We start from the raw sequence: 288,358 nt of genomic DNA on the forward strand, positions 1-288,358 counted from the left end.
CTGTATGTACCGGGGAGGGTTCGGCCACTGTACGCCCCTCAGTTGCTTTCCCTCTGTAGCGCCGCCACATCGGCCACTGTATGTGTGGGGGAAGGTTCGGCCACTGTATGCCCTTCAGCTGCAGCCACATCTGGAAAAGGCCTCGGAGTGTCAGCTATTGAGCGCACTCCAACTGGCAAAGAGAGGAGGAGTGGAACCGCAATATCGGCCACTGTACGTGTTGGGGAGGGTTCGGCCACTGTACGCCCCTCATCCACTACCTCCTCCTCCTACGGGAGTACTACCTCCGGAGTGTCAGCTATTGAGCGCACTCTGGTTGGCAAAGGAAGCAGGAGTGGAACCGCGATATCAGCCACTGTATGTGTCGGGGAGGGTCCGGCCACTGTACGCCCCTCATCCACTACCTCTTCCTCCTACGGGAGTTACACCGCCACATCGGCCACTGTACGTGTGGGGGAAGGAGCGGCCACTGTATGTCCTTCTTTTACTTCCCGTGGGGCAGGCAGACCCGCGGTATCGGCCACTGTACGTCCCGGGGAGGGTGTAGCCTCTGTGCACCCCTCATCTGCCTCATCCTCCTTCGGGAGCAGCACCACCACATCGGGCACTGTACGTGTGGGGGGAGGGATGGCCACTGTACGCCCTTCAGCTGTGGACCCTGGAGATCACGGAACCACCACATCGGCCACTGTACGTGTGGGGGAAGGAACGGCCACTGTACATCCTTCATCTTTGATCCCTGAGGTCCTCCTGGAGAAGGAGGTCCCTTGCGAGGCCAGCCTTCCACCTCTCGGCTGCTTGGGACGCCCCTCTCTTACTCCCTCCCTCCAGGTGTGGTTCACCTGAGGTACTACCAGACTGGTGGCACGGCCCTGAGTCGGCCCTGCCGCCTACACCTGGTCGGTCCCGGTCTCTGACAGATGCCAGACAGAAGAGGTGCCACAGTTTGCCCCTGATGGCGCCCTTCCCTAAAGGCGACCGCAGCACCCAGGCTCCCAGACAGGGCCGGCGGGCCCCAGAGTCAGGCCGTTTGGGCTCCACTCCCCCACAACTCTCCGCCCCGAAGAAGAGGCAACAGGCCCGTCTCCTGCACCTGTTCGGCCCCAGTCCCGAGGGCCGCCCTTCAGGTCGAGGTCCCCAGTTTGGAGGGCCTCCCTGCACCCCACCAACGAGGCTTCAGCACGAGGGCCTCTCAGGTTGAGGCCCCCAAACGGGAGAGCCTCCCTGCACCCCCTTGACGAAGGAACCCCGGGCAGTGACACCCCTATGGGTAGTCCACCGTCTCCTGCAGGAGGGCTCCCCAGTAGAGCCCCCTCCCACGCCTGGGTGCCTCTTGTGTTCAGCCCAGGAAACAAGGGCCAACAATGACTGAAATGTATCTCGTGTGCCTTGGAAAACCACAGAGACGGGAGTGAACCGTAACAGTGAAAGAGTGAGGCCAAAATAATATAAGTAACACACTGTGAGACAAATACCCAGGCAGAATAGAAAAGACTAGTGAACACGGACATATAGCCTGAGCACGAGGAAAAGCCCAAAGTCTGCGAACAGTGTCCCTGTGACTAAGTAACTTTCTCGAGTGTCGCGACTCGCGCGCTGATCAATTATAGTAATGTTTCACTCTCTCGACCCCAGGCCCTCTCTACCGATAGTGCATCCGGTCAAGACTCTTAAATACTAATTTTCCCTATAGACACAATACGGGTATATAGAACTTACAACTCACCATCGAGATATAATTGCAGAACTCTACTCTCTGCCTGTGCTGTGTGTGATACATATTATTGGGAAGTTAACTCTGTAAACCTGTCTCCATCATATCCTGTAACTGTTTGTTTGTATTGCAACAGTGTATTGAAACAAGCCAATAGATGTGTTAAGGTGTGCTGCCTAGTTTTTATGCCCTGTTCCTTTGTAAGTGTTTTATTTCCGGTCCGGAAAGAGGACCCCCCTCAGTCACGGCCGTTTTTAGTCCGAGAAGTCGAGCTAAAAACACCCCGCATAACAGGACTTGCAGTGGCAAGCTCCCAAGCACACCCTCGGGCGCCGAGTCCTCTGGATCGGCTCCACATTTAACTGAGGATTCAGGAGGAGCCTCTAGGGTTGCTATTCCCCTGCCGAGACTTAAAGAGGGCATGCTCTGTCGGAGTTGTTGCAAAAGCCGAGAGAGTACATCCGACCAGGGTTCCCAGGTCAGAAACTGTCAACCCGCCAAGTTCCTCTCCCAAACCCGCCCAATTCCGTCAAAATATCAGCCTTCTCACCTGCCCAAAAACCGCCTCGTCAGTAATCACAGACTAATAATATTAGGTTTACAGGTGAGCAACAAATGATGTGAAAAATAGTTATATCTTATACAAACTTCATACATCAGCCTCACATTAGTCATATATTAAATTTGCAAAATGCACTTGTTTCATCACCTGGGACAGACAATCCATTATCGCAATCCATTTTCTTTTTCACAGCTTTTATTGTATTTTCTGTTATACTTTGCATATTTACCCACTCTCTTCCCAGTTCCACTATCCAGCAAACCTCCCTTCACTGCTCCCTGACTAAAATTGAAATGCTGCCTCTCCTATTTTACCACCACGGCATACATGGCCACCAGGCACTGTGACCTGTGTTTGAGTGTGGATTAGGGGAGTCATATCCCGAGGGAGAGCTGGGCTGGGTGCTAATGGTTTCGTCAGTTCCACCCACCGCCACCTGCCCTCGATCTTGATCTCTCCGGTCACCCTTGTTTTTGTTAAGAGACGAGAGTTACAGTAAGTTTAATTTAGTAAATACCCTCTCGAGCTGAAGCTGTCGAAAACCCGCCAGTTAAGATATTAACTCGCCCAAAAAACAGCCCAACCGCCAATGTTAAATTTTACCCGCCAGCCTCAATTTAAGACTGCCCAATTTGGGGGAAAATCCGCCAACCTGGCAACTCTGCATCCGACCTCTTCCTCCCGACGTTACAGGCACAAGACCTTCCCACATGGAAGGAGGGCACGCCCAGTCGGAGCTGTGGCGTAAGCCGTGAAATTTCATCTGACCTCGTCCTCCTGACGTCCCCAGGACAGGTAACTCTGACCTGATGATGGGAGGTCACGCTCCGTCGGAGCTGTGGCAAAATCCGAGAGAGTACGTCCGACCTCTTCCTCCCGATGTCTCAAGGGCGGGAGGCCCTAGCCCTACAACAGGAGTGCCCCCACGCCCCTGATCCATGTAGGAGCACAAGCAGTGCCTGACGGAGCTGCCTGACGACATGAGTCACCTCTGCCTCAACCCACCGCCCGTGGGTTAGAGCGAGGTGCCACTCCTTCCAGCTCTCTCCTTGGAAGGCTGGAGTCTCTCCCCCTACAGGCTCCCCACCTGAGTCTGGACCAGACGAGGTGTCTCCAAGCAGTCCCTCCAGTCCAGGCCACTCCAGGCGCTAACGGGTTCCGCCAGGACCAGAGGCCGCAGCCCTACCCCCCTGCAGCAGAGGCCACAGCCCCCAGAGCCAACGGGCCTCCCCAGGTGCTTGCCATGGCTGAAGGGCCTCCTCCAACGTAAGTGGCCGCACTTCTTCCCTGACGGCCTCCCCAGACCGGGGTGCAGGCTTCCTCACCCTGGCAGCACCCTCCTCCCGGCTGACCCTCGGCCTGGGCCTCCACCGGGCCTTCCCCTGGACCCCAAACACAACCAAGGGCCAACGGTGTATAGCCTGACTCCTGGCCCTCTTCGGTCCCAGTCCCGAGAGCCCTGCCTCCTGAAGGGCTGACGCAGCGAGAAAGCTGCCCCAGATGCTGCCCAATTCCTCCCAGACTAGTGGCAACTCCCCAGACCCCACCGTCCTGCACAGCTACCCAGACAGTCCGCCTCCCACACCTGACCGCCACCTGGAGCTCCCTGCACAGGTCCTCTTCCCCGAGGGTCGTGGTCCCCCCCCCCCATCCGTCAGAACCATGAGTAACAGGTCTCGTGATCGTATACTTCCCCAGTGTTGTGAGCCCCCCCCCCCCTCAGTGAACTACCAGTGAACCGTTCTCCTGTGTTCCTCCCCCCTATCATCGTACACGGCACACATTTCCCCCCATTCATAGTGTTTCCCCCCCTTGCCAATGAATCGAGCCCCTGTGAATCATGTGCAGAGTGTATAACCCCAGCCCCGGGTTGAGACCCCCCCCCTCGGTGACAGTCGAGCCCGTGTCACTCACGTAACAGCAATATCTCAGTGTATCTCGGTGCTAAACCTTCCCCCCCTCTCCTCCCTGCCCCCGGCCTGGCCCCCGTCCCGGCCTCACAGAGAGAAACCCTCCCTATCCTCATTAAGCCCCTCTCCCCCCCCCCACTTCCCCCAGGGTGACCTACGGTATATTCTCGGCCTGTGTGACGCGTGTATAGAGGCTAAGTTAGCTAGGGACTTCCGTATATGTCACACGGAGATGATGTATTAGCTAGGACCCATCTATGTCACACGAACACCTAGACTTAAGAACTGTCCCTGTGGGTATAATGGGTTGTGTTGTCTGCAAATCTGTCTATGTCGATGTACTAGCTATATTGGTGAAATATTGCTTGTGATATTGTGAGGAAATAACCCAGATGTGAGACAAAGATGCTGAACTAGGTGGACAGTGATTGAGATCAATATCAGTATAAGGCATTCTGTAATTTCGACTCTGGTCATAGAATGTTGTGTGTGTAATTGTTCTCTATTAATTTATTAGTATATTTGTTTACTCGTGGTGTTTGTGTTTCCCTTCCTTGCTAGTGCTGACCCAGTCAGGAATTAAGGACCCAGATTTGCATCGTGACTGAACCCGAGACGTCGGGACACAGAACACGCTGCATAACACATAAAAACTCGGCAGACCAATCTTACACATATTATATTGCCTTAATTCTGATTCCCTTACAATATACAGTAAATATATATACAGTATAGGTTACATGGACCATGTCAGGCTTTGATACACAACATTTATACATGCAATATATATAAGTGTAGTCACTGGCAGTCATTACTATTTACCCACAATACACAGTAGTTGTGAGTACAGTCTGAGTAGCCATTACCATACAGTCTTAGTGTACCACTCGTTAGTTCTAGACTTAGCCAGTTCTCACTGTGTATTAGAGGTGCCACTATGTTGAGTATAGACACTGTCACTTCTCACTGCACCATAGGTGCGGGTAAGACATGTAACACAGACACTGTCAGTCTCTGTTTCACAATAGTGGCACTGGTATTACACTGTTGGGCTTATTGGGCCGCTGAAACCTGGGCTAATCATAAGTGGCGCCTGGGCATGGGAGGCTGGTAGTCTGGCGTACCCTCCCGTAGGGGGCACGGAACTACTGCAGGGGGGTGATGTCATCCAGGCGTGGCTGCGGACTGGTGTACAGGGAGGCCCTTTCCTGGTGGGGCCCTGACCTGGAGGGTGGCCTGACAGGGCCAATAGATGTGCCTGTCGTCACCTGCTCCTGGCTGTGGGTGAGGTCATCTGACGTGGCTGCGGACTGGTGTGCAGGGAGGCCCTGTCCTGGTGGGGCCTCGATCTGGTGAGTGGCCCTCGTGGCTGGGGCCAAACAGTGTCAGGAGCCAGGCCTGCTGCTTCTTACTCCAGGCAAAGGGCCGGCAGTAAGTAGGGTCAGGGCTGTCCCGCCCTGGGGTCCGGGGGGGGTCCCTGGGAAGACGGGGTCTGCAGTCACCTATTAACTGGGGTGCCGTCAGGGGATGGCTGCAGCGTCTCGTCCATGGGGCATCCGTCAGGGCCGGGCGTCGTCCGGGGGCAGGCTGAAGGGTGTGGATCCCTTCCTCAGGTATCAGACCCTGCCACCACTTCTCAAACGGCAGCTCCTCCAGGGAACCACACCTGGAAGGAGAGACAAAAAGTCCCGTGCGGCCTCCAGAGGGAGAGTGGGCCATGCCAGAGACCTCCTCCGATGGGAGAACCCTCGGGACTGTGGATGAAGGGCGTACAGTAGCCGTCCCTTCCCCGACATGTACAGTGGCCATCGCCGTGGGTCCACAGGCCCTCGGGTAGCTGCAGAAGGACGTACAGTAACCGTTCCATCCCCGGTACGTACAGTGGCCATTACTGTGGGGCTGCTCCAGGAGGGAGAGGCAGATGAGGGACATACAGTGGCCGTTCCCTCCCCATTGCATACAGTGGCCGTTGCCTCAGGTCTGCCTGCTTGATGGGAAGTAGCTGAGGGACGTACAGGGGCCGCTCCTTGCCTGGTACGTACAGTGGCCGTTACCGCGGGGCTGCTCCAGAAGGAGGGAGAGGCAGATGAGGGACATACAGTGGCCGTTCCCTCCCCAGTGCTACAGTGGCCGTTGCCACAGGTCTGCCTGCTCGATGGGAAGTAGTTGAGGGACGTACAGGGGCCGCTCCTTCCCTGGTACGTACAGTGGCCGTTACCGCAGTGCTACTCCCATAGGAGGAGGAGGTGGATGAGGGACGTACAGTGGCTATTACCGCGGTGCTACTCCCATAGGAGGAGGAGGTGGATGAGCGACGTACAGTGGCCGTTCCCTCCTCGGTGCATATAGTGGCCTTCGCTGCGGTTCCACCTCTCCTGCTCCTGCCTGTCAATGTGTGTACAGTGGCCGTCACGCCAAGAACTCCAGATGTGGCTGCAGCAGAAGGACATACAGTGGCCGTCTCCTCCCAGGTACATACAGTGGCCATTACCATGGTGCTGCTTGGGACAGTATCAGGAGCAGTCCCACCCTGATCCTGGCGAAGGCTGGTCTGGCCGAGATGTAGGTGGTCGTTACTGAGATGTCATGGTTCGACGTGTTGAGGGGAAGAAGGGCATAGGGCTGGGGCGTACCTGTGCCCATTTCGCCCTAATCTCTGTTACGCTCACTTACCCCACTGTGGTGTCTTCCTGGGGTGGGGGTGGTGTTGTAGCTCCGTCCTAAGGGGGGGGACTCCGTGGGGGTGCGCATTTCACCACTATCGGCGGGGGAGAAGTCACATCCCGTGGCTGGAGGTGGTATGTGGCTGAGTGGAGGTCTGGTGCGTCGGTGTGGTGTTGTGATGTTGGATGGAGGAGTCTGTGTGGCAGTCTCGGGTAGCTGGTCTCCATCGCGCAGTTATGAGCTGCTCCCACATGTCATGAATGGGACACCGGTGAAGGCAAGCTGAAAAATCTCACAGATCTATGGAAATTTGATTGGTATTATTATGAGAAGGGGGGCGCCTTTTGTTGGGGCGTGCCTTGGCCCTACTGCGTGGTGTTGGTGAGACTGTGCTTCTGGGGGATGTCCGTGGTTATGGGTGTTGTGCCGGATTCCTCAGGATTCCGCTTACTGCCCCAATGTATTGTGGGGTGATGCGAAGGGTGAGAAGACACCCAATAAGTTGAACATCCCTGTCAAGGTCTCCTGTTGGGTCAAAGATTATGAAATGTTCCCTTATGGTGCTGGGGAGGATTCTTAACAGGGTATTGAAGATAATTCGTTCCCGGGAGGCTGTCGGTCTCCAGGTAAGCGGCGGTGATGAGTCGCCTGGCCTGGATGAGTGTGTCATCCAGGTTGCCGTCATAGTTGAGGGCGTCGAGCTGTGACGTGGCTATGATTTTCCCCAAAGATGGCGTGACTGCCTGCATCACGATTTGGGTAAATTGCTCCTATGTTAGCTCCGGGACGATTTTTGAGGCTATACTTGGTACAGCTTTGCCCAGGTATGGGAGAGTGACAGCTATCTTTTCTCTGTCGATTCCAAAGCCTATGTCCAGCAGTGGCTTAACCATGGACAGGTATACAGTGCTGTCATATTGTTCAGGATCAAACTTTGGCAGTTGGATGTAGGTTTTGGTCGCCATTGTGCTAGATTTCCCTGTTTTTGCTCCTCCCTGTGTTCTGATTGGCCACCAGTGTCATGCTAGGTGTTTTTAGGTCGACTTCTCGTCCTAAGAACACTAGCTAGTGAGTGATGTCCTCTTTCGAGACCGGAACTAGAACACACAACAAGAGGAACAGGGCATAAAAACTCAGCAGACCAACCTTACACATATATTGCCTTAATTCTGATTCCCTAACAATATACATCAGATATATACAGTATAGGTTATATGGACCATGTCAGACTTTGATACACAACATTTATACATACAATATATATAAGTGTAGTCACTGACAGTCATTACTATTTACCCACAATACACAGTAGTTGTGAGTACAGTCTGAGTAGCCATTACCATACAGTCTTAGTGTACCACTCGTTAATTCTAGACTTACCCAGTTCTCCCTGTGTATTAGAGGTGCCATTATGTTGAGTATAGACACTGTCACTTCTCACTGCACCATAGGTGCGGGTAAGACATGTAACACAGACACTGCCAGTCCTTTTTTCACAATGGTGGTACTGGTATTACACTGCTGGGCTTATTGGGCTGCTGAAACCTGGGCTAATAATAAGTGGTGCCCAGGCGTGGGAGGCTGGTAGTCAGGTGTACCCTTCCATAGGGGGCATGGAACTACTGCAGGGGGGTGATGTCATCCAGGCGTGGCTGTGGACTGGTGTACAGGGAGGCCCTTTCCTGGTAGGGCCTCGACCTGGAGGGTGGCCCTCAGGACTGGGGCCTGACAGGGCCAATAGATGCGCCTGTCATCGCCTGCTCATGGCGAAGGGTGAGGTTGTCCAGCATGCCTGCAGACTGGTGTACAGGGAGACCCTATCCTGGTGGCGCCTTGACCTGGTAAGTGGACCTCGTGGCTGGGGCCAAACAGCATCAGGAGCCGGGCCTGCCGCTTCTTACTCTGGGTGGAGGGCCGGCGGTGAGTAGGGTCAGGGCTATCCCGCTCTGGGGACCGGGGGGTGTCCCTGGAAGACGGGGGCTGCGGTCACCTCTGAACTGGGGTGCTGTCAGGGGTTGGCTGCGGCATCTCGTCCGTGGGGCGTCTGTCAGGGCCGGGCGTTGTCCAGGGGCAGGCTGAAGGGCATGGATTGCTTCCTCAGGTATCGGACCCCGCCACCACTCCTCAAAAGGCAGCTCCCCTGGGGAACCACATCTGGAGGGAGAGACAAAGGGGAGTCTCGTGCGGCCTCCAGAGGAAGAGTGGGCCAAGCCAGTGACCTCCTCCAATGGAAGAACCCTCGGGACTGTGGATGAAGGGTGTACAGTGGCCGTCCCTTCCCTGGAGCATACAGTGACCGCCGCTGCGGGTCCACAGGCCCTCGGGATAGCAGCAGAAGGACATACGATGGCAGTTCCTCCCCTGGTACATACAGTGGTCGTTACCATGGTGCTGCTCCCGAAGGAGGGAGAGGCAGATGAGGGACGTACAGTGGCTGTTCCCTCCCCGGCGCGTGCAGTGGCCATCACCGCAGGTCTGCCTGCCCGGTGGGAAGTAGCTAAGGGATGTACAGTGGCCGTTCACTCCCCGGTATGTACAGTGGCCGTTCCCTCCCCACTACATACAGTGGCCATTACCGCAGTGCTACTCCCGTAGGAGGAGGAGGTGGATGAGGGATGTACAGTGGCCGTTCCATCCCCGGCGTGTACAGTGTCTGTCACCGCAATTCCACTTCTGCTCCTGCCTGACATGTGAAAAGTGGCCGTCACGCTGGGGCTAACCCCAGATGTGGCTGCAGCAGAAGAGTGTACAGTGGCCGTTCCTTACCCGATACATACAGTGGCTGTTAATGCGGTGCTGCCTGGGACTGTGTCTAGAGCAGTCCCACCCCGATCCTGGTGAAGGCTGGTCTGGCCGAGATGTAGTTGGGCATCACTGCAATGTCGTAGTTGGGTGAGTTGAGAGGAAGAGAGACATAGGGCCGGGGCATACATGAGCCCGTTTTGCTCTGAGTCTTCGCCCTGTTTACCTGGCCCACTGTGGTGTCCTCCTGAGGTGGGAGTAGGGCTGCGGCTCCATAGTGGGGTGGGGGGTTTGATGGCGGGAGCGCACATTTCAGTACAGTTAACAGTGCAGGGTGATACAGTCCACAGTATAGTTCACAGTATGGGGTGATACAGTCCACAGTATAGCTCATAGTACGGGGTGATACAGTTCACAGTATAGGGTGTTACAATTCATGGTACAGTTCACAGTACAGGGTGTTACAGTTCAGGAACACTGGCTTTGGGTTACATGAGAGTCCATAAGCCCAACCTCGTGATGATCACTAGGGGGGGGACCTGACTTGACTTTGTTGCAGGGAGCACACAGAGGTGGGGGGGTGAGAATCTAGGTTGGCGCAAGTGTGAGGGGGGGGGGAGTTTGTTGAATCTTAATATCACTACTTTGGGTACAAGAGCCTTATTTCTATCACATTGCTCTTCAAGTCACTGTCTGGTCATGATCGCTTAATGATTTCACTGTTGGCACTTTCACTATGTATCCTCGTACTGTTACACACCTGGATCACTTTACAGTCTGGGCAGGTTGAGGTCGTCCTCCGTGGGCGTGATGAAACGCCCCAGGTGCTGGGGACTGGGGACAGAGGTCTGGCTTATGGAGTAGGGGCCAAACAACTCCTCCAGATGCCTTCTGAGCCGCTGGGTGGAGGATCCACATTGCCTCAGCCAGGAGTTGGGTGGTTTTTGCCGCAGGGAGCCAGGGGCGCCATTGAGGACCCTGAGGCTGTGGTCCACTCCGGGGTGTTTTGCTGTCAGGAGGGGGCTGCAGCGTTGTTCCCAGGAGAGGTCCGTCAGGGGCAGGTCCTCCTCAGCGGCTGGCTGCAGGGAGAATAGCCCAGGTGATACTACAGGGCCCTGCCATCAGGCCGTCAGCGGTGGACTCCCTGGCTGGAGGCTGGTACTACGGCAGGTGGACACGGGAGGACGACATGTTGGTGTAGAGTGGCTAGAGGCCGTCTCTCGTCTGCAGGCGTGGCTGGAGGCCATTGCCTGTGTCTTGTCCTCAGAACCGCTACCGACCCTGCGGGTAGTCCTTGAGGAGAGGCTTGAGGCCATCTCAATAGTCGAGTAGCTTGAGGCCATCTCATTAGTGGAGCGGCTTGAGGCCGTCTCGTTAGTGGAGTAGCTGGAGGCCATCACGAGTGTGGAGTGGCTGGAGGCCGTCTCATTAGTTAAGCGGCTGAAGGTCATCTCGAGTGTGGAGCGGCTTGAGGGCGTCTCATTAGTGGAGCGGCTTGAGACCGTCTCCGTGGGGCTGTAAGGAGCATAGGATTCAGCTCCACCCTGATCCTGATCCAGGCTGGGCTGACAAGAAGGTAGTGTGCCCAGGTTGAGGTGTACAGGTCGGGTCGGTTCCGGGAAGTAGGGGTGCACGGCTACCTGGGACTTGTGCCTATATGGCACGAATACCCCATATGCTGCATCTACCCCTCTGTTGTCGCCTCCTGGGGGTGTCATGTCGCCTTCCGCTGTTATCATGCCTTCTGTTATTATTATTTCACCATCGTCGTTGTGGAAAAAGCCACATCCTCTTGCCTGGAGGTAGTATGTGTGGGTGGTGTTGGTGCTGTGTGCCGGCATCAGCTGTTGCAGGAGAACGGTCTAGCGGTCAGTCATCTTGTCTGGGTTATGGTGTGGGGCATAAGTGAGGAAGAGGGTGGAAGGTTGAGTGGCAGCCTGAAGGAGGTGGAATAGGTGGCTGGGCCAGCAGATGCAGTATTTCACGCCGAAGGCTGGAGCCTAGGTGACGTGCCTCATCTTCATGATGTGGTGGTGGTAAGAGCCTTGGCTGAATGCTTGCGAGGGAGGCGGTGGTGCTTTTATGCCAGGGCAATGTGCATTGGTTACCCTGGGGATAGAGGTGAGAGAGGCCTGAGCTTGGTGTATCATGAAGTGATAGGTGTTGTTTAATGGGGGGGAGAGGTGAGGGGGAGGATGGAGGGGTGGGAGATGTGGTGGTGATGTATATTGCTGGAGGGCGTAAAAGGTGGCCAGAGTGAGTGATGGTGATTTTGAGGGTGGGAATGGGTGGTGATGTGGGTGTGTTGCCTAGTATCTTAACCCACCGCGTCCCGGAGAAGTGAATTCACGTCCTCACATGATGTGCACTCATATCCCGGAGACATAAATTAACGTGGCAACATTGCAAGGTCCCTAATTTGGATAATTTTCAATTTTCGCGAGTGATTTTTGGCACGTATACACGGGACACCTTCCTCTATTCCTCTACAAGATGCCAAGCAGGGACAATGCCTTACACTGCATAACCTCTCCCCCTCCCCCTGCACGCCATTGTCTCAGCAATTCACCTGTTACCAGTGACCTGGCCAATAAAGACATTCAGGGCCAGAGTGATTCCCCAATCGATGACAATGTGGAGGACAAAGTTTACATAGCATTAGAGGAAGAAACAGTCAGAAATGATGATCAGGTAATGTGGGAAAAAAAGGAGCGGAGAGGCAAAGGTGGTGGTTAACACTGAAATCTCCTAAAATGGAGATTTCAGAGAAAAGAAATGGATAGAATATTCCATTGTAGAAGTAAGACAGTCGAAGAAATTTTAGTAGTCAGTAGAATTAGGGGATACGTAAACATCACAGATATATTTAGTCAGAGAATGACAGGAAAGCCGAAGCCAGAGTGTAGGGAACTCAGAAGAATCGAGTTCAGAAACATGAGAACAAGATAAGTCACTGTGTATATAAACACAACAGCCACCCTTGGCTTTGAAATGAGTATAGAGAAAGTAGGAGGATACAGAAATGGGTTTGCTGTCAGTTGCCTCAGACAGCTGTCTCAGTTTGAAAGAGAAGGTGAGGTTTACAGGAGGAGAGGTGGTGCTCAACAGAGCGAAAGTTAGAGGAAAGGCCGCGAATGTTGCAGAAATGAAGAAATGAGTCGGACAGTGGTTCCAGGCAGCTCAAGTCGTCACCTGGAGAGGGGCGGAAGGTGGGGGCATTATTGGTCCCCCCCCCCCCGGGGACTTCGAGGCTGAGTGTTGAGTAGCCATGATTTTTTTTTTTTTTTTTTTTTGAATTATGGAAAGGGAAGTGAAGTGTGTACTGTGCATGTAGTTTGGTGTAGATAGAGAAACTTGTATTGGAGAGCATGCTGGCCTACTCTCTGTTACTGAGACACTGAAAAAGAACAGCAAAGGGGGATGGTCAGGAACTAGTCCTGAGGGCTGATGAAAAGGGAGCTCCAGCTCTCCCTGTCATCAGCTTTCCATCCACCTCGGGAGTACTGCCCTGCTCGACTGGTGCTACAATCTACTCCTCTGAAAGTAGGGAGGAAAGACTGGAGATGGAAGGAAAGAAGAAGAAAAAGAGGGAGAGTGTGAAGGATGTACAAGCAGGAGGAAAGGAAGAAACAGAAAGAATGAGATGAAGGAGGATGTGAAAGATGAAGAAGGAAGAAAGGAAAAGACAGCAAAAATTCAGACACGAGGTGCATGTGTGTGTTCTTACCTACCTAACTGTTCTTACCTAATTGTATCTTTACAGGAATGAGTCAAGCTCGTACTGTCCCGTGTCTTAAACCATATTTATCGTATATATCCTTAAATTTGTGAACTCTTTTGGCACACACTATTGCATTCCATTGATCAATTGCTCTGTTGGGAAACTGAATTTCCTTACGTCTTTATCACCTCTCTTCTTATGCAGTTTTTTGCAGTGTTCTCTTGCTGATGCTTCTCCATATGTTAAGTAATCATTTATGTCTATTTTCTCCTTCCCTGATATGCACTTATATAGCATTATCATGTCACCTCTTTTCCTTCTCTCCTGTAGTGTTGGTAGATTCAGTTTATTTAGTCTTTCTTCGTAGCTTAGGTCCCTTAAGCTTGGTATCCATCTTGTAGCGGCCCTTTGAACTTTTTCAATCTTGTATATTTGCTTTTTGAGATGAGGACTCCAGACTACTGATGCATATTCCAGGGTTGGTCTAATGAATGATGTTATTATCCTTCTTAGCATGTCTTCATTTATGTATGTGAATGCTATTCTCATATTTGCAAGCAGTGTATACATGTTCCGTACCTTCTCGCTGATGTGGTCAGTCGGAGATAGTCTGTTATTGATAATCACACCTAGGTCCTTCTCTCTTCCTGATGTGTATAGAGTTTTATTTCCTAACTTATAATCCCAATCAGGTCTTTTTTCACTTTTACCAAACTTGATTACATGACACTTGTCCACATTGAATTCCATTTGCCATGTACTACTCCATTCATGAAGTTTATTTAATTCTTCTTGTAGCTCTTTACAAGAGTCTGTGTTAGTAATTCTCCTTTGTATTTTTGCATCATCTGCAAACATATTCAGATAGCTCTCATTTCCAGTGTTACTGTTTATATCATTTATATACACTAAAAACATGATTGGTGCCAGCACTGAACCCTGTGGTACTCCACTAGTCACTTCTTTCCATGATGAGTAGTTTCCTCTTAGTTCTGTTCTCATTTCTCTTTTTATGAGAAAGTCTTGCATCCAACAAAACAGTTTGCCTCGAACTCCTCCTTGATGGTATAGTTTCCATAAAAGTCTTTGGTGTGGTACTGTGTCAAAAGCTTTCTTGAAATCTAAATAGATACTGTCCACCCATCCTTCCCTTTCCTGTATTGTGTTTGTTACTCTGTCATAGTAGCTCAACAGATTAGTAACACATGATTTTCTTTTTCTGAAACCAAACTGTCTTTCTGTTATCATACTGTGTTCTAGATGATTTACCCAAGCTTTGTGTGTGTGTATGTGTGTGTGTGTGTGTGTGTGTGTGAGAGAGAGAGAGAGAGAGAGAGGTTGAGGGGCCACCTTCCTCATATATCTTCTCTCTTTCATTTTTCCTCTTGTTTGGCGAGTCAGCACTGTTAGGCGGGTCTCCCTCCCCCACCCCCGCTAGTGTGCTGCCGGCCTGGCCTGCGCTTTACACACTCGCTGTGTCTTACCCTCAATGCATTTCATCACCGAAACTCCCACTACCTTACCTTCCTGCATATCTGATGTTTGATGTCCCATTATTTGGCATTGGTAGTTTATGAGGATAATAACATTGCCTATGTTGTTTCTGTGTCAGCCTTTACTGTGTAAGGTATATGAGAGTTTGGGTTTGGGCCTAGAACGCATCTCTGGCATTTCTTCAGTATCTTATGGAGAAAATTGCTTCGATATCCTACATACTCGCCGACTGAACACTCCTGCCATTACACGACACCGCCGGATATCGGGTTTGGCCTGTACTATACGTACCTGTACTTACAAAAATACACACCCTTTCATCCTGGAAGTTATACATGTAATATCACATAAAATACAAGAGAACAGTACTATACTCACCAATCACACATTTCTGGTGTTCAGAAGGGATTTCATGGTATTATCCAGTGACAACCCAGTGGCATAATCCAGGCATATTAATATCTATTTTCTGTTTCAAAGTACAACTCTTGTTTCCACCACTCTGATTCAGTTTGGGAGGAGCCATCGCAATATTTATCAGTGATAAATACACAAGACTGAGCAGGACATATCCAAACATGATGTAAATATGTTGGGCGGCCCGACACTCGCCCTAGTGGAAGCAGCATAAACTATTACGGATGGTGTGAAAAGAGCCCATCAAGTTTGAAATTTTGGTTGGATCTTGGATATCTTTGGTAAAATTAATGGAGAATTAATTAGCAAAACCTTCAGTTAACCCGCTGCATGTCAGCTATTTTTAGCCCTGTGGTTCGCCTTCATGCCGGCCATTTTTCGACCATTTTTTATTGGCTAAAATGATAGATTTTGATGTGAAAATAACGAATTTCACCATTAAAATGATCACCAAAGCTCGGAAATGAATTTTATTGAGTCCTGCATAGTCGTATACAGATATACTATAGTAGCCGCAGCGAGAAATGAACGCTGTGGTGGGGCAGCCGGGATGACCGGGGATTCCCCCACTCTAGCCATATCTACATGTCACCGACCATCGGCCACCGATGCAGCCCCGCTCCATGATCCTTACCCTGTGTCTCTGGCTTTCTCTTTCTCTCTCGGTTTCTATATAAACTGGTGTATTTCCGAAACTAATTATGAAATTATTATGACTTTTGTTCCACACCACCACTGAGGTAAAAATCAAGGAGAGTTTTCTGTATAAAGGTTTCCCCCCCCTCCTAAATGTGGCATATGAGCGGGGAAGTGCGGCCTTGCCGATACCTCCGCCTGACCTATAATTATACACTCGCCAGAACTGACCTGCCCTCAGACAAGGGGGGGGAAACCTTTATACAGAAAACTCTCCTTGATTTTTACCTCAGTGGTGGTGTGGAACAAAAGTCATAATAATTTCATAATTAGTTTCGGAAATACACCAGTTTATATAGAAACCGAGAGAGAAAGAGAAAGCCAGAGACACAGGGTAAGGATCATGGAGCGGGGCTGCAGCGGTGGCCGATGGTCGGTGACATCCTACCTCTATGGTCGGTGACCTGTAGATATGGCTACAGTGGGGGAATCCCCGGATGACCGGCTGCCCCACCACAGCGTTCATTTCTCGCTGCGGCTACTATAGCTCTCACGCTCACCACGTAGGTGAAAGTCGTTTTCTATGTAAGGTATACTCAAGTATTTATGCTGGGAAGTTATAGCAATGTTCAGTACACTTTTCTGATTACTTATTACTTCAACATCTATCACAATTTGCGTATCTTTCTCACTGTGAATGCATTATCTTACACTTACTTGAAGATAGGTACAACCTGACTTCATTATGTACAGTCCTGGCACTTACAAGAAGGTATTTACAACCTGACTTCACTATATAGTCCTTACACTTACAAGAATATATTTACAGCTTATGCTTACATGAAAATATATACAAAATGCCTTCACTATGTACAGCACTGGGTGAGGCAGACAGGCAGAGTGAGGGAGAGCATGCATGAGGCGGGGAGCGAGTGAGTGTATGGCCTTGACAGCCCGGGGGATGGTAGAGGAACAGTTACCATATATGCCTGCCAATTTTTACCTGCAAATCTTGAAAAATGCACTCAGTGAATTTTTTTATTTCAAACCATTTTAAAACAGCACTGGCACTGGCCGCGGAATTATGTCAGACCATTTTAAAATGGCACTGGCACACGGCGGGTTAATCGCATTTTGCAGTTGAAAGATTTGTCATATAATCGAGACTCTACTGTACTGAGGGGGGGGGGGAAGTATACTGTATATGAAGTTAATCACTGACCCTGCTGCTGATCCACCGTTTATATACTCTCTGACTTGGCCTAAAATAGCCCTCTCTCAATATTGAATGCTGAACTGTAAAAACAGAGTAACACTAAAATATGATGCCTGTCATGAAGAAGCATGATTGAAAAGACGTTACACTGTAATACTGCTTTTTTCACCTCCACCGATCTACTTCGAATAAGCTGCAAAATGGTGGAGACGGGGTGAGGACTGGGCCAAGTTAAAAGTAAAAGGAGTACAGTCACCGAGATGTGCCATAAGAAGGACGTAAAGCCTTAGTATCGTCTTGCTTTGCCATCAAGCTTCATAAAATAAACTACAAAAGAATGAAAATGTGGGTCAAGTTAAGGTGATATGAACATAGAATGTTGTACCCCTATACTGTACTTCAAAACTGAAAAGAAATGTGCTCTGACACCATAGATACCCACTGAGCATGTGAACGAGGAATGTTAGATTTAGTAGTGCAGGGTGTTGTGTTAAGCAGTATAAAACACTGTGTTAGGTGTTTCAGTATTAGGCGTAAGAGTATATAGTGTTGTGTTTGGCAGGATAGGACATTGTGTTAGATGTATCAATATTAGGAATAACAGTGTAAAGTGTTGTGTTTTACAGAACAAGGCACTGTTATGTAAGTATTAGGAACAGCACTATAAGGTGTTGTGTTTGGCAGCATACAGCACTGTGTTAGGTGTATCAGCATTAGGATTAAGAGTATAAGGTGTTGTGTTTGGCAATGTAAGGCACTGTGTTAATTGTATCAGCATTAGGATTAGCAGTATAAGGTGTTGTGCTGAGCAGCAGTACAAGGTGTTGTGTGTGGCAGTATAAGGTACTGTTAGGTGTATCATTATTAGAAGTAACAGTGTAATAAGTTGGGTTAGGTGTAGCAGATTTAGATGCTGTGTTAACTGTGACAATGTGTACACCAGTCCAGTGGGTGTAAAAGTTAAGCTAGGTGCTGGGGTAAGTGTACATAGGGCATTTCATGATCGTAGGGTGATTTTTTTCAAACTGGACTTGGATGAATGCACACGTTTATTTGTTTGTTTGGAAATAAAAGTAAACAGTTGAAGTCACTTTTTATTTGAATGAAAATAAGTCATCCCACAGACAGTGTCTTGTCTTTCACTAATGGCTCATGAGGGCAACTAAGAAATCAACCCAAGAAATTGAAGACATTTTCTGACAAAACAACCAAGACTCACAGCAGGACACATAATGATTAGACAGTTACAGACTTCCATGATTGAAGAACCTTCTTCCTGTAGTTGGCGATGATTTGGAGGACCAGCTGTCTCGTCTCCTCACTCCTCGTGAGCTTCTCATTCAAGTCAGTTGCCAGCTTGTCTCTGCATTCAGCGCTGTCACTGACTATGCTGACTGCCATGACCCAGCCATAGTGCTCCTCGATGTTCTTGAGCTCCCTGGGAACTTCCATCTTTTAACACTAGAAGTAGTTCTGTGTTTGGATCGTGACAAAATCAGCAATCTTCAAGTCCGTGGGGTCTTGTAACACTCAAAGATCCACCTTCCTCGCCCTCACCAATCAAGGAGGCTTCTGGTGAAGGCTGAGGAACATTTGAGCCTTTTTGTCCTCAGGCACAAGGTTCAAGAAAATGCCAAAGCTTGCAAGATTCTCACTCAGGTGCCGGTCATGTTTCTGAAGTTTGGGGGGCATTCTACCATCCACTTCCTCATCAACCTGGTTCTTGTAGATCTGTAGTGTGTGAAAGAAAGTCAGATCATTTGTGGGTGCATCATTTCCAACTAGCAACAAGTACCAAGCTCGAAGGAACACCGTGAGCGAGTAGACATTTATCCACTTCGGGGATCATTCCTCATGAGAAGTGAGAGGGAATTAGTCCCAGAACAGGTGAATCTTCAGTGAGTAAATCCCCTGCCCCATCCATCTAGTCCTGCTGTATGCTCCTGGATGGCAGATTTCGCTGTCAGAGCACTTCCTTGTTTCGGGAAGTGGATGGCACAGGAGGCGGAATGGAAGCTCGAGGTATTCCCTGTAGTCGCTGCAGTCGTGGCCCTCCTAGAATTTGGCAACAATGAAGGAAGCCAGCTTATCTCGATGCTTCGAGATCCATTGATCTAAGGGTTGTGGATGGGAACAATCGGCCTGAGCTTCGTACAGTTTGAAAACCTGCTGACTGATATCCTGGCGATCCTTGAAGATGCCAGATAGGGATATTTTCCAGCCAGAAGAGGAGAAGAACGTGTCACAGACCCCGGAGAAGAGAAGCTCGTGTTTGTGGTGCTGGCATGCACTGAGAAGGAGCAGTTTCCCAATGGTGTTTTGGATGACAGTGCAAGCACCACTGTGGACACTCAGGCTGCTTGCAGTAGTATCAAAGCAGAGGCCAACCACCCAGTACTTCTACTTGTGATCACAGCTTCAGGACATTCAATATCGTTCATCCCCTCTCCCATCCCAGAACTCAATTTCGGGATAGCCAGTAGCTTTTTTACTTGACCTGCACTGGTCACAATGATGGGCATTCAATTTTATAATTTCTCATAAGGGGCAAAACATGCATGCCTTGTGGGGTAGGATAGTAACAGGCAGTTGTGCTCATATTTTGCATTACATCACTGCTCTTTAAATGGAACACAATTAGCATGTGTGCATTCACAGTGCACAAAATTCAAAATTTTGAAGCACCATAGTGTATGTGTACCAGCATCAGGTACTCTGTTAAATATAACAGTATCAGGTGGTGTTTAAGTAGCTACCGGTTGAGAACAAGACCACAGTCCACCACAGTGGCCTGTGTAATGTCACTGAGATTGGCTGCTGCCTTCAACACCCCCAGCCCACTCTCCACATCACCAAAGACTTGAGCCTGCTGCTGGCTATTTGGATCATCCCTGGTAGTGATGATAAACTGGGCGGCTCTCCGCTCCCCATCTGGGTACCCGAAGTATTGTGGCCACACGACTCCTGCCTTGCCTGACAATCGGAAGCCCTCAAAGTCAAAGGGCAAGGGATCCAGCTCTCGTCCACCCCATCCATCGTTGAACTCATAGTCACCACCACACACACCCTCTCCTAGACAGCCTTTCTGGTGCACAGAAAGAAAGGCAGTGTTGCGGTATGAATAACCTCGCTGGCCGGTACAGAGCAGTATGAACAGTCGTGATAAGGCTGTGTTGGGGCCGAGACGAATGTGCACCCGTCCTTTTGTTGATCCACCCCAACCCACATCCAGGAAGGCCAGGGTGGAGGTGAGGTCCAGGCCCCCCAATAAATCACTCAACTGCAATAGAACAACATCAATCAAATGTGGAGACAAAATAACTGATACCAACTTTAATTGTCCTGTATTAATCTTTACAGCAGATAAAGACCAATATTAGAAGACTTAAATATGCTTATAAACAGTAACAGACATCTGATATAGAGCAGTAGTTGTTGTTGTTGATGAAACTGGACCTGTTTGGCCAAACAGACCCATCACCTGCAGGCATGTAACTGGCCTTGCGTGGCTATCCCGTGCAGTGAACTGATGCACCCTTGCAGCTGACAATGACTACAGTGAAAAGGAGAGTAATAAAGTATGACAGGATGGAAAGGGAGAAGCAGGATGAGAGAAGAGCAGACAAAGAGAATGAATGAAAAAGGTGAATGAATGAATAAGGTGAAGGAAGAAGTATGCAGCACTACATCAAGTGAGTGGATGATGGTTGCCACCAACTACCTGAAAACTTTTCAGTGTTATGAAGATATTACCACAGCATTCACAAGCAGCACAGGCGAGTTTGTGAACGAATGTGATCTGCATAAAGTTAAGCCTTGGACAAGTATTAATGGAAATACAATGTTGCTGTAAGTGAGAGGGACAAGGAACGTTAAGTAATAATTCTGTTATGCTCTGCACCAGCACTCATGAATAATTTTAGATCTAATGATATTCAATTTGCTTTTGGGAGAAACATGTGTATGGATCTGTGAAAATGGAAAGATAAATGGCCCAAAAGTTATGTTTTCCTTTTTAGTAACTGTGCTTTGGAGGAAGCTTAGGTATAATGCCTCTTACTGCAGCACACAGGCAGCAGAAGTGGTGACAGGATGGATCATCCAAGACCTACAGCTGCTGTATGTGGCTGCATTACTATAGTTCTTTCACTTTAACATGGCCTAAATTTCCATCCTTTAGTAACTTATTTCAAAAGGCATTGCTATGGCTCTACATCTTGATCAGGGCGCTTCTTCACCATATTCTAGAGCGGCATTTCCCAACCTGGGGGGCACGGCATTTGAGATCGCTAGGGGAGTGTGGGGTAATCAAAGTTCAACAAAGGGCTAGTTCATTCAAATGCATACAGGGTATTCCCAAATATATGTATGAATAAGTAACTTTGACAGGAAAACTTCACAACCGTCATTTCGAGTAACCACATGTAGTGTTGCCATCAAGAATCTCGATCCATAAGGAACAGATAAAAACATCGTTGTTTAGGCATCAGAGGGGTGGGGGAGAATCATGAATACAGTTCTGACCAAAGGAGGGTGCAGTGCTAAAAAGGTTGGGAACCTCTGTTCTAGAGTTAATCTGTTACCTAAAATCTGACATTCAAGATGGAGAAATGACAATTTTGGGCCAGGTTAGAGTAAAAAAGAGTATACTTGTACCCAGTCTGGGGAAGATCTAGGAATATTTCTGAGGTGTTGCCCATGTCACTTTCCACAGTAATGAAGGTCTGTCATCCTCTTTCTCTCAGGCAACACAAGTAACATTTGTCAACTAAGGATGGTTTCCGTATCTGTATGGCAAAATCAAACATGACAGATGATGAAAGATGCAGTATGAGTATGTAGAGTATTGTATACTAATCTTCAGTGTGATGAAGCAGGGGTGTTGCCAGGGCAGCATGGCCAACATCCCTGGATATGCTCATGGTAAATAGGGGTTAGTCTTCAACTCTAGCACTGTATTCTCGTCAGATGACAAGGATTTGTATCACCTCTTCCTTAGTGATTTTACAGATTACACTGTAATAGTCTCTTGTACTGACTTAACCTAACCATGGTATTCATGACGAACTAATACTGACACAGATTACGTAGGGTAATATCTCAATTATCCAGGGTAAATCAGTCAAATCCCTCACCAGATATTGCAATAATGCCAGATAGTGTGTCAGTACCCCCAATTGGCTATCCCTTCAGTTTTGAGATGGATAATATGTCACCACCCTACCAGTGTCTCAACCCTCTATCCTAAAAAGTTTCCTACAGTATTACCCATGTGTAAAAGATTAAAATCAAGCACAAAATACAATACAGAATTGGTATAGTACATATAGTACAGTAATACATTACATACCATATCTCAATTTGTTCTGGTGTCAACATCTTTTTCCATATGAAGTTGTAGTATCACACACTGTACATAATAAGTTTTAAAGCTGTTTAATCATAATTAACAGTGTGTAATGAAGTGTGAATGATGAACAACCAAATATCATTTCGCTGTTAGCTGTGGTATAGAAGAAGGTGGATGGCAGACCACAAGTGCCACCCTGTTTCAATTATAAAAAGAAGGTTAGGAGAAATGAAAAGATATCTGAATAGTGCGTAAGTGTAAAGTCCTGGGGAACCGTTTATTATGTTGGTATATGTGAATGTACTTAATACCATTTTATAGAGGTGTATAATGTGCTAGTAGAGTTGTCTTTTATCTCTACTTTTTGCATAAGCCCAGAGTATATGTAAATGCTCAGCACCTCACTTTTTAGCTGACCTCAGCACCGCGCCCTAGTCGGCTCGGTGAGTGTACAGCATCAGAAGCCGTTTTATAGTTACAAAGGGAGGTGGTATCGCTCTTACATATCTCTCGGGTCGCAGTTATATTATTCTGTACCCAATAAAGAGAGATTTAATCTGCTCATTTCTGTCACCTTACGCTACCACTTAATAACAGACCAGCTTCCACCTTCTCGTGGCAGAGGACCTTTGGTGGGAAGTGTCGGGCAGTGACGGCGAGTAGCTGACGTGTACTACAGACAGTGTCGTCGATCTCCAACACGGTGGTCTGGTTATACTATAACAGCAGAACACATATATTTATTGGTGCTAGTGGTGGCACGATATTTAGTGCCAGCCGTGTACTGATACATTATATTGGTGCTAGTGGTGGCACGATATTTAGTGCTAGCCGTGTACCGATACATTAAATTGGTGCTAGCGGTGGCACGATATTTAGTGCTAGCCGTGTACCGATACATTAAATTGGTGGCAGCGGTGGGATACGATACGTACTAAAGGGATTTATGCTGTGAACCAGTAACCCCTGCAATCGCTCGTTCCTGAAGGTGAAACAGAAAATCTTACTCAACTGTTGTAAGGGGACTAATTACCAGTGAGTTAAGTGGGGCAGATAAACTGGAGTGGTGCATATTAATTCCTCCCATTATTCTGCCAGTGCGAGATTCCTATCTTAAGCACAAACTGGCAGTTATCTCGCCCAGTGGTGTGCGAGATATCTCCATCTTCAGACGCAAACTGGCAAGAATCTCGCGCTCGTGTGTGAGAGGCGAGATAAGGAGAGTTCAAGCCAGTGCGGTGAGAAGTGGGTCAACTAGCAACTTCTAGCAACTCCAGAGGCGTGGACGGCCGAAGCGAGCCGAGAGAGAGCGAGAGCGGCCGAGAGGTGCCACGATTGTGTGTGGTGCGTCTGTGGCATCTGCCTGGCGTGATGCAGGGCGAACCAGTCGCTTGCTAACTCCCACAGCGAGCGGGCTGCCGTGTATGGTTGGAGGAGTCTGGTGGAGTGTGGAACGTGGAATGTGGAACATCATCCTGGACTTTCATATCTAGGTAGTGTCCATGCATTAGTAATCCACACACACACACATACACTTGAATCAACACACGTTAGTTAGTTAATGTGTGGAAATAAAGGTTTCTCAGAATTCCCTTGAAATAAATATACTTTCTGTGTACATTAACCCCTCCAATATCCGGATCAATAGAGCCATCGGTAGGTTCGGATATTGGTTTCGTCCGGATATTGGGCCCCAGCTTATGGACTTGTACTTACGGACCCTAACACAGAGAAACACCTATACAACTCCCTCCGGACATGCATAGCACCTATTTAACACCCAAATCACACCAATAAGGCACATAAATGACTGAAATAAATGCAATAGAAACATAAAATGTGGGTTTAGAAGTATGTTCATACATTAATAAACATTCTGGTACTTATGGACTCTAACCGAACCTAACCTAACCGAACCTAACCGAACTCTGAAAAACACATTCCTACTGCACATGCATGAGGTAAGTTTAGTATGGAAAGAAGTACAGTATGACACTTTCTGGTAAGTATAGTATGGGAAAAAATACAATATGAAACATTCTGGTAAATATAGTATGGGAAATAGTACAACATGAAACATTTTGGCTACTTACAGCAAGTCCCTGGCCACCTCGATGAATAACCGCCTCCTCTCGGACTCTGACAGTAAGAACGATTTCCTGAAGCACTTGCACTACACTCTTCCTGAAGTCTTGCACTGAACTTAGTCAATAACACACAGAAGTCCGTTCTTTTCACAGTGTTCACTTTAGTCCAAATAATGTTCCATTAAATTTAAGTGTTGCACATTAACTTTTCCCAAGTTTTTTTAAGTTTCCAAAGCCAAAACAAAGAAGGTTAGTTACGTTAAATTTCTTTTCTACTTAGTCTTTTCTCCCAACTTGAAAACCTTAACACAACACACCGTTTTTTTCACTGCACAACACTCAAAATTCCCGTGTGGTCTAGTGGAGAAGTTCTTGCTGTTTATTCACTGTCAGAGCCCGAGAGTATCACTGGCAGGCGTCCAAGGGGTGCATCGGTGGGTAGTGGTGATGGCGTACCGACTACAGAAGACTCTGAAGACAGCCGCAAACTCACGTCGAGCGGTGACTCCACTGTAGCTGATGTGCTGGGCTGTGGCTCGGAGCATGAGGGCCTGTCTTGGGGAGGCAACGGAGTGGAACCAGGGCTTGGCACAGCGGGGTCACGGGCCTGAAAAAACTGTCAATCGTTGACTGACGCAAGGACCGACGATTCTGGCGATTGATGATGCGCTGCCGGAAAGCACGCACTTCCTCCACGAGTCCCAAGGGCCCCATCTCCCTGTCGCAGTCCGGGTGTTCCAGGTAGTCTAGGACGAACTCTAGATGTTCCCGGAGTGCGCTCAGCTTGGGGATGGCTGGAGTAGTGTCCTGCTGGGCGGAGTCTGCATCATCATCGCCTTCGTCGTCGGAATCTTCAAGTTCGGGACTGACACCAGCAACCGAAGACGCGATCTCGATATCAGACAACGTCTGATACCCAGGATCGCCCTCGTCGTCGTCCAACCACTCACGAACATCGTCCACATCAACATCGTCGCCGTGCGTACGTAGCCGTGCATGGAAGTCATCCACGTCAAACCCTAGGAAACCGTACTCCACATCTGTTCCGAGAAGCAGACGAGACCAACCATTTTCAAGAGTTTTCACAGGGACTTCCTTCCATGCACTAGCCCAGTTGTACAGCGCAGACTTGATGTTGTAGCGGCGAAGGTTTTCCAAAGTCCGCTTGCCTCGAGTGTCACGTCCTTCCCTGTGCTCGTCCTCATCCTCGAGAACCACCATCACCTCGTCCAGGAACTTCCGACGGTACAGGCGCTTTATTGCCACGATCACTCCTTGGTCCATTGGTTGAATGAGAGCAGTCGTATTAGGTGGCAGAAACATGCACCTAATACGGCCATTCTCAGCAACCAAGTCCTTGTCGCACGGGTGGGCAGGTGCATTGTCGAGGAGAAGGACAGCCTTTACCTGGTCGCGAGGAATTCCCAGTGTCTTCGTCTGGTAATGTATGACCTCCTTGACGAAGTGATGGTGAAACCAGTCTTTGAAAATCACAGCTGTGAACCATGCTTTCAAAGAATGGTACCATACGACAGGAAGGACATCCATCACCCCACAAAGGCACCGAGGCTGCTTTGCACGGCCAACAATAACGGGCTTAAGCCGGTGCATGCCGTTAGCATTGGCACAACACAAAGCAGATATCCGTTCCTTGGAAAGCTTGCGGCCAGGTACACGCTTCTCCGTCTCATCGGCGAGAGTGTTCGTTGGCACCGAGCGATAGAATAGGCCAGTTTCGTCAGCGTTATAGACTTGACCGAGAGTGAGGCCCTCCCTGTCGATCAAGCCTTTCACCTTGTGCCGAAACTCGTCCACTCCATCCTCGTTAGCGTCCAATGCTTCGCCATGTGCTTTACGGTTAGTAAGGCCATGTCGCAACTTGAACGCGAAGAGCCAACCCTCGGATGCCTTGAAGTCTAGGGCGTCGTGAAGCCTTGCAAACTTCTCAGCAGCAGCCTTCAGCTCCGTTCCACGTACCATCACACCAGCTGCACGTTGCTGTCGATACCAAATCAACGTGGAGCGGTTGATCTCTGCATACTTGGGGGTAAACATAACCTTCCTCTCCACGTTGCGTTTGCTTCTCGACGAGAAGTCAGCCGTGTACTGCATGAGCTTGTCTCGGGAACGCTTGATATCGAACAAAGTCGACCGGGCCAGGTTGAACTCGCGGAGAATGCGAGAGGAAGACCAACCCGCATCAACCTTCTCCAATATCTCCCGTTTCTTCTCCAAAGTCAACACCACTCTCTTCCTTTTCTCAGGAGGCGGGGCCATCATCACACACACTAAGAGTAGGGCAGAGAGCAGCAGGAGGCCTTGCAGCAAGTACGGCACCACCACAAAAGCGAGCACGTGGGCAGCCATGGCGAACAGCGCAGGTCTTGTCGCGGTGAGAGACAGGCGGGAAGTGGGGAGGATGCAGCGGCGCTCTATCGGACGTCGGAGGAATGACGAACCAAAACAATGCTCTCACGCGGCGCACGCGGCAAGTTCAAATTACGGACGGCAAAAAATCGATTTTTTTTCCAATTTTTTTTTAATTTTCGGACCATTTTGGGAATGTTTGATCCCAGGACGATAAGGTTCGGTTAGTGGGGATGTTCGGTTATTGGGCGTCCGGATATTAGAGTGATTACTGTATTTTATATGTGTTCCGTTCTCTGTCACTTACCGTAACTATCCTTTTTTTTTATGTCAGTTTATCTTCCTGTATATGGGAGGGGAATATTACTGACAAGGTTGGATGGATACAGTGAAAAAGTGGGGACGTAGAATTAAGGGAAATAGAGATAAGCCAACCCCACTAGACTCAGAATTTTATGAGTGGGTTGAAACATCAAATAAAAGTGCTCAGACATATAAAATGAGTGAAGGACATATTGAGGATCAAGGTGATGAGGATATTTCTGAAGGACAGGATAAGGATTTGAACGCTTTGCATTTGCGTTCTGGTCATACTTATTCAACAGTCCCAGAGCAATCAGTTAGATCCAAAATGGCCACTAGTCTTGCTAATGAGGGTAATCCTAGAGAGGAGACTGTGGAAGTTGAGACAACAACAGAACCTTTGGTCACTCAGGATATGCAAAATCCAGTCATTAGTGATAGTACTACAACCACTCACATACCTGTGTATACTTCAGATGTTTTCAGTACACCACAAGGTTCTGGACAGAATTTATTTTCTGTTCCTTATTCAAATGCATGGGGTATAAACACAGACGGTATTGGCATGCGAACCCAGAATCCTAATCGATGGGGCATGGATACTAATATTGGCATGCAAACCCAGAATCCTAATCAATGGGGCATGAATACTAATATTGGCATGCAAACCCAGGGCCCTTATCCAAATACCTGGGGCATGACTAACAATATGGGCGTTCAAGGTCAGACTAACCCTCCTCCTTTGTGGCAGACTAATATAGCACCCACTAACTTGACTACTGCTAGTATCCCACAGACTTTACCTCCTGTTGTGCCAGTCAGACAGTCTCAAGGGCCTATTGTTACTCAGGCACCTTCAAACACAGACTGCATCAAAGTACTTCCCACAGCACAACCAAGTTTACAGTTTACTGGGGAAGACAATTATGACATTCACAAGTTTTTGAGGGACTGTGAAGCCCAAATACATAGGCTACAGCTTGCTAGTGATGCGGAGAAGATTTGGCATGTGAAAGCAAATATCAAATCAAATTCTCATGCTTCTGAAATGATGGAGGCATCCTTGTTTTACTCTGGGCCTACTGCTCAGAATTATGAAAGGTTTAAGGAAGCCCTAACCCACATTTTTGCAAGTGATTGCTATGTGCCAGATGCTTGGGTGTTCAGGTATGTAAACAGGGCTCAGCAGTACCCTAACTGTTCTGTGAATCAAGCATTGGCGAAGGCAGGCACGTGTTATGTAGAGGCTAGCAAAGCCTTACCGAAATCGGGCTGGGGAGACTGGACTTCGGGAATGACTTTTGAAAGAGTCGCGCGGTTACTTGAATATTTACAGTTTCTAGCTTGTTGGAACTCTGCTACTCGAGCTCATGTACTTAGGCAGCCAAAAAGACCTCCCGGAATATCCTTGCCTGATATGAGCTTTAAGCTAATGGCAAAGGCTGAAGGAGAGGGTAGTAGTGTCCTAGCCATTCACACAGAGAAACCTCCTGGGAAGTATTGTACAGTGTGTAAAAAGGCTGGACATACAGACAAAAAATGTTGGCATGCTAAAAAGGCGGCACGCCATGCAGCCAAGGCCAACTCGACTGCCACGTCTGAGCCTGGTTCTGGGAAGCAGGTAACAAACAACCCAGTACTAGTTCTCCACGACAAAACCCGACCAAGGCCACGAAGTCAAAGGGGACAAGGTGGTGCGCCATACATGGGCACTGTCTTCACGAAACAGACTACTGCCCCCTTGTCATTGAAAACAGGAAGAAACTAGGAAACCAAGCTAGTTTCGGGGAAGCTCGGGGCCACACGCCAAAGTAATTAAAATAGTACAATCCACCGATGCGTGTGTGGCAGCTATTACTAAGGTGGACTTATTATCTATTCCTTGGATCATAAGGAAAGGTCAAGTGTCCCTGATCGTAGATACAGGGACATGTACAAACATTATTGCTAGTAAAGCGTTGGAAAGACTTAAAAGTGAAATGCCTCTAACAAACTGGACATTATCACCACCTGATGTAATGTTGACAGGTGTGACAGGGAGTAGAATGAAGATTGTAAGCCAGGTGCCGTTGACATTGAGGGCAGATAAACGATCTCCTGTGTTACCTGCTACGTTTTATGTGGTTGAGGATTTTCCTCTGCCAGCTGATGGGCTGTTACGAGTAGGCTTTGAAATCATGGAGGAGTATGATATAGTAATACACCCTCAAAGACACTCCATTTCCTTTAATGGGAAAGAGTTTGTAGGCCTTAATCCCTCAGCAACACGAACTGGAACTGGCATCCAATCAGGAGCCGTCCAACCAGTTGTGACCCCGACAAGTGAAGCGTCAAGAGAGTCCCCGGATGCACACGAAGCGGAGGGTATGGACTGGAAGAAAGTCAGGGCTATAGTGAGTGGTAATCACCACTTACCCAGTCGAACTGTCTGTAAAATTCCTGTCCGAGTACCTGACGTGTCGGTGGGAACTGATGTAGCATGCTTAACTGAGACTGTAAAACATAAGGCATTGTCGCTGGAATCGACTCTGACTAGCGTTGGCCAAGACCAGAAGACGCCCCTCTTCATCGCAAATATGAGTGGTGGCACAGTTAAGCTCAGAGATGGTTGTTATATAGGCGACTTGATGTGCTATGGTGCCTCCATAAAGGAAGTCGACGACGTGCCGGTGATCTCTCCTGTAGTTACATCTCAAGCAAGGACTCAGTCGGAACCCGTACGTCTGGCTAAGGAAAAACAGCTGGAGCAATATGTGAAGGTCACGGATAATGTAGACCATAAAACACGACTCCTAGCCCTCCTTAGAGAATTTTCCGACGTAGTAGCACTTCCAGGAGAAGCGCTGGGTAGGACGGATAGGGTGAAGCATCATATTGGTTTGTGACCGGGTACAAATCCAGTTTATGTGCCCGCATACCGTCTACCGCACAGCCAAAGGGAAGCAGTGGATGAGGAAGTTGAAAGGATGCTTCGTGATGAAGTTATCCAGCCTTCCTCCTCGCCTTGGAATGCACCACTCTTTCTAGTGCCTAAGAAGGACGGTGGTGTGAGACCTGTTGTGGATTTTCGGCAAGTGAACAAGGTAACAGTACCGGATCGTTACCCGATTCCGCATCTGCGAGACTTACTTCAATCATTAGGTAACGGAAATACTGTGTTTACTTGTCTGGATCTAGCGTCAGGGTATTGGCAGGTGGAGCTGACCGAAGAGTCGCGTCCCATTACTGCTTTTAGCACTCACCGTGGGCACTTTGAATTTCTCCGGATGCCTTTTGGACTGAGTAATGCTCCTTTAACATTTCAGCGGATGATAAACCAATTGTTTGGCGAGATGTTAGGGCAAGACGTCTTAGCGTATCTAGATGACCTAATCATCGTGAGTAACAATGTTAACAGTCATTTTAACAAGTTAAAACGAGTGATGGAAACCTTGAGATCCGCAGGTCTGAAAATTAAGCTGTCTAAGTGTGAATTTCTGAAATCCAGTATTAGATTTTTAGGACACCTAGTTGATGGTAATGGCATCAAGACTGTGCCGGACAAGGTAAGGCCAATGTTAAATTTTCCTACACCACAGAACAAGGATCAGATAAGATCGTTCCTAGGCCTCACTGGCTTTTATAGGAGTTTTGTCCACAGGTATGCCATCATAGCATCACCTTTAACAACGCTACTTAAGAAGGACGCTGCATGGAAATGGGGACCCTCGGAAGAGAAAAGCTTCAATGAGCTCAAACAAGCCATGTCAGCAGCACCCGTATTAGCGTTTCCTGATTATACTCAACCTTTCTATCTGTGCATGGACGCCTCAGGTCTGGGTCTGGAAGCGGTGTTACAGCAGAAGGATGAGCAAGGTAAGACGCATACCATAGCGTATGCTAGTAGGGCACTAAGACCCCCAGAGAAGAACTATTCGACGACACATTTGGAGACATTAGCAGTCGTGTGGGCGTTAGGACATTTCCGGGATATTATCTTTGGCTAACGGATAATTGTTTTAACTGACCATGCACCCATACGCGACTTGTTTAAAGGAAAAAACTTGCACGGTAAGGTTGCGCGTTGGTTTGGCAAGGTAATGGAGTTTGATCCAGAGGTCAGATATTTACCAGGCCGTCAAAATGTTGTAGCCGACGCATTGAGTAGAAACACTGCTGCTACCATAGCCGAGGATGTTGCTCTTGCTGAGTATTCCTCAGACATGGTAAAAGCGGAACAACGTAATGATGCGATGTGGTCTCAAGTCATCTATGCCTTGGAGTCTGGCGACGAGACTTGTCTACCTGAACTCCCAGTACCAATGACTCACTTCCATCTTCAACAGGGTCTTTTGTATAAGCAACCCCAGGGAAGGACACTGCATATCAGTTGGTTGTTCCTGCTACCTTACAGCAAGCCGTGCTACAGTTAGTTCATGACGTACCTCAAGCGGGTCATCCCGGTCGCGATAGATGCATACGTGAGGCGAGAAAGAAATACTATTGGCCGACCATGAGGAAGGACATAGAAGCCCACGTCAGTCAATGTGTCAAATGCGTGGAAATACGAGGAACGACGGGACTTCCGACTCCCATCTTAGAGTATCCTCTACCGGAAAAACCCTGGGATACAGTCTCCATTGATCTCTTAGCGTTGCCGAGAAGTCGTCAAGGTTCAAGTTATGTACTGGTGGCAGTGGACCATTTCTCACGATTCACTGTTTTAGCACCTTTACAGACGAAAACTTCAGAGGAGGTGGCGCACGCTTTTGTGACTTCAGTGATTTGTCCATACTCTACACCCAAGGTATTGCTCAGCGATAATGGCAGTGAATTTTGTAACCAGGTGTTACAAGAAATCTGTCGTATGTATGGAGTAAAGCAAGTTTTTGTAACGCCTTACAGTCCTAAGAGCAATGGCCTGGTGGAGAGAACAAACAGGAAGATACTGGAAGTCTTGAGACCAGTAATAACCTCAAATCAAGAGGATAACTGGGAAGACTGGTTACCACATGTAGCGGTGACCATCAACTCCTCAGAAAAATTCATCAACTGGGAAGTCTCCTCATTATATCCTTTATGGAGAAGAGAAAGTGTTACCCTACGATTTGTTGGCTGGACCTCCTACTCCAGTATACAACGAAGAAGACTACGCAAAGGTACAGTTGTTGAAATTCCAACGTATACACAGTGAAGTACGGAAAAGATTAAAAGCCTCAAGAGCGGAGATGATGGCGAAACAACACAAAGGTAGTCAAGAAAAGACGTTACAGGCAGGCCAGAAGGTCATGATCCACAACCCTGAGAGAATTTCCAAGCTCAGACCTAAGTTCCGCGGACCATATACCGTTGTGGAACGAGTACGTGGAAATACTTATAGAATAAAGGATGAAGCTAATGGAACTCAGGAGGTAGTATATGCTGATAGGATCAAACTAGTAAGTCAAGAGCTAGGCCTAACTAACCCTGCGTCTGATGTGTTGTCCCCTCTGTCTTCGTCGCAGTCTATGTCGTCGTCTGTACCTGTCCCTAACCAAGAGCATCGCAGCAAGCTACGATCCCACAACAAGAGTGATTAAGGGAGTATCTTCTCTTGCAGAAAAAAATGTGGCTGTGGCTCATACTCCTCGTGAGTTGCTTGGGGTGGACCTATGGAAAGACGTCGGACACGGACACGACTGCGTTAATGCCAGGAGCACTGAAGAGCCCACTTGGAGAAGTCGTAGTAGTGGAAGATGCAGTATGCGTCCACTATCCAATGGAAGGCTATCTCCAAACGCCAGATATTGTCAAGGAGGTCTCCAAGGGCTTGTCGAATCTCAGACAGCAACTATTGGAAGTGGGAAAGATGTTTAATTGAAACCCACGATTGACGAACTCTGACACTGAAGCTTTGGAACGAACCTTGCATGGAATTGTTGAGCTTCAGACTAGGCATAAAGACAGGCTCACCGACAGGCTCACTAACTTGCATGTTGCTTTACCTAACGTACACTCTGATTTTTCCAAGCACGTCCATGCACGTACTAAGAGAGGACTTGTGGATTTTCTAGGAATCCTGTCTCAACAACTCTTTGGCACGGCATTAGATAAGGATGTAGTGCAATTGGGTAGACAGATGCATGACTTGACACTGGCCGCTAAAGCCAATAATAGATTAATCATGCATGTGTATAAACAGTTAGATGAGTTCACTAACAAAGCTAATGAGATAATTAGGACTACCAACCATCTAGTAGAGCTTGTGAACAACATCCAAATTAACCTGGGAACCCTAGCTAACTTGGTGTTGTTCGCTGAGTACTTACATGCTCTCGACGAGTCAACCACTGCTTTGGAGAAGCATGCAGCCAATATGGTGGACGGCTTAATCGATGCAAGTTTGAACAAGGTTAATGCTTTATTGCTGCCTACTAATATACTACCAAATGCACTTGATATAGCAATGTGGAAGCATGGACTTATGCCACTCTTTGATCTGAGTCAACTGGAATATTATTACCCATTGTTAGAGGCCCAGTTGACCCATGAAGGCATCCTGATATTGGTACCTATGAGGAATGCTGTAACATACCAGGCATGGCGGTTCATTTCCTTCCCTTTTGCTACTACTAATAATACACTTGTTGTTATTGAAGAGGGTCCAGAGGTGCTAGTTGTCTCAGATGACAAGAAATATGTAGCAGAAACGACTGTGGATGAATCTGAGAAGTGTAAGGCCTCATTTCTTGATCTCCATGTATGTCCTGCTTTCCATTTTGTCTTCGTACCATTAAAGGTAGAGGAGTGTAAGAGGGCCTTGTTGGACACAAATACTTCCTCTGCTCTGCAACGTTGCACCTTCCAACCCATTCAGTTGAAGTCAGTTTTCCATGCTCATATTCATGCGAAACAGTACTTTTACTTTCCTGAGACAGAGGATGTAACTGTGATTTGTGCCTCACAGAATCAATTCCTTACAGTAAAGGGGTACTATGTTGCACCTGATTTTTGTGAGTTACACAGTAAAGAGATAGCAGTTCTGCCTAGCAAGCATCATCTAGCTTTGACAGTGAACTTCTCATCCCAGTTACGACCCTTTTTACCTTCATTCAATGTTACTTCCTTGAATGTGAACAGGCTGTCTCATGTATTAAAGGAGCTTACCTTCCTCTCCCACCTGAACAGGACTGATTTAGAGCCTTATGTACTGTCCTATCTTCCTTCATACCTTTCTCCTTCCTATTTTGGTCCTGGTGTTGGTCTTCTACTTATTGTGGTCTTGTCCTGTGTTTGTGGTTTAGGCTACTATTTAAGGCGCCAATTAGGGAACCCACTGAGACCACGTGTCCGTACTCGCGGATTGCAAGTGGATGTTCCTGAATAGTTAGCTACCCTACACTCTGGTTAGGCTACACGGTAGTTAGGACAACAATGTCGACGAGGATGTCAATGGTGAGGCCGAGCGATGTTCTGGTGTCAACATCTTTTTCCATATGAAGTTGTAGTATCACACATTGTACATAATTTTTAAAGCTGTTTAATCATAATTAACAGTGTGTAATGAAGTGTGAATGATGAACAACCAAATATCATTTCGCTGTTAGCTGTGGTATAGAAGAAGGTGGATGGCAGACCACAAGTGCCACCCTGTTTCAATTATAAAAAGAAGGTTAGGAGAAATGAAAAGATATCTGAATAGTGTAAGTGTAAAGTCCTGGGGAACCGTTTATTATGTTGGTATATGTGAATGTACTTAATACCATTTTATAGAGGTGTATAATGTGCTAGTAGAGTTGTCTTTTATCTCTACTTTTTGCATAAGCCCAGAGTATATGTAAATGCTCGGCACCTCACTTTTTAGCTGACCTCAGCACCGCGCCCTAGTCGGCTCGGTGAGTGTACAGCGTCAGAAGCCGTTTTATAGTTACAAAGGGAGGTGGTATCGCTCTTACATATCTCTCGGGTCGCAGTTATATTATTCTGTACCCAATAAAGAGAGATTTAATCTGCTCATTTCTGTCACCTTACACTACCACTTAATAACAGACCAGCTTCCACCTTCTCGTGGCAGAGGACCTTTGGTGGGAAGTGTCGGGCAGTGACGGCGAGTAGCTGACGTGTACTACAGACGGTGTCGTCGATCTCCAACATGGTGGTCTAGTTATACTATAACAGCAGAACACATATATTTATTGGTGCTAGCGGTGGCACGATATTTAGTGCTAGCCGTGTACCGATACATTAAATTGGTGCTAGTGGTGGCACGATATTTAGTGCTAGCCGTGTACCGATACATTAAATTGGTGCTAGCAGTGGCACGATATTTAGTGCTAGCTGTGTACCGATACAAATTCTCTGGTGTAATTCAGTCAATCCCCTCGCCTGACATTGCATCAGTACCCCCAATCAGCTATCCATTCAGTGCTGATTCAGATAGTGTGTCACTACAATAAGCTATTTGTCTCAATCCTCTATCCGAAAAACTTTCCTACGATATTATCCACGAGTAAAAGATTTGAATCACAAATAAAATACAACAGAGTATTGATACTGTATGCTCATGAGCACTAATTTCTGCCCAAGGGTGCCCTCTTCCCACCCCTCAATACCCAGGGAAGAGGGAAGGTGGGAATGGAACGAGGTCCACCCACCTCTACCCCAACTCCCAACCCCCCCCTATACCCCTACCCAACCCCCTTCCACCCATTATTCTTAACTGGCAGTTACACCTCAAGCTGATATCGTACTTAACACTCTTGGCCACAGTACTATTACACAAACGTAAAATGCTAAGATATGTAAAATGTATATAACTATCAACATGCTGAAGCAAAAAATTAATGCATTATTAATGTTGACAGTAAAACAGAAATGTTAACAACAGCCATCCCAGGCCTCATGCATGCATTAGATGCACTGCTTTGAACACACACACACACACACACACACACACACACACACACACGTAGAGGGATTCAACCAAGCCGGACATGCTACATCAGCGCTCCGTACCGAACCAACACGGCCAGTGGCATTACCTAAATTAGTATCTTTATATGACTCAAGCTCTGTACCAGGTTAGACTAAATGATTTTTCATTATTAAAAGAAAAAAAAAAAAGAAAAATAAGTTTAAACAAGACTTGTTCAAACAGAAAAGAGAACCAAGAGGCAAAAGAATGCGCTCAGTCAGCTGAGGTTTGTTTAGACTACAATTGCCCCAGGGAATGTACATTAAGTACACTGTGCTTTTAGTATTCCAAAATGGACATATACTTTAGTAAAGCAAATTTGGAAAAGAAAAGGGATAAAGGTAGAAAGCAAAATGATGATTTCTACCAAGAACTGGTTGAAGTGGAGACTCACAATAGACTGGTTGAACGTGTACACAAACTAGAAATGGCTTTCAAAAATGAAATTGATGAAATAAAGAAGCAGATGCACTTGCAAAAGGAAGAAATAGAAAAACTAGGAAGGGAGGCCAACAAGAAAGACACAACCATCAGTGAACTAACAGTGGAATTGAGAACACTTAGGAAGAAAATGAGTGAAATGGCAAGTACAGTAGTCAATCACGAGAGTGTTATGGAAGAGTTCAAAAATGATACAGAGACAATTAGGCAAGTAAGCAGCCTGATAGACCAAAGCAGTGATATTGAGGAAACGATAACACAGGTGAATGAAGCTGTGCAAAGCTACAAAAATGATGTGGAAACCATGTATGCAGAAATCGTGAAAGTAAAGAAAGACTTAGAAACAAGGGTGGAGGAAAAAAGCATTAAACAGGATGTGAAAAGAATAATCCACAACAATCCAAAGTCAGTCAGAGATTCAGTAGATATAAACAAATCTATAGTAATCACTGGTATAGAAGAGGAAGAAGTAAAAAACAAGATCACAAGAGACAAAAAGGAGATGGCAAATGTAATGAGCTTACTGAAAGAAGTATCAGAGGAAATCTGTAGTAAAGACATAGAGGAACACAATATGTTAGGGAAATATGAGAAAAGCAAGACAAGACCCCTAAAGGTGACTTTTCCAGAGTGTAAACACTGTGGAGGAGATACTAAAAAATGCAAAGAATCTTATGGAAAAAGAGGAGTTCAAAAATGTATGGATAAAAAGATGCCTAACACAAGAGGAACTGGAATTACTGAAAGAGAAGAGGGAGGAAGCAAAAACAAAAAATGAGGGAAGATCAGCAGAGGAGAAGAACAATTTTTTTTACAAAGTAATAGGATTGCAGGTACGAAAGTGGTACACAAAGAGAATGGAATAAAAAGGAGGAAGGTAGTAGAACCATGTCACGACAAGTATATAAACAAGATGATAAACTTGATGTACTCAAATGTGGATGGAATGGTATCTAAATTACTAGAGATGCATGATTATGTCAGAGAAAATGAACCACAAATAATATGCCTAACTGAAACGCAATTAACACCAAGAATATCCAATGACATACTAAACTTAGAGGAATACAATATATGGAGAAGAGACAGAAATTTAAAAAAGGGAGGAGGAATTATAATATTAACTAAGAAAAATCTAAAAGTCAATGAAATAAAACTACATATACCATCACAAGTAGAACTGATTGCAGTAGAGATCAACACATCTGAAGGGAAAGTAATTGTAGCCAATTTGTACATGCCACCCAGATCAAACACATGGGAAAGAGACGAATATAAGGACCTGGCAGAGAGTACAATTCAGAGTTTAAGATCATTACTACATAAAATGGAAGAGATATCGGAAAGAATTATACTAACCGGATATTTTAATACAAATATAAATTGGAATACTCTAGACATAATTAGCCAAGAAAGCTGTTGGGACCAAAAGCTCCTCGATCTCGTGCAAGAGTTTTTCCTAACGCAACATGTGAGGGAAACCACCAGAAAAAGAGGACTCGATGTACAGTCGCCAAACTTTCCACCTGGGCCACCTAGCCGCGAGAGGTGGGCAACGGGTGCTGGCAACAGTGTATATGTTTGTTCGTGTGTACATGCTCGACGAAAGTTCGGATCATCAACTCTCTTCGTCCGTAGTGAACCTCAGTCAGAGTCAGAGTTCATCCCATAAATGGCTGGGTACGGAGTTGGCTGGGGAGAAAAATGTCTCAGGAGTAAGGCGGCTCTCCCATCGGCTCAGCCAGTTGCATAAAACTGGTCGCACGGGAAACTGTTGTGTGCCACAGGTGGCGCAGACCAAGGCCAATAAAATTAGACTATATTAATTTTATAAGGAGGTACCATATATACTGTATATTATGGTATAAATATATACCTTTATATATAGTACAATAACATATACTATGCTTATTTGGCCTTAGTCCGTGCAACCTGTGACACGCAACAATTCCATGCAACCAGTTTCCTGCAACTGGTGGAGCCGGTGGGAGAGCTGCTTAAGGGGAAAGCTTGGCATGGTGAATGCCAGGGTAGGCGCCGGACGGGGGGGGGGGGTTACGTTATTCATACCGCCAGTGATAATAATTGCCGAACTAGTTTTTGAGATCCATTAGCATTCTACTGAATATTTGCATTCTTAACAATACTAAACATTTTATTTTCTATAACATGTTAATGCACTAAATACTTGAATCGCTCCAAGCCTCTCTCTCTCTCTCTCTCTCTCTCTCTCTCTCTCTCTCCTTATATCAGTAATTCCATACCATAGGGTTATCGCTTGATACCATTATCAGTACAGGTTGAAGAGGAATGCATTTACATAACATCGCGTCCAGTTACAAGTAAGATTACCTGTCATTCACATCATGAATGACACTGACCAATAAACATTAGGATGATGTTCAGACACTGGTAACGGTTGCTTACATCCTCGTTGGTAGTACTTCAAGTAAGTGTTTTTATGTGTTCTGTGGTGCACCACGAAGAGGTAGGAGGCTAAAATACTGTCACCTCAACAGGCAAAGAGTTTATGCATATTGTACTCTTGTCGAAGTGGCTATTACATCAGCTATGATAATGACTTACCGTATCATATTTCATATGACTATGGTCATTACAGCACACCTTTGTAGTCCATTCATCTAACGAATGACTGAATTACACATTAGAAGGAAAATTGATTGTGAGCTGTGCCGCTTATGTGTGAAGTCACACATTTACATGCTCATCGATTATGCACTGAACAACATTATCTCACATTACAGCAAGATGAAGACACCACCTCTCCATCACAGTATGCAAAAGCTTCCAGTCATTTTAAGCACAAATGCTATTGATTCATGAATTATTGGGACATTTATATTACAGTACTATTGCCTGTGATATTACTTATGTGATTGGTAAATGCAACATAAAGAACATGAAATTATCATTACAGGCTGTAACACTGATTTTATTTTTTTAAATCCCACGAACCTAGGCGCTTTAGCGCCCGTCGACTTATGACTAACTGACTCAAGGCAGCCTTAACGAACGAGTTTCAGCCTCCGATGTCAACAGTTCCTTATTTCTCCTACTTAGCTTAAATTAATATCCGCTCAGTGAGTAATCCTGTAACGATTAATGACCTCACTTATCTAATCATGTCTCAGATCAAGAATGGTATTTCAATAGGTGTAATCGTGACCGGCCCAGGACTGGCGAAATGCGAACAGACACCGGTATCTATTTTTCTAGCGTAAGGGTCGGTCACACGACGATTCTTCCCCCCAATATTCAGTAGACAATTTTTAGCCATGGGTTGTCATGTAATAATGAAAAAGAATATGTTTATAAATATGTAATATATGTAAAGATGCGGTCTTTTAGGTTATTTTACTTATTGTTTTCAATACTCGTATTATCCAGTACTTTCAAGAAGTTCCTTTGAAATTCTATCGACTAAAATTGTAGACTGAATATTGGGATGAACTCTGACTGGGGTTCAGTACGGAAGACGAGAGCTGATGATCCGAACTTTCGTCGAGCATGTACACACGAACAAACATTACACTGTTGCCAGCACCCTTTGCCCACCTCTCGCGGCTAGGTGGCCCAGGCGGAAAGTTTGGCGACTGTACCTTCAGTGCTAGATCTAATATTTATCAGGCAAGAAAATGATATTGACAGTTTAATATATCACCCTCCACTCGGCAAAAGCGATCATGCAGTACTAAATTACAACTTCAGGATAGCATATGACATAGTTAACAGCAATGAAAGTTACAAAAAGAGCCTAAACTATAAAATGGGAAATTATCAAGACCTAAAGAAGTATTTCTTAGAAGTTGATTGGGAAAATAAGCTTAGAGGACAAGATTTAAATGTTGTATATAAAAAATTCTGTGAATTTTATGAAATAGGAGTTCAAAAGTACATCCCACAGCACAAAGAAGCAGATTGAAAATACAGAAATGGTTCAAAACAGAATGTAAAAAACCAAAAGAAAGAAGAGATTTGTTGTGGAATAGATACAGAAGACACAATAGTGAAAGGGCGTATAATAATTACAAACAGGCAAGAAACGATTACACAAGAATGAGGAGGGAAGCCCAAAAACACTTTGAGGAGGATATAATAAATAAAAGTAGTGATCAACCAAAGCTGTTTTAAAGCTACCTCAGAAGCAAAACCAAAGTAAAAGACATAATACAATCCATTACGGACGAGGGAATCACTTATACGCAAGAGAAAGATATTTGTGAAGCACTAAATAAGAATTTCCAATTAGTTTTTACAGAAGAAAAAAATTTTGAGAGGGACTATGTGGAACATGAATGTCCACACATACTACCAGATATACAAATAGCAGAAAAAGTAATACAGGAGGAGTTAAGTAGATTAGATAGAGGAAAAGCAAGTGGTCCTGATGAAATTTCATGTTGGGTACTACGAGAATGTGAAAATGAGTTAAGTAAAAATTTCATGTTGGGTACTACGAGAATGTGAAAATGAGTTAAGTAAACCATTATTTTTAATTTTCAAGAAATCCTTGAGTCAAGGTAAACTACCTGATATTTGGAAGAAAGCAAATATTGTCCTCTTATTCAAGAAAGGAAATAGACAAAATCCACTCAACTATCGACCAGTATCACTGACCAGTGTTGTAAGCAAGGTACTGTATTAGAAAAGCTTATAAGAAAAGCTTGGGTAAATCATCTAGAAGAACACAGTATGATAACAGAAAGACAGTTTGGTTTCAGAAAAGGAAAATCATGTGTTACTAATCTGTTGAGCTACTATGACAGAGTAACAAACACAATACAGGAAAGGGAAGGATGGGTGGACAGTATCTATTTAGATTTCAAGAAAGCTTTTGACACAGTACCACACCAAAGACTTTTATAGAAACTGTACCATCAAGGAGGAATTCGAGGCAAACTGTTTTGTTGGATGCAAGATTTTCTCAGAAAAAGAGAAATGAGAACAGTACTAAGAGGAAACTACTCATCATGCAAAGAAATGACTAGTGGAGTACCACAGGGTTCAGTGCTGGCACCAATCATGTTTTTAGTGTATATAAATGATATAAACAGGAACACTGGAAATGAGAGCTATCTGAATATGTTTGCAGATGATGCAAAAATACAAAGGAGAATTACTAACACAGATTCTTGTAAAGAGCTACAAGAAGAATTAAATAAACTTCATGAATGGAGTAATAAATGGCAAATGGAATTCAATGTGGACAAGTGTCATGTAATCATGTTTGGTAAGTGTGGAAAAAGACCTGATTGGGATTATAAGTTAGGAAATAAAACCCTATACACATCAGAAAGACAGAAGGACCTAGGTGTGATTATCAATTTACAGACTATCTCCGGCTGACCACATCAGCGAGAAGGTACGGAACATGTATACATTCATTCATTCATTCATCGCCAGACGCCATGTATCCCAAACGGGATATGAGAATAGCATTCACATACATAAATGAAGACATGCTAAGAAGGATAATAACATCATTCATTAGACCAACCCTGGAATATGCATCAGTAGTCTGGAGTCCTCAACTCAAAAAACACATAGACAAAATTGAAAAAGTTCAAAGGGCCACTACAAGATGGATACCAAGCTTAAGGGATCTAAGCTACGAAGAAAGACAAAATAAACTGAATCTACCAACACTACAGGAGAGAAGGAAAAGAGGTGACATGATAATGCTATATAAGTGCATATCAGGGAAGGAGAAAATAGACATAAATGATTACTTAACTTATGGAGAAGCATCAGGAAGAGGACACTGCAAAAAACTGCAGAAGAAGAGAGGTGATAAAGACGTAAGGAAATTCAGTTTCCCAAACAGAGCAATTGATCAATGGAATGCACTACCGAATGAAATAGTGTGTGCCAAAACAATTCACAAATTTAAGGATATGTACAATAAATATGGTTTAAGACACGGGACAGTACGAGTTTGACTCATTCCTGTAAAGATACAATTAGGTAAGAACACACACACACACACACATGAAATAGGAGTCCAGAAGTACATCCCACGGGACAAAGAAGCAGATAAGAAAGTACAGAAATGGTTCAATACAGAATGTAAAAAATCAAAAGAAAGAAGAGATTTGTTGTGGAATAGATACAGAAGACATAATAGTGAAAGGGCTTATAATAATTACAAACAGGCAAGAAACGATTATATAAGAATAAGGAGGGAAGCCCAAAAGCAGTTTGAGGAGGTTATAATAAATAAAAGTTGTGATCAACCAAAGCTGTTTTACAGCTACATCAGAAGCAAAACCAAAGTAAAAGATATAATACAATCCATTACGGATGAGGGAATCACTTATACACAAGAGAAAGATATTTGTGAAGCACTAAACAAGAATTTCGAATTAGTTTTTACAGAAGAAAAAAAATTTTGAGAGGGACTATGTGGAACATGCATGTTCACACATACTACCAGATATACAAATAGCAGAAAAAGTAATACAGGAGGAGTTAAGTAGATTAGACAGAGGAAAAGCAAGTGGTCCTGATGAAATTTCATGCTGGGTACTACGAGAATGTGCAAAGGAGTTAAGTAAACCATTATTTTTAATTTTCAAGAAATCCTTGAGTCAAGGTAAACTACCTGATATTTGGAAGAAAGCAAATATTGTCCCCTTATTCAAGAAAGGAAATAGACAAAATCCACTCAACTACCGACCAGTATCACTGACCAGTATTGTAAGCAAGGTACAGTAAAAGTCCAATTCTTTGGCATCCAATTCCCCGGCAAATCTGATATTTCGGCAGTTTTGAGAAATAGTCCCATTTATGAAAATCTCTGATCGTTCGGCAGATTTTCCGATTTTTTTCGTCAGTCTTGAAATTCTCCATGAGGACCCTCTACTGCTGGGGACTTCTTCCAGCAGTAGCAGAGTCCAATCAACCCCTTCTATTGTACATATGTAATTAAGGAACCTACTATAAGTTTAGGTAAGTGCATGTGAACTTGTAGGCCTACTGTACCATTACATTTATATACAGTATGTTCACTAATTTCTTTATTTTTCATATTCATGTATAGTACTGTATTCATTACAGTATTGTACAGTATCAAACAGTATACAGTACTCTCTCCAAGCACATTTGTAATGATATGAGTAGTGATGATAGTGTTCACCGAAACGTAAAAGGTATTGAGTGGGTAGGGTTTTTGATAATTCGGCAATTTTGATTTTTCAGCACTAGCCTGGTCCCATAGATGCCGAAAAATAGGACTTCTACTGTATTAGAAAAGCTTATAAGAAAAGCTTGGGTAAATCATCTAGAAGGGCACAGTATGATAACAGAAAGACACTTTGGTTTCAGAAAAGGAAAATCATGTGTTACTAATCTGCTGAGCTACTATGACAGAGTAACAAACACAATACAGGAAAGGGAAGGATGGGTGGACAGTATCTATTTAGATTTCAAGAAAGCTTTTGACACAGTACCACACCAAAGACTTTTATAGAAACTGTACCATCAAGGAGGAATTCGAGGCAAACTGTTTTGTTGGATGCAAGACTTTCTCATAAAAAGAGAAATGAGAACAGTACTAAGAGGAAACTACTCATCATGGAAAGAAGTGACTAGTGGAGTACCACAGGGTTCAGTGCTGGCACCAATCATGTTTTTAGTGTATATAAATGATATAAACAGTAACACTGGAAATGAGAGCTATCTGAATATGTTTGCAGATGATGCAAAAATACAAAGGAGAATTACTAACACAGACTCTTGTAAAGAGCTACAAGAAGAATTAAATAAACTTCATGAATGGAGTAGTACATGGCAAATGGAATTCAATGTGGACAAGTGTCATGTAATCAAGTTTGGTAAAAGTGAAAAAAGACCTGATTGGGATTATAAGTTAGGAAATAAAACCCTATACACATCAGAAAGAGAGAAAGATCTAGGTGTGATTATCAATAACAGACTATCTCCGGCTGACCACATCAGCGAGAAGGTACGGAACATGTATACACTGCTTGCAAATATGAGAATAGCATTCACATACATAAATGAAGACATGCTAAGAAGGATAATAACATCATTCACTAGACCAGCCCTGGAATATGCATCAGTAGTCTGGAGTCCTCATCTCAAAAAGCACATAGACAAGATTGAAAAAGTTCAAAGGGCCGCTACAAGATGGATACCAAGCTTAAGGGACCTAAGCTACAAAGAAAGACTAAATAAACTGAATCTACCAACACTACAGGAGAGAAGAAAAAAAGGTGACATGATAATGCTATATAAGTGCATATCAGGGAAGGAAAAAATAGACATACATGATTACTTAACATATGGAGAAGCATCAGCAAGAGGACACTGCAAAAAACTGCAGAAGAGAGGTGATAAAGACGTAAGGAAATTCAGTTTCCCAAACAGAGCAACTGATCAATGGAATGCACTACCGAATGAAATAGTGTGTGTCAAAACAATTCACAAATTTAAGGATATGTACGATAACTATGGTTTAAGACACGGGACAGTAAGAGCTTGACTCATTCCTGTAAAGATACAATTAGGTAAGAACAATTAGGTAAGGTAAGAACCAATGTGGTACCAATTTATAAAGGAGGGAATAAAGAGGAGCCCCTGAATTACAGACCAGTGTCCCTGACCATCATGGTTACAAAATTGTGCGAGAGAATCTAGAAAGACAGGTGGATAAAATATGTGGAGGAGATGGACATTTTGGCAGAAAGTCGGTTTTGGATTCAGAAATGGAAGGTCGTGGGTCTCTAATCTGTTGAATTTCTACTCAAGGGCAATTGATGTGCTACAGGAGAGAGATAGTTGGGTGGATTAGGTGTATTTAAATCTGGACATTGGAGCACATAGGAGGACTGAAAAGGAACCTCTTGGAGTGGATGACAACTTCATGAGAGACCGATGGATGAGGACATTATTAAAGGACAAGATGTCAGGATGGAGGGAAGTAACAAGTAAAGCCCCACAGAGCACAGTGCTGGTGCCCGTAATGTTCCTGATTTACGTAAACAATATGGTGGATGGAATGAACAATTATGCAAGTCTGTTTGCAGATGATGAGAAGATCATGTGGAGACCAGAAATTGATCAGGACTGTAAAATGGTGCAGGAAGATCTAGAGAGGATTTACAAGTGGAACCGGGTATGGAAAATGAAATTCTGTGCAAAAAAATGCACAGTATTGGAAATCGGTAAAATTACAAAGAGGCTATCACTGAATTATTCAATGGGAAAGGAACCAATCACAAAAACAAGAAATAAGGACCTAAGAGTGTTGGTCCAGGATCATTTGTCACCCAAAAAACACATTAACAAGATTGTCAGAGAGACATATTATAATATCTTGACAAACACAAGAGTGGCATTTCAATTCATGGATGAGATGATGATGAAAAAATTGATAGTGGCTATGATTTGCCCCAGGTTGGAATATGCAACACAGATGTGGTCCCCACATAAAAAGATATAAACATGATCAAGAGAATACATAAGACAGCAACAAAGATGGTCCCTATCCTGGATAGACTAGAAATGCTGGGTCTGCCTTCCTTAGAAGAAGGAAGAGAGAGGGGTGACATGACTGCAGCTTTCAGGGCCATGACAGGAGCAGAAACTGACAGAGAAGATCTGTTTGTATGGGATGGAAAAGCAATGAGATGATATGGAAAGAAATTGAAAAAGAAAAGTTGCCCGAAAGATATCATGAAATACAGATTTCCATATAGATGCACTGACCTATGGAATAGCCTGGACAAAGAAATTGTCCAGTCCAGAAATCTGAATGAGTTTAAAGCAAAATCTGACTGGCTGAGATATTGAGACAGGACCCCATGAGCATAGCTCAATTCCTGTATATCACAACTGGGTAAACACACACACACACACACACACACACACACACACACACACACACACACACACACACACACAGACTGAGGCACCGAGAGAAAGCAGATGCACGTCGCCACTGCTCTATACCTGGCCAACTTGGCCAGCGGCATTACCTAAATAAGTATCTTTATATGAGTCAAGCTCTGTACAAGGTTAGACTAAATGGTGTTCTAATATAAAAAAGAAGAAGTTTTAAGTAAGACTTGGTCAAACAGAAAAGTAAACAAGCAGCGCAAGAATGCCCACAATCAGCTGATTGTTGTTTAGTCTACAATCTGCCCCAGGGAATGTAAGTACTATATGCGCTTTTAGTACTGCAAAATGACCACATACTTTAGTAAAGCAAATTTGGAAAAGAAAAGGGATAAAGGTAAAAAGCAGGATGATGATTTCTACCAAGAACTGGTTGAAATGGAGACTCACAATAAACTGGTGGAACGAGTACACAGGTTAGAGACGGCTTTTCAAAATGAGATTGATGAAATTAAGAAACAGATGCACTTGCAAAAGGAAGAAATAGAAAAATTAGGAAAGGAAGTCAACAAGAAAGACACAACCATAGATGAGCTAACAGTTGAAGTGGGTACACTTAGGAGGAAAATTAGTGAAATGGCAAGTACTGTAGTCAACCACGACAGTATGGACCTGGAGCGGTGGTGTCTTCGAGGTGGGTCTACCCCCCAGAGGCTGTCAAAGAGAAGAGGAGGACAGCATGGGGGCCAAACCACTGCAAACCCCCCCAGCCCCTCACGGGGCTCGAGTACCTGGGAGTGGCTTCAGTCGCCTGGGCAAGTACCACATCTCCCAACACAACACACACAACAACAACGTTTTTTCTACACTGAGAAATGACTCCCCGGCTGTCATTTCTCGACGACTTCTTCTAGCCGAGGACATTGAGAGCAATCCAGGACCCACCAACAAATACATATGTTCAACATGCTCAAAACCTATCACGTCGAGCCGACAGACAAAGGAGTCAGTTCAATGCAACTCCTGCAAGAACTGGACCCATTACACCTGCACAACACTTGCATCCAGGAAACATTACACAAACACCTGGACTTGCTCCTTATGCTCCTTCCCCCCACCCATCAACCCCCCTTCCAATCCTACCCCTACTTCCTTCACACCTCCACAGCCAAACCCACTGACCCTTCCCACACCATCCAGTCCCCCAACTCCTCCCATTCCAACTCATCTTAATCCACCTCAACCTTTACCTCCATCACAACCTCCTCCTACCCCTTCCCCTCCACTCACACCACCTCCCCCCCGTGCTGCAGCAGCCAACACACATCGCACACACAACATAAACATCCTTCAGTTAAACATAGATGGCATAAACACTAAAAAACATGAACTCACACAATTCATCAAACAACAGAACATACACATTGCCATCTTACAAGAAACAAAACTACACAGAGCACAGAAAACAACGACATTTCATAACTTCACCACCATTCGACAAGACCGGGCCGACGGCGGTGGCGGTGGACTCATCACCCTGGTACACAAATCCATCAACTTTGCAGATATCAGTGCACACACAAAGTCACTTCTCCCCCCACATGACACCACAACAGAAATACAATCAATTAAAATACGCACTGGTAACAAATAACACATAACAATCGCTAACACATACATTCCCCCCCAATCGTCCCCCACAGTACCACACAATTACTCTCCACAGATACACCACATCACTAACAATCGCTAACACATACATTCCCCCCCCAGTCGTCCCCCACAGTATCACACAATTACTCTCCACAGATACACCACATCACTGACATACCCAACATCATCCTGGGTGGTGATTTCAACGCCAAGTCGTCGGCCTGGCATGTCAACAACCCTGACACAGACAGAGGGCTGGTACTACAATCCCAGACAGATCATCTTTTCATACTAAACAGTCTAGACCAACATACCCATATCCCACACCAAGCCCTCTTCCTCCCATCATCTCCAGACATCATCTTCTGCTCCCCAAACCTCGCTCCCACCACATTATGGAGAGTGGTCAAAACCCTAGGTTCTGATCACCTCCCAATCATCATCACTACCAAAACCAGAATCACCCCAGCTGGCCACAAACACACATACACTAATTATAAGAGAGCCAACTGGGAGGCCTTTGTAACTGAAACAGAACATTTCGAAACACTAAACAGTATACCCATCACAAACATCAACACCGCTGTGCACACTTTCAATATAATCATACAAAATGCAGACAAAAGACACATCCCTAGAGGCAACAGAAAGAGACACAACCCCAACTTCACACCAGAAATTCAAGGCCTCATCAGACAACGGGACACACTGCGACACTCCCCAACACCCCATACACAAGACACCATACAACAAATACAAGAACTCAACACTCAGATAAACAGTAAAATATCAGAACAGCAAACACTAAACTGGAAAAATTACCTCCAAACACTTGACCACAAAACAAACATCAGCAAACTCTACAAAACGACTGAACAGCATCACACTTTCCAACAGCAACACCACACAATCACACACTGCCATCACAACAACAGACACCATACCCTCAAACAAACAACAAGCAAACACTCTCATCAATCACTTTTCACAAGTCAGCCATCTAACCCCCCATCCGGAAGACCGACGTATCATCAGACATAAGAGACAGTTCCCCACAGACCCAGACTAAGCACCTTTCACTTACAACCAGACGAAGCACATCATTAACAACCTCAAGCACTCATCTGCCTGTGGACCAGACAACATAAGCAACATTCACCTTAAACACCTAGGAGACCACATGGCATATAAGCACTCACCAATATATCAAACTACAGCTACTCACACAACATAATACCCAACATCTGGAAGCATGGCATTATCATCACTATCCCTAAACCCAACAAAGACCCCACGTTACCCTCCTCACATCGCCCCATCACACTCCTCTGCACCCCCTCTAAAGTCACTGAACGACTGATACTACAACTATAGTCACACCTCACATTCCCCTAGCCCAGTCACAACATGGCTTTAGGCCACTGCACTCCACAAACACCCTTCTTACAGACCTTGCACAGAGAGTTTTCGATGGCATGAATTCAGCTAGGCCATCACACAGAACACTCCTAGTCACACTAGACATTAGCAAAGCTTTTGATGCCATCCCCCGCCACAACCTCATAAACAAAATACTCAACACAAACATGCACAGTAACACAAAAGGATGGCTGGCAAACTACTTAGCAGGCAGATGTGCACACGTAACATTTGCCGGTCAGTCTTCTAACATCAGAAACTTCACAAACGGTGTCCCCCAAGGATCTGTTTTGTCTCCTACACTCTTTAATCTATACATGCACGACGTACCCACACCTCACACACCACAGATACACATAGCTTCCTATGCAGATGATATAACACTTACATGTACACACCAAAATGCAAACACAGCTGCACACATCATTCAACCTTACCTCAACACACTACACGAATGGTTCACAACAAACAGGCTCAAAATAGCCCCAACCAAATCTACAGTGACTCTTCTCACAAACTGGACAGCAGAACACAGACACATCCCACACCTCACCATAAACAACACTCCCCTACCCCCCCCCAAAAAAAAATCCTTGGTGTAACATACATCAATGTCATTTAAACAACACATGACAAACATTAAAAATAAAATAACACCAAGACTCAATGCTTTGAGGTCACTTGCCCATACAACATTCGGACACAACAAAGAAACCACCACCACAGTATACAAACAATACATACATTCAGTGATGAATTATGCAAGCCCTGCCTGGGCTTCTAACCTGACCCAAACACACTACAACACTCTACAAACCATACAGAACAAGGCCCTAAAAATAATCACAGGCTGCACAGCTACTACGCCCACAGACCACCTATATCAAGAAACCAAAGTCCTCAAAGTCAAGTATCACCTAGACATGAGAGGCACCCAGTTTCTTGCTGCAGCCTCCACAAACCCACAACATCCACTACAGTACATGGCAGATCCACCCACACCAAGGAACATCAAAACAACATCCAGCACACGATACCATACACAAATACTGTCATCTCTCCCACCCTCGCCCACCTCAGACCAGCTTCCAGAAGCATATCCACGCTCAGATCACTCGCCGCTCCATTCTTTCATTTAAAGACAACACACAGCTGCATGCACGGCTTCCTGACATCCACCCTTTTGAATCCTATCTTCCTCGTGAGGACAGGGTCCATCTGGCCAGGCTGAGATGTGGGCACCATCCAGCCCTCTTAAGCTAGAAGAAGAGGCTGGATGACTCTGTCGCTGATGCCTGTCCAGGATGCAACACAGCACCCCATACTATTAAGCACATAATGGAAGACTGCATTGCACACAATCACCAACGCCAACAACACAACATACACTCTTTGAGAGCTCTGTGGGAAAGCCCGGTCTTGGCCATGGCCTTCATAAGGGACTCGGGACTGTTCGGCCAGACTGCCTAGGGAACAACTACTACTACTACTACCACAACAGTACTATAGAAGAGTTCAGAAATAATACAGAGACAATTAGGCAAGTAAGCAGTCTGACAGATCAGAGCAGTGATACTGAGGAGAAGATAACACAGGTGAATGAAGCTGTGCAAAGCTACAAAATGATGTGGAAACCACTTATGCTAAAATGGTGAAAGTAAAGAAAGACTTGGAAACAAGGGTGTAAGAGAAAAGCATTAAAAAGGAAGTGAAAAGAATAATCCAAAACAATCCTAAGTTAGTCAGAGATTCAGTAGATATTAACAAATCTATAGTAATCACTGGTATATAAGAGGAAGAAGTAAAAAACAAGATCTCAAGAGACAAAAAGATGGCAAATGTAATGGGCATATTGAAACTTCACAAACGGCGTCCCCCAAGAATCTGTTTTGTCCCCTACCCCCACCCCGTAAAAAGAACTAACTAAAAAAGTGAATAAAGTGCCTCGGACCCAGACGGACCATACGTTGAACGACTAAGGAACGGACAAAGGACATTCTTAGGGTGGGAACGTGGAATGTGAGAGGAGTGAATGATGAAGTGAAAGAGAGATTGTTCAGGTGCTTGAGGATGCAAAAGTGGATATATGTAGATTGACTGAAACTAAGTGGAAAGGTGAAAGGGTGAGAGAATGGGAATATGGTTTAGGTATATGTGCGGGAGTCAATGAAAATGAGAGGGCAAGAGAGGGAGTATGTCTGATGATAAGCACGAAGTGGAAGGAAAATATAAGAGAGTATGGAACAGTGGGTGCAAGGATTGTATGGGTGAGGATGAAAGTAGGTATACAAGCATGGGTGATTGTATGTGTGTATGCTCCAACAGAAGATCGAGTGGCAAGAGTGAAAGATGAGTTTTCGGCGAGAGTAGAAGCGTGTATGGACAAGTTTGAGAGGAGCGAGAGAGTGCTGTTGATTGGAGACATGAATGGCAAAGTTGGGAATGTGCGAGTGGATGGAGAGGTTGGTCAGTGGGGTGTGCCAGCTGACGTGGATGGGAATGGAAGTGCTTTGGTGGACATCTGTGCTTGTAAGGGGTTGGCAATAGCCAACACCTACTTTCGTCATAAGATGATCCACCGGTATACATGGAGAGTAATAAGGAGGATGGATGGTGAACTTGTCGAACGAAAGGCAATGATAGACTACGTGTGTGTGGATAAGCGAATGACAAGACAAGTGTTGGATGCAAGAGTGTGGAGAGGGTGGGGGAATGGAGTATCGGACCATCACTTAGTGATGGCCAAGGTAGAGTTGCAAAGAAAGTGGTTGAGGAGACGAAGGGGAAGACAGGGGGAAGCAGCTCCTGTGAGAAGAGTGGAGAAATTGCAAGATAGTAAGAAAATGACAGAGTATAAGAGCATAGTGGAAGAAAGATTGGGAAGGTATGAGCTAGAGCAGATGGAAGGGGTAGATGTATGTAAGATATTCACGGAAGAGATAGGTGCAGCGTGTGAGGCGGTTTGTGGAGTGAGGAGGAGATGCAAGGGTGTGCAAGGGACGGCATGGTGGAATGATGAGGTGAAACGAGCTGTGGAACAAAAGAAGAAGGAATATAGTGAATGGTTAGCGAGTAGAGGTAGGGGAGAAGATGAGAGAGAGAGAAGAGAGAGGTATATGTGAGCAGGAGAAGGGAGGTTAAGAGACTGGTGAAGGAGAGTAAGAAGAAAGTGGATGAAGAGTTTGGGAGGAATCTGAGTGTGAAATGGAGGGAGAGTAAGAAATTGTTTTGGAAGAAGGTAAAGAAAGTACGGCAGTGTGAAAGGGGTAATAGTAAGGAAGTGGAAGATAGGAATAATAGATTGTTGGTGGAGAAGAGAGAGAAATTGAGGAGATGGAAGGAGCACTTTGAGGATTTGTTGAATGTAGATCGAGAGCAGTGCGAGTATAAGTGGTTGGGGAATGGCTGGGAGAAGAAGAGATGAGACGAAGGAGGATGAGATCAGTAGCGCGGAAGTAGTGGACGCGATGAAGAAGATTAAGTTGGGAAAGGCCCAAGGAATTGATGGAATGTTTGGTGAAATGCTTAGGTATGGGGGTGAGATTGTTGTGGAGTGGATATGGAAGTTGTGTCGATTGGCTTGGGAAGAGGGAAGGGTTCCAGAGGACTGGAAATCAGGTATAATTGTTCCTTTATACAAAGGAAAAGAGGAGAGAGAAGTATGTGGTAACCATAGGGGTATTTGCCTTCTTAGTGTGACTGGTAAAATATATGGTAGAATACTCACTGACAGGGTTAGGCATATGACAGAAGAGCTAGTTGAAGAACAAGGGGGATTTAGGAAGGGAAAAGGGTGTGTAGATCAAATATTTGTTCTAAGATGTTTAGTGGAGAAGTATCTAGAGAAGGGAAGGAAAGTGTATGCTGCCTTCATGGACTTGGAGAAAGCTTATGACAGAATAGATAGGCAAGGTATGTGGAAGGTATTAAGAATATATGGAGTGGAGGGGAAATTGCTGAGTGCTGTGAAGAGTATGTACGAGGGAGCTAGTGCTACGGTGCGAGTGGATAGCGAGCTGATTGAGTTCTTTGATCTCAATGTGGGACTGAAACAGAGATGTGTGATGTCTCCATGGCTGTTTAATATATACATGGATGGGGTTGTGAAGGAGGTGCAGGGTAGGGCAGTGGATGTGGGGGTGGCTCTAATGAATGAGGGCGAGATTTGGAAGCTTCCAGTGCTGCTGTTTGCTGATGATACAGTACTGTTGAGTGAAGATGAATGGGAGTTGCAAGGTTTGGTGAATGAATTTGAGACAGTGTGTAGGAGGAGGAATCTGAAAGTTAATGTAAACAAAAGTAAAGTTATGGTGTTTGAGAGGAATGAAGTCACAGAGTGTGCAGTGAGGTTAGATGGTGAGGATATGGAGAATGTGAGTGCATTCAAGTACTTGGGTAGTCTGATGAGTAAGGATGGAACTTTGGGGGATGAAGTGCGTGAAAGGGTACAGCAGGGAAGGAAGGTTGTTGGTACACTGAAAGCAGTGATGAGAAATAGGGAGGTGAGTATGGAAGTTAAGAAGTCACTGCATGATAGTATTGTGATCCCTACCCTGACGTATGGAAGCGAGGCATGGACCTTGCAAGAGGGGAACAAGTCAAGAGTGAGAGCAGTGGAAATGAGTTACTTGAGAGGAGCATGTGCAGTGACGTGGAGGGACAGGCTGACGAATGAAGACGTAAAGGAACGCTGTGGGGTGGATGTGGATGTGGTTGAGAAGATTAGGAGAAATACACTGAGGTGGTTTGGACATGTGAAGAGAATGGAGAATGAAAGACTGACTAAGAGGGTGTATGTAGGTAGGGTGGAGGGAGGGAGAGGGAGAAGTAGACTGAAGATGAGGTGGAGGGATGGAGTTGAGAGGTATATGAGGGAGGGGGGGGGTGAGTTGGGGAAAGGGTAGTCAAGTGGTGGGTGACAGAGCGACTTGGAGGTGTTTTGTCTGCGGCCACCCTCTGCGGGATTAGGGCGTCGGGCTATAGATAGATAGATAGATAGATACTGAAAGAAATATCAGAGGAAATCTGTAGTAAAGACATAGAGAAAATAACAAAATGGTTCAATACAGAATGTAAAAAATAAAGAGAAAAAAGAGATTTGTTGTGGAATAGATACAGAAGACACAATAGTAAAAGGGCATATAATAATTACAAACAGATAAGAAATGATTATACAAGAATAAGGAGGGAAGCCCAAAAACAGCTTGAGGAAGATATAAATAAAAGTAGTGATCAACCAAAGCTATTTTACAGCTATATCAGAAGCAAAACCAAAGTAAAATATAAAATACAATCCATTACGGATGATGGAATCACCTATACACAGGAGAAGGATATTTGTGAAGCACTAAACAAGAATTTCCAATCAGTTCTTACAGAGGAAAAAAATTTTGAGAGGGATTATGTGGAACATGCATGCCCACACATACTACCAGATATACAAACATCAGAAAAGGAAATACAGGAGGAGCTAAGTAAATTAGACAAAGGAAAAGCAAATGGTACTGATGATAATTCATATTGGGTGCTACGTGAATGTCCAAAGGAGTTAAGTAAACCATTATTTTTAATTTTCAAGAAATTCTTGAGTCAAGGTAAACTACCTGATATTTGGAAGAAAGCAAACATTGTTCCCTTATTCAAGAAAGGGAATAGACAAAATCCACTTAACTACCGTCCAGTATCACTAAACAGTTGTTGTAAGCAAGGTATTAGAAAAGCTTATAAGAAAAGCTTGGGTAAATCACCTAGAAGAACACAGTATGATAACAGAAAGACAGTTTGGTTTCAGAAAAGGAAAATCATGTGTTACTAATCAGTTGAGCTATGACAGAGTAATAGACACGTTACAGGAAAGAGAAGGATGGGTGGACAGTATCTATTTAGATTTCAAGAAAGCATTTGACACAGTACCACACCAAATACTTTTATGGAAACTGTACCATCAAGGAGGAATTCGAGGCAAACTGTATTGTTGGATGCAAGATTTTCTCATGAAAAGAAAAATGAGAACAGTACTAAGGGGAAATTACTCATCATGGAAAGAAGAGACTAGTGGAGTACCACAGGGCTCAGTGCTGGCACCAATCATGTTTTTAGTGTATATAAATGATATAGACAGTAACACTAGAAATGAAAGCTATCTAACTATGTTCGCAGATGATGCAAAAATACAATGGAGAATTACTAACACAGACTCTTGTAAAGAGCTACATGAAGAATTAAATAAACTTCATGAATGGAGTAATACATGGCAAATGGAATTCAATGTGGACAAGTGTCATGTAATCAAGTTTGGTAAAAGTGGAAAAAGACCTGATTGGGATTATACATTAGGAAATAAATCCCTACACAAATCAGAAAGAGAGAAGGACCTAGGTGTGATTGTCAATAACAGACTATCTCCAGCTGACCACATCAGTGAGAAGGTACGGAACATGTATACATTGCTTGCCAAAATGAGAATAGCATTTACATACATAAATGAAGACATCCTAAAAAAGATAATAACATCATTCATCAGACCAACCATGGAGTATGCATCAGTAGTCTGGAGTCCTCATCTCAAAAAACACATAGACAAGATTGAAAAAGTTCAAAGGGCCACTACAGGATGGGTACCAAGCATAAGGGTTCTAAGCTATGAAGAAAAACTAAATAAACTGAATTTACCAACACTACTGGAGAGAAGGAAAAGAGGTGACATGATTATGCTATATAAATGCATATCAGGGAAGGAGAAAATTGACATAAATGATTACTTAACCTATGGGGAAGCATCAGCAAGAGGACACTGCAAAAAACTGCATAAAAAGAGAGGTGATAAAGACGTAAGGAAATTTAGTTTCCCAAATAAAGCAATTGATCAGTGGAATGCACTACCGAATGAAATAGTGTGTGCCAAAACAATTCACAAAGTTAAGGATATGTACGATAAATATGGTTTAAGACATGGGACAGTATGAGCTTGACTCATTCCTGTAAAGATACAATTAGGTAAGAACACACGCACACACACACACACACACACTGAGAGAGAGCAGACATACGTCGCCACCACTCTATACCTGGCCAACTTGGCCAGCGGCATTACCTAAATAAGTATCTTTATATGAGTCAAGCTCTGTACAAGGTTAGACTAAATGGTGTTCTAATATAAAAAAGAAGAAGTTCTAAGTATGACTTGGTCAAACAAAAAAGTAAATAAGCAGCGCAAGACTGTGCACAATCAGCTGATTGTTGTTTAGTCTACAATCTGCCCCAGGGAATGTAAGTACTATATGCATTTTTAGTACTGCAAAATGACCACATACTTTAGTAAAGCAAATTTGGAAAAGAAAGGGGATAAAAGTAGAAAGCAGGATGATGATTTCTACCAAGAACTGGTTGAAATGGAGACTCACAATAAACTGGTGGAACAAGTACACAGGTTAGCTTTTCAAAATGAGATTGATGAAATTAAGAAACAGATGCACTTGCAAAAGGAAGAAATAGAAAAATTAGGAAAGGAAGTCAACAAGAAAGACACAACCATAGATGAGCTAACAGTTGAAGTGGGTAGGTACACTTAGGAGGAAAATTAGTGAAATGTCAAGTACAGTAGCCAACCATGAGAGTATTATGGAAGAGTTCAAAAATGATACAGAGACAATTAGGCATGTAAGCAGTCTGATAGACCAGAGCAGTGATATTGAGGAAAAGATAACACATGTGAATGAAGCTGTGCAAAGCTACAAAAATGATGTGGAAACCACTTATGCTGAAATGGTGAAAGTAATGAAAAACTTGGAAACAAGGGTGGAAGAAAAAGGCAGTAAAAAGGAAGTGAAAAGAATAATTCAAAACAATCCTAAGTTAGTCAGAAATTCAGTAGATATCAAAAAATCTATATTAATCACTGGTATAAAAGAGGAAGAAGTAAAAAACAAGATCTCAAGAGACAAAAAGGAGATGGCAAATGTAATGGGCATATTGAAGAAGTATCAGAGGAAATCTGTAGTAAAGACACAGAGGAACACAAAAGGTTAGGGAAATACGAGAAAAGCAAGTCAAGACCCCTAAAGGTAACCTTCCAAAGTGTAAACACCGTGGAGGAGATACTAAAAAATGCAAAGAATCTTATGGAAAAAGAGGAGTTCAAAAATGTATGGATAAAAAGATGCCTAACACAAGAGGAACTGGAATTACTGAAAGAGAAGAGGGAGGAAGCAAAAACAAAAAATGAGGGAAGATCAGAAGAGGAGAATACATTTTTTACAAAGTAATTGGATTGCAGGTACGAAAGTGGTACATAAACAGGAGGGAATAAAAAGGAGGAAGGTAGTAGAATCAAATCATGACAAGTATATAAACAAGATGATTAAGTTGATGTACTCAAATGTGGAAGGAATGGTATCTAAATTATTAGAGATGAATGATTATGTCTGAGAAAATGAACTACATATAATATGCCTAACGGAAACAAAATTAACACCAAGGATATCGAATGACATCCTAAACTTAGAGGAATATAATATATGAAGAAGAGATAGGAACTAAAAAAAAGGAGGAGGAATTATAATATTAACTAAGAAAAATCTAAAAGTCAAAGAAATAGAATTAGATATACCCTCACAAGTAGAAATGATTGCAGTAGCGATAAATACATCTGAAGGGAAAGTAATTGTAGCCAATTTGTACATGCCACCCAGATCAAACACATGGGAAAGAGACGAATATGAGGACCTGGCGGAGAGTACAATTCAGAGTTTAAGAGTATTACTACATAAAATGGAAGAGAAATCGAAAATAAATTATACTAACTGGAGATTTTAATATAAATATAAATTGGAATACTCTAGATATAATAAGCCAAGAAAGCTGTTGGGACCAAAAGCTCCTGGATCTTGTGCAAGAGTTTATCCTAACGCAACATGGAAGGGAAAGCACCAGAAAAAGAGAACTCGATGTGCCCTCAATGCTAGATCTCATATTTACTAGGCAAGAAAACGATACTGACAATTTAATATATCACTCTCCATTTGGCAACAGCGACCATGCAGTACTAAATTGCAATTTCAGGATTGCATATGACACAGATAACAGCAATGAAAGTTACAAAATGAGCCTAAACTATAAAAAGTGAAAGTATCAAGACCTAAAGAAGTACTTCTTAGAAACTGCTTCGGAAAAGGAGCTTAGAGGACAAGATTTAAACGCTATATATGAAAAATTTTATGAACTTTATGAAATAGGGCTCCAGAAGTACATCCCACAGCACAACGAAGCAGAGAAGAAAAGAAAGAAATGGTTCAATACAGAATGTAAAAAATCAAAAGAAAAAAGAGATTTGTTGTGGAATAGATACAGAAGACACAATAGTGAAAGGGCATATAATAATCACAAACAGGCAAGAAACGATTATACAAGAATGAGGAGGAAAGCCCAAAAACAGTTTGAGGAGGATATCATAAATAAAAGTAGTGATCAACCAAAGCTATTTTACAGCTACATCAGAAGCAAAACCAAAGTAAAAGATAAAATACAATCCATTACGGATGATGGAATCACCTATACACAAGAGAAGGATATTTGTGAAGCAATAAACAAGAATTTCCAATCAGTTTTTACAGAGGAAAAAAATTTTGAGAGGGATTATGTGGAACATGCATCCCCACACATGCTACTAGATATACAAACATCAGAAAAAGAAATACAGGAGGAGCTAAGTAACTTAGACAAAGGAAAAGCAAATGGTCCTGATGAAATTTCATGTTGGGTGCTAAGTGAATGTGCAAAGGAGTTAAGTAAACCATTATTATCAATTTTCAAGAAATCCTTGAGTCAAAGTAAACTACCTGATATTTGGAAGGAAGCAAACATTGTTCCCTTATTCAAGAAAGGGAATAGACAAAATCCACTTAACTACCGACCAGTATCACTAACCAGTGTTGTAAGCATGGTAATAGAAAAGCTTATAAGAAAAGCTTGGGTAAATCACCTAGAAGAACACAGTATGATAACAGAAAGACAGTTTGGTTTCAGAAAAGGAAAATCATGTGTTACTAATCTGTTGAGCTACTATGACAGAGTAACAGACACAATACAGGAAAGAGAAGGATGGGTGGACAGTATCTATTTAGATTTCAAGAAAGCATTTGACACAGTACCACACCAAAGACTTTTATGGAAACTGTACCATCAAGGAGGAATTCGAGGCAATCTGTATTGTTGGATGCAAGATTTTTTCATGAAAAGAAAAATGAGAATAGTACCAAGAGGAAATTACTCATCATACAAAGACGTGACTAGTGGAGTACCACAGGGCTCAGTGCTGGCAACAATCATGTTTTTAGTGTATATAAATGATACAGACAGTAACACTGGAAATGAAAGTTATCTAAATATGTTTGCAGATGATGCAAAAATATAAAGGAAAATTACTAACACAGACTCTTGTAAAGAGCTACAAGAAGAATCAGAGAAACTTCATGAATGGAGTAATACATGGCAAAAGGAATTCAATCAAGACAAGTGTCATGTAATCAAGTTTGGTAAAGGTGGAAAAAGACCTGATTGGGATTATACATTAGGAAATAAAACCCTACACACATCAGAAGAGAGAAGGACCTAGGTGTGATTGTCAATAACAGACTATCTCCGGCTGACCACATCAGTGAGCAGGTACGGAACATGTATACACTGCTTGCCAATATGAGAATAGCGTTTACATACATAAATGAAGACATGCTAAGAAAGATAATAACATCATTCATCAGACCAACCATGGAGTATGCATCAGTAGTATGAAGTCCTCATCTCAAAAAACACATAGACAAGATCGAAAAGTTCAAAGGGCCACTACAAGACGAGTACCAAGCTTAAGGGATCTAAGCTACGAAGAAAGACTAAATAACCTGAATCTACCAACAGTACAGTAGAGAAGGAAAAGAGGTGACATGACTATGCTATATAAATGCATATCAGGGAAGCAGAAAATAGACATACTGTAAATAATTACTTAACATATGGGGATGCATCAGCAAGAGGACACTGCAAAAAACTGCATAAAAAGAGAGGTGATAAAGACGTACAGAAATTTAGTTTCCCAAACATAGCAATTGATCAATGGAATGCACTACCGAATGAAATAGTGTGTGCCAAAACAATTCACAAATTTAAGGATATGTATGATAAATATGGTTTAAGACACGGGACAGTACGAGCTTGACTCATTCCTGTAAAGATACAATTAGGTAAGAACACACACACACACACACAGACGATGCAAAAATACAAAGGAGAATTACTAATACACATTCTTGTAAAGAGCTACAAGAAGAATTAAATAAACTTCATGAATGGAGTAATACATGGCAAATGGAATTCAATGTGGACAAGTGTCATGTAATCAAGTTTGGTAAAGGCGGAAAAAGACCTGATTGGGATTATACGTTAGGAAATAAAACCTTACACACATCAGAAAGAGAGAAGGACCTAGGTGTGATTATCAATAACAGACTATCTCCAGCTGACCAAATCAGTGAAAAGGTATGGAACATGTATACACTGCTTGCAAATATGAGAATAGCATTCACATACATAAATGAAAACATGCTAATAAGGATAAGAACATCATTCATCAGACCAACCATGGAGTATGCATCAGTAGTCTGGAGTCCTCATCTCAAAAAACACATAGACAAGATCGAAAAGTTCAAAGGGCCACTACAAGACGAGTACCAAGCTTAAGGGATCTAAGCTACGAAGAAAGACTAAATAACCTGAATCTACCAACACTACAGTAGAGAAGGAAAAGAGGTGACATGACTATGCTATATAAATGCATATCAGGGAAGCAGAAAATAGACATAAATGATTACTTAACATATGGAGAAGCATCAGCAAGAGGACACTGCAAAAAAACTACATAAGAAGAAAGGTGATAATGACGTAAGGAAATTCAGTTTCCCAAACATAGCAATTGATCAGTGGAATGCACTACCGAATGAAATAGTGTGTGCCAAAACAATTCACAAATTTAAGGATATGTACAATAAATATGGTTTAAGACACGGGACAGTACGAGCTTGACTCATTCCTGTAAAGATACAATGAGGTAAGAACAATTAGGTACATATTAGGTAAGAACACACAAACACACACACACACACACACACAAGAGCATGGAATGATGATGAATACGGTACCAGGAGATGTTGTCAGACATGGCTAGTTATTCAGAGAAAATAATGGAGAAAAGCAGCAAGATAATTTTAAAGAGGTGAACTGGGAGCAATGGGACTCAGAAAGCACCGAAAATTCGTGGGGCACTATATTATTAAATATAACAATGAACAATGTGGTGATGGAATGGGTCAAAGAAGAGACACTGTTCCGAGGTGAGGACATACCAGCAAGATTAGACTTACTGTTTACCAAACAACCTGATGTAACAGTCTATCTATCTATCTATTGCCAGAATGCCTCAATCCCGTTTGGGGTGGCCACAAACAAATCGCCTCCAAGTCGCCCTGTCCCCTGCCATTTCACTGCCCTGCTCCCAACTCACACCCCCCCTTTCATATACCTCTCCACCCCATCCCTCCATCTCATCCTCGGCCTCCCCCTCCCTCTTCCCCCCTCCACCTCACTCACATACACTCTCTTCGTCAGTCTTTCACCCCCCATCCTCTCCACATGGCCAAACCACCTCAGTGTGTTCCTCATAACGCTTCCTATCACATCCACATCCACACCACAACGCTCCTTTATATCCTCATTCCTCAGCCTGTCTCTCCATGTGACTCCACAGGCTCCTCTTAAATAACTCATTTCCACTGCTCTCACTCTTGACTTGTGTCCTTCCAACAACGTCCAAGCTTCACTTCCGTACGTTAGAGTTGGTATCACAATACTGTCATGTAGTAACTTTTTCACTTCCATGCTCACTTCCCTGTTTCTTATCACTGCTTTCAAAGAACCAGCAACCTTTCTTCCCTGCTGTACCCTTTCAAGCACTTCACCCTCCAAACCTCCATCCTTACTCATCAGACTACCCAAGTACTTAAACGCACTCACATTTTCCAATTCCTCCCCATCCAACCTCGCTGTACATTCACTGACTTCACCTCTCTCAAAGACCATCACTTTACTCTTCCCTACATTCACCTTTAGATTCTGTTTCTTACACACTCTCCCAAACTCATCCACCAAGCCTTGCAGCTCCCCTTCGTCTTCACTCAACAACACAGTATCATCTGCAAACAACAGTACAGGGAGTTTCCAAACACTATCCTCTCTCACCAGGGTCACTCCAACATCCACTACCCTACCTTGTACCTCTTTTATTACCCCATCCATGTACATATTGAACAACCATGGAGACATGACACATCCCTGTTTCAACCCAACTTTCAAAGAGAAAAATTCACTTAGTTCACCATCCACACGCTCTGCAGCCTTCGCACCATCGTACATACTCTTCACAGCATTCAACAACTTCCCATCTACTCCATATATTCTTAACACTTTCCACAATCCTTGTCTATCCACCCTGTCATATGCTTTCTCCAAATCCATGAAAGCCGCATACAACTTCTTTCCCTTCTCTAGAAACTTTTCCACTAAAGATCTAAGGATGAATAACTGATCTATACAACCTCTTCCCTTCCTAAAGCCTCCCTACCATACACTTTTCCTATTATACTAAGAAGACAAATGCCCCTATGATTACCACACACTTCTTTTTCCCCTTTTCCCTTGTATAAGGGAATAATTATACCTGACTTCCAATCCTCCAGGACTCTACCTTCCTCCCACGCCAATCTGCACATCTTCCACATCCATTCTACTACTATCTCTCCTCCATGCTTCAGCATTTCACCACACACTCCATCAATTCCTGGGGCTTTCCCCAACTTAACTTTCTTCATTGCTTCCACAACTTCTATCCTACTGATTTCTTCCTGTCTTCTCACCTCCCTCCTCCTCCCAGCCATTCCCCAGCCACTTATACTAGCATTACTTCCATCCTCTATGTTCAACAATTCCTTAAAGTGTTTCCTCCATCTGCTCACTTTTTCTCCCTTCTCCACTAGTAATCTACCATTTTTATCTTTCACTCCCCTGCTAACTTCACTTCCACCCTGTCTTACTCTTTTCACCTCTTTCCAGAACATTTTCTTACAGTCCCTCCATTTTACATTCAAATTCCTTCCAAATTCCTCATCCACTCTCTTCTTACTCTCTCTTACTAATCTTTTCACCTCTCTCTTTCTTTCTACATATAACTCTCTCTTCCACCTCTCAACTTCTTCCATGCCCCTATTTCTCATCCATTCATTGTATGCTTCCTTCTTTTGTGCCACAGCCTGTCTCACCTCTTCAGTCCACCACGCTGTTCCTTGCACCCCCCTCTGTCTTCTCTTCCTTCCACACACCACCTCACATGCTGCACATATTTCTTCTGTAAATATCCTACACACACCTTCCACGTCTCCCATCTGCTCCAATTCATATTTGCCCAATCGTTCCTCCACTTCTCTCTTATACTCTGCCTTTTTCTCATCCTCTTGTAACCTTTCTACTCTCCTTGCAACTACTCTTTCCTCTCGTCTTTCCCTTCTTCTATTCCTCCATCTTACTTGAATTCTAATTCTGGCCACCACCAAGTAGTGGTCAGAAAGTCCACTCCCCCAACCTCTATAAGCTCTTGCATCCATTACACATCTTCGCATCCTTTCATCCACACACACATAATAAATCATTGCCTTCCTTTCATTCAGTTCACCACCCACCCTTCTCATCACTTGCCATGTATACCTGTGGATCATTTTACGCCTGAAGAGGGTATTGGCTATCACCAACCCCCTCCCAGCACAAATGTCCACTAACGCACTCCCATTCTCATCTATCTCAGCAGGCACACCCCACTCACCAACTATTCCATCCACCTTCACATTCCCAACTTTACCATTCATATCACCGATCAAAAACAGTCTCTCATTCCTTCCAAACTTTTCCATGTACACTTCTACATTTGTCCAGAACTCTTCTCTCACTCTTCTAGCACGATCTTGCGTTGGCACATACACACACACAATCGCCCACATTTGTATTCCAACTTTCAACTTTACCCACACAATCCTTGAACCAACTGATCCATACTGTCTTAAGCTCTTCTTCCATCTTTTACTCACAACTATACATACTCCTTCCTTTGCCCTCTCATTCTCACCTACTCCTGCACATATACCCCATCCATACTCCCATTCTCTCACACTTTCTCCTCTCCATTTTGTTTCAGTTATTCCACATACATCCACTTTTGCACCCTCAAGCACCTGGACAATCTCTCATGGGGAAAAGTGATCATGTGGTCATTGAGTTCCAGATGTTAATAGGGAACGTGGAGCCAAGAGACGAGCTTTATAGGCAGGGAAGATACACCTTTGGGAAAGCAAACTTTACAGGATTGAGAAAATTTTTTGAAAATGCGGATTGGAGAAAATTCAGAGAAACGAGAGATACAGAGGAAATGGGATATCTTTCTAGACCTCTATAATTCAGGAGTAGAAAAATTTGTACCAAGAGTAAGGGAGAAAGAAAACAGGAAAAAGGAGTGGCTTAACAGAAGGTGTATGATAACAAAAAAAGGGAGACACACGGCATGGAACAACTGGAGAAAGCGAGGTAACAAGAGAACACAGGAAATATATAAAAGAACTAGATATGAATACACAAGAATACGTAGAGAGGAAGAAAGGAATTTTGAAAAAAGTATAATAGAATATTGTAAGGATGAACCCAAACTGTTTTATAAATCTGTCAATGGCAAACTGAAACAAAAGGAAGGAACCACCAAACTGAAAGTAGAAGGAGAGGTCTATAAAGATGCGGTAATGCAAGCTGAAATAATGAACAAATGTTTCCAATTGGTTTTCACTAATGAAAGGCAGTTTGTGGAATGGGAGGGAGTGACTAGAAATGTAGTGATAAAAGATATAAAAGTGGAAGTACAGGAACTGTATAAATTACTGGAAACTCAAGATGTAAGGAAAGCCCCAGGACCAGATGGAATCTCTAATTGGGTACTGAAGGAATGCAGAGAACAACTGGCGGATAAGATTCAAGGTTCGATTGTGTGTTCTCTGGAAGAGGGAAAAATGCCTCGAGAATGGAAGAGGGCAAATGTGGTACCAATTTATAAGAGAGGAAACAGAGAAGAACCCCTGAATTATAGACCAGCGTCCCTAACAAGCACAGTCGCAAAATTGTGCGAGAGAATTCTGAAAGATAGATGGATATAATATCTGGTAGAGATGTATATTTTGGTTGAAAGTCAGTTTGGATTCAGAAGTGGAAGGTCATGTGTCTCCAACTTGTTAAGCTTTTACTCAAGAGCAACTGATCCACAGGTATACATGGCGAGTGATGAGAAGGGTGGGTGGCGAACTGAATGAAAGGAAGGCAATGATTGATTATGTGTGTGTGGATGAAAGGATGCGAAGATGTGTAATGGATGCAAGAGCTCATAGAGGCTGGGGGAGTGGACTTTCTGACCATTACTTGGTGGTGGCCAGAATTAGAATTCAAGTAAGATGGAGGAATAGAAGAAGAAAAAGACGAGAGGAAGGAGTAGTTGCAAGGAGAGTGGGTAGAAGGGTTTCAAGAATAGTCCCCCAGTATCCTTGTTTGTCGTACGAGGCGACTAAAAGGGTTGGTGGTGGGTTAGTGCCCCACCCCGTAAAAAGAACTAACTAAAAAAGCGAACAAAGCGCCTCGGACCCAGAAGGACCATACGTTGACGACCAAGGAACAGACGAAGGACATTCTTAGGGTGGGAACGTGGAATGTGAGAGGAGTGAATGATGAAGTGAAAGAGAGAGAGATTGTTCAGGTGCTTGAGGATGCAAAAGTGGATATATGTGGATTGACTGAAACTAAGTGGTAAGGTGAAAGGGTGAGAGAATGGGAATATGGTTTAGGTATATGTGCGGGAGTCAATGAAAATGAGAGGGCAAGAGAGGGAGTATGTCTGATGATAAGCAAGAAGTGGAAGGAGAATATAAGAGAGTATGGAACAGTGGGTGCAAGGATTGTATGGGTGAGGATGAAAGTAGGTATACAAGCGTGGGCGATTGTATGTGTGTATGCCCCGACAGAGGATCGAGTGGCAAGAGTGAAAGATGAGTTTTGGGCGAGTGTAGAAGTGTGTATGGACAAGTTTGAGAGGAGCGAGAGAGTGCTGTTGATTGGAGACATGAATGGCAAAGTTGGGAATGTACGAGTGGATGGAGTGGTTGGTCAGTGGGGTGTGCCAGCTGACATAGATGGGAATGGTAGTGCTTTGGTGGACATCTGTGCTTGTAAGGGGTTGGCAATTGCCAACACCTACTTTCGGCATAAGATGATCCACCGGTATACATGGAGAGTAATGAGGAGGATGGATGGTGAACTTGTTGAACGAAAGGCAATGATAGACTACGTGTGTGTGGATGAGCGAATGAGAAGACAAGTGTTGGATGCAAGAGTGTGGAGAGGGTGGGGGAATGGAGTCTCGGACCATCACTTGGTGATGGTCAAGGTAGAGCTGCAAAGAAAGTGGTTGAGGAGACGAAGGGGAAGACAGGAGGAAGCAGCTCCTGTGAGAAGAGTGGAGAAATTGCAAGATAGTGTGAAAATGACAGAGTATAAGAGCATAGTGGAAGAAAGACTGGGAAGGTATGAGCTAGAGCAGATGGAAGGGGTGGAAGACGTATGTAAGATATTCACGGAAGAGATAGGCGCAGCGTGTGAGGCGGTTTGTGGAGTAAGGAGGAGATGCAAGGGTGTGCAAGGGACAGCATGGTGGAATGATGAGGTGAAACGAGCTGTGGAACAAAAGAAGAAGGCATATAGTGAATGGTTAGTGAGTAGAGGTAGGGAAGGAGATGAGAGAGAGAAGAGAGAGGTATATGTGAGCAGGAGAAGGGAGGTTAAGAGACTGGTGAAGGAGAGTAAAAAGAAAGTGGATGAAGAGTTTGGGAGGAATCTGAGTGTGAAATGGAGGGAGAGTAAGAAATTGTTTTGGAAGGAGGTAAAGAAAGTAAGGCAGTGTGAAAGGGGAAATAGTAGGGGAGTGAAAGATAGGAATAATAGATTGTTGATGGAGAAGAGAGAGAAACTGAGGAGATGGAAGGAGGACTTTGAGGATTTGTTGAATGTGGAGAGTGAGAGCAGTGCGAGTATAAGTGGTTGGGGAATGGCTGGGAGAAGAAGAGATGAGAGGAGGGAGGAAGAGATCAGTAGGGCGGAAGTAGTGGAAGCGATGAAGAATATTAAGTTGGGAAAGGCCCCAGGAATTGATGGAGTGTGTGGTGAAATGCTTAGGTATGGGGGTGAGATTGTTGTGGAGTGGATATGGAAGTTGTGTAGTTTGGCTTGGGATGAGGGAAGGGTTCCAGAGGACTGGAAATCAGGTATAATTGTTCCTTTATACAAAGGAAAAGGAGAGAGAGAAGTATATGGTAACCATAGGAGTATTTGCCTACTTAGTGTGACTGGAAAAATATATGGTAGAATACTCATTGATAGGGTTAGGCATATGACAAAGGAGCTAGTTGGAGAAGAACAAAGGGGATTTAGGAAGGGAAAAAGGTGTGTAGATCAGATATTTGTTCTAAGATGTTTAGTGGAGAAGTATCTAGAGAAGGGAACGAAAGTGTATGCTGCTTTCATGGACTTGGAGAAAGCTTATGACAGAATAGATAGGCAAGGTATGTGGAAGGTATTAAGAATATATGGAGTGGAGGGGAAATTGTTGAGTGCTGTGAAGAGTATGTACGAGGGAGCTAGGGTTACGGTGCGAGTGGATGGTGAGCTGAGTGAGTTCTTTGATCTCAATGTGGGACTGAAACAGGGTTGTGTGATGTCTCCATGGCTGTTTAATATATACAACGATGGGGTTGTAAAGGAGGTGCAGGGTAGGGCAGTGGATGTGGGGGTGGCTCTAATGAATGACGGTGAGATTTGGAAGTTTCCGGTGTTGCTGTTTGCTGATGATACAGTACTGTTGAGTGAAGATGAATGGGAGTTGCAAAGGTTTGGTGAATAAAATTGGGACAGTGTGTAGGAGGAGGAATCTGAAAATTAATGTAAACAAAAGTAAAGTTATGGTGTTTGAGAGGAATGAACTCACAGAGTGTGCAGTGAGGGTGGATGGTGAGGATATGGAGAATGTGAGTGCATTCAAGTACTTGGGTAGTGTGATGAGTAAGGATGGAACTTTGGGGGATGAAGTGCGTGAAAGGGTACAGCAGGGAAGGAAGGTTGTTGGTACACTGTAAGCAGTGATGAGAAGTAGGGAGGTGAGTATAGAAGTTAAGAAGTCACTGCATGATAGTATTGTGATCCCTACCCTGACGTATGGAAGTGAGGCATGGATCTTGTAAGAGGGGAACAAGTCAAGAGAGCAGTGGAAATGAGTTACTTGAGAGGAGCACGTGGAGTGACAGGTTGACGAATGAAGAAGTGAAGGAACGCTGTGGGGTGGATGTGGATGTGGTTGAGAAGATTAGGAGAAATACACTGAGGTGGTTTGGACATGTGAAGAGAATGGAGAATGAAAAACTGACTAAGAGGGTGTATGTAGGTGAGGTGGAGGGATTGAGAGGGAGAGGTAGACCGAGGATGAGGTGGAGGGATGGAGTTGAGAGGTATATGAGGGAGGGGGGGGGGTGAGTTGGGGGGAGGGTAGTCAAATGGTGGGTGACAGAGCGACTTGGAGGCGTTTTGTCTGCGGCCACCCTTTGCGGGATTAGGGTGTCGGGCTATAGATAGATAGATAGATAAATGTGAGGTGGTGTTTGGAAGGAAGAGAAGACGGAGGGGGGTGCAAGGAACAGCGTGGTGGACTGAAGAGGTGAGACAGGCTGCGGCACAAAAGAAGGAAGCATACAATGAATGGATGAGAAATAGGGGTGTGGAAGAAGTTGAGAGGCGGAAGAGAGAGTTATATGTAGAAAGAAAGAGAGAGGTGAAAAGATTAGTAAGAGAGAGTAAGAAGAGAGTGGATGAGGAATTTGGAAGGAATTTGAGTGTAAAGTGGAGGGAAAGTAAGAAAATGTTCAGGAAAGAGGTGAAAAGAGTAAGACAGGGTGGAAGTGAGGTTAGCAGGGGAGTGAAAGATAAAAATGGTAGATTACTAGTGGAGAAGGGAGAAAAAGTGAGCAGATGGAGAGAACACTTTCAGGAATTGTTGAACATAGAGGATGGAAGTAATGCTAGTATAAGTGGCTGGGGAATGGCTGGGAGGAGGAGGGATGTGAGAAGACAAGAAGAAATCAGTAGGATAGAAGTTGTGGAAGCACTGAAGAAAGTTAAATCGGAGAAAGCCCCAGGAATTGATGGAGTGTGTGGTGAAATGCTGAAGCATGGGGGAGAGATAGTAGTAGAATGGATGTGGAAGATGTGCAGATTGGCCTGGGAGGAAGGTAGAGTCCCAGAGGATTGGAAGTCAGGTATAATTATTCCCTTGTACAAAGGAAAAGGGGAAAAAGAAGTGTGTGGTAATCATAGGGGCATTTGTCTTCTTAGTATAATAGGAAAAGTGTATGGTAGGATACTTATTGACAGAGTTAGAGAAAGAATAGAGAAATTAGTTGGAGAAGAATAGGGAGGCTTTAGAAAGGGAAGAGGTTGTGTAGATCAGATATTCATTCTTAGAACTTTAGTGGAAAAGTTTCTAGAGAAGGGAAAGAAGTTGTATGCGGCTTTCATGGATATGGAGAAAGCATATGACAGGGTGGATAGACAAGGATTGTGGAAAGTGTTAAGAATATATGGAGTAGATGGGAAGTTGTTGAATGCTGTGAAGAGTATGTACGATGGTGCGAAGGCTGCAGTGCGTGTGGATGGTGAACTAAGTGAATTTTTCTCTTTGAAAGTTGGGTTGAAACATGGATGTGTCATGTCTCCATGGTTGTTCAATCTTTACATGGATGGGGTAATAAAAGAGGTACAAGGTAGGGTAGTGGATGTTGGAGTGGCCCTGGTGAGAGAGGATAGTGTTTGGAAACTCCCTGAACTGTTGTTTGCAGATGATACTGTGTTGTTGAGTGAAGACGAAGGGGAGTTGCAAGGCTTGGTGGATGAGTTTGGGAGAGTGTGTAAGAAACGGAATCTAAAGATGAATGTAGGGAAGAGTAAAGTGATGGTCTTTGAAAGAGGTGAAGTCAGTGAATGTACGGCGAGGTTGGATGGGGAGGAACTGGAAAATGTGAGTACATTTAAGTACTTGGGTAGTGTGATGAGTAAGGATGGAGGTTTGGAGGGTGAAGTGCTTGAAAGGGTACAGCAGGGAAGAAAGGTTGCTGGTTCTTTGAAAGCAGTGATAAGAAACAGGGAAGTGAGCACGGAAGTGAAAAAGTTCCTAAATGACAGTATTGTGATACCAACTCTAACGTACGGAAGTGAAGCTTGGACATTGTTGGATGAACACAAGTCAAGAGTGAGAGCAGTGGAAATGAGTTATTTAAGAGGAGCCTGTGGAGTCACATGGAGAGACAGGCTGACGAATGAGGATATAAAGGAGCATTGTGGTGTGGATGTGGATGTGATAGGAAGCGTTATGAGGAACACACTGAGGTGGTTTGGCCATGTGGAGAGGATGGAGGGTGAAAGACTGACGAAGAGAGTGTATGTGAATGAGGTGGAGGGGGGAAGAGGGAGGGGGAGGCCGAGGATGAGATGGAGGGATGGGGTGGAGAGGTATATGAGAGAGGGGTGTGTGAGTTGGGAGCAGGGCAGTGAGATGGTGGGGGACAGGGCGACTTGGAGGTGATTTGTTTGTGGCAACCCCAAACGGGATTGAGGCGTCTGGCAATAGATAGATAGATAGAACTGACGTGCTACAGGAGAGAGACGCTTGGGTGGATTGTGTTTATTTAGATTTGGAGAACGCCTTCGACAAGGTGCCTCATAAGAGGCTGATGTGGAAACTAGAGCATATAGGAAGACTGAAGGGGAACCTCCTGGAATGGATGAGACTTTTTGAGAGACAGACAAACGAGGACAGTAATAAAGGATAGGATGTCTGGATGGAGGGAAGTAACAAGTGGAGTCCCACAAGGCTCGGTGTTGGTGCCAGTAATGTTCCTGATTTACGTAAATGATGTGGTAGATGGAGCGAACAGCTATGCAAGTCTGTTTGCTGATGATGCAAAGATCTTGAGGAAGGTAGAGGTTGAGGAGGATTGTAAAATGCTGCAGGAGGATCCGGATAGGATACATGGTTGGAGCCGGATGTGGGAAATTAAGTTCAACGCAAAGAAATATTGGAAATGGGTAAAAGTACCAAGAGGCCATCACTGAATTATTTGATGGGTAATGAACCAATCACAAAAGCTAGAGAAGAGAAAGATTTCGGAGTGCTGGTCCAGGATAGTTTGTCACCTGAAAAGCATATTAACAAGATAGTTAGAGAGATGTATAAACTTTTGACTAACATAAGAGTAGCATTTCATTATATGGATGAGATGATGATGAAAAAATTGATAGTGGCCATGATCCACCCCAGGTAAGTTATATGCAGCAGTAGTGTGGTCCCCACACAAAAAGAATGATATAAACAAGACTGAGAGAATAAAAAGAACAGCAACGAAGATGGTCCCCAGTCTGGCAGATTTGTCATAGAGTGAGAGGCTGGAAAGGCTGGATTTGCCTTCCTTAGAGGAAAGGAGAAAGAGGGGCGACATGATTGCAGTGTTCAGGATCATGATGGGAGTAGATAAAATTGACAAAGAAGATCTGTTTGTATGGGATAAGAGAGTAACAAGAGGACGTGGAATGAAATTAAAGAAGCCAAGCTGCGTGAAGGATATCAAGAAATATAGTTTTCCTTATAGATGTATAGACCTGTGGAATAGCCTGGACAAAAAGATCGTCCAGTCTAAAAACTTAAACGAGTTTAAAGCAAAATTTGACTTACTGGGAAACAGAGATGGAACCCCGTGAGCGTAGCTCATTTCCTGTATATCACAATTAGGTAAATACACACACACACACATGCACTCTCTCTCTCTCTCTCTCTCTCTAAGTATGTGTGAGTGTGTATTCTTACCTAACTGCATCTTTACAGGAATAAGTCAAGTTCGTACTGTCCCGTGTTTTGACCCATTTTTATCATACATATCCTTAAATTTACGAATAGTTTTGGCACACACCATTTCATTCAGTAGTGCATTCCAATGATCAATTGCTCTATTTGGGAAACCAGATTTCCTTACATCTTCATCACCTCTCTTTTTATGCAGTTTTTTGCAGTCCCCTCTTGCTATTGCTTCCCCACACGTTATATACTCATTTATGTCTACAGTATTTTCTCTTTTCCTATGATCCATTTATATGGCATAAATATGTCTCCTCTTTTCCTTCTCTCTTGTAATGTTGATAGGTTTAATTTTTCTAGTCTTACATCATAGCTTAGATCCCTTAGGCTTGGTGCCCATCTTGTGGCAACTGTTTGCACCTTTTCAGTCTTATCTAAGTGCTTTTACAAACGTGGATTCTAGGCTACTGATGCATACGCCAGGGTTGGTCTAATGCAGTGTTTCCCAAGCTGGGGGGCATTTAAGATTACTGGGGGGGGGGGGGACAAGGTAATCAATGTTCAACATAGGGCTAGGCCATTCAAACGCATACAGGGTATTCCCAAAGATATTTATGAATAAGAAACTGATAGGAAACCTTCACAACCATCATTTCGAGCAACCACATGTAATGTTACCGTAACATATGATCATCAGTCTGTTGTAATCCTTGCAGGCAGAGTTGTTAATTTCGCTTAATATTGAAAATGACATGCAGTGTGCTCTATCTAAATCTGCTCTAAGAATCAAGTTGCTCGCAGAGAAGAAACAATGCCAATCTTCCCACTAACTTTCCTTCTATCCAAGTGTTCAGCAGCTTAAGTCAATTAAATATTGCAAAAGTGCATCCAGGTTTAATGTTTTTTTATTTTCTTTTTCATAGAAATGAAAAATAATAAACTTATGTTTTTGCATCCAGGTTTAATGCTATTTGTTTTTGTTTTTATTCAGAGGAATAAAAATTTATAGACATATGAGCTTTGTTTTCATTATTAATCCTACAAGTATCTCTAGCATCCACTCACTTGATGTAGTGCTGCCTACTTCTTCCTTAGCCTTTATCATTCTTTTTCTGTGCCAGCCCTCCTCTCTTCCAATTTCTTCCACCTTTCCTGTCACTTCTTATTGCATTTCTTTCCTTTACAGTGGCTTTACATTGAGTGACAAGCAAAATGGTTTCCTGTACGCCAAGAAACCATTTACAACACTGGATGGTAACCATATAACCAAACCATACGTGCTACCTATGTGTCAACAAAGTGGGTTGGTGGAGGGTTAGTGTCCCTCCCCGTAAAACAAATAACTCGAAGTCAAATGGCCACCCCTTACGGGATTATCGCGCCTGGTGATAGATAGATTGTCTTAAGCATACATATGGAATGGATCAAAACACCATTGTTTAGGCATCAGATGGGAGGGGGTAGAGGTGGCATCAAGAATACAGTCCTGACCAGAGGGAGGCACAGTGCTAAAAAAGTTGGGAGCCCCTCGTCTAATGAATGAGTGCAGGCATGGGGCGCAGTGCTAGAAAAGTTGGGAACCCCTCATCTAATGAATGAGTGCAAGCATGCATGCGCCAAGCATGAGAGAGGGAAGGAAAGTTAGCATTACAGACACGTAGTGACATTAAAAGTGAGTGACAGATAAACAGATGCATATGCATGAGAGAGAGAGAGAGAGAGCATGCGTGTGTGTGTGTGCAGAAGGTATGAAGTGTAAGGAGGATAAGTTAGAGGGTGAGAACGTTGCATCATTAGTAATTATGAGATCAAGGTTGGGTTCGGCAGGCGTGGTAAAGAGTGTGAAGGCTTCAGGCAAAGAGACAGATGCTGGGGAGGTACAGGATGATCATTATGACTCTGGTGCTAATTGTACTGTCCATCAGTGATGGGCATCAGCACTGGACTGGCAACCTAATTTTCCAGAATTCCCTCATACTGTAGAATTGGAAGAAGGTTGTGGTGATTCACAGCACTGCACTCAGAACTCCAAATGAAGGATATAATCACAATAAATAAGAAAAAGTATCAGCAAATTATTAATAACAATGGGCCAGGTGACGGTTTGGACGGTTCTTGGGCATAACTTCAGGAAGGACTGGATGCAAACAGCACCCACTGACCTGGCAACACTGTGCCAGTGTGTCCAAACATCAGGGTGAGTGGGCTGCATCACAGATGCTGGCAGCATACAAGTACACTCCGTCATTCTAGTCTTTTGGATACTTTTTAAAAATACATATTGAGTTTGAGTTTATTGTAACCCAACATCTAAATATTATGTTGACTGGTGGTATTTTTAGTATACAAGTATTGGTGAGAAATAAGGTTATATAGTACTGTACTATACAAAGCTGATGGAGGAATGAGTTAATACAGTTAACAAGCCTGCAAAAGAAATGCCATGTGAACTTCACCTCCTTTATTCAAAAAAGCTTTGTGAATTAAGTATACTGTATTCTACTGTTCTATTTTTTCCTTTTTTTAAGTTTAGGAATGATTTAGTGAGTGTTAAGTGGAGTGTTTTGGCTATACATGATTTATGGTTCTAAGCAAGGCCTTGGGAATACAACCCTCATTTAAGTTGCAACATGGCTGTACCAAAACAGGTCTCCCTCGTTGTACGATGTTTCATTTTACAGTACAGTATTTCGCATTTACGATCGTTCTTCTTTAGTACCAATCGTTTGTTTTACGATTGAGCTCCCCCGCATTTATGACTGGTAATGTGGAGAAATCCCGCGCTCACAGGTAGATCATCTGAGAGTTGCGTGGCATACCCATCCCACGCACACAGTTTCCTGTGCTTCCGCCAACCAAGCATCACTGGTTCCGAGACAATTCGCCTTCAAGTCAATTCTCCGTCAGACAATTCGCCCTCAAAACATGGACAATTCCCTGTCAGGACAATTCACATTCTGGACAATTCCCTGTCATTCTATAAATGTACTTATTATTAATTAATCAATACATTAATACTGTAGCTGTATTTCAGGGGGATCCATCAAAATCTATGTTCAATAGCACATGCTTTGGATATTAATTATTAGTTGCACCTTTAGTCAATAATTAACTTGTTTCTTCCTCGCTGCAGTTGCTTTTGAATTATATTCTAGCGTCACCCATAGCTGTCTTCATAAATGACGACGAATTATCTTGTTACTTTTGTGACGGCGAATTGACTTGACGGCCAATTGTCCCAAAACCAGATCACTGCCCAGTCTCACCCACACACTTGTTCACCTTACAACCTCCGTGTGTCTGTGTGCATCAGTGCCCAGGAAACTGTATTACTGTACTATTTTTCCTGTTCTTCATACTGTATTTTTTGTTGTTTATGCTATTTCATGTCTTTATGTTTGCAAATGTACATTCATATGTGATTCAGATGCATTACCATACATAAAGCATCATTACTATTGCATATTAGATCACTTGTATGGGTGTAAGGATTCTTATATACGAGTCCAGGAATGCATCCCTACTTTTCCCATTAAACCTTAAGTTTGCTATACGACATTTTGGTATAAGACTGCCTTTCTAGGAATGCATAACGATCGTAAAGTGAGGAAGACCTGTAAATCCATTCCATGCTACTAAAGCTGCTTGCATGAGGATGCACTGTACTGCTTGAGTCATTTTCTATTCAGTTACACTAAATACAATGAGTCCTTGATATACAAAAGGGATGGCTCAGTGGGTTAGAGCGCTCCGCTCTGAACGAAGGGTCGGAGGATCGAATCCACCCAAGGGTCATTGGTAGACATCAGGAAGGGCATCTGGTCATAAAATGCTACACGCTCCAGTCCAAAGTCCTCTACCCAGGGGCAACACCTTAGCCCTTCGGGGATACTTGGCGTAAAACCAAATTATTATTATTTTTTTTTTATAGGGACCAAAAAAAAAAAACTTTCATAATTTGAAATTTCATATATCGGAACAATTTTCCCCATTGAAATATACATATAAATGGGCCCCTATTAAGAAGTAAGAAATACCTGTATACAATTGTAGAGAAGGAGGTGGCCATATTCTTGTACATCGTTCCCAATGTTGGAAACAGCAAGGCCTAAAGCATGCCCAATCTCCGAGACTCCCTGCCCCTCCTCATGGGGTCTTATAATTTCCAATTTCCTTTCCAGAATTAGAGTACGGTGCTGCTGCTTCTTTGTAGCGGGCTCTCCCAGTGCTGGAGATGATGCAGGGCACTTGGGAGGCATGGCAAAACAATACAAAAAGGTGAAGGGCTGCAAAAATATCCTCACGTACAACAAGGCTGTGAGGAGAGGAGGGACGTGAACTTAACTGAGAAGTGCGCGAAAATTTGTTTACCAGAGAGGGGTTAGTTCGTTTTCTCTTGGCAAGCGAGTGCGGCGCTATGCACCGCGCCCATTTTGAATTTTTCATACAGTATTCCATTAACTCCGTCATGGCTGCTGGCCATGAACAACACTTCACTGTTTAGGTGTCAGTGACATTGAGTTAGGACATTATAAAAAACTGCAAACAATTACGGGAAGGGAACGAAGGTCACTGGTGTGTGTACAAGACCCTACTCTACCATCCTATCAGTCAGGCATTCTCATCACTCCAGATATATTCGCCGATGTTTACATGCTTATGTTACATGCGCCCTAATTTTGAGTAAGTTTCTTTCAGCAAGAGAACATAATTTACTATCTATCTATAGCCCGACGCCCTAATCCCGCAAAGGGTGGCCGCAGACAAAACGCCTCCAAGTCACTCTGTCACCCACCATTAGACTCCCCTCCCCCCAACTCACCCCCCCCTCCCTCATATACCTCTCAACTCCATCCCTCCACCTCATCCTCGGTCTACCCCTCCCTCTCCCTCCCTCCACCTCACCTACATACACCCTCTTAGTCAGTCTTTCATTCTCCATCCTCTCCACATGTCCAAACCACCTCAGTGTATTTCTACTAATCTTTTCAACCACATCCACATCTACCCCACAACGTTCCTTCACTTCTTCATTCGTCAACCTGTCCCTCCATGTCACTCCACATGCTCCTCTCAAGTAACTCATTTCCACTGCTCTCACTCTTGACTTGTTCCCCTCTTGCAAGGTCCACGCCTCGCTTCCATATGTCAGGGTAGGGATCACAATACCATCATGCAGTGACTTCTTAACTTCCATACTCACCTCCCTATTTCTCATCACTGCTTTCAGTGTGCCAACAACCTTCCTTCCCTGCTGTACCCTTTCACGTACTTCATCCCCCAAAGTTCCATCCTTACTCATCACACTACCCAAGTACTTGAATGCACTCACATTCTCCATATCCTCACCATCCAACCTCACTGCACACTCTGTGACTTCATTCCTCTCAAACACCATAACTTTTTGTTTACATTAACTTTCAGCTTCCTCCTCCTACACACTGTCCCAAATTCATTCACCAAACCTTGCAACTCCCATTCATCTTCACTCAACAATACTGTATCATCAGCAAACAGCAACACCGGAAGCTTCCAAATCTCACCCTCATTCATTAGGGCCACCCCCACGTCCACTGCCCTACCTTGTACCTCCTTTACGACCCCATCCATATATATATTAAACAGCCATGGAGACATTACACACCCCTGTTTCAGTCCCACATTGAGATCAAAGAACTCACTCAGCTCACCATCCACTCGCACCGTAGCCCTAGCTCCCTCGTACATACTCTTCACAGCACTCAACAATTTCCCCTCCACTCCATATATTCTTAATACCTTCCACATACCTTTCCTATCTATTCTGTCATAAGCTTTCTCCAAGTCCATGAAGGCAGCGTACACTTTCCTTCCCTTCTCTAGATACTTCTCCACTAAACATCTTAGAACAAATATCTGATCTACACACCCTTTTCCCTTCCTAAATCCCCCTTGTTCTTCTCCAACTAGCTCCTCTGTCATATGCCTAACCCTATCAATGAGTATTCTACCATATATTTTACCAGTCACACTAAGAAGGCAAATACCCCTATGGTTACCACATACTTCTCTCTCCCCTTTTCCTTTGTACAGAGGAACAATTATACCTGATTTCCAGTCCTCTGGAACCCTTCCCTCTTCCCAAGCCAATCTACACAACTTCCATATCCACTCCACAACAATCTCACCCCCATACCTAAGCATTTCACCACACACTCCATCAATTCCTGGGGCCTTTCCCAGCTTAATCTTCTTCATCGCTTCCACTACTTCCGACCTACTGATCTCTTCCTCCCTCCTCTCATCTCTTCTTCTCCCAGCCATTCCCCAACCACTTATACTCACACTGCTCTCACTCTCTACATTCAACAAATCCTCAAAGTACTCCTTCCATCTCCTCAATTTCTCTCTCTTCTCCACCAACAATCTATTATTCCTATCTTTCACTCCCCTACTATTTCCCCTTTCACACTGCCTTACTTTCTTTACCTCCTTCCAAAACAATTTCTTACTCTCCCTCCATTTCACACTCAGATTCCTCCCAAACTCTTCATCCACTTTCTTCTTACTCTCCTTCACCAGTCTCTTAACCTCCCTTCTCCTGCTCACATATACCTCTCTCTTCTCTCTCTCATCTTCTCCCCTACCTCTACTCGCCAACCATTCACCATATGCCTTCTTCTTTTGTTCCACAGCTCGTTTCACCTCATCATTCCACCATGCTGTCCCTTGCACACCCTTGCATCTCCTCCTCACTCCACAAACCGCCTCACACGCTGCGCTTATCTCTTCCGTGAATATCTTACATACGTCTTCCACCCCTTCCATCTGCTCTAGCTCATACCTTCCCAATCTTTCTTCCACTATGCTCTTATACTCTGTCCTCTTCTCACTATCTTGCAATTTCTCCACTCTTCTCACAGGAGCTGCTTCCTCCTGTCTTCCCCTTCGCCTCCTCAACCACTTTCTTTGCAGCTCTACCTTGGCCATCACTAAGTGATGGTCCGAGACTCCATTCCCCCACCCTCTCCACACCCTTGCATCCAACACTTGTCTTCTCATTCGCTCATCCACACACACGTAGTCTATCATTGCCTTTCGTTCAACAAGTTCACCATCCATCCTCCTCATTACTCTCCATGTATACCGGTGGATCATCTTATGACGAAAGTAGGTGTTGGCTATTGCCAACCCCTTACCAGCACAGATGTCCACCAAAGCACTACCATTCCCATCTACTTCCGCTGGCACACCCCACTGACCAACCACTCCATCCACTCGTACATTCCCAACTTTGCCATTCATGTCTCCAATCAACAGCACTCTCTCGCTCCTCTCAAACTTGTCCATACATGCTTCTACTCTCGCCCAAAACTCATCTTTCACTCTTGCCTCTCGATCCTCTGTTGGAGCATACACACATACAATCGCCCATGCTTGTATACCTACTTTCATCCTCACCCATACAATCCTTGCACCCACTGTTCCATACTCTCTTATATTCTCCTTCCACTTCTTGCTTATCATCAGACATACTCCCTCTCTTGCCCTCTCATTCTCACTGACTCCCGCACATATGCCTACACCGTATTCCCATTCTCTCATCCTTTCACCTTTCCATTTAGTTTCAGTCAATCCACATATATCCACTTTTGCATCCTCAAGCACCTGGACAATCTCTCTCTCTTTCACTTCATCATTCACTCCTCTCACATTCCACGTTCCTACTCTCAGAATGTCCTTTGTCCGTCCCTTAGTCGTCAACGTATGGTCCGTCCGGGTCCGAGGCGCTTTATTTGCTTTTTTAGTTAGTTCTTTTTACGGGGTGGGGCACTAACCCACCACCAACCCTTTTAGTCGCCTCGTACGACAAGCAGGGATACTGGGGGAGTATTCTTGAAACCCCCCCACCCTCAAAATAGTCAGAAAAATATAGAAGACAAACTAGAGGAATATGAACTGAATTGGTAAGGTATTTAGGCTGTATGCTTACATGAAAGTTATGGGTTTTACAATTTTAAGAGACGATATGGAACAAAAATGTTTGCTAATCAGAAAAAAATTACTCTTTCATCCCACATATTCTCGTAGGTTAGCATTCAGTTCCACATTCTTCGTTCGGTATCACTCTTCCCAATATATTTCAGACAGACTGGGCACAGTTATTTCTGCTCCAAAGAGTTAGTGTACATTCACTGCTCATTCTTTCGTTTGCTCTCATGTGTATGTGTGAAAGAGAGAGGACTGATACAAACAATAATGTATTTCATTATCACTTTCATAGCTGCTGGCCCTGAAGAACGCCTTACTGTACTGGTGTCAGTGACGTTGAGTTAGGGTGAGCTAAAAAACGCTGCGAGCAATTATGGGAAGGGAACGAGGGTCACTGGTGTGTTTACATGACCCTACTCTACCATTTCAAGCAGTCTGGCATTCACAGTTCACTTCGTCCCAGATGTTTTCGGCCGATGTATACATGCTGATGTAACACGCATCCTAATTTTATTAATTCTTACACGAATCACAGCAAATCACAGGATGAGTTTAGAAAAAAAAGAAAAAAAAGACAGGTGTGCCAGACGAGTCTTTTCACATATGTAAGGAAAAGAAATTGATTCTAGAACTTTGAAAAAATGGTCCCAAGGCTGACCATGGGAGCATGCAAATATATGAACCCACAGCCACTGAGGGGGCTAAACATACGTTTTACTTTAAGCAGTAAAAGCACCTTACCAAATCAGTTCTTCCTGATAGTCTGTTATATTTTTCAGATAATTTCTGGGTTGGTAAATACAGTACACGTTTCTTATTAAATCTGTTTCCCCATCATTTTTAGCTGTTCTGGTATGGCAACTCTTGTTTAGTTCGTTAACATAATAGCAGAAAGAACTGTTCTTCTCTAAGTGTTTAACTAAACCTGGCCTAACTGAGCTTATCTGTACCTAATAATTTTAACCTAACCTAACCTCCAGTTGGGAAATTGGGAAACGATATCCACCTTTAAGCATGTTGAGTTTCTTCCACTGCGCTGGAAACGATCGTAGGGGAAAGTGACGATAACAACAGAGAGGAAATTTTTCAGCAAGAAAAAGTAATTTGCCAAACTGACAGTTGTCAGAAAATTACAGAAACAAGCTGGAGGATTATGAATTGAACTGGTAAGGTCTTTCTGCTCCTTCAAGTGTACAATGAAAGACAAGTATCTTCCCAAAGTCTGACGAATATAGCGGGGAAAAATCGAACCATTTGAAACACGCACTAGTAGAAACAGGGTTTTCATTGTATATTGCCTGGTGTAAATTTTCTTCAGACTGAACTGGGAAGATAGTTGTGTCTTTCACTGTACATTTACCAGTATAGAAATCAATCTAACAGTACTTGTGTTTTGTTTCTACCAGATTAACCCCTTAACCGCGGGGCGTCACTTTCGTGACGCTTGGGAGCAAGGGATCACACCGCGGGGCGTCACTGTTTATGATTCTGTGTTATTTTGAATTAGCCCGGGCTTTCAAGTGGTGGCTTGTATCATCTATCAGTACTGCCAATGTCCAACACTAGTCAGCACTCCTAATCTCATCTGTACTCCCATCCATTGTTGACAATTTAGCCATTTCTCCCAGTTCTTGACTCCCCTCCCTACCTCCCGTCCATTACCCTATCCTCTCGCCTGCCCAGCCATGCTACGCTAAGTAAATCTTCCCTGGAATTTTTCACTGACTTCATCCATTGAAATAAGCCCTATGCCCTATTCTTATACTAAATAATATATACAAGAAAGAAATAAGGTAAGTGAGAGTGCCATACACCTAAAATTGGCTAATTATCACCTGACAACACCTCACGTGCACTCGTTCGCTAATTTTCGCTGTTTATTTCCCCTTGAAATATGCCGTATAATCTATTTTCGTAATAAAAATATATATAAGAAAGGAAGGGAGAAGCCTAAGTGATATTTACATTCACCTGGAACTACCTAATTTATTATGTATTGTCTTGGTTTCCTGCCAATCATTTCATTGCTATATATTAGCAGATCTCACAAGGCTGAAGTTGGCAGTATTGCACACACACTAGCCAGACGGCAGGAGGCCACCACTATCAGTTCACTGTCATCTTTCAAGGTGAAAGTATGTTGGATTCGCTCCTGCTAACTTTCGCCGTTTTTTACCCCCATGCAAAGGGTCCTGTGACCTTTATCCCCTACTAAACCTCGTGTGGAAATAGCTAAAGGCCTGACAATTGAAAGAGAGTGACTACGATCTTTCTGTTGAGTAAAACAGTGCAAGTGGAATTGTAAATAATGTGTAAACAGCAAGTGAAAGCAATGAATGTAAATATAAGTGAACAGTGGAAAATAGTTTTATAAGTTACTTCAAGTGACAGTGCATAACACAGTGTAAATAAAATAGAAATGGAAATAATGTAAATAAAATAGAGAACGTAAATAGAAATGTAAATGAGTAGTATTATAAGAATATGAGTATATATACTAGGAGTAATGAAAGTGAAAGTTTCACTCTAGCATGTATGAATACTATGAGTTATGAGAGTGAAGGTGAAAGTGACATTCACTCTCAATGCTAGTATACAGGATGAGAAAGTGAATGCTACGTATTTTACTGAAAGAAAACCCTACAGTGACAATAAACTACTATTGCTGAAGGAAACTTATGGATAAAGGCTGTAGATATATATAAGTGTTATATAGTAATAGAAATATAAACTGTGAGTGTTTTTATGAATAATAAATGACACCACCAGCGGCGAACGATTGGAAGTGGGATGGTCATACGCCCTCGTAATTTTCATTGCTTTCACAGTTTTCTTTTTTTTTTTTGAAGTATGGATTCCAAACTATTTAAGAATCATAGAATAGTGTTTCTGGTGATAATATCACGCTGTGGTAATCATATTATGAGCTGTCGGGAAGTGTAAAGTGGAGACTTCGTTACCCAACTTCAGAGATTTCCACAAGTCCTACGGTACTTGACGAAGGCTCAACGAACACCCCAGGAGAAAGCTGAAGGTATGTGGCATAAGCATATGTGATTTTAATATTCTAGGACTAATGCATGATTTTTGGCAAATATTTTTAGAGAGTCTGTGAGAGCGCGTATATGCCCGCGGGAGCCGCAAGTCAAGCAAAACAAGCCCACGGTTTAAGGGTTAATCATGATTTCAGACCATTCAGGCACTTCTTCACATCATATAGTCTGGATAACTGGGATATCTTTGCATTTCCTTTCATATCAAGTATCGATTTTCGTAAAATTGACAAATTTTCGTACAGTGGAATTTGTCCTATATTAATCGATTTCGTACCATCGAAAATTCGTACTTCGGGTTTTCGTATTTCGAGGACTCACTGTATTTACAGTACAAGAAGGCGGAGGGTATGGTGGATGAACGTGCGAGGAAGAGGGATAAGGAAGTTGGTGAGGCTATGGGTCTAACAAGTGACCGAGCTGACTGGATGAACTTTGTGCAGAGAAGTGTACAACCAGTGATTTGGCACCCCTTTCTAACATGACAGTGTTCAGATTGACTCTATCAGATAGGTATATGTGAAGCTACAGAATGTGGTGAAATCTGGGGGGGCCTATCTGATGGAGCCAGAATTCTGTGGGCTTGAACGATGAATGAATGGAGGCATGGCCCACTGAACTAGGCAAACTTAGGCTGTCGGGACGTTGATACTCCTCACCCTGCCCTACGGTGTGAAAGGAGGCCTGGATCATGATGATGATGATGATGATAAAATACTAAATGCCAAAATACCAACTACCAAATGACACAGTGTGAAAGTAATACAGAGGGTTGTGTTGGCAGATGCAGATCTTATGTACTATGGAAAAACAGATGAACAATACATTAAAAAAAGAGTGGGAAGAGGAGTGTTTGAGTTAGTCAGAAAGGTGTGTGAGGAAAGGTAATCTGGAGGCGCTTCAGTCAGAGCCATCCTCTGAGCAAGGTGTTGGAGATGATGATGATGATGAAAATACCAATCAGCTTGGGACATACCGAGTTGTTGTGATCATTTCAGATAACACTGGAGCCTCCTCCATGAAGCTTAATTTATCCATTGTACATCAGCCTTCCTATGCCACCCACAATGCACAGCCAAGAGTGGTTGACTAACCGGCTGGAGTTACACCAAGCCTCCTATGCCACCCAGAATATACAGCCAAGAGGTGATGACTAACCGGCACTGTGGGGACATTAGGTGGTGGTGGCTGGTTATGAAGGCAATGGAGATACACCAGGTCATTCTCCAGGGTAATCTTGGCTGAGCGTGGACGACTGAGGGAGGCACGGGTGAGACGACCTGCATGTTCTTGGACGGCTACCACACCACTTTCTAGCAGCCTCCTTATTGGCTCACCCATCTGACGCAGCTCCTCAATCTGTGGAAGGTGATACTTCATTATTACACTAGTGGTAGGTGATGGAAACCATCACCCATTCCCTTGATGTAAAGCCACCTACTTCTTCCTTCCCTTTTATTCTCCGTCTCCTCTCCTCTCCTCTCCTTTTCCTCCCATCCTTACTGTTACTTTTCATTACTCTTCTTTCAACTTCAGGTGGGTCTACACTGGGTGACAAATCTAATGTTTTATAATACCCAGGATGCCACATGCAATACTGTGTACACCATATAACCAAACAACAGGGTAATGTTGATTCTACTGTGATTCCTCGTCATGAATTCGCCACATTGTGTTTTTATACAAATTCATGACATTATATTATTATGGGAACTCAAGAACATAACCGAAACCCAGTGTAGTTCACTCAGCTAACCGTCCTGTGACAGCACTCCAGTTGGAAGACATTTTCAAAACATCTGTCATTGTTTCAGGAGTGGCTGCCTTTAATGCACGACCTTGGTACATTGGTGAGTGAATTATTGTGTATAGTAACCCCTCTAAGACCTTGATGCCCAAGACCCGAACACCCAAAGTCCTGGACATTTTGGGCTTTGGTCCATTAGTCCAAGTCTCGGATATTCCCTAAGGTATCCGGACAAAAAGCCATCTAGACAAATGTCCGAAACAATCCGGGACACCAAAAAAAAAAAAAAAAAAAAAAAAAAAAAAAAAACTGATATGTGTTCATCCCTATACTAAATTTGTCGTGCAGTGAGGAACAGTTGTGTTCTGGTGTGTAGTTCCGGTGACATACGCTAGAGCGCCCCTGCATTCTCCCCATTTCCCGTCTACCCACTGTCGTGACTGCACGCTCGTCGCCATAGCTGCCCACATGCTCGCTTTTGTTAATAAACAGTGAATAAACTGCAATTACTCAGGGCTCTGTCCTATCGCCAACTCTCTTCCTTTTATTCATCAATAACCTTCTAAGCTGTACATCTAACCCTATCCACTCATACGCTGATGACTCCACCCTTCACCATTCTATTTGGTTCCCACAATGCCCATCTCAGCAGTTACTTCAAGAAACAAGGGATGAGGCTATGGCACACCTAATGTCTGACTTGGCTCGTATCTCTGACTGGGGTTAAAATAATATTGTTGTTTTTAATGCATCAAAGACTCAGCTCTTACACCTATCAACCCGATAAAATCTTCCCCAGGTGTACCCACTAATGTTTAATAATATTCAGCTTCATCCTGCATCATCTTTGAACATGCTTGGGGTTTCATTTACTCAGGACTTGTCTTGGAAAGATCATATTACATCTCTTGTAAAATCTGCTTCCAAGAGATTAAGTGTGCTAAGCCGACTCTGTACCTTCTTAACCCCTGCACAGTTGTCTTTATACATGTGTTTTATCTGCCCCTGTGTGGAGTACAACTCTCATGTGTGGGGAGGTTCCCCACATACAGCTCTTCTCAATAGGGTGGAGTCAAAGACTTTTTGTCTCATTAACTCTCCTCCTCTTACTGACTCCCTTCAACCACTGTCTCTTCGCCACACTGTTGCATCTTTATCTCTTTTCTATCGCTACTTCAATGGTCACTGCTCCTCTGAACTGTCTGCATGCATTCTTCCACCTCTACGACGGGCGCGCAGCACCTGTCTAGCAGCAAACTCTCATCCCTTTGATGTCCAACTCTCTAATGCAAGAGTTAACTGTTACTCCCAGTCCTTCATTTATGCAACAGGTCAGCTCTGGAACTGTCTCCCTCTGTCCGTATTTCCTGCTTCCTATGATCTCCAGTCTTTCAAACGCAGTGTGTCAAGGCACCTCAAAATGATCGGATTTTGAATTTGGCTCTCTCTTGTATTTTGTTTTTCTCTTGGAAGGAACAGTTATTGCAGGGTCATGGCCTTTAGTTCCTTCTTCCCCACATAAAAAAAAAAAAAAGAAAGAAAAAAAAAAAAACTACATGGAAATTTACAGTGCTGAGCAGTGTTTAGAAATTAGAAATCAGAGTGCAAAGGATTAAGTTCAGAGTGCAATACTGGCCTGTTGCAACTGGCGTGGCACAAGTAAGAACAGAATGTGCAGTGTTAAAAAATTATAATTCACAGTGCAAAGGATTAAGTGCAGTGTAACACTAGATTACTGTACGAGTACGTGCTTCAAGAGCACCTTCACCCCTGTGAAAGCCATAGAGGAGGCGGATTAATCTTCACGACGGCCACAGACGTGTCATAAGTACCCTGTATACTGCTAAATATTTTCCTTACTCACTTCTAATTTCTCATTCTCTGGTTCTTTTTTATTTTTTGGTTTCTGTCCCTTATATGTGTGACCAGGGTCTTAAATAGGTGCCGTGCATGTCCGATAGGGAGTTATTTAGGTGGCTTTCAAAGTTAGGTTCAGTTGGAGTCTATAAGTACTTGTCCAAGGGCATTTTGCCCAAGTCCCGGACGTTGCTTGGGCTCTATTACATCGGATCTTGGAGGGATTACTGTATATCATTCCTCTGCCCCTGTCTCTAGCCACTGAAGTTAAGTCACGCCCATTTCTCGTGCCTGAGCCTGCTGCCATGAGAAACTAGGCAACTAGAGAGGGACAGATGTGTGCCACGGTGATGATTCTCGGGGATCCATCTACTCCCAAGCTGTGGGCCTTAGCTTGGCATTGCCATGCCTCTCAGCTCACCGTAGTTAGTAATTAGTGATGGACGGCTAAGAGAGAGATGGATAGAGCGTATCTCAATCCGTGGATCATCTGTGGTTCCCCGAGATTGCCCATCTCTCCATCTGCAGCCCAGGGAGGTGGACTGCAGCCCAAGGAGGTGGACCCATGGCAATGGAGGAGCAGACAATAGGATCATCGAACCCATTGTCTGATGGTGTGTTAGCTGCAACTCCAGTCTTCAGCCCCGTGACTCCACACTGCCAATTAACACAGTATCTCCTTCTGTTTTCTAGGTTATGAGTACAGTAATCTTCCCAATATCCGACATAATACAGCCAAAGGCATGTCCAGAAACTGAGCCCGTCCGGATAATGGGTCCAGGCCTCCTGAACTGGTACTTATGGACCCTAACCCAGCCTAACTCAGAAAAACACCTACATCACTCCCTACCGGACATGCATAGCACCTATTCAAGACCCTATTCACACCAATAATGGAAATAAAGCATGAAATCAATGAAAAGGAACCAAAGAATGAGGAATTAGAAGTGAATATGGAAAATACTGTATTTAGCAATGTACAGGGTACTTACAGCACATCGGTGGCCACCTCCTCTAAGGCTCTGGCAGGGATGAAAATGGTCTTGAAGCATGTACAGTAATCCAGTGTTGTGCTGCATTTAATTCTTTGCACTGTTAGTTATAATTGTTTAACACTGCACATTCTGCTCTTAATTGTGCCACACCAGTTTCAACCACCAGTTTGCACTCCACACTTAATCCTTTGAACTCTAAATTCTAATTTCTGAACAATGCACAACACTGTAAATTCCAATGTGGTCTAGTGCCGAGGTCAATCTATCTTTCTATTGCCAGATGCCTCAATCCCGTTTGGGTTGGCCACAAACAAATCGCCTCCAAGTCGCCCTGTCCCCCGCCATTTCACTGCCCTACTCCCAACTCACACCCCCCTCTCTCATATACCTCTCCACCCCATCCCTCCATCTCATCCTCGGCCTCCCCCTCCCTCTTCCCCCCTCCACCTCACTCATATACACTCTCTTCGTCAGTCTTTCACCCTCCATCCTCTCCACATGGCACAAACCACTTCAGTGTGTTCCTCATAACGCTTCCTATCACATCCACATCCACACCACAACACTCCTTTATATCCTCATTCATCAGCCCGTCTCTCCATGTGACTCCACAGGCTCCTCTTAAATAACTCATTTCCACTGCTCTCACTCTTGACTTGTGTCCTTCCAACAACGTCCAAGCTTCACTTCCGTACATTAGAGTTGGTATCACAATACTGTCATGTAGTAACTTTTTCACTTCCATGCTCACTTCCCTGTTCTTATCACTGCTTTCAAAGAACCAGCAACCTTTCTTCCCTGCTGTACCGTTTCAAGCACTTCACCCTCCAAGCCTCCATCCTTACTCATCACACTAACAATGTACTTAAACGTACTCACATTTTCCAATTCCTCCCCATCCAACCTCGTTGTACATTCACTGACTTCACCTCTCTCAAAGACCATCACTTTACTCTTCCCTACATTCACCTTTAGATTCCGTTTCTTACACACTCTCCCAAACTCATCCACCAAGCCTTGCAGCTCCCCTTCGTCTTCACTCAACAACACAGTATCATCTGCAAACAACAGTACAGGGAGTTTCCAAACACTATCCTCTCTCAACGGGGCCACTCCAACATCCACTACCCTACCTTGTACCTCTTTTATTACCCAATCCATGTACAGATTGAACAACCATGGAGACATGACACATCCCTGTTTCAACCCAACTTTCAAAGAGAAAAATTCACTTAGTTCACCCTCCACACGCACTGCAGCCTTCGCACCATGATACATACTCTTCACAGCATTCGACAACTTCCCATCTACTCCATATATTCTTAACACTTTCCACAATCCTTGTCTATCCATCCTGTCATATGCTTTCTCCAAATCCATGAAAGCCGCATACAACTTATTTCCCTTCTCTAGAAACTTTTCCACTAAAGATCTAAGAATGAATATCTGATCTACACAACCTCTTCCCTTCCTAAAGCCTCCCTGTTCTTCTCCAACTAATTTCTCTGTTCTTTCTCTAACTCTGTCAATAAGTATCCAACCATACACTTTTCCTATTATAATAAGAAGACAAATGCCCCTATGATTACCACACACTTCTTTTTCCCCTTTTCCTTTGTACAAGGGAATAATTATACCTGACTTCCAATCCTCCGGGACTCTACCTTCCTCCCAGGCCAATCTGCACATCTTCCACATCCATTCTACTACTATCTATGCCCCATGTTTCAGCATTTCACCACATGCTCCATCAATTCCTGGGGCTTTCCCCGATTTTACTTTCTTCATTGCTTCCACAACTTCTATCCTACTGATTTCCTCCTGTCTTCTCACCTCCCTCCTTCTCCCAGCCATTCCCCAGCCACTTATACTCACATTACTTCCATCCTCTATGTTCAACAATTCCTTAAAGTGTTCCCTCCATCTGCTCACTTTTTCTCCCTTCTCCACTAGTAATCTACTATTTTTATCTTTCACTCCCCTGTTAACTTCACTTCCAACCTGTGCCGAGGTATTGCAGTTTATTCACTGTTTATTCACAAAAACGAGCACGTGCAGCATCCACTCACGATGGTAGTTGGGCGGGAACAGGGAAGGAGGGAGGAACAGCAAGGGGCCAGCAGCTGTGCATAAACATAGCTGTTTGACACCGTGCACGAATTTCAAATTACGCGTGGGAAAAAAAATTCAGATTTTTTTTTTTTTTTTCAGTTTTTTCGCCATTTTGGGGTTTCAAAGGCCCAGGCCCAAAATGTCCGGAAATTGGGCATCCGAATATTACAGAGCTTACTGTATTAGCTAGGTTGATTGAGTGAGAGAATTTACTTAATTAAGATTCTGGCTTTGTCATTCAAGATTCTTGTAACAGAAGAATATACCTTGCTGTATTAAATAAATTTACAGTTCTCTCTGAGCTCAATTAAATGTAATAATTGTGTTTCATTTCTCTATATTGTCTATCTATCTATCTATCTATCTATAGCCTGACACCCTAATCCCGCAAAGAGTGGCCGCAGACAAAACGTCTCCAAGTCGCTCTGTCACCCACCATTTGACTACCCTTTCCCCAACTCACCCCCCCCTCCCTCATATACCTCTCAACTCCATCCCTCCACCTCATCCTCAGTCTACCCCTCCCTCTCGCTCCCTCCACCTCACCTACATACACCCTCTTAGTCAGTCTTTCATTCTCCATTCTCTTCACATGGCCAAACCACCTCAGTGGATTTCTCCTAATCTTCTCAACCACATCCACATTCACCCCACAGCGTCCCTTCACTTCTTCATTCATCAACCTGTCCCTCTACGTCACTCCACATGCTCCTCTCAAGTAACTCATTTCCACTACTCTCACTCTTGACTTGTTCCCTTCTTGCAAGGTCCACGACTCGCTTCCATACGTCAGGGTAGGGATCACAATACTATCATGCAGTGACTTCTTAACTTCCATACTCACCTCCCTACTTCTCATCACTGCTTTCAGTGTACCAACAACCTTCCTTCCCTGCTGTACCCTTTCACGCACTTCATCCCCCAAAGTTCCATCCTTACTCGTCACACTACCCAAGTACTTGAATGCACTCACATTCTCCATATCCTCCCCATCCAACCTCACTGCACACTCTGTGACTTCATTCCTCTCAAACACCATAACTTTACTTTTGTTTACATTAACTTTCAGATTCCTCCTCCTACACACTGTCCCAAATTCAATCACCAAACCTTGCAATCCCATTCATCTTCACTCAACAATACTGTATCATCAGCAAACAGCAACACCAGAATCTTCCAAATCTCACCCTCATTAATTAGAGCCACCCCCACTTACACTGCCCTACCTTGCACCTCCTTTACAACCCCATCCATGTATATATTAAACAGCCATGGAGACATCACACAACCCTGTTTCAGTCCCACATTGAGATCAAAGAACTCATTCAGCTCACCATCCACTCGCACCATAGCCCTAGCTCCTTCGTACATACTCTTCACAGCACACAACAATTTCCCCTCCACTCCATATATTCTTAATATCTTCCACATACCTTGCCTATCTATTCTGTCATAAGCTTTCTCCAAGTCCATGAAGGCAGCATACACTTTCCTTCTCTTCTCTAGATACTTCTCCACTAAACATCTTGGAACAAATATCTGATCTACACACCCTTTTCCCTTCCTAAATCTCCCTTGTTCTTCTCCAACTAGCTCCTCTGTCATATGCCTAACCCTATAAATGAGTATTCTACCATATAATTTACCAGTCACACTGAGAAGGCAAATACCCTTATGGTTACCACATACTTCTCTCTCCCCTCTCCTTTGTATAATGGAACAATTATACCTGATTTCCAGTCCTCTGGAACCCTTCCCTCTTCCCAAGCCAATCTACACAACTTCCATATCCACTCCACAACAAACTCACCCCAATACCTAAGCATTTCACCACACACTCCAGGGGCATTTCCCAACTTAATCTTCTTCATCGCTTCCACTACTTCCACTCTACTGATCTCTAAATTGTGCTTACATTAAATTGCTTGCTGCCAGTATGCACAAACTTTTCTCACGCATGATGACACAAAACGTGTCAAAATATTGATATACAGTATGACCTCACTACAACAGACTTCACTAGACCAGAATTCGCTTCTTTCGGAGTCAAGGAGCCTACCGGAATTTTTTCTTATTTATCGGGAAAACTCCAAAAAAGCTAGAAGCAGTCCGGACTGCCAAACTTCAGGCCAGGGCAGCCATATTGTCCATGTGGTTTGTGTGTTTGTGCATTGGTTGGTGGTGGGCTGGTGGCGTCACTATTGTTCCCCCATGCTCTGGCCTCAGTCTGACCCATATCATTTCCCTGGAAGTCCCTGATAATCTGCTCGAGAGTGACGAGTGATAAGTGAAACATACAGACAAAGTGAACATTTTTAGTTTGTAAAATCGTAAAAAATAGTGTATAAAGTGCACAGTATTTGAAAAATGTTAAAATTAAGCACACCACACAGCATGCAAGGCAGAAGCAACACCTCCAATTCTGGTCCATGATTCATCTTCTACCAGTGAAGACAATCAGGAGGATAATTCACTGTTACTTGACAATGATCCTTCAGTTAATGGGTAATGATACTGAAGGATTTGCTCTCAAGGATCCTTCACCAGTGTTGAATGATGACTCAAGGATCCTTCACCAGTGTTGAATGATGACTCAAGGATCCTTCACCAGTGTTGACTGATGATAAACACTTGGCAAGGTGGGGGGGCAGAATAGGGTGAGCCAGATGAGTTGAAATGGTTATACAAGAATTTTTTTTATTATTATGAGTTTTATTGTGTCCAAGCCATGCTTTAATTTTACTGTGTTATGCAGTAAATTATTCATGGTGGCAGATGAGAAAAGTTATGAGGCAAATAGGATACTGCCTCGAGTTAGATGGAACTGGTGGGGGTGAAGCAGGATGGTGTCCATGATGCTTTTCGTGGATGAAAATATCTTCTTTTATATGTTACCTATAGCCTTTATCGAGTCCAAACCTTGCTAAAATTATGTGTGTCCTGCAACAAATTATTTTTAGTGGCACTTTAGAAAAGCTACAAGGCAAAAGGGATATTGCCACAAGCTAAAAGGAACTGGTGGGGTGAAGCAGGATGGAGGCCATGACACTTCACACATGTAAATATCTTCCCATGTGTCATATGGCCTTTGTCGAGTCTAAACCTTAATATAAATTATACTGTGTTATGCAATTAATTATTTATAGTGGCATTTGAGAAAGGTTAAGAGGCAAATGGGATTTTGCCCCTAGTTAGAAGGAACTGGTGGGGTAAAGAAGGATTGTGGCCATAACGCTTTCATGTATGAAAATATCTTTGCAGGGGGGAAGTCCATATGTCGTTTTTTTCGGAGTCTCGCTTTTTTCAGAATGGATTGAGCCCCAATTAGTCCGTTCTAGTGAGGTTTTACTGTATGTAACCAAGCGGACAGATTAGATGGAGAGATGAATGTAGATGTATCGTGATGAATGACGGCACTTGTATCACCAGTAGAGTGTGTGTGCTGCTCCAAGTAAAATGGTGTATCATTAAGTAGAGTAAAGGGAGCTCTCTCTCTCTATCTCACCTTCCTACTCTGTGTATTCTTTTATCTTAAGTGAAGTGAGTTACAGTTACTTCTTAGAGTTATGGAGTTTTATTGTACAATGTTATATGAAGATGTGCTTCACAAGGGAAAGTAATGTAATGTAACGTAACGTAACGTAGCATGACAGCGAGCCACCTTGTTATCCTACTCCAACCCTTTTTCTCCTTCTCTTTTAAATCTCTGGCTTATATATATATATATGTCGGCATCTTTCCAGGGGTAGTTTTCCATGACATTACATAATTGGCTCAAGTTGGTTATACTGTGTGCTCATGAAATATTTGCACTGCCTGGGCTGCACTCTTTGTGATACATCAACACAGAATATTTGTTTGACTTTCCTTGTCTTTGAATTATGGCATGACTTTTCCTTATACACCATACTGTACATGACTTATTGTGCAAGTGTTACCTATATTTTAATGTCTACAACTATTACACAGTGCCATAACATATTAATGCCTATGTATCGCTTGGTCATGCAAAGTTGTCGTACCAACAACAGTACTGTACATATTGTCATAACATATTAATGCATTATTTTCACATTATAATCAACTTCAGCTACTTTAAGTGAAATACATAATATTAAAAAAGCAACATAATTCTAGTAACACAGAATTGTAACATAATTTTACTAATGTTGTATCATAATTGCAGTTACATCATGTTAATGCAACTGGTACAATGTGCAGAGGATGGAAGTAATGCGAGTATAAGTGGCTGGGGAATGGCTGAGAGAAGGAGGGAGGTGAGCAGACAGGAAGAAATCAATAGGATAGAAGTTGTGGAAGCAATGAAGAAAGTTAAATTGGGGAAAGCCCCAGGAATTGATGGAGTGTGTGGTGAAATGCTGAAGCATGGGGGAGAGACAGTAGTAGAATGGATGTGGAAGATGTGCAGATTGGCCTGGGAGGAAGGTAGAGTCCCGGAGGATTGGAAGTCAGGTATAATTATTCCCTTGTACAAAGGTGGTGGGTTAGTGCCCCACCCCGTAAAAAGAACTAACTAAAAAAGCGAATAAAGCGCCTCGGACCCGGACGGACCATACGTTGACGACTAAGAAACGGACAAAGGACATTCTGAGGATGGGAACATGGAATGTGAGAGGAGTGAATGATGAAGTGAAAGAGAGAGAGATTGTCCAGGTGCTTGAGGATGCAAAAGTGGATATATGTGGATTGACTGAAACTAAATGGAAAGGTGAAAGGATGAGAGAATGGGAATATGGTGTAGGTATATGTGCGGGAGTCAGTGAGAATGAGAGGGCAAGAGAGGGAGTATGTCTGATGATAAGCAAGAAGTGGAAGGAGAATATAAGAGAGTATGGAACAGTGGGTGCAAGGATTGTATGGGTGAGGATGAAAGTAGGTATACAAGCATGGACGATTGTATGTGTGTATGCTCCAACAGAGGATCGAGTGGCAAGAGTGAAAGATGAGTTTTGGGCGAGAGTAGAAGCATGTATGGACAAGTTTGAGAGGAGCGAGAGAGTGCTGTTGATTGGAGACATGAATGGCAAAGTTAGGAATGTACGAGTGGATGGAGTGGTTGGTCAGTGGGGTGTGCCAGCTAAAGTAGATGGGAATGGTAGTGCTTTGGTGGACATCTGTGCTGGTAAGGGGTTGGCAATAGCCAACACCTACTTTTGTCATAAGATGATCCACTGGTATACATGGAGAGTAATGAGGAGGATGGATGGTGAACTTGTTGAACGAAAGGCAATGATAGACTACGTGTGTGTGGATGAGCGAATGAGAAGACAAGTGTTGGATGCAAGAGTGTGGAGAGGGTGGGGGAAAGGAGTATCGGACCATCACTTGGTGATGGCCAAGGTAGAGCTGCAAAGAAAGTGGTTGAGGAGACGAAGGGGAAGACAAGAGGAAGCAGCTCCTGTGAGAAGAGTGGAGAAATTGCAAGATAGTGAGAAAATGACAGAGTATAAGAGCATAGTGGAAGAAAGATTGGGAAGGTATGAGCTAGAGCAGATGGAAGGGGTGGAAGAAGTATGTAAGATATTCACGGAAGAGATAAGCGCAGCGTGTGAGGCGGTTTGTGGAATGAGGAGGAGATGCAAGGGTGTGCAAGGGACAGCATGGTGGAATGATGAGGTGTAACGAGCTGTGGAACAAAAGAAGAAGGCATATGGTGAATAGTTGGCGAGTAGAGGTAGGGGAGAAGATGAGAGAGAGAGAAGAGAGAGGTATATGTGAGCAGGAGAAGGGAGGTTAAGAGACTCATGAAGGAGAGTAAGAAGAAAGTGGATGAAGAGTTTGCGAGGAATCTGAGTGTGAAATGGAGGGAGAGTAAGAAATTGTTTTGGAAGGAGGTAAAGAAAGTAAGGCAGTGTGAAAGGGGAAATAGTAGGGGAGTGAAAGATAGGAATAATAGATTGCTGGTGGAGAAGAGAGAGAAATTGAGGAGATGGAAGGAGCACTTTGAGGATTTGTTGAATGTAGAGAGTGAGAGCAGTGTGAGTATAAGTGGCTGGGGAAAGGCTGGGAGAAGAAGAGATGAGAGGAGGGAGGAAGAGATCAGTAGGTCGGAAGTAGTGGAAGCGATGAAGAAGCTTAAGCTGGGAAAGGCCCCAGGAATTGATGGAGTGTGTGGTGAAATGCTTAGGTATGGGGGTGAGATTGTTGTGGAGTGGATATGGAAGTTGTGTAGATTGGCTTGGGAAGAGGGAAGGGTTCCAGAGCACTGGAAATCAGGTATAATTGTTCCTCTGTACAAAGGAAAAGGGGAGAGAGAAGTATGTGGTAACCATAGGGGTATTTGCCTTCTTAGTGTGACTGGTAAAATATATGGTAGAATACTCATTGAAAGGGTTAGGCTTATGACAGAGGAGCTAGTTGGAGAAGAACAAGGGGGATTTAGGAAGGGAAAAGGGTGTGTAGATCAGATATTTGCTCTAAGATGTTTAGTGGAGAAGTATCTAGAGAAGGGAAGGAAAGTGTATGCTGCCTTCATGGACTTGGAGAAAGCTTATGACAGAATAGATAGGAAAGGTATGTGGAAGGCATTAAGAATATATGGAGTGGAGGGGAAATTGTTGAGTGCTGTGAAGAGTATGTACGAGGGAGCTAGCGCTACGGTGCGAGTGGATGGTGAGCTGAGTGAGTTCTTTGATCTCAATGTGGGACTGAAACAGGGGTGTGTGATGTCTCCATGGCTGTTTAATATATATATGGATGGGGTTGTAAAGGAGGTGCAAGGTAGGGCAGTGGATGTGGGGGTGGCCCTAATGAATGAGGGTGAGATTTGGAAGCTTCCGGTGTTGCTGTCTGCTGATGATACAGTATTGCTGAGTGAAGATGAATGGGAGTTGCAAGGTTTGGTGAATGAATTTGGGACAGTGTGTAGGAGGAGGAAGCTGAAAGTTAATGTAAACAAAAGTAAAGTTATGGTGTTTGAGAGGAATGAAGTCACAGAGTGTGCAGTGAGGTTGGATGGTGAGGATATGGAGAATGTGAGTGTATTCAAGTACTTTGGTAGTGTGATGAGTAAGGATGGAACTTTGGGGGATGAAACAAGTGAAAGGGTACAGCAGGGAAGAAAGGTTGTTGGCACACTGAAAGCAGTGATGAGAAATAGGGAGGTGAGTATGGAGGTTAAGAAATCACTGCATGATGGTATTGTGATCCCTACCCTGACGTATGGAAGCGAGGCGTGGACCTTGCAAGAAGGGAACAAGTCAAGAGAGCAGTGGAAATGAGTTACTTGAGAGGAGCATGTGGAGTGACGTGGAGGGACAGGTTGACGAATGAAGAAGTGAAGGAACGTTGTGGGGTAGATGTGGATGTGGTTGAAAAGATTAGGAGAAATACACTGAGGTGGTTTGGACATGTGGAGAGGATGGAGAATGAAAGACTGACTAAGAGGGTGTATGTAGGTGAGGTGGAGGGAGGGAGAGGGAGGGGTAGACTGAGGATGAGGTGGAGGGATGGAGTTGAGAGGTATATGAGGGAGGGGGGGGTGAGTTGGGGGGAGGGTAGTCGAATGGTGGGTGACAGAGTGACTTGGAGGCGTTTTGTCTGCGGCCACCCTTTGCGGGATTAGGGCGTCGGGCTATAGATAGATAGATAGACAAAGGAAAACGGGAAAAAGAAGTGTGTGGTAATCATAGGGGCATTTGTCTTCTTAGTATAATAGGAAAAGTGTATGGTAGGATACTTATTGACAGAGTTAGAGAAAGAACAGAGAAATTAGTTGGAGAAGAACAGGGAGGCTTTAGGAAGGAAAGAGGTTGTATAGATCAGATATTCATTCTTAGATCTTTAGTGGAAAAGTTTCTAGAGAAGTGAAAGCAGTTGTATGTGGCTTTCATGGATTTGGAGAAAGCATATGACAGGGTGGATAGACAAGGATTGTGGAAAGTGTTAAGAATATATGGAGTAGATGGGAAGTTGTTGAATGCTGTGAAGAGTATGTACGATGGTGCGAAGGCTGCAGTGCGTGTGGAGGGTGAACTAAGTGAATTTTTCTCTTTGAAAGTTGGGTTGAAACAGGGATGTGTCATGTCTCCATGGTTGTTCAATCTGTACATGGATGGGGTAATAAAAGAGGTACAAGGTAGGGTAGTGGATGTTGGAGTGGCCCTGGTGAGAGAGGATAGTGTTTGGAAACTCCCTGTACTGTAGTTTGCAGATGATACTGTGTTATTGTGTGAAGATGATGGGAGCTGCAAGGCTTGGTGGATGAGTTTGGGAGAGTGTGTAAGAAACGGAATCTAAAGGTGAATGTAGGGAAGAGTAAAGTGATGGTCTTTGAGAGAAGTGAAGTCAGTGAATGTACAGCGAGGTTGGATGGGGAGGAATTGGAAAATGTGAGTACGTTTAAGTACTTGGGTAGTGTGATGAGTAAGGATGGAAATTTGGAGGGTGAAGTGCTTCAAAGGGTACAGCAGGGAAGAAAGGCTGCTGGTTCTTTGAAAGCAGTGATAAGAAACAGGGAAGTGAGCATGGAAGTGAAAAAGTTACTACATGACAGTATTGTGATACCAACTCTACCGTACGGAAGTGAAGCTTGGACGTTGTTGGAAGGACACAAGTCAAGAGTGAGAGCAGTGGAAATGAGTTATTTAAGAGGAGCCTGTGGAGTCATTTGGAGAGACAGGCTGACGAATGAGGATATAAAGGAGCGTTGTGGTGTTGATGTGGATGTAATAGGAAGCGTTATGAGGAACACACTGAAGTGGTTTGGCCATGTGGAGAGGATGGAGGGTGAAAGACTGACGAAGAGAGTGTATGTGAGTGAGGCGGAGGGGGGAAGAGGGAGGGGAGGGCCGAGGATAAGATGGAGGGATGGGGTGGAGAGGTATATGAGAGAGGGGGGTGTGAGTTGGGAGCAGGGCAGTGAAATGGGGGGGGACAGGGCGACTCGGAGGCGATTTGTTTGTGGCCACCCCAAACGGGATTGAGGCGTCTGGCAATAGATAGATAGACAATGTGTGGTTGCAACAAAATTGTAGTTGCACTGTGTTAATGCAACTGTTATACAAGTGTAGTTGTAAAAAAAAAAAAAACTGTAGTTACATCATGTTAATGCAACTTTTACACAAGAGTGCTTATAAGAAAACCGTAGTTATTTGTAGTTACACTGTGTTAATGCAGCTGTTACACAACTGCTGTAACATAATAATAGTTACATAATTGTAGCAACAGTAACATAATTGCAGTAATGCTTGTGTTTGTTGTTATATACTTGCAATATAATTGGTTACATAATTTTAGCAATTGTAACATAACAGCAGTAGTGGTAATGTTTGTAGTTATATAACTGTGATATAACTGTAGTTATACAACTGATGCACATGTATATAATTTATACAATAATGGCAATACAGTGGCAAGTCTACAGTTGTCAATAATATCATGCATCAGCCATATGTGATGTACTTGCTACCTGTTTTATGTGAGATACCATATGTGTACTGTATTGGCATAGTTATGTTGATGCTAGGAGCCGTCATGAGTTTTCATGATGGTAGTGACGCACATGTAGGAGGTAATGGGCATCTCCGTGAATGGTTCACGATCGGTGTGAGCGTGCGACAAGGTTGTGTGATGTCCCCACGGTTGTTCAATATATAATTATATGGATGGGTGATAAGTAAAAACACGAGTAATGGAGAGGGGGATGGCATTGGTAATGAATGGTGACAGATGGAATATCTCAAATTTGTTGTACGCTGATGATGCAATACTACTGTACTTGCAAATACCGGACAAGAACAGTAGGGCCCCTTGGATAGCGACCTTATTAGTCTGACAAAATGGCCACTATCGATGCAATCGCTATCTGGGGGGCAAACTTCTTACCTAAAAAAATTAATATGGTCCTTGACTCCTTCAGCTATACTCCTAATATCCTCCACTCACCATTAATATCCCGTCATATTTCTTCAGTACCATAATAAAATAAACATATATTACATATTCAAAGAAGATTAACAAACTTACCTTTAATTTGTTTTGAGTGCTACGTACTGATAAATATATTGTTATCAATTGAAGTTATCGTACCATGGCAACCTGATAGAGCCGCTAAAAAATAAATACTGCATGCACTCCAACTAAACCCTACTGTGAACACTAATATAATACACTTATACTTAACATACAAATGGATAAACAAGCTTTTAAATCACTTTTGCTATTTATTGTTAAAATTACTGTCGTGCTTGGTGTTTATTGTACTGCTGCAGCCCAGTGACCATGGCCCTGACTCTGCTCACTCTCCATCTCTCGTCCCTCACATTGTAACACACGCAAACGAACTTCATTCTCGATGCGATGGGCCTCTGTTTCCTCATCTTCCCAACCATCATATAGGTCCTCCTCAAGCTAAACAGGGGGCACGTCGACATTTTCCTCTTTGTCTAGCGAGGCATTCAAAATGGCTTGTCTTTGTGCCTCAAACCTTTCTTGCTGCTGACTTAAAAATCATGTGATCAGTGTCTGGCACCTTGCATTTATTTTGTTATTCAGGTTCTCGATGAAGATTTTCTTCAGATCTCGGAAATACACTAGGGCTTGGTCTCAACGGTTAAATTAGAAAAGGGTTACTTTGTCTTGAACTTCGGACAGTACAGCCAGGATTTCAGACAAATCCTTCATTGTTGGCTCATTTGGCTTCTTTTCTTCTTCCTTAACCTCTTGCATTTCCTCTTCTTCATCTTGGTTCAGCATCTCCTCAGCAGTTTCTCCTCGATTTTTACTTCCTACGAAATGCACAACATCTTTATCAGACACACACAAGAGTCCCGGCACAGTTCTGATGACGTCAGCAGTCTCATGTGCCACCACCTGTAGCTCCTGCCTGGCTGCCTCACCCGCCTGTTTCAAATGTGGAAGAAAGGGGGCCCAAGTGTGTGCAATGGTGGCTTGATTGATCTGGCCCCAAGCTTCACAGAATAAATCCACTGCATGCTTTATCTTAAAAGACTTCCAAGAGGCCTTGATAGTCATTTCCTCTTGATCCTTTTCCTCTTGACTTGCCTCTTGATCGGGTACACTGTCACTAGAATTAGCCTCTTGGATCTCCATCAGTTCTCGAAAGTTGTCAGTCTTTTCCCTCAGTTTGCTGTGGAGCAGCTTGCCTTAGAAGAGTTTAGTGTTACCAATTAACTCTTGATCTAAAGGTTGAATTTTGGTGGTAGTGCTGGGAGGCATAAAAACAACCTGTATACTAAGGTGGCGGTCCACCATGAAGCGAACGTGCCCAGGTGCATTATCCAGGAGCAACATTATTTTCTAGTCAATATTTTTCCTTTTACAATACTCGTGAATCTAGGGCATAAAAATCTCATCTAACCACTTAACAGAGAGGCTTGAGGTCATATATCCAGTGCTGTTTGAGTACCACACACAGTTGGGGAGCTTGTTCATATCACAGTGGTGGTTGGAATGTGGTTTGGCATATTTACAGACAATAACAGGTTTCATCAATGCAGGACCCTGAAGTGATCCTTGGCCATGTTGATTCCAGCAGCCTGACAAAGGTTTTTCTGGGCACAGGTGGCCTTGGGTGATTTCTTCCAGTACACCCCAGTCTCGTCACAATTAAAAACTTGATCTGGGGTGTACCCTCCTTCCTCCATAATAGCCTTACCAATTTGAGGAAATTCTTGTGCAGCTGTGGTGTCTACAGAAGCCACCTCGGCGACCTCACCCTGGTAGAAAGCCAGCTTTAACCCACTGTGTTCTTTAAACACCCATGTGAGGCATTGAAAGGAGCAGGATTTTGGATTTTTTTTTTTGCACATAGTCCCTGGTACACTGCTACTGCCCTTGCACAAATTTCTGGTCCATCAACACCTGCTCCTTTTCTTAACTGCCTTGCTAACCACTTCATTACATAATGTTCAGTCACCACTTGGAGTCGTGTTTTTTTTTTGGTAGTGTCACGCATGGCCTGTCTAGCTCCACCTGCACCACCCATAAAATACTTTGTTGTGGATTTTATTGCTGCCTTTATCTCATCCTTTTTCTTTCTTATGTTTCTTACACTCAATTCACGCACATTCAACAGTTTAACAATTTCACATGTCTTTGCACCGCCTTCAATCATGGGGATTATCTTTTTCTTCCTCCACGCTGTATTGTTTCTTTGGCTTACAACGCATGTATTCTCTAGCCTTTTCTGTCACTTTTACACTACCTCCACTTCCTGTTTTTTTTCCCTGGGCCACTGTCACCACTTGGGCCAGCCCCTAAAGTTGAAGCCATGATAATAGAACACTCAGTAGCCAGTCAATAAATGGAAGGTCACAAAAAACTTTAACAATGGTGAGACTGTGACAAATTGAATGAATGCACAGCACGTGCATAAACAATGGGTCAATGAACTGAATGAGGATAGATTATCACACTCACTGTCAGTGTTACCAGGGTCTGACCTTGGCAACTCTGCCCATCCACCCGCTACAAATGAAGGTTGGCTTGCGCACATCATCAGTGTTACCAGGTTCTGACCTTCGCAGCTCTGTCCACCTGCTCCCTACGTGTTAAATGCCTAAAAGATTTATGCTAACCGTGCAGGATTAATCGCTATGAAATAGTTTCTTTCCTGTCGCTATTCATGGATTCACTAACTAAAAAAATGCTATCTGAGGGGCTCCACTGAACTTGGTAGACTAGTGCAGAATTTTGCTGAAGTCTGTGAGCATCATGCCTTGAGAGAAAATGTAGAAAAGAGTAAAGTGATGGTTTTTGAGAGAGAAGATGACTGCCAGCGCGATTTTACAGTGAATGGAGAGAGACTGGAATTGGTGAGAGTTCAAATATATGGATACAATGATTGAAAAGAGAGGAAAATATGCAAAAGAAGTGGAAAATAAAGTGACACAAGGAAGGAAAGTAGCTGGTGCAATGAAGGCCTTGATAAAAAACAGAGGCTTGAGTGCCGCAGCTGCACGAGGCTTACATTAACCCCTTAACCGCGGGGCGTCACTTTCGTGACGCTTGGGAGCAAGGGATCATACCGCGGGGCGTCGCTTTTGTGATTCTGTGTTATTTTGAATTCACCCGGGCTTCCAAGTGGGGGCTTGTATCATCTATCAGTACTGCCAATGTCCAACACTAGTCAGCACTCCTAATCTCATCTGTACTCCCATCCATTGTTGACAATTTAGCCATTTCTCCCCGTTCTTGACTCCCCTCCCTACCCCCCCTCCATTACCCTATCCTCTCGCCTGCCCGGCCGTGCTACGCTAAGTAAATCTTCCCTGGAATTTTTCACTGATTTCATCCATTGAAATAAGCCCTATGTCCTATTCTTACACCAAATAATATATACAAGAAAGAAATAAGGTAAGTGAGAGTGCCAAACACCTGGAATTGGCTAATTATCACCTGACAACACCTCACGTGCACTCGTTCGCTAATTTTCGCTGTTTTTTTCCCCTTGAAATATGCCCTATAATCTATTTTCGTAATAAATATACATGTAAGGAGGGAAGGGAGAAGCCTAAGTGATATTTACATTCACCTGGAACTACCTAATTTATAATGTATTGTCTAGATTTCCTGCCAATCATATCAGTGCTAAACAAAGATGTTTCAAGATCTAACATTGGTAGCTCTGAAAATATATCTCCTAAGTAGGCCTCTAATCTATTTTCGAAATAAATATACATGTAAGGAGGGAAGGGAGAAGCCTAAGTGATATTTACATTCACCTGGAACTACCAAATTTATAATGTATTGTCTAGATTTCCTGCCAATCATATCAGTGCTAGACTTAGCTGTTTCAAGAAGTAATATTGGTAACCCTGAATAACCCCTTAGCAGGCCTCCCGCTAGCCCTCCGTTATCAGGTTACTCTCAACTTCCGAAGTGAGAGTACGTATGTTTCTTCTTGCTGACTTCAAGGCCTTTTTTCACCCCCATGCAAATGGCCCTGTGACCTTTACCCCTACTAAACCTCGTGTGGAAAGAGGTAAAGGGCTGACAATTGATAAAAGAGTGACTACGATCTTTCTATTGAGTAAAACAGTGCAAGTGGAATTGTAAATAATGTGTAAATAATGTGTAAACAGCAAGTGAAAGTAATGAATGTAAATATACGTGAACAATGGAAAACAGTTTTATAAGTTATTTCAAGTGACAGTGCATAACACAGTGTAAATAAAATAGAAATGTAAATAACGTAAATAAAATAGAGAACGTAAATAGAAATGTAAATGAGTAGTATTATAAGAATACGAGTATATACCCTAGGAGTAATGAAAGTGAAAGTTTCACTCTAGCATGTCTGAATGCTATGAGTTATGAAAGTGAAGATGAAAGTGACATTCACTCTCAATGCCAGTATACAGGACGAGAAAGTGAATGCTACGTATTTTACTGAAAGAAATTGAATCCCTACAGTGACAATAAACTAATACTACTGAAGGAAACTTATGAATAAAGACTGTAGATATATATAAGTGTTATATAGTAATAGAAATATAAAGTGTGAGGGGTTTTATGAATAATAAATGACAGACTACTAAGAGCGAACTAGTGCCAGTGCGACGATCAGACGCGCTCGTAATTTCCATTGCTTTCACAGTGTTTTTTTTTTTGAGTATGGATCCCAAACTACTTGAAAATTGTAGAATAGTGTTTATAGTGTTTGTATCTGGCTGTGGTAATCATATTACGGGTTGTCGGGAAGTGTAAAGTGGAGACTTCGTTACCCTACTTCAAAGGTCTCCACAAGTCCTACGGTAACTGACGAAGGCTCAACAATCATTCCAGGACAAAGCTGAATGTATGTGCCATAAGCATATGTAATTTTATTATTCTAGGACTAATAACTGATTTTTGGCAAATATTTTTTGAGAGTCTGTCGGAGCCCAAATAACCCCGCGGCACACGCAAGTCATTGGTAAACAAGCCCGCGGTGTAGGGGTTAAGGAGTGTTAGTGCCAACTTTAACATAAAGATGTAAGACTATGGTGTGGCAAGATAATGAAAAGTCAAGAGTGAAAGCAGTGGAGATAGGACTGCTGAGGAATGTATATGGAATACTGAGAGTGGATAGGATATGAAATACTGTAATGTGATTTATGAAAGATGTGGAGTGAGGAAGTCTGTGGACACCAGAATCGAAGAGAGTGTACTGAGAAGGTAAGGTCATGTGGAGAGAATGGATAACAACAGTGGTGAAAAAGGTCTATCTGAGCTAATTTGAAGGAGGAAGGAGGTGAAGCAGGCCAAGGAGAAGGTGGAGAGATATGGTGGATGAGTGTGTGAGGAGGAAAGGTCTGGAAGTCGGTGAGGCTAGGGAAGCGACAAGAGATCGAGCTGGCTGGATGAATATTGTACGAAGTGCATGATCAGGGACTTGGGACCCTTTTTTAACGTGACAGCGTCCGGACTGACTCTATCAGATATGTCTATGTGAAGCTACAGAACATGGTGAATGTTTGTGGTGTATCCGATAAGAGCCAGGATTCCGAGGGCTTGAATGATGAGTGATTGGAAGCGTGGCCCACTGGACTGGGCAAATTTGGGCCATCTGGATATTGCTACTCACCCTGCCCTAGGGTGGGAAAGGAGGTCCGGATGATGCTGATCAAGATGATGATAATCGAGAGGGAAGGTGACTCCCAGTGTGATGTTACAGTGAATGGAGAGAGACTGGAACTGGTGAGAGAGTTCAAGTACCTGAGTACAGTGATAGAAAAGAGGGGAAAATGTGCAAAAGATGTGGAAAGTAGAGTGACATTAGGAAGAAAGGGAGCTGGTGCTATGAAGGCCTTGATAAGAAACAGAGGCTTCATGAAGAAACAGAGGCTTTATGAAGGCCTTGATTAGATAATTAGATACAGAGGCTTGAGTGTTGCAGCTGTGTGTGGCTTGCATAAAGGAGTGTTAACCCATGGATTGCAAGCCACAGCTCAAGCTGGGAAGCATCGTATTGTGAGCCACAGCTCAAGCTAGGAAGCATCGCATTGCAAGCCACAGCTCAGGCTGTGCTAGCCTTCCAGTGGCCATGCATCACTGCTAACTACTCCACCCCTACCCAAACTTACGCATGGCACTACACAAAGACAGAGATTTTTTTTTTTTTTTTTCCCCCCCACCAGATGATGCCCTGGATGTTGATCTTCAAGTTTATAGTAAAAAAAAAAAAAAAGAAAAAAAAAGAAAAAAAAAAAACTTTTTTTCACGACTCCCCTACACAAAGCATGGCGCTACACAAAGATGGAGAGATTTTGGTTCTTCCCCCACCAGATGATGCCCTGGATGTTTATCTTCAAGTTTATAATAAACAAAAACTAAAAAAAGAAAATGCTTTTTTCATTTTTGCGCACCACAGGGTGGGATAAAAAAAGGTCATTGCGCAATCCACGGGATAATGCCAACGTTGACATGTGGATGTGAGACTATGGTGTGGCATGAAAATGAAAATTCAGAGTGTGAGCAGTGGAGATGGGACTGTTAAGGAATGTATGTGGAGTACAGAGAGTGGATAGGATACGAAATAATGTGATTCATGAAAGATGCAGTGAGAAAGGCTGTGGACACCAGAACTGAAGAGTGTACTGAGATGGTATGGTCCTGTGGACATAATGGATAACAACAGAGTGATGAAAAAGGTATATTTAAGTGAATATGAAAGAGGGAGGAGGCAAGGTAGGCCAAGGAGAAGGTGGAGGGATATAGTGGATAAGTGTGTGAGGAAGAGAGGTATAGAAGTCGGTGAAGCTAGGGGACTGACAAGAGACAGAGCTGGCTGGATGAATGCAGTGAGAAGAAGTGCTTGACCAGGGGTTTGGCACAGCTTTTTAATGTGATAGCGTTCGGATTGACTCTATCAGATATGTTTATGTAAAGCTAGAGAATGTGGTGAAAGTATTTGAAGTATCAGATAGATCCAGGATTCCAGGGCTTGAACGATGAGGGAATGGAGGCGTGGTCCATTGGAGTAGGCAAACTTGGGCTGTCGGGACGTTGCTACTCCTCACCCTACCCTAGGGTGGGAAAGGAGGTCCAGATAATGACGATGATGATGATGAATAAAATGGTTATGTAACCTATATTTTGTTATTTTATATAAATTTATATAGTAATTCCTCATTTATTTGGAGGTGCAGTATCCGGACCTGTTCATTATCTGGAAGCTGGACCTTGGCTCTATTAAACCATTATACGAATTTACTTGTTACTGTCTGGACATAAAAGTCCCGAGAACTTCGGCCAACCAGACAACATGTTCAAATATTTGGTATCATGGCCGTTGGTGTTAAGCCATGAGCAGGGAGTAGGCCGTATCCCACAACCTGAGCTAAAATGTCCGTCCGCCCCTGTACTGAATGATCAAAGTCGCGCATTCGTCCAATCCCTCCAAACGAACCTGCAGCACCCAAGTCATTCAACTGTAACCCACAAACGGTGTCACAACATCCGTACGCATCCCCACCGAATGTCCAAAGTCGCACAGCCACCAGAATAAGTCTTTCCTAACTGCCACCGACAGTGTAACACGGACCGCAAGCCACACTTACATGTTCGGTGGCAGCAGCCGTCTGCCTCTGAACCAAACGTCCAAAGTCACTCGGTAACCGGAAATTGTGTTTCCGCATGGTCACCAGGTGTCTAACAGACCGCCAGCCACGAGTAAATGTACGGTAGAAGCACCTGTCCACCTTGTGACAGAAGGGTGAGAATCCTGCCCACAGCCTCGCTTCTCCCCCCCTCCTGTAACTCCTCCATACCCTCCCAATCCCCCCCCCTCACTCCCTCAGTTCCCCCCCTCCTTTGTGTGGAAAGCACTGACTCATGATTTTTTTAACTATTTTTGCGATTTATTCAAATACAGTAAAACCTCAATATAACAGACTTCAATAGTCTGGATATTTGCTTTTATCGGACTCTTGGAGCTACTGGACTAAATTCCAATATATTGGAAAAAATCCGATAAAGCCAGAAGCAGTCCGGACTGCCTAACCACTTCAGCTATGTTCACCACAATAAAGTAAATAAAAGACAGTTTATCAGTGTACAGTACATTATTATCATACCATTTGATTAATGTAGTGAAGTTATAACACAGTACAGTACCACAACGGTAGCCAAAACAGTTTAAAAACCATTCATGCAATCCAGACTAATGTCTGATATTTTGGAAAAAGTCCGGATTAGCAGGAGGAAGTTCGGATGTCGTTTTTATAAGAAATGCACATTTTTCGGAATGGTTTGGGCCCCAATTAGTCCGTTATAGTGAGGTCTTCCTGGACTACTGGTCGAATTGAAATTCCGAAGTAACCACGAGAAAGCTCATGAAATTCTGCATCTAGACATATGCTTACCTCTTGGGGGGGTGCTGGCAAAATTTTGCACTAGGATGGTGGGAAGTTATATGAAGGTAAATTGTACTCCTTAAGACTATTCTCACCGCATTTCTGTACTTTTACTTATCATTTTAAGGGTTAAGGGACTGAATAGGGAGGCTGCAGTGGATCGTGCAGCGTGGAGAGCCGCCATTAGGTGACCAAGGCCGACACATGGAAGCATGTTGGAGCCTTTAAAAACGAAAACAAAATAAAAACGACTTTCTTTGTTTTTATTAGCTTATCTTATGGTATAAACACCAGCAAAAATGATGGTATACCATTTATACCAATGGTGATGGATGGAATATCTCAAATTTGTTGTATGCTGATAATGCAGTACTACTTGCAAATACTGGACAAGAACTTGGCAGACCAGTGCAAAGCTCTGCTGATGTCTGTTAGTGTCATGCCTTGAGAGAAAATGCTGAAAAGAGTAAAGTGACGGTTTTTGAGAGAGAAGGTGACTCCCAGTGCGATGTTACAGTGAATGGAGAGAGACTGGAATTAGTGATAGAGTTCAAATACCTGGGTACAGTGATTGAAAAGAGAGGAAAATGTGCAAAAGAAATGGAAAGTAAAGTGACACAAGGAAGGAAAGTAGCTGGTGCTATGAAGGCCTTGATGAGAAACAGTCTTGAGTGCTGCAGCTGCACGAGACTTACATGAAGGTGTGTTAGTGCCAACTTATAACATGTGGATGTGAGACTACGGTGTGGCATGAAAATGAAAAGTCTAGAGTGACAGCAGTGGAGATGGGACTGCTGAGGAATGTATGTGGAGTACAGAGAGTGGATAAGATACGAAACAATGTGATTCGTGAAAGATGTGGAGTGAGGAAGTCTGTGGACACCAGAATCGAAGAGAGTATAATAAGATGGTATGGTCATGTGGAGAGAATGGATAACAAATGAGTGGTGAATAGGGTATATCCGAGAGAATCTGAAGGAGGGAGGAGGCGAAGCAGACCAAGGAGAAGGTGCAGGGATATGGTGGATGACTGTGTGAGGAGGAGATATCTGGAAGTCGGTGCGGCTAGGAGACTGACAAGAAATCGGACTGGCCGGATGAATATCGTGAGGAGAAGCGCATGATCAGGGATCTGGCACCCCTCTTAATGTGACAGCGTCCGGACTGACTCTATCGGATACTTTTATGTGAAGCTACAGAACGTGATGAATGTTCTTGGTATATCAGACTGTGCCAGGATTCCGGGGGCTTAAATGAGTTAATGGAAGCATGGGCCACTGGAGTGGGCAGATTTGGGCTGTCTGGACATTGCTACTCCTCACCCTGCCTTAGGGTGGAAAAGGAAGTCCGGATGATGATGGTGATGACCAATTTAACCAATTTCCAGTGGCATATTTGGCCATGGAATTTTTTTTGTGGCCCAGGAACAGCTATCACTGGTGTCAGATAACTGATTTTCCAACCATCCTGAGGTTTGTTGTGGATGCTTGTTGTTTATGCATTGTTTCCTTGATGTCTGGCATTAATATGGATATTCCCATGTGTGTTTGGATGTCTAAATATGGCAGACTGACCTGAAAACAGTGCCAAAATTAGGAGGGGTACTGTACATACAGCAGTGTATAGGTAGGATGTTTTTTGGTTTTCAATGTTTTTTTTATTGGTTTTCTTGGTGTTTAGCATTACTTTGGATATTCCTATGTGTTTTGATGTTTACACATGGTAGATTGACAAAAAAACAGAGCCAAAATTAAGACGGGTACTGTACAAACAGTAGTGTACACTGCATTTGCAGGTGCATAGGGCGACTCTTGATGCTCATAAAAAAATGCCCAAAATTGAGGGTCATCCTAAACACCGGGTATAAAATCCTAACCTCTTCATCCTGTGGTTATGGGATCCATAGGCACGATAGGGAACAACTCCAAACACTCACCTTGACCCGTTTCCCTGGATATAAACTGCTGAAATTATTAACATCATCATTAAACACAACTTGTTTTCTATATAAAAGCAAATTTTTATAAAGAATATCTTCATGCATACAGCCATGAGGACATAAGGAAGATGAGTAACCTGCTGAGCCCATGCCATGAGCAACAAGTGTCTCGGTAGCAACTGGCTGGATTGTTTACCACCGAGTGCAGGGTTGCCTGATCTGAAGCAGGGCTCATTACCAGCAGTGACATTGCTGTTAATCCTGGTGGATTAACTTCAGTCCTACAACCACTTGATGTCTGTCTGAATAAATCATTCAAAGACTGCATCCATGAGCAATGGAACAAGTGGATGATCAGTGGTAAAAAGTCGTATACAAGTGGAGGGAATATGCGTACTTCAGGTCTGGATGAGCTGTGATTTTATTATCAAGGCATGGAATGATATTTCTGTGGAAACAGACATCAACTCTTTCAAGAAATGTGGAATATCAAATTCAGTGGATGGCACAGAAGATGACATTTTGCGGGTGAAAGAAGATGCCGATGCCGAAGTTACACCTTTGAATTCAGAGTTTGATCCTTACGACAAAGAACTGCAAACTTTAAACCAGGATGAAATTGATGAACTGATGAAGTCAGATGTAGATATACTGATTTTGAAGGTTTTTAATCACTGACTGTTGATGTGACAATTTTTTAAAAATTTAATTTTCCTTTAACCTATTGTATAAAATTCACGGTAACATGATTTTAAGTTTTTAATACGGTATGAGTTTATACTCGAATATTAAATGTGTAGCTCATTTTAATATCGGATGTGGCACATGCAGCCTAGATAGCCTGGTTTAGAATAAAACCTAACCAAAAGCAGTGTTCCTTTGCAACGTGTTAATACAGTAGTATCACTTCACTGGTCAGTGGGAAGAGTGATAAAGGACTAGGGTTACTGAGGCAGCAAGTCTAAAGAGTTGGAGCTTGTCTTGTGCACAGATTATACATCTAAACCCACATTTTGGATGGAAATATTGGGAGTAGTTTTATACACAGGTCAGCCTTATACACCAGCAAATATGATAGGTAGGGTAGGGTATTTTTTGCTTTTCAATGGCTTTTTTTGCATGGTTTCTTGGTGTTTAGCATTACTTTGGATATTCTTATGTGTGTTTTGACATCTAAATATGACTGAATGACTGGAAAACACTGCCAAAGTAAGCACAGATACTGTGCAAATAGGTTAGGTATAAGGAGGGTCTGGGCATTGTAGGGGGGATATTGTTCATTATCTGGACATTGCCACTACCCGGATATGCCTTTGGCTCTATTGTGTTGGATAACTGAGGGATTACTGTATATACAATACTTACAATATGTACTGCCCTAGGGTGGGAAAGGAGGTCCGGATGATGATGATGACAGTATTCACTTAGTTTCCTTTGTACCACACATCACTTAATACTATAGTTCTCCAATGGCTGTAAAGTCGACTTGATATGTGTACTCACTTTTAGGTATTGGTTGGAAGCATACTCATGTGTCTGGTTGAGTATACCATGGTAGTTTCATTTGTCTTAGCGATTTTTACTGTTTTAAATGTGAAGGATATATATGTACTCATATTTGAATTTTCTGGTCATACTAGATTTTCATATGTATTATACATTGATGTAAGGATACATATTGTCTATCACTGTGTAGTTGGTAATATCTGAGTTAACGATCTATCTATCTACCTATTGCCAGACATCATAATCCCTTAAGGGGTGGCCATTTGACTTTGAGTTATTTGTTTTACGGGGAGGGGCACTAACCCTCCACCAACCCACCTGCTGACACGTAGGGAGCACGTATGCTTTGGTTATATGGTTACCACCCAGCACTGTAAATGGTTTCTTGGCTTACAGGAAACCATTTGGCTTGTCACTCAATGTAAAGCCACCTGTAGGAGAAAGAAAAGCAATAAGAAGTGACAGGAAAGATGGGAGAAATAGGAAGAGAGGAGGCCAGGCACAGAAAAAGAATGATAAACACTAAGGAAGAAGTAGGCAGCACTACATCAAGTGAGTGGTTGATGGTTGCCACCACCTACCATCACACACAAAGAGAGAGAGAGAGAGAGAGAGAGAGAGAGAGAGAGAGACCTTCCCACGCTGGGTACAATATCAGTACAGTAATTTCTGTACCAATGCATATGATAGTATGGTAATGCACTGTTCACAGTACAATAATGTATGTGTGTATGTACAGTACAATACTGTACAATATACTTCCATTCGGTAGGGGTATTCGTTTCAATTCCAGTCACCCATCTTTGCCAAGCAGCTGTACTGGGATAGGTTAGGCTTGGGTAAGGTCAGGTAAAGCCAACCTATGTAATACTGCCTGGGAAACACTTTGAGCATATTTTTGAGAAAATCCTATGGTTATTTTTGAGAGGATGAGGCAAGCATGGTTCCTGGCTGAGGGGTACAGGTGACCATCGAGCGTATAACACAGACCACAACTCACGAGTGCATGTTCAGTGACAGCGCCCGTCCGCCTCTCTATCAAAGGTCAAAAATTGCGCGGCCACAGGTAGACACACAAGCACAACACACACACACACACACACACACACACACACACACACAGATTCCTTCACACACTATGCTTACAATAAGAGTGTCAGTACAGTAATTTCTGTACCAGTGTATATGATAGTATAGTACAGTATGTGTGTACAGTATACAAAACAATAGTATACTGTACAATACACTTTCATCCGGTATGGGTATTCATTTCAATACTAAAGTCGTCGACCTTAGCCAAGCAGCCCTATTAGGAAAGGGTCGGTTTGGTAAGGTTAGGTAAAGATATCCTATGTAATTTTGCCAGGGAAAGACATTGAATATATCTTTGAGAAAATTCTATGGTTATTTTTTAAGGGAGGAGGTGAGCTTTCTTCCTGTCTGAGAAGTACCGGTGGCCACTGCGCGTGTAACACAGACCACAGGCCACGAGTAAACATACATTAAAACCACCTGTCCGGCCCTACACCGAATGGCAGGAGTCCCCCAGCCTCCGGGATTAGTACGGAAACCCCTCATCACGTGAACCTGTCCGCTTACCTACCGAATGGTCAGAATCGCCTGGGAGGCCTCATTAGTCATACACTGCCTGAGGAGACAATCTATTGGTCATCCGCTGTTGCCGTCACATACTAACCCTTGCCTGGGCAAACAGAAGTGAATCTTATAGACAGATGTCAGTTTGCTGTAGGTGGGGGCGTTCACCATCCACTCACTCGATGTAGTGCTGCTCTGGGGTGTCTGCCCTTTCCTCTCCATCCTTTTTTCCTTCCATTCTCTTCTGTCTTTCTTTCCTTCATTCTTTCCTTGTCCTTCTGCCTACAGGTGACTTTACACTCCCTCTTCTGTCTTTCTTTCCTTCATTCTTTCCACTTCCTTCAGCCTGTGGGTGACTCTACACTGAGTGACAAGCCAAATGGTTTTCTGTGCACCAGGAAACCATTTACTATGCTGGGTGGTAACCACATAACCAAATTTTGGCACCTGGTGGTTTAATGGGTAATTATTGCGTTCCAATCGGATTGAGCCGGTAAAGGTTTATATCCAAGGGGTGGTTGGGGTTGATTGCTCATGTAATGCCACTCAGGGATGAGTGAGGCTGGTCACTCTCATCTTAAATGTCGGGACCAACTGCCTAGAACCGGGCTCCTACGCTCCTCATGGGGCAATGTAGGATTGGATGATGGATAGATGGATGGATGGCATGTTCGGTTATTACAGGAGAATGGGAGTATAGATTGGGTATATGTGCAGGACCAGGTGAGAATGAGAATGAATGGTATGTGCAAGAGATGCAGGAAAATATAAGAGAGTATGGATCAGTTGGTTCAAGGATTGTATGGGTAAGACTGAAAGTAGGAATACAAGCATGGGCGATTGTGTGCGTATTTGCATCTAAGGAAGGCTTTCCAAGCAGTGGAAATGAAGAGCTTTGAGCAAATGTGGAAGCGAACATGTAAAAGTTTGAGAGAAGCAAGTGTTTTTGACTGGTGATATGAATGAAAAAGTAGGGAATGTGAAGGTGGATGGAGTAGTTGGTGAGTGGGGTGGGCCTGCAGAGCATGGATGACAATGGTAGTGCTCTAGTAGACATTTGTGCAGGAAGAGGGTTGGTGATAGCCAATACCCTCTTCAGTCACAAAATGATCCACAGGTATACATGGCAATGATTGATTATGTGTGCGTGGATTAGAAAATACGAAGGTATGTACTGAATGCATGGGGGCACAGAGGTTGGGAAATGGACTTTCTGACCACCACTTGGTCGAGGTGAAAGTCATGGTACAAATGCACTGGATGAACAGAAGTAGAAAAGGGCAGGAGGAAGTAGTTCATACAAGGAGGGTGTAATGTGTGGGGAAAAAAAATATATATATATATGAAAGAAGTGGAGGAGAGATTAGGTAAATATGATTCAGACCAGATGGGGGAGGTGGAAGGTGCGTACAAGATATTTGCAGAAGAAATCTGTGCAGGATGTGAGGTGGTGCGTAGGGTGAGGGGAAGATGAACACATGGTGGAATGAAGAGGTGACACAAGCTGTGCTGCAAAAGAAAGTACAGTATATGGTGAGTGGAATAGGAAGCAAAGACATGGAGGAAGTTGAGAGAGAGAACAGAGAGTCATACATTAATTGATCGATCCGGACGCTCCGTATCTGAACATTAGGCCCTGGTTCCATTATGACTGTATTTGGATTTCTTTGTCCATATCTGAACATAAAATTTCATTGTTGGTTGGACGACCTACAAATTTTAAAAATCGGCTGGGCAGCTGGCCGGCCTCTCTGGCCATTTCCGGGTAATAGACTGCAACCCACCAGCTGTGCAAAAATGGCCGTCCACCTCCTCACCGAATGGTCATAGTCCCCTGGCCACCCAGATCACTTGGATGCTTTCGGTCACGCTCGAGTTATACAGATTCTAACCCACAAGCTGAGCAAAAATGGCTGCAAGCCTCCTCACCGACAGTCAAAGGCTCCCGGCTCGCCACATCACTCAGATGCTCTCAGCTGCATGCAAGTAATACAGACCCTAACCCACAAACTGAGTAAAACTGGCCATCCACCTCCTCACCAAAAAGTCACTCAGACGCTCATAGGCATGCGCGGCTGTCCGCTGTCACGAATCAAATTCGCGACATTTCCCTTTTGTGAGAAGCCACGAACTATTAGTGGAAAACTCACTGTTTATCGTTCAGTTAACCGCTCATTTGGACGGAAGCTTTGTCAAATCAATTTTTCATTGTCATACGTGATCGTCTTTGTGAGACATTAGCGCTTCCACTAAGCGATTTGTTTTGGGCGCGTTTCGCTCACTCGACCGTTAAAAAATGCGGCCTAGTGCTCCCCTTTTCTTTCCCACGACTTACTCAGTCGAGTGTTTGCTCTGACGGAGAGAGGTCCTGTGCCAGCAGTGTGAGAGGTCAGCTAGTACCCAAATTCCACTTCACAGTTCTCCAGTGCTCCCATCCTTAGTTCAGCTTTGGGTGATACACAGCATTCATTTACCAGTATTTCCTTTTTTGTATTTTCCTAGACTTAAGAGTTTAATTAAGGTGTTTTTCCTAGGCGTAAGTATTTAGCTTTTGTGTGAGTGAGTGGGTGCGATCTCATTAATTTGATTTTGAATTGTAACGTTAAATTTATTTTGTAATCAATAAATTTAACAGTTCTTTTTCTTGAGCTTAATGTAAAGTAAACTCTTGTTTCATTTCTCCACAATTAAGCTTATTTTCCATATAGCTCCTAGCTTGCATAAACATTTTGCCATTCATAACTGGTACTTAGGCCAGTCTTGTGTATTAAACTTAAAATCCGTTGTGCCTCCTAGGAGTTAAGCATCAGCAAGAACCTGATACTATTGTTAGTATTAGTTATTTATTGTCAGGGGTGAAGTAACTTTCTCCAGAGGCTACAGTACTAATAAACAGCAACTGAGTGATTAGTCTCTGCTGTGTACTGTCGAGAAAGTTTATAAATTCTCGTTCTTAGAGAATCGTTGCTTGATTTAGCAAGACAATCATTGTCCCTGCTCTTTAATATTATTGAATATTATTATCAATTAAATAATATTTAAGCATTTATATTTAAAAACCCCGTGTTATATATCATAAAAACCCCGTGACAATTGGCGACCTCATTCCAGGATATTAACTCCTAGCTCTAAAGCTATTCATGAGATAGTGCTCACTCATTCATATTTAGGTATTTATAATTAAAGTTTATAGGCACAAGTTTACTGGTGTTTACCGTTAGTTTAGCAAGTGAATTTTTGCTTTATTAATCCATAGAGTACTTAACTATTTAGCATTTTATTTTTGGGAACGTTAGACGATTTTATTCGCTCCTGGGTAGCCGCCGTACCCATTGTGTTAATTATTGAGTTCTCAGTTATTTGCATTTTTGCTTTAATCTTTGCCAGTTAACTAGATAAGACTGGTCACCACTAGCTTGTGTCTGTATTCTTTATTTGTGTTATTAGCATTCGTTTGCGAAGCAGTCAGTACTCAGTTTCGGTTTGCTTAGTAAATTGAGCTAGCATCATGGCTACCGCTGTATTTTTACAGGAAGCCAAAGAAATGGGTCTTACAGACCCAACTGAAATTAAAGAGTACATACTCTCACGGCATAATATGGACCAGCAGCGCGAGAATGATGTCCATGAAGAGCGTAAGATTCAGCGCGAATACGAGCAAGAACAGCGTGAGGAACGCGAAACGGAGCGCGAATACGAGAGAGAACAACGGGAATACGAGCGGGAACAACGTGAATATGAATGTGCCGAACGAGAGGCACGAGAAAAACATGAACTTGAAGTGCTGAAGCTCAAGCGAGATTCCTTGGCTTCAGACACATCTGGTGCAGTTGGTCAAAGTTCCACGAGCGTTCTCCCTGCACATGTCCTGGCGACCCCACGCATCAAGCTTCCTTCATACAAGGATGGCGAGCGAATCGAGCCGTACATAGCTCGTTTTGAGGACATGGGAGACATGTATCAACTGGATGAGGCAGCTAAGCGGCTTCAGTTTCTTAGCCTATTTGAGGGCCCTGCCCTCGATATTCTCCACAGAATTCGTGGAGACAATCTCACATATGAGATGATGAGAGCTGCACTCATTAAGGCGTATGGTCTCACAGTGGACGACGCCAAAGTTCAGTTCATGCGAGCTCGTCTCCAAGACAAGGAGACAGCTGTTCAGTTCCTTGATCGTCTCACTGCTTACTTAAATGAGTGGATGGAGAAAGATGAAACTCCTTCCACGCGTGAGGGGATAATTGACCTTATGCTGCGTACACAGCTAGAGAGGTCGTGGCCTGCTGAGCTCATAGCACAGCTTAAGATCTGCCAGGTGAAAGATGCCAGCCAAATGGCAGAAAAGGCTGACGCATTCTTTACTGCATACGGGTATCAAACTCGTAAGCAAAACACCTGGAACAGAAAACCTGATAAATCTGGGAAATCGTCTCAGACTGAATCCCAGCACCAAGGCCGTTCTCAGAGTAATGGCCAAGGTCCAAGCAAACCGCAGAAGGACCAGGGGCAAAATACACAGCAGCCTGCTTGGAAGCGGTACAACAAGCACCCCAACCAGCAGCAGTTCCCCAAGCAGCAGCAGCAATACAAGGACAAGCCACGTAACCCTCAGTCAGGTCAATTAGTGTATCGGAGGCAGGAGGCAAATGCAGCCTTCATTCCACAAGTACCCGGTGGTGCCATCTCTACCAGTACAGGTACTTCCCAACAGTTCACAAGTCCCCCTCCGACCATGAACTCTCCTCAGACACCGAGTTCCCAGGGCGCCACGTTTGCTGCATCGGTTGTTCTGCAGTCTCATGAATGACTGGCTGCTACCTCCTCAGACCCTTCCACCAGCAACACTGCCTTTCTTGTTCAGCCAGGGTCTGTGGGAGGTGTTTCTGTAAATGTCCTGAGGGACAATGGTTCCTCAGGTTGCTCTGTTAAGCAAAGTTTAGTTCGGCCTGATGAGTATACAGGTCGACAGATCCAAGTTAGACTTATTGATGGATCAGTGAGATTGTTCCCTGAGGCACGTATCCAGATGGCATCTCCATTTTATACTGGTACGACACTTGCAGTTGTCATGCCAGAACCTCTATTTGACCTCATAGTAGGAAACATTCACGGAGTCAAAAATAGTTGCGCCGTAGATGTTGCTACTCAGACTTCGGCTGCTGCGATAACACGAGCCATGGCCAAGGCTCCAAATCGCGTCACTCCGTTGACCGTCGCAACGCCGCAAGATCTGATTCGTAGTCAAGATGTTGTCCAAGAGCAACAGACTGACTCGACACTTGCCTCAGTGCGCAAGAAGCTGGAGGGTAAAGTGATCAAGTATTCACGGGGAGGACAAGCCAGGTTCCTTCGTAAGCGAGGACGGGTGTACCGTGAGTCACAGACACCCCAGGGTGAGGTTCGACTGCAGTTTGTCGTTCCTGCAAAGTATTGCCGAGCAGTGTTTGAATTAGGTCATTGTTCAGCGATGGGAGGTCACATGGGTCAAAAGAAGACCTCTGACCGCATCCATGCTGACTTTTTCTGGCCAGGGATGGGACGAGACATAGATAGTTTTGTCCGTTCCTGCAGTGTGTGCCAAAGTATCACCACTAATCAGGGACATGCCCTTCCTGTGCCATTTGTAACCACACCATAATCTCTGAGACAGTTGAGAGACAGGGTAGTGGTGAAGTGGGTGCAGACCTGGCGTCTCGCCCATTGGCCCCACAGGACACATTATGTCCAGGGCCTGTACATACATATTATGTACTGCAGGTTAAGGGTGAAGTGAGAACTCCGCAGAGGCGACTTGAGGCTATGGAAGACCCGAGTTTGCACAAGGATTCTCAGCTCCCTGATACTAATATAAGTACTGTAGGTTAAGGGGGAAGTTCGAGAGAGAACTCCGCAGAGGCGACTCGAGGCCATGGAAGACCCGAGTTTGCACAAGGATTCTCAGCTCCCCGATATTAATATAAGTACTGTAGGTTGAGGGGGAAGTGAGAACTCCGCAGAGGCGACTTGAGGCTATGGAAGACCCGAGTTTGCACAAGGATTCTCAGCTCCCCGATACTAATATAAGTACTGTAGGTTAAGGGGGAAGTGAGAACTCCGCAGAGGCGACTTGAGGCTATGGAAGACCCGAGTGTGCACAAGGATTCTCAGCTCCCCGATACTAATATAAGTACTGTAGGTTAAGGGGGAAGTTCGAGAGAGAACTCCGCAGAGGCGACTCGTGGCTATGGAAGACCCGAGTTTGCACAAGGATTCTCAGCTTCCCGATATTAAAATAAGTACTGTAGGTTAAGGCACAGGTTGAGGACCCGTGTGCAGTTCGAGGCTATGGAAGACACGAGTTTGCACAAGGATTCACAACTTGCCGACCATAATCGTGTGCTATAATTAATGGCGACCTCGAATGTACGAAGCTTAGGCTGTCACTTGTATTTTTCAGCCAAAGCGTACTTTTCGTAGCATGTACTGATTGCTAGGCAGAGAGAGTAATTGTAACTTAATAAGAATTTTGTCTCATTGACACTTTTGATGCTCCACCTTAATTGGTTTTGCAGGTACAGCAATGGGTGTAGCAGTTTTGCTGTGCGGGCCAGCTGATCGTCTGCCGCACGCTGCCGCCTCTTCTCCTCTGCCTTTGTCGTCGCCCTATTATTTACTGTGTCATTTTACACGTAGGTACAGTTACACTACAACTGTCACACCTACACCGTGTATTACATACACCACACTACACAACAATTAGTTATTAATGTAAATGTAGCGACTTTTCGCTCAGTTTGACCTGAGTACAGGATTTTCACTGTCGTCACGGAGTTTTTCCCTCAAGCTTGCTTCTATTAACGTAAATACGAGGTTTTTTCGCTCACTGGCGACTGCGACTTTCTCCTGTAGCAGGATAGCACACACACCACAGTGTGAATCTTGTGTGACTGAGTTAGGATGTGTATATATATATATATATATATATATATATATATATATCCACAAATTTTTTCCCATAAGGAAAAAATTTAATTTTGTAGGGGCGTAATGTCACGAATCAAATTCGCGACATTTCCCTTTTGTGAGAAGCCATGAACTATTAGTGGAAAACTCACTGAGTATCGTTCAGTTAACCGCTCATTCGGACGGAAGCTTTGTCAAATCAATTTTTCATTGTCATACGTGATCGTCTTTGTGTGAGACATTAGCGCTTCCACTGAGCAATTTGTTTTGGGCACGTTTCGCTCACTTGACCATTAAAAAATGCGGCCTAGTGCTCCCCTTTTCTTTCCCACGACTTACTCAGTCGAGTGTTTGCTCTGACGGAGAGAGGTCCTGTGCCAGCAGTGTGAGAGGTCAGCTAGTACCCAAACTCCACTTCACAGTTCTCCAGTGCTCCCATCCTTAGTTCAGCTTTGGGTGATACACAGCATTCATTTACCAGTATTTCCTTTTTTGTATTTTCCTAGACTTAAGAGTTTAATTAAGGTGTTTTTCCTAGGCGTAAGTATTTAGCTTTTGTGTGAGTGAGTGGGTGCAATCTCATTAATTTGATTTTGAATTGTAACGTTCAATTTATTTTGTAATCAATAAATTTAACAGTTCTTTTTCTTGAGCTTAATGTAAAGTAAACTTTTGTTTCATTTCTCCACAATTAAGCTTATTTTCCATATAGCTCCTAGCTTGCATAAACGTTTTGCCATTCATAACTGGTACTTAGGCCAGTCTTGTGTATTAAACTTAAAATCCGTTGTGCCTCCTAAGAGTTAAGCATCAGCAAGAACCTGATACTATTGTTAGTATTATTTATTGTCAGGGGTGAAGTAACTTTCTCCAGAGGCTACAGTACTAATAAACAGCAATTGAGTGATTAGTCTCTGCTGTGTACTGTCGAGAAAGTTTATAAATTCTCGTTCTTAGAGACTCGTTGCTTGATTTAGCAAGACAATCATTGTCCCTGCTCTTTAATATTATTGAATATTATTATCAATCAAATAATATTTAAGCATTTATATTTAAAAACCCCGTGTTATATATATAAAAACCCCGTGACATCCGCCTCCCAACCGAAAGGTCAAAGTCGCCTGGACGGCCAGATTGCTCTGACGCTCCCTGAGGCCATGATGTAGTCGATCAAGTGTTGCTGCTGCGTGGCAACATTTGCCTGGCCGAGTGAAAATGACCCTTGTGCTCACAGGTCAGTTTGGCGCTTTTTACTTGTGTGCTCATAGCCAAGCCTGGGTAGAAGCATGGGAACACTGTGTTCACATAGCAGTACCGCACCTCAGTTCCCGCCTTTGTCTATCTCAAGTGTGAATGTGCTTAGCAGTGATGTAACCATGGCAGCATCCGCTGTTGCATTTGTGGTGGTTCCCTATCTTCTTCAGGCCTTGATTTTCCTCTGCAGCATTCTTGTGTGTGTGATGATGGCCCCACCACTATTAGGACAGCTTGTGGCTGATTTCAGAGTCTCCTCAAGTGGGTAGGCCTCCATCACCTCATTGCACGTCCCCACTCATCACCCAGCTCCAGCGGATGAAGGAGGAGGTGTTTAACATTAGTTAAGTGATTTCATTGGCCACTGAACCACATGGGATTACTGTACACCAGCTGGGGGATAGTGGGTTATGATGCCTGTCTGCCATTCACCAGATGGTAAGTGCTGAACAGTACACTACATTATTAAAATTCTTTTTACAACCTTCTTCTTCTTCATTTATTTATTTGTGGATTTTTATTATTTATGCAATGTTTTCTTAGTGTCCAGGATTACTGTATATTGGATATTTCCATGTGTCTTTTGATGTCCAAATAACTGAAAGATCGAAGAACACTGCCACAATTAGGAGGGGTACTGTACATATGGGATGGGTATAGGAAGGGTACAGACTATAGGTAGGTAGGGTATTGCTCCGTATCTGGAAGTGCCAATGGCTCTATTACTTTGGATAACTGGGGGATTACTGTATGAACAGAGGAAGAGACAGGTAAAAAATATTATAAGAGACAGTATGAAGAGAATGGATGAGAAATTTGGAAGGCTATTAAATGTAATGTAAACAGAATGTAAGAAAATGTTCTGGATGGAGGTAAAGACAGTTATACGGGGTGATAAAGAAGGTAGTAGAGGAGTGAAAGACAAAAATGGTAGATTGATTGTGGAAAAGGAAGAAAAAATTAGCAGATGGAGAGAACATTTTTAGTAACAGTTTAACATATACAATGAGTGTAATGCAAGTGGCTGGGGAATGGTTGGGAGAAGGAGGGACACGAGAAGGGAGAAAGAGATCAATATGACAGATGTAGTGGAAGCAATGATGAAAGCCCCAGAAATTGATGGAGTGTGTGGCGAAATGATGAAACACGGAGGAGCAATAGTAGTAGAATGGATATGGAAAATGTGCAGGCTGACCTGGAAGGAAAGTAGAGTCCTAGGGGATTGGAAGTCTAGTATAATTATTCCCCTGTACAAAGGAAAGGAGGAAAAAGAAGTGTGCTGTAATCATAGGGGCACCTGCCTTCTTTGTGTAACAGGAAAGGTGTCTGGTGGGATACTTACTGTCAGAGTTAGGGAAAGATAGAGAAATCAGTTGGAGAAGTACAGGGAGCTTTTAGGAATGGAAGAGGTTGTGTAGATTAGATACTTATCCCAAGGTGTTAAGTGGAAAAGCTTCCAGAGAAGTGAAAGAAGTGGCCTTCATGGATTTGGAAAAAGCATATGACAGGGTCAATAGGCAAGGAATGTAGAAAATAGTAAGAATATATGGAGTAAATGGAAAGTTGCTGAATGTCATGAAAAGTATGGATGAGGCTGCAAAGGCTGCTGTGTGTGTGGATGGTGAACTGAGTGAATTTTTCTATACAAATGTTGGACTGAAACACAGATGTGTTATGCCTCCATGGTTGCTGAATCTGTAAATGGATGGGGTTAAGAAGTACAAGGTAGAGCAGTGGATGCTGGAGCTGCCCTTATGAGAGAGGGCAGGGTTTGGAAACTTCCTGTTCTGTTGTTTGCAGATGATACTGTATTGTTAAGTGAAGACGAAGGGGAACTGCAAGGCTTGGTGAATGAGTTTGGCCCTGTGTGTAAAACATGGAATATAAAGGTGAATGTAGGGAGAAGTAAAGTTGTGTTCATTGAGATAAATGAAGTCACTAAATGCACAGTGAGGCTGGATGATGAGGAAATGGAAACTATGAAACCATTTAAGTGCTTCAATAGTGTGATAAGTAAGGATGGAAATTCTGAAGATGAAGTGCTTGAAAAAAAGCAACAAGGAAGAAAGGTCACTTGTTCTCTGAAAGGAGTGATATGAAATAGGGAAGTGAGCGTGGAATTAAAAACGTTACTACATGATAGTACTGTGATACCAACTCTAAAGTATAGAAGCAAAACTTGGACCTTGTTAGATGGACACAAGTCAAGAGTGAGAGCAGTGGGAATGAATTCTTTTGAGAGGAGCATGTGGAGTAACATGGACAGACAGACTGACAAATGAGGAGGTGAGGGAGCACTGAGGTGTGGATGTAATAGAGTGTATGAAAAACACTGATGTGGTTTGGCCAAGTGGAGAGGGTGGAGAGGGTGAGACAGTGGGGGGGGGGGATACCAGGGTTGTCATGGAGTGGAGAGGTATGTGAGAGAGGGAGGGCAGCGAAGCAGCGGGAGACAGGGTGAAATTGAGACAATTTATTTGTGGCTACCCCTTAAGGGATTAAGGCATCTGGAGACAGAAAGAATAACCAAACCCTTCACATCAATAAAAGCATATCAATAACCAAACCATTCACATCAATAAAAGCATACCAGTATCAATGACTATCTATCTATATATTGCCAGATGCCTTAATCCCGTAACGGGTGGCCACATACAAATAGCCTCCATGTTGTCCTGTTCCCTGCCATTCCATTGCCCTGCTCCCAGCTCACACCCCCCTCTCTCATATACCTCTCCACTCCATCCCTCCATCTCATCCTTGGCCTCCCCCTCCCTCTCCCCCCCTCCACCTGATTCATATACACTCCCCTCGTTAGTCACTCACTCTCCATCCTCTCCACATGGCCAAACCACTTCAATGTGTTTTTCCTAATGCTTCCTATCACATCCAAATCCACACCACAATGCTCCTTCACTTCCTCATTTGTCAATGTGTCTCTCCATGTGACTCCACATGCTCCTCTCAAATAACAATACAAAAACAACAAAACCATTCACACTAGTAAAGGCATAACAATAACCACACCATTAAGATAGAAAAGGAATGTCAATCCAGTGAAGAAATAACCGAATCATTAACATCAATAAGAGCAGGTTAATCATCTGAAGAAATAACCAAACCACTGGCGTGGCTCAATCGGTAGAGAGGTGGCCTGCCGTTCTAATGGACCCAGGTTCAAATCCCCGCTGGGGCAGGGAACAGTTTAAGGATTTGAATTTCATTAAATTAGGCTTTACTGATCTACCAGAAGACCCGCCGACATGTCGTAAAAATACCCCCGCTAATACCAATACACCAGTCCTGTATGAGACAGCCCTAGCATGTATTCAATATGGACGGTGGGTGTTAGCCCCGAAGTGGTGACATGTAGAGATGTATGGTATGTAGGAGGACTGCTGGGCCTTGACAGCAGGCTGTGAAGCCTATGCCCAGAGTCGAACACATTAAAAAAAAAAAAAAAAAAAAAAAAAAAAGACCAAACCATTAACATCAATAAGAGCAGACCAATTAAACAATTAAATAACCAAACCACTAACATCAATAAATGTACAACAATTAAAGAAAGAAATAACCAAATCACTAATATAAAAAAAAGCACAACAAATTAAACAAAGAAATAACCAAATCACTAACATCAATAAAAGCACGTAAACTAAATGAACAAATAATCATTCACGTCAACAAAAATAGGTCAACCCTATACAGTTCCATTTAGTTCCAGGTTCACGATGGGGATACCAAACCTCTAATACTCTCGTTAGCCATAGCTTCAACTCATCCTCACCTGGACTAAATGAGTTATTATGTATACTACATGGTAAATGCAGAAATACCCACACCTCCACACAAGCACCTCAGGCAAATACAGTAATCCCTCATTTATCTGGATACAATAAAGCCAAAGGCATGTTTGGGTAGCTGCAACATCCGGATAATGAACACTATTCCCCATCCATACCCAGACCCTACCTATACCCACCCCCAACCTATACCTAACCTACTTGTACAGTGCCCATGCTTAATTTGGCAGTGTTTTCTGGTCATTCAAGCATATTTAGACATCAAAACACACATAGGCATATCAAAAGTACAGGTACCGCTCGATTTACACAAGTTTAAATTATACGTTATTGAAATAGCAGAATTGGAAAATGTGAGTACGTTTAAGTACTTGGGTAGTGTGATGAGTAAGGATGGAGGTTTGGAGGGTGAAGTGCTTCAAAGGGTACAGTAGGGAAGAAAGGTTACTGGCTCCTTGAAAGCAGTGATAAGAAACAGGGAAGTGAGCATGGAAGTGAAAAAGTTACTACATGACAGTATTGTGATACCAACTCTAACATATGGATGTGAAGCTTGGACGTTGTTGGAAGGGCACAAGTCAAGAGTGAGAGCAGTGGAAATGAGTTATTTAAGAGGAGCCTGTGGAGTCACATGGAGAGACAGGCTGACAAATGTGGATATAAAGGAGCGTTGTGGTGTGGATGTGGATGTGATAGGAAGAGTTAGGAGGAATACACTGAGGTGGTTTGGCCACGTGGAGAGGATGGAGGGTGAAAGACTAACAAAAAGAGTGTATGTGAGTGAGGTGTAGGGGGGGAGAGGAAGGGGGAGGCCAAGGATGAGATGGAGGGATGGGGTGGAGAGGTATATGAGAGAGGGGTGTGTGAGTTGGGAGCAGGGCAGTGAAATGGCGGGGGACAGGGCGACATGGAGGCGATTTGTTTGTGGCCACCCCGAACGGGATTGAGGCGTCTGGCAATAGATAGAATGTACAACTTCTGTCCTTTTGTTTACAATATACAGTTGTGGTACGTACCACCCAGTGCAATGCAGCCAGGTTTCGCAACCCGCCACCTCCAGCAGGTGTAGAGTTGTTCTGTGTCGTCTAGTGGCAAACAGTAGTGCCTAACAAAGGTCTAGAAACTCCTCATCATCCTCAACCTGCTGGAGCTGGGCGATGACTGGTGACATAAAGTGTGGTGATGGTGGCCTACCCACCTTAGGAGACTCTGAAGGCAACCGCAAACTTACATCCACCGAAGACTCAGCGACTGTTGACGTGCTCAGTTGTGGGTCCTAAGGTGAAGGAAGGAAACGAGCTGGTGGTGGTGGTGAGAATGGGCTGGCACTCTTGGAGATCACAGGCTTGAAGAATGAGTCAATACAGAGTCCCGGATTCACCACAGCTCCATCGCTAGGCAGAGTGGCACCAACTCCCTGTCACAGTGTGGGTGCTCAGCATACTCCAGCACCCTCTCCAGGTAACCACGGAGGACGTAGAGACAAAGGACTGAAGGAATTGGGGAGGGCTGTGAGTCACGGTCCTCATCCTTGTCCTCGTCAATCCTGCTGTCTTCTTCCGTGCCCGCAGAGGCAGCAGCGGCGATCTCCTCATCAGTAACCAGGATCGTTGCCGTCGTAGTCAAGCCACTCCCGTACGTCACTGATGCCCATCTTCCCTTCTGCTGTTCTAAGGCGACTGTGGAAATCATCCACGTCAAACCCCTTGAAGTCGTGCTTGGCATCAATTCACTGCAGGGGACGAGACCAACTGCTTTTGAGGGTTTTGACAGAGACTTCCTTCCACTGGTTCGCCCAGTTGAACACCGCAGACTTCAGGTTGTAACGCTGAAGATTCTGCAAGGTCTGCTCCCCATGTGTGTCCTCCACAAGTCCTCATCCTCCAGCATCACCATCACCTCATTCAGGAACCTCTGTCGGTACAGTCTCTTAGCAGCCACGATAACACCTTGGTCCATTGGTTGAATCAGAGTAGTCATATTAGGTGACAAACACATGCACCTAATCCATCTGCCAAAAGCAACCAAATCCTTCTCAGACGCATGCATGGGAGCACTGTCCAGCAGTAAGAGTGCCTTCACCTGGTCACGACCGATTCCAAGGACCTCCGTTTGATAACGGATAACCTCCTTGATGAAATGTCTGTGGAACCAATCTCTGAAGATCTTACCGGTAAATTGGGCATTCACAGAATGGTACCACACAACAGGCAGGCTATCCATCAACCCAAGGAGACAATGCGGTTGTTCTGCACGCCAAACAACAACGGGTTTGAAGCGGTGCGTCCCGTTAGCATTGGCACGGTACAAAACAGAGACATGTTGTTTGGACAACTTCCAACTGGGCACAGACTTCTCCCTTTCCTCAGCCAGGGAGTTGGTAGGCATGGAGCGGTAGAACAGACCAGTTTCATCGGCAAGGCACTCATCCTTGATCAGGTGCTGTACTTTCTGGAGAAACAGGTCTACTTCCTCCGCTGCCACGGCCAAGGCCTTTCCGTGTGCCTTACAGCCAGTAAGTCCACGGCGAAGCTAGAAGCGAAAGAGCCATCCCTTGGATGCCTAGAAGTCCTGCACATTGTGCAGGCATGCAAACTTCTCAGCAGCAGCCTTCACCTCGGTCCCATGCACTAGCAACCCGGCACCACATTGCTAACGAAACAACATCAATGTCGACCGGTTGATAATGACGTGCCAGGCCTGGGCCATTACCTTCCTGTCACCACGACGTGTGCTTTCGGCAAAGCCTTTTCCATACTGCATAAGCTTGTCGCGTGACTTCTTAATATCGAACAATGTTGAACGGGCTAGACCATATTTGCGAAGAATGTGTCCTGTTGTCCAACCCATGTCAACCTTGCCCAATATCTCATGCGTCTTCTCCAGACTCAGAACCTTCCTCTTGTGCTTTGCAGGTGGTGTGGGGCAAACACCACACACAAGAACACAGCAGAGCAGGGCCACAACCTGAAGAAGGTAGGGAACCACTACAAACGCAGCCCCAATCACAGTCATCATTGCTACTCACGAGTAGCAGAAAGGTGAGAACTGAGGTGTGGGCTTCTGTTTGCCAGCAAGCAGCACAGTGCTGCCATATCACACCCAATGTCTCCTAGGCAGTCAGGCCGAACAGCCCCAAGTCCCTTAGGAAGGCCATGGCCGAGACCAGGCTTTCCCACAGAGCTCTCAAAGAGTGTATGTTGTGTTGTTGGCATAGGTAATTGTGTGCAATGCAGTCTTCCATAATGTGCTTAATAGTATGGGGTGCTGTGTTGCACCCTGGACAGGCATCAGCAACGGAATCATCCAGCCTCTTCTGGTTGCTATCCTCTTCGGTACCATGACGTAAATATATCATGATCCATCCGGTCGGCAGGGCCATGACGTTTCCCCGACGTCAAATTATTGTGATGAGTCTGGGAAGTACAGAGCAGCTGGCCCAGGCTTCCAGGCGTTGATACAGAATGCGGGACACACCTATTAGTCCAGTTTTAGCTCCTCCCCTTTTCGGTCTCATCCAATCACAGGGAACTCTTGGTTAGGGACTCTGTGACGTCTATGATCTATCAGCAAGCCAGCTCAACCAATCATTTGCCTACTGTGGTCAGTGAGGGGAGTGTTGAGCTGTTTTTTGGCTGTTTTTTCTGCTGTTTTTTTCTCAACATGGCGGAGGAGCTCAGTGATAGTTCTGGTGATGAATTTATACCAGGTGATAGTGGATCTGAGAGTGATGACGACCTCTCAAGCAGTGAAATACGTGACAAAATGAGTGATATTGAGGAACGTGTCGTGGAGGGAGGCTGGTGCTTGGTGTCGGACATATTCAATGATAAGCGGCCGGAAGAAAAACCACGCTTCACTGCACAATTCTCAGGCACATATCCTGTGCTAGGTCCCTCACCCCTTACAACGCCCGGAGATGCTTTCAAATACTTTTTTGACTAAGAGGTAATTTCCTCTCTCTGTAAGCTTTGTAATTTGTTCTTTTGCTATTGTAGATGACGATGATGATTATTATTATTATTATTATTATTGATATATATAGTTTACTTCATTCAGATCTACTATGAAGCGGTTTAGAATAGTTCCTTGTTACATAAGATACATGACACTTATTTGGTATAATATTGCACCAGTACACCATGGGAAAAAGCTGGGATACACCACATCACGTGCAGTAGGAGGTTCGGTACCGAAGGGGTTAAGAGGGCTGGATAGTGTCCACATCTCATCCTGGCCAGGTGGACCCTGTCCTCACGAGGGAGATAGGATTCAGAAGGGTGGATGTCAGGAGGCCGTGCATGCAGCTGTGTGTTGTCTTTAAGTGACTGAATGGAGCAGCGAGTGATATGAGTGTGGATATGTTTCTGGAAGCTGGTCTGAGGTGGGCAAGGGGGGAGAGACGACGGTATTTGTGTACGGTATCGAGTGCTGGGTGTTGTTTTGATGTTCCTTGGTGTGGGTGGATGTGCTGCCATGTAATACAGGTAATCCATTAATTCACGTGAGGGTTACGTTCCCAGACCCTTCACGTATGTGGTAAATTCACGTATACGTTCTGCCCATGTGTGCACATAATTATGCATGTGTATTAAGTATATTACATCTGGATAATACTGTTTATGCGCTACATAAACCTTATAAACTAGCAAAAAGTATGAAAAACAATGAAAATGTAAGAAATTTAACACTGAAAGCTGACAAGCACAGGCATAGGTAGAGACACCTTAGCAGTCTTGTGCACTAGCCCTCACTGCCTCTCATATACTACATTCTGCCTTCTTTATAGTACGAACAGTTGACTCATTCATCCCAAACATACGGTTCCGAGACAATTCCTAGGCGTAGGAGGAGACACTTTAGCATAGTCTGGTGCACTAGCCCTCACTGCCTCCCGTATGCTACGTTCTGCCATCTTTATTGTACGAACAGTTGACTCATTCACCCCAAACATACGGTTCCGAGATAATTCACTGTCTAGTCAATTCACCGTCAAAACATGGATGCTTCCCCGTCAGGACAATTCGCACCCTGGACGATTCCCTGTCATTCTATAAATACAGTAATCACTCCAATATCCGACGTAATAGAGCCATAGGTAGGTCCGGATATTGGTTCTGTCCGGATATTGGGCCCCAGCTTATGGACTTGTACTTATGGACCCTAACTCAGAGAAACACCTATACAACTCCCTCTGGACATGCATAGCACCTATTTAAGACCCAAATCACACCAATAAGGCACATAAATGACTGAAATAAATGCAAAAGAAACATAAAATGAGGGTTTAGAAGTAGGTTCATACAATAATAAACATTCTGGTGACTGGCTCCTGGACTGGTACTTATGGACCCTAACCTAGCCTAACTCAGAAAAACACCTTCCTACTGCACATGCATAGCTCCTAACACCCTATTCACACCAATAAAGGACATTAAAGAGTGAAATGAGGTAAGTATAGTATGAAAAAAAGTACAGTATGAAACATTCTTATGTCCGGATAGTGGGGATGTTCGGATATTGGGCGTCCGGATATTAGAGTGATTACTGTATACTTATTACTGATTAATACATTAATAACTAATTTTCAGGAGGATTTTATAACTCACATAAGTAAAAAACTAGTGTACTGTACTTGCTACATAAACTGGTATGTAAATAAATGACGGGGAACCGTCCTGACGGCGAATTGTCACCGACATTCCTTCCCTAAGTTTGTCCAACACTTTAACTTCCTCTGTCAGCAACATCACTTTACGAGTCCATTTTGCTGTGCTACCACATGCATTACTAGCACTACGCTTTGGCCCCATGTTGGCAAAAAAGGCAAGCAATCACTGGAAGGCAGAAAAAAAAGCCACAAATAACGATTAGCGAGTCACACATGATTCGACCATCAGATTCAAACTGACTGTGTGGTAAATGGTAGATCGACCTCACACACACACACACACACACACACACACACACACACACACACACACACATGTATGCACATGGGCAGCAGGTAGGCATTTTTATATTTCATATATTTCTCTCGTATATTAAAATTATTTATTTGAATACTATAATTTTATGTTGTAATTATTGTACGAAAAATTCGAAATCGCGTGAAAAAAGTTCGCGTGAATTAAGGGATTACCAAATAGTGGATGTTGTGGGTTTGTGGAGACTGCAGCAAAAAACTGAGTGCCTCTCATGTCTAGGTGGTCCTTGGCTTTGAGGACTTTGGTTTCTTGATGTAGGTGGTCTGTGGGTGTAGTAGCTGTGCAGCCTGTGATTATTTTTAAGGCATTGTTCTGTATGGTCTGTAGAGTGTTGTAGTGTGTTTTGGTGAGGTTAGGAGCCCAGGCAGGGCTTGCATAATTCATCACTGAACGTATGTATTATTTGTATATACTATGGTGGTGATTTCTTTCTTGTGTCCGAATGTTGTATGGGCAAGTGACCTCATGGCATTGAATCTTGGTGTTATTTTATTTTTAATGTTTATGATGTGTTGTTTAAATGACACTGATGTACTGTATCTTACACCAAGGATTTTGTGTGTGTGTGTGTGTGTGTGTGTGTGTGTGTGTGTGTGTGTGTTAGGGGAGTGTTGTTTATGGTGAGGTGTGGGATATGACTGTGATCTGCTGTCCAGTTTGTGAGAAGGGTCACTGTAGATTTGGCTGGGGCTATTTTGAGCCTGTCTGTGATGAACCATTCATGTAGTGTGTTGAGGTAAGGTTGGATGATGTGTGCAGCTGTTTTTTTTTTTTTTTTTTTTTTTTTTTTTTAAATGCAAGGAAGAAGGAACCAAAGGCCATGAGCCCGCAGTAACAGTTCCCTCCAAGAGAAAAACAAAATACAATAGAGAGCCAAATTCAAGATCCAATCATTTTGAGATGCCTGGACACACTGCGTTTGAAAGACTGGAGATCATAGGCAGCAGGAAATACGGACAGAGGAAGACAGTTCCAGAGCTGACCTGTTGCATAAATGAAAGCCTGGGAGTAACGGTTAACTCTTGCATTAGAGAGCTGGACAGAAAAGGGATGAGAGTTTGTGGCCAGACGGGTGCTACGCGCCCGTCGTAGAGGTGGAGGAATGCAAGCAGACAGTTCAGAGGAGCAGTGACCATTAAAGTAGCGATAGAAGAGAGATAAAGATGCAACAGTGCGGCGAAGAGACAGAGGTTGAAGGGAGTCTGTAAGAGGAGGAGAGTTAATGAGACGAAAAGCCTTTGACTCCACCCTATTGAGAAGAGCTGTATGTGGGGAGCCTCCCCACACGAGAGTTGCACTCCACACAGGGGCGGATAAAACCCCTGTATAGAGTCAACAATTGTGCAGGGGTAAAGAAAGAGTGGAGTCGGCTTAGCACACCTAATCTCTTGGATGCAGATTTTACAAGAGATGTAATATGATCTTTCCAAGATAAGTCCCGAGTAAATGAAACCCCAAGTACGTTCAAGGATGATGCAGGATTAAGATGAATATTATTAAACATTAGTGGGTATACCTGTGGAAGATTTTGTCGAGTTGATAGGTGCAAAAACTGAATCTTTGATGCATTAAAAACAACCATATTATTTTTACCCCAGTCAGAGATACGAGCCAAGTCAGACATTAGGTGTACCATAGCCTCATCCCTTGTTTGTTGAAGTAACTGTTGAGATGGGCGTTGCGGGAACCCAATGGAAAGGTGAAGGGTGGAGTCATCAGCATATGAGTGGATAGGGTTAGATGTACAGCTTAGAAGATCATTGATGAATAAAAGGAAGGGAGTTGGTGATAGGACAGTGCCCTGAGGAACACCACTGTCGATAGATCTACGAGAAGAACGATGGTCGTCTACAACAGCGGCTATAGAACGACCAGAAAGGAAGCTAGCAATGAAGGCACAGATAGAAGGATAGAAACCGTAGGAGGGCAGTTTGGAAATTAAAGATTTATGCCGGACTCGATTGAAAGCCTTTGAGATGTCAAGTGCAATGGCAAAGCTTTCACCAAAGTCACGAAAGGAGGATGACCAGGAGTCTGAAAGGTAGGTGAGAAGATCGCAGTGGAGCGTCCCTGACGGAACCCATACTGACGATTGGAAAGAAGTTTGTGATAGGAAAGATGCCTTAAAATTTTTCTATTGAGAATTGACTCGAAAAATTTTGAAATACAGGACGTTAATGCAATTGGACGATAGTTGGAGGGTTGGGAGTGGTCACCCTTCTTTGGGACTGGCTGAATGAGATCACACTTCCAGCAAGAAGGAAAGGTACAAGTTGACAGACAAAGGCGAAAGAGTTTGCCTAGGCAGGGTGTAAGCACAGAAGCACAGTTCTTGAGAACAACAGGATGGACCCCATCAGGCCCATATGCCTTGTTAGTACTGAGGCCAGTGATGGCAGAAAATACATCAACTGAAAAAATTTTAATGTCAGCTATGAGGAAGTCAGAGGGGGGAAGTGATGGAGGAACAGCACCGGAATCGTCTAAGGTGGAATTGGAGGAGAAAGTCTGTGCGAAGAGATCTGCTTCATCAGTAGAAGAAATAGCTACGGAACCATCAGAGTAGAAAAGAGGAGGGAAGGATGATGAGGTAAAGTTGTTAGAAAGATTTTTGGCAAGGTGCCAGAAGGAGCGGGAAGAATTCGAGTTGGAGAGTTGAGAGCATTTAGTATGGATGAAATTATTTTTAGTAGAGCAAAGAACAGACTTAGAAAGATTTCGGGCAGAAACATAAAGATGATGTGATTCAGGGGTGGGTTGGCTCCGGTACCTTTTGTAGGCCCTCTCCTTGTTGCGGATAGCATTAGAACAAGCGTGATTAAACCAAGGCTTTCTTGCGTTAGTCAAAGGATATGAGAAAGGAATGTATGCTTCCATGCCCGAGAGAATAACCTCCGTAATGAGCAAGGCACACTCAGATGGCTCCCGGCCATGGAAGTAATAATCATTCCAGGGAAAATCAAAGAAGTACTGCCTGAGGGCCTCCCAGTCCGCGGCTCCAAAATGCAACAGACGACGTTTCTCTGGAGGATCCACAGGCCGTATCGGAGTGATAGGACAGGTTAAGGTAATAAGATAGTGATCGGAGGAGCCCAATGGAGAGAAAAGATTAACAGAATAAGCAGAAGGATTAGTTGTGAGGAAGAGGTCAAGTATGTTGGAGCTCTCTCCAAGGCGGTCAGGGATATGGGTAGGGTGCTGTACAAGCTGCTCTAGGTCATTAAGGATAGAAAAGATGTAGGCTTGTTCACCAGGTGGATCCGTGAAAGGAGAGGAGAGCCAAAGGTGGTGGTGAACATTGAAATCTCCTAGAATGGAGATTTCAGAGAAAGGAGAAATGGATAGAATGTGTTCCATCGTAGAAGTAAGATAGTCGAAGAATTTTTGATAGTCAGTAGAATTAGGGAATAAGTAAACAGCACAGATATATTTAGTCAGAGAATGACAGGAAAGCCGAAGCCAGAGTGTAGAGAATTCAGAAGAATCGAGTTCAGGAACACGAGAGCAAGGTAAGTCGTCGCGTATATATACACAACAGCCACCTTTGGCTTTGAAATGAGTATAGAGAAAGTAGGAGGATACAGAAAAGGGTTTGCTGTCAGTTGCCTCAGACAGCTGAGTCTCCGTTAGAAAAAGAAGGTGAGGTTTAGAGGAGGAGAGGTGGTGCTCAACAGAGCGTAAGTTAGAGGAAAGGTCGCGAATGTTGCAGAAATGAAGAAGAAGAGAGTCAGACAGTGGTTCCAGGCACCTTGAGTCGTCACCGGGTGCATACATGTAAGTGTTATATCATCTGCATAGGAAGCTATGTGTATCTGTGGGGTGTGGGGTGTGGGTATGTCATGCATGTATAGGTTAAAGAGTGTAGGGGACAAAACAGGTCCTTGGGGGATGCCATTTGTGAAGCTCCTGATGTTAGAAGACTGACTGGCAAAAATTACATGTGCACATCTGCCTGCTAAGTAGTTTGCCAGCCATATTTTTGTGTTACTGTGCATGTTTGTGTTGAGTACTATGTTTGTGAGGTTGTGGCGGGGAATGGCATCAAAAGCTCTGCTGATGTCTAGTGTGATTAGGAGTGTTCAGTGTGGTGGTCTAGATGAATTCATGCCATCAAAAACTCTCTGTGTAAGGTCTGTAAGAAGGGTGTTTGTGGAGTTTAGTGGCCTAAAGCCATGTTGTGACTGGGCTAGGGGAATGTGGGGTGTAACTAGTTGTAGTACCAGTCATTCAGTGACTTTAGAGGGGGTGCAGAGGAGTGTGATGGGCGGTGTGAGGAGGGTAACGTGGGGTCTTTGTTGGGTTTAGGGATAGTGATGATAATGCCATGCTTCCAGATGTTGGGTATTATGTTGTGTGAGTAGCTGTAGTTTGGTATGTTGGTGAGTGCTTGTATGCCTTGTGGTCCAAGTAGTTTAACCCCTTAACCGCGGGGCGTCACTTTCGTGACGCTTGGGAGCAAGGGATCATACCGCGGAGTGTCACTTTTGTGATTCTGTGTTATTTTGAATTCACCCGGGCTTCCAAGTGAGGGCTTGTATCATCTATCAGTACTGCCAATGTCCAACACTAGTCAGCACTCCTAATCTCATCTGTACTCCCATCCATTGTTGACAATTTAGCCATTTCTCCCCGTTCTTGACTCCCCTCTCTACCCCCCCTCCATTACCCTATCCTCTCGCCTGCCCGGCCGTGCTACGCTAAGTAAATCTTCCCTGGAATTTTTGACTGATTTCATCCATTGAAATAAGCCCTATGCCCTATTCTTATACCAAATAATATATACCAAAAAGAAATAAGGTAAGTGAGAGTGCCATACACCTTGAATTGGCTAATTATCACCTGACAACACCTCACGTGCACTCGTTCGCTAATTTTCGCTGTTTATTTCCCCTTGAAATATGCCGTATAATCTATTTTCGTAATAAATATACATATAAGGAGGGAAGGGAGAAGCCTAAATGATATTTACATTCACCTGGAACTACCTAATTTATAATGTATTGTCTAGATTCCCTGCCAATCATTTCACAGCTATAAATTAGCTGTGTCAAGAGGCTAACGTTGGCAGTAATGATTTCCCTAGGTAGGCCACCACCCCGGCCCACCCTTATCAGTTCACTCTCATCTTCCAGTGTGGAGGTACGTCTGTTCGCTCTTGCTAGCTTCAGGGACTTTTCAACCCCATGCAAAGGGCCCTGTAACCTTTACCCCCTACTAAACCTCGTGTGGAAAGAGGTAAAGGGCTGACAATTGATAAAAGAGTGACTACGATCTTTCTATTGAGTAAAACAGTGCAAATGGAATAGTAAATAATGTGTAAATAACGTGTAAACAGAAAGTGAAAGTAATGAATGTAAATATACGTGAACAGTGGAAAATAGTTTTATAAGTTACTTCAAGTGACAGTGCATAACACAGTGTAAATAAAATAGAAATGTAAATAACATAAATAAAATAGAGAACATAAATAGAAATGTAAATGAGTAGTGTTATAAGAATACGAGTATATACCCTAGGAGTAATGAAAGTGAAAGTTTCACTCTAGCATGTCTGAATGCTATGAGTTATGAGAGTGAAGATGAAAGTGACATTCACTCTCAATGCCAGTATACAGGACGAGAAAGTGAATGCTACGTATTTTACTGAAAGAAATTGAATCCCTACAGTGACAATAAACTAATACTACTGAAGGAAACTTATGGATAAAAACTGAAGATATATATAAGTGTTATATAGTAATAGAAATATAAAGTGTGAGGGGTTTTATGAATAATAAATGACAGAGTACCAAGAGCGAACTAGCGCAAGTGCGACGGTCAGACGCGCTCGTAATTTTCATTGCTTTCAGAGTGGGTTTTTATTTGGAGTATGAATCCCAAACTACTTGAAAATCATAGAGTAGTGTTTATAGTGTTAATATCTGGCTGTGGTAATCATATTACGGGTTGTCGGGAAGTGTAAAGTGGAGACTTCGTTACCCAACTTCAGAGGTCTACACAAGTCCTACGGTAACCGACGAAGGCTCAACAAACATTCCAGGAGAAAGCTGAAGGTATGTGCCATAAGCATATGTAATTTTAATATTCTAGGACTAATAACTGATTTTTGGGAAATATTTTTTGAGAGTCTGTCGGAGCCTGAATAACCCCGCGGCACACGCAAAACATTGGTAAACATGCCCGCGGTGTAGGGGTTAAGGTGAATGTTGCTTATGTTGTCTAGTCCACAGGCAGATGAGTGCTTGAGGTTGTTATTGATGTGCTTCCTCTGGTTGTAAGTGAAAGGTGCGTTGTCTGGGTCTGTAGGGAACTGTCTCTTACGTCGGATGATACGTCGGTCTTCGGGATGGGGGTTTAAATGGCTGACTTGTGAAAAGTGATTGATGAGAGTGTTTGCTTGTTGTTTGTTTGAGGGTATGGTGTCTGTCATTGTGATGGCAGCGTGTGATTGTGTGGTGTTGCTGTTGGAAAGTGTGATGCTGTTTAGTGTTTTGTAGAGTTTGCTGGTTTGTTTTGTGGTCAAGTGTTTTGGATGTAATTTTTCCAGTTTACTGTTTGCTGTTCTGATACTATATTGTTTATCTGAGTGTTGAGTTCTTGTATTTGTTGTACGGTGTCTTGTGTATGGGGTGTTGTTGAGTGTCGCAGTGTGTCCCGTTGTCTGATGAGGCCTTGAATTTCTGGTGTGAATTTGGGGTTGTGTCTCTTTCTCTTGCCTCTAGGGATGTGTCTTTTGTCTGCATTTTGTATAATTGTACTGAAAGTGTGCATAGCGGTGTTGATGTTTGTGATGGATGTACTGTTTAATGTTTCGAAATGTTGTTCTGTTTCAGTTACAAAGGCCTCCCAGTTGGCTCTCTTATAATCAGTGTATTTGTGTTTGTGGCCAGCTGGGGTGATTCTGATTTTGGTTGTGATGATGACTGGGAGGTGATCAGAACCTAGGGTTTTGACCACTCTCAGGATGTAGTGGGGGCAAGGTTTGGGGACTAGAAGGTGATATCTGGGAATGATGGGAGGAAGAGGGCTTGGTGTAGGATATGGGCATGTTGGTCTAGATTGTTCAGTAAGAAAAGATCTACCTGGAATTGTAGTACCAGCCCTCTGTCTGTCAGGGTTGCTGACATGCCAGGCCAACGATTTGGCGTCGAAATCACCACCCAGGATGATGTTGGGTATATTAGTGATGTGGTGTATCCGTGGAGAGTAATTGTGTGGTACTGTGGGGGATGACTGGGGGGGAATATATGTGTTAGCGATTGTTATGTGTGATTTGTTACCAGTGTGTATTTTAACTGATTGTATTTCTGTTGTAGTGTCATGTGGCGGGAGAAGTGACTTTGTGTGAGGACTGGTATCTGCAAAGTTGATGGATTTGTGTACCAGGGTGATGAGTCCACCACCACCGCCGTCGGCCCGGTCTTGTTGAATGGTGGTGAAGTTATGAAATGTCGGTGTTTTCTGTGCTCTGTGTAGTTTTGTTTCTTGTAAGATGGCAATGTGTATGTTCTGTTGTTTGAAGAATTGTGTGAATTCTTGTTTTTTGGTGTTTATGCCATCTATTTTTAACTGAAAGATGTTTATGTTGTGTGTGCGATGTGTGTTGGCTGCTGCAGCACGGGGGGGAGGTGGTGTGGGTGGAGGGGAAGGGGTAGGAGGAGGTTGTGATGGAGGTAAGGGTTGAGGTGGATTAGGATGGGTTGGAATGGGAGGAGTTGGGGGACTGGATGGTGTGGGAAGGATCGGTGGGTTTGGCTGTGGAGGTGTGAAGGAAGTAGGGGTAGGATTGGTGGGGTGGTTAGTGGGTGGAGGGGAAGGAGCATAAGGAGCAGGTCCAGGTGTTTGTGTAATGTTTTCCGAATGCAAGTGTTGTGCAGGTGTAATGGGTCCAGTTCTTGCAGAAATTGCACTGAACTGAACCTTTTGTCTGTCGGCTCGACGTGATAGGTTTTGAGCATGTAGGACATGTGTATTTGTTGGTGGGTCCTGGACTGCGCTCAATGTCCCTGGCTAGAAGAAGTCGTCGAGAAATGACAGCGAGGGAGTCATTTCTCGGTGGAGAAAAAATGTTGTTGTTGTGTGTATTGTGTTGGGAGACGTGGTACTTGCCTGGGCAACCGAAGCCACTCCCAGGTACTCGGGCCCCGTGAGGGCCCGGGGGGGATTTGCGGTGGTTTGGCCCCTATGCTGTCCTCCTCTTCTCTTCGACGGCCTCTGGGGGGTAGACCCACGACGAAGACGCCACCGCTCCAGGTCCACTGACATCTGTATACAGTAATCCCTTAATTTACACAAGGGTTACATTTGCAGACCCTTCGCGTATGTGGTAAATTCGCGTATACGTTCTGTGTATGTGTGCACGTAATTACGCATGTGTATTAAGTGTATTACATCTGAATAATACTGTTTATGCACTACTTACACCTAATAAAGTAGCATAAAGTATGAAAAACAACAAAAATGTAAGAAATTTAACACTTACTGAAAGCTGACAAACACAGGTGTATGTGGAGACGCTTTAGCAGTCTGGTGCGCTAGCCCTCACTGCCTTCCGTATGATATGTTCTGCCTTCATTATTGTACGAACAGTTGACTCATTCACCCCAAACATACGGTTCCGAGACAATTCGCAATCAAGTCAATTCACCGTCAAAACATGGACAATTCCCCGTCAGGACAATTCGCACCCTGAACGATTTCCCATCATTCTGTATATATACTTATTATTAATTAATACTTTAATAACTAATTAGTGGTAGGTGGTGGCGACCATCATCCACTCACTTGATGTAGTGCTGCCTACTTCTTCCTTAGCCTTTATCATTCTTTTTCTGTGCCTGTCCTCCTCTCTTCCTATTTCTCCCATCTTTCCTGTCACTTCTTATTGCTTTTCTTTCCTTTACAGGTGGCTTTACATTGAGTGACAAGCCAAATGGTTTCCTGTAAGCCAAGAAACCATTTACAACGCTGGGTGGTAACCATATAACCAAACCATACGTGCTCCCTACATGTCAACAAGTGGGTTGGTGGAGGGTTAGTGCCCCTCCCCGTAAAACAAATAACTCAAAGTCAAATGGCCACCCCTTACGGGATTATGGCGTCTGGCAATAGATAGATAGATAGAATAACTAATTTTCAGGGGGATTTTATAACTCATATAAGTAAAAAACTTGTGTACTTGCTAAATAAACTGGTATGTAAATAAATGACGAGGAATCGCCCTGACGGCGAATTGTCTTATTATTATTGTGATGGCGAACTGACTTGATGGTGAATTGTCCTGAAACCAAACATACGACCAACAGCACTCGCTGACATTCCTTCCCTAAGTTTGTCCAACACTTTAACTTTCTCTGTAAGCAACATCACTTTACGAGCCCGCTTTGGTGTGTTACAACATGCAACGCCCACCTCAGCAGTTACTTCAACAAACAAGGGATAAGGCTATGGCACACCTAATGTCTGACTTGGCTTGTATCTCTGACCGGAGTAAAAATAATCTTGTTGTTTTTAATGCATCAAAGACTCAGTTTTTACACCTATCAACCCGTCAAAATCTTCCACAGGAGTACCCATTAATGTTTAATAATATGCAGCTCAATCCTGAATCATCCTTGAACAAGCTTGGGGTTTCATTCACACGGGACTTATCTTGGAAAGATCATATTGCATCTCTTGTAAAATCTGCTTCCAAGAGATTAGGTGTGCTAAGCCGGATCCATGCCATCTTTAGTCCTGCACAGTTGTTGACTTTATACACATGTTTTATTCACCCCTCTTTAAAGTACAACTCTCATGTGTGGGAAGGCTCCCCACATGCAGCTCTTCTCAATAGGGTGGGGTCAAAGGCTATTCGTCTCATTAACTTTCCTCCTCTTACTGACTCCCTTCAACCTTTGTCTCTTTGCCGCACTGTTGCATCTTTATCTCTTTTCTATCACTACTTCAATGGTCACTGCTCCTCTGAACTGTCTGCTTGCATCCCTCCACCTCTATGACGGGCGCATACCACCCGTCTAGCAACAAACTCTCATCCCTTTGATGTCCAACTCTCTAATGCAAGAGTTAACCATTACTCAGTCCTTCATTTATGCAACAGGTCAACTCTGGAACTGTCTCCCTCTGTCTGTATTTCCTACTTCCTATGATCTCCAGTCTTTCAAACTCAGTGTGTCCAGGCATCTCGAAATGAATGGATCTAGAAATTGGCTCTCTTTTGTATTGTTTTTGTTTCTTGGAAGGAACCTTAATGCAGGCTCAGCCTTTGGTTCCTTCTTCCTCGCATTTAAAAAAAAAAAAAAAAAAAAAAAAAAAAAAAAAAAAAAAAAAGCTTAGGCCCCATGTTGGCAAACAAGGCAAGAAATCACTGGAAGGCAGAAAAATAAGCCACAAATAACGATTCACGAGTCACGCATGGTTCGTGCGTCAGATTCAAACTGACTGTGTGGTGCATGGTAGACCAACCTCCCACCCACACACACACACACACACACACACACACATGCACACACATGCACACGCACACACACGTATGTGCACAAGCAGCGGGTAGGCATTTTTATATTTCACTTATTTCTCCCATACATTAAAATTATTTATTTGATTGCTATAATTTTATTTTTCAATTACCGTACGAAAAAATTCATGAATAACCAAAATCGCATGAAAAAGTTTGCATGAATTGAGGGATTACTGTATAAGGTTCACTTTCGTTTGCCCAGGCAAGGATTAACACGTGACAGCAACAGCGGATGACCAGTAGATCATCGTCTCAGTCTGTATATGACTAATATGGCCTGCCAGGCAACTCTAACCATTCGGTGGGGAACTAGACATGCATGCACGATGGGGAGTTTCCACACTAGTCCCAGAGGCCAGGAGACACCCGCCATTCGGTGCAGGGGCAGATGGGCGGTTTTACCGTACACTTACTCGTGGCTTGTGGTCTGTGTTACATGCGCAGTAGCCACTGGTTCTCCTCAGCCAGGGACAACGCTCGCCTCCTTCGTAAAAAAAAAAAAAAAAAAAAAAATTTCTTGAAGATATACCCAATGTGTTTCCCAGGTAAAATTACATAGATTATCTTTACCTAACCTTACCAAACCTAACCTATCCCATCAGGGATGCTTGGCTAAGGTGGCTGACTGTGGTATTGAAAAAAAAAACCAATACCGAAAGGAAGTGTATGGTACAGTACAGTACTGTACTATACATACACACATACAATATTGTACTGTGTACAGTACAGTAATACAGTACTCTGATATACGATACCCCTAGATGCAATACCCTGACTTAACGATCAGGGTAGAAATACAACCTTACCTCACCTAACGACGGCCAAACCCCGGTATAACGTTTTTTTTTTTACCAATTTTGATGATATTTTAGACTAAAATCATGTGTTTAGGTTGATTTCTGAACAGTTTTTAGACTTAGAGTAATGTTTCAGCCATAGGTGGGGTGAACATTGTCATTTAGGGGTACAGTTTACTAAGCTTGATTTTTCCAGGCTTGTATTTGAAGATTTTCATTTTTTATTTGTTGGTTTTATTCAGTTACTTACAGATGTTAGGCTTAGGTTGGCTTCTTTTATAGCCATTAGGCAATTTAGATTGGCTTTAAACTTGTTTTGGGGCTCATTTGGGTGGGTTTTAAACTTGGTTAAGGGGGAACCCAAGACTAAAAATCGCATGCCATTATTTACATGTTAAAACTACCCTGAAACAGTATATAATACCCCACCTAACGATGGGTTTATACCTAACCAATTGCATCGTTAACTCCTAAAGTACTAATCTCGATGATCAAGCTTTTTGCCGCAAGTTCTTAAAAGGACGAGCAACACTGATTGCAACATCCACAAATAACTAGCGGCAGCTGGCTCCACCTCGAATCCGACATAGATGGCTTCTAACCAATCAGAACTAAGTGTTGGACACACCGGAGGGGGGACCCAGGCCCATACCCACTCCTTCTCGTCACATCCCTCTACCCCACTACCTTGTTACTACCCTACCTCCCTCCATTCTTCCCACCACCACCACCTCTCCCACACCCTCCTCATTCATCCCCCCTCCCATGTGGATCCCCCCATGCCCCCCCCCCCAGATGAGGGTATTTCCCCCCTACTCTCCCTCCATGTCCCTGTACTCCACTGGGGCCCTTCCTTTGTGTCTGGTGGTTGTCTCCTCCCATCCCTCCATCCCTGTACACTCCCTCCTGGCCTTACCACCTCCCACCACCATCCTTCACCCCCCCACCCCCTAGCACGCAGCATCTTTACCTCCCCGGCCTCGAATATTTTGCATTTTTTTTACTCTTTATGGCACGTGTTTTTTAATCATTACCTGTAATTTATTCATGTCTTTGCATACAGATATGCACACCACAATTATTTTAGCTGTCTTTATTTGAAACCCACTCAAAGAAAAAAATTATTTTCCCTAGCTAGATTTGACAGCTCAGAGGGGAGGGGAGGGGGGAGGGGAAAAGAGAAAGGGGAGGTTAGGCAAGGGGAGGGGAGGGAAGGGAGGAGAAAGGAGGGGAAGGAGGGGACTGGAGGTATGGGGAGCGGAGAGGAGGAGAGGATAATTTTTACTATTTATCATATTTTCATTGGACGGAGTGGGGGGGTTCATGACCATTTTCCCTAGCTAGATTTGACAGCTTGGCAGGGAGAGGAGAAGGAAAGGAAAGGAGAGGAAAAGAGAGGAGAGGAGAGGAGAGGAGAGGAAAGGAAAGGAAAGGAAAGGACTGGAAAGGAAAGGGGAGGGGAGGGGAGGGGAGGGGAGAGGAGAGGGAGGGGAGAGGAGAGGGAGGGGAGGGGAGGGGAGGGGAGGGGAGGGGAGGGGAGGGGAGGGGAGGGGAGGGGAGGGGAGGGGAGGGGAGGGGAGGGGAGGATAATTTTTACTAATTGTCATATTTATTGCAGGGGTATGTCACCCTTTTATTTTTTTTTAACCCCCTAACCGCGTGGCGTCACTTTTGTAACGCTTGGGAGCAAGGGATCATACCATGGGGCGTCACTTTTGTGATTGTGTTATTTTGAATTCGCCCGGGCTTTCAAGTGGTAGCTTGTATCATCTATCAGTACTGCCAATGTCCAACACTAGTCAGCACTCCTAATCTCATCTGTACTCCCATCCATTGTTGACAATTTAGCCATTTCTCCCCGTTCTTGACTCCCCTCTCTACCTCCCCTCCATTACCCTATCCTCTCTCCTGCCCGGCCGTGCTACGCTAAGTAAATCTTCCCTGGAATTTTTCACTGATTTCATCCATTGAAATAAGCCCTATGCCCTATTCTTATACCAAATAATATATACCAAAAAGAAATAAGGTAAATGAGAGTGCCATACACCTGGAATTGGCTAATTATCACCTGACAACACCTCACGTGCACTCGTTTGCTAATTTTCGCTGTTTATTTCCCCTTGAAATATGCCGTATAATCTATTCTCGTACTAAAAATATATATAAGGAGGGAAGGGAGAAGCCTAAGTGATATTTACATTCACCTGGAACTACCTAATTTATGATGTATTGTCTAGATTTCCTGCCAATCATTTCACTGCTGTATATTAGCAACTGTCAAGAGGCTGACATTGGCAGTAATGCATTTCCCTAGGTAGGCCACCCCGGCCCACCCCTATCAGTTCACTGTCATCTTCCAAGGTGAAGGTACGTCTGTTTGCTCCTGCTAACTTCCGCCGCTTTTTAGATCCATGCAAAGGGCCCTGTGACCTTTACCCCCTACTAAACCTCGTGTGGAAAGAGGTAAAGGGCTGACAATTGAAAGAGAGTGACTACGATCTTTCTGTTGAGTAAAACAGTGCAAGTGGAATTGTAAATGTGTAAACAGAAAGTGAAAGCAATGAATGTAAATATAAGTGAACAGTGGAAAATGGTTTTATAAGTTACTTCAAGTGACAGTGCATAACACAGTGTAAATAAAATAGAAATGTAAATAATGTAAGTAAAATAGGGTCTGGTTAGTACTTGGATGGGTGACTGCCTGGGAACACCTGATGCTGTTGGCATCCCTACATGTCAAGTGGGGTTGGTGGAGGATTAGTGCCCCTCCCTGTAAAACAATTAACTCTAAGCCCTTGGCCACCCCATTTGGGATATATGGCGTCTGGCAATGGATGGATGGAAAATAGGGAACGTAAATAGAAATGTAAATGAGTAGTATTATAAGAATACGAGTATATATACTAGGAGTAATGAAAAGTGAAAATTTCACTCTAGCATGTATGAATACTATGAGTTATGAGAGTGAAGGTGGAAGTGACATTCACTCTCAATGCTAGTACACAGGACGAGAAAGTGGATGCTACGTATTTTACTGAAAGAAATTGAATGCCTACAGTGACAATAAACTACTATTACTGAAGGAAATTTATGGATAAAGGCTGTAGATATATATAAGTGTTATATAGTAATAGAAATATAAACTGTGAGTGTTTTTATGAATAATAAATGACAACACCAGCAGCGAACTAACACAAGTGGGAAGGTCATACGCCCTCGTAATTTTCATTGCTTTCACAGTGTTTTTTTTTTTTTGGAATATGGATTCCAAACTATTTGAGAATCATAGAATAGTGTTTCTAGTGATAATATCAGGTTGTGGTAATCATATTACGGGTTGTCGGGAAGTGTAAAGTGGAGACTTCGTTACCCAACTTCAGAGGTCTCCACAAGTCCTATGGTACTTGACGAAGGCTCAACAAACACCCCAGGAGAAAGCTGAAGGTATGTGCCATAAGCGTATGTGATTTTAATATTCTAGGACTAATAACCGATTTTTGGCAAATATTTTTAGAGAGTCCGTCGGAGCGCGAATATGCCCACGGGTACCGCAAGAAAAAGCAAATCAAGCCCGCGGTTAAAGGGTTAAGCATATTACAATAGTTTATAACAACTATACACACCAAAAAAAATTGATTTTGGTGATTTTTGTACGTATTTTTGTGAAGAAAACAGGTGTGAGTGGCGTAGTTTCTTTCTTGCCAGGGTCGTGACGGGTAACTATTATCAACTTTGACGGGCCATAGCTTGGTAACTATTGGGTCTAGGAGGGTGGGGTTTGCGTTTTCAAGGGTGTAAATTCAAGCTCAATAAATTGGGCATAAAACTGTTAACCTTTGAGGAAGTCGAAAAATAGGCCTGTTTTTGCGTCCTGGAGGGTAATCAAGGCTGGAGAATTGCATACCCTAGGGGTTAAACAAGGGTATACCTGTACAGTACTATCATATGCATTGGTACAGAAATTACTCTACCGATATTGTAATCATAGTGTGGGATGGAATGCGTCCCCCCCCCCCTCTCTCTCTCTCTCTCGCTCCCTTTGTGTTTGTGGTCTGTCTTCCATTGGCCAAGCGACTTTTGACCTCTGGTAGAAAGGCAGACGGGAGCTGTCACCAAATATGTACTCATGGATTGTGGTCAGTGTTACATGTGCGGTGGCCACCGGTACCCCTCAGCCAGGAACTACGCTCACCTTGTCCTTTAAAAAATAACCGTAGGATTCTCTCGAAGATATGCTCGATGTGTTTCCCAGGAAAAATTACATAGGTTAGCTTTACCTGGCCTTACCAAACCTAACCTACTCCAGTAGTGTTGCTTGGCTAAGGTAGTTGACTGGGGTATTGAAATGAATACCCACACTGAATGGATGTGTACTGTACAGCATTATACTGTATTTACACACATACAATACTGTATTGTGTACAGTACAGTACTATCATATGCACTGGTACAGAAATTATTGTACTTATATTGTAATCATATCATGGGAGGGAATCTCTCTCTCTCTCTCTCTTTGTGTGTATGGTGTGTGTGCCTCCCAGTGGCCGCACGACTCTCGAACTTCAGTAGAGAGGCAGACCAACGCTGTTACCGAAAATGTCCTTGTGGCTTGTGGTCTCTGTTTGAGTGTGTGCCTTTTGGGCAAGACTTAGCACGGTGGCCACGCGACTTTCGACATTCGGTGGTGAGGCAGAAAGGTGCTGTCGCCGAGCGTGTAACTGCAGCTTGTGGTCTGTGTTACAATCTCAGTGGTAGTTAAGAAAGAGCTAGCCAGGTGAACGCGCGATACTGGACATTGGGTGGGGATGCGTACGGATGTTTTGACACCATTTGCAGGTTACAGTCGTATTGCTCGGGTGCTGAAGGTTCACTGAGAGTGATCAGACGAGGAGGCAACTTTGACCATTCAGTACAGGGGTGGACGGACATTTTAGCTCTGGTTGTGGGTTATGGACTACTTCCCGCTCATGGCTCAAGCCCAGCGGCCACGATATTGAATGTTTAGACACGTCAGTTGGCCACTTGAAGTTCTCGGGCACTTTTACGTCCGGATAATAGCAACTAAATTAGGATAATGGTTTAACAGAGCCAAGGTCCAGCATCTGGATGTTGTACATGTTCAGATAATGAGTGTCCAGGATAATTGAGGGATTGCTGTACTGTCAAACCTAAGATTTCCCAGTGAGATTTTTTTTTTTCCCTTCAATGCATGAAAAAAGGACCAAAGGCCAGGAGCCAGCAAACTATTCCCGCCATGAAAAAAAACAAAAGCAAGATAAAAAAGAGCCAAATTCAAGTTTTGTTCATTTCGAGATGCCTGGATACATTGCATTAGAAAGACTGGAGACCACAGACGGGTAGACAGCTCCAGAGTTGACCTGTTGTATACATGAAGGATTGGGAGTAACAGTTAGCTCTTGCACTAGAGACCTGGACAGAAGAGGGATGAGAGTTTGTTGCTAGACTGGTGCCACGTACCTGCTGTAGTGGTGGAGGGATGCAGTGACCATTGAAGAAGTAGTGATAGAAAAGAGATAAAGATGCATTGGTGAAGTGAAGAGACAGAGGTTAAAGGGAGCCAGTAAAAAAGAGGAGAGTTATTGAGACGAAAAGGCTTTGACTCCACCTTGTTAGGATGAGCTGTATGTGGGAAGCCTCCTCACACGTGAAGGTTGCACTCTACACAGGGGCAAATAAAACCCATGTATAATGTCAACATCTGTGCAGGTAAAAAGAAGGCAAGGAACTGGCAAGCTGACTTAGCACACCTAAGCTCTTGGAAGCAGATTTTACAAGAGAGATAATACGTTCTCTCATAGATTTATCCCGAGAGAATGAAACCCCAAGTATGTATAAAGATGATGCAGGATTGTACTCCTGTGGAAGATTTGGTCAGGTTGACAGATATAAGAACTGAGTTTTTGATCCATTAAAAATGATAAGATTACATTTACCCCAATCAGATACATGAGCCAAGTCAGACATTAGGTGCGCCATAGCCTCATCCCTTGTTTGTTGAAGTAACTACTCAGATGGATGTTGTGGAGAGCAAATGGAAAGATGAAGGGCGGAGTCATCAGCGTATGAGTGATAGAGTTACACCCACCGCAAACTGACTTAGGGCCTACACACAGAATTACTATGGGAGAGTTGTCTATCTTTGCTTTGTGTTTCCATCTCTTGAATTTTTGGGGCAAGAAGTAACTGACAACTCCTCTGGTGTTGGTGGGAGGCGGTGAAACACTCAGCATGTCAGTGCTTGCCCAGAAGCGAGAGTGAGAGTATATGTTCCCGTCGCTCCAAGCTTGCACCTCCCTCTTTTTTCGTATGCATTACTGTTTGCCCTGTTATTTTCCTAGAGTCGAGTTTTTATGGCTGGAAAGTGCTGCTCAAGGGATGAGACGGTCCGTATCATTGTATGGAGGAAGGATAATGTCCCTATCAACACGATTTGTGAACGTACTGGACGTGCAAAGTCGACCGTCATGCAGATTCTTGCTGCAGCCATCTGATATCATAGCAGAGCACAAGCATGGCAGTGGAAAGAAGAGGATGACAGATATGCTTCTAAAGAGGGGAGTAATCAAGAATCCTCGACTGACAGCAGCAGAATTGAAGAGAATGCATCCCCAGCTGTTACAAAACGTCTCAATTTGAACTATCCAACACCACTTGCAGGAGCTGGGTTTGCCAAGTCGCACCACAGCCAAGAAACCGCTTCCCACTGACCACATGAAGAAGCAGCGCATTCAGTTTGCCAAGAAATAGGCACACTGGACATCAGATGAGTGAAGAAAAGTTATGTTTTCCAATGAAAGCACATTTCAAGTGTTCCACGTGCGTTCTGCCAAAGTTCATCGCCCTGCTTCCTGTAGTCGATATGACCCTGCTTACACGGTGCTGACTGTTAAGCACCCACAATCAGGGATGTTTCTCAAGTGAAATGGAATGGGGAGGCCTCTATTATCTTCCTAAGAGCTTGATGATGAATGGTGGCCAGTACATTCAAGTTCTGAAAGATCATTTATTAAACTTTCTTGATATTCATGGATGCAACTTTTTCATGCAGAATTCAGCTCCATGTCACAAGTCAACAAAGGTGACAAAATGGCTTCAGGATAATTGGATTAAGGTCCTCGGCTGGCCTGGCAACAGTCTGGATCTAAATCTGATAGAAAACTGCTAGGCAAAGATGAAGAACATCGTGGCAGAGATGAAGACACCCAATCTGGACAACCTCAAGACTGAACTGACAAATGTTTGGTGCAAAGAAATGTTCTTAGATTACTTTACAGATCTATGTGATTCCATGCCAAAATTCATTCAATTGGTCCTGAAAAACATGGGAAATATGATTTCATATTAATGGATGGCATTTCATGAACAAACATAGTGATCTACTATAATTTCTGTGTTTTTTCATATCTTGTGGGGGGAGGTCCTAAGTCAATTTGCGGTAGCTGTAGATTTATACTTAGGTCAGTAATAAAAAAGGGCAATCTGAGACTGCAAACCTCTGCCAAGGTTGAACAGTCCCTCATTTGTCAACACCCCTGCAAAATATTCCCCCTATTCTTTTTTTTTTTTTTTTTATGTAGCAGGAACCATATATAACACATGTGGTAATATTATGGAGATTTTATCTTGTAATTTTCACTATCCACTCAACCGCTGTACTGCTGCTCTCGGGTGCCTGCCCTTTCCTCTCTTTCTTCCTCTTCTATCTTTCTTTCCTTCATTCACTCCTCTTCCTTCTGTCTATGGATGACTCTACACTGTGACAGTCCAAAAGGTTTCTTGTACACCAGGAAACCATTTGTTATGCTGAGTAGTAACCACATAACAAAATTATGGCGCCTGGTGGTTTAGTGGGTAATTATGGCACTCCAATTGAACCAGTGCAGGTTTATATCCAAGGGATGGTTGGGGTTTACTGCTAAATGTCACAACAAACTTGCCTAGCCCCAGGCTCATGTGCTCCTCATACAAACATAAGAAAAGAGGATAACTGCAGTAGGCTGGTTGGCCCATGCAAGGCAACTCCTAGAAGAGTAACTGAGCTACTAGAATGAGATAAGGATAGCAAAAGAGAAGGCTCTCCCCCACCCTCCAAACCCTCCGGCAGAAACTGGCAGGAAAAAGTAGGGAAGAACATCATGCAGTGTAGTAAAACTGGAGTGGACATTTTATAAGAATGCGTGAAAGGAGAAAAAGAGACCATCATCGTGTAACCTCAAAAGGAAAACGAATGAATTAGCATTGTTTTTTTTATTTTATTTTTTTCTATATCCACCCCTTATTTGTCATATGCTTATCTAGCCTATGCTTGAAACTCTCAATGGAAGAGACAGCAACTACAGTAAAAGCTCGATTAACCAGAATGCGTGGGGATTCTTCCATTCCAGATATGGCATTTTCTGGATGATCGAATGTTACTCTTGGAAATTTTCTGGGAGATCAAACAAATGAAATAGCGCCAAACTTGGGACTTTATTTCGTAAAGTACATTATGCAGTATTAGATACAGTACAGGCAAGATACAGTACAGGTACACTCACGCTCACTAATATCTGCCCAGAGGTGACCCCTTCCTGCCTCAGAATACCCAGGGAAGAGGGGAAGGGGGGGACGAAACGAGCTCCACCTGCCACTACCCCAGCTCCCGACCATTCCCCATACCCCTACCCAACTCCCCACCCCACTCATCATTCTTAACTAGCAGTTACATCTCAAGTTGATTTCATGTTTAACACTCTTGGTCCCACTACTATTACAAACAAAGAACATTAGGATATGTTAAAAGAATATAACTATCAACATGTTGCAGCAAGAAATTAATGCATTATGATGCTGATAGTAAAACAAAAATGTTAACAATGGCCACCTCAGGCCTCCTGTGTTGGGTGCACTGCTTTGCAAACACACACACAAACACACACACACACACACACACACACACACACACACACTGAAAATCACAGACACAAACACACCCAAACACGTAGGCACAGACACAGACGCATGCCAACACCCAACGCATGGATGGCCGTTGTTAACATTTTTGTATTATTGTCAACGTTATAATTCATTAATTTCTTGCTGCAGCATGTTCACAGTCATATTATATACTTTTACATATCCTAGTGTTTTATATTTGTGTATTACTAATGTGACTATGAATGTAAAGTATGAGGTTAGCTTGAGATGTACCTGCCAGTTAAGAATGACGAGAGGGGGGTTGGGAGGGGTAGGGGTATGGGGAAGAGTAGGGAGCTGGGGTAGAGGCAGGTGGAGCTCATTTCGTCCCCCCCTCCCGTCTTCCCGCAGTATATGGGGGTATGAAAGCTGCACCCCTGAGCAGAAATTAGTGATCATGAATGAACACTACACACAAAAAGACAGCAAGAGAAACTGTAAGGACAGAACACAAACCAGCAAACATTACCAAAAATTATTTAAAGAAAAATTTGGCATATGTTACAAGCCAAAATAATTTTGAAAACTTAGCTGCATACACTACTTTATCCTGTACTGTACAGAACTAATCAAGAATTATAGAGGGATGACCGGTATACGGAATATTTTTGACCCCATGCCGGATGGAATTTGCATTCCAGTTATACGTATGTGCCGATGCATCAGATGCCGGTTAATTGAGCTTTTACTGTACTTCACTGGGTGGCTTATTCCATTCATCTATTACTCTATTGCCAAACTAATTTCTACCTACTTCCTTACCAAGAAGGAATTTTTCAAGTTTGAAACCATTACTTCTAGTTCTATCCTGTATCTATCTATCTCTCTATAGCCCGACGCCCTAATCCCGCAAAGGGTGGCTGCAGACAAAATGCCTCCAAGTCGCTCTGTCACCCACCATTTGACTACCCTCCCCCCAAATCACTCCACCCTCCCTCATGTACCTCAACTCCATCCCTCCACCTCATCCTCAGTCTACCCCTCCCTCTCCCTCCCTCCACCTCACCTACATACACCCTCTTAGTCAGTCTTTCATTCTCCACTCTCTTCACATGTCCACACCACCTCAGTGTATTTCTCCTAATCTTCTCAACCACATCCACATCCACCCCACAACGTTCCTTCACTTCTTCATTCGTCAACCTGTCCCTCCACGTCACTGCACATGCTCCTCTCAAGTAACTCATTTCCACTGCTCTTACTCTTGACTTGTTCCCTTCTTGCAAGGTCCATGCCTTGCTTCCATATGTCAGGGTAGGGATCACAATACTATCATGCAGTGACTTCTTAACTTCCATACTCACCTCCCTATTTCTCATCACTGCTTTCAGTGTACCAACAACCTTCCTTCCCTGCTGTATCCTTTCATGCACTTCATCCCCCAAAGTTCCATCCTTACTCATCACACTACCCAAGTACAGTACTTGAATGCTCTCACATTCTCCATATCCTCCCCATCCAACCTCACTGCACACTCTGTGACTTCATTCCTCTCAAACACCATAACTTTACTTTTGTTTACATTAACTTTCACATTCCTCCTCCTACACACTGTCCCAAACTCATTCACCAAACCTTGTAACTCCCATTCATCTTCACTCAACAATACTGTAACATCAGCAAACAGCAACACCGGATTCTTCCAAATCTCACCCTCATTCATTAGAGCCACCCCCACATCCACTGCCCTACCTTGCACCTCCTTTACAACCCCATCCATGTTATATATTACTCGTAAACAGCCATGGAGACATCACATAACCATGTTTCAGTCCCACACTGAGATCAAAGAACTCACTCAGCTCACCATCCACTCGCACCGTAGCCCTAGCTCCCTCGTACATACTCTTCACAGCACTCAACAATTTCCCCTCCACTCCATATATTCTTAATATCTTCCACATACCTTGCCTATCTATTCTGTCATAAGCTTTCTCCAAGTCCATGAAGGCAGCATACACTTTCCTTCCCTTCTCTAGATACTTCTCCACTAAACATCTTACAACAAATATCTGATCTACACACCCTTTTCCCCTCCTAAATCCCCCTTGTTCTTCTCCAACTAGCTCCTCTGTTATATGCCTAACCCCATCAATGAGTATTCTACCATATATTTTACCAGTCACACTAAGAAGGCAAATACCCCTAAGGTTACCACATACTTCTCTCTCCCCTTTTCCTTTGTAACAATTGTACCCGATTTCCAGTCCTCCGGAACCCTTTCCTCTTCCCAAGCCAATGTACATAACTTCCATATCCACTCCACTACAATCTCACCCCCAAACCTCAGCATTTCACCACACAATCCATGAATTCCTGGGGCTTTTCCCATCTTGATCTTCACTGCTTCCACTATTTCCTCCCTACTGCTCTCTTCCTCCCTCCTCTCATCTCTCCTTCTCCCAGCCATTCCCCAGCCACTTATACTCGCACTGCTCTCACTCTCTACATTCAACAAATCTTCAAAGTGCTCCATCTCCTCAATTTCTCTCTCTTCTCCACCAACAATCTATTATTCCTATCTTTCACTCCCCTACTAATTCCCCTTTCACACTGCCTTACTTTCTTTACCTCCTTCCAAAACAATTTCTTACTCTCCCTCCGTTTCACACTCAGATTCCTCCCAAATTCTTCATCCACTTTTTTCTTACTCTCCTTCACCGGTCTCTTCACCTCCCTTCTCCTGTTCACATATATCTCTCTCTTCTCTCTCTCATCTTCTCCCCTACCTCTACTCGCTAGCCATTCACTATATGCCTTCTTCTTTTGTTCCATAGCTCGTTTCACCTCATTATTCCACCATGCTTTCCCTTGCACACCCCTACATCTCCTCCTCACTCCACAAACCAGCTCACACGCTGCACCTATCTCTTCCATGAATATCTTACATATTGCTTCCACCCCTTCCACCTGCTCTAACTCATACCTTCCCAATCTTTCTTCCACTATGCTCTTATACTCTGCCATTCTCTCACTATCTTGCAATTTCTCCACTCTTCTCACAGGAGCTGTTTCCTCCTGTCTTCCCCTTCGTCTTTTCAACCATTTTCTTTGCAGCCTTACCTTGGCCATCACTAAGTGATGGACTGAGATTCCATTCCCCCACCCTCTCCACACTCTTGCATCCACCATTTGTCTTGTCATTCACTCATCCACACACACAGTCTATCACTGCCTTCCATTCAACAAGTTCACCATCCATCCTCCTCATAACCCTCCATGTATACCTGTGGATCATTCTATGCCGGAAATAGGTGTTAGCTATTGCTAACCCCTTACCAGCACAGATATCCAACAAAGCACTACCATTCCCATCTACTTAAGCTGACACACCGCACTGACCAACCACTCCATCCACTCGTACAGGCTCATTTTAATTACCTTGCAAATATCTCCTTTATTTACTCCCTACATCCACTTAAACACCTCAATTAAGTCTCCTCTTACTCTACATCTCTCTAGTAAGTGCAGACTTACTCTACATCTCTCTAGTGAGTGCAGACTTGGTCTTTTTACACTGTCTTCATATGACAGGTTCCGAACATTATGTATCATTTCTGTCATTCTTCAACGTACATTTTCTAACGAGTTTCTATCCATTCTACAATACGGGCACCAAAATTGTACGGCGTAGTCTAAATGTGGCCTTACTAGCAAATAAAGTTGCAATATTACTCTTGATGACCTACTGCTCACGCTTCTCGAAATAAATCCTAGAACCCTATTTGCTTTACTTCTCGCCTTGGTTTGAGATATTTACGAACCATAACTCCTAGATCTCTCTTGCATTCCAATTTACTAATTTCTTTGTTATCTAAGCTGTATTTAGTATCTCCAATGGTCTTGACTACGTTAATTTTTCAACATTAAATTCCATTTGTCAAGTTTTAGACCATTTGCACAATATATCGAGGTCCTTTTGTAAGTTATGGCAATCGTCAGCCGGGTCAATGATACGCCCTATTTTTGGCATATCATTAACTCGACTGACGATTAGATTGGATGATGAATGAATGAATGAGTTTTTGTGCATGCATTATTGACAATATTTAATGAGTTACATGCAATAAAGTTGAAATTGCCACTATCCTGCTATGGTAAAGAATCTTGGATCTGGGTGATGATCCAGATCACCACCAAAATCCAATGGACTCTTCCTTTGGCCATACTCTACCCCTCCAAAAAATTTCAGCAAAATCCATTCATAATTTTTTGAGTAATCCTTCTAACAGACAAACAGACAAACAAACCAACGCCTGCAAAAACATAGCCTCCCTGGCAGAGGTAATAAAAGGAAGAGAGTTGGTGATAGGACAGAACCCTCAGGAATACCATTATCGGTAGCTCTAGAAGAATTGTGGCCATCTACAACAGCAGCTACAGAATGACCAGAAAGGGAGCTGGAGATGAAGGCACAGATAGAAGGATAGAAACTGTAAGAGGGCAGTTGGGAAATTAAAGACTTATGCCAGACCCGATCAAAAGCCTTTGAGATGTCAAGTGCAATGACAAGGCTTTCGTCAAAGTCTCAAAAGGAGGGTGATCAGGAGTCTGAAAGGTACATGAAAAGATCGCCAATAGAGCATCCCTGGCGGAACCCATACTGACGATCAGAAAGGAGGTTGTGATAGGAAAGATGCTTTAAATTTTTTTGTTAAGAATAGACTTGAAAACTTTTGAAACACAGAGTGTTAAAGCCATTGGGTGATAGTTACAGCAATGGTAATGGTCACCCTTCTTTGGGACAGGCTGAACAAGAGCAAACTTCCAGCAAGAAGGAAAGACACAAGCTGATACACAACGTCAAAAGAGTTTACCTAGGCAGGGTGTAAGCACAAAAACACAGTTCTTGAGGACAACAGGAGGGACCCCATCAGGACCATATGCCTTGCTAGTACAGTAATCCCTCAATTATCCGGATGTCCATTATTCAAATGATCCAAAACCTGGATGCTGTGATCTGGCTATATTAAACCATTATACTACATTCTTCCACTTTATCCAAACAAAATGGTTGCATCCGGGTGGAAATTATGGCAGTGTAAACATTTTCGCCTGTCCATGCAGGAAAAGGCTGGTGGCAATGCTGTCTGACTCAGTAGTTCACCTGGAATCCACCAGAGTCCACCTGCCTCTGACTCAGTTTCCACTCAGTGACTGTGTTTATCAGATGTTTCACACAGTTCTCTCAGAAGAACATGGTGGCGCATGTGGTGACTTTCGTGGTGGTGCCTTACTTGCTTCAGGTATTACTATTCCTCTCATGCTTTCTTCCTCACTGAGGACTCAGACTGTGACTAGGCTCCCCAGTGTACGTACCCCACTAGAACACACGGGATTTGCACTCAATGACCTCGTCCTAGGTCATTTTCGGTCTACCTCTCACTACCCTACTCCCAACTCACTTTCTGCACCCAATTATCATTATCATTCCCCATTCTCTCCACATGCCCAAACCATCTCAATCTACCTCTCCTCATCACAACACCAATACACTCCAGTCCTGTCCTAGCTCTCAACTCTTCCATCATAAACCTAGCCCCCCCAGGCCTTGCACTCAAGGATGCACTCACTGCACATCCACCTAACCACTACCACTTCTGTATGTATGAGTCTGCAAATATCCTCTTCCTTTACTGCCCAGGTCTCACTACCATACAACAAAAAACTGCTAAACCATAGTAATTGCTTGGCTGTGGTTTACTGGTCTGCTTGACCAGATATAGTAAAGTAAAACAACAAAAACAAGTGTTTGCGATGTATTGTAGTGGCTTTTTAAAATGGCTTTCAAAGTTAGGTTATGTACAAAGAGGGGCCAAGGGAGAAGTCCATTATCCAGGCGCAGCCATTACCCAGACATGCCTTTGGCTCTATTATGTCGGATAATCAAGGAATTGCTGTACTGAGGCCAGTGATGCCAGAAAATACATCAACTGAAGAAATTTTAATGTCGGTCATGAGCAAGTCAGAGAGGGGAAGTGATGGAGGAACAGCACCGGAATCGTCTAAGGTGGAATGGGAGGAGAAAGTCTGAGCAAAGAGTTCTCCATTATCAGTAGAAGACATAGCTACAGGGCCATCATAGTGGAAAAGAGGAGGGATGAATGATGGGGTAAAGTTGTCAGAAAGGTTTTTATTAAGGTGCCAAAAGCAGTGGGAAGAATTCAACCTGGAGAGTTCAAAGCATTAAGTATGAATGAAATTTTTAGAAGCGAAGAACAGACTTAGCACGATTCCGGGCAGAAACATAAAAGAGATGAGATTCAGGGGTGGGTTGGCTCCGGTTCCTTTTGTAGGCCTTAGAACAATCGTGATTAAACCAAGGTTTTTAGCATTTGTCAGAGGGATATGATAAAGGAATGTATGCTTCCATGCCTCAAAGAATAATTTCTGTAATGCGCAAGGCATACTCAGATAGCTTTCAGCCATGGAAGAAATAATCATTCCAGGGAAAAATCAAACAAGCACTGCCTGAGGACCTCCTAAACAGCAGCTCCAAAGTGCCACAACTGACCCTTCTTGGGAGCGTCCACAGGCCTTACTGGAGCGATAGGACAGGTTAAGGTGATAAGGTTGTGATCTGAGGAGGCCAACAGAGAGGAAAGATTAACAGTGTAAGCAGAAGGATTAGTTGTAAGGAAGAGGACATGTATGCTGGAACTCTCCACAAGATGGCCAACGACATGGGTAGGGTGCTGTACAAGCTGCTCTGGGTCATTAAGGTTAGAAAAGATGTAGGCTTGTTCACCAGGTAGTTCAGTGAAAGGAGAGGAGAGCCAAAGATGGTGGTGAACACTGAAATCTCACAGAAAGGAGATTTCAGAGAAAGGAGAGATTGATATGATATGTTCCAACTTAGAAGTATGATATATAGTTGAAGAAATATTCACAGTCAGCAGAGTTAGGGGATAAGTAAACAGCACAGATATACTTAGTCAGAGAATGACAGGAAAGCCGAAGCCTGAGAGCGGAGAATTCAGAAGATTCAAATTCAGGAACACAAAAGCAGAATATGTTGTTGCATATACATAGAGAACAACCACTTTTAGCTTTGAAATGAGTATAGAGAAAGCAACAGGTTTATATTACTATAGTTGTGCCAAAAATATCTATCTATCTATCTATCTATTGCCAGACACCACAATCCCGCAAAGGGTGGCCATTTGACACTGAGTTAGTTGTTTTACAGGGAGGGGCACCAACCCTCCACCAACCCACTTGTTGACACGTAGGGAGCACGTATGGTTTGGTTATATGGTTACCACCCAGAGTTGTAAATGGTTTCTTGGCTTACAGGAAACCATTTGGCTTGTCACTCAATGTAAAGCCACCTGTAAAGGAAAGAAAAGGAATAAGAAGTGACAGGAAAGATAGGAGAAATAGGAAGAAAGGAGGGCATTCACAGAAAAAGAATGATAAAAGCTAAGGAAGTAGGCAGCACTACATCAAGTGAGTGGATGATGGTCGCCACCACCTACCACAAAATATGAGGGATTAAAAAAGTGAGCAACATACACTTAAGACTGGATGCTGTTTGTTCAGGCTGATGACTGATGTCGATTGTGGTGCATGTACACTGCTGTCCAACGCTGCCTGTGGTGTGTTTCTGCTGCGCACTGGGATGGGCTTTGTGTTGGTGAGCTGTTCCGTCATGTTTTCCAAAGCTGCCGTTATTGTGTCCAGGGCCGTTGTTATTGTCCCAATGGCCACACTCATCGTTCCCACCGCCTGCCTCATGGTGCTCAAGGCTGTCATCACTGCATTAGGTTCTTGTACCATCACTGCATCCTGGTAATAAGTATGGGATGAATATTTTTTATACAGTATAAAGCCTCACTATATCGGACTAATTGTGGCCCACGTCAGTCCAAAAAAAGTGAAAGTCTGATAAAAGCAACATCTGGACTCCCCTCTGGACTTTCTCCTCCTTTTGTTAAGCAAAGAGGAGTGCTTCTCATTCATGCATTTACCCTCTCTCTCTCTCTCTCACTGGACACCTCCATTTTACGTCACATATTTTTGTCTTAGTCGTCACCTTCATCTTCACCTTCCCATTCATTTCTACCTTCACTTTCAGTTGACATTGACATTCACATTCACTTTCATATTCACTTCCATGCTCATTTTCACATTCACCTTCACACTCATTTTCACTCACTCAATTTGAATTTCCATTTCACCTTCACTTGCAATTTTTCTAACTTTCACATTTACATATACAGTTACTTTCACTCACCTTCACTTTCACCCTCCCTTCTTTTACTTTCACATTCCCCTTCACCTTCACTCACACCTTCACCTTCACTTTCATTATCACCTTTTTCACCTTCACCTTCACTTCCACCTTCATCTTCACCTTTACTTTCACTTTCATTTTCACCTTGACCTTTACTTTCATCTTCACCTCCACTTTCACCTTCATCTTCACTTTTACATTCATTTTCACTTTCACTTTCATCTTCACCTTCACTTTCATTTTCACCTTCACTTTCACCTTCACCTTCCACCTTCATGTTCACTTCTAACTTCACTTTCACATTCAATTTTACTTTCACCTTCCACCTTCACTTTCACCTTCCTTTCACTTTTGACTTCACTTTCATCTTCACCTTCATTTTCACATTCATTATTACTTTCACTTTCACTTTAACATTCATTTTCACCTTCACATTACCTTCACTAACCTTCACTTTTACATTCACTCTCTCTCTCTCTCTCCCGGAGAGAGGGAGGGAGGGAGGGAATATACTATAGAAGGAGAGAGAAAGAGAGAGAGGAGGGACCAAGGTTATGCCTATCTCCCTCATTTGTTTATGGGAAGGGGATGCCACCTGTCATTCCTGTATTTATTCTCTCGCTCCCTCTCTCTCTCTCTGTTGACTTGACATTCACATTCACTCTCATACTGACTTCCATGCTCTCTCACCTTCACCTTTACACTCATTTTCACAATTACTTTAATTTTCAATTTTAATTTCACCTCTCTCTCTCTCTCTCTCCCACCAGAGAGAGAGATGGGGAGGAAGGGAAAGAATGGAGGAGGAGAGAGAGGGAGGAGGGACCAGTGTTATGGTATCTCCGTTTGTGTATCCGTATATTCCAAGAGGCGGACTGCTTCTGGCTTTATCAGACTTTTCCTGATGAATATGCCAGCTGGCTCCTCGAGTCTGATAAAAGTGATTTCTGCTATATTGAGGTTCATTATATTGAGGTTTTACTGTACTCCTTTTACTCTAAACTGGACAATAAATGAATAAACATACTGTATGTATATAAATACGAGGTTTGTTCAGAAAGCATCCAACCTTAGGCTCAAAGAATATAAAAGGTTAACCTGTTGAGCTAGGACACTAAATGCCCTCAAAGTAGGCTCCTCCTGACTTGACATCCGTAGCCCAGCGTTCTTCCCACTGCCCGAAAAAAAATTTTCTAAGTCAGTTTTGGGTATCACCTGCAGGTGCTTCGTTGCATTTGCCATGATCTCTTCTCTCATCTCAAATTGGGGACCCTTCAGAGGAGTTTTGAGCTTAAGGAATAACCAAAAGTCGCACGGAGCCATGTCTAGTGAGTAGCGAGCCTGCCAGACCTGCAAGATGTTATGCTTGGTCAAAAATTCCTGAACCAGCTGAGAAGAATGGGGACGAACATTGTCACGGTGCAGCTTCCAACTTGCCGCTTTCCAAAGGTCTGGTCTCTTCCACCAAACTTCGTCATAAAGACGACTGATCACATTAAGGTAGTAATGTTTGTTAACAGTCTGATCTGGTGCAAATTCGTGATGCACAACACCACAGTACACGTATACCTTGATATACGATACCACTAGATGCAATACCCCAGCTTAACGAAGGAGGTAGAAATACCGCCAAACCCCACCTAACAACAGACAAACCCCAGTTTAATGATGGGTTTTGATTTTTTAAAACTGATTTTGATAATATTTTAGACTAAAATTGTGTGTTTAGGTTGATTTATAAACAGTTTTTAGACTTAGATTAATGTGTTTTTAGCCACTGGTGGGGTGAATATTGTCATTTTGGGGTACAGTTTACTTAGCCTGATTTTTTTCCGGACTTTTATTTGGACGATTTTCAGATTATCTCTGTTGGTTTTAGTGAGTTGTTTAAAGGTGTTAGGCTTAGGTTAGCTTCTTTTACAGCTGTTAGGCCATTTGGATTGGCTTTAAACTTGTTTTTGGACTCATTTGGGTGGATTTAGGACTAGGCTGGGGGGGGGTAGAACCCAAGGCTCAAAAATGTATCCCTATACTTTACATGTTAAATCTACTCCGAGATATGATACCCCACCTAACGACGAGTTTTTATTTAACCAACTGCATCGTTAAACCAGGGTATACCTGTAATCAAAAAAACTGTCAAAATGCGAGTGCACATCGCCTTGATGTGGACCTGTTGTGCTTTACTTGGTCGAGGCAACCCTGCATGCTTCCACTGGGATGATTTTGCTTTGGTTTCTGGGTTGCACCCATACACCCAAGTCTCATCTCCAGTGATAACAGTTTATACACCCAAGTCTCATCTCCAGTGATAACAGTTTATACACCCAAGTCTCATCTCCAGTGATAACAGTTTATACACCCAAGTCTCATCTCCAGTGATAACAGTTTATACACCCAAGTCTCATCTCCAGTGATAACAGTCTTCAGAAAGTTGGGATCGCAATCTGCACACTCCGACATGTCTTGAGCAATGTTCTCCTGAGAGAAGATATGACGAATGCAATGAGGCCCCTGAAGGAGATACACAAAACCAATGTTGAAAAATGTTTCAGGCAGTGGAAAGAATGCTGGGCAATGTGTATCAAGTCAGAAGGGGCCTACATTGAGGGGGAGTAGTGTCCTAGCTCAACACGTTAATTATTTATATTTTCTGAGCCAAAGGTCAGGTACTTATTGAACAGGCCTCGTGTATATATGTATAAATATATTATTTTATACATATACAGTTTGTCCTCGTCTAGCAAGGTTAATTGCTTCCACATCCCTACCGTGTTAGAGAAATTTCGTGTTACAGGGACTCCTGAAAACCACTACTTCCATCCGCACCCCTGCCCAAAGTCCACTTTCTCCCCTCTTGTGGTGCAAAATTTTTTTACACCCCCCAATTTTAATCTCCTAGAAAGCATTAATATGGTTCAAAAAATTATAAAAGAGTATTATTACAGTTAAAAGCCACATTTTATTTACCTTATAGGAAGATCAGAGGAGACATACTAGTCCAGAGAGGAGGTACAGGGGATGACATTGGTTAAATTCCTTCAAAGTCAACAGCACTTATAACACTTCTCACATCATCATCTATGTAATCCATGGCTTCTTCTTCCTGCTGGCATTGGATATCCTCTTCCTGGAGTTCAGCACCAGCTTGTCTGGCAAATTAGCGAGTGATGAGTGAATGCTTACGTCGACTCAATCGTTCGGTGTGCAAAACGATTGTGGACAATGAAAACATCTAACATCTGCCTGATCACTCCATCTCCTCTGGCAAGCAAAGGGTCCTTATCTAAGACGATCTTGAGATACTCAACTTGACTCTGGATCTGACTTAATGTCTCATTGCTGAGTTCACCTGGTGCTCTTTCCTCCCTTCCTTCCTCTTGCTCTTCCCTATCCTGCTTGTCCCTGACTTGCTGCTCAACTTCCTCCACTATTCTGTCCAATGAAGTGTCACTAACGTCCCTGGTAACCTCCATCACCTCCTCAAGGGCCACCTTATCACAACTTGGCACTGCCTGAGCAGCAGACACAGCAGCTTTTTGGACACACCCACCTTTGGCATCCACTGCACACAACTGTGGAGCTACACGCTGCCAAGCGTGGTTAATGGTGGCTATGTTTACCTCCCCCCAGGCTCCTGGGAGACTATTAACAGTGTGTCTGATGTTGTAGAGCTTCCAAAATTTTGCTATATCCACGACTTCTTTAGAGATGACTTCTCCCTGGGAAGTGGTGGTGGTGGTAATGGTGGTAGAGGTGGAGATTGTAGCGGCAGCAGTGGTGGTGGTGCTGGCGTCACCATCACTGCCACTCTCTCGGGCTGGTGCAACCGATGAGTCCACCTCCTCCTCCTCCACCTGGTCTTCTTCTTCCTCCTCCTGTAATTGTTGCAGCTCCTTGTTGGTGTCTGTAAATGCAAGCAACTGTCGGCAGACTCTCCTCTGACAAAAAAAAAAAAATTGACGTTGGCTATCACCTTCTGGTCAAGGGGCTGCAGAAGAGATGTGGTGTTTGGAGGCAAAAACTCAATCTTTACATTCTTGTTGCAGCTGATGAGTAAATGTGGGTGTGAAGGAGCACCGTTCATGAGGAGGAGAACCTTAAAAGGCAGGCCTTGCTGTCGACAATGGCGTCTTGCATTGGAAACAAAACAGTTGTCAAATCAGTCAGTTGCAAGCAACCCCATCATCCACGACTTGGCTGTCTTTCTCCAGTACACCCCTGACTGGTCCATATTCTTGAGTTGGCAGTAGGCGTGTGGTCAAGAAACCTGGTGGACAATAAGTGGTTTAATCTTGAAGCTGCCACCTGCGTTGCAACAAAACACCATGGTCACACGATTCTTGTCTGCCTTGCGACCGCTTGCTTGCTGCATGGTTTTGAAGACGTAGGTGGAGGTTGGCATCCTCTTCCACTGTAGCCCAGTCTCGTCCATGTTGAATATTTGTTCTGCAGAATATCCTCCCTCCTCAATGATGTCTTTCATGATGTTGGGATACTTCTCGGCTTCTACTTTGACAGCAGTTGCTAGCTCTTCTGTAAATCTGACGTTCTTTAAGTTTCTTCCTACGGACAAAAGACACCAGCAAGCCTGTTGATGCCTTAAAGTTACTTTGAGAGGTCTTAGTGGGTGGGTATTTCTCCAAGCTGCCCTGAAGAACTTTGCAGCTCATGTCCTGAGGTCAGCAGCAGAGACTGGCATATGAATTTTCTCCTGATGTGTTATGTACTCTTCTAACAAACGTTCCATCACTATCACAACCCTTGGCATAATAATGGAACTCATGTCTGCCTCTCCAGCTCCAAAATGCTTGACACAAGATAAAATTGCTTGCATGTTCTGTAGATGGTGCGAATGGTGGCCTCGTTCAACTTAAGGGAACGAGAAACCGGTGACTTCCTCTCTACAGCATCAATCCTCCTGATGACCTCCTTCTTCTACTTGAAGGTCAGATGGATCCTCTTCCTATGTTCTCAAATGCCACTAGGTCCTGGTACAGCGTTGTCAGCCATAATGAAGAAAGGCAACTCAGAACGGCACAAAAAAAATGGCTGGGAAAGCTGGGGCTAACACAGGCACTCTGTTTCACAACACGAAGAGCGCTGAGGGATGGTGCAGGAGGGAAGAGGCAGAGTGGGAAGGCAGGTGGGAGCAGGGAGTGTCCTGATTGGCTGGGTAGTTCAAAAGCAAAAGTGCGAAGCATATTTGACTGGGAGGAAGATGATGCCTGCTGGCAAGGCATTGCTCCTATGATTCATCTCATCATCGCCTGACCGGTTCAAATAACCGTGTTAGCTTCATCAATGGCCACGTTAGAAACGATAATGCTTACAACAAATACAAGAACTCAACACCCAAATAAGCAATAAAATATGAGAACAGTAAACACTAAACTGGAAAAATTATTTCCAACCACCTGACCACAAAACAAACATCAGCAAACTCTACATAACACTAAACAGCATCACACTTTCCAACAGCAACACTACACAATCACACACTGCCATCACGACAACAGACACCATACCCTCAAACAAATGACATGCAAACACTCTCATCAATCACTTTCCACATGTCAGCCATCTAAACCCCCACTGCGACAACCGACGTATCATCCAACGTAAGAGACAGTTACCCAGACTACGCACCTTTCACTTACAACCAGACAAAGCACATCATCAGCAACCTCATGCACTCATCTGCCTGTGGACCAGACAACGTAAGCAACATTCACCTTAAAGAACTTGGCCCACAAGGCATACAAGCACTCACCAACATATCAAACTACTGTACAGCTACTCACACAACACAATACCCAACATCTGGAAGCATGGCATTATCATTACTATCCCTAAACCAAACAAAGACCCCACATTACCTTCCTCACACCATCCCATCACACTCCTCTGCACCCCTTCTAAAGTCACTGAATGACTGATACTACAACTAGTTACACCTCACACCCCCCTAGCCCAATCACAACATGTCTTTAGGCCACTACACTCCACAAACACTCTTCTTAAAGACTCTATCCAGAGTTTTTGATGGCATTACTTCAGTTAGGCCACCACACACAACACTCCTAGTCACAGTAGACTACAGCAAAGCTTTTGATGCCATCCCCTGCCACAACCTCACAAACAAACTATTCGACACAAACATGCACAATAGCATAAAAAGATGGCAGGCAAACTATTTAGCAGGCAGATGTGCACATATAATATTTGCCGGTCAGTCATCAACATCAGAAACTTCACAAACAGTGTCCCTCAAGGATCTGTTTTGTCCCCCACACTCTTTAATTCATACATGCATGAAATACCCACACCCCACACACCACAGATATACACAGCTTCCTATGCAGATGACATTACACTTAATGTACATGCCAAATGCAAACACAGCTGCACTCATCCTCCAACCTTACCTCAACACACTACACGAATGGTTCACCACAAACAGACTCAAAATAGCCCCAGCCAAATCTACAGTGACTCTTCTCATAAACTGAGATGCAGAACACAGTCACATTCCACACCTTACCATAAACAACACTCCCCTACCACACACACACACACAAAATCCAAGGTGTAACACACAATACATCAATGTCATTTAAACAACACATTACAAACATTAAAAATAAAATAATACCATGACTCAATGCCTTGAGGTCACTTGTCCACACAACATTTGGACACAACAAAGAAACCACCACCACAGTATACAAACAATATATATGCTCAGTGATGAATTATGCAAGCCCTGCCTGGGCTCCTAACCTGACTAAAACGCACTACAACACTCTACAGACCATACAGAACAAGGCCCTAAAAATGATCACAGGCTGCACAGCTACTACACTCACAGACCACCTACATCAAGAAACCAAAGTCCTCAAAGTCAAGGATCACCTAGACATGAGAGGCACCCAATTCTTGCTGCAGCCTCCACAAACCCACAACATCCACTACACTACATGGCAACACATCCACACACACCAAGGAACATCAAAACAACACCCAGCACTCGATATCATACACAAATCCCGTCATCTCTCCCCCCTCGTCCACCTCAGACCAGCTTCCAGAAGCATATCCATACTCAAATCACTCGCCTCTCCATTCAGTCACTTCAAGACAACACACAGCTGCATGCACGGCCTCCTGATATTCACCCCTCCGAATCCTATCTCCCTCTTGAGGACAGGGTCCACCTGGCCAGGCTGAGATGTAGGCATTATCCAGCCCTCTGAAGTTACCAAACGAGGCTGGATGACTCCGTCACTGATGCATGTCCAGAAGGCAACCCAGCACTCCATATTATTAAGCACATTATGGAAGACTGCACTGCATACAATCACCTACGCCAACAACACAGCATACACTCATTGAGAGCTCTGTGGGAATGCCCGGTTTCGGTCATAGCCTTCCTTAGGGACTCTGGGCTGTTTGGCCAGAGAGCCTAGGGAACAACTACTACTACTAATATGGAAAATTGTACCGTGTTAGACCATTTTCGTGTTAGCGAAAACCATTAGACGAGGATAGACTGTATATACAGTAACTTCTCAAACAACGCGAGGGTTATGTTCCTGGAGAGGTCACGTTTTCTAAAAACACGTTATTTAAACATAATTTTCCCATAAGAAACAATGGTAATATTGGTTGAGTACACCGCTTCCCGTCCGATCAGCGAAGTTAAGCAACGTTGGGTCTGGTTAGTACTTGGATGGGTGACCGCCTGGGAACACCAGATGCTGTTGGCATAACTCCCTACGTGTTAAGTGGGGTTGGTGGAGGATTAGTGCCCCTCCCTGTAAAACAATTAACTCTAAGCCCTTGACAACCCTGTTTGGGATACATGGCATCTGGCAATGAATGAATGAATGAAAAAAACATTCCTGGACTCTGGGAAAGTCTACCAATTTGGGAAATTATGCAACTCTAAACTTAAAGCAACAATATTAATTTGAAAGAAAATCCACGTAAAAAACAAAAACAGTATAGTAATCCCTCCAATATCCGACATAACAGAGCCATAGGCAGGTCGGGATAGTGGTCCTGTCCGGATATAGGGCCCCAGCTTATGGACTTGTACTTATGGACCATAACTCAGAAAAACACCTATACAACTCCCTCTGGACATGCACTGCACCTATTTAAGACCCAAATCACACCAATAAGGGACATAAAAGACTGAAATAAATGCAAAAGAACCATAAAATGAGGTTTTAGAGGTGAGTTTATACAATATTAAACATTCTGGGTACTTACAAGTCCCTTGCTCCTGGACTGGTTTGAACCGCCAGTTTGCAGTCCACAGTTAATCCTCTGCACTCTAAATTCTAATTTCTTAACACTGAACAACACTGTAAATTCCTGTGCGTTCTAGTGGCGAGGTATTGCAGTTTATTCACTGTTTATTCACAAAAAACAAGCACCTGTGGCTTGCACTGCTATGAGCATCTGCTCTCGAGCGGAGTTAGACTGTGACCGTTGATGTTGGCGGGGTAACAGAGTTGCCAGATCGCAACGGCCACATTACCAATCTGCTCAACTTTCATTACCAAATTTAACTTTTCAATACCAAATTCATAAAGCTAGCATTTATTCTTCACTAATTATATATACAAGTGGAAAAACATGGAATTACTCTCCTTATAATTAACACCATGTTGATTATTTTCACACTATGTAGAGTAGCAGATTAATCAGAGAGAGCAAACAATCCACCATCTCCATCCTGTGTATCCTCATACATGTGAAAAATCCATTCGGTAATGCATTATTCTGATTCATTACCAAACGAATTTTTCATTACCAAATCAGCCCACACTTGGTAATGAAAAATACCAAATGGCAACCCTGACAGGGGAGGGGGAAGGGGGAGGAAGGAAGGGGTGAAGGGACTGTGGTGTAACAGCTGTTCGGCGCCAGGTGGGAATTTCAAATTACGGAAGGGAAAAAAGTCAGATTTTTTTCAAATTTTTTGCGGTTTTTGGCCCATTTTAGGAATATTGGATCCCAGAACGATTATGTCCGGTTAGTGGGGATGTTCGGATATTGGGCGTTCGGATATTAGAGGGATTACTGTATTTGGGGAGAAGTAAACAACATTTGAGCTCTAAATGGGCCGAAGCGTTGTTTACTTCTCCCCTAATACATACAGTACTGTTTTCGTTTTTAACATGGATTTTCTTTCAATTTTGTTTCTTTCATGGCATTGTGAAAGTTCCTCAACATTATTAATGCATTCGTAGGTCACAGAAACAATACAGTAAAAGCAACATATCCATTACAGTAAGTAGGTCACAAACAATAACAACACACAACATCACTTCATCTACGCATCACTCGTCGTCTGCTGCTGTCCCCCCTAACCCCACTCCCCCACCTCCTGCCGCTCCCCCTCCTCGCTCTGCTGTCCTGATATGTAAAGACTTAATTTACCATAATGAAAGAGATACAATATATATATCTTTTTTTTCAACTGAATAAATTAAACCTAACGTCCCCGAGACAGTCTATCAGCTCGGAACTGTCCAAGGCGTGAGCAGCTAATTTGAAAACATCACGTACGTGTAAAGTCGCATTAAATCGAGAAACTCTTGTTAGTTAAACATATCCCTTTAAATATTTGCTCGTGTTGAAACGAAAACTATCTATCTATCTATCTATTGCCAGACGCCTCAATCCCGTTTGGGGTGGCCACAAACAAATCGCCTCCAAGTCGCCCTGTCCCCCGCCATTTCACTGCCCTGCTCCCAACTCACACCCCCCTCTCTCATATACCTCTCCAACCCATCCCTCCATCTCATCCTCGGCCTCCCCCTCCCTCTTCCCCCCTCCACCTCACTCACATACACTCTCTTCGTCAGTCTTTCACCCTCCAACCTCTCCACATGGCCAAACCACCTCAGTGTGTTCCTCATAACGCTTCCTATCACATCCACATCCACACAACAACGCTCCTTTATATCCTCATTCGTCAGCCTGTCTCTCCACGTGACTCCACAGGCTCCTCTTAAATAACTCATTTCCACTGCTCTCACTCTTGACTTGTGTCTTTCCAACAATGTCCAAGCTTCACTTCCGTACGTTAGAGTTGGTATCACAATACTGTCATGTAGTAACTTTTTCACTTCCATGCTCACTTCCCTGTTTCTTATCACTGCTTTCAAAGAACCAGCAACCTTTCTTCCCTGCTGTACCCTTTCATGCACTTCACCCTCCAAACCTCCATCCTTACTCATCACACTACCCAAGTACTTAAACGTACTCACATTTTCCAATTCCTCACCATCCAACCTCGCTGTACATCCACTAACTTCACCTCTCTCAAAGACCATCACTTTACTCTTCCCTACATTCACCTTTAGATTCCGTTTCTTACACACTCTCTCAAACTCATCCACCAAGCCTTGCAGCTCCCCTTCGTCTTCACTCAACAACACAGTATCATCTGCAAACAACAGTACAGGGAGTTTCCAAACACTATCCTCTCTCACCAGGGCCACTCCAACATCCACTACCCTACCTTGTACCTCTTTTATTACACCATCCATGTACAGATTGAACAACCATGGAGACATGACACATCCCTGTTTCAACCCAACTTTCAAAGAGAAAATTTCACTTAGTTCACCATCCACACGCACCGCAGCCTTCGCACCATCGTACATACTCTTTACAGCATTCAACAACTTCCCATCTACTCCATATATTCTTAACACTTTCCACAATCCTTGTCTATCCACCCTGTCACATGCTTTCTCCAAATCCATGAAAGCCGCATACAACTTCTTTCCCTTCTCTAGAAACTTTTCCACTAAAGATCTAAGAATGAATATCTGATCTACACAACCTCTTCCCTTCCTAAAGCCTCCCTATTCTTCTCCAACTAATTTCTCTGTTCTTTCTCTAATGAAAACGCACTGTTTAAACTCGTCTTAGTTGAGAGGTTACTGTATATATATTGTAGCCGCCTGCGCTCTTGGTGGGGGAAACAGGGTAATGAAACCCGCCCAGCTGGACTCGACTATTTATTTGGTCATACCTGGAACTGCAATGTTACTCTCTCAATATGCTATAATGGCGTCACTCATCATTGTTAAAAACACTTGGTTATACACAGAACTACAATTTATCCTCAATATGCTATGTCATACCGCAGATTACTTCGTATACATATATCACTTCAAATTCTCATCCTCATTTTCCTAAGTTTATAATCGGGTTATGTCGTGACATCAACCACGTGCAGACTAATAAGTATTCTAAAGGTATGCAAGGGCAACTCACTTGCTCACTTGTGGCGGGTCCATTTTCTGTCGTACTATATTAGTGTGTGGGTAGGGGGTGTGAGGTAACAACACTAGTCCCTCACGAGCATAATATCCTCACTGGAATAGCACCCTCACAGGAAGGTCGTGGAGTTGCACATTGCACGTGAACTCCATCCTTCGAGGTATCTGTCTAAATAATCCACAGGATCACTGCTGCCTTGTCCTTCACTCATTCCGGCTACCCACACACTGACCCACACTCGCCAACGGCGTCTATTTCAGGGCGTGGTGTTTGCTCTTATCTTCAAGCTAATCGAAGTTATGCTTAAGCGGCCGTGCCATATACATAAACATTGTATCAGCATCCTCCCCCCCTTCTCTCTCCTACGCTCTCCCTCTCTCTCTCTCTCTCTTTACCGCGTCAGATGCAGTAAGACTTCCCCCGTTGGTCAGTTACGACCAATACCGCACCCTTTCACTCACCGCTCCCTTCCAGCAGACACAGCTTGTTTGCAGGGCGGGTCAGGGTTTTGCATGTGGATGTCCTAACCTTCACGTGTCTCACCACACCATAATCACTGGGTACATTCCAATCCATCACCAATACCAGGTCCTCCACTTGAAAATTACGCAACCGCTTGAATTGTTTCTGGCGTTGTCATAAGGATGGTAGGTACACCTTCAACATCGCTTCCAGAACTGGTCTGCTAGGAACTGTGCATGCTTCCAACTCTTCCGGTAGAACTTCCTGACTGACCGGATCTGTCACTCCCAGACACCGCCCATGTGCGATGCATGTGGGGGGTTGAACTCCCACTCAATGCCATTCCTTAACAACGCATTGTGGACTGTGTCATCCTTTTCCCAGCTGAGGGCTGCAGCAAGGAGTTCCTTATCTGCTCTAATCATGTTTGTTCCATTGTCGGAACGAATGCACTCTGGTATGCCCCTCCTTGCCAAGATGCACATTATTGCATTGAGGACAGAATCAACATCCAGTCCGTCAAGAATCTCCAGGTGTATGGCTCTCAAGTTCAGACAAGTGAACAGACACCACTTCACCCGTTTCCTACCCTGCTTCGCAGTGAATGGTCCAAAGCAGTCCATTCCAGTATGGATGAACCCAGGTAACAGTGAGTGGAGATTTGAGTGATGAGTTTTCCATGAATGCTGAGTGCATCAGGGGTCAGTTTTGAGTCCCATGTTGTTTATCATGGCACCTGAAGCCCTCTCACGTGACTTTAGAAACGGACTCCCGTGGGATATGTTGTATGCCGACGATTCGGTGTTGATTGCAGAGAATGAAAGGGAGGCGGAGGAATAATTTAGGAAGTGGAGAGATGGTATGGGGCACAAGGGCTTAAGGGTAAATGCAGATAAAACAAAAGTGATGATATCTAGGGTTGGTGGCGGTACTGTCAAAGACGAGGGAGAGTGGCTATGTGCAGTTTGCCACAAGGGCGTGGGAAGTAATTCCATATTGTGCGGTGTTTGTGATAAATAGGTGCACAAGAGATGTAGTGGTATCAGAGGTAGACTGCAAGATAATGCTGATTTTATGTGTACGGCGTGTCGGGGAGAGCAGGTGGAGATTGTCAGGTGTGAAAGGATTGAACATGCTGGTGAATCTCTTGAGTGTGTGGAAGAGTTTTGTTATTTGGGAGACATATTGTGTGCTGGAGGTGGGGCTGAAGCTAGCTCTGTGGCTAGGGTGAGAAGTGGTTGGAAGAAGTTCAGGGAGTTCTTGCCTCTCCTGACATTGAGAGGACTCTCCCTAAGTGCTAAGGGGTCTTTGTATGCAGCATGTGTTAAGAGTGTAATGCTGTATGGTAGTGCGACCTGGAAGTAAAGGAGGAGGATATTTGCCGGCTCAGACGTACAGAAATGACATTGATTAGGTGGATGTGTAGTGCGTCCCTGCGTGGAAGGTCTGGGGGGCAGGGGGTTATGATGGAAGAGTTGAGAGGTAGGATGGGACTGGAGTGATGGTGTTGTGATAAGGAGAGGTAGATTGAGATGGTTTGGACATGTGGAGAAAATGGGGGATAATAATTGGGTAAGGAAGGTAAGAAGTCTTAATATTGGGGATAGGGTTATGCGGAGCAGACGAAGAAAGACATGGGACGAGGTCATTAAGTGTGACCTCTGGGTTAACAGACTGAACAGGGAGGCTGCAATGGATTGTGCAGCATGGAGAGCTGCCATTAAGTGACCAAAGCCGATGCATGCAAACATGTTGGAGCCTTCAAAAACAAAACAAAATGAAACGAAATAGTGCCTTCACCCTGCCTGTCGGCAGGGAGGTCAGCTTGTCTTAGCAGTGACTCCTTCCAACTGACTCGATGACAAATGTGACATCCCTTTAACACCCGGTCAATCAGTCTCCGTCCCTTGGGCACCCAGAACTCCTGGTGCATTACTGTGAGTGTATGTTCTCTTCCAGAGTGCCCAGCCTTGTTCTCATGTGTTTCTCTTACTATCAGCTCCATGACATAGTGGTCCCGCAGCAACAGCATGGAGTACTTGCTGTCTGTCATCAAGGAAGCTCTCTCCAACTGCCCGCCAGCACGGAAGAGTACCCCCAGCAGTTTGTCATTGAAGTCGGACCCTTATGGTACCTGGCTGTTTAAAGACACTGACCCACATTCTGCTGCACAGTCGAATACAATACGCACCTTTCCGGGCTCGTTCAGGTTTAACACCGGATGGTGTGGCAGATACTAGGTCACGTGAGGCTTTGTGTGACGCCCATTATTGGGAACTGATTCAGCATAACCTTCATCTAGCAGCAGCTGCATCTCTTCTGCATAGCGCCAGCATAAGGGTGGGTCTCTGAGCAGCCTCTTCTTCAGGCCCTCTAACCTCCTCAGTGCCATTAACTTGTTGTCTGGGAGCTTGGGTGGATTTTGTCTGAATGGTGTAGGGAGTTGGTGGTATCCCATCACCTTTGTTGCTGTGCCCAACCACAATTTCATCACCTTGTTATCTTCAACGGATAGGCCATTTCCCTTCTTCAGACAACTTGCGTCCAGTTCCCAAAACTGTCGCACTTGCTCCTCCAATCGTGTTTCCTGGGAGTTGCAGTCGACTACGGTCACACATCCTACCTCATCTGGTCTGTCTTCCACCTCAGCACACGGTCGTACAGGTCTGCTGGCAGTCCAGCCTAGCGGGGTCCTTATTGCAAAAGGTTCTCTACTGCTCCTGGCCCTGACCTCCATGGGCGTCATTGCTTGTGGCACATCAAGACCAATCAGTAGTTGCACCTCATCTTCGTACCTATTCAGTGGCTCTATTCCCACCATGTGACTCTATCGGGATGACTGAGTTAGAATCCTCCCACCTCGCCCCAGACTGAATGTCGTATCATTGGATTTTCGAGATCGTATAGTGAAAACAGTACCTAATTTACCCAGGTCGTATCATCGGTTTCTCATACAGTAATCCCTTCAATAACCGATGTAATAGAGCCAAAGGCATGTCCGGAAATTGGGTTTGTCCGTGAACTGGGAAAATGCCTCCTGGACAGGTACTTATGGACCCTAACCCAGCCTAACTCAGAAAACCACCTACAGAACTCCCTACCAAACATGCATATTTAAGACCCTATTCACACAGATATGGGACAGAAAGCATGAAATAAATGAAAAGGAACCAGAGAATGAGGAATTAGAAGTGAGTATGGAAAATATTTAGTACAGGGTACTTACAAAACGTCCGTGGCTGTCATGAAGATTAATCCACCTCCTCTAAGGCTCTGGCAGCAGTATAAATGCTCTTGAAGAACATACAGTAATCAAGAGTTGTGCTGCAATTAACCCTTTGCACTGTGAATTATAACTGTTTAACAATGCACATTCTGTTCTTACTTGGGCCATGTCAGTTGCAACATGCCAGTTTGCACTCTGCATTTAATCTTTTGCACTTTTAATTCTAATTTCTTAACAATGCAAAACACTGTAAATTCCCATGTGGTCTAGTGACGAGGTGTTGCAGTTTACTCACTGTTTATTCATAAAGACAAGCACATGCGGCAGCCATTGTGATGAGCGTCTAGTCACAATGGTAGTTAGGCGGGAACTGGGAAGGGGAGGAAGCAGTGGGCTGTTCTACTACGCGCAAAAACACAGATGTTCGGCACCGCGCACCAAGTTCAAAGTACGGTTGAAAAAAATGTTGGATTAATTTTTTGCTTTATTACATTTTTTGGCCATTTGGGGGTTCCGAAAGCCCGGGCTCAAAATGTCCGGGAGTTGGGGTGTCCAGGAATTGGGCGTCCAGGTATTACAGGGATTACTGTATATCGAGTGGTCGTATAATGGGACCTACCTATAAATGATGATAATTGTAGCGGATGCTTAACTTAGATGATTTTTAACCCCTTGATTATGAAAAATATCATCCTAAACTTAATATAATCCTCTAATAGTATCCAGAATAAAATGAAGCTGATGCCGTGGTCCTGAAAGGGATACAAACGGTTTGCGTTTGCAATTTTGCATTTGCGGAACTGCAGATTTAAAGAATTTATCGAATTTGTGGTTACGGAAAGCAATTTTCTGAGCCTGCGGATTTGCTTTCCGGAACTGGATTTTTGTTTGTGGTGCCCACCTCTAATTTTCAGTCATTTCAGACATATTTCTTGATACACGATCCTCCACTTTCTTTTCTAGTTCGTTAATTCTCATAATCAATGTTTTAACCAATTCCATTGCATTTGTTTCACTATCAAATCCTGGAAATTCAGGTCCCTCAGTGTTTACATTGGTGGCCATGTGTGTTGGTGCTACAAACAGCTGTTACCGAAATTCCTGTGAAATATTCATGTGTACACAATTACAGTACTTACTGACAATGGCTCTTTTCATTTTTGAGAGACAATATTAACTGACAATACTCTCAACTTTAGAGAATAACTAATGGAGACACGACAAACATAATTCTTGAAAACTACTCAAGGCTTGCAGAGGAGGGGGTTGAAACATGTCTGGTTACTGCGGCTCTAGGCATATGTGTGGAGGGGAGGGGGGAGGGTGCCATGCTGGTTGGCATTTCCTGTGCATCCATTCTTTTTTTTAATTCACTCATTATTTAATCCAGTGTTGCCCCATGAGAAGCGTAGGAGCCCAGGGCTAGGCGAGCTGGTCCTGATATTTAAGATGAGTGACCAGCCTCACTCATCCCCCAGCAGCATTCATTAAATGAGCTTAACGTTCAGCCAGTTCAAGGTGGTTGTTAAAATAGAAATTCTTTAAAAGAGGGTTTGGTATTTCAAGGGTTTACTGTATTTATATGTGGCAGGTGGGGGCGCTCACCATCCACTCACTCAATGTAGTGCTACTTTCAGGTGTCTGCCCTTTCCTCTCCATCCTTCTTTCCTTCCATCCTCTTCTGTCTTTCTTTCCCTCATTCTTTCCTCTTCCTTCTGCCTACAGGTGACTTTAAACTCCCTCTTCTGACTTTCTTTCCTTCATTCTTTCCTCTTTTTCTGCCTATGTGTGACTTTACACTGAGTGACAAGCCAAATGGTTTCCTGTACACTGGGAAACCATTTACTACACTGGGTGGTAACCATATAACCAAATTTTTGAGCTGGTGGTTTAATGGGTAATTATTGTGCTCCAATCTGATTGAGCCAGTGAAGGTTTATATCCAAGGGATGGTTGGGGTTTATTATTCACGTAATGCCACTCAGGGATGAGTGAGGCTGGTAACTCTCATCTTAAATGTCAGGACCAACTGCCTAGCCCCGGGCTCCTATGCTCCTCCTGAGGCAATGTAGGATTGGATGATGGATGGATGGATACTGTATTTATAATTTATTAAGGACTTCATAAAAAATTATGTGATTGATGGCTACTCTACTTACAATGTTTTTAAAAAATTTTAAGAACCTTAAGAACATTCATTCATTCATCATTCATTGCCAGACGCCATGTATCCCACACGGGGTGGTCAAGGTCTTAGAGTTAATTGTTTTACAGGGACGGGCATAAATCCTCCACCAACCCCACTTGACACGTAGCATCATCATTATTATTATTATTTTATGGTTACCAAATTTATAACTTTTTTTTTTTTTTTAACTTCATTAAAAAACTAGAATGGCACTCAGTAGGGCACATACCTCCACCAAGGTCCAACATGCAGGTCCTTTTAATTCCATCAAGTCTAATGCAATATCAAACTCATAACCCTAAAAGTTGTAACACCCTATCTGGCAATGTTAAAGAAAGTGAAACAAAATTCCTGGATCTGCACCTTTATCCGAATCCGCACCAAAATTTAATGGAGTCTATTCTGGGCCAAGGCCCATTCTTCTACCAAGTTTCGTGGAAATCCGTCCAGTAGTTTTTGTGTAATCTTGCTCACACACCAACCAACCAGCAAACAGACAGACAGGGGTGAAAACGTAACCACCTTGGGAGGGGGGGGAAGCTACTGCATTAAAAAGATGACTATGTTTATCACCATCTCCTGGTTCTGTGGGGTTAGCAGCTTCACGGCTGCCTCCAGAGCATAGTTGATGGGGAAGTGGTCCAAGGGGTGGCAGCTGTGGCAGTGGGGACAAGAGAGGTGACCATTCTTCATCAGGGTGTCAATGCAGGTGGAACATAAGGAGTAGCCGCAGGGCAGAATATGAGGCCGACACTCACCCTCATCATACATGAGGTAACACACACTGCACTCATTAGCCTTGTTCTGTAAAAAAATAACAGCGACAGTTAACTCCTGCTGTATGACTGAAAAGGAAAACTTCTAACTTCTACTAGAGTAACCTCATTCAGAACACAACACTGGCTATTATCAATCCTGAATGACTTAGAAAGAGGGCACTCAGAGTGTCCCAAAACAGCACTGTTACATACACAACACTGACTTAACCCCTTCTGTAGAACTATGAAGGAAAGCACCCAAACATTGCCCCAAAATGCCATTTCTGTACACAACACTGACTTAACCCCTTCTGTGTGACCAAAAAAGACACGGCACCCAAACACCGTTCCAAAACAGCCTTGCTCTGTGCACAAGAATATGAACTGTCAACCCCTCTGTATGACCATGTAGGAAAGCACCCAAACACTGTGCCAAAATAGTTTTGTTCTGTACACAACACTGACTCTTCTCTTCAACCCAGTCATGTCTTGTTTCATTAACCCCTAAAGACCGCAATTATTTCAAGCAGGGTACCTCCCACAACCGCAATTCGGGGGTGTTATGGCAATTTTCACCAAGGGCAATTTGACTGTGTTCTGGCTAAAAAGGAAGAATTTACACACCTGACAACACAAACCATACTCCCGTAGACCAAATGGTTACCGCACAATCGTGCGTCAGTTAAAATTTTTTTATAATAGTTACCTCTCGAAAACACTCTGAAATGTGAAAATTTTGATAACTACATATTTTTCTTATTGAAACAGGTAATTTCAAAGTATTTCTGAGGAGAACCGTAAACCACGGCATTCAAACTGAAAATCGCGACCCGACAACCAACCACCACGCGTCCCTGGTGGCAAGTATGCTTACTAATGCCGCCATGTTGTTGTTGTTCTTGTCCCGCCAGTCCGCACACTACAGATCGTCGCCGTGGAGTACGAGAGCTACCTGCCTTTTATGTGCGACTTCTCCCCGCCTCATACCTGCCATGGCCCCTCCCGACCCCCTGATGAAGCGCTCTAAGCAGTATTGCGTCAAGAATCTACCGCAGTTGTCATACAGTCAACGTTTGGAGCTCATTTGTCGTGTTGAGAGGGGAGAAAAGTTTTCAAAGCTGGAGAAAAAGTTTAGGAAGAACAAGTGCTGAGAGGTTCTAAGTTCTTCCCAACACCATCCCTCTCCATTCACTAAAGCAATTTCGTCATAGGATTAAGGTGAGATCCCTTGACATTGCTTATTTCTATTTAATACATGCACTGAATATTCCTAAATTTGTATGCTTGTGTTTAATGGTGCCTAGACAGGTGTAGGTAGGGTGCTGTGGGGGCGGGTTGGCCAAAGTCCAGACCCAAATTAATTTTTCACATAAGAGTTATTATTCACAAATCACAGAATTCGTAAATCACGGCAGTGGTCCAGACCCAAATTGCCGTGATTTACGAGGATCATATTAATGATCTCATATCTGTCACTCACAATCCCATTCACTCATATGCAGATGACTCAACACTACATAGTTCATTCACACTCAGACATCCATTTACAAGGTCTAATATCTCTACCTCTCAACTCAGTACAGCCATCTCCATAAATCAAGGTCTATCTACAATCAGTGAATGGGGACAAAACAACCTTGTCTCTTTTAATGCTAGTAAAACTAAATATATACAGTTTACTAATAGACAGATATTACCAGATTCGTACATTACCTTCAGTGCTACTAATATTCCCATCTCCAAAAATATTGAAATTCTTGGTGTCTCACTTAACAGTGCCCTCAGCTGGACCTCTCATGTCAGATCACTTGCTAAAACCGCCTCAAAGAAACTTGGATTATTGTGCAGAGTCCGTAACTTCTTCGCCGATGAGCAGTTAGCTATAATTTATAAGAGTCATGTGCGCTCTCAGCTTGAAAAATTGCTCACCCTTGTGGAATGGTTGTGGAAAGGTTGCATTAAGACAACTAGACAAAATTCAGAATAAAGCTGTTAGAATCATTAACCCTGCCATTACATATAAACTACCTCCCCTGCAAGTAAGAAGGAATGTTGCCTCCCTTGCATTATTTTACAGATATTTTTTTGGCAAATGCTCAGACGAAGTTGCGTCCATGATGCCACCTCTCCATGCCTTCCCTCGTGCTACACGGGCATCTGGTAGCGCTCATGACTGGAATGTCACTCAACCATATTGCAGAACTTCTGCCTATCAGAATTCTTTCATTCCCCGAAATGCATCTCTCTGGAACTCGCTTCCTCAGAGTTGTTTTCCTCCAAATTTCAACCTACAAATGTTCAAGTCTAACTGTTACAGATATTTTATGAACAGAGGACACCAGTAATCTGGTGTATGGATTTTTTTTTTTCCCCATTTGTTTTTCCTTCCTCCGTTCTGTTAAAAAACAAAAAAACAAAAAAATAAATAACAAAGCATATGGACCTGATGGGGTCCCTCCTGTTGTCCTCAAAAGCTGTGCTTCTATGCTTATACCCTGCCAAGGTAAACTCTTTCACTTTTGACTATCAGCCTGTACCTTTCCTTCTTGCTGGAAGTTTGCTCTCATTCAGCTTGTCCCAAAGAAGGGCGACCATTCCCATCCCTCTGACTATCACCCAATTGCTTCAACATCCTAAGTTTCAAAAGTTTTTGAGCCTATTTAAAAAAAAAATTTACTGTATCTTTCCTATCACAACCTTCTTTCTGCTCAGTATGGGTTCTGCCAGGGACACTCCATTGGCAATCTTACCTACCTTTTAAACTCCTGGTCAAATAAACACAGATGGCATAAACACCAAAAATAAGATCTCACATAATTCAAACAACAAAACATACACACTGCCATCTTACAAGAAACAAAACGATGCCATCTTACACGAAACAAATCTACACAGAACACAAAAAACACCTACATTTCATAACTTACACCATTATCAGACAAGACAGGGCTGACCGTGCTGGCAGTGGACTCATCACCCTGGTAAATATTTCAATCAACTTTTCAGATACTAGTGCACACACAAAACCACTTCTCCCCACATATGACACCACAACAGAAATACAATAAATCAAAATATACTATCTATCTATAGCCCGACCCCCTAATCCCGCAAAGGGTGGCCGCAGACAAAACGCCTCCAAGTCACTCTGTCACCCACCATTTGACTACTCTCCCCCCAACTCACCCCCCCCTCCCTCATATACCTCTCAACTCCATCCCTCCACCTCATCCTCAGTCTACCCCTCCCTCTCCCTCCCTCCACCTCACCTACATACACCCTCTTAGTCAGTCTTTCATTCTCCATTCTCTCCACATGTCCAAACCACCTCAGTGTATTTCTCCTAATCTTCTCAACCACATCCACATCTACCCCACAACGGTCCTTCACTTCTTCATTCGTCAACCTGTCCCTCCACGTCACTCCACATGCTCCTCTCAAGTAACTCATTTCCACTGCTCTCTCTCTTGACTTGTTCCCCTCTTGCAAGGTCCACGCCTCGCTTCCATACGTCAGGGTAGGGATCACAATATGCACTGGCAACAAATCACACACAACAATCGCAAATACATGAACCCCCCCCCCCAGTACCACACAGTTACTCTTCTCAAATACACCACATCACTAACATACCCAACATCATCCTGGGTGGTGATTTCAACATCATGGCATCAGCCTAGCATGTCAACAACTGACACAGAGGGTTGGTACTAGGATCTCAAACAGATAATCTTTTCATCCTCAACAACCTCCATCAACATACCCATATCTCACACTAAGCTCTCCTCCTCCTATCATCCCCAGACATCACCTTTTGTTCCACAAACCTTGCCCCCACAATATCCTGGAGAGTGGTCAAAACCCTTGGCTCTAACCACCTCCCGATCATCGTCACTACCAAAACCAGAATCATCCCAACTGGCCACAGACACACACACACTAATTATAAAAGAGCCAACTGGGAGGCCTTCACAGCTGAAAAAGAACAACACTTTGAAACATTAAACAGTACACCTATCACAAACATCAACACTGCTGTGCACACTTTCAATACAATTATTCAAAATGCAGACAAAAGACACATCCCTAGAGGCAAGAGAAAGAGAGACAACCCCAACTTCACACCAGAAATTCAAGGCCTCATCAGTCAACGAGACACACTACAACATTCCCCAACACCCCAAACACAAGACATCGTACAACAAATAAAAGAGCTCAACACTTAAATAAACAATAAAAATCAGAGCAGCATACACTAAATTGGAATAATCATCTCCAAACAGTTCATCACAAAACAAACACATGCAAACTCTACAAAACACTAAACACCCCGCACTAGGGGTGCACAGCGTAGGGGCCCTGACCTGGTGGAGGTGGCGGCCACCAGGGGGTCTTCAGTGAAGATTGTGCTGCTGGATGATCAGTGTCTCCAGTGGTGCCAGTGGACCAATGCACCCAAATCCTCATTAGGAAAAGCATCCAGGGGAGTAAAACCAATGCCTCAGCTATTCTTATGAGTTGAGGAAACGAAGAAATGGCCCTCTGTCCCTGGAAGCCTTTAAATAGGCAGAGGGTGCGAAGAATATCTAGGCCTCGACAAAATGAGACACTGAAGCATGATATAAGGTTGGCTACAATGAATGTCGGAACACTGGTGGGGAGAGGCAGAGAAGTGGTGGAGGAGTTTAGAAGAAGGAGAGAGGACATCTGTTGCCTGGAGGAGGTCAGATATAACGGACAAGGAGCGTGCATGTTAGGAGGAGATGAAAGATACAAACTCTGGTGGAGTGAAGGTGAAGTAGGTGCAAACGGAGTTGGTATCATGGTCAAGGAAGAACATGATGATATAACAGAGGCTGAGAGAACCGATGATAGAATCATGAAGATCATGGTGGTATGGGGCAAAAAAGTAATGCACATTTTCTCAGTTTATGCTCCCCAACAGGGAAGACCACAGGAGGAAAAATGTATATTTCTGGAAAAGCTGTCTGACTCTTTGGAGGAGGTACCGGAGTCTGACATACTTATAGTGCCGGAAGACATGAACAGCCATGTAGGAGCAGAGAGAACAGGCTTTGAAGATGTTGTGGGTGGATATGGATTTGGTGTGAGAAACCCAGAAGGATAGGAGAAGCTAAGGTTATGCCAGACATGCAATATGAGAGTGCCGAACACTTATTTCAAAAAGAGGAGAGAGCATCTCATTACATTTAAGAGTGGCAAGATGGAATCACAGATTGATCACATCATGTGCAGATAGTGCCAGGAAGTGGAGGTGATGAATAAGGTTATACCAGGGGAGGAGAGCCTAACTCAGCACTGGCTGGTCTGTGCTGACATGACAGTGAAACAGAAATGGAAGATGAGAAAGAAGAGGGAGAAAAGGATTAAAGTGTGGAAGCTGAAGGAACATAATAGGAGAAGAATATTTGAACAAAAGCTTGCTGAAAGATTGGATCAGGAATATCACAGTTGGGATGAAGTGAGAAATACAATATTGGAGGTAGTACTGAAAGTGTGTGGAGTGACAGGTGGAGGAAGACAGAAAGGGAGGGAGACCTGGTGGTGGAATGAGGAGGTGCAAGAGGCTATAAGAGAAAAAAAAAGAGGCATTTAAAAGATGGCAGAGAGACAAAACAAAAGAAAGTAAAAGAAGTTGCAGAGAGAAGGCAAACCAAACCAAGAAAGCAGTGGCAGTAACAAGATCACAAGCATGGCAGGAGTGAAGTGAGAGTCTGAATAGTGAAGAGGGAGTGAGAAGCATTATCAGAATTGCAAAACAAATGAGGAAAGAAGGAAAGGATATCAGTGGAGCAAAATTCATTAAAGACGAACATGGAAACATTATGGTGGAGGAGGAAGACATTACGCAAAGGTAGAGGAGGTATTTCCATCAGTTGCTGAATGAGGAGAATGAATATCAGCTTGAGGAGGACCGAGAAGTTGAAGGACCGATAATGGAGGTTACAAAGGAAGAGATCCAGAAGGCATTAAAAGGAATGAAGGGAGGCAGGGCTCCAGGCCCACCAAGAGTCACCAGTGAACTATTGAGGGGAGCTGGAGAAACAGGAGATGTTGAAGATGTTTAGGAAGATAGTAAAAGAACGTAGAGTGCTGGAACAGTGGGAAGAAAGCTCCACCATCCCCATCTATAAGGGAAAAGGAGATGTGCAGAAATGTGAGAACTACAGAAGTAAGACTATTGGGGCACAGTACAAAACTCTGGGAGAAGATTTTGGAGGCAAGGTTGAGGGAGATCGTAAAGACTGACGAGAACCAGGTTGGATTTCAGCAGGGAAAGTCAACACTAGATGCCATTTTCATCATGAAACAAGTACAGGAGAAGTATGAAGAGAAGAAGAAGGAGTTGTTTCACATATTTGTGGAGAGCGATAGCGTGGGCACTGAGGAGGCAGACGGTGCCCGAGCAACTGGTGGTGCTGGTGAAGGCTCTATATACAGATTCAGGGTCGAGAGTGATGGCAATTGTAGGAAAGTCGGATGAGTTTGGCATCAGAATTGCAGTTCACCAAGGGTCGGCATTAAGCCCCCTTTGGTTTGTGCTAGTGATGCGGGAGGCGATGAGAGATGTGGTAGGTGATAGCATATGGCAGCTGATGTATGTGGATGACCTGGTGTTGACGGCAGAGTCAAAGGTGAGAGTTGTGGAGATGTTTGAGGAGTGGAGAAGAGAGATAGAAACAAGAGGACTGAAGGTCAACAGATCAAAGACAAAGTTGATGGTGGTACGAAGGTAGCCAGCAGTGAGATCGCATAAAGGAAGGTATCCATGCGGAGTGTGTGAAGGAGGAGTAGGTGTCAACTCTGTGTGGTGTTCAGGTTGCTCAAAGTGGTGCCATGGCAGATGCTGCGGACTCAGGAACATAAGGAGAGCTGGAGAGAACTTCAGGTGCCCAGCATATGTTAGAGAGCCAGTAATGGGACCACAGGAGGTAGCAGTGAAGGAAGTAGATCAGTTCTGCTATCTTGGTGGCACCATGAGCTGTGATAGCGGAGCAGCGGCGGCAGTGAGGAACAGGATCACAAGTGCCTGGAGAAAGTGGGGAGAGTTGGCTAGTCTGTTAGTGAACCAGAGGATACCATTGGTTCACCATGCAAGGATCTACTGCGCCTACATCAGACCTGTGCCACTGTATGCTGCAGAGACATGGGCACTGACAGCAAATTTGGAGAGGCTCCTGCTGACTTGTGATCACAGGATGCTAAGGTATATGGCAGGAGTTAAATGGAGAGACAGAGTGTCAAATGAGGAGGTGAGAAGATGTGGAGTGAAGAACATAGAGGACAGGATTCGAAGAATGAGACTGAGATCATTCGGTTATGTGCGCAGAAGAAAGCACGATAAAATTTTGAGAAGGGCTATGGAGCTGTAAGTAAAAGGAAGGAGACTGGTGGAAAGACCAAAGAGAACTTGGAGGCAAGTGGTTACAGAAAATATGAGATGTTTAAATATAAAAGAAGACACAGAATGTTTTTGGCGTATCCGATAGAGCCAGGATTCCGGGGGCTTGAAAGATGAGCTAATGGAAGTGTGGCCCATTGGATTTGGCAAATTTGGGCTGTCTGGACATTGCTACTCCTCACCTGCCCTAGGGTGGGAAAGAAGGTCCAGATGATGATGATGATGATGACATGGAGGACAGAGATAGATGGAGATGACTCATATCACGTCCAACCCTGGCACTGGGAAGAGAAGACACTAACCGAAGATGATGATGATGATGATGATGATGATGATGATGATGATGATGACACTCTCCAACACCACCATTATACAATCAAATGCTGCCATCACAAGACACCATAATCTCAAACAAACAACAAGCAAACACTCTCATCAATCACTTTTCACACGTCAGGCATCTAAAACCCCATCACGACAACCGGCGTGTCATCCGACGCAAGAGACAGTTCCCCCCAGACCCAGACTTCGCACTCTTCACTTACAACCAGATGAAGCACATCATTAGCAACCTTAAGCACTCATCTGCCTGTGGCCCAGACAACAATATATAAGCAACATACACTTTAAACATCTTGGACCACAAGGCATACAAGCACTCACCAACATATCAAACTACACCTACACACACAACATAATACCCAACATCTGGAAGCACAGTACTATCACCACTATCTTCAAACCAACAAAGACCCCAAGTTACCTTCTTCACACCACCCCATCACATTCCTCTGCACCCCCTCCAAAGTTACTGAACAACTGGTATTACAATCACCTAGTAACACCTCACATCCCCCTAGCCGCATCACAACATAGTATTAGGCCACTACACTCCACAAACACTCTTTTTAAAGACTTTACACAGAGTTTTTGATGGCATCAATTCAGTTAGGCCACCACACAGAACAATTCTAGTCACAGTAGACTACAGCAAAGCTTTTGATGCCATCCCCCGCCCCAACCTCACAAACAAATTATTCAACACAAACATGCACAATAGCATCAAAAGATGGCTGGCAAACTAATTAGCAGGCAGATGTGCACATGTAATATTTGCCGGTCAGTCATCAAACATCAGAAACTTCACAAACGGCATCCCTCAAGGATCTGTTTTGTCCCCTACACTCTCTAACCTATACATGCTCGACATACCCACACCCCACACACCACAGATATACACAACTTCCTATGCAGATGACATAACACTTACATGTATACGCCAAATGCAAACACAACTGCACTCATCCTCCAACCTTACCTCAACACACTACATGAATGGTTCACCACAAACACTCTCACAACAGCCCCAGCCAAATCTACAGTGACCTTCCTCACAAACTGGACAGCAGAACATAATCACATGACACACCTCACCATAAACAACACTCCCCTACACACACACACACACAAAATCCTTGTGTAACATACATCAATGTCATTTAGACAACACATCACAAACACTGGAAATAAATAAACACCAAGACTCAATGTCCTAAGGTCACTTGCCCATACAACATTCAGACACAACAAAGAAACCACCACCATAGTATACAATATATATGTTCATTGATGAACTATGCAAGCGCTGTTTGGGCTTCTAACCTCACCAAAACACACTACAACACCCTACAGACCACTGGTTGAGTCCAGATGTGGTTGGACCCCGAGCAAATAGCTCTAAAAAGTTTTTTGATGTTTTTTGCTTCTTTAAATCATACTGTTTAACATACTAAAAGTTGACACCCAGTGGAGGTCTGAAAAGTGGTTAATTTGCATAATACCAAATTAGCCACCATTTAAAATTTTAATGTACAGCAAATTTTTTCTGCTTCACTGTAGACCCTATAAATGTATTACTGACTGGTATAAATGTGGCCATTACAAATCAAATAGACAAGTTTTCAAGTTGGCAGGACATCTCCATCAGCATTTTATTGGAAATTGATGAGCAAGGAACTTTTTAAACGTCATTTATTACCCTACTAATGTGTTACTTATAAATGAAAATCTGGTCCTTTCCAATGAGATCCACAAGCAGAACATCATACCTAACTGATCTCATCATCATCATTATACTCACCACTGTCAATGCAGTCATCTTCTATTACAGGAGCATTATTGTGGCACACTGAGTTAGTCTGACAGGGTCCACAGGCAGCTGTGCATGGGAGTCCAAATCTTTTGCGGCTACACTATGCTGTCTGACAACCCGTCGTGCAGTTACAGTGTATTATTACTAGCGATTTTTCTGATGCAGGATCCATTTGCATTTTAAAGGTACAATGCACTTGTCAAGCTTCCACCCTCAATTATTGGGTCAATCCCCTCACCTTTACCCATCCAAAACACTGTTTGATAGTAAGCAGAGAGGGTTGGAGGCAGTTTCTCTGAAGAAACAAATGTCTTTGACATGGTTACTTTTTTTGTAAGAATTTTATGTTGCAATGATGGGAGTGATTTACCTGGTCTTCCGCCATACAATTCAACCACTGCTTGACATCTCCCTTTTTGCACCTCTTACTTTGTTCAAGAGGAGCAGCACAAGGAGTTCAGTGTCATTTTCTGTCAAGGTAGTAGATTTCTGTGTCTGACAGCTGCTTTTGTGATATTCATATTGACATCTCCTTCTGACCTAACTACTTCACATCCATTTTCTTGCAGCTTTTCAGCAATAAGATCAACCATACCTTGTGTTCCTGTCTTGTGCAAGGAACTCCTTTCCCGCGAAAATAGAAGATGACGTAAAATTCACCTCTGGTCTGTTGTTTGCTCGTCTTCTGTGGGTACTGTCTTTTGAGGAAGGTTTTCCATTGTAGCCATCAAATACCACTATCGCCTTGCTATAATGTCTGACAGTCAATGTTGCATAATTAGCTGTGATGGACTCATTGGTGTCACCAGTCTTCCAGCTCAGCCACTGAAACAGAGATCCACCATCAAGGACATAATGCTCTGTAATTGGGATATCCTTGTCACTGCTGCCAGCATCTCGTGTGTCAAGACTGGTAATAGTGTCAGCAAGGGATGGTTGTCAGCCTTTCATAGGGTATCCTTTGATTCAAACAGGGCTGGGGGAAAAGGACAGTTCATATTCCATGGTATGCTCTAGAGGCACTTCTCCTGACTGTGCCACTAAGAGTATTCCCTGAATCAGTAGGGCTGGATTAATAGAATGATCCCCACATACTTTTACAGTTGAAGCACTCCCCATTGTTTTTACAGAGCACTTCTGTTTTAAAGTATACATAAAAACCTTTTCCCCATGAATTTTGTTCAAGATTTCTTTGCCTACCACCTCATACCAATGAACATCGGCATCATCATTTGCAACTACTCCAGCTAGTACGTTTGTAAGGGATGGAACCTCTGTGAATAGTGGGCAAGTTTCCAATTTCTCTTGGAGCTTACTCAGATCACCCAAGTCTCCTGTTACCGGGGATTCAGATACTCTTAGTGCTGTTCCCTTGTGGTGTACTGTCTGTTGATGAAGTCTTGCATGGCTTCCTTGAACTGGGACGTAATAAGCCACGACAGAGCCCACAGAGTCTGCTACTCCTCCACCACTCCGCTACCCCACGTTAGACCTCCTGCGCTCTTAAGTGATCTCATGAGCGTTTGCTCTATAACCAAGTCTGACCCCATGCCAGCACAGTACTAATTTGCCCTTCGGACAATGAGCAGTCCTTGCATAAACTTTTCATGGGCAGTTGGTGTTTCCCATCAAGTTCCTTCATGGACTGCAGATAAAGGTACTTGTATGCCGACTTCAAATACTGTAATGACCAGCAGCTGCAAAAATCGGGAGACAAATCACCAACTGTCTATAGGTACAGGGTCTATGATCCCGTTTTGTCAGGCCTGATCAAATTGAGGGCAACCTTCAGCATATTTTGGTGACCAAACCACAATTCACTTGTTTTGGATCCGGCAGCAATTGTACCCCTCTTTCACAAAGGTTGTGGTGGCTCTTACTCAGTGTTTCGTTCAGGTTTCCACTGTTCAGCCCACTTTCACAAGCTAAACATGAGTTACATGTATACTCCTCCTCCAATCTGGCCACTAATTATGTAAATTCACTGTCCCCTTCAATTAACTAAGATACAACCATTTTGTTGAAATACCTATCAATTAACAGATGTCCACGAAAAGCCTGCTGAACTGCCTTCATTGACAACAGGGGATATAGTTTTGTCACATGACAGAGTAGTACAGGCAGCCATTGCCATAAAGAAAATGTGGCAAAACTATGAAATTAGACAGGGAGAATTTTCATCCTTTATAAAGGAAACCTGGCCAGTTATGTCCCACAAAGTTGCCGATCGACATAAACCAAAACGTCAGTTACGTAATTCTGCGTCATGGAGACATCCCACCAACTCGAAAACCTGTCAATTTGATTTGTAATGACCGTATTTATATATGTCAGTAATACATTTATTGGGTCTAAAATGAAGCAGACAAAAGTCTGTTGTACAGTGAAATTTTACATGGCAGCCATATTGGATTTTCTCCCTGCTTGTCAAGTGGGGTTGGTGGAGGATTAGTGCCCCTCCCTGTAAAACAATTAACTCTAAGCCCTTGGCCACCCCGTTTGGGATACATGGCGTTTGGCAATGAATGGATGATGATGAACCACTTTTCGGACCCCCTCTGGGTGTCACCTTTTACAATGTTAAAGACTATGACTTAGAGAGGCAGAAAACATCAAAAAACTTTTTGGAGCAATTTGTTCAAGGTTCAGTGGAATACAGTAATCATCCCAATATCCAATGTAATACAGCCAAAGGCATGTCCGGGAAGTGGTTTGTCCGTATACTGAGCCCCTGCCTCCTGGACTGGTACTTATGGACCCTAACCCAGCCTAACTCTGAAAGCCACCTAAATAAATCCCTACTGAACATGCATAGCACCTATTTAAGACCCTATCCACACAAATAAGGGACATAAAGCATGAAATAAATGAAAAGGAACCCGAGAATGAGGAACTAGAAGTGAGTATGGAAAATATTTATAAGTGTACAGGGTACTTACAGCCCATCTGTGGCCGCCTCCTATAAGGCTCTGGCAGTGGTGAAAATGCTCTTGAAGCACCTACAGTAATCCAGTGTTGTCTATCTATCTATTGCCAGATGCCTCAATCCCGTTTGGGATGGCCACAAACAAATCGCCTCCAAGTCGCCCTGTCCCCCACCATTTCACTGCCCTGCTCCCAACTCACCCCCCCTCTCTCATATACCTCTCCACCCCATCCCTCCATCTCATCCTTGGCCTCCCCCTCTCTCTCCCTCCCTCCACCTCACTTACATACACTCTCTTCGTCAGTCTTTCACCCTCCATCCTCTCCATATGGCCAAACCACCTCAGTGTATTCCTCCTAACACTTCCTATCACATCCACAACGCTCCTTTATATCCTCATTTGTCAGCCTATCTCTCCATGTGTCTCCACAGGCTCCTCTTAAATAACTCATTTCTACTGCTCTCGCTCTTGACTTGTGCCCTTCCAACAACGTCCAAGCTTCACTTTCATACGTTAGAGTTGGTATCACAATACTGTCATGTAGTAACTTTTTCACTTCCATGCTCACTTCCCTGTTTCTTATCACTGCTTTCAAGGAACAAGCAACCTTTCTTCCCTGCTGTACCCTTTCAAGCACTTCTCCCTCCAAACCTCCATCCTTTACTCATCACGCTACCCAAGTACAGTAATCCCTCCACTATCCGATGTAATAGAGCCAAAGGCATGTCCGGAAAGTGGTCCTGTCCAGATAGTGGGCCCCAGCCTCCTGGACTTGTACTTATGAACCCTAACTCAGAAAAACACCTATACAACTCCCTCTGGACATGCATAGCATCCATTAAGACCCAAATCACACCAATAAGGGACATAAAAGACTGAAATAAATGCAAAAGAACCACAAAATGAGGTTTTAGAGGTGAGTTTATACAATATTATACATTCTGGGTACTTACAACAAGTCCCTGGCTCCTGGACACTTACGGACCCTAACCCAGCCTAATTTTGAAAGCCACCTAAATAACGCCCTTCCGGACATGCATAGCACATATTTAAACCTATTTAGGACCCTATTCACACCAATAATGGACATAAAGCTTGAAATAAATGAAAAGGAATCAATGATTGAGGAATTAGAAGTGACTGTACCTCATCCAGGGTAATTACAGCATGTTTGTGGCTGCCTTTTGTAAGGTTTTGGCAGTGGTGAAAATGCTCTTGAAGCACGTACAGTAATCCAGTGTTGTGCTGCACTTACAGTAATTCTTTGCACTGTGAGTTATAACTGTTTAACACTCCACATTGTTAACTGCACCAGGCCAGTCCAACCGCCATTTGCACTCCACAGTTAATCCTTTGCACTCTAAATTCTAATATCTTAACACTGAAAAACATTGTAAATTCCCGTGTGGTCTAGTGGCGAGGTATTGCAGTTTATTCACTGTTTATTCACAACAAAATGAGCACGTGTGGCTCCCATTACAACATGCTACCACTCGCGATCGAAGTTAAGCAATAACTGTTTCGGTGTTGGTGTGTGAGGGGGAAACAGAGTTGCCAGATCGCAATGGCCACATTACCATACTCCTCAGTTTTCATTACCAAATTCAACTTTTCATTACCAAATTCATAATCTATCTATCTATCTATTGCCAGACACCATAATCACGCAAGCATTTATTCTTCACTAATTATATATACAATTGGAAATACATGTAATCACTCTTTGTAAAATTAACAGCATGTTCGTTATTTTCACGCTATGTACGTTAGCATATTAATCAGAGAGAGCAAACAACCCACCATCTCCATCCTGTGTATCCTCATACACGTGAAAAATCCGTTTGATAATGCATTACTCTGATTCATTACCAAATGAATTTTTCATGACCAAATTGGCCCACATTTGGTAATGAAAAATACCAAATGGCAACCCTGACAGGGGAGGGGGGAGGAAGGAAGGGGTGAAGGTCTGTGGTGTAACAGCTGTTCGGCGCTGTGCGGCAATTTCAAATAACGGGTGGGGAAAAATTCGGATTTGGGGGGGATTTTTTCTTTTTTTGGCCATTTTTGGGTTCCGAAGGTCCAGGCCCACAATGTCCGGTAAATGGGGATGTCCAGAAAGTGGGCGTCCGGATAGTACGGAGATTACTGTACTTAAACGTACTCACATTTTCCAATTCCTCACCATCCAACCTCGCTGTACATTCACTGACTTCACCTCTCTCAAAGACCATCACTTTACTCTTCCCTACATTCACCTTTAGATTCTGTTTCATACACACTCTCCCAAACTAATCCACCAAGCCTTGCAGCTCCCCTTTGTCTTCACTCAACAACGCAGTATCATCTGCAAACAACAGTACAGGGAGTTTCCAAACACTACCCTCTCTCACCAGGGCCACTCCAACATCCACTACCCTACCTTGTACCTCTTTTATTACACCATCCATGTACAGATTGAATAACAATAGAGACATGACACATCCCTGTTTCAACCCAACTTTCAAAGAGAAAAATTCACTCAGTTCACCATCCACATGCACTGCAGCCTTAGCACCATCATACATACTCTTCACAGCATTCAACAACTTCCCATCTACTCCATATATTCTTAATACTTTCCACAATCCTTGTCTATCCACCCAGTCATATGCTTTCTCCAAATCCATGAAAGCAGCATACAACTTATTTCCCTTCTCTAGAAACTTTTCCACTAAAGATCTAAGAATGAATATCTAATCTACACAACCTCGTCCCTTTCTAAAGCCTCCCTGTTCTTCTCCAACTAATTCCTCTGTTATTTCCCTCACTCTGTCAATAAATATCCTACCATACACTTTTCCTATTATACTAAGAAGACAAATGTCCCTATGATTACCACACACTTCTTTTTCCCCTTTTCCTTTGTACAAGAAAATAATTATACCTGACTTCCAATCCTCCGGAACTCTACCTTCCTCCCAGGCCAATCTGCACATCTTCCACATCCATTCTACTACTATCTCTCCCCCATGCTTCAACATTTCACCACACACTCTATGAATTCCTTGGGCTTTCCCCATTTCGACTTTCTTCATTGCTTCCACAACTTCTATCCTACTGATTTCTTCCTGTCTTCTCACCTCCCTCCTTCTCCCAGTCATTCCCCAGCCACTTATACTCACATCACTTCCATCCTCTATGTTCAACAATTCCTTAAAGTGTTCTCTCCATCTGCTCACTTTTTCTCCCTTCTCCACTAGTAATCTACCATTTTTATCTTTCACTCCCCTGCTAACCTCACTTCCACACTGTCTTACTCTCTTCACCTCTTTCCAGAACATTATCATACAGTCCCTTCACTTGACGCTCAAAATCCTTCCAAATTCCTCATCCACTCTCTTCTTACTCTCTCTTACTAAACTTTTTACCTCTCTCTTTCTTTCTACATATAACTCTCTCTTCCGCCTCTCAACTTCTTCCACGCCCCTATTTCTCATCCATTCATTGTATGCTTTCTTCTTTTGTGCCACAGCCTGTCTCACCTCTTCATTCCACCACGCTGTTCCTTGCACCCCCCTCCGTCTTCTCTTCATCCCACACATCACATCACATGCTGCACATATTTCTTCTGTGAATATCTTGCACACACCTTCCACATCCCTCATCTGCTCCAATTCATATTTGCCCAATTGTTCCTCCACTTCTCTCTTATATTCTGTCTTTTTCTCATCCTCTTGTAACCTTTCCACTCTCCTTGCAAATACTCCTTCCCGTCCTTCCCTTCTTCTATTACTCCATCTTATCTGTATCTTGATTCTGGCCACCACCAAATGGTGGTCAGAAAGTCCACTCCCCCAACCTCTATAAGCTCTTGCATCCATTACAGATCTTCGCATCCTTTCATCCACACACATATAATCAATCATTGCCTTCCTTTCATTCAGTTCACCACCCACCCTTCTCATCATTAGCCATGTATACCTGTGGATCATTTTGTGCCTGAAGAGGGTATTGGCTATCACCAACCCCCTCCCAGCACAAATGTCCACTAACGCACTGCCATTCTCATCTATCTCAGCAGGCACACCCCGCTCACCAACTATTCCATCCACCTTCACATTCCCTACTTTACCATTCATATCACCGATCAAAAACACTCTCTCATTCCTTCCAAACTTTTCCATGCACACTTCCACATTTGACCAGAACTCTTCTCTCACTCTACTTGCAGGATCTTGCATTGGTGCATACACGCACACAATCGCCCACATTTGTATTCCAACTTTCAATCTTACCCACACAATCCTTGACCCAACTGATCCATACTCTCTTACGTTCTTCCATCTTTTACTCACAACTATACACACTCCTCTTTTTGCCCTCTCATTCTCACCTACTGCTGCACGTATACCCCATCCATACTCCCATTCTCTCACACTCTCACCTCTCCATTTAGTTTCAGTTACTCTACATACATCAACTTTTGCACCCTCAAGCACCTGGACAATCTCTCTCTCTCTCACACTCTCACCTCTCCATTTAGTTTCAGTTACTCCACATACATCAACTTTCACACCCTCAAGCACCTGGACAATCTCTCTCTCTTTCACTTCATCATTCGCACCTCTTACATTCCATGTTCCGATTACCATGTCCTTTGTCCGGTCCTTGGTCGTCATCTTTTGGTCAGTCCTTGTCCGAAGCTTCTTGTTTGTCTTTTTAGTTGGCTGTTTTCCAGGGAGGGGCACTAACCCTCCACCAACCCTTATAGTCGCCTTGTACGACAAGCAAGGATACTGGGGGAGTATTCTTGAAAAACTCCCCTATCCCCAGAGGGTAGTGTTGTGCTGCACTTGATTCTTTGCACTGTGAGTTATAATTGTTTAACACTGCACGTTCTGTTCTTAACTGCACCATGCCAGTTCCAACTGCCAGTTTGCACTCCACACTTAATCTTTTGCACTCTAAATTCTAATTTCTTAACATTGCACAACACCATAAATTCCCATGTAGTCTAGTCGCGAGGTATTGCAGTTTATTCAAAAAAATGAGACGTGCGGCATCCACTGCAATGAGCATCTACTCACAATGGTAATTAGGTGGTAACTGGGGAAGGAAGGAACAGCAGAGGGCCGGCGGCCGTGTGTAAACACAGCTGTTCGCGCCAAGCACCAAGTTCAAATTAAGACTGGGAAAAAATTAGGATTTCTTTTTTTTGTTTTTTGGCCATTTGGGGGTTCCAAAGGCCCAGGCCCAAAATGTTCATGTAGCGGGGTGTCCGGTTAGTAGGCATCCGGATAATAAAGGGATTACCGTATTTCGCAGATGGACCTGACAACATATAGAACAAGGCCCTAAAAATAATCACAGGCTGCACAGCTACTACACCTAGAGACCACCCACACCAAGAAACCAAAGACCTCAAAGTCATGGATCATCTAGACATGAGAGGCACACAAATTCTTGCTGCAGCCTCCACAAACCCACACATTCCACTACACTACATGGCACCACATCCGCACATATAAGGAACATTAGTACAACACCCAGCACATGATATCATACACAAATACTGTCATCACTCCCCTCTCACCTGCCTCAACCAGCTTCCACAAGCATATCCATGCTCAAATCACTCGCTGCTCCAGTCAGTCACTCAAAGACAACACACAGCAGCATGCACGGCCTCCTGGACATCCATTCTTCTGAAACCTACCTCCCTCGTGAGGACAGGGTTGACCTTGCCAGGCTGAGATGTGGGCATCATCCAGCCCTCTTGAGTTATCAGGAGACGCTGGATGACTCCATAGCTTACGCCTGTCCAAGATGCAACACAGCATCCCATACTATTAAGCACATTACAGAAGACTGCATTGCGCACAGTTGCCTGAGCCAACAACACAACATACATTCTCTGAGGGGTCTGTAGGAAAGCCTGGTCTCAGCTGTGGCCTTCCTTAGGGACTCGGGGCTGTTCGGCCAGACTGCCCTGGGAACAACTACTACTACTACTACCGGACTCCTGGTCATCCTCCTTTAACCCCTCCGTGGCCGTAGGTCCAGAATTTTACGTGCACCCCTGGCTAACGCGGGGGCCATTTTCTGAAGTTTCGAAAACTGATTTTCTTTTCTTGCCATATTGAAGAGGAAGTTCAGACACACCTAACAATGCAAATTCCAGCTTCCTAGACCCATTCTGTGGCTTGCAATGGAGCGTGAAAGTTGCAGAAATTTTGACAACGGATATCCGCTGCAGTGGTGTATTGCCACGCTGCAACATCGCATGTGTTATCATTTCCTCCCCCACCCCCAAACAATGTGACTGGTGCTGAAATGTTGTGCATATATTACATATGATGATATCAAACGATTTCAGTAAATAATATGTTAGGGCTGGCTCGAAAAAAAATTATGATAAAAATTTTTTCACATTGTTGATGGTAGTTTCAAGTTATTTTGCACGTTAGCATTGTGAGTGTGGTTGGAAGGGGAAGTGAAAGGGTTGACTATTCAGTCCTAAATGAGAAAATTGCTGGTCCCCTGACGGTAGGTTCTCCCATGGGGATGAAAGTGGAGGGTCGGGTGGATTAGAAACCTGCTCAGCTCTGATTAGAGATAGGGGAGTGGAGGTGTTTTTAGCCGCTCCCACACCACCTGCATGGTTAAAATAGAATCGTACTGCAGGTTCAAATTTATATGAATAAGTCAAATTATTAGGAAGAGAGAGACAAAGCAGAAATAAATATGTATACAGATGGGAAAAAATGTATAATCCCCGTATTAACATGTTTACATTTCTCGATCATTTTACTTTGTTATTTTCGCAAAATATGTTGCCGTCTGTGAGTCATGTTTTTTTTTTTTTTTTTTTTTTTTTTTTTTTAAGTGCCCAACTCTGAGCATAGGCTTCACGCCTGCTCTCAAGGCCCAGTAGTCCTTCTACATACTATACTCTCTCCATGTCACCACTTCGGCACTAACACCCACTGTCCATATTGAATACATGCTAGGGCTGTCTCATACAGGTCTGATGTATTGGTATTAGCAGGGGTATTTTTACGACATGTCGGCGGGTCTTCTGGTAGATCGGTAAAGTCTGATTTTTATGAAAATCAAATCCCCAAACTGTTCCCTGCCCCAACCGGGATTTGAACCTGTGTCCGATAGGACTGATGGCCACCTCTCTACCAATTGAGCCACCACCTGGGTAAGGAAAAAAGGGTAAAGCTGTATGTCTGCCTACATTTCAAACAGTCAGAATACAATAAACTCGGAGTATCGCACGGTAACTGCGTGAGATATCACACTCGCATCCTACACACAATTATATTGCTTTCAACGTGATTCTAGAATCAAATTCACAAACAGGTAAAAAACACATGGATAACAATACAGGAACATACATTGACAAGGTGGTGGTCGGTGGAGGAGTAGCATGGGTGATGGTTGGGGGTGGTGAAGTGGCCAGTGAAGTGGCAGGAAGTGGTGAGGTGGAACGGGAGGTGGTGCAGGATGGTGAGGTGGTGCGGGATGGTGAGGTAGTGCATGCAGTGGCAGGATGTGGTGGCGAGGCAGTGCAGGGTGAGTGGCCCTACACTCCAGCCTTCCCTTCCTCCCCCTCCTCTCCCTCAGTGAAGAGCTGCGTCACCACCGTTCGTCTCCTCTTCGGTGGTGGTGGAGCTGTGCGGCGAGGTGGTGGTGGCTTCTCCTCACTCTCCGACGAGATGTCGCTGTCGTCCTCCTCAGTAGTAGGAGAGTGATACCACTCATCATCACTCTCATCACTACTCCCCACCATACTCTCCACCCCCAAGTCAGACCCAATTCGGCCCTCATCGCTCTCCCCCCCATGGGGAAACAGCTCCACCCTGACCTTGGGGCTAGTGAGCAGCCTACAGGGCTGGAGAGGGCGGCATTGGGTGAGGGTCGGGGAAGGGAGAGAGGCGGAACTCAGGCGTCCACTCATCATGGAAGTGCGCGGTGTACTGACATGTGGGGTGTATGGGAGTGTAGGGTAGATCAGTTTGAAGACATTCAGAACATTCATTCACATCCCCAAAATTTTTGCTGCTATTTACAGGCCATGCATAGACAACACTTGCGGCCATTTATCGGCTAAACAACATTCAACAGCGGCAGCCATGGAGGTGTTAAGGACTTTGGCAAAAGTGTTGCCACTGCACTTGACATCTAAAAGGTTTTCAATTTAGTCTGATGTAAATCTTTAATTTTCAAATTGCCCTCCTGTGGTTTCTACCCTTCTATCTGCACCTTCGTTGTTAGTCTCCTTTCTGGTTGTACTATAGCCGCTGTTGTAGACGGCCACCATTCTTCTCCTACAGCTATCAACAGTGGTGTTCCTCAAGATTATGTCCTATCACCAACTCTCTTCCTTCTATTCATCAGTGACCTTCTAAGCTGTACATCTAGCCCTATCCACTTACATGCTGATGACTCCACCCATAACCTTTCCATTACCTTCCCACTGTGTCCAACTCAAGTTACTTCAACAAACAAGGGATGAGGCTATGGCACACCTAATATCTGACTTGGCTTACATTTCTGATTGGGGTAAAAGTAATCCTGTTGTTTTTAATGCATCAAAAACTCAGTTCTTGCATCTATCAACCCGACAAAATCTTCTGCAGGAGTATCCTCTAATTTTAAACATCTACCTCAATCCTGCATCATCTTTAAAAATTCTTCGGGTTTCAATCTCTCAGGATTTATCTTGGAAAGGTCATATTACCTCTCTTGTAGTAGTAGTAGTAGTTGTTCCCTAGGCAGTCTGGCCAAACAGCCCCGAGTCCCTTTGGAAGGCCATGGCCGAGACCGGGCTTTCCCACAGAGCTCTCAAAGAGTGTATGTTGTGTTGTTGGCATAGGTGATTGTGTGCAATACAGTCTTCCGTAATGTGTTTAACTCCTTCTTTACCGAAAATGCGTTTTGATGTACCCCCGTACATCGCCAGTAAACACCTGTGAGACACCGGAACCGTTACCGTGGTATGCTGGTACACCCTCTAATGAATGGCAGCTTATGGGCCTCAGGGTAGCCTGGTAAGGCTGTTTCTGAGGACCTTGTGTTAGCAACAGCTCTGTGTTTTGACAACAAAGACTGTGACGAAGTTCTGACGAATTCTGACATCATAAGATACGTCATGACTGAGTTGTGGTGGCACCAATAGCTTGCTCACTCATCTGTGATGTATGGTAACTTCTTTTAGACCAATCATTATTTTATTTATTATTTCTACTACAGATATCGTACTATATTTTCTGCTGACATACAGCAAAATTTACACCCCTTGGCCTGCCTGAGAGAGTCAGTTACCACGCACTTGACCACGAGAGAGGGTGTACAGGATATTTTTCTCATGGCATCTCTGGCAAATTCCGATAGTGACGAGTTTATTCCTCATGAGGATACTTATTGAGATGTATCAGATGATGATGCAGCAGTGTCTGATGTGTCAGTAGATGACTGTGATCCTGAAAATGATAGCGAAGTTGATGTGAGTGAGGAAGGAGGAGGAAAATAGTAGCGAGTTTAGTGACGCTGCACTCTCGGCAACAAGTGGGCCAAGGTCGCCATCACCATCACGTGTGTCCACATACTTCATGCCTAGCTTACAAGGTAAATAAATAAGCCATTCATCTGTGTAGGACATTTTTTTCAAGCCAGTTTGTACAGTAGTTACCTGGGTAACAGTACTTTAGCATAAGATATGTAAACTTATATACTGTAATGATTTATTTAATAATATTTTTTTATTACCAACATATGCTGGGTTTATGTGATCATCAGTATACAAACAAATAAAAAAGAGTGAATAGTTTCGACACGGCAAAAAATATACACTACCCCTCACACTACGGGAGGGGGAGCTATCAGGTCGGTATGGGGGGTAAACGTAATGTTTACATTTGGGGGAGGGGTCGGTAAAGAAGGGGTTAATAGTATGGGGTGCTGTGTTGCATCCTGGACAGGTATCAGCGACGGAGTCATCCAGCCTCTTCTGGTAGCTTAAGAGGGCTGGATGGTGCCCACATCTCAGCCTGGCCAGATGGACCCTGTCCTCACGAGGAAGATAGGATTCAGAAGGGTGAATGTCAGGAGGCCGTGCATGCAGCTGTGTGTTGTCTTTAAGTGACTGAATGGAGCGGCGAGTGAACTGAGTGTGGATATGCTTCTGGAAGCTGGTCTGAGGTGGGCGAGGGGGAAGAGATGACAGTATTTGTGTATGGTATCGAGTGATGGGTGTTGTTTTGATGTTCCTTGGTATGGGTGGATGTGCTGCCATGTACTGTAGTGGATGTTGTGGGTTTGTGGAGGCTGCAGCAAGAAACTGGGTGCCTCTCATGTCTAGGTGATCCTTGACTTTGAGGACTTTGGTTTCTTGATGTAGGTGGTCTGTGGGTGTAGCAGCTGTGCAGCCTGTGATTATTTTTAGGGCCTTGTTCTGTATGGTCTGTAGAATGTTGTAGTGCGTTTTAGTCAGGTTAGAAGCCCAGGCAGGGCTTGCATAATTCATCACTGAACGTATGTATTGTTTGTATACTGTGGTGGTGGTTTCTTTGTTGTGTCTGAATGTTGTATGGGCAAGTGACCTCATAGCATTGAGTCTTGGTGTTATTTTATTTTTAATGTTTGTGATGTGTTGTTTAAATGACATTGATGTATTGTATGTTACACCAAGGATTTTGTGTGTGTGTGTGTGTGTGTGTGTGTGTGTGTGTGTGTGTGTGTGTGTGTGTGTGTGTGTGGTAGGGGAGTGTTGTTTTTGGTGAGGTGTGGGATGTGACTGTGTTCTGCTGTCCAGTTTGTGAGAAGAGTCACTGTAGATTTGGCTGGGGCTATTTTGAGTCTGTTTGTGGTGAACCATTCATGTAGTGTGTTGAGGTAAGGTTGAATGATGTGTACAGCTGTGTTTGCATTTTGGTGTGTACATGTAAGTGTTATATCAACTGCATAGGAAGCTATGTGTATCTGTGGGGTGTGGGGTGTGGGTACGTCGTGCATGTATAGATTAAAGAGTGTAGGGGACAAAACAGATCTTTGGGGGACGCCGTTTGTGAAGTTTCTGATGTTAGAAGACTGACCGGCAAATGTTACCTGTGCACATCTGCCTGCTAAGTAGTTTGCCAGCCATCTCTTTGTGTTATTGTGCATGTTTGTGTTGAGTATTATGTTTGTGAGGTTGTGGCGGGGGATGGCATCAAAAGCTTTGCTAACGTCTAATGTGATTAGGAGTGTTCTGTGTGGTGGCCTAGCTGAATTCATGCCATCGAAAACTCTCTGTGTAAGGTCTGTAGGAAGGGTGTTTGTGGAGTGTAGTGGCCTAAAGCCATGTTGTGACTGGGCTAGGGGAATGTGAGGTGTGACTAGTTGTAGTATCAGTCGTTCAGTGACTTTAGAGGGGGTGCAGAGGAGTGTGATGGGGCGATGTGAGGAGGGTAACGTGGGGTCTTTGTTTCCTTTAGGGATAGTGATGATATTGCCATGCTTCCAGATGTTGGGTATTATGTTGTGTGAGTAGCTGTAGTTTGATATGTTGGTGAGTGCTTGTATGCCTTGTGGTCCTAGGTGTTTAAGGTGAATGTTGCTTATGTTGTCTGGTCCACAGGCAGATGAGTGCTTGAGGTTGTTAATGATGTGCTTCGTCAGGTTGTAAGTGAAAGGTGCGTTGTCTGGGTCTGTGGGGAACTGTCTCTTACATCTGATGATACGTCGGTCTTCCGGATGGGGGGTTAGATGGCTGACTTGTGAAAAGTGATTGAAGAGAGTGTTTGCTTGTTGTCTGTTTGAGGGTATGGTGTCTGTTGTTGTGATGGCAGCGTGTGATTGTGTGGTGTTCCTGTTGGAAAGTGTGATGCTGTTTAGTGTTTTGTAGAGTTTGCTGATGTTTGTTTTGTGGTCAAGTGTTTGGAGGTAATTTTTCCAGTTTAGTGTTTGCTGTTCTGATATTTTACTGTTTATCTGAGTGTTGAGTTCTTGTATTTGTTGTATGGTGTCTTGTGTATGGGGTGTTGGGGAGTGTCACAGTGTGTCCCGTTGTTTAATGAGGCCTTGAATTTCTGGTGTGAAATTGGGGTTGTGTCTCTTTCTGTTGCCTCTAGGGATGTGTCTTTTGTCTGCATTTTGTATGATTGTATTGAAAGTGTGCACAGCGGTGTTGATGTTTGTGATGGGTGTACTGTTTAGTGTTTCGAAATGTTGTTCTGTTTTAGTTACAAAGGCCTCCCAGTTGGCTCTCTTATAATTAGTGTATGCGTGTTTGTGGCCAGCTGGGGTGATTCTGGTTTTGGTAGTGATGATGATTGGGAGGTGATCAGAACCTAGGGTTTTGACCACTCTCCATGATGTAGTGGGAGCGAGGTTTGGGAAGCAGAAGGTGATGTCTGCAGATGATCTGCTCCCAGGAGATTAGGTGTGCTAAACCAACTCTATGCCTTATTTATCCCAGCACAGATGTTGACTTTATACACGGGTTTTATTCGCCCATGTAAAGCACAACTCATGTGTGGGAAGGCCCCCCACATGCAGCACTCTCATCAAGGTGAAGTCAAAGGCTTTTTGTTTCATTAACTCTCCTCCTCTTACTGGCTCCCTTCACAACTGTATCTCTGTCTCTTCACCACACTGTTGAATTTTTATCACTTTATTATCACTACTTCAGTGATCACTACTCCTCTGAACTATCTGGTTGCATCTCTCCACCACTACAGCAGGTGCATAACACCCATCTAGCAACAAACTCTCATCCCTGTTCTGTCCGACTCTCTAATGCAAGAGTTTATCATTGCTCCCAGTTCTTCATGTATGCAACAGGTCAACTCTAGACCTGTCTCCCTCTGTCTGTATTTCCTACTCCCTATGATCTTGCTATCTTGTTTTTCCTTTTTCTTGGAGGAAACAACTGCAGGCTCCTGGCCTTTGGTTCCTCCTTCCTTGCACTTTAAAAAAAAGAGAAAAGAAAAAAATGTTCATCCCTACTACCCTAACAATGTGACCTAACTTATCCTAAAACAACTTAACCTAATTCAACCAAACCTAACTTAACTAATCTCAGTGATCTGGGAACAAATGCGTTTGGTCTGAATTGGCCCACTGCTCTCTGTACGACGCCACCGCTGATGTCAACAAACCTAACTTCGTGCTCTTGAGTAACATGTTACTTTCCCTTAATGAGGGTGTCATGAAAGAATCATGCAATCTTTAGCAACATAAATGGTATTTCTGCTGATCCTGGGTCATAAACTTTTAATTATGAAAGATAGTCTATCTGTCGAAAATTTTTCACCATTTTTAAATGGAAGCTCTCCTGTACCTTGTCCAAAAATAGATTAATCTTTGTGAAGCTTCACAGAATACTGTATACTAATCACTTTGGCCATCACCATACCCCTTGTGCATGATACTTGCTTGATCAACCATACCTTCATATACAGTACACAAAATATATGAAAGGTGTTTGACATAGGGACTGCATAATATAGCAGACCCTAATTATACAATGAACCTCTATCTAGTCAATTGCGTATATGATGGCTAAAAAAAAGTTAGGAATTTCTTTCGCTAAAAGATCCCCTATGTGATAGATAGCATTAAGAGAAATTCCGCACTGTACACCAAGGTGATTTGGCCAGGCCACGTGCAGGGACAAGTATATGAGAGAGGGGGGTGAGAGCTAGGAGCAGGGTAGTGAAATAGCAGGGGACAGGATGATATGGAGGCGATTTGTTTGTGGCCACCCCTTACGGGATTAAGAAGTCTGGCAACAGATAGATGATCCCATATGAAGCCCGTCTTGTAGATGCATGATCCCTATTTTTGCTTTATATAAATGCCAACATGTTGGCTTACAGTCATTTGTTTGTTCCAGGAAGACCTGTGATGAAACATTTGTTTGGTGTTCGAGTTCAAGTATCATGTGAAGTGCAGGGAAATGAAATAATTACCAGTTTAGCTAAGTTGGAAATATGCTTTTAGAATCTGCTGGGTGGGTGACCTTTGGCCAAAAATATTATCCTCACTGAACCCATATTCCAACTCACTCAATATATCATAAATCAATTTCAATGGATTTTTTTAAAATCCATCCTCATCCTAAAACATGCATGTACTGTAGTCACTAAAAAATTAACCTGTGGAGTGCAGAATTACTCATCCAAGGAGCCTCACCTGTGCACAGATTTGATGTGAAAGTAAAGAATGAGAGACTAACTAGAAGAGTGTATGTAACTATGGTCCTTCCAATTTATCCAGATCGTTTGGGCGTTGTCCCTCATGGGAGTTCCCCTTAGAGTGACGCTGCCAAATCTGTACCAAAACACACCACTGTCTCATGTCAGCTATTTACTACTTCTAAATGAAATTTATTTACAGTATATATATACAGGTATACTTAAAATTCTCTAATATGGCTATATAGTGTAAGAAAATGCCTATTGTTTTTAATAATAACAATGACTTTTTATAAATACCTCAACACTTGGCAACGTTGCTTTCCAACGGTGTCGCGCTTGTAGGTAAGTCAGTGAGGGTAGGTCAGGTGTCAATCCGCAGGTCACTTTCACTGACCGCCATTAAAAGATAAGCTCCTACCCCTACTACTAGCCCTCGTCTGCTCCACAGTCGAGAAAAAGAACTTATTTACAACATAAATAAGTATTTCTTAGAAGAGAAGGCAAACAGGGGACCTATAACTGATCCCTCAAAAGTTGTTGCTTGAACAGCAAAGGCCACCAACGTGAGTGAAGTAACAGTCAGACAAATTTGCCCTTCCTTCAATCAAGCCTGCATTACACAAAAGTCACCAGAACAAACTATAATAATTCATAAAACCGTATAGACTTTTCAAAGAAATAAATCATAAACTGTAGATTTTATATGCAGAGAGAGAGAGAGAGAGAGAGAGAGACAGACAGACAGACAGACAGAGACAGACAGACAGACAGACAGACACAGACGAAGTCAGGAGGCTTTTCCTCAAATTTTAATAAAGTAATCACTCCAATATCCGACGTAATAGAGCCATTGGTAGGTCCGGATATTGGTTTTGTCCGGATATTGGGCCCCAGCTTATGGACTTGTACTTATGGACCCTAACTCAGAGAAACACCTATACAACTCCCTCTGGACATGCATAGCACCTATTTAAGACCCAAATCACACCAATAAGGCACATAAATGACTGAAATAAATGCAAAAGAATCATAAAATGAGGGTTTAGAAGTAGGTTCATACAATAATAAACATTCTGGTGACTGGCTCCTGGACTGGTACTTATGGACCCTAACCTAGCCTAACTCAGAAAAACACCTTCCTACTGCACATGCATAGCTCCTAACACCCTATTCACACCAATAAAGGACATTAAAGAGTGAAATGAGGTAAGTATAGTATGGAAAAAAGTATAGTATGAAACATTATTATGTCCGGATAGTGGGGATGTTCGGATATTGGGCGTCCGGATATTAGAGTGATTACTGTAATTCATAAAACCATATTGACTTTTTATAGAAATAAATCTCCATAAAATGTTGATTTTATATGCAGAGAGAGAGAGACAGAGAGAAAGAGAGAGAGATGGGAGTGAGGGTTAACCCTTGTCTCTAATCCAATAATTGGCCCAGTAGAAACTGTGGCAACATCGCACGTAGGGGAAGTCTCGTGAGGGACAATGCCTAAACGATCTAGATAAATTGGAAGGACCATAAGATGGAGAGGGAAGGGGAAGATTAAGGATGAGATGGAGGGATGAGGTGGGGAAATATGAGAAAAAGGGATGCATGTTCACGACAAGGCAGCCTGATGGCAAAGGAGTCACAGCATGATGTGGAGGTGAGTTGTTTGTGGCCATCCCTTACAAGATTAGGGAGTCTGGCAATAGATATATTCTTGTAGGCAGATAGATAGACAGACAAAAAAAAGACAGAGACCTGGATAGATAGACAGATAGATACACAAACAGACACAGCAATACAGAAAAACATAGAAAGAGATATACATATGGCACAGTCTGAGCTATGACTAACTGCCCCATAAATACAGCTGAAATTGTGCCCGCCATTCAGCATGTCAAATCCATGACACTGTTTGGTAAAACTGCTCACCAGGATCATCACAGGATTGCGGTGACTGGCTGACTGTGCTGGCCTTGGATGCAACAGACATCTGAAAATATTATACAGCATCATCAATATCATCATCAAAATCATGGCCACTGTCGTCATCATCATCGCCATAATCATCATAATAATGGTCACCAACACCATCATCATCATCATTATAACCTAACCACTATTCATCACAATCATCAACCAGATCTCTTTTCCCATCTAAGTATGGGAAGGAAAGAAGGAATAATAAAGAACTAGCATAAAGCCATACACTGGCTGTATGGCACTAAGGCTGGGGTTGAAGAGGTTTTGGCAATGAAGCAGCTTGGTGATGAAATGGTTTGGCATTAAAGCAAAGGGAGGAAGGGTCAGTGTTAATGTGAGGTTCTTAAACTATCCATGTCGTAAAACCAATTGTCTAATCTGAAGGGAGTAAAGGGAAAATAAAGGCTGGAAGAAACAAGGAAATATCAAGAGGAGACATGGGATAGAAGAGAAGAAGAGTACAGTACGGAAAGAACGATTGGAGACAAAAAGGCCCAGGCCCTCCCCAGGGTGAGGTAGGGTCCAGAGATCTAGAAAATACCAGACCGAAGGAGAAACCAACCAAACATCAGTTCAATGATATAGACAACAAACTCATTCATTCATTATTTAAGCCCCCTGAATCCTGTCTCCATCCCACAGGTATAAACATCCAAACTTATTTGCTTTGTACCATCTATCAGCTACAGTCAATCCATAAACATCCAAACTTATTTGCTTTGTACCATCTCTCAGCTACAGTCAATTATTCTTACATAAAAAATTACATGAGGTAGCAGCTCCAAACAAAGGATGAAATTTGTAAAAAGTGAATAATCTTAAACAGTCAGCCAGTGAAACTGGCCACATAATCACTCAGACAAAGGCATGCACATTGCATAGGTCAGACTTAAATGTGCTACAGACCCTGTCCCTTCGGCCTGCTGGTTACAATTTGTCCCCTTAGACTGATACTTCTCTCTCTCTCTGAGTAGTACCAGTAACCAGCAAATGAAGTGGTGTCCCCTCCATTTTTAGGCAGATAAAAATAACATCTGCAGGTAATTTACAGATCACTATTAGTTTATAGTTCAGTAGTAGTTGAAGCTGTAGCCCCAGGTTCAAGTGAAATATAATACAGTGAGCATTCACATAATGAGCGACCATAGTGCGCAAACCCCTCATATGTGAGGTGCTATTTTGTGTCAATGTCAGAATGCGGAAAAAATAAATATAAAGCGGTCGGAAGAAGCTGCTACTTTTTACAGGACCTGACTATGTGGTGACAATGGACATAACACAACGGGAGGCCCCAGTTAATGTTTCAATGTCATACTACGCGCCCACAAAGCGTGGATTGCATCAGCCTATGACGTACTGCTGTCACGTGTCTGCACAGGGTGTCGTCACAGTCCACTGAGCATTCCTACCCCAGTTGAGCCTACTCTCTCCCCACGCTCTGGCCTACACACATGCTCTGTGTGATCTATGTTCTTTTTTTTTAAGCCACCTAACCCAGCCTGACTATGCCACCGCACTGTGACCCTCCCAAATGCAGGAGCGGAAGGTAGATGTCATCAAGAGGAAGGAGAGTGGACAACAGAACTGTGACGATGAGAAGTTTTACCAGGTTAACAAGTCTACTATTTGTTCAATTCTCGGCAAGAAGGAAGGCATTTTGAAGGCAGCTCAGGCATAGGGAGCCTCACTAATGAACATGACAATACAAGAGTCTGACCCTGCTCTCGTAATGATGGAGAGGTTTCTGCTGATGTACGGCAATCGGAAGGAAGGGGAGGGTCTGCCAATTGACTCATTAAATATTAGGAGGATGGTCAGCCATCTTTATGCTCTTACCTGCCACAAACTCTCAAGACCCCAAAGAAGACTTAGGCTGTCAAGTGGCTGGGTTGCGAAATTTAAGAAGAAGGGACTCGAGCCTGTGCTAGAGGGTACAGGGCATTGTGGTTCCCAGGCTGCCACTGCCGCCCAATAGAGAGGGGCCTGAACCTGGGGGTAGCACCCCAGAAGGCTGCCCTATCAGTGAGTGTATAATGGCGGGATAGTTGCAGTGCCAAGGCGCCCTTGCTGGGTGTCCCTGCAGCTGTCCTGGCAGGGTGCTCCGAGGCCACTGCCACAGCCACTGGTAAGTTGGTGGGCTAGGGGTCCCAGATCCATTGCCTGGACCTGGGACTGTGCAGTGAGTGGGGCCTGTGGTATGTCTATCCCCCTTTATTAATACTGACTATGACAAAACACAAGAATAAGTTTCAAAGCAAGCCTGAAGACAGTAAATCACCCAGGGGGATGCGGGTGGGTTCATGGAATGTGGGAAGCTTGAGGGGAAGAGCGGGGGAAGTCGCTGAGGCATTCAGCAGGAGGTGGGTGGATGTGAAGTGTTTGCAGGAAGTCCGGTACAGGGGTAGATCAGCCAGAAAGGTTATTGGGAAGGACTGTTACAGTGTTACTATAAGATGTTTTGGTAAGGGGGGGACAGAAGGATATGGGGATATTCGTGTGATGGTTGCGGAGAAATGGGTGGAATATGTTATGAATGTTATGACAGTTAGTGATACAATACTGGTAGTGAAAATTCTATTCGGTAGAAAGACAGCTGCAATTATATTGGAATATGCTCCACAGGCAGGACTGGATGAAGCAGAGAAAGATAGATTTTGGGATGATTTAATACGTGTAGTAGGTGGTATGCGATAGTGGTTTTGGGAGGGGACTTAAATGGTTATGTAGGTGAAGCAGCACAAGGTCATGATGGAGTACATGGGGGATGTGCATATGGTATAAGGAATGCGGAAAGGGGAAAGGATACTCGAGTTTGGGGAGGCAACAGACATGATTGTGTGCAACACATATTTTAGGAAAAGAGAGAGTAGGTTAATTACGTATGAGTCTGGGAGAAATAGCAGTCAGACAGATTATTTTTTGGTTAGGAGGGCTGATAGGAGGTTAGTGAGGGATGTTAAAGTCATAGGAAGTGATGAGTGTGTGCAGCAGCACAAACTACTGATTTGTGATATGGTGCTGAAAGAACAAGTGATGAAAAAGAGGACTTATGTACCTAGGAGGAAAATATGGAAGCTGAAAAACCCAGCAGTAAGGGATGCCTTCTATAGCGCGATGAGGAGAGTGGTGGCTGAACAGGGAGCTGTAGACAGGCGTTAATGAACAGTACGGAGCCCTCAAGAACAATCTCTTGAGACTTATTGATGTAACATGCGGTTGGACATGAGGACCACCAAGACATAAAGTAACTTGGTGGTGGGATGGGGGTGTAGAAGATGCAGTTAAGGAGAAAAGAAGGCTTTTCCGGGAATGCAAGAAGGGTGGTAGCAAGGAGGAATACCCGGCTGCCAAGCGTAGGGCTAGAAGAGAGGTATACAGGGTGAAGTCTGAGTCACAAAGACTTTTACTTGATAACCTAAATCATGGGGAAAGGAAAAATATGATATTTAAGGTGGCAAATCAGATGAAGAGGGATAATCAGGATATTATAGGTGAGCAGTGTGTGAAGAATGATGAAGGAAGGGTAGAGGTGAATAGTGAGGATATTAAAGATGCATCGAGAGAGCATTATAGCCAGTTGTTGAATGAGGAGTTTGACTGGGACAGGGAAGGTTTGGGGCCAGCAGATCCAGTGCTTGGCCCTTGGCCTTTGATTGATGCTGCTACTGTGAGTGAGGCAATAGGCAGGATGAAGGTGGGGAAGGCAGCAGGTGTGTCTGGGTTGACTGCCAAAATGTTGAAGGCCTCCGGAGATATAGGGGTGAGGTTAATCACTGACAAGATAAATATGATTATTTATGAGTGTGTTGTCCCAGATGACTGGCTGAAGACAGTAATTGTAAATGTGTATAAAGGGAAGGGTGATGCCCTGGAAAGAGGAAATTATAGAGGTATAAAGCTTTCAGATCAGGCAATGAAGGTAATGGAGAGAGTTTTAGAAGGTATGATTAGAGAAAGGGTGAATATTGATGAGATGTAGTTTGGGTTTATGTCAGGTAGGGGGACCACTGATGCCACATTCATTGTTCGACAGCTTCAGGAAAAATATATTGGGAAGAAAAGGGATCTGTATTATGTTTTTGTTGATTTGGAAAAGGCCTTTGACAGTGTCCCTAGAGAGGTGGTGAAGTGAACAATGAGAAAGCTTGGCTTGGAGGAGTGCCTGGTTAGGGTGGTTATGGCTATGTATGTGGGTGCTCGCACCCAGGTAAGAGTGAATGGCGATTTGAGTGATGAGTTTTCCGTGAATGTTTCTGTGCATCAGGGTCAGTTTTGAGTCCCATGTTGTTTATCATGGTACTTGTGAGGAGAGGTAGATTTAGATGGTTTGGACATGTGGATAGGATGGGGGATGATAACTGGGTGAGGAAGGTGAGAAGTGTTCATATTAGGCGTGGGGTTATGAGGGGTAGATCGAGAAAGACATGGGACGAGGTCATTAAGTGTGATCTCAGGGTTAAGGGACTAAACAGGGAGGCTGCAATAGATCGTGCAGCATGGACAGCCCCCATTAAGTGACCAAGGCCGACATATGCAAGCATGTTGGAGCCTTTAAAAACGAAATGAAACGAAACGAAGGCACTGAGAAGGATGCAAATTACTAGAGAATGAGCGTCAGCAGACACCGGAGCAGCAGAGTCATTCGTGTCTGTCCTGAGGGAAATCATCAGCAAGTGGGGCTATACCAACAAACAGATTTATAACACTGATGAGACTAGGTTGCGCTACAAGATGCCAAGGACATCGTACATCGCTGGAGGACATAGGCAAGGCCAAGGCGGGAAGGTTGACGAGGTAAGCATAACTATTCTTCTAACTTGCAATGTTGCTGACCACAGGATGCACCCCGCAGTCATGAGTTAAAAAAAAAAAAAAAGTTTAAAAACAGGTACAGGATATGAGTTGGGAGTGTACTGGGAAAAGTCTAAGACTGGGTGGATGACACATGTGATTATGAATGGGTGGCTTAAAAATCATTTAATTTCTGATGCAAAGAGGTGGTATTGTGGTCTTGGCATACCATTTAAGATTCTCTTGGTACTAGATAATGCCCCACGTCACCCAGCCTACTTGGAGGAGTTGCATCCTCATGTAAAAGCAGTCTTCTTGCCACCAAACACGACTTCCCTCTTGCAACCCCAAGACCAGGAGGTAATCGCAAGTTTTAAGTATCATTAAAAAGGAATCATGTTTGAACATCTACATGAGGCAGCGGACACCTGCGAGGAAGAACATCCTCTGGAAGAAGTTCTTCACGGTGACGAGGTTGAGATGAATCAGGACATACAGGACTCATCTTCTTTCTCAGAAGAGGACTCCATGGAACCAGCATGGCAGGACGACCGTGCTGGGGACCAGTAGGAGTCCTTCCCTGACTCAGAACCCTACTCCACCTCCCCCCAGAAAGCCCACAACCTCTTCCATTAAAGGTGAGGAATCCTCCAGTGTTTGTATTAAATGAGGTCTCTATAAGGTAGGTAAATGTCCTGGAAAAAAACCCTGAAAATCACCCCAAAGTTGGAACTTGGGGCTGGCTTAGGTATATACCATGAAACCCTTTCACATGTAAATAAATGACTTTATAACATGGAATGGAAGCCCTCCCACAAACTGGAAAAAGATGCCACCTCTTGCAAGATAACTTAAAGTGCAAAAGTGGGGTCAACTTGAATTACCCTCTGTTATACAATTCTTGTTTTACCGGTACTTTACTGAAAATAGGATATGCAACGCTGGGTGGTAACCATATAACCAGAACATACGTCCTCCCTACATGTCAGCAAGTGGGTTGGTGGAGGGTTAGTGCCCCTCCCCGTAAAACAAATAACTCAAAGTCAAATGACCACCCCTTACGGGATTATGGCGTCTGGCAATAGATAGATAGAATAGATAGATAGATAGGATATTCATTGATTTACCTACATATAATAATGGAGAAAAAATGGCTTCTTTACCAAAATATAACAGAACCAGAGGTTGCATCCATCTCAGTTTAGGGACAGCCTACATGAGAGTATTATGTTGCCTGAGTATTGATCACTGTCATGTTTTTAGGCAGTGAATATACTAAGGAAAAATGGTAAATGGATATAACAAAACTATACCTTACACAGCAAGTGATGGAAATATGGTACTGTACTTAAACAATCGAAGATAGTATGAACTCACTGAGCTCATGTGGAGGTGCTTTCTCATGGGTAGTGTGGCATAGTTTGTGTTCCCACCACCAGGGACCCAGGGCGGTGCTGATGATGTGTATACACCACACCTGATGTTCGCGCCTTTTGAAATCTGCCGATAAATCCGGAAAATACAGTGCCGTGGTCAGCTGCTCAGCTAAACTATATGTGGAAAAATAGATTGTAGCAGAACCGAGACGTTTGCTCAAAGCAAGAGGAATACCATGCCTTTAAAAATTTGGGTCGCTGATCTCAGCCAAGTAAGATTCCAGCCATACAGTTCTTACTATTATTAAGTGTATAATAGTGGTGGGCATAATCGATTACTTATAATCGATTACATCGATTTCAAAGTAAAATTTTTCACTAATCGATTATAGTTCCCAGTAATCGATTACCAAACGATTACTCCCACCATACATTACACTTTAAACATAAATTATAGACACGTGTATTTCAATGGATTTTAGCCAATACATATTAATCTGTTTTCCAATAAACGCATTAATTCATAAAGATATATGTAGAAAAGAGGTAGCTGAGAATTACCGTACTTCGTGGGGTGGAAGACGCACTTTTTTGTCACAAAATTATCTTCAAATATCCCCATGCGTCCTTGGAGGCGAGACTACCTTGGCTCCATTTAGAAGAATCACTTATACAGAGGATCACCTCACTGTTTGGCAGTCAAGTATTTTTCTTAGAGTATAAACACCTTTGATTTATTGTAAAAAGTTACATTCACTTGTGTATATACACAAATTTTACGATTAAAAACACCCAGGCTTAAGAAAAAATTTAGGGTTTGTTTACAACTGGCCATGTGACGGTCTGGGGGTTTAGCGGTATAGCAGTTTAGCAATTTAGCATCTAGCATACACACTGCTTTAGCAGGCTAACATGATCACTGGTGAACTCCCTGCTAACCTTCTGAAATGCAGTCATGATCACTTTGCTTGCCATCCATTCAGTAGCTTGTAAGAGAATCATACTGGAGATGATGGCTAGCATGACATCTGAGTCACTGTAACAGACCTCTCATATGGAAATTCAATAATTCTTGTTTGGCTGGTTTCTCTTACTGATATTTTGTTTCATTAGAGACAAGAATATAACAGAAGGAAACAGTTTTATATTACCGTTACTAAAAAACGGGAAAAACAACTGCAACATTAAACAGTACTGTCTGAAATTACAGTTTTTTAGCAGTTTAGCAGTATAGCAGTTTAGCACCTAGCATTCCCACAACTCTCAGAACATGATCACTTCTGAACCCCTTGCTAACCTTCAGAAAGGCAATAATGATCACTTCACCTGCTATCCAATCACTGACTAGCAAGGGAATCATATTGGAGATGTTGGTTAGCTTGCCTTTTGTTGAGTCATTGTAACAGACATCTGTCTCAAATGGAAATTCAATAACCCTTGTTTGGCTGGCTTCTCTTACTGATATTTTGTTTCATTAGAGACAAGAATATAATAGAAGGAAACAGTTTTATATTACTGTTACTGAAAAACAAGAAAAACAACTGCAACATTAAACAGTACTGTCTGAAATTACAGCTTATTAGCAGTTTAGCAATCTAGCATACACACTGCTTTAGCAGGCTAACATGATCACTGGTGAACTCCCTGCTAACCTTCTGAAATGCAGTCATGATCACTTTGCTTGCCATCCATTCAGTAGCTTGTAAGAGAATCATACTGGAGATGATGGCTAGCATGACATCTGAGTCACTGTAACAGACCTCTCATATGGAAATTCAATAATTCTTGTTTGGCTGGTTTCTCTTACTGATATTTTGTTTCATTAGAGACAAGAATATAACAGAAGGAAACAGTTTTATATTACCGTTACTAAAAAACGGGAAAAACAACTGCAACATTAAACAGTACTGTCTGAAATTACAGCTTTTTAGCAGTTTAGCAGTATAGCAGTTTAGCACCTAGCATTCCCCCAACTCTCAGAACATGATCACTTCTGAACCCCTTGCTAACCTTCAGAAAGGCAATAATGATCATTTCACCTGCTATCCAATCACTGACTAGCAAGGGAATCATATTGGAGATGTTGGTTAGCTTGCCTTTTGTTGAGTCATTGTAACAGACGTCTGTCTCAAATGGAAATTCAATAACCCTTGTTTGGCTGGCTTCTCTTACTGATATTTTGTTTCATTAGAGACAAGAATATAATAGAAGGAAACAGTTTTATATTACTGTTACTGAAAAACAAGAAAAACAACTGCAACATTAAACAGTACTGTCTGAAATTACAGCTTATTAGCAGTTTAGCAATTTAGCACCTAGTGTTCCCGCAACTCTCAGAACATGATCACTTCTGAATCCTTTGCTAACCTTCAGACAGGCAATAATGATCACTTGCTATCCAATCACTAACTAGCAAGGGAATCATATTGGAGATGTTGGCTAGCATGACTTCTGTTGAGTCATTGTAACAGACGTCTGTCTCATATGGAAATTCAAAAATCCTTGTTAGGCTGGCATCTCTTACTGGTATTTTGTTTTATTCGATACAAGAGCTTCATAGAAGGAAGATGTCTTATATTACTCTAAGTGAAAAATGGGAAAAAGTTGCAACATTAAATAATACTTCCCGAAATTACAGAATTATTAGCGGTTTAGCAATTTAGCAGTTTAGCGCCTAGCGATATGGAAATTCGATCACCCCATGTTAGGATGGCTTCTGGTACTTTTAGGGTACATAAAAAGGTGTAAACATTCTTTGTAATTGATTTTTGAAAACATGGTTGTGTTGTTTGATTCTAAAGTTCACACATGCAGGCATTTGTTTTGGAGATATAGTGTATTCCTTCACTTAATAGCCTTTGTATTTTCTTAAGTGAATGAAAGAACTGGTTTTAATGAGTTTTGTTTTTTTAAGTTCACTTCACAAAAAATAATACTTATCTCTATTTACTGATACGTATGTAGTGTACTTTAATAAAGATGAACATCACGTCTCAAATTACTTTACTAAAGGAATCGGACACTTCATATTTCATAAACAAACTGGTAGTGTTAAGATGGCGTCGTGGTATGGATAACATTTTATAAGGAAGGTGTTTGTTTGTTTTCTTGTCTTGTACCCTTCTTTTACATAAAAATAAAGACACCAAACATACATAATTATACAGTACTGAAGAGAGACTCTAATGTGTTAAGATAGTGTCATGGAATGAAGTAACATTAGGTAAGAAAGGGGTTGTTTGTTTTCATGTCTTATACCCTTCTTTTACATAAAAATAAAGAAACCAAAGACAGATATACAGTACTGAACAGAGGTTCTGAAAGGTGAGTGTGTATTTTAGTGAAAAATACTCACATCAAGCAACCTTTCTGTAGTCTTAGTCAAGCCATACTTTTTTTCTCAGCTTCCCCTCCAGAATTAGGGTGCGTCTTTCACACTGCAGCGTCTAACATGCCACGAAATACGGTAATAGCGAGTATGCACGAGCAGAATAAAAAGCTGGGGCTTCAGCCATTGGAGAAGACAAATCTAATACAACAACAAACTCGTATGTGCAGTTTCTGTGCACAACTGTGTACTGTGTAGACTGTGGCAGGTGTGCACTACACAGCTGCCAGCTGTGTGAGTCGTGTGACTGTGCGGCGGGCGGCTCAGCAGATCTGATTACTGGTTAATTAAATTTTCAGGTATTAATAATGTTTTCACTTTTCCTGGATCATTTTCTTTAACTTAATGTTTGGAGAGAGAGAGAGTACAATGAAGCCATAACATTTTACCTTATACTGTACTGTACTTTACGAATATACCCATATAATATCTATTTTAAGGTAAAAGTAATCGAAAAGTAATCGATTACAAATCGACTACTGACCACAAAAGTATCGAAATAATTGATTGCAAAAAAAATCGATTATCGACAATCACTAAAGTGGTACCACATTAAACTGGCCGGTCTGGGTGTGACAAGTCATCTTTACATTGTTGTCATACATACAACTGACCTCCCATACAGCCTTGGCCATCTAAAAATATTTTTAGATGGCCCTGGTAGAGCCCAGTTTAGTTTTACGTGTACAAAAAAACTATAAGGTTTTTATGAAAGATTCACTTTTTGTTAGTAATTACACAGAACTTTGTATAAAACTTGGCACCTTTGCTTGTGCGGTGTTGCTGGTATAGGTTAGGGTTATACGCACACGCACACACACACACTCACATTCACGCACGCACACACGCACACACACCACCTGATTTGCTGCACACTTCATTCATTCTTCCGCAGTCGAGGACAATGGATGCCTCTCCAAATCGCCTACGTATTCAAGCAAATCACCTGTATATCAGGCCAAAGAAACTGAATATAACGTAAACCAGTATTTTCAGAAAGAGAAGGAGATGGGGTATGTTATTATCAACATATCCAAGGCTACTTGCCGGACAGATGAAGCAACAAAAACGCGCCAAGACTTTAACCTCCCGGGTGGTGTGGAATTAAAGTCGAAATGTAATAAAGATAATAATAATAATAATTATAATTATAATAATCCATGCATTGCCCTACACCATACTCTCTTAATGAGAGTTCACCCCCCTCACACACACACACACACACACACACACACACACACACAGTGAGAAAGAGAGAAAGCAGGGAAACACACACACACACACACACACACACACACACACACACACACAGTGAGAGAGAAAGAGAGAAAGCAGGGAAACACACACACACACACACACACACACACACACACACACACACACACACACACAGTGAGAGAGAAAGAGAGAAAGCAGGGAAACACACACACACACACACACATGGTGGGTGTAAATGGTGGGCCATCTAAATATAGCCTTGGCTGTATGGGAGTCAGTTGGAAGTATGACAACAGTTTAAAGGTGATGGGCCACACCCAGACCGGCCAGTTTAGAGTGGTACTACTTTAGTGTATAATGGATAGACTCATGTCCGGATTTGTCAAATGAAAGATTACAATTTTTGGAAACTATGATAACCTTTTCAAACAACTGAGATTCATAACATCTGATAAAAATGTGATGAATGCAAAAACACATAATAAGCTTATAAGCTCAAATGGATTTTAGTAAACTTTATGGAGAACTTTTCAAAGTAAATCTCATTTTGAGCATCACTAAAATATCAAAGATGAAAATAATACTGGTATAATGCTTTATGCAAGAGTAATAATCCTGATAGGAATTTTTTTAAAGGAAGGCACACCAACTCTGAGCAGGTAGTGAACCCACACTATTTAGTGATCCAGCAAACACTGGCAACTTTCAGGAGTTTGTGGGGGCTCTAATTCTCATGAAACGGGAGTTTCCGGGAACAATATTCCAACGTTATGTGAACGCTGGCTGTAGTAAAGTTAGGGTATGTGAGAGAAATCTATCAATCTATAGCCAGATATTTTAATCCCGTAAGTGGTGACCACAACCAAATCGCCTCCATATCACCCAGTCCCTTGCCGTTACACTACCCTCCCCCTCAATTAACACATCCCTCTCACATACCGGTATACTTCTCCACTCCATCCCTCCATCTCATCTTCAGTCTCCCCCTCCCTCTCCCCCCCTCCACCTCACTCACATAAACTCTCCTTGTTAATCACTCACTCTACATCCTCTCCACATGGTCAAACCACCTCAAAATATTTCTCCTAACATTTTCTATCACACCCACATTAACAACACAATGCTCCTTCACTACCTCATTTGTCAGCCTGTCTCTCAATGTAACTCCACCTGCTCCTCTCAAACAGCTCATTTCCACTGCTCTCACGCTTGACTTGTGTCTTTCCAACAACATCCAAGTTTTGTTTCCATACTTTAGAGTTGGTATCACAGAACAAGCAGTCCCCGTTTTACGAACAGTTGACTTCCACATTTTCGACTTCACAAAGATAGAAACTGTACTTCGAAATTTGAATTTTGATCTTTTCCTAGGCTAGCGATATGAGGTACGATACTCTCGTGTGATGCTGGCAGCGAGCCAATCACCATCTATCCCAGTCTGCTCCACAATCGCTACTGTAAACAAACCATACTCTACAGTGTTCTATGTTGCCAGCAATTTTTTGGATACCCCCCCTGTATCTACATTGTGTTTTGTGCATCCACCATGTCTACAAAATGCCCATCTGTCTCTCATGCTACTGGTGAGAAGAAAAGGAAGGCAATTACACTTGAGATGAATCTAATTGCCATGATGAAGGCGGCAAGCCCATAGGTTCCTGGACAATTCCCCATCATTTATTTATGGTACATATCAATTTACTGAGCAAGTATACTTATTTTTGAGTTATCTGTATAAGTAGTATTAATGGTTGTTGTTCCCTTGGTAGTCTGGCCGATCCCTAAAGAAGACCTCAGCTGAGACCAGTCTTTCCCACAGAGATCTCAGGGAGTGTATGTTGCACAGCTGGTGCAGGCGATTGTGTGTAGTGCAGTCTCCCATAATGTGCTTAATAGTATGCGGTGCTGTGTTGCATTCTGGACAGGCATCTTCGATGGAGTCATCCAGCCTGTTCTGATAACTCAAGAGGGCTGGATAATGTTCACGTCTCAGCCTGGCCAGGTCGACCCTGTCCTAACCAGGGAGGTTGGATTCAGAAGAGTGGATATCAGGAGGCTGTGCATGCAGCTGTGTGTTGTCTTTGAGTGAATGAATGGATTGGCGAGTGATTTCAGCATGGATTTTCTGGATGTTGGTCTGAGGCAGGTGAGGGGGTATAGATGATAGTATTTGTGTATGATATCGTGTGCTGGGTGCTGTTTTAATGTTCCTTAGTGTGTGTGGATGTAATGCCATGTAGTGTAATGGATGGTGTGGGTTTGTGGAGGTGGCTGCAAGAATCTGCGTGCCTCTCAACACTTATAACTCTTACGTGCTATAAGTGATGAGGGTTTATTGTTTTTATGAAATGTTGCATCAAATGGTCGGTACTAAATGAAAATATATATTGGAACGCGAATCAGACGATGTACGATAACTTTTACTTCATCATTTAACATTAGGCTATATCTGAGACAATAGCATTTATTTATCCAATAACTTTAAGTGAATGATCGATATACATTATAATTATATGAATAACCTACACGTTACGTGTATATAAATAAGCAAGTTTGAAATTCTCTGCCTACTGACAGGGAATCGTCCATGTTTTGAGGGGGAGATTGTCTGACAGCAATTTGTCTAGACGGCGGCTATTCCTGTTTTTGCTGTGATGACAAATTGTCCGGACAGGGAAATGTCCAGGATCTAGCCCATAATGGCCATCACACGTGACCTTGGACTTTCACAATCAATGATTTCAGCACAGTACAGCATTCAGCATTCAATAAATAACATGAGATATTCGACACTTTACTATCAAACAGGCTTTGTGTTAGGGATTTTGCCCAACTGTAGGCTAATGTAAGTGTTTTAATCCCTTAACCGCAGGCTTGTTTTGCTTTTTCTTGCGGCTCCCACGGGCATATTCGCGCTCCGACAGACTCTCTAAAAATATTTGTCAAAAATCAGTTATTAATCCTAGAATATTAAAATCACATATGCTTATGCCATATACCTTCAGCTTTCTACTGGGGTGTTTGTTGAGTCTTCATCGAGTACCGTAGGACTTGTGGAGACCTCTGAAGTTGGGTAAAGAAGTCTCCACTTTACACGTCCCGACAACCCGTAATATGATTACCACAGCCTGATATTATCACTAGAAACACTATTCTATGATTCTCAAATAGTTTGGAATCCATACTCCAAAAAAAAAAACACTCTGAAAGCAATGAAAATTACGAGGGCGTATGACCTTCCCACTTCTGATTGTTCGCCGCTGGTGGTCCGTCATTTATTATTCAAAAAAACACTCACAGTTTATACTTCTATAACTATATAACACTTATAGATATCTACAGTCTTTATCCATAAGTTTCCTTCAGTAATAGTAGTTTATTGTCACTGTAGGGATTCAATTTCTTTCAGTAAAATAAGCAGCATTCACTTTCTCATCCTGCATACTAGCATTGAGAGTGAATGTCACTTTCACCTTCACTCTCATAACTCATAGTATTCATACATGCTAGAGTGAAACTTTCACTTTCATTACTCCTAGTATATATACTCGTATTCTTATACTACTACTCATTTACATTTCTATTTATGTTCTCTATTTTATTTACATTACTTACATTTCTATTTTATTTCCACTGTGTTATGCACTGTCACTGGAAGTAACTTATAAAACTATTTTCCACTGTTCACTTATATTTACATTCATTGCTTTCACTTACTGTTTACACATTATTTACAATTCCACTTGCACTGTTTTACTCAACAGAAAGATCGTAGTCACTCTCTATCAATTGTCAGCCCTTTACCTCTTTCCACACGAGGTTTAGTAGGGGGTAAAGGTCACAGGACCCTTTGCATGGGGCTAAAAAGCGGCGAAAGTTAGCAGGAGCGAATCCAACATACTTTCACCTTGAAAGACGACAGTGAACTGATAGTGGTGGCCTCCTGACGCCTGGCTAGGGTGAGTGCAATGCTGCCAACTTCAGCCTTGTAGACCTGCTAATATATAACAATGAAATGATTGGCAGGAAACCAAGACAATACATAATAAATTAGGTAGTTCCAGGTGAATGTAAATATCACTTAGGCTTCTCCCTTCCCTCCTTATATGTATATTTATTACAAGAATAGATTATACGGCATATTTCAAGGGGAAATAAACAGCGAAAATTAGCAAACGAGTGCACGTGAGGTGTTGTCAGGTGATAATTAGCCAATTCCAGGTGTATGGCACTATCACTTACCTTATTTCTTTTTTGTATAAATTATTTGGTATAAGAATAGGGCATAGGGCTTATTTCAATGGATGAAATCAGTGGAAAATTCCAGGGAATATTTACTTAGCACAGAATACAGTGTGGTGGCCTGCAATAATTAGGTAGTTCCAGGTGAATGTAAATATCACTTTGGCTTGTCCCCTCCTTCCTTATATATATTTCAATTACGAAAATAGATTATACGGCATATTTCAAGGGGAAATAAACAGCGAAAATTAGCGAACGAGTGCATGTGAGGTGTTGTCAGGTGATAATTAGCCAATTCTAGGTGTATGGCACTCTCACTTACCTTATTTCTTTCTTGTTTATATTATTTGGTATAAGAATAGGGCATAGGGCTTATTTCAATGGATAAAATCAGTGAAAAATTCCAGGGAAGATTTACTTAGCGTAGCATGGCCGGGCAGGCGAGAGGATAGGGTAATGGAGGGGAGGTAGGGAGGGGGAGTCAAGAACGGGGAGAAATGGCTAAATTGTCAACAATGGATGGGAGTACAGATGAGATTAGGAGTGCTGACTAGTGTTGGACATTGGCAGTAATCCCTCCAATATCCGACATAATAGAGCCATAGGCAGGTTCGGATAGTGGTCCTGTCCAGATATTGGGCCCCAGCATCTGGACTTGTACTTATGGACCCTAACTCAGAAAAACACCTATACAACTCCCTCTGGACATGCATAGCACCTATTTAAGACCCAAATCACACCAATATGGGACATAACGGACTGAAATAAATGCAAAAGAAGCATAAAATGAGGTTTTTGAGGTAGGTTCATACAATATTCAACATTCTGGGTACTTACAAGTCCCTGGCTCCTGGACTGGTAGTTATGGACCCTAACCTAGCCTAACTCAGAAAAACACCTCCCTACTGCACATGCATAGCACCTAAGACACAGCATATTCACACCAATAAGGGACATAAAATGGTGAAATGAGGCGTTTGAGGTAAGTACAGTATGGAAAATACAGTAGAGCACAGTATGAAACATTTTGCCTACTTACAGCAAGTCCATGGCCATCTCGATGAATAACCGCCTCCTCTAAGACTCTGACAGTAAGAAGGATTTCCTGAAGCACCCTCCCCATAAAATAAATAACTCAAAGTCAAATGGCCACCCCTTACGGGATTGTGGCATCTGGCAATAGATAGATAGACTTGCAGTACACTGTTCATGAAGTCTTGCACTGAACTTAGTCATTCGCACTCAGAAGTCCATTTTCTTCACAGTGTGCACTCTTGTCTAACTTATGCTCCATTGTAACTTAATAAGTGTTGCACTCTGCACTTTAATTCTTTCCACTCTTATAACAATTTTCTAAAGTAAAAACACTAGTTTATTTACGTTAAATTTAGTCCAAAAATTGTTTGTCTTTTCACTCACAACTGTAAATCCTTAACACAATGCACTGATTTTTTCACTGCACAACACTGTAAATTCCTATGTGGTCTAGTGGAGAAGTTCTTGGCGTCTATTCACTGTCAGAGTCCGAGAGTATCGCTGGCAGGTGACATAGGGGTGCGTCACTGGGTCGTGGTGATGGCGTACCCACTGCAGACGACTCTGAAGACAGACGCAAACTCACGTCGAGCGGTGACTCCACCGTGCCTGATGTGCTGGGCTGTGGCTTGGAGAATGAGGGCCTGTCTTGGGGGAGGCAACGGAGTGGAGCAAGGGCTGGGCACAGCAGGGGTCACGGGCCTGAAAAAACTGTCAATTGTTGATTGATGCAAGGAACGACAATTCTGACGATTAATGATGCGTTGCCTGAAAGCACGCACTTCCTCCACAAGTCCCAAGGGTCCCATCTCCCTCTCGCAGTCCGGGTGTTCCAGGTAGTCCAGAACGAACTCTAGGTGTTCCCGGAGTGCGCTCAGCTTGGGGATGGCTGAAGTTGTGTCATGCTGAGAGGAGTCCGCATCATCGTCACCGTCCTCGTCGGAATCTTCAAGCTGGGTACTGACACCTGCAACTGAAGATGCGATCTCGATATCAGACAGGGTCTGATACCCAGGATCGCCCTCGTCGTCATCCAACCACTCACGCACATCGTCCATATCAACATCATCGCCATGCATACGTAGACGTGCATGGAAGTCATCCACGTCAAAACCTATGAAATCGTACTCCACATCTGTTCTGAGAAGCAGACGAGACCAACCATTTTCTAGAGTCTTGACAGGGATTTCCTTCCATGCACTGGCCCAGTTGTAGATTGCAGACTTGATGTTGTAGCGGCAAAGGTTTTCCAAAGTCCACTGGCCTCGCGTGTCACATCCCTCCCTGCGCTCGTTCTCGTCCTCGAGAACAACCATCACCTCGTCCACGAACTTCCTTCGTTACAGCCTCTTCGTTGCCACGATCACTCCTTGGTCCATTGGTTGGATGAGAGCAGTCGTATTAGGTGGCAGAAACATGCACCTAATGCGGCCATTCTCAGCCACCAAGTCCTTGTCGCATGGGTGGGCAGGTGCATTGTCGAGGAGAAGGAGGATCTTTACCTGGTCGCGTGGGATTCCCAGTTTCTCCGTCTGGTAATGTATGACCTCCTTGACGAAATGGCGGTGGAACCAGTCTTTGAAGATCTGGGCTGTGAACCATGCCTTCAAAGAATGGTACCAGACGACAGGAAGGACATCCATCACCCCACGAAGACACCGAGGCTGCTTTGCGCGGCCAACAATAATGGGCTTAAGCCGGTGCATGCCGTTAGCATTGGCACAACACAAAGCAGATATCTGTTGTTTGGAGAGCTTACAGCCAGGTACACGCTTCTCCGTCTCCTTGGCTAGAGTGTTCATTGGCAAAGAGCGATAGACTAAACCAGTTTCGTCAGCGTTGTAGACTTGACCGAGAGTGAGGCCCTCCCTGTCGATCAAGCCCTTCACCTTGTGGCGAAACTCGTCAACTTCATCATGGTTAGCATCCAAAGCTTTGCCATGAGCCTTACGGTTGGTAAGGCCATGCTGTAACTTAAACGCGAAGAGCCAACCCTCGGATGCCTTTAAGTCTAGGGCATCGTGAAGCCTGGCGAACTTCTCAGCAGCAGCCTTCAGCTCCGTACCACGTACCATCACACCAGCAGCATGTTGCTGTCGACACCAAATCAACGTGGAGCAGTCAACTTCAGCAAACTTGGGAGTAAACATCACCTTCCTCTCCACATTGCATTTGCTTCTCGACAAGAAGTCAGCCGTGTACTGCATGAGTTTGTCTCAGGATCTCTTAATATCAAACAAAGTAGATCGGGCCAGGGTGAACTCGCGGAGGATGCGCAAAGAAGACCACCCCGCATCTACTTTCTCCAATATCTCCCGCTTCTTCTCCAGAGTCAACACCACTCTCTTCCCCTTCTCAGGCGGCAGGGCCATCATCACACACACAAAGGAGAGGCATGAGAGCAGCAGAAGTGCCTGCAGCAGGTAAGGCACCACCACAAAAGCGAGCACGTGGGCAGCCACGACGACGAGCGTTCACTCGCGACGAGAGACAGGCAGAAAGTGGGGAGGATGCATGGGCACTCTAGCAGACGTCGGAGGAATGACGCGCCACAACAAAGCTGTCTCGCGCCCCACACACCAAGTTCAAATTACAGGCGGGAATTTTTTCTTTTTTTTTTTTTCAATTTTTTTGCAGTTTTCGGACCATTTTGGGAATATTGGATCCCGGGACGATTATGTCCGGTTAGTGGGGATGTTCGGATATTGGGTGTTCGGATATTAGAGGGATTAATGTACTGATAGATGATACAAGCCACCACTTGAAAGCCGGGGCGAATTCAAAATAACACAGAATCACAAAAGTGACACCCCGTGGTATGATCCCTTGCTCCCAAGTGTCACGAAAGTAACGCCCTGCCGTTAAGGGGTTAAGCAGGTTTAACCCCTACATGCTGGGGTTTCCGATGTCGCACGCACCTCCCTATGTAGGATTTCCTTGATTTTGGAAAAAATACCCTTGCTTCAAACCCTAAAATCTGTCAAACTATAACAGCCAGAGAAAAATTAAAGATACATAAGACTCACCAACTCTTCCTCTTTCCAATGAAAGAAGTATCCTCACATCTCCAGGTGGTCCCGTCAATGAGTAAGGATATGTTAAACATCAAAGGGTGGCAGGAAGACACTAGCGGCTGTACATGTCAACCGGGGCATAGGGGTTAAGGTAGGCTTGGCCAGGCTATGATATCAGGTTGGTTAGGTGTATTAAATGCATTTTCAACTTAAGAAAAACTTCACTTACGACCAGTTTCTCGGACCGTAACCCGATTGTAAGTCGGGAACCATCTGTACTATCGTGCGGTGACTTTTTTTTACTTCAATGCTCACATCCCTATTTCTTCTCATTGCTTTCAGAGAACCAGCAACCTTTCTTCCGTTCTGTTTCGAGCACTTCATCCTCTAAACTTCCATCCTTATTCATCACACTGTTCAAGTACAGTACAGTACTTAAATGCTCTCACAAATTCCATTTCCTCATCATCCAGCCTCACTGTGCATTCAGCATTTAGTGACTTCATCTCTCTCAGAGAACACAACTTTAATCTTCCCTATACAGATACACTCTGAGATATGATACCCCTAAATGCGATACCCTGGCTTAGCGATGCGGGTAGAATTACCACCATACCTCACCTAACGATGGCCAAACCCCAGTTTAATTAAGGGTTTAGATTTTTTTTTTACCGATTATGATGAGATTTTAGACTTAAATTTTGTGTTTAGGTTGATTTATAAACTGTTTTTAGATTAGATTAATGTGTTTTAATTATTGGTGGGGTGAACATTGTCATTTTGAGGTACAGTTTGATTTTTTTTCAGACATATTTGACAATTTTCAGGTTTCATTTTAGAGTTTAGGTGAGTTATAAACTGTTATTAGGCTTCGTTTAGCGTGTTTTAAAGCTATTTGGGTGTTTAGGTGAGCTAGAAACTTGTTTTGGACTCATTTGGGTGAGTTAAGGAATTGGTTGGGGGATGGGGGGGAGGAATCCAAGGCTCAAAAATGCATCCCTATACTTTACATGTTGAATCTACCCCAATATATAATACCCCACCTAGCAATGGGTTTTTACTAAACCAATTGCATCATTAAACCGGGGTGTAACTGTATTCACCTTTAGATTCCGTTTCTTACAAACTCTCCCAAACTCATTCACCAAGCATTGCAGTTCCCCTTCGTCTTCACTTAACAATACAGAATCATCTGCAAACAACAAAACAGGAAGTTTCCAGACACTGCCCTCTTTCATTAGGGCTTATCCAGCATCCACTGCCCCACCTTGTATCACTTTTATAACTCCATCCATATAAAGATCATACAACCATGAGGACATGACACATCCCTGTCTCAATCTAACACTTAAACAGAAAAATTCACTCAGTTTACCATCCACATGCACTGCTGCCTTTGCACCCTCATATATACTCTTCATGGAATTCAACCATTTCTTGTTTACTGCATTTACAGGCATACCATGGTTCAACCCCTACCCGCAGGTTGACCTGTATAGCAGTCACGATTTTGGACACGGAGCAACGCCGGTTGACGTGTATAACCATAAGGATCTTCCTGCCACCCTTTGAAATTTAACTTATCATTACTTATCGATGGGACCACCTGGAGACGTGGGGATACTATCATTTGAAAGAGGAAGAGTTGGTGAGTCTTATGCATCTTTAACTTTTTCTCTAGCTGTTATAGCTGGGCGGATACTGTATTACTGGTAGAGCTTGAAGTAAGGGTATTTTTTCCAAAATCACAAGACTTCCCATAGGAGGGAGAGTGCAATATCGAAAAAACCCCAGCGTGTAGGGGTTAATGATGCAACTGGTTAAGAAGAAACCCATCGTTAGGCAGGGTATCATAAATCAGGGTAGATTTAACATGTAAAGTACAGGGATGCATTTTTGAGCCTTGGGTTCCCCCCCAAGCAAGTCCTAAACTCACCCAAATGAGCCCAAAAAAAGGCTTACAGCCAATCTAAATGACCTAACAGCTGTAAAAGAAGCTAACTAAGCCTAAACCCAGTGCCCTTCTCGCTTGTATCCAGTCAAGGTTACTGGAGAATGCGATCTCTGACTCGTACTGAAACTCGGAAGAGAAGCAGCAGCACTGTATATAATCCCTCCATCAGATGGTCCTGGGACAATTAAATAAACATCAGTTATGCATAATAATAATGTATGAATGATGCAGCATCATGCAAGGTCCAAATTGTTGTGATGGAAAATTGCTGATGTTTTGACAACGAATTCTCTTGATGGGGAATGTGATCGGGATAGCCTTTTCAACAGCCCTTTTTTATGTCGTTTTAGCTACTGTTCTGGTTGCTGAGCTCCTTTATTTTTTCCTCTCTTATTTTCCAATATCTACTGTACTTATTCCTTTGTATTTTCAAAGTATTTTTCCTTGAACAGCCCAAATGTAAACACTGATTTATCAATATCACAGTTTTCATCAATGCATGAAATATATACTCTTCAAAGCTTTCATAATTATTAACATTTAAAATTATTATTGTGTATTCCATGATGGCCTAGGTTCGATGTTCAATGGTCAAACACGAAATATTCTTAGTTGCCTAGCTATCTATGCTGTTTTGTACCTCATCTGATGGGCGAGAATCCGTACCCCTAATGACAGCGTTCACTCCATCTATGACTAAAACACATTAATCAAAGTCTACAAACCTAAACCTAAACATAAATTTAAGTCTGAAATATCATCAACATCGGTAAAAAAAAATAAAAACCCACCGCAAAACCAGGGGTAGGCCTACGACAGGCAGGGTAGGGTGGTATTTCTACCCTCATCACTATTCTAGGGTATCGCATCTACGGGTATCATAAATCGGGTTTGCCTGTATTCTTAATATTTTCCTCATTTCATGCCTAATTACTCCGTCATATGCTTTCTCCAAATCCATGACGGTCACATATAACTACTTTCCCTTCTCCAGGAACATCCTATGATGAATATCTGAGCTTAACAACCATCTCCCTTCCTAAAATCTGTCTGCTTTTCTCCAACTAATATATACATACATCATCTAATCCTGTGTTGCCTCATGAGAAGCGTAGGGGCCCGGGGCCGGGCAAGTTGGTCCTGACATTTAGGATGAGAGTGACTGGCCTCACTCATCCCTAAGTGGGATTACGTGAGCAATAAACCCCAACCACCCCTTGGATATAAACCGACACGGGATCAATCCAGCTGGAGCACCTTCATCACCCACTAAACCACCAGGCGCCATAGCTTGGCTACAGTTATGACCCAGCATCGTAAATGGTTTCCTGGTGTACAGGAAACCATTTGGCTTGTCACTCAATGCAGAGTCACCCCTACACAGAAGGGAGAGGAAAGAAAAAAGGAAAGAAGGATATAAGAGGAAGGAAAGAAAGAAGGAAGGAAGAGATCAAGGGGTAACCACCCGACAGCAGCACTACATTGAGTGAGTGGATGATGAGCACCCCCACTTACCACCTACCAACTACTGTAATTCCTCTGTTATTTCCCTAAATCTGTCAGTAAGTATCCTACCATATGCTTTTAATGTTACATTAAGAAGACAAATGTCCCTGTGATTACCACACATTTCTTTTTCCCCTCTTCCTTTGTCTAAATCTGTCAGTAAGTATCCTACCATATGCTTTTGATGTTACGTTAAGAAGACAAATGTCCCTGTGATTACCACACATTTCTTTTTCCCCTCTTCCTTTGTCTATCTATCTATCTATAGCCCGACACCCTAATCCCGCAAAGGGTGGCCGCAGACAAAACGCCTCCAAGTCACTCTGTCACCCACCATTTGACTACCCTCCCCCCAACTCACCCCCCCCCTCCCTCATATACCTCTCAACTCCATCCCTCCACCTCATCCTCGGTCTACCCCTCCCTCTCCCTCCCCCCACCTCACCTACATACACCCTCTTAGTCAGTCTTTCATTCTCCATTCTCTCCACATGTCCAAACCACCTCAGTGTATTTCTCCTAATCTTCTCAACCACATCCACATCCACCCCACAACGTTCCTTCACTTCTTCATTCGTCAACCTGTCCCTCCACGTCACTCCACATGCTCCTCTCAAGTAACTCATTTCCACTGCTCTCACTCTTGACTTGTTCCCCTCTTGCAAGGTCCACACCTCGCTTCCATACGTCAGGGTAGGGATCACAATACCATCATGCAGTGACTTCTTAACTTCCATACTCACCTCCCTATTTCTCATCACTGCTTTCAGTGTATCAACAACCTTCCTTCCCTGCTGTACCCTTTCACGCACTTCATCCCCCAAAGTTCCATCCTTACTCATCACACTACCCAAGTACTTGAATGCACTCACATTCTCCATATCCTCACCATCCAACCTCACTGCACACTCTGTGACTTCATTCCTCTCAAACACCATAACTTTACTTTTGTTTACATTAACTTTCAGCTTCCTCCTCCTACACACAGTCCCAAATTCATTCACCAAACCTTGCAACTCCCATTCATCTTCACTCAACAATACTGTATCATCAGCAAACAGCAACACCGGAAGCTTCCAAATCTCACCCTCATACATTAGGGCCACCCCCACATCCACTGCCCTACCTTGCACCTCCTTTACAACCCCATCCATATATATATTAAACAGCCATGGAGACATCACACACCCCTGTTTCAGTCCCACATTGAGATCAAAGAACTCACTCAGCTCACCATCCACTCGCACCGTAGCCCTAGCTCCCTCGTACATACTCTTCACAGCACTCAACAATTTCCCCTCCACTCCATATATTCTTAATACCTTCCACATACCTTGCCTATCTATTCTGTCATAAGCTTTCTCCAAGTCCATGAAGGCAGCATACACTTTCCTTCCCTTCTCTAGATACTTCTCCACTAAACATCTTAGAACAAATATCTGATCTACACACCCTTTTCCCTTCCTAAATCCCCCTTGTTCTTCTCCAACTAGCTCCTCTGTCTTCCTTTGTACAGGGGAATAATAATACCTGACTTCCAATCCTCAGTAACTCTACCTTCCTCCCAGACCATCTGCATATTTTCCATATCCATTCTACAGTATTACTATCTCTCCCCCGTGCTTCAACATTTCACCACACACTCCATAACTTCCTAAGTCTTTCCCCATTTTGACTTTCTTCATCGTTTCCACTACTTCCATCCTACTAATCTTTTCCTCCCTTGTCATCTCCCTCTTTCTCCTTGTCACTCCCCATCCACTTATACCCACATTGCTTTCATTCTCTACGTCTAACAATTTCAAAAAGTGTTCTCTCCATCTGCTTACCTTTTCTCCCAACTCCACTGGCAACCTACCATTTTTATCTTTCACTGCTCTACTACCTTCTTTATCATAGTCAAACTCTCTTTATGGTCCCTTCTTCCAGAACTTTTTCTTACATTCTCTCCACTTTACACTCAAATTCCTTCCAAATTCCTCATCCACTCTCTTCATACTCTCTCTTACTAATCTTTTCACTTGTCTCTTCCTCTCTACACATAACTCTCTATCCTGACTCTTAACTTCCTCCATGCCTCTGCTTCCCATCCACTCACTATATGATTTCTTTTTTGCAGCACTGCTTGTCTCACCTCTTCATTTCACCACGCTGTTCCTTGCAACCCTTTCGTCTTCTCTTCACTACACACCACGTCACATGCTGCACAGATTTCTTTTGTGAATATCTTGTGCACACCTTTCACCTTCCCAATCAGCTCCAAATCATATTTACTCAATCGCTCCACAACTTCTCTTTTATATTCTGATTTGTTTTCACTCTCTTGCAAACACACCACCCTCTCTGTATGGACTACTTTGTCTTGCCCTTCTCTCCTTATATTCATCCATTGCATTTGTACCTTGACTTTCACCACGACCAAGTGGTGGTCAGAAAGTCAACTCCCTCAAGCTCTGTATGCTTTTGCACACAGTACAAGCATACCCTGAAATCCGGTGCCCCAATAACCGAACACTCGCTACACCAAATAAAAGAAATTGGGGAACATTCCCACAATCCAAACAGCAGTTGATTCACAAGTCTTAGCATTCCACCACTCCCTGGGTTTGAAAAGGGCACAACCGAACATGGATGTGGTGGTGTAAGCAGCACTCCCTGTCCTCCCTCCATCCCCTGCCACGTTCAGCACTGCCAGGCATGTCTCCCTAACCATCTCCCTGCCCTCTCCCAGCCCCACGTGGTGCGCTGCCTGCCTGACCGGTGCTCATTCACTCTTGCTGTGTCTATTGCCATTAATGCATCTCAGCACCACACCTGCCACTGCCTTACCTTCCTGCATCGTCACGTGCTGCACCACCATCACCACTGCCATTCCAGAAGGTCCAACCTCAATCTCTGCCCAGCCTGATGCCAAGAGGCCCCACATTACCTCCATCTTGGCACTGAGGCTGGATATTATTCAGCCCCATATTTTTTTACTGTCATCAATAAATGTACAGATAGCAACAATTTCTTTTTTTTAATGTAAGGAAGAAAGCCTCAAAGGCCAGGAGCCCACAAACCATTCCTTTCAAGAAAAAAAACAGAAACAGTACAAAAGACGGCCAAATTCAAGGTCTGCTCATTTTGAGATGCCTGGACAGACTGCATTTGAAAGACTGGAGATCACAGGATGTAGGAAATACAGGCAAAGGAAGACAGTTCCAGATTTCACCTGTTGCATAAATGAAGGACAGGGAGTTACGGTTAACTCATGCATTAGAAAGCTGGACAGAAAAGGGATGAGAGTTTGTTGCTAGACGGGTGCTACGTGCCCATCGCAGAATTTGAAGGATGCAAGCAGACAGTTCAGAGGAGTAGTGACCACTGAAGTCGTGAAAGAAGAGAGATAAAGGTACAACAGTGTGTCGAAGAGACAGAGGTTGAAGGGAGCCAGTGAGAGGAGGAGTTTTAATGACACGAAAAGCCTCTGACTCCACCATATTGAGAAGCGCTGTATGTGGGGAGCCTCCCCACACATGAGAGTTGTACTCTACACAGGGGTGAACAAAATGCATGTATGAAGTCAACAACTGTGCAGTGGTAAAGAAGGCATGGAGTCAGCTTAGCACACCTAATCTCTTGGAAGTAGATTTTACAAGAGATATAATATGATCTTTCTGAGATAAGTCCCGAGAGAATGACACCCCATGTATGTTTAAGGGTGCGTCCACATGTGTGCTCAAATAAGTGCTAGCAACATGTAAGCAACACAGTAACGAACACGCTGTAAACATGTTAGAAACAGCAGCGTCCAGATCATGATGACAACATCATGATGAAGTCTCAGCTGCCTGGTATGGACACACTTATCCCATCACCTCTGCTGCCAGTGTTCAAAGCTACTCTGCATACATCTGTCCAAATACCGCAGCAAACATGTTCCTGAACATGCTGCCTGCCGTGTTGCCAACATACGTTCGAGAGTACGTGTAGACCCACACTAAGGATGATGCAGGATTAATCTGTATATTATTAAACATTAGTGGGTACTCCTGTGGAAGATTTTGTTGGGTTGATAGGTATAAGAACTGAGTCTTTCATGCATTAAAAACAAGAAGATTATTTTTACCCCAGTCAGAGATACGAGCCAAGTCAGACATTAGGTGTGCCATAGTCTCATCCCTTGTTTGTTGAAGTAACTGCTGAGACAGACGTTGCAAGAACCGTATGGAAAAGTCAAGGGTAGAATCATCAGCGTATGAGTGGATAGGGTTAGATATACAGCTCAGAAGGTCATTGATGTATAAATGGAAGAGAGTTGGTGATACGACAGAGCCCTAAGGAACATCACTGTTGATAGAACGATGGCCGTCTACAACATCAGCTATAGAACGACTAGAAAGGAAGCTATAGATGAAGGCACAGATAGAAGGATAGAAACCGTAAGAGGGCAGTCTGGAAATTAAAGATTTATGCCAGACTCGATCGAAAGCCTTTAAGATGTCAAGTGCAATGGTAAAGCTTTCTCCAAAGTTCCAACAGGAGGATGACCAAGAGTCTGAAAAACAGGTGAGAAGATCGCCAGTGGAGCATCCCTGACGGAACCCATACTGACAATCAGAAAGAAGGTTATGACAGGAAGGATGTTTTTAAATTTTTCTGTTAAGAACAGATTCAAAAACTTTTGAGACACAAGATGTTAAAAGCAATAGGGTGATAGTTAGAGGGCTGGGAATGGTAACTCCTCTTTGAGACTGGCTAAATGAGAGTAAACATCCAGCAAGAAGGAAAGGTACAAGTTGACAGACAAAGGCGAAAGAGTTTACCCAAGCAAAGTGTAAGCACTGAAACACAGTTCTTGAGGACAACAGGAGAGACTCCATCAGGCCCATATGCCTTGTTAGTACTGAGGCTAGTGAGGGCAGAAAAACATCAGCTGAAGCAATTTTAATGTCAGCCATGAGGAAGTCAGAGAGGGGAAGTGATGGAGGAACAGCATTGGAATCGGCTAAGGTGGAATTGGAGAAGAAAGTCTGAGAAAAGAGATCTGCTCTATCAGTGGAGGAAATAGCTACAAAGCCATCAGAGTAGAAAAGAGGAGGGAAGGATGATGAGGTAAAGCTGTTAGAAGGGCTTTTGGCAAGGCACCAGAAGGAGTGGGAAGAATCTGAGCTGGAGAGCTGAGAACATATAGTACGGCTGATATTATTTTTAGCAGAGCGAAGAACAAACCTGCATGATTCCGAGCAGAAACATAAAAATGTGACTGGGGGGGGGGGGGGTTGGCTCTGGTACCTTTTATAGGCCCTCTCCTTGTTGTGCACAGCATTATAGGCCCTCTCCTTGTTGTGCACAGCATTATAGGCCCTCTCCTTGTTGTGCACAGCATTACAATGAGCATGATTAAACCAAGACGTTCTTGCATTAGTCAAAGGATAGGAGAACGGAATGTATGCTTCCATGCCCGAGAGAATAACCTCCATAATGCGCATGGCACACTCAGATGGCTCCCGGCCGTGTAAGCAATAATCATTCCAAGTGAAATTAAAGAAGTACTGCCTGAGGGCCTCCCAGTCAGCAGCTCCAAAGTGCCACAAGCGCCATTTCTTTGGAGGGTCCACAGGTTGTACCGGTGCAATAGGACAGGTTGAGGTAATAAAGTTGTGATGGGAGGAGCCCAACGGAGAGGAAAGATTAACAGTGTAAGCAGAAGGATTAGTTGTAAGGAAGAGGTCAAGTATGTTGGAGCTCTCTCCAAGGCGGTCAGGGATACGGGTAGGGTGCTGTACAAGCTGCACTAGGTCATTAAGATAGAAAAGATGTAGGCTTGTTCACCAGGTGGATTAGTGAAAGGACAGGAAAGCCAAAAGTTGGTTGTGAACACTGAAATCTTCTAGAATGGAGATTTCAGAGAAAAGAGAAATGGATAGGATGTGTTCCATCGTAGAAGTAAGATAGTTGAAGAATTTTTCATAGTCAGTAGAATTAGCCTAGGGGATAAGTAAACAGTACAAATGTATTTAGTCTGAGAATGACAGGAAAGCCAAAGCCAGAGAATAAAGAAGAATCAAGTTCAGGAACACAAGAGCAAGATAAGTTGTAGCATACATATACACAATGGCCACATTTGGCTTTGAAATGAGTATATACTGAGAAAGAAGGAGGATACAGAAAAGGGTTTGCTATCAGTTGCCTCAAAAAGCTGAGTCTCACTTAAGATGAGAAGGTGAGGATTAAAGGAGGAGAGGTGGTGCTCAACAGAGAGAAAGTTAGAGAAAAGGTCACAAATGTTGCAGAAATGAAGAAGAAATGAGTTAGACAGTGGTTCCAGGCAACTCATTGAGTCGTCATCGGGAAAGGGGCGGAAGGTGAGGGCAATTATGGTCCCCGCCCCCCTTCCTCCATGGACTCCGAGGCTTGGTTATTGGACACCATTTTTCTTTTTTAATTTTGAAAAGGAACTGTAGTGTGTAATGTGCATGTAGTTTGGTGTTGACAGTTAGAGAAACTTGTACTGGAGAGCATGTTGGCCTATTCTCTGTGTTACTGAAACACTGAAAAAGTTCAGCAAAGGGGGATGGAATGAAAGGGGTGCGAATGAGGAGAAAGACATTACCCAGGTGCTTTAGGGTGCAAAAGTGGGCATGTGTGGAAAAGCTGAGACTAAATGGACAGGTGAGAGTGTGAGAGAGTGGGAGTATGGATGGGATATATGTGCAGGAGTAGGTGACAATGAGTGGGAAAAAAAAGAAGTATGTTTTGTTGTGTGCAAGAGATGGAAGGAGAATATAACAGACTATGAATCGTTTGGCTCTAGGATTGTGTGGATAAGACTGAAAGTAGGACTACAAACATGGGTGACTGTGTGTGTGTGTATGCACCAATGCAAAATCATGCATGCAGATTGAAAGAAAAGTTCTGGGCAAATGTGGAAGCGTGCATGAAAAAGTTTGAAAGGAATGAGAGAGTGTTTTTGATTGCAGATATGAATAGAAAAGCATGGAAGTGAAGGTGGATGGAGTAGTTGGTCAGTAGGGTGTGCCTGCAGAAGTGGATGAGAGTCGAAGTGCTCAACTGCACATTTGTGCAGGGAGGGGATTGGTGATAGCCAATACCCTCTTTAGACACAAAATGATCCACAGGTATCCATCACGAGTGATGAGAAGGGTGGGTGGTGAAACGAATGAATGAAAGGCAATGATTCATTATGTGTGTGTGGATGACAGAATAAAAAGGTGTGTACTGGATGCAAAATCATAAAGAGGTTGGGGGGGGGGGTGAAGTTTCTGACCACCACATGTTGATGGTGAAAGTCAAGGTTCAAATGTAATGGAGAAACAGGAGGAGGGAAGGACAGGAGGAAGTAGCCCATACAAGGAGGGTAGAGGATGGAAAAAGGGCAGAATATAAGAGAAGTGGAGGTGTGATTGGGTAAATAAGATTTGGAATAGATGGGGGAAGTGGAGGGCATGTGCAAGATAGGCTATTCACAAAAGAAATCTGTGCAGCATGTGATGTGGTGTGTGAGGTGAAGAGAAGATGAAAGGAAGTGCAAGGAACAGCATGGTGGAATGGAGAGGTGAGGCAAGCTGTGGCGAAAAAGAAGAAAGCATTTAGTGAGTGGACGGCAAGCAGAGGCATGGAGGAAGTTGAGAGTCAGAATAGAAAGCTATATGTACAGAGGAGGAGGGAGGTGAAAAGAAGAGAGAGTAAGACTGTGGATGAGGAATTTGGAAGGAATCTGAATATAAAGCAGAGGGAACGTAAGAAAACGTTCTGGAAAGAGTCAAAGAGAGTAAGACAGGGTGATACAGAAGTTAGTCAGGGAGTGAAAAATAAAAATCGTAGATTGCTAATGGAGAAGGGAGAATATGTCAGCAGATGGAGAGAACACTTTTAGGAACTGTGACACATAGAGAATGAATGTGATGTGAGTGTAAGTGGCTACAGAATGACTGGGAGAAGCAGGGAGGTGAGAAGAGAGGAAGAAATCAGTAGATTGGAAGTAAAGTCAGACCCCTACTTATGAAGGATCGACTTGCAATAAATCTGCAGATACGAAAAAAATTGTGTGTGCATGTGTTGGGGGGGGGGAGCAGTCATAGCAAGGAAGGATGGAGTCAGGTGAAGACACTGACAAGGAAGTGAGGTGATAACCGCAGTTCAGGGAAGAGTAGGGGATAATGGGCTTTAATCCAGGGAGGGGAGCAGGGGGAAGAGAGAGAGAGAGAGAGAGAGTATAAGAATGAGAGGTGGACTTATGAAAAAAAATGACTTACGAAAGACCTTTAACCCCTTAACCCCTTAACCGCGGGGCGTCACTTTCATGACGCTCGGCCACAATGGATCATACCGCGCGGCGTCACTTTTGTGATTCTGTGTTATTTTGAATTATCCCGGGCTCTCAAGTGGTGGCTTGTATCATCTATCAGTACTGCCAATGTCCAACACTAGTCAGCACTCCAAATCTCATCTGTACTCCCATCCATTGTTGACATTTTAGCGATTTTACCCCCTTCGTGACTCCCCTTCCTACCTGCCCTCCATTACCCTCTCCTCTCACCTCCCACGCCGCGCTGCGCTACGGAAATTTCCCCCTGATTTGTCCACAGATTTCATCCATTGAAATAAGCCCTATGCCCTATATTTATACCAAATAATATATACCAAAAAAAAAACAGGTAAGTGATAGTGTTATACTCCAGAAATTGGCTAATTATCACCTGACAAAACCTCACATGCATTCATTCGCTACATTACCACGATAATTTCCCCTTTGATTTATGCCTTGTAATCGATGTCTGTAATAAAAATATATATCAGAAAGGAAGGGAGAATCCTAACTGACATTTACATTCACCTGGAACTACCTATTTCTTTATTTATTGCCGAGATTTTCTACCTATAAAAAATTAGCCTGTAAGTTAGCAGCAGTCAGCCTAAAGTGTCATTGTCAACCCTTCCCTTCTCAGATAAGCCGCGGCATTTAGTTCCTTGTCCTCCGCTGTAGAGAAAACATGTCGCACTCGCGCCCCGCCATTCCTGCCGCTTCTGCGCCCATTGCAAAGGGCCCCGCGACCTCTACTCCAAACAAAAGTGTTGAGGCAAGCAGGAAAGGCCTCAGTGACTCTGCAGTGGCACGAGAACTTGCAGAATTGTCCATGATAATGATGGACAGTGACTATGACGATTCGGGTGAATCGTGTGATGAGCCGGGTGAGGTTATTGCGCCAGAAACAGCGACAACGAGTGCTTCAACAAGTGAATCAGTGTCTAGCTCCAAGGGAAAGGAGCCTTTAGTGCAGGAAGGACAAGAATTTGGGAAGGGAGTGAAAAGGCGGCGTGTTAGCCCCAGAACAATGCCCCCACGTGACCCAGCCCGCCATGAGTCACGAGTGCATTCACCTCCCCGTTCCCCAAGCCCCGCTTTACTCATCTCGTCATCATCGTCGGCTGAGTTACCTCCGGAGTCTTCGTCGTCGGAGTCACCACCAGTATCAACAGTGAAGGCAGGCCGTAGAGGTAGAGGTAGATCTAGGAGAGTGAAAAGTAGTGTAGCTAGTAGGGTAAGGGCTGCTAGTGCTGTACGGCAACCTAGGGTCAGTGAGACTGACCTTGACAGAGATAAGCCTCCCTCACAGCCAACCTCCACCACCACCACCACCACCCGCCCTACACCGCCACGACAGGGAATCCTGGACGCCTTCGCGTGAACGGAAGGGTCAGATTTTGTCCCCGAAAATCTTGTTTTCGATGAGAGCTCCTCAGGAGTTCAGCCTGCCTTCACTATGGACGAAAATGCTGAGTGTGTCGACTACCTTTTGGCCTTCCTAGATGACGAAGTCATGCAGCACATATGTGATGAGACCAACAGGTACGAATCACAACGTGCTGCTAGTGGTACAGGTGCAGCCAAGATGCAACAGTGGTCCATGCTGGGAGTGCAGGAGCTGTATGTGTTCTTTGCCCTCATGCTTCTTATGCCACACTCCAAGAAGCATGAGTTGGAAGAATACTGGTCCATGGACCCTTTACTACCCTCACCCACCTTCAATAAGTACATGGCCAGAGATCGCTTCTGGAACATCGTGGGAAACCTGCACTTTGCCGACAATGATGTACCTTCCCAAACCGACCCACTCTGGAAGATCCGGGAGATTCTGAGCAGAATGAAGGATAAGTTCATGTCATTCTTCCACCCATTTCAGAAGGTTGTCATTGATGAATCCTTGGTTTTGTTCAGAGGACGTCTTTGGTTTGTTCAGTACATTCCAAGCAAACGCCATCGCTTTGGAATTAAGTTCTTTGTACTGTGCGACTGTAAGACGGGGTACATCCTTGACTTCGTCATATATTCAGCCAGCACTGTCGATCTCGATAAAACTCACCCCCTTGGCTTCTCAGGCTGTGTAGTGAAAGTGCTCCTAGAAAAGTATTTTGGTGGGAATCATGTGCTGTATACAGACAACTACTATACAGCACCGAAACTTGCCAAATACCTTTCTGAGCACGGCATTGGCTCCTGCGGCACTGTGAAAAGTAATCATGCCAACTTCCCCAAATTCCCAGAGGCGGGAACCTTGCAGCGAGGAGACGTGCACCTACGCAAGTGTGAGAAGATGCTGGCAATACGGTGGCATGACAAGAGAGTCGTGCACATGCTCACCACCGTACATAAGGGGGAGATGAGAGACAGTGGGAAGGTCGACCGTAGGACAGGCGAACCTGTGATGAAACCTGATGCTGTGTTGGACTATAATATAAACATGCGGCTGGTGGACAAGTCCGACATGATGATTGGTGAGATCGACTGCCTCAGGAAGAATACTAGGTGGTACAGGAAAGTTTTTCTGCATCTCATAGATATGACGATGCTGAACGCCTTCATCCTGTACAAGATGAAGGTAAAGCCACCCAAGTCCTTCTCCCTGAGGTTGTTCGCCAGGACTTGTGTCCAGCAGCTGCTGGAAAGATATGGTAGGGTGCAAGCAGCAACTCCAAGGCGCCATCCAGTAACACTTCCCGACCGACTTGAGCAGAGGGCGTATATGGATCGGCACAGACTTGAGCTAATGCCTGCCACAGGGAAAAGGAAGGCTGCGATTTGCAGGTGTCAGGTATGTGCGCATACCACACGCCGCACACCTGAGCATAAACGCACCTCTTGGCAGTGCGCTGAGTGCCAGGTTCCCCTCTGTGTTACCTGCTTCTTCGATTATCACAGCCAGAAGCAGTTCTAACAGTGCAAGTGTGGAAGCAGAATTATGTGGAAATAATGTGTAAATAGCAGGTGAAAGGAATGGATGTTCAGTTCATATGACTGAACAGTGTATTATAGTTTTATCTTACTGAAAGTGACAGTGAATAACATAGTGTAAGTAAAATAGCAGGGTAAATATTGAAAATAGAATAGAAAATGTAAATAGTAATGTAAGTAATTAGTAATATAAGAATATGAGTACAAATAATTTATGTTATAACAGTGAGAGTGAATCCGTGGCTCTCTACGTATTTTACTGACTGAAAAATTGAATGACTTCAGTGACAATAAACTAATACGACTGAAGGAAACTTATGGAGAAAGACTCCAGATATATATAAGTGTGATATAGTAATAGAAATATAAAGTGTGAGGGGTTTTATGAATAATAAATGACAGAGTGCCTAGAGCGAACTAGCGCAAGTGCGACGATCAGACGTGCTCGTAATTTCCATTGCTTTCACAGTGTTTTTTTTTTTGAGTATGGATCCCAAACTACTTGAAAATTGTAGAATAGTGTTTGTATCTGGCTGTGGTAATCATATTACGGGTTGTCGGGAAGTGTAAAGTGGAGACTTAGTTACCCTACTTCAGAGGACTCCACAAGTCCTACGGTAACCGACGAAGGCTCAACAATCATTCCCGGAGAAAGCTGAAGGTATGTGCCATAAACATATATAATTTTATTATTCTAGGACTAATAACTGATTTTTGGCAAATATTTTTTGAGAGTCTGTCGGAGCCCAAATAACCCCACGGGACACGCAAGTCATTGGTAAACAAGCCCGCGGTGTAGGGGTTAACCGCGGGGCATCACTTTCATGATGCTCGATAGCAAGGGATCATACCGCGGGGTGTCACTTTTGTGATACTGTGTTATTTCCAATTCGCACGGGCTTTCAAATGGTGGCTTGTATCACCTATCAGTACTACCAGTGTCCAGCTATACTCAGTTCTGCTAATGTCATCTGCACTCCCATCCACTGTTGACAATTTAGTCATTTTTCCCCCTATCCTTCGACTCCCCTCCTTACCTCCCCTCCATTACCCTCTCCTCCCATCTGCCCATCTTTTTTTTTTTTTTTTTTTATGTGTCCGACTCTAGGCATAGGCTTCACAGCCTGCTATCAAGGCCCAGCAGTCCTCCTACATTCCATACACCTCTACATGTCACCACTTCGGCGCTAACACCCACCATCCATATTGAATACATGCTAGGGCTGTCTCATACAGGACTGGTGTATTGGTGTTAGCGGGGGTATTTTTACATCTGCCCATCTGCGCTACACTACACAAATCCTGGACAGATTTTTCCACTCATTTTATCCATTGAAATGTGCCCTGTCCTTTTCTTATACATAATAATATATAAAAGAATGAGAAAAGATAATTGATACAGCCATATGTTTGGAATGGGATAATTATCACCTGGCAACACCCAATGTGCACTCATTCACTAATTTTCCCTGTTTACTTACCCTTGAAATATGCCTTATGACCTATTCTCGTAACAAAAATATATACAAGAAAGGAAGGGAGAAGCCTAAGTGATATTTACATTCACCTGGAACTACCTAATTTATTATGTATTGTCTAGATTTCCTGCCAATCATTTCATAGCATATAAATTAGCAGCTATCACCACGCTGACATTGTTAACCCTTCCCTGCCCCTAGGCAACATCATTTAGTTTACTGTCTTCTTTCAAGGTGAAACCACGTCCGATTCGCGCCTGTCCTTAGCCCCCTGCAAAGGGCCCTGTGACCTCTACCCCTACTAAACCTTGTGTGGAAAGGGGTAAAGGGCTAAGTGACTCTGCTGTGGAACGTGAACTGGCTAATTTATCAATGATAATGATGGACAGTGACTACGATCTTTCTGGTGACTCTAAAACAGTGCAAGTGGAAATGTAAATAATATGTAAATAGCAAGTGAAAGCAATGAATGTAAATATAACTGAACAGTGGAAAATAGTTTTATAAGTTACTGCAAGTGACAGTGCATAACATAGTGTAAATAAAATAGAAGTGTAAATAATGTAAATAAAAGAGAATGTAAATAGAAATGTAAATAGTTAGTAATACAAGAATACGAGTATAAATACTTTAAGTAATGAAAGTGAAAGTGAAAGCTTTGCTCCAGCGTGTATAAATACTTGGAGTAATGAAAGTGAAAGTGAAAACTTCGCTCTCTAAGCTAGTTTACTGAACGAGAAAGTGAATGCCTGGAGTGGAAATAAACCACTAGTACTGAAAGAAACTTATGGATAAATATTGTATATAAAAATAATGTAATAAAGTACTAGGAGTATAAAGTGTGAATGTGTTTATGAATAATAAATGACAGCTCCGCCTCAGAATACCATCGGGGAATGAGCATGGGTGGAAAGTTCGTATGCGCTCGTAATTTACGTTGCTTTCACAGTGTTTTTTTTTTGGAATATCGAATCCAAACTACTTGAATTCACAGAATAGTGTTTGTAGTTATAATAACAGGCAGTGGTAACCATATTACGCGGTATCGGGAAGTGTAAAGTGGAGACTTCGTTACCCAACTTCAGAAACCTCCAAAAGTCCTACAGTAGTCGACGAAGGCTCAACAAACATCCCAGGAGAAAGCTGAAGGTATGTGCCATAAGCATATGTAATCATAATATTCTAGGACTAATAACTGATTTTTGGCAAATATTTATAAAGTCAGTCAGAACGCGAATATCCCCACGGGACGTGCAAGGACCGCCTTCGACATGCCTGCGGTTTAGAGGTTAAGAACCAATTATTTTCGTAAGTTGGAAGACTGCCTGTAGTTGAAACAATGAAGAATATCAAAATGGGGAAAGACCCAGGCATTGATGAAGTACAGTATGTAGTGAAATGCTGAAGCATGGGGGGAGAGATAGTTGTAGAATGGCTATGGAAGATGTGCAGACTGGCCTGGAAGGAAGGTAGAGTCCTAAAGGACTGGAAGTCAGGTTATTCACCTGCACACAGAAAATGGGAAAAAAGAGGTGTGTGGTAATCACAGGAGCATTTGTCTTCTTAGTGTAACAGGAAAATTATGTACTGTAGTAGGACACTTATTGACAGAGTTAGGGAAAGAACAGAGGAAATAATTGAAGAACAGATAGGTTTTAGGCAGGAAAGAGGTTGTGTAGATCAGATATTCATGCTTAGTGTTTAGTGGAAAAGTTCATAGAGCAGGAAAAGAAGTTCTTTGTGGCCTTCATGGATTTGGAGAAGACATATTATGGGATGGACAGACAAGGAATGTGGAAAATATTAAGAATCATCACCATCACCATCAGCTTGACCTCCTTTCCCACCCTAGGGCAGTGTGAGGAGTAGCAATGTCCAGACAGCCCAAGTTTGCCCAAACCAATGGGCCATGCTTTCATTTACTCATCATTCAAGCCTCTGGAATCGTACCTCTACCTGATAAGCCAAAACACTTTCACCACATTCTGTAGCTTCACATAAACATATCCAACACAGTCAGTCCGAATGCTGTCAGGTTAAAATGGGGTGCCAATTCACTGATCATGCACTTCTTCACACAACATTCATCCAGGCAGCTCAATCTCTTATCAGTCCCCTAGCTTCACTGACTTCCATACCTCTCTTCCACACACACTAATCAACCTTCTACTTGGCCTACCTTGCCTCCTCCCTCCTAAAAACTGGCTCAGATACACCTTTTGCTCCGCTCAATTATTATCCTTTCTCAAACATGACCATACCATCTCAGTACACTTCTTCGATTCTGGTGTCCACAGACTTCCTTACTCCGCATCTTTCATGAATTATATTATTTCGTATCCTATCCACTCTTTGTACTCCACATACATTCCTCAGCAGTCCCATCTCCACCGCTCTCACTCTTGACATTTCATTTTCATGCCACACCATAGTCTCACATCCATATGTTAAAGCTGGCATTAAAACACAGCTTTATGTAAGTCTTGCACAGCCGCAGCACTCACGCCTCTGTTTCTTATCAAGGCCTTCATAGCACCAGCTACTTTCCTTCCATGTGTCACTCTGTTGTCCACTTCTTTTCCACATTTTCCTCTCTTTTCTATCACTGTACCCAGGTATTTGAATTCTCTCAACAATTCCAGTCTCTCTCCATTCATTGTAACATCAAACTGGGAGTCACCTTCTCTTTCGATTACGATCACTTTACTCTTTTCGTGCTCTCAAGGCACGACGCTCACAGACATCAGCAAAACTCTGCACTTGTCTACCAAGTTCTTGTCCAGTATTTGCAAGTAGCACTGCATCATCAGCATTCAACAAATTTGGGATATTCCATCCATCACCATTCATTACCAATGCCATCCTTCTGTCCATTACTCATGTTTTTACTTCTCTCATCACCCCATCCATATATATATTGAACAACCATGGGGACATCACACAACCTTGTCACATCCCTACACTGATCATGAACCATTCACTTAGATGCCTATTTACCCTTACACATGCCTCACTACCACCATAAAAACTTTTGATGGCACCTAGCAGCTTACCATCTACACCATACATGCACAAAACTTTCCAAAATCCATCTGTGTCTACTTTGTCATATGCTTTTTCCAGATCCATAAATGCCATAAACACCTTATAGTTCTTCTCACAAGCCTTCTCTACTATCTGCCTCACTGCAAATATTTCATCCATACATTCTCTGCCACTCCCAAAGCCACCCTGGTCAGCACTCACAAAGGACTTCTGATATCTCTCTTGCTTTCTCAAAAATACGGTAATTCTTCCATATACATTCCCTAGAACTCTCAATAAAATTATGCCACAACAATTCTTGAATGCCACGAAGAGTAGCTACCGGGTATGTTTGAGGGGACTAAGGCTATAGTGCATGTGGATAGTGAATTGAGTGATTTTTTCTGTTTGAATGTTGGATTACAACAGGGATGTGTCATGCCATCATGGCTGTACAGTCTGTATTTGGATGGGGTTATAAAAGAGATACACAGTAGGGCAGTGGATGTTGAAGCAGCTTTAATGAGAATGGACAATGTTTGGTAACTCCTTGCACTGCTGTTTACATATGATATAAAGGGGAACTGCAAGGCTTAGTGATTTTTTTTTTTTTTTTTTATACAGACCAGAGGAAGAAAAAACAAATTAATGAAAAAAAAAAATAAAATAAAATAATAATAATAATAATAATATTCCATACACCTGATTACTGGTGTCCTCCATTCATAAAAATCTGTAACAGTTGGACTTCAACAGCCGCAGGTTGAAGCTTGGTGGGAAAACAACTCTGGGGAAGCGAGTTCCAAAGAGATACAGTTTGGGGAATAACAGATTTCTGACAGGTGGAAGGTCTGCTATATGGTAGTGTGATTGTTCAGTCATGAGTGCTACCAGATGCCCATGTAGCACAAGGGAAGGCATGGAGAGGTGGCACAATGGATGCAATTTTGTCTGAGCATTTGCCTTTAAAATATCTGTAAAACACTGCGAGGGAGGCAACATTCCTTCTTACCTGTAGGGGAAGTAGTCTATTTGTAATAGCTGGGTTATTAATAGTTCTAACAGCTTTGTTTTGAATTTTGTCTGGTTGTTTTAGTGCAACCTTTCCACATCCATTCCACACAGGTAAGCAATATTCCAGCTGAGAGCACACATGACTCTAATAAACTATAGCTAAGTGCTCGTCAGTGAAGAAGCTATGAACTTTATACAATAATCCAGGTTTCTCTGAGGCAGTTCTTGCTAGTGACTGACAAGAGAGGTCCAGCTGAGGGCACTGTTTAGTGAAACACCAAGAATGTCAATACTTTTGGAGATTGCAATATTGGTAGCATTGAAGGTAATATAAGAATCTGGCAATGTCTGTCCATTAGCAAACTGTATACAGTATACAGCAGCTCTTTGGTTTTCTATCTATCTATCTATCTATAGCCCGACGCCCTAATCCCGCAAAGGGTGGCCGCAGACAAAACGCCTCCAAGTCGCTCTGTCACCCACCATTTGACTACCCTCCCCCCAACTCACCCCCCCCTCCCTCATATACCTCTCAACTCCATCCCTCCACCTCATCCTCGGTCTACCTCTCCCTCTCCCTCCCCCCACCTCACCCACATACACCCTCTTAGTCAGTCTTTCATTCTCCATTCTCTCCACATGTCCAAACCACCTCAGTGTATTTCTCCTAATCTTCTCAACCACATCCACATCCACCCCACAGCGTTCCTTCACTTCTTCATTCGTCAACCTGTCCCTCCACGTCACTCCACATGCTCCTCTCAAGTAACTCATTTCCACTGCTCTCACTCTTGACTTGTTCCCCTCTTGTAAGGTCCATGCCTCGCTTCCATACGTCAGGGTACGGATCACAATACTATCATGCAGTGACTTCTTAACTTCCATACTCACCTCCCTATTTCTCATCACTGCTTTCAGTGTACCAACAACCTTCCTTCCCTGCTGTACCCTTTCACGCACTTCATCCCCCAAAGTTCCATCCTTGCTCATCACACTACCCAAGTACTTGAATGCACTCACATTCTCCATATCCTCACCATCCAACCTCACTGCACACTCTGTGACTTCATTCCTCTCTAACACCATAACTTTACTTTTGTTTACATTAACTTTCAGATTCCTCCTCCTACACACTGTCCCAAATTCATTCACCAAACCTTGCAACTCCCATTCATTTTCACTCAACAGCACTGTATCATCAGCAAACAGCAACACCGGAAGCTTCCAAATCTCACCCTCATTCATTAGAGCCACCCCAACATCCACTGCCCTACCCTGCACCTCCTTTACAACCCCATCCATGTATATATTAAACAGCCATGGAGACATCACACAACCCTGTTTCAGTCCCACATTGAGAACAAAGAACTCACTCAGCTCACCATCTGTTTCGCACCGTAGCCCTAGCTCCCTCGTACATACTCTTCACAGCACTCAACAATTTCCCCTCCACTCCATATATTCTTAACCCGCCCCGTCCCGACCACTTTTTCACCACTGGTACCCCCCAATCCCGACCATTTTTCGACCCTTTTTTTTTTTTTTTTTTTGCTAAAACTTTCGCTTTTGGTCAGAAACAATGGTCAGTGACAAAGAAATTGTTCCCCGGGGTCCATAATTACCTTAAACAGGTATGCCTTGGTCCCACCTGGCCCCGTGTTCTCCGTAGACGGTCTGAGCCTCTAATGTTTTCTATGGTATTATAAGTCTGGGAAACCAATGAAAGTAAGTAGATATGTATTTATTACAAACATAAAAACATGTGATAAAAGAGTATATTGGATTTTATACAAAAATAGAGCAGAAATAAGCATTGTACCATCGTGCGAAACGAGCAAAATCGGGCAACTTGGTCACGATGAATCGCTAACATTCGAAAATCATGATACATATCATTTTTTTTACTTACATAATACTTCTACAATAACATTATACCATTTTACATTTTATTGAACTGTTTTTACGTATTCACAGGCCTTTTGATAACATTTAGCGTAATGTTAGCGCTTATTTACGTAGTGAGTGAACTCGCTGTGACTGTTGTTTCAACTCGTATTGTGTTTTTTCTACTTACATAATACTTTTCTAATAACATTATACACTTTTCAACTTTATAGAACTGTTTTGAGATAATTTCAGGCCTTACGTAAATATATAGCGTAATAATAGCGCATAATAACACACACGGTGAAGTCGCTATGACTACTATTTCAACTTACAACCTATTTTTGTACTTATATAATAATTCTCCACTAACATTGCACATGTTTACACTTGATATAATTGATATCACATAATTTCAGAACTTACGATGCAACTGAGCGTCATATTAGCGCGTACTTACACAGGGAGTGTTATCGCGATATCATTTGTTTCATCTTACACTAGTATTCAACTTATAAAATACCTTACTACTAACATTACAACAAATTCCACTTTATATAATTCCTATCACATACTTACTGACCAGAATGTGGGTGTACTCGTGACATCAATTATTACAACTTACACTATTGTTCAACTTATACGTTTTATTCATGCTAACATTACACCCGTTTCCACTTTATATTCTTGCTATCACATATTTACTGACCAGAGTGTTATACTGAGCGTCATATTTTCGCAGATTTACACAGTGGGTGTACTCATGACATCAATTATTACAACTTACACTATTTTTCAACTTATACGTTTTATTCATGCTAACATTACACCCGTTTCCACTTTATATTCTTGCTATCACATATTTACTGACCAGAGTGTTATACTGAGCGTCATATTTTCGCAGATTTATACAGTGGGTGTAGTTTTCATATCACTTCGTTCAACTTACACTATTTCTCAACTTATACATTACTTTCCTGCAAACATTACACCTGTTTCAAGTTTATATAAGACTTGGCACATACTGACTGGCCTTACCATTATACTGAGCGTCATATCGCCATCCCACAGTAACATGGAGAGGAGACCAGCATACTCTCCCAAACATTTTCTCTAACTATCTATGCACTACACCACATGCACTTTACATTTCACACAACGTATCCCACTACGTTACAGAGGTTGGCACCAGCAAGGGCATGCGGCCAGAAAACTTTGCCCCCGCTACCTAGTGGCGGACTTCTGGGGGGAGGCGTGGCAGTGGTTCCGCCGGCATAGATCATGGGTCCAGGGCGAGATGGGGCTCGGGCCTGTGCTAGAGGGTACAGGGCATTGCGGTTCCCAGGCTGCCGCTTCCGCCCAATAGAGAGGGGCCCGAAACTGGGAGTAGCGCCCCAGGAGGCTGCCCTATCAGTGGGTGTATAATGGCGGGATCGTTGCAGTGCCAAGACGCGCTTGGAGGGTGTCCCTGCAGCTGTCCTGGCAGGGTGCCCCGAGGCCACTACCACAGCCACTGGTAAGCTGGTGGGCTAGGGGTCCCAGATCCATTGCCTGGACCTGGGATTGTGCAGTGAGTGGGACCTGTGCTGTGTCTGTCCCCATTTATTAATACTGAAGATGACAAAACAAAAAAGGTTTCAAAGCAAGCCTGAGGACAGTAAATCACCCATGGGGATGAGGGTGGGTTCATGGAATGTGGGAAGTTTGAGGGGAAGAGCAGGGGAAGTTGTTGAGGCATTCAGTAGGAGGTGGGTGGATGTGGCATGTTTGCAGGAAGTCCGGTACAGGGGTGGATCAGCCAGAAAGATTGTTGGGAAGGACTGTTGCTATAAGTTGTTTTGGCAGGGGGGGACAGACGGATATGGAGGTGTTGGTGTGATGGTTGCGGAGAAATGGGTGGAATATATTATGAATGTTTTGAGAGTAAGCGATAGGATATTGGTAGTGAAAATTCTGTTGGGAAGAAAGATAGCTGTGATTATATCAGCATATGCTCCACAGGCAGGATTGGATGAATCAGAGAAAGATAGATTCTGGGATGATTTAATACGTGTAGTGGGTGGTATGCGGGATGATGAGATAGTGATTTTGGGAGGGGACTTAAATGGTCATGTAGGTGAAGCAGCACAAGGTTATGAAGGAGTGCATGGGGGATGTGCATATGGTCTAAGGAATGCAGAAGGGGAAAGGATACTCGAGTTTGGGGAGGCAACGGACATGATTGTGTGCAACACATATTTTAGGAAAAGAGACAGTAGGTTAATTACGTATGAGTCTGGGGGAAATAGCAGTCAGATAGATTATTTTCTGGTTAGGAGGGCCGATAGGAGGTTAGTGAGGGATGTTAAAGTTATAGGAAGTGAGGAGTGTGTGCAGCAGCACAAACTATTGATTTGTGATATGGTGCTTAAAGAACAAGTGATGAAAAAGAGGACTTATGTACCTAGGAGGAAAATATGGAAGCTGAAAAACCAAGTAGTAAGGGATGCCTTCTATAGCGAGTTGAGGAGAGTGGTGGCTGAACAGGGAGCTGTAGACAGAGGCGTTAATGAACAGTACAGAGCCCTCAAGAACAATTTCTTGAGAGTTACTGATGTAACATGCGGCTGGACAAGAGGACCACCAAGACATAAAGTAACTTGGTGGTGGGATGAGGGTGTAGAAGCTGCAATTAAGGAGAAAAGAAGGCTTTTCCGGGAATGGAAGAAGGGTGGTAGCAAAGAGGAATATTTGGCTGCCAAGCGTAGGGCTAGGAGAGAGGTATACAGGGCAAAGTCTGAGTCACAGAGACAATTACTTGATAACCTAAATCATGGGGAAAGGAAAAATATATTTAGGGTGGCAGGTCAGATGAAGAGGGATAATCGGGATATCATAGGTGAGCAGTGTGTGAAGAATGATGAAGGAAGGGTAGTGGTGAACAGTGAGGATATTAAAGATGCATGGAGAGAGCATTATAACCGGTTGTTGAATGAGGAGTTTGACTGGGACAGGGAAGGTTTGGAGCCAGCAGATCCAGTGTCTGGCCCTTGGCCTTTGATTGATACTGCTACTGTGAATGAGGCAATAGGCAGGATGAGGGTGGGGAAGGCAGCAGGTGTGTCTGGGTTGACTGCCGAAATGTTGAAGGCCTCAGGCGATACAGGGGTGAGTTTAGTCACTGACCTGATAAACAGGATTATTTATGAGTGTGTTGTCCCAGATGATTGGCTGAAGAGTGTAATTGTAAATGTGTATAAAGGGAAGGGTGATGCCCTGGAAAGAGGAAATTATAGAGGTATAAAGCTTTTAGATCAGATAATGAAGGTAATGGAGAGAGTTTTAGAAGGTATGATTAGAGAAAGAGTGAATATTGATGAGATGCAGTTTGGGTTTATGCCAGGTAGGGGGACCACTGATGCCATATTCATTGTTCGACAGTTTCAGGAAAAATATATTGGTAGGAGAAGGGATCTTTATTTTGTTTTTGTTGATTTGGAAAAGGCCTTTGACAGGGTCCCTAGAGAGGTGGTGAAGTGGGCAATGAGAAAGCTTGGCTTGGAGGAGTGGCTGCTTAGGGTGGTTATGGCCATGTATGTGGGTGCTCACACCCAGGTGAGAGTGAATGGAGATTTGAGTGATGAGTTTTCCGTGAATGTTGGTGTGCATCAGGGGTCAGTCTTGAGTCCCGTGTTGTTTATCATGGTACTTGAAGCCCTTTCACGTGACTTTAGAAACGGACTCCGTGGGAGTTGTTGTATGCTGATGATTTGGTGTTGATTGCAGAGAATGAAAGGGAGGCGGAGGAAAGGTTTAGGAAGTGGAGAGATGGTATGGGGCAAAAGGGTTTAAGGGTAAATGCAGATAAAACAAAATTGATGATATCTAGGGTTGGTGGCGGTACTGTCAAAGACGAGGGAGAGTGGCCATGTGCAGTTTGCCACAAGGGCGTGGGAAGTAATTCCATCTTGTGCAGTGTGTGTGATAAATGGGTGCATAAGAGATGTAGTGGTATCAGAGGTAGACTGCGAGATAATGCTGATTTTATGTGTACGGCGTGCCGGGGTGAGCAGGTGGAGATCGTCAGACATGAAAGGATTGAACTTGCTGGTGAATCTCTTGAGTGTGTGGAAGAGTTTTGTTATTTGGGAGACATGTTGTGTGCTGGAGGTGGGGCTGGAGCTAGCTCTGTGGCTAGGGTGAGAAGTGGTTGGAAGAAGTTCAGGGAGCTCTTGCCTCTCCTGACATTGAGAGGGCTCTCCCTACGTGCTAAGGGGTCTTTGTATGCAGCATGTGTTAGGAGTGTAATGCTGTATGGTAGTGAGACCTGGGCAGTGAAGGAGGAAGACATTCGCCGGCTCAGACGTACTGAAATGACAATGATTAGGTGGATGTGCAGTGCGTCCCTGCGTCCAAGGCCTGGAGGGGTTGGGTTTACAATGGAAGAGTTGAGAGGTAGGATGGAACTGGAGTGTATTGGTGTTGTGATGAGGAGAGGTAGACTGAGGTGGTTTGGACATGTGGAGAGGATGGGGGATGATAATTGGGTGAGGAAGGTGAGAAGTGTTAATATTGGGGGTGGGGTTGTGAGGGGTAGACCGAGAAAGACATGGGACGAGGTCATTAAGTGTGACCTTAGGGTTAAGGGACTGAACAGGGAGGCTACAATGGATCGTGCAGCGTGGAGAGCCGCCATTAGGTGACCAAGGCCGACACATGCAACCATGTTGGAGCCTTTAAAAACGAAAACGACGAAAACGTCATATCGCCATCCCACACAGTTTCAGTGGTGTAGGAAGTTATGGTACTCTCTGAAACATGGCTGAAGGCACAAGGCAACATTGGTGGTGGTGGGGGAGGTGGAGAGAGGCGCCTTTCATCACTCGCACTTCTCTTCCCTCTCCCTTTTCCTTTACCCTTTCCCTTCCCTTTCCTTCCTTTCCCCACATCCTGGGGCTGTGTGGAAGAAGTTTGGGAATATTGTATGGCGAAAGAAGTGCTGGGGAGTGGCTCCACCTCCTCTCCCCTAGGCCTTCGTGCACCATGTGCTCATGCTGCCTCCCTCACACCACTTCCCTTTCACCCCGCACTCCCACCACACCACTTTCGCCTTCCCCAGACAAAACACTAGGCCATACTTTATTTGCCTTCTCGCCACACCTTCTGATCCTCGGGGTGAGATTTTTTCCTTCCCCAACCACGAGGCAACATCACGTCCTAAGCCGCCGTCATCGTCATCGTCCTCATCCTCGTCCTCATCAGAATCTCTCTCTAGGGGATGGAGAGAGGTCCATGCAGGTGTTTTGGGTGCAGGCTGGCCTTCCCTTGCCTTACGATACGTGACATACCGCTTTTTCCGGGGCGAAGGGACCTCCTCATCACTGCTTGTTATTTCCTCCTCAGGCTGCACATAATCTCGATCCATCACATCATCATCAAGTGGAGAATCACTATCTCCAGTGAAGGCATCCAGGGCGGATTGTATTTCGTCGTCTGAGAGACCTTTACACGCCACGTCTGACCTGGGTCACTGCTAACAGGTGAGTGACCGAGACAAGGGCGAGCACAGGTCACGCGGGGTCTGGGACACTGCCCACCTGGGGGCAGGTAGGGGAGGCTTGGGTACGTGGGCGAATCGAAAATCTCGTGCGAATTTTGAAAATTGTGGAAATTATGAACCTTGCAATTGCAGGACGTTGAAGTACGTCAACAGGATTGGCAGTGACATAACATGAGGACGTGGAAGTACGTCGACGGGACGCAGCGGGTTAATACCTTCCACATACCTTGCCTACCTATTCTGTCATAAGCTTTCTCCAAGTCCATGAAGGCAGCATACACTTTCCTTCCCTTCTCTAGATACTTCTCCACTAAACATCTTAGAACAAATATCTGATCTACACACCCTTTTCCCTTCCTAAATCCCCCTTGTTCTTCTCCAACTAGCTCCTCTATCATATACCTAACCCTATCAATGAGCATTCTACCATATATTTTACCAGTCACACTAAGTAGGCAAATACCCCTATGGTTACCACATACTTCTCTCTCTCCTTTTCCTTTGTATAAAGTAACAATTATACCTGATTTCCAGTCCTCTGGAACCCTTCCCTCTTCCCAAGCCAATCTACACAACTTCCATATCCACTCCACAACAATCTCATCCCCATACCTAAGCATTTCACCACACACTCCATCAATTCCTGGGGCCTTTCCCAACTTAATATTCTTCATCGCTTCCACTACTTCTGCCCTACTGATCTCCTCCTCCCTCCTCTCATCTCTTCTTCTCCCAGCCATTCCCCAACCACTTATACTCGCACTGTTCTCACTCTCCACATTCAACAAATCCTCAAAGTGCTCCTTCCATCTCCTCAGTTTCTCTCTCTTCTCCACCAACAATCTATTATTCCTATCTTTCACTCCCCTACTATTTCCCCTTTCACACTGCCCTACTTTCTTTACCTCCTTCCAAAACAATTTCTTACTCTTCCTCCATTTCGCACTCAGATTCCTCCCAAACTCCTCATCCACTTTCTTTTTACTCTCCTTCACCAGTCTCTTAACCTCCCTTCTCCTGCTCACATATACCTTTCTCTTCTCTCTCTCATCTTCTCCAGTACCTCTACTCACTAACCATTCACTATATGCCTTCTTCTTTTGTTCCACAGCTCGTTTCACCTCATCATTCCACCATGCTGTCCCTTGCACACCCTTGCATCTCCTCCTCACTCCACAAACCGCCTCACACGCTGCGCCTATCTCTTCCATGAATATCTTACATACGTCTTCCACCCATTCCATCTGCTCTAGCTCATACCTTCCCAGTCTTTCTTCCAATATGCTCTTATACTCTGTCATTTTCTCACTATCTTGCAATTTCTCCACTCTTCTCACAGGAGTTGCTTCCTCCTGTCTTCCCTTTCATCTCCTCAACCACTTCCTTTGCAGCTCTACCTTGGCCATCACTAAGTGCTGGTCCGAGACTCCATTCCCCCACCCTCTCCACACTCTTGCATCCAACACTTGTCTTCTCATTCGCTCATCCACACGCACGTAGTCTATCATTGCCTTTCGTTCAACAAGTTCACCATCCATCCTCCTCATTACTCTCCATGTATACCGGTGGATCATCTTATGCCGAAAGTAGGTGTTGGCTATTGCCAACCCCTTACAAGCACAGATGTCCACCAAAGCACTTCCATTCCCATCTACATCAGCTGCTGCCACACCCCACTGACCAACCACTCCATCCACTCGTACATTCCCAACTTTGCCATTCATGTCTCCAATCAACAGCACTCTCTCGCTCCTCTCAAACTTGTCCATACACGCTTCTACACTCGCCCAAAACTCATCTTTCACTCTTGCCACTCGATCCTCTGTCGGGGCATACACACATACAATCGCCCACGCTTGTATACCTACTTTCATCCTCACCCATACAATCCTTGCACCTGCTGTTCCACACTCTCCTATATTCTCCTTCCACATCTTGTTTATCATCAGACATACTCCCTCTCTTGCCCTCTTATTTTCACTGACTCCCGCACATATACCTAAACCATATTCCCACTCTCTCACCCTGTTACCTTTCCATTTAGTTTCAGTCAATCCACATATATCCACTTTTGCATCCTCAAGCACCTGAACAATCTCTCTTTCACTTCATCATTCACTCCTCTCACATTCCACGTTCCCACCCTAAGAATGTCCTTCGTCCGTTCCTTAGTCGTCAACGTATGATGTTCTGGTGTCAACATCTTTTTCCATATGAAGTTGTAGTATCACACATTTTACATAATAATTTAAAGCTGCTTAGTCATAATTAACAGTGTGTAATGAAGTGTGAATGATGAACAACCAAATATCATTTCGCTGTTAGTTGTGGTATAGAGACGAAGGTGGATGGCAGACCATAAGTGCCACCCTGTTTCAATTATAAAAGAAGGTTAGGAGAAGTGAAAAGATATCTGAATAAGTGCGTAAGTGTAAAGTCCTGGGGAACCATTTATTATGTTGGTATATGTGAATGTACTTAATACCATTTTATAGAGGTGTATAATGTGCTAGTAGAGTTGTCATTTATCTCTACTTTTTGCATAAGCCCAGAGTATATGTAATGCTCGGCACCTCACTTTTTAGCTGACCTAAGCACCGCGCCCTTGTCCGGCTCGGTGAGTGTACAGCGTCAGAGAGAGGCCGCTTGACAGTTTTAAAGGGAGGTGGTGTCGCTCCTACATATCTCTCGGGTCGCAGTTATATTATTCTGTACCCAATAAAGAGAGATTTAATCTGCTCATTTCTGTCACCTTACGCTACCACTTAATAACAGACCAGCTTCCACCTTCTCGTGGCAGAGGACCTTTGGTGGGAAGTGTCGGGCAGTGACGGCGAGTGGCTGACGTGTACTACAGACAGTGTCGTCGATCCAACACGGTGGTCTAGTTATACTACACAGCAGAACACTTAATATGTAGTCAACTGCTACTCCATGACGGCTACATTAAATTGTTGGCCAGCAGTGCGACGATACATTTTATTGGTGCTAGCGGTGGCACGATATTTAGTGCTAGCCGTGTACCGATACATTAAATTGGTGGCAGCGGTGGGATACGATCCGTGCTAAAGGGCTTTATGCTGTGAACCAGTAACCCTTGCAGTCGCTCGTTCCTGAAGGTGAAACAGAAAATCTTACTCTACTATTGTAAGGGGACTAATTACTAGTGAGTTAAGTGGAGCAGATAAACTGGAGTGGTGAATATTAATTCCTCCCATTTTCTGCCAGTGCGAGATTCCTATCTTAAGCACAAACTGGCAGTTATCTCGCCCTGTGGTGTGCGAGATATCTCCATCTTCAAACGCAACTGGCAACAATCTCGCTCTCGTGTGCGAGAGGCGGGAGACAGGAGAGTTCAAGCCAGTGCGGTGAGGAGTGGATCAACTAGCGAGCGACTTGGCAACTCCAGGCGCGGGACGGCCGCAGCGAGTCGAGGGAGAGCGAGAGCGGGCGTATGTGGTGCCACGATCGTATGTGGTGCGTCGAGTGGCGTCACTGCCTGGCGTGTTGCTAACCCCCACAGCGAGCGGGTGCTGCGCATGGTTCGAGGAGTCTGGTGGAGTGTGGAACGTGGAATGTGGAACATCATCCTGGACTTTCATATCTAGGTAGTGTCCATGCATTAGTAATCCACACACACACACTTGAATCAACACAAGTTAGTTAGTTGATGAGTGGAAATAAAGGTTTCTCAGAATTCCCTTGAAATAAATATACTTTCTGTGTATTGTATATATGTTCCATTCTCTGTCACTTACCATAACTATCCTTTTTTTATGTCAGTTTATCTTCCTGTAACTGGGAGTAACTATCCTTTGTCAGTTTATCTTCCTGTAACTGGGAGGGGAATATTACTGACAAGGTTGGATGGATACAGTGAAGTGGAGACGTAGAATTTAGGGAAATAGAGATTAATCCCACTAGACTCAGAATTTTATGAGTGGGTTGATACATCAAATAAAAGTGCTCAGACATATTAAATGAGTGAAGGACATATTGAGGATCAAGGTGATGGGGATATTTCTGAAGGACAGGATGAGGATTTGAACGTTTTGCATTTGCGTTCTGGTCATACTTATTCAGCAGTCCCAGAGCAATCAGTTAGATCCAAAATGGCCACTAGTCTTGCTAGTGAGGGTAATCCTAGTGAGGAGACTGTGAAAGCTGAGACTACAACAGTACCTTTGGTCACTCAGGATATGCAAAATCCAGTCATTAGTGATAGTACTACAACCACTCACATACCTGTGTATACTTCAGATATTTTTAGTACACCACAAGGTTCTGGACAGAATTTATTTTCTGTTCCTTCTTCAAATGCATGGGGTATAAACACAGATGGTATTGGCATGCAAACCCAGAATCCTAATCAATGGGGCATGAATACTAATATTGGCATGCAAACCCAGAATCCTAATCAATGGGGCATGAATACTAATATTGGCATGCAAATCCAGGGCTCTTATCCAAATACCTGGGGCATGACTAACAATATGGGCGTGCAAAGTCAGACTAACCCTCCTCCCTTGTGGCAGATACCTGTACCTAATCTGGCTACTGATATAGTACAGCAGCATCCTAACAGTACTGAAAGTCAGGCTTTGGCGAAGGCAGGCATATGCTATGCAGAAGCTAGCAAAGCCTTGCAAACTTCAGGCTGGAGAGATACAGTTACTAGTTCTCCACAGCAAAGGACCAAGGCTGTTAAGCCAGAGGTGAAAAAATGGTATGTCATACATGGGCATTGTCCTCATGAGACGGACTGTTGCCCCTTTGTCATTGAAAAGAGGAAGAAACTAGGGAACCCAGCTAGTTCGGGGGAAGCTCAAGGCCGCGCGCAAAAGTTATTAAAATAGTACAATCCACCGATGCGTGTGTGGCAGCTATTATTAAGGTGGACTTATTATCTATTCCTTGGATCATAGGGAAAGGTCAAGTGTCCCTGACTGTAGATACAGGAGCATGTACAAACATTATTTCTAGTAAAGCGCTGGAAAGACTTAAAGGTGAAATGCCTCTAACAAACTGGACATTATCACCACCTGATGTAATGTTGACAGGTGTGACAGGGAGTAGAATGAAGATTGTAAGCCAGGTGCCGTTGACACTGAGGGCAGATAAACGATCTCCTGTGTTACGTGCTACGTTTTATGTGGTTGAGGATTTTCCTCTGCCAGCTGATGGGCTGTTAGGCTTGGCCTTAATCCCTCAGCAACACGAACTGGAACTGGCATCCAATCAGGAGCCATCCAACCAGTTGTGACCCCGACAAGTGAAGCGTCAAGGGAGTCCCCGGATGCACACGAAGCAGAGGGTATGGACTGGAAGAAAGTCAGGGCTATAGTGAGTGGTAATCACCACTTACCCAGTCAAACTGTCTGTAAATTCCTGTCCGAGTACCTGACGTGTCGGTGGGAACTGATGTAGCATGCTTAACTGAGACTGTGAAACATAAGGCATTGTCGCTGGAATCGACTCTGACTAGCATTGGCCAAGACCAGAAGACGCCCCTCTTCATCGCAAATATGAGTGGTGGCGCAGTTAAGCTCAGAGATGCGACTTGATGTGCTATGGTGCCCCCATAAAGGAAGTCGACGACGTGCCGGTGATCTCTCCTGTAGTTACATCTTAAGCAACGACTCAGTCGGAACCCGTACATCTGGCTAAGGAAAAACAGCTGGAGCAACGTGAAGGTCACGGATAATGTAGACCATAAAACACGACTCCTAGCCCTCCTTAGAGAATTTTCCGACGTAGTAGCACTTCCAGGAGAAGCGCTGGGTAGGACGGATTGAAGCATCATATTGGTTTGTGCCCAGGTACAAATCCAGTGTGCCCGCATACCGTCTACCGCACAGCCAAAGGGAAGCAGTGGAATGCACCACTCTTTCTAGTGCCTAAGAAGGACGGTGGTGTGAGACCTGTTGTAGATTTTCGGCAAGTGAACGAGGTAACAGTACCGGATCGTTAACCGATTCCGCATCTGCGAGACTTACTTCAATCGTTAGGTAAGGGAAATACTGTGTTTACTTGTCTGGATCTAGCGTCAGGGGTGGCAGGTGGAGCTGACCGAAGAGTCGCGTCCCATTACTACTTTTAGCACTCACCGTGGGCACTTTGAATTTCTCCGGATGCCTTTTGGACTGAGTAATGCTCCTTTAACATTTCAGCGGATGATAAACCAATTGTTTGGCGAGATGTTAGGGCAAGACGTCTTAGCGTATCTAGATGACCTATTTTCCTACACCACAGAACAAGGATCAGATAAGATCGTTCCTAGGCCTCACTGGCTTTTATAGGAGTTTTGTCCACAGGTATGCCATCATAGCATCACCTTTAACGACGCTACTTAAGAAGGACGCTGCATGGAAATGGAGACCCTCGGAAGAGAAAAGCTTCAACGAGCTCAAACAAGCCATGCCAGAAACACCCGTATTAGCGTTTCCTGATTATACTCACCCTTTCTGTCTGTGCACGGACGCCTCAGGTCTGGGTCTGGGAGCGGTGTTACAGCAGAAGGATGAGCATGGTAAGACACATACCATAGCGTATGCTAGTAGGGCATTAAGACCCCCAGAGAAGAACTATTCGACGGCACATTTGGAGACATTAGCAGTCGTGTGGGCGTTAGGACATTTCCGGGATATTATTTTTGGCTACCGGATAATTGTTTAACTGACCATGCACCCATACACGACTTGTTTAAAGGAAAAATTTGCACGGTAAGGTTGCGCGTTGGTTTGGCAAGGTAATGGAGTTTGATCCAGAGGTCAGATAATAGGTATCAGGCCGTCAAAATGTTGTAGCCGATGCGGTGAGTAGAAACATTGCTGCTACCATAGCCGAGGATGTTGCTCTTGCTGAGTATTCCTCAGACACGGTAAAAAGCGGAACAACGTAATGATGCGATGTGGTTTCAAGTCATCTATATGACTCACTTCCATCTTCAACAGGGTCTTTTGTATAAGCAACCCCCAGGGAAGGACACTGCATTCAGTTGGTTGTTCCTGCTACCTTACAGCAAGCCGTGCTACAGTTAGTTCATGACGTACCTCAAGCGGGTCATCCCGGTCGCGATAGATGCATACGTGAGGCGAGAAAGAAATACTATTGGCCGACCATGAGGAAGGACATAGAAGCCACACGTCAGTCAATGCGTCAAATGCGCGGAAATACGAGGAGCAGCGGGACTTCAGACTCCCATCTTAGAGTAACCTCTTCCGGAAAAACCCTGGGATACAGTCTCAATTGTTCTCTTTGCGTTTCCGAGAAGTCGTCAATGTTCAAGTTATGTACTGGTGGTAGTGGACCTTTTCTCACGATTCACTGTTTTAGCACCTTTACAGACCAAAACTTCAGAGGAGGTGGCGCACGTTTTGTGACTTCAGTGATTTGTCCATACTCTACACCTAAGGTATTGCTTAGCGATAATGGCAGTGAATTTCGTAACCAGGTGTTACAAAAAATCTGTCGTATGTATGGAGTAAAGCAAGTTTTTGTAACGCCTTACAGTCCTAAGAGCAATGGCCTGGTGGAGAGAACAAACAGGAAGATACTGGAAGTCTTGAACCACGTAGCGGCGACCGTCAACTCCTCAGAAAATTCATCAACTGGGAAGTCTCCTCATTATATCCTTTATGAAGAAGAGAAAGTGTTACCCTACGATTTGTTGGCTGGACCTCCTACTCCAGTAGACAACAAAGAAGACTACGCAAAGGTACAGTTGTTGAAATTCCAATTTATACACAGTGAAGTACGGAAAAGATTAAAAGCCTTAAGAGCGGAGATGATGGCGAAACAACACATAGGTAGTCAAGAAAAGACGTTACAGGCAGGCCAGAAGGTCATAATCCACAACCCTGAGAGAATTTCCAAGCTCACATAAAGGATGAAGCTAATGGAACTCAGGAGGCAGTATATGCTGATAGGATCAAACTAGTAAGTCAAGAGCTAGGCCTATCGTCTGATGTGTTGTGCCCTCTGTCTTCGTCGCAGTCTATGTCGTCATCCGTACCTGTCCCTAACCAAGAGTATCGCAGCAAGCTACGATCCCACAACAAGAGTGATTAAGGGAGTATCTACTCTTGCAGAAAAAAAAAATGTGGCTGTGGCTCAAACTCCTCGTGCGTTGCTTGGGGTGGACCTATGGAACGACATCGGACATGGACACGACTGCGTTAATGCCAGGAGCACTGAAGAGCCCACTTGGAGAAGTCGTGGTAGTGGAAGATGCAGTATGCGTCTACTATCCAATGGAAGGCTATCTCCAAACGCCAGATATTGTCAAGGAGGTCTCCAAGGGCTTGTCGAATCTCAGACAGCAACTATTGGAAATGGGAAAGATGTTTAATCGAAACCCACAATTGACAAACTCTGACACTGAAGCTTTGTTGAGCTTCAGACTAGGCATATAGACAGGCTCACCGACAGGCTCACTAACTTGCATGTAGCTTTACCTAACGTACACTCTGATCTTTCCAAGCATGTCCATGCACGTACTAAGAGAGGACGTGGATAACTCTTTGGTATGGCATTAGATAAGGATGTAGTGCAATTGGGTAGACAGATGCATGACTTGACACTGGCCGCTAAAGCCAATAATAGATTAATCATGCATGTGTATAAACAGTTAGATGAGTTCACTAACAAAGCTAACGAGATAAATAGGACTACCAACCATCTAATAGAGCTTGTGAACAACATCTAAATTAATCTACTAACCCTAGCTAACTTGGTGTTATTCGCTGAGTACTTACATGCTCTCGACGAGTCAACCACTGCTTTGGAGAAGCTAGCAGCCAATATGGTGGACGGCTTAATCGATGCAAGTTTGAACAGGGTTAATGCTTTATTGCTGCCTACTAATATATTAACAAATGCACTTGATATAGCGATGTGGAAGCATGGACTTATGCCACTCTTTGATCTGAGTCAACTGGAATATTATTACCCATTGTTAGAGGCCCAGTTGACCCATGAAGGCATCCTTATACTGGTACCTATGAGGAATGCTGTAACATACCAGGCATGGCGGTTCATTTCCTTCCCTTTTGCTACTGCTAATAATACACTTGTTGTTATTGAAGGGGGTCCAGAGGTGCTAGTTGTCTCAGATGACAAGAAATATGTAGCAGAAACGACTGTGGATGAATTTGAGAAGCGTAAAGCCTCATTTCTTGATCTCCATGTATGTCCTGCTTTGCATTTTGTCTTCGTACCATTAAAGGTAGAGGAGCGTAAGAGGGCTTTGTCGGACACAAATACTTCCTCTGCTCTGCAACGTTGCACCTTCCTACCCATTCAGTTGAAGTCAGTTTTCCATGCTCATATTCATGCGAAACAGTACTTTTACTTTCCTGAGACAGAGGATGTAACTGTGATTTGTGCCTCGCGGAATCAATTCCTTACAGTAAAGGGGTCTATGTTGCACCTGATTTTTGTGAGTTACACAGTAAAGAGATAGCAGTTCTGCCTAGCAAGCATTATCTAGCTTTGACAGTGAACTTCTCATCCCAGTTACGACCCTTTTTACCTTCATTCAATGTTACTTCTTGAATGTGAACAGGCTGTCTCATGTATTAAAGGAGCTTACCTTCCTCTCCCACCTGAACAGGACTGATTTAGAGCCTTATGTACTGTCCTATCTTCCTTCATACCTTTCTCGTTCCTATTTTGGTCCTGGCGTTGGTCTTCTACTTATTGTGGTCTTGTCCTGTGTTTGTGTTTTAGGCTACTATTAAGGCGCCAAAGGAACCCACTGAGACCACGTGTCCGTACTCGCAGATTGCAAGTGGATGTTCCTGAATAGTTAGCTACCTTACACTCTGGTTAGGCTACACGGTAGTTAGGACAACAATGTCGACGAGGACGTCTATGGTGTGGCCGAGCGATGTTCTGGTGTCAACATCTTTTTCCATATGAAGTTGTAGTATCACACATTTTACATAATAATTTAAAGCTGTTTAGTCATAATTAACAGTGTGTAATGAAGTGTGAATGATGAACAACCAAATATCATTTCGCTGTTAGTTGTGGTATAGAGACGAAGGTGGATGGCAGACCATAAGTGCCACCCTGTTTCAATTATAAAAGAAGGTTAGGAGAAGTGAAAAGATATCTGAATAAGTGCGTAAGTGTAAAGTCCTGGGGAACCATTTATTATGTTGGTATATGTGAATGTACTTAATACCATTTTATAGAGGTGTATAATGTGCTAGTAGAGTTGTCATTTATCTCTACTTTTTTGCATAAGCCCAGAGTATATGTAATGCTCGGCACCTCACTTTTTAGCTGACCTAAGCACCGCGCCCTTGTCCGGCTCGGTGAGTGTACAGCGTCAGAGAGAGGCCGCTTGACAGTTTTAAAGGGAGGTGGTGTCGCTCCTACATATCTCTCGGGTCGCAGTTATATTATTCTGTACCCAATAAAGAGAGATTTAATCTGCTCATTTCTGTCACCTTACGCTACCACTTAATAACAGACCAGCTTCCACCTTCTCGTGGCAGAGGACCTTTGGTGGGAAGTGTCGGGCAGTGACGGCGAGTGGCTGACGTGTACTACAGACAGTGTCGTCGATCCAACACGGTGGTCTAGTTATACTACACAGCAGAACACTTAATATATAGTCAACTGCTACTCCATGACGGCTACATTAAATTGTTGGCCAGCAGTGCGACGATACATTTTATTGGTGCTAGCGGTGGCACGATATTTAGTGCTAGCCGTGTACCGATACAATGGTCCGTCCGGGTCCGAGGCGCTTTGTTCGCTTTTTTAGTTAGTTCTTTTTACGGGGTGGGGCACTAACCCACCACCAACCCTTTTAGTCGCCTCGTACGACAAGCAGGGATACTGGGGGAGTATTCTTGAAACCCCCCTACCCCCAGGGGACTCAACTGTTTGAGTATCCACTGTAGGACCGGCCTATCCCGACCGAAGTCGGGACAATACAGCCAATGTATCTCTACCAAGTGGCTTAGGCTGTCTAGTAGAGATTGTATGTAGGGTGAGAAGTGCTCGTAAGTGTAACTGTAGTGTTGGAGTGGCTTTGGATATGTGTGTGTAGTCTGTGAACCAAGTGTAATCGGCCCGCGCAAGTCGACTGTGTGCAAGCATACTTTATAGTAAGCAACACTGGTTCAACCACAGCATCCCTTGTGTCCGCCAATGTAGTACGTGGCCGGGTGAACACTCCCAAAATTTATTACACTGGCGGGGCGCGAACCCTGGTTCACCCGTGTACGAAACGCACACTCTTCCATTGTACCACAGAGGCTCTACCATCATTAAATGAGACAAGGTTATTTTGTCCCCATTCACTGATTCAAGATGAGTCTTGATTTACAGAGATACAGTAGCTCTACTGAGTTGTAAGCTATAGATATTAAACTTTGTGAATGGATGTTTAAGTGTGAATGAACTGTGAAGTGTTGAGTCATATGCATATGAATGGATGGGATTATGGGTGTCAGATAAGAGATCATTAATATGAATGAGGAATAAGGTTGGAGTCAGAACTGATTCTTGTGGCAAACAGGCATTAACTGAGTGGAAATCAGAATATACATAATTTACTTTTATCTTTCTGTCGCTGAGATATGGAGTTTGGAGGAGTGTGTAAGAAACAGAATCTAAAGGTGAATGTAGGGAAGAGTAAAGTTATGGTTTTTGAGAGAAATCAAGTCACTGGATGTACAGTGAGGTTGGATAATGTGGAACTGGAAAATGTGAGTGCATTTAAGTAGGCTACTTGGGTAGTGTGATGAGTAAGGATGGAAGTTTGGAGGGTGAGGCACTTTAAAGGGTACAACAAGGAAGAAAAGTTGCTGGTTCTTTGAAAGCTGTGATAAGAAACAGGGAAGTGAGCATGGAAGTAAAAACGTTGCTGCATGACAGTACTGTGATACCAACTCTGATGTATGGTATGGAAGTGAAGCTTGGACCTTGTTAGAAGGACACAAGTCAAGAGTGAGAGTAGTGGAAATGAGTTATTTGAGACGGATATGGAGGTGTTGGTGTGATGGTTGTGGAGAAATGGGTGGAATATGTTATGAATGTTATAAGAGTAAGAGATAGGATATTGTTAGTGAAAATTCTATTCGGTAGAAAGATAGCTGCAGTTATATTGGCATATGCTCCACAGGCAAGTTTGGATGAAGCAGAGAAAGATAGATTTTGGGATGATTTAATACGTGTAGTAGGTGGTATGCGGGATGATGAGATACCGTAGTGGTTTTGGGAGGGGACTTAAATGGTCATGTAGGTGAAGCGGCAAAAGGTCATGAAGGAGTACATGGGGGATGTGCGTATGGTATAAGAAATGCAGAAAGGGGAAAGGATACTCGAGTTTGGGAAGGCAACGGACATGATTGTGTGCAACACATATTTTAGGAAAAGAAAGAGTAGGTTAATTACGTATAAGTCTGGGGGAAATGGCAGTCAGACAGATTATTTTTTGGTTAGGAGGGCCGATAGGAGGTTAGTGTGGGATGTTAAAGTTGTAGGAAGTGAGGCGTGTGTGCAACAGCACAAACTATTGATTTATGATATGGTGCTTAAAGAACGAGTGATGAAAAAGAGGACTTATGTACCTAGGAGGAAAATATGGAAGCTGAAAAACCAAGCAGTAAGGGATGCCTTCTACAGCGCGATGAGGAGAGTGGTGGCTGAACAGGGAGCTGTAGACAGAGGCGTTAATGAACAGTACAGAGTCCTCACAAAAAATCTCTCGAGAGTTACGGATGTAACATGCGGTTGGAAATCAGGACCACCAAGACATAAAAGTAACTTGGTGGTGGGATGAGGGTGTAGAAGCTGCAGTTAAGGAGAAAAGAAGGCTTTTCTGGGATGGCAAGAAGGGTGGTAGCAAGGAGGAATACCTGGCTGCCAAGCATAGGGCTATAAGAGAGGTATACAGGGTGAAGTCTGAGTCACAGAGACTTCTACTTGATAACCTAAATCATGGAGAAAGGAAAAATATGATATTTAAGGTGGCAAATCAGATGAAGAGGGATAATCGGGATATTATAGGTGAGCAGTGTGTGAAGAATGATGGAAGGGTAGTGGTGAACGGTGAGGATATTAAAGATGCATCGAGAGAGCATTATAGCCAGTTGTTGAATGAGGAGTTTGACTGGGACAGGGAAAGTTTGGAACCAGCAGATCCAGTGCTTGGTCCTTGGCCTTTGATTGATGCTGCTACTGTGAGTGAGGCAATAGGCAGGATGAAGGTGGGGAAGGCAGCAGATGTGTCTGGGTTGACTGCCGAAATGTTGAAGGCCTCCGGAGATATAGGGGTGAGGTTAGTCACTGACCCGATAAATATGATTATTTATGAGTGTGTTGTCCCAGATGACTGGCTGAAGAGTGTGATTTTAAATGTGTGTAAGGGGAAGGGTGATGCCCTGGAAAGAGGAAATTATAGAGGTATAAAGCTTTTAGATCAGATAATGAAGGTAATAGAGAGAATTTTAGAAGGTATTATTAGAGAAAGAGTGAATACTGATAAGATGCAGTTTTGGTTTATGCCTGGTAGGGGGAACACTGATGCCATATTCACTGTTCGACAGCTTCAGGAAAAATATATTGGTAGGAGAAGAGATCTGTATTTTGTTTTTGTTGATTTGGAAAAGGCCTTTGACAGAGTCCCTAGAGAGGTGGTGAAGTGGACAAAAGCTTGGCTTGGAGGAGTGCCTGGTTAGGGTGGTTATGGCTATGTATGTGGGTGCTCGCACCCAGGCAAGAGTGAATGGTGATTTGAGTGATGAGTTTTCCGTGAATGTTGGTGTGCATCAGGGGGTCAGTTTTGAGTCCCATGTTGTTTATCATGGTACTTGAAGCCCTTTCACGTGACTTTAGAAACAGACTCCCGTGGGAGATGTTGTATGCTGATGATTTGGTGTTGACTGCAGAGAACGAAAGGGAGGCGGAGGAAAGGTTTAGGAAGTGGAGAGATGGTATGGGGCACAAGGGCTTAAGGGTAAATGCAGATAAAACAAAAGTGATGATATCTAGGGTTGGTGGTGGTACTGTCAAAGACGAGGGAGAGTGGCCATGTGCAGTTTGCCACAAGGGCGTGGGAGGTAATTCCATATTGTGCGGTGTTTGTGATAAATGGCTGCACAAGAGCTGTACCGTAGTGGTATCAGAGGTAGACTGCGAGATAATGCTGATTTTATGTGTACGGCGTGTCAGGGAGAGCAGGTGAAGATTGTCAGGCGTGAAAGGATTGAACTTGCTGGTGAACCTCTTGAGTGTGTGGAAGAGTTTTGTTATTTGGGAGACATGTTGTGTGTTGGAGGTGGGGCTGGAGCTAGCTCTGAGGCTAGGGTGAGAAGTGGTTGGAAGAAGTTCAGGGAGCTCTTGCCTCTTCTGACATTGAGAGGGCTCTCCCTATGTGCTAAGGGGTCTTTGTATGCAGCATGTGTTAGAAGTGTAATAGTGTATGGTAGTGAGACCTGGGCAGTAAAGGAGGAGGATATTCACCGGCTCAGACGTACAGAAATGACGATGATTAGGTGAATGTGTAGTGCGTCCCTGCATGCAAGGTCTGGGGGGGGCTGGGTTTACGATGGAACAGTTGAGGGGTAGGATGGGACTGGAGTGTATTGGTGTTGTGATGAGGAGAGGAAGACTGAGATGGTTTGGATATGTGGAGAGAATGGGGGATGATAATTGGGTGAGGAAGGTGAGAAGTGTTAATATTGGGGATGCGATTGTGAGGGGTAGACCGAGAAAGACATGGGACGAGGTCATTAAGTGTGACCTCAGGGTTAAGGGACTGAACAAGGAAGCTGCAATGGATCGTGCAGCATGGACAGCTGCCATTAAGTGACCAAGGCCGACGCATGCAAGCATATTGGAGCCATTAAAAATGAAACGATGAATGAAACGAAACGAGCATGTGGAGTTAGCCTACATGGAAAGACAAACTGACAGATGAGGAAGTGGAGTGTTGTGGTGTGAATGTGGATGTGACAGAAAGCGTTAGGAGAAATACACTGATGTGTTTTGGCCATGTGGAGAGGATGGAGAGCAAGAGACTACTGAGGAGAGTGTATGTGAGTAAGGCAGAGGGGGGGAGAGGGAGGGGGAGACCAAGGATGAGCTGGAGGATGGAGTGAAGCAATGTATGAAAGAGAGGGGTGTGAGCTGGGAGCAAGGCCGTGAAATGGCGGGGGACCAGGCAATACGGAGATTTGTTTATAGTCACCCCTTACAGGATTAATGCATCTGGCAATAGATTGATAGATGTTTGTATGTGATGTCTGATGTTCCATTTTTTAGCAGTAGACTTGTTTATGAGGATAATAACATTGTCTATGGTGTTTCTGTGTCAGTCTCTAGTGACTGAGTAAAGTACAAGAGAGTTTGGTTTGGGCCTGGAATGCATCTCTGACTTTTCTTCAGTATCTTATGGGGAAAAGTGCTTTGATAGCCTATCCGGCAACTCGCTGTCTGAACACTCCTACTGGTACACAGCACCGCCGGATATCAGGGTATGCCTGTACATACCTTCTCATTCCCTCATCCACACGCACAAACACAGGCTAATCAATCAATGCCTTCAATTCATTCAGTTTACCAACCACCCTCCTCAACACTCGCCACACCTTACTGTGGATCATTTTGTGCCTAAAGAGAGTATTGGCTATCACCTACCTCCTCCCCACAAATGTCCACTAGAGCACTACCATTCTTATCCACTTCTGTAGGCACATTACACTCACCAACTACTCCATCCACCTTCATATTCCCTGCTTTTTCTTTTATATCTCACATCAAAAACACTCTCACTCCTCTCAAACTCTTCCATGTACACTTCCATATTTCCCCAGAACTCTTCTGTCACTCTACTTGCATGGTCTCCTGTTGGTGCACATATACACACAATCTCCCATGCTTGTAATCCAACTTTCAGTCATACCCACACAATCCTTGAACCAACTGATCCATCTATCTATCTATCTATCTATTGCCAGACGCCTCAGTCCCGTTTGGGGTGGCCACAAACAAATCGCCTCCAAGTCGCCCTGTCCCCCGCCATTTCACTTCCCTGCTCCCAACTCACACCCCCCTCTCTCATATACCTCTCCACCCCATCCCTCCATCTCATCCTCGGCCTCCCCCTCCCTCTTTCCCCCTCCACCTCACTCACATACACTCTCTTCGTCAGTCTTTCACCCTCCATTCTCTCCACATGGCCAAACCACCTCAGTATGTTCCTCATAACGCTTCCTATCACATCCACATCAACACCACAACGCACCTTTATATCCATACTCTCTTATATTCTCCTTCCATCTCTTCCACACATTAATATATACATCCTACTTTGCCCTCTCATTCTCACCTACTCCTGCACATGTACTCAAACCACACTTCCACTCTCTCATACTCTCACCTCTAGTCTCATTCTTACTTACTCCTGCATGTGTACTCAATCCATACTTCCACTCTCTCCCACTCTCACCTTTAGTCTCAGTCAATCCACATACTGTAAGTCCACTTTTGCATCCTCACGTGCCTACCCTACACAAAGCAAATCTGCCTTTTATCAAATATGTGGCTCTGTTGTATTAACCCGCCCCATCCCGACCACTTTTCCACCACTGACTCCCCCCAGTCCCGACCATTTTTGGATTTTTTTGTTTTTTTTTGGCTCAAACCTTCGCTTTTGGTGAGAAACATTGAAAATTCATAGAGAAATCATTCACCTGAGGTTTAAAATACTCGAGCCAGGGAGGAGTTCCTCCTTACCTTACAGGGTTTTCTATCAGGCTGGCTGCAAAGAAAACGAGTTCTATGGAAGGATAACTATTCCACACCACTCATAAACGGTATTTATTTATTTATTTGGTACGAATTTATATGTAGTACAAGAGTACAGTATATTGGTTTTCAAACAGTAATATAGGCATTATAAGCATTGTTTCACTCACTAACTCATCACCATTCCTGACCTTTTTTTGCCACATTACCTGATCATCATTTCTGACTGTTTCTTCCTCTAATGTTTGTCCTCCACATTGTCATCGATTGGGGAATCACTCTGGCCCTGAATTTCGCACCGTGGCATGACATGGCTTTACTGGCCAGGTCACTGATAACAGGTGAATTGCTGAGAAAAGGGCATGCAGGGGGGGGGAGGAGGTCATGCTGGGTAAGGCATTGTCCCTGCCTGGCATCTTGTAGAGGAAGGTGTCCCATGTATACGTGCCAAAAATCACTCGCGAAAATTGAAAATGGTGCAAATTAGGGACCTTGCAATTGATTCACGTTTATGTACATCGATGGGATTGGCAGTGACAAAACGTGTGGACGTTAATTCACCTCAACGGGACGCCGCGGGTTAAACCAAAGTTGAGCCAATAATGCCAAAGTTCATCTACAGTGATGTGGTGGGATGCCCAAACATGTTTACAATCAAATCCCTGTCTATCTATCTATTGCCAGATGCCTCAATCCCTTTTGGGGTGGCCACAAACAAATCACCTCCACGTCGCCCTGTCCCCCGCCATTTCACTGTCCCGCTCCCAACCCACACCCCCCTCTCTCATATACCTCTCCACCCCATCCCTCCATCTCATCCTCGGCCTCCCCCTCCCTCTTCCCCCCTCCACCTCACTCACATACACTTTCTTCGTCAGTCTTTCACCCTCCATCCTCTCCACATGGCCAAACCACCTCAGTGTATTCCTCCTAACGTTTCCTATCACATCCACACCACAACGCTCCTTTATATCCTCATTTGTTAGCCTCTCTCTCCATGTGACTCCACAGGCTCCTCTTAAATAATTCATTTCCACTGCTCTCACTCTTGACTTGTGTCCTTCCAACAACGTCCAAGTTTCACTTCCATACGTTAGAGTTGGTATCAAAATACTGTCATGTAGTAACTTTTTCACTTCCATGCTTCTTATCACTGCTTTCAAGGAACCAGCAACCTTTCTTCCCTGCTGTACCCTTTCAAGCACTTCACCCTCCAAACCTCCATCCTTACTCATCACACTATCCAAGTACTTAAACGTACTCACATTTTCCAATCCCTCACCATTCAACCTTGCTGTACATTCACTGACTTCACCTCTCTCAAAGACCATCACTTTACTCTTCCCTACATTCACCTTTAGATTCCATTTCTTACACACTCTCCCAAACTCATCCACCAAGTCTTGCAGCTCTCCTATGTCTTCACTCAACAACACAGTATCATCAGCAAACAACAGTACAGGGAGTTTCCAAACACTACCCTTTCTCACCAGGGTCACTCCAACATCCACTACCCTACCTTGTACCTCTTTTATTACACCATCCATGTACAAACTGAATAACCATGGAGACATGACACATCCCTGTTTCAACCCAATATTCAAAGAGAAAAATTCACTCAGTTCACCATCCACACGCACTGCAGCCTTAGCACCATCATACATACTCTTCACAGCATTCAACAACTTCCCATCTACTCCATATATTCTTAATACTTTCCACAATCCTTGTCTATCCACCCTGTCATATGCTTTCTCCAAATCCATCAAAGCCACATACAACTCCTTTCCCATCTCTAGAAACTTTTCCACTAAAGATCTAAGAATGAATATCTGATCTACACAACCTCTTCCCTTCCTAAAGCCTCCCTGTTCTTCTCCAACTAATTCCTCTGTTCTTTCTCTAGCTCTGTCAGTAAGTATCTTACCATACACTTTTCCTATTATACTAAGAAGACAGATGCCCCTATGATTACCACACACTTCTTTTTCCTCTTTTCCTTTGTACAAGGGAATAATTATACCTGACTTCCAATCCTCCGGGACTCTACCTTCCTCCCAGGCCAATCTGGACATTTTCCACATCCATTCTACTACTATCTCTCCCCCATACTTCAGCATTTCACCACACACTCCATCAATTCGTGGGGCTTTCCCCAATTTCACTTTCTTCATTGCTTCCACAACTTCTATCCTACTGATTTCTTCCTGTCTTCTCACCTCCCTCCTCCCAGCCACTTATACTCGCATTACTTCCATCCTCTATGTTCAACAATTCCTCAAAGTATTCTCTGCATCTGCTCACTCTTTCTCCCTTCTCCATTAGTAATCTACCATTTTTTTGTTTCACTCCCTATTGTAACTTAAATTGCTTTTACAGGAAGTGCTAAAGACATCGAATGATTTTACACTCCTTTTTCTTAGTTTTCCCTGCGTTAGACAAATACAGTATACAATAATATTCCTCTTGTAATTAAGAATATTTTGTGGGAGAGGCCAGAAACAGGATGACTTTGCACTTCGTCCTTCCTGCAGAAAAAAAATCATGGTAAAGACACAGGTGGTACGATAATAAATTTGTTCACAAATCCGGTCCCTGGATGTCATCTCAAAACCCTAAAAGAAGGACAAACGAGTGTCTCTTGGGTGGTTGTGTCAGAAGGAAGGCAGGGAGTCAAGTTTTACGGCCTTCAGCCAGATGCCTTCCTACCCTGCCTGAGTTAGGTTAGGACAAGTTAAGTTAGATTTGCATGTACAGTCTGTTCAGAAAGTATCTGACCCTAGGCTCAAAAAAAAAAAAAAAAAAAAAAAAAAAAAAAAAAGCAGAGCTAGGACACTAATCCCCTCAAAGCAGGCCCCTCCCGGCTTGACACAAGTAGCCCAGTGTTCTTCCCACTACCTGAAACATTTGTCAATGCTGGTTTTCAGCATCATCTGCTGGAGCTTCACCACATTCATCATGATCTCCTCTCTCTCCTAAAATCAGGAACACTTCTGCTGCATTCTGCAGAGTTTTGAGCTTGGGGAATGACCAAAAGTTGCATGCAGTCATGTCTGGTGAGTAGGGTGCCTACCAGACCTGTGAGATATCGAACTTGGTCCAAAATTCCTGAATCACTTGAGAAGAATGGGCTGGGGCACTGTCGTGGCATAGCTTCCAACTTATTGATTTGCAAAGGTCAGGTCTTTTCTGCCGAAATGCATCACGAAGACATTGGATAACGTTGAGCTAGTAATGTGTATTGACAGTCTGGCCTTCTGGTGAGCATCCATGGTGCAAAACACCATGGTATTCGAAAAAACAACAACACGCATTTCATCTTCCTGCAGACCTGTCGCGCTTTCTTTTGGCTGAGGTGACTCCCCATGATTCCACTAGGACGACTGTGCTTTGGTTTCTTGGCCGTACCCGTACACCCAAGTCTCATCTCCAGTGACAGTTTTCAGAAAGTCTAGATTCCGATCTGTACACTCCAACATGTTTTCAACAACATCCGCAAAGCTTGTTGTTCAAGTGAAAGCTTTGGAATGAGCCTGGCGGCAACTCTTCGCATACTCAAACCATCCATTAAAATTTTGTGCGCTGATCCATCGCAGATTCCAATTTCATTATAATTTTCAATTTCTCTAACAGTCAATGACAATTTCCCATGAACAAATTGAAGATTTCTTCACATTTTCAGCACTCCTGCTTGTTGATGGCCTCCCAGGACGTGGATCACTCTTGACTGACAGCCGGCCATTTTTTAAGCAATTACACCATCCCTTTATTTTACTTACCCCCAAGGCTTTACTCCCCAAAACTTGCTGCACCTTCCTGATAGTCTCAACTTGGGTATCACCTAGTTTTGGCAAAATTTGATGCTGTAACATTACTTAACTTTTTCAGTCATTGTGACGAGCATGAGAACACGACATGCGAAAGGTGCACAACCACAAACCCAGGCTGACTGACAGCCACTTATTCACTCATGCTGGCTGGAATTAATCATGCATGCACATGAAGGTCCTGCACCGCACTACAAAGCCCACCCCTATCCCCCAACTGGCTGGTGAGAAAAGAAATAAGGCCGGATACTTTCTGAAAAGACCTCATGGCTATATTATACTTTATAGGCTGGGTTAGGGGTAATTTTCTCATTTTAGCCCAAACTAGATTTAGTGATAACTCTATGGTATGGCTTTTCCACTGTGTATTGTGATTTATTCAGTATTTACCTTCCTTTCCATCTTATCCAAACCTAACCTAAAGGGGTCGTGTTGTTGTAGTCTACGTTATGAGAATGACCCTGTTGCGTTAGATAAAACCAAACTGACTACAGTTAAATAAATTCAACATAGCAAACCTTGAGCCACTTGTTTCTGGGATGGTCGCCACACTTTGCATGTTAGCAACTCCAAAAGCCACATCTTCCTCACTGGATGCATTTGAATCAATGTATGCATCTGAATCATAATCCTCATCAATGTATGAATCTGATTCAGAAAATTCGTCGAAGTCTGATGAATAATTTGATGACATTATGCAGGAATAAAGTATCTCATACACGCCGACCTTCATAAACACCGCTATACTGGCTCAAAATCAGCTGGAATGAAGCTAGATACCGAAATCATCTGAAAATTGCCGAAAAAGATATAAAAGATCTAGAATATTTCTAAAACTTTGAAAAAATATATAAAATAAGCATTTCAATTAATCAGTTTCTATAATACCGATAAAATTCCAACTGCTAGACATTAAAAACTTTCTTTAAATGGAAGTGAATATCTAGCGTAAATTGCGTCAAGGTAAAGGCTGCCGAACGTTGCCACAGGGTCAGTGGATTATACAGTATAAATTATGTTTCCTATAGAGAATCAATAATATGAGCTAATTGTGTGTGGAAAATTGCATCGTAGGAATGGAGCAAGCCATTGGTGAAAGTTTATGATGATTTTTTTTTTTTTTTTTTTTTTTTACCTAATTATGACAAATAATCATGTGCATTACAGGTGATACTGCCCGAACGATATCAGGTCGATCCGGCCTCAAGGTTAATCCGTCTCAATTCGTTTTGTCCCTAAAATCTAATCCAGTAATTTAGTAACTTAACCTACCCTAACCTAACCTAGGAGGATCTAATTTCCTGTAACCTAATATATGTCATTCTAATCTACAACGACATGGGAACGGATATGTTTTGGTGACGAATCAATCTATTTCCTGACCCGATCCGATCTGATGATATTAAACCAAAATGTAGAACCGGAAATAGAAATCTCCAGCGGTATAAGGCAGGGCTGCACAGGATCAACCACCCTTTTTAAACTTGTAACATTGTTATGCTGGGTGTTTCTAGTCCGACCTCTCGTCCTAAAAACAACTGCGACTGAGCGGGGTCCTCTTTCTAGACCGGAAGTAGAACACTCTCAAAGGAACAGGGCATAAAAACTCGGCAGTATACCTTAACACATCTATTGCCTTAAAACTCCTTACAATACATAAACAAAGATACACTGAATATGGAAGGGACAAAGTGACAGAGTTATTACTGTTATGCGGGATGTTTTTAGTCCGACTCCTCGTCCTAAAAACGCTCGCGACTGAACGGGGTCCTCTTTCCGAACCGAAATAAAGCACCCACAAAGGAACAGGGCAGTACACCTTAACACATCTATTGTCTTAGTTCAATACACCGTTACAATGTAGAAACAAAGAGATACAGGATATGATTTGGACAGGTTTACAGAGTTAACTTCTCAATACAATGTGCACACATACATCAAGGGCAGAACGCGGGGCTTTTCAGATATACACAGATGGTGAGTTATAAATACACAATACCCGTACTATAGTTATAGGCAGAACTGTTATTTACTATTCTAAACCAGATGCACTAGGAGTAAAAAGTGCCAGAGGTCGAGAGAGTGATTGTTACTATAACTTGTCAGGGTGCGAGTCGCGACACTCAGGATAGTCACTTAGTCGCGGTGACACTGTTCACAGGTTTTTGGTTTTTCTTAGCTCACCTCTGATTCTGACCCACTGTTTCTGTACGTCTCTGTGCTCGTGTTCACTAGTCTTTTCTGTTCTGCCTGGATATTCGTCTCACTGTGAGCCACTTATATTGTTCTGGCCTCACTCTTTCACTGTCACTGTTCACTCCCGTCTCTGCGGTTTAAGACACAAGAGATGCGTTGGAATCACTACTCGCCCTTGTTACCTGGGCTTAACAGAGGAGGCGCCCGGGAGTGGGAGGGGGCCCTACTGGGGAGCCCTCCTGTAGGAGGCAGTGCACCGCCTGCAGGGGCGTCACTGCCCGGGCCTTCTTCGTCAGGGGGGTGCAGGGAGGCTCTCCCGTTTGGGGGCCTCGACCTGATAGGAGGCCCTCGTGCTGGAGCCTTGTCAGTGGGGTGCAGGGAGACCTTCCGGTCTGGGGGCCTTGACCTGAAGGGTGGCCCTCGGGGCTGGGACCGAACAGCTGCAGGAGGCGGGACTGTTGCCTCTTACTCCGCGCGGAGGGCCGTGGGGGAGTGGAGCCCAAGCGGCCCTGCTCTGGAACCTGCTGGTCGGGCCTGGGAGTCTGGATACTGCAGCCGTCTGTAGGGTGGTGCGCTGTCAGGAGTAGACTGCGGCACCTCTTCCGTCGGGCGTCCGTCAGGGGTAGGCGGCAGGACAGAGACAGGACCATGCCACCACTCCGGCAGCTCCTCCGGGGAACCACATCTGGAGGGAGAAAGCAAAGGGCGTCCCATGCAGCCGAGAGGTGGAAGGCCGGCCGTGCAAGGGACCTCCTTCTCTGGGAGGACCCCAGGAATCGCAGATGAAGGGTGTACAGTGGCCGCTCCTCCCCCCATACATACAGTGGCCGTTGTGGCGGTTCCGCAATTCCTAAGGTCCACAGCTGAAGGGCGTACAGTGGCCGCTCCTTCCCCCACACGTACAGTGGCCATTGTGGCGGTGCTGCTCCCGAAGGAGGAAGAGGCAGATGAGGGGCGTACAGTGGCCGCTCCCTCCCCGGCACGTACAGTGGCAGTTACTGCAGTTCTGCCTGCCCAGCGGGAAGTAACTGAAGGGCGTACAGTGGCCGCTCCTTCCCCGGCACATACAGTGGCCGTTACCACGGTGTTACTCCCGTAGGAGGAGGAGGTGGTGGATAAGGGGCGTACAGTGCCGTTACCGCGGTTCCACTCCTTCCTTTGCCAGTCAGAGTGCGCTCAATAGCTAACGCTCCAAGGCCATCTCCAGATGTGGCTGTAGCTGAAGGGCATTCAGTGGCCGCTCCTTCCCCCACACGTACAGTGGCCATTGTGGCGGTGCTACAGGGGGAAACAACTGAGGGGCGTTCAGTGGCCGCTCCCTCCCCGGCACGCACAGTGGCCATTACTGCGGTGTTGTCTGGGACTGAATCTGGCTGTCCCACCCCGAACCTGGTGAAGGCTGCCCCGCCCGCAGGGTCATGTCTTTTTCCTGCGTGGCTTTCGTCGGTCAGGTAAGAGGGAAGAGGGACTCAAGACAGGGGAGCCCCGGCGCCCTTCTTGCTCCGGGCCGGTCTCTCAATGATCCAGCCCGTCGTGGTGTCCTCCTGGGTTGGTGGTGAGGCGGTGGCTCGATGGTAGGGTTGGGGGTGGAGGGATGGTCGGTCCGGCGGCGGCAGATATTTCAATTACTATTGGTACAATGTGTCCTCAAGCACAGTAATGATGTTGGGGTCAATATATAACCTTCTTTAATACACATATGTATGGCACGTCACTAGGGCACAATATAGGTGTTAGAGTTAATGCACAATTTCCATTTAATATACTCATCAGGATACGCTACATATGGATGAAGTGAAGTGCTAGGTTAATCAGTACTACCATACATTATCACATAGGTGCAATGTCTGTACCCGAGTTGCAGCGCGCAGGAATGTCATTTAGCCGCGGCGACACTGTTTACACGTTCTGTCTTTATGGACTTTTCTTAGTTGGTCTCGGGCTGCCACTGTTACATTTCCCTGGTTCCGTAGGGCTTAGGTATAGACACAGTACCTTGGGTCAGTTAGGATAGGAATCTTGGTGTAATGCTAGGTGAAAAAGGCCAGACTCCTCGGTCCTAGAACACCTAACGTGTAGCGGGGTCCTCTTTCGAGACCGGGGCTTAGTGCAATAAAGAGAGGTAGGACACAAAAACTCCAGGCAATAACCTTTACTTCAGTCAGACACCGGACAAAACAGTAGACAGTACAACACAATATATGGTGGTAAATACAACCTTAACTAGATAATCAGTATCTCACAGGATACTAGCTTAACACTCTGGATTTAGTATACAGGTTTACTTAGAACACGGGGTCGCGGTGCGCGTGAGGGAGCAGAGCAGTGTTGCCAGGTCGGTGGGTGCTGTTGGCGCCCAATCCATCCCGAAAACGCGCCCAAAAAGCGCAGACAGCAAATGACACACACACACACACACACACACAGACACACACACCTCTCCTCCATCAGTCTTGGGAGTGGTGAGAGGCAGTTATTGTCATTCTTCTCTATTATTAACCCGTAGTGTGTGTGTGTGTGTGTGTGTGTGTGTGTGTGTGTGTTGGTTGTAGTAGGTGGCGGTCGAAAAGTCAGACCAGAGGAGTGGGGACAGGTGAGAGAGGGTCAGACGGCTGCGCCTGTGAAACATTTACAAGGAGGTGGTAATTGCTCTCCGGGGAGGGGTAGGGGGATAACAGGATGAGTGAAGACAGTGGACTTTAATCTGGATGAGAGAGAGAGAGAGAGAGAGAGAGAGAAGGATAATACAGAAGGTATGGAGGGGGAGAGCTTTGCGTCGTCAGTAATTATGGGAGCAGGGTTGGATGGGCAGGCTTGGTAAAGGGTGTGAGGCGTTCAGACAAAGTGGTAGATGTCGGGGAGGTACAGGGTGGTCATTATGACTCTGGTGCTAATTGTACAACACATACAGTAAGTGATGGACATTAGCGCTGTAGTAGCAACGTATAGGGATGGACTTATATTCGTTCGAAAATACACAGTGAAGAATGACAAAAAATATACATTGATATTCAGAACTTTTCGTATGAAGAGAGACTAAGAAGACTAAATTTACACTCACGCCTTGAGTCTTGAGGATTCAGGATTAAAACAAAAGGCTAACACACACACACACACACACACACACACACACACACACACACACACTTGGGGTCATGGAAAGGCAGGTCAGGTAGAGATGCTAATTGGCTGGGGCTTCACAATGCGTTTGGGGAGAGGAGGGCAAGGAGTACTGAGTCATACGAGTATTAGTACATCAGGCATACGTTGTGTCTTCTTACTTTTTTTCTTATTTTGATGAACATCGTATCCATAACACAAAATCGCCCAATACTCTCTCAGTCATTTCAAAAAGCGCCCAAAAAAGCGCAACGCGCAGCCGTTCAAATTTAAGCGCAAATCATCTTCCAAAGTCGCCCAATCTGGCGCGAAACGCGCGCACCTGGCAACCCTGGAGCAGAGGGTGAGTCTCACACGGGGGGGGGGGGAGAGACACGCTGAGGATCTGATAATACTTATAGTAATATCGCATGGGAATTGATGTTACAGATTCTGACTTGGTATTTTCTGGTAGCAAAGGGGTTTTGATAATTGATTATATTACTAGTCCAGGTTTTCACATATGCGTCGACTGCCGAGAGGAGATTTACTAAGGGATGGGGTAAGACACTAATGCCCGTAGTCTTGAAACTGAGGGCAGTGGTTACCCTTCCCGCACCCCGCTTGAGGTGGAAGCTCACACCTTCACCGTAAGTGGTCATCTTGAAAGCGGGAGAGCGCACCCCTTCGTGTGGGTAGGCGCGGCAAAGAGTTGGTAACACTGATTAATTTTAAATTCAAAATCTTAAGATAAAAACAATACATATGACTGTAATGCTGTGTTTTTAGGGCGACTTCTCGTCGTAAAAACACGAGCACTGGAACGGGGTCCTTTTAGTAGACCGGATGTAATGCACTAACAAAGGAACAGGGCATAAAAAGAGACATTACACCGTATCACATCTATTGCTTAAGTCCTACTCATTACAGTGTACATACAACGATATTTAGTACATAGGAGAACAGAGATACAAGATTACACTCAACTGCACAGAATGATCACATATATATTAACATTGTGGCACAGGGAAGTCGTGGATATTCTTTACTGTTACTTAAATGGAATATTACATCACTGTGGTTGTTAGTTTGAATTATTTATTATGTCACTTCAAGATAATAATAAACTGGGGCGCTTCACTTTAAATCATTGCGATTGGGAGTCTTTGTCGGGGATATTACTATAATAGAGGTAGGGTGCGGATAGCGACACTCGACACTGTCACCAAGTCACGGGGACACATACACATACCTTTCGGCTCACTCGCGCACCTACCTCTAGTTTCATAGAAAACTCCCTGGTTCCTTGATGCAGGGGGGACTGAGTTATTTACCACTTTACACTTCTTACCCTGATTACGAGTTTCTGTTATGCCACTGTTTAATATATCTTCTACATAAACACTGTCACTGTACTCTGGATCACTGTCACTGTCACTGTCTTACCCTTGTTTCCTGGGTTATCAAATCACTGGTACTTACTGTCAGGGAGGCTCCCCTGTCTGGGGCCTCGACCTGAGGGGCGGCTCCTTTCCTAGGGCCGCGCTGGTGGGGTGCAGGGAGGCCCTGTGGTCTGGGGGCCTCGACCTGATCGGGGGCCCTCGGGGCTAGGGCCGAACAGCCGGAGTAGTTGGGCCTGCTTCCTCTGCCTCCGGGGAGTGAGGGAGCCTGGATCTCCGTCGTTGTAGACTGTGGTGGTGGGCCCGGGCGTCCTGGGACTGCGGGTGCTCAGGGGGAGAGGCGCCATCAGGGCTGGGCTGCGGCAGCGTCTCCTGCAGGGCTCCGGCAAGGCTAAAGAACTCCTGGGTGTGGGCGGTAAGTCTGTTATCGGGCCTTGCCACCACTCTAGTGTCTCCTCCAGGCCTATAAGCCTGGATGGCGATGAAGGGCTCCCCGAAGGGAAAGAGGCTAAAGGGAGACTCATGCTCTTCGTGGTTCCCTGAGTGTGTCTATAGGTCTGAGTTGGGGCTCTACTTCCCCTATTGTGCACCTTGGCTGTAGCCGTGAACTTGCCCGGCGTACGGGGGACACCTATAGGGTGATTGAGGTCACCCTTTCGCCGTGGCAAGGTACCGCCTGCGTGGTGTTCCTCCCGCAGTAGGAGACAAGCCGGAGTGAGGGGCTCAGGAGTCGCACTCTCTCCAATACGGGCAGATCCTACCGTCAGGGAATTCTCCACCCTGGTACGTGCCCCGGCCGAAGCCGGGTGTCTGCCCATATGGAAAGCGACTAACGGATGAACTGGTTCATCCATCCGTTGCGGCAAGATACTGACCCTGGGACGCCGCTTCCGTAATTGGGTAGCGCTACACGTACGGTAGCAGGGTCTCTCTACCCTGGACCGTATTCTGGCCATAGCCAAAGAGCAACTGGAGAGGGATGCACACAGGCAACTCTCTCTCCTCAGCGTGTTAAGGCCGGAGCCTGGGGTCACCTTCCCCTTTACACACTCTGTCAGGCCGTAGCCTGTGTCTATCTCTCTTTCTCTCTTTAGGCCATAGCCTTGGGCCTCTTGCCATTGGGCCTCCTGCCCTAGAGGGTGTAACAAGACCGTCAATACGGTGTTACCTGGGACTGACCTCTTTTCAGTCCCACCCCTGGTCTGACGATCACTACCCTGCCCACACAGTAGTTCGGTTTCCCTGAACACCTGGGGTTGGGGCACTTGCGGGGAATAGGGGCTCAGGGCCGGGATGCCCCGATGACCCTCTTGCCCGGGGTCACTAACCTCACCGGTGTGTCCTCCTGGGGTGGTGGGGTGGTCGCTCGGTGGTGGTGTGGGAGGTGGTGAGGTGGGAGGTCCTGCGGCGGGCACGGCGGGCATTTTACCACCTTCCGCGTTGTTGAAGTCACGGCCCCGTGACTGGAGGTGGTAGGTGGTGGAGGTGGAAGTCTGGTAGGCCGGGGTGAGGTGTTGGGTGAGGCTGACCCAGTGGGTGGTGAAGGTGTTAGGCTCCTGATGGGGGTTGAGAGTGAGCCGGAGGGAGGATGGATGGTTGGTCCGGCATAGGAGTTGGAGAAGGTGGTGGGTCCCTTGGATTCTGACAGGTGGGCGGTCGTGGCGGCGCCATAGCACTCTCTCAATTTTTGTTTCTGGTTGTAAGGTGTTGGTGGCGGGCGTAGCGGGCGGTGATTGAGAGTGGCGGGTTGGAGGAGGTGGGGTGGTTGGTGAAGGATCAGAATCAGAGGAAGGTGGTGGTGGGTCAGGCAAGGGTGACGTGGGGGAAGGGGTTTGTGGGTATGGTGAGGTTGAGGGTGGGGTGGGGGAAGTGAGCGAAGAAAGAGAGGCTGTGTAGGTGGGAAAAATGAGTGGCGGGGATGTGGTGGTGGTGGGTGGTGCGGGGTGGTAGGTGGGAGGGAGTAGACAGGAGGAGGCAGTTTTGGGAAGTGGGTTTGGGAAAGATGGGGTAAGGGTTCTAGGAGGCCTGCGAAGGGGGAGGCAGGCTTTGTGTTGGGGAGGAATAGGAAGGGGGGAGGCGGTAGTAGTGGAGAAAGTGGTGTGTGAGGTGGGAGGGTTAGGAATAGTGGTAGGAATAGGGGAGGGCAAAATAGAAGAGATAGTGGGAGGAGAGGAAATGGGAAGATGACGGTTTCCCCTGTCATCGACTGGGGGAGATGTGAGGTGGCCCCCGTCATTACGGTGAGATGTGGGGGCAGTGGGAGGGCGCCTTCTGTGACTTCCTCGTTTCACTTTTCTTCTTTGAGGCTTGGGGCAATCGGCGTATGGTGGGGAGGCTTGTGGGCGCTCTTGTTTTGTTTTGCTGCCCCGGGCAGCTTTTAGCTGCTCACGAATGTCGTGGATTGGGCACTCAGGGCAGCAAGGAGTAAATTCCCAAGGATTTACGGGGATGAGATCCGTGGGGAAATGGTTGATGATGCCGATGCCTTTGGGGGAGGAGTGGACGGTTAGAAGGCGCCTTATTAAGTTGATTTGTTTATCCAGGTCTCCCGTCCGTTCATGTATTATGAAGTGGTTTTTAATGAAATCGGGGAGGATCCTGAGGAGTTTGTGGAATATGAGTTGTTCCCGGGTTTTTGCGTCTGTGCCCGGGTACGCAGCGGTGACGAGCCGCCTAGCCTGGATGAAGGTGTCATCGAGGATTCCGTCGTATGTGAGGGCGTCTAGTTCCGACAAGGCTACAACTGTGCCCAGAGATGGTGTCGCCGCCTGTTTCACAATTTGTTTGAATTGATCCCATTTTAGTCTCGGGACGATTTTGGGAGTGACAGTGGTGATTATTTTCCCCAGGTTAGGTAGTGTGACTGCGATCTTTTCTCTGTCTGTGTCGAACCCTATGTCTAGGAGGGGTTTGACCATGTCTAAATATACATCTATGTCGCACTGGTCCGGGTTGAACCTCGGCAATTGGATGTGTGGTTTGGCTGCCATTGTAAGTTCCCTTTCTGCGTTCCTCCGTGCGTTACTCGGATCTAGACCCACCGCTTGCCACCAGTGTAATGCTGTGTTTTTAGGGCGACTTCTCGTCGTAAAAACACGAGCACTGGAACGGGGTCCTTTTACTAGACCGGATGTAATGCACTAACAAAGGAACAGGGCATAAAAAGAGACAGTACACCGTATCACATCTATTGCTTAAGTCCTACTCATGACAGTGTACATACAACGATATTTAGTACATAGGAGAACAGAGATACAAGATTACACTCAACTGCACAGAATGATCACATATATATTAACATTGTGGCACAGGGAAGTCGTGGATATTCTTTACTGTTACTTGAATGGAATATTACATCACTGTGGTTGTTAGTTTGAATTAATTATTATGTCACTTCAAGATAATAATAAACTGGGGCGTTTCACTTTAAATCACTGCGATTGGGAGTCTGTGTCGGGGATATTACTATAATAGAGGTAGGGTGCGGATAGCGACACTCGACACTGTCACCAAGTCACGGGGACACATACACTGCCTTTCGGCTCACTCGCGCACCTACCTCTAGTTTCACAGAAAACTCCCTGGTTCCTTGATGCAGGGGGGACTGAGTTATTTACCACTTTACACTTCTTACCCTGATTACACGAGTTTCTGTTGTGCCACTGTTTAATATATCTTCTACATAAACACTGTCACTGTACTCTGGATCACTGTGACTGTCACTGTCTTACCCTTGTTTCCTGGGTTATCAAATCACTGGTACTTACTGTCAGGGAGGCTCCCCTGTCTGGGGCCTCGACCTGAGGGGCGGCTCCTTTCCTAGGGCCGCGCTGGTGGGGTGCAGGAAGGCCCTGTGGTCTGGGGGCCTCGACCTGATCGGGGGCCCTCGGGGCTAGGGCCGAACAGCCAGAGTAGTTGGGCCTGCTTCCTCTGCCTCCGGGGAGTGAGAGAGCCTGGATCTCCGTCGTTGTAGACTGCAGTGGTGGGCCCGGGCGTCCTGGGACTGCGGGTGCTCAGGGAGAGAGGCGCCGTCAGGGCTGGGCTGCGGCAGCGTCTCCTGCAGGGCTCCGGCAAGGCTAAAGGACTCCCGGGTGTGGGCGGTAAGTCCGTTATCGGGCCTTGCCACCACTCTAGTGTCTCCTCCGGGCCTATAAGCCTGGATGGCGACGAAGGGCTCCTCGAAGGGAAAGAGGCTAAAGGGAGACTCACGCTCTTCGTGGTTCCCTGAGTGTGTCTATAGGTCTGAGTCGGGGCTCTACTTCCCCTATTGTGCACCTTGGCTGTATCCGTGAACTTGCCCAGCGTATGGGGGACACCTATAGGGTGATCGAGGTCGCCCTTTCGCCGTGGCAAGGTACCGCCGGCGTGGTGTTCCTCCCACAGTAGGAGACAAGCCGGAATGAGGGGCTCAGGAGCCGCACTCTCTCCAATACGGACAGATCCTACCGTCAGGGAATTCTCCACCCTGGTACGTGCCCCGGCCGAAGCCGGGTGTCTGCCCGTACGGAAAGCGACTAACGGATGAACTGGTTCATCCGTCCGTTGCGGCAAGATACTGACCCCGGGACGCCGCTTCCGTAATTGGGTAGCGCTACACGTACGGTAGCAGGGTCTCTCTACCCTGGACCATATTCTGGTCATAGCCAAAGAGCAACTGGAGAGGGATGCACACAGGCAACTCTCTCTCCTCAGCGTGTTAAGGCCGGAGCCTGGGGTCACCTTCCCCTTTACACACTCTGTCAGGCCATAGCCTGTGTCTATCTCTCTTTCTCTCTTTAGGCCGTAGCCTTGGGCCTCTTGCCATTGGGCCTCCTGCCCTAGAGGGTGTAACAAGACAGTCAATACGGTGTTACCTGGGACTAACCTCTTTTCAGTCCCACCCCTGGTCTGACGATCACTACCCCGTCCGCACAGTAGTTCGGTTTCCCTGAACACCTGGGGTTGGGGCACTTGCGGGGAATAGGGGCTCAGGGCCGGGATGCCCCGATGACCCTCTTGCCCGGGGTCACTAACCTCACCGGTGTGTCCTCCCGGGGTGATGGTGGGGTGGCGGCTCGGTGGTGGTGTGGGGGGTGGTGTGGTGGGAGGTCCTGCGGCGGGCACGGCGGGCATTTTAATGACAGTTTCTAAAATGCCTGCCGCCGGACCACCCACCCTGTCACCCCCCACCCCACCACTGGGCCGCTACCACACCACCACCCCAGGAGGACACAACGGTGAGGCTAGTGACCCAGGTCAAGAGGGTCACCCGTCCACTACTGACCTCAGCCCCTTTTCCCCGCAACTGTCCCAACACCAGGTGACCGAAGAACGACAACGATCTTGCAGGTGGGACAACCATCGTCAGCAGTGGGGTGGTACTGAACAGGTTTCAGTCCCAAGTAACGTCTTGGCGACGGCCATAGTTACACCCTCAAGGACAGAAGGTCCAAGGCTCCGGCCTACAGTGAGCACCAGGGCGTCAGTATCCTCAGCCACTTCAAGGGCAGGAGGCCCTATAGTGAGCACCGGGGCGTCAGTACCCTCAACCACTTCCAGGGCAGGAGGCCCTATTGTGTGCACCGGGGTGTCAGTGCCCTCAGCCACTTCCAGGGCAGGAGGCCCTACAGTGAGCACCGGGGTGTCAGTGCCCTCAGCCACTTCCAGGGCAGGAGGCCCTATTGTGTGCACCAGGGTGTCAGTGCCCTCAGCCACTTCCAGGGCAGGAGGCCCTATTGTGTGCACTGGGGTGTCAGTACCCTCAGCCACTTCCAGGGCAGGAGGCCCTAATGTGAACACCGGGGCGTTAGTGCCTTTAGCCACTCCAAGGGCAGGAGGCCCTAGCAGACAGCTAGAAGTGGGTCCCAGGGCAAGAAGACCTGGAGCCACGGCTGTGACAGACCCAGAAGAGAGAGTCGCCTCTGTGCTTCCCTCCCTGTATATAGGAAGGACACGGTCTCCGTGTACACTCGGCCTATCTCGTTCCCCTGTGGGAACTGTTCATCACCACCTGGGAGTGTTGCCCCGGAGGTGTCGCCAGAGGGGTGGCAAAGTCCGAGACCGGACCTGCCTCCCATGCCTGGGAAATCTCTGTCCTTTACAGGCACCAGACGGAGACGAAGCCCCAGTCCAACCCTGACGGCGCATCTCCCAGCAGACGATCGCACCCCCAGGACCCCCAGGCGAGACCAGCAGACTACAGGCGAGGGCGACCCTGGCTCCCTCACCCCGCGGAGCTGCAGACAGGCCCGCCTCATCCAGCTGTTTGGCCCCAGTCCCGAGGGCCACCTCTCAGGTCGAGGTCCCCAGACAGGAGGGCCTCCCTGCACCCCACCAACGAGGCCCCGAGGTAAGGGCCTCCCCTCAGGTCGAGGCCCCCAGACAAGAGGGCCTCCCTGCACCTCACCGACGGCCAGGACCCGGGCAGTGACTCCCCTGCGGGTAGTGCGTTGCCCATTGCAGGCAGAGTCCCCTTGAGGCCCTCTCCTCGCACCCAACGACAGAATGTAACAAACCCAGGAAACACGGGTAAATAAGTGACGCCCCTTATACCGAGAATAAGCCTGGGGAAAAGAACAGTGAACAGTGACAGAGTGTGACTAATGTAAAACCAGTGACAATTATCATTAATCCAAAAGAATTGCATACCCGGCAGAGTAGAAAAGTACTTAGACCACCAATCATAGAAAGTAGAGTAATTACACCTGCTCCAGAATAAAAGAACTTTCCGTAATTGTGAATGAAGACCAGGGTGCGCGGGAGAATCAAAAGCCTGTGTAGAGTGCCGCCGCGACCAGGTAACTGTGTCGAGTGTCGCAATCAGCACCCTGTCTTCTCTATAGTAGTATTTCCCCCACGGGCTCTTAACCTTGTTTATTCCCCTTGTTATCAAGTGCATATATGTTTTGGGTTTAAGTGAAATACGGGTATCTCCATATATATAACTAAAGACATTGGCATACATATCGTGTGTTAAGTGCAACTGTATTTTGTGATATCAAAGACTAACTCTGTGTCCCTGTACCCTGTATCTTAAATATCACTCTGTGTCATATTGTAACGGTTTTAGAATTAAGGCAATAGATGTGTTAAGGTATACTGCCTAGTTTTTATGTCCTGTTCCTTTGTTGGTGCCTTACTGCCAGTCCGGAAAGAGGACCCCGCTCAGTCGCTAGTGTTTTTAAGACGAGGAGCCGACCTAAAAACACGGGACTTTGATGAATGGTTGCGGAGAGTGCAGTCGTGTATTCGTTGCTCTCTCCTCTAGCGATCTAGCGCTGCCTCACCGGCAATAGTTTTGTAAATAGGGGAGTAAAAGTTAGGTTAGCTAGATCTCATATTCCTCCCTGGCCTTAGTAGATATAGTAAGTGTCTATATCTGTTTCCTGAGATTGCCTTTGCTTACTCACCTCTGGAGTGTACCCCCCACTGATCGCTCTGGAGTGTGAGTGACACACAGGCGCGTCCTCCTGAGAGTGGTTTGAGAGGGTAATCTCAGACTAGGTGGGTCTTCCCCAGGTGCTCTGTCCCTTGCTCGTTTTTCTCTTTCTTCCCAATTCCCCCGCGAGGGGGAAGTGGTACCTAGGGGAGGTAGTCCTGACGAT

The 288,358-nt window shown here is 44.2% G+C and overlaps 1 protein-coding gene and 1 pseudogene across 1 annotated transcript; one reads left to right on the top strand and one right to left on the bottom strand.

Moving 5' to 3' along the window:
* Positions 1-18,636: 18,636 nt before the first annotated feature.
* On the bottom strand, positions 18,637-182,595 carry LOC145393103 (uncharacterized). Its single transcript, XM_080267412.1, has 7 exons — positions 182,476-182,595; positions 177,944-178,174; positions 159,464-159,736; positions 84,758-84,958; positions 19,833-20,356; positions 19,243-19,417; positions 18,637-18,807 (listed from the first exon to the last, which is right to left on the bottom strand). Exons 1-7 carry the CDS (start codon positions 182,593-182,595, stop codon positions 18,637-18,639), a joined length of 1,695 nt encoding a protein of 564 aa, XP_080123538.1.
* LOC145394534 (5S ribosomal RNA) lies at positions 167,836-167,953 on the top strand (annotated as a pseudogene).
* Positions 182,596-288,358: the final 105,763 nt, after the last annotated feature.

This window comes from Coenobita brevimanus, chromosome 3 (assembly GCF_032717465.1).
Source record: "Coenobita brevimanus isolate Jiangsu-jjx chromosome 3, ASM3271746v2, whole genome shotgun sequence".
Lineage (NCBI taxonomy): Eukaryota > Metazoa > Arthropoda > Malacostraca > Decapoda > Coenobitidae > Coenobita > Coenobita brevimanus.

Coding starts and splice junctions, on each gene's coding strand:
- LOC145393103 (XM_080267412.1), bottom strand. CDS start 182,595: ATGAGGATTTGGGTGCATTGGTCCACTGGCACCACTGGAGACACTGAT. Junction 159,737..177,943: donor CCCCACAGAACCAGGAGATG/GTGATAAACATA, acceptor ACTTATTACCAG/GATGCAGTGATGGTACAAGA. Junction 19,418..19,832: donor TGTGGTCTTGTTCTCAACCG/GTAGCTACTTAA, acceptor GAGTGTCCACAG/TGGTGCTTGCACTGTCATCC.